A 288,358-nucleotide genomic window follows, 5' to 3' on the forward strand; every position below is an offset into this window, starting at 1 on the left:
CCAGCCCGCGGGATCCCCTTCCCCCATCCCAAGGATCCCTCTGCTCCTGAGCTCTGCTGAGTGTTCTGGATTTCAGCTCTTGCCATTGGGTCAACATCTTGTGTCGGCTGCTGAATGATTATGTTGGACCATCTTTACAATTAGTCTCTTGCCTCTGTCCCTGACAGGGAGCTTGGTGCTTCGGTACCAGCTCGGCTCCTTCCCCAACCCATACACCAGGATCCTGGTCAAGGACAATGTGGCTGACGACAAAGCTCATTGGGTCAACATCACCCGGCGAGACCGGGACATCTACACACAGGTATAACCACTCACAGTATAACCAGACAGCCCATGGCACAGTGCTGTGTAACCCCTCCCTCTGACACTGGCCCCCCGACCCTCCCCTTCTCCTCCTCCATTCAACAAGCTCCCTCCTCCCCAGCACCACCCACCCCCTCCAACATTCCTCAGCCCACCCAATACTCCTCACCTCTGACACTCCACTGCCCTCAACACTCTTTCCCCCTATGCCTCCACAATTCTCCCCTCCCCTCCTTCTGACAATCCCCTCCGCTCCCCCTGACACCCCAGCTTCTCCTATCCTGCTCCATGGGTGCCACCAGCAGTCGCTGGCTCCATGCAGCCTCTAACAGTCCATGAGGAGCAAGGCTTTATGTTTAACGGTGTCCAATTCTGATTTTCCCTCAGGTGGATGACCGTCCGATTGTCCGTGACAAGATTTCTCTCTGGGGCGATAAGAATTTTGATTCACCGAGGTCCCTTTTCCTGGGTCGAGTGATGGGTGAGGCTCTCGTTCTCTGCACCTTCTCTGTTCATCCTGATCTCAGCTGGTCCTTGACTCAGCCGTATCTTTCCTTCCAGCTGCCCAGCATGTTACACTTTAAAAGATGTACATTTTTCAAATTTTTACAGTTTATTATTGTATAAAAGTGTACATTATTCTTGTTTGATAACATGACGCTCAATATATCTCAGCTGCACTGTTGGAGGGTCAGTTATGAGGGAGCACAGCACTGTCGGAGGGTCAGTGCTGAGGGTGCGTTGCAATATCGGAAGGTCAGTACTGAGGGAGTGCTGCATTGGCGCAAGGTCAGTGCTGAGGGTCAGGTCATGTGTGAAATTGTTTTCTTAATTTCCCTCCTAAAAGGTTGGCTCTCATTTTTAGATTATGCCTCAGCTTCTTGACTCCAATATGGTTCCCTTAAGAAATTATCCCCTGGCCTTGTAAATTCTAGATATTGTGACAAGAAAGACCAGGAGCATATTGCCTCCTCCCTCGAGAAGCTGTTTGACAACTTATCACAATCAGAATTGTGTTTAATTCCTTGTTTGTGTAATCAAGTCAAATTTGGTAATTGTTGAAAACAGTCTGAATTCTACAATAGACCATGACCTGGGATCCAATGTGATAGCCACCTTTTGGAAGAGAAGTTGATTGATTCATTTATTTCCCTTTGAAGAGAAGAATAAGTTTGAATGTGATCTGAGAATGAAAGTCAGCCCTTGCTGTCTATGCTAATCTCTCTTACTTCACTGATTTCCTACAGAGATAGGTGTTCTGGACCCTGAGATCCAGCGGTTTAACAGTCCAGGTTTCACTGGGTGCTTGGCTGGAGTCAACTTCAATGGAATTGCCCCATTAAAGGCAGCCCTGAGAACAAACACCAATCAGACTGTGGAGGTTTTGGGGGAGTTGGTGGAATCAAACTGTGGGGCTGTCCCCATAATTCTGTCGTCAGTCCTTCTGGATGAAGATCCTTGGGCTCCGCAGCCAGGTACAGAAGCACCATCACAATCTCAATGTTCATTTTTTAGATGCATCAAGAGCCATCATTTCATCAGCTTTTTAATGTAGCAACGGCTGATCTGGATTTTTGCACTTAACACTGGGCTAGGGCTTAGCAGGGAATGTGACAGTGGATAGGGGTATGGATGGAGGGTGGATTGGAGGAAGGGGGGGAAGGTAGGTGGAGAGAAGGAGTGAAGGCGGAGAGACAGGGTAAGGGGAAAGAGGGGGCGAGCGGGAGAGTTATTGGGTGGGGAAGACAGGGCAGGCAGGAGGGGGGTAAGTGGAGGAGGACAGGCAGGGAGAGTGGGAAAAGAGGGGAAGAGAGTAGGTAGGGAAAGGGGGAGTGGGGGGGAAAGGATGAGTGGGAGAGAGAGGACAGGCAGTGGAAGTGGGTAAAATAGGGGAGAGAGAGATGGCAGGCAGGGCGACTATCGTGGAGGAAGTTGGGAGTAAGTGAGAGTATGGGGTGGGAAGAGAATGGAGGGATGGGGAGAGGTGTGTGGGGGAAGGTAGGCAGTGTGTGTAGGGGGGAGGGGGAGTGAGTGAGTGGGTAATGGGAAGAGAGAAGGGGAGAGTGTTGAGGGAGTGTGGGGAAGTGAGTCTAATAGTTTAGAGCTGAGAATGGGGGGGGTGGTTATAGATATGGGGATACAGGTAGGGTACAGGAGTGGATGAGTGAGGTGACGCTGGCTAACATTTGAAGGTAAGGAACAAGTGGAACCTTAGGGGAGTTGATGGCCTCAAGACCCAGCTAACATTCTGGGAACCCAGGTTCAAATCCTGTCATGGCAAATGGTGGAATTTAAATTCAATAAATATATGAACAAAATGACCTAATGATGACCATGAAATTGTTGTCAATTGCCAGGAAAAACCTGGTTCAGTAATGCCCTTTAAGGGGGGACATCTGCCATCCTTACTTGGCCTGGCCAATATGTGACTCCAGACCAAAAGTGACGTGGATGGGCAATAAATGCTGGCTTAGCCTGCAAAGACCACAGCCTCAGAGATAATTCCTGACTGTCAGTGTTTGGACTTTAAGCTTCTAGAAGAATAACCTACTTCCTCACCCTTCCTGTGCCATCTTTTCCCTGCCCCATTCACTTCCTCCTCCTCCTCTTCCCCACCCCCCACCCCCCACCCCCCACCCCCCACCCCCACCCCCACCCCCACCCCCACCCCGAATATCCTTCAATCCCTTCATTCTGGTTCTTTCACCTCCGCCTTTCCCATCCCCCTCCCCCTTCCCCATCTCCTCCCCCTATCCCTCACTCCACTCCCTCTGCCCCTCACTCCTCCCCTCCTGGCCTCACTCCCCTCTCTTCCTGCCCCTCACTCCCCTCTCCTCCCCTCTCCTCCTGCCCCTCACTCCCCTTCCCTGTCCCTCTCCCTCCACCCCTTGCTGCTCTCCTCCCCATCTGCCTGCCCCTTTCTTCCACCCCTTTGTCTGTCTAGTTGCCCCTTGCGCCCTCACCCCCTGTTGTTGACTGATTGATGGTATGTTGGGGAGTATGGAATAGTGCAGCCTGAGTCCCAATGTAGGAATATTACCCAAAAGCTTTGCTTTTCAGGCACTCCACTATTTGGATACGATTACCTGACTGGAGCTATCATTGGAGGTGAGTACTGATCTGGCTGGGTCCCTGTTATTATGAGATGTAGTGGGAAGTTAATTTTAGTGGGAGCCTGTTTAGATTTTTGAGCTGTTACCTTGCAGTCATTTTAAGTTTGATCATGTAGTTGTAAAACCTTCCATGCATTTCTCAAGACTGACAGGATTTTCTTTATTTCTGTCTCATTGCTCTGTGCTCTGACTTGAGTCCTGATCATTCTCCCTCACTGTCAGTGCTGTGTTCAGCTCATCCTGCTTCAACCTCCATGCCCCTGTTTGGCTGTGGGCCTGAAACAAGCATCAGAGCACAACTTGGGCTTTGGTCAGTGGGCAGCAGCCTAACCTCTGGACCATTGTTTCTTGCTGCCATCTGTTAAACAAAGCAAACCCATGGGAGGTTGTGAAGGATGTCCCTTGGGTCTTGTTTGCTTTGTTAGTGGGCTTTGGTGTCCTCACTGGGGCTTAATGCTACTGGGGTAGAATGGCCCCTTCATCCTCACCCTGTCCATCTTTGTTTGAGCAGAAACCCAAGTTTCTGAGACCAAGAGGATACGGGCAAGGAAGGAGAAGGAAGATTGAGGCCAAGGAAACTGATTAACAACTGATTCTGGGGCTAGGAAATACATTTTGTTCGTTTGACCAAATATGTTTTAACCCAAAGCTGTGAAAAAAAATCATACATTTGGAATATTTTCTGAGAATGGGTAATCCAATTTTGGGGTTAGTCCTAGGGTCAGGACCAGGATGAATTGTAATGATGTGTTTTGATTTTTGCACTAATCTTGTTGCTGTCCTGTTCTGTGCTAGTCATTGTAGCAGTCATCCTCTTCGTTATCCTCGCGCTATTGGTCTTGCTGTTCCTCTACTATTACCGACACAAGGGCAGCTACCTCACGAATGAGGCCAAACCCTTGGAACCTTCCAATGGGGCCAAACCTGTCTCTCTGAAGAAAGACCAAAACCTTCCGCAGATACTGGAAGAGACTAAAACTGAATAATTGGAGCTGAGTTTGCATTGTGTCAAGAGTGGGATATAAGAGAATCTCTGACTGAGATGCAGTCCCGTATTAAATAGGCTCTGTCTGGATGATTAAACATTCCTTATTTATAGAGAAACGGGGAAAAGAATTTACAAAACCACATCACAGGTTTTAGTAACACGCTTGCTTGTGTCTGCTCCTGAAGAAAACTTTCTAATTGGCAATTTTTTAAAGGATCATGTGGAGTCTAATGCTGCTAATTAAGACTTAAACTGAGTAGAACCCGTATCTATATATGAATTGCTGCTGCTGCTAGTTACAGTGGGGAACATTCTCCTAGTTCAAGCTATAATCAATGCACCTACTATATTCGCTGCTACTCTCGTGCATGAAAGATATCTACAATATGCAGTTCACGTTGACATCAACAATCGTTTGAAATTTATTTCTCTTTTTACTCTTTCTGTTGTCAAGTTTGAATCAACGTTGTATAAAATTGTTATTGTAGTATTTTATAAATAGCAGTAGCATTCTGAGAAAATGAATGTCATGTGGAGATTGAACCAAAATCTTCGGAAGGTGGGGAAGATGGTGAAATCTCAGCCTGGCCTTTGTGTGAACAGACATGCCAGCCCCACCTGCCAACTCCACAGGTCCTGCCATGAGGACTAGGGACCGGTCCAGTGTTGGACCACAACATGAACATCAGCCAGGGAGCTTGCAGCATCACTGCCATGACCCAGTGACATTGGGAGCAGACAGCACTGAGATGAGCTTTTACATCTATTAAAGGATTCTGGATTGGAATATTTTAGGGCTGTAGAAGTTGAAAATAGAATCAGTGGGTAGAATCTTGGTGAGGTGTCAGGATCTGACCAGACAGGAGGAAAGCCAGTGCAAGATCTCTGCTACCAAAGGCCCACTGACCACTGAGCCAATCAGACTGTGGCCAGATCACTGTGTTGGATCATGACCCTAGGGTGGAGAACTTCAGTCACTGAGAGCTTCTTTGCAGCATCACTCAGGTGTTGTGGCTGCTACATAGAATCGTGAAATCCTTACAGTGTGGAAGGCAGGCCATTCAGCCCATTAGGTCCACACAACTCTCTAGGGGGGGCATCCCACTCAGACCCACCACCCCCACCCCCATCCTAACTCTGCAAGGCTAACCTGCACATTTTTGGACTTGGGGAAGCAATCAGAGCCACCAGAGGAAACCCACACAGACACAGGGAGAATGTGCAAACTCCATACAGTTGCCCAAAGGTTGAATCGACCCTGGGTCCCTGCTGCTGTGAGGCAGCAATGCTAACCACTGATCCACTGGGCCACTCTAATCAGGCCAAAGGTCAGATAGCAGCCAAAACAGAGACAGTGAAAGTGCAGGCTGGATTTTTTGGGAGAGGTGAGGGGTCATTAGGAGAGGTATTGGCAGCAAGAGCAGGGACTGCCAAGTTCCAACACCTTGTCCAGGCCCTGATGTGATGAGCTAGCCGTGAGGGTTTTAGTTTTAGAGGATGTCACTGATAGGGGTGTTAGTCTAGACAGGGTCTGGGGCATCTATGAGAAGGGTATTAGTCTGGACAGGGTTTTGGGTGGTCTGTGATAAGGGTGTTAGTCTAGACAGGGTCTGGGCCGTCTGAGAAGGGTGTTAGTCTAGATAGGGTCTGGGGGAGTCTGTGAGAAGGGTGTTAGTCTGGACAGAGTTTTGGGTGGTCTGTGATAAGGTTGTTAGTCTAGTCAGGGTCTGGGGGAGCTTTTGAGAAGGATGTTAGTCTGGGCAGGGTTTTGGGTGGTCTGTAATAATGGTGTTAGTCTAGACAGGGTCTGCGGGAGTCTGTGAGACGAGTGTTAGTCTGGACAGGGCTTTGGGGATATCTGAGAGGGAATCTTGGTCTACACAGGGTTTGGAATGTGTGGGTGAGAATTGTTACATTTTAGAAGAGTTTCAGGATAAAGCCTGAGATAAGGTTTTACCACTTGTGCCATCATTCCTGAAGCCTTCCCCCAGCCTCCATAGAACATTATAGCGCAGTACAGGCCCTTCAGCCCTCAATGTTGCGCCGACCTATGAATCAATCTGAAGCTGATCTATCCTACATTATTCCATTTTTATCCATATGTTTATCCAATGACCACTTAAATGCCCTTAAAGTTGCCAAGTCTACTACTGTTGCATTCCATTCCCCTACTACTCTGAGTAAAGAACCTACCTCTGACATCTGTCCTATATCTATCACCCCTCAATTTAAAGCTATGTCCCGTTGTGTTAGTCATCACCATCCGAGGAAAATGGCTCTCACTGTCCATCCTATCTAACCCTCTGATTATCTTACATGTCTCAATTAAGTCACCTGTCAACCTTCTTCTCTCTAATGAAAACAGCTTCAAGTCCCCTCAGCCTTTCCTCATAAGATCTTCCTTCCATACCAGGCAACATCCTAGTAAATCTCCTCTGCACCCTTTCCAATGCTTCCACATTCTTCCTATAATGCAGTGACCAGAACTGTACACGATACTCCAGGTGCAGCTGCACCAGTGTTTTGTACAGCTGCAGCATGACCTTGTGGCTCCAAAACTCAATCCCTCTACCAACAAAAACTAACACAATCTGTCTTCAAAACAACCCTGTCAACCTGGGTAGCAACTTTCAGAGATCTATGGACCTGAACAGCAAGATCTCTCTGCTCATCTACATTACCAAGAATTTTACCATTAGCTAAATACTCTTTATTCCTGTTGTTCCTTCCAAAGTGAATCACGTCACACTTTTCCACATTAAACTCCATTCGCCACTTCTCAGCCCAACTCTGCAGCTTGCCTAAGTTCTCTGTCACCTGCAATATCCTTTAGCACTATCCACAACTCCATCGACCTTAGTGTCATCTGCAAATTTACTAACCCATCCTTCTACAACCTCATCCAGGTCATTTATAAAAATGACGAACAGCAGTGGCCCCAAAACAAATCCTTGCAGTTCAATCACTAGTAACTGAACTCTAGGATGAATATTTCCCATCAACCACCACCCTCTGTCTTCTTCCAGCTAGCCAGTTTCTGATCCAAACTGCTAAATCACCCTCAATCCCATGCCTCCGTATTTTCTGCAATAGCCTACTGTGGGGAACGTTATCAAACACCTTACTGAAATCCATATACACCACATCAACTATTTTACCTTCATCCACCTGTTTGGTCACCAACTCAAAGGAATTAATAAGGTTTGTGAGGTGTTGACTATCCCTAATCAACTTATTCCTTTCTAGATGATTATAAATCCTATCTCTTATAACCTTTTCCAACACTTCACCCACAACTGAATTAAGGTTCACTGGTCTATAATTACCAGGGTTGTCTCTATTCCCCTTCTTGAACAAGGGGACAACACTTGCTATCCTTCAGTCTTCTGGCACTATTCCTGTTGACAATGACAATATAAAGATCAAAGCCAAAGAGTCTGCAATCTCCTCCCTGACTTCCCAGAGAATCCTCGGATAGATCCCATCCGGCACAGGGGACTTGCCTATTTTAACACTCCACATAATTTCTAAGCAATGGATTCCATAATTGAACACTGAATTCTTCCCCAGCCTGAATCTCTAGGTATTGCTGATTGATGGAATTTCCCCCATGTTTAGCAAGTTAAAGGAATTCTTACAGGCACTGCAAGAGCTGTCCACTGAGAGGATTACAGGCACAAAACATGTGCCTCTTTCCCTCTGTCTATCTCCCCTCCCCCTTTATCATTGTTCCCAACTGATGTAATTAATCTTTTTATTGTTTGTGCATTTCTGTATTAAACTCATTATATTAATAGTTTGGTTGTTTGGCTTTGTTAAGAAGTGGTTATGACTGTAAGATCGTGAGTTAACCTGCATCTTCACCACTCCATACCCATGTTTCTCAGCTACAGAGGTATTTCCATTGTGACCCTGTATTTGGGTTCCCTTGGCATTTGCCCTAGGGCTGGGGCACTGTCCTTGGTCAATACTGACCAAGGACTGTCCTTGCTGATCTCCAGCACAGCACAGCACAGTAGTAAATCTGCTTGGAATCGTTCCTTGAAAATCTGCTCAGCAATAATCTGCTCACTGACATCCAGTTTGGGTTCCACCATGACCACTCGTCCCCTCATCTCATTACAGCCTTGGTTCGAACATGAACAAAAGAGCTGAATTCCAGAGGTAAGGTGAGAATGACAGCTCTTGACATCAAGGCTGCATTCAACTGAGTGTGGCATCAAGGAGCTCAAGCAAAATTGGGATCAATGGTTATCGGGGGCAAACTCTACAGTGGTTGGGGTCACACCTGGCACACAGGAAAATGGTTGTGGTTGTTGGAGGTCAGCCATTTCAGCTCCAAGCTATCTCTGTAGGAGTTCCTCAGGGTAGTGTCCTTGGCCCAACCATCTCCAGCTCCTTCATCAATGACCTTTCTTCTAGTATAAGATGAGAAGTGGGGATGTTTGATGGTAATTGCACAATGTTCAGCACCACTTGCAATTCCTGATATACTGAAGCAGTCCGTGTTCAAATCCAACAAGATCTGGACAAATATCCAGATTTGAATTGACAATGATAAATAACACACAAGTCAAAATGTGTGGCACTGGAAAAAACACAATAGGTCAGACAGCATCCGAGGAGCAGGAGAGTTGATGTTTCAGGTGTAAGCCCTTTTTGACTCTGACTCTCCAGCATCTGCAGTCCTAACTTTCTGCTTGTAACACATAAGTGCCAGGCATTGACCATCTCCAAAAAGAGAAAATCTAACCATCACTTCTTGACACTCAATGGTGTTAACTTCAGTCAATCCCCACTGTCAGCATCTTGGGAGTTACCAGTGACCAGAAACTGAACTGGACTAGCTATATACATACTTAAACTACAAGGGCTTAAGGTCAGAGGCGGGGAAAATTGCAACAAGTAACTCACCATCCCCAAAGCCTGTCCATCATCTATATGGCACAAGTCAGGAGTGTGATGGAATGCTCCCTAAATTGCCTGGATGGAGCAGCTCCCACAACACTCAAACCCAGGACAAAGCAGCCCCGGTTGATTGGCACCGCATCCATCACCTTCAATGTTCACACCCTTCACCACTCCATGAAACAGAGGGATCTTTGTCCTAAATCGTCCCTTGCCGTTCAGTTGGTACAGTTTTCATCTTTCATTCTTCTACACACTCAAAACAACTCTACATCCCAGGAATCAACTTATTGAACTTTCTGTGAACTTATTGTTCTTTACTTAAGAACAACCTGATTTCTCTCTCTACAGCATTGTGGGTCTACCTACAGCATATGGACCGCATCTGTTCAAGAAGGCAACACCACCACTTTTTCAAGGACAACTAGGGACAAGCAATAACTGCTGGCCCAGCCAGTGATACCCATATCAAATGAAAGAATTTGGTAAAACTGTGCTATGTGCATTTTCAAATTTCCTGTACATTTGCATCATGACTTCCATATTTTTATTGACCATTCCTTTAAAATAACAGCATTCTATTTTCCTTTTTATTTACTCACTGTATGTACTTAACATGGTTTTTATGGTTCAAATACAAGGAACCATAATTCAAAGTATTCTGCAGTCACTTATTCATTTACTGAGGGAGTGTTGCTCTGTGGTCAGGCCTTGAGTCCTAGAGATTTACAGCACAGAAAAGGACCCTTCAGCCCCCCCCTAACGATTCTAATCCTCATTTTCTCGCAGTTGGACCTGAACTGTGTATGTCTTGGCATTGCAAGTGTACATGGAGATACTCTTCAGTGTTATAAGGGTTTCTGCCATTCCCACCCTTACAAGCAGCGAATTCCATATTCCCGCCACCTTCTGAGTAAAAAAGCTTTTCCTCACATTGCCTCTAAACCTTCTGCCCTTATTTAAAATCTATGCCCCTCATCATTGATTTCTCCATCAAGTGGAAAGGTATGTCCTTCATAATTTTATACATTTCTGTTATGTCCCATCTCAATCTTCTCTGCTTTAAAGAAAGTATCCCCAGTCTGTCCAATCTTTTCTCATAACTGAAACTCTTCTGCCCAGACAACACCCTGGTAAATCTCTGCACACTCGCTAATGCTTTCACATCACTCTAATAATGTGGACTTCAGAAGTGCATACAATACTCTAGTTGTGGACTAACCAAGGTTTTATACTGTTCCAGCATCACCACCTCCTTGCTCTTAATCTCAGCTAATAAAGGCAAATAAACTATATGCCTTCATAATCACGTTATACACCTGTCCTTATATTTTAAGGAACCAGTGTAAACATGCATCAAGGTCCCTCTGATCCTTGGTGTTTCCCAGGGCACTACCGTCAACCTCATATTGCCCTACCTTGTTTGTCCTGCCCAAGTGCATTTATCTGGATTGAATTCCATTTGCCACTGATCAACCCATAAAGATCTCCTGTAATCACTATTACCATCCCAATTTTTGTATTAACTACAAACTTGATCAAGTCTAATTTATATAAAGCACAAAAAACAAAGGCCCCAAAACTAACCCCTTTGGACTGGACACAGACTTGCAGTTGGGGAAAAAAAACACCCCTCAGACATCACTCTTTGCTATCAGTTTCCCACATCACACCTGATCAAAAGCCTTGCTGAAGTCCAAGGAGGATACATAAAAAGCATTGCCCTGTCCTACACACCTAGTCATCCTTTCAAAACATTCAATTGTGGGACTCAGCAAAATTGCAGTGATTCTGTAGAAGTGCTGTGGACAGCTCTGCCTAACAACCAAGGCATACTGGTTTTCTTGCATTGGAATTATTAGTTTAAAACCTTACAGAACACATATTTGTTAATATTTGGGAGTGGGAAGGATGCCAAAGGGAAAGGGAGCGAGCAAACAGCAACAGGAAGGACACTCCCCTGCAGCACCAGGTGTACCAGAGACAGCAGCAACAGTAGCCTCTCCTGAACCCCCCGGGGACCTGACATACTCTGGGGAATTGGCTGCGGTGATGGAGAGACGTACCTTGAAAGTTGGGGCTGTAATTGGGGAGATTCGTGCCCAGGTTCAACCTATTGCATCCATGGTGCAGGAGCATGAGCAGGAGATCCAGGGCCTCAGGGAGAGGCTGGAGGAGGTGGAGGGTTGAACTAAGGCCTTGGAAGCTGCGACAGAGTCCTCATCCAGTCGGATCCAGATGCTGGAGCGAGAGATGCGGGCCTTGCGAGACCATATCGATGACCTCGAAAATCGAGGTGGGAGGATAAATTTCTGAATTATTGGGCTCCCTGAAGGTGAGCAGCCAGTCAGCTTTGAACACTGACTGCCGAAGTTTTTGGGCCTTCACATCGAGTCCAGCAGGCTGCAGATTGAAAGGGCTTATCAGGTTGCAGTGCACAGGTCAGGGTTAGTGCAGCCCCCCTGCCTGGTCCTAGTGCATTTCCACTCTTATAAGGACAAGCAAAAAGTGATAGAAGCTTCTAGATTATTGGGAAAAGATCCACAGGCACTGCTGTACAAGGGGTCAAAAATCATGTTTTTCCAGGATTTCTCGGCAGCTTTAATTCAAAAGGGGAAATCCTTCGCTAAAGTTAAAAAGAGGCTGAGGAACCTGGGCATCCAGTACTCTATGAGATACACCGCAGTGCTCCATTTCAGCCACGAGGACTCAGTTTATACATTTGACTCAGCGGATAAAGCTAAAAACTTTGTAGACACTTTAAAATAGATGGACTGGCCTGAAGAATACAGTTAATGTTTGTTCTCTTTTCCTTCTTTCCCCATGTTTTCCCTTCCTTTTTTCATTCCTTTCTTTCTTCCTAATAATTTTTTTTGGAAAAGGGGATAAAAAACTTGGAATAAGTTGTTCTTTTTTTTAATAACTGGGTTTTCGGATGGGAAATTTTGTGGATGTACTTTGTTGTCTCCCCTTTTTTTGTTTGTTCTGTTTCTCTTTTAGTCACAAGTAGGATGACATGAAGCCAGGGATGGGTGGATTGCTCATCCTGACTTTGTGTTTTTTCTGTTGATTTAAGGATCATCTCCTTGTTTTTTTCTAGTCTTAGGCTGGGATACAGTCCGGATTTGAAGGAGCTGTGTAGGAGAGGATGGGTAGGGTGAGTGCCCCCTGTGGGTAGGGGGAAGAGTCTTCCATTCAAGGTTTTATAGTTGGTTTTCTTTGTAGAATTTTTGGTAGTATTGGTTGTTTATAGTTATGATAGAGTAGTTTTTATAGATATAGTTCTTTGACTCTATGATCTTTATTTACTTGTGCTCATCACTTTGTAAGCAGGGTTCTCCTTCCCAGGGGTTCAAGGGTCTCTGATTGGGGATATGGCTGAGTGTCTTATTAAATGGTGCACCTGTAACATCAAGGGAAGTCATTCACCTGTTAAAAGGGAAAAAAAGTGCTTTCTAGCCTTAAGAGAGAAAGGGTTGATATCACTTTGTTGCAGGAAACCCATCTTGATGATGGGGAACACCTGAAATTACAACAGGGGGGTTATAAACAGGCATTCTTTTCATCCTTTACTACTAAAAGTAGGGGAGTGGCGGTACTTATCGAGAAAAATCTGCCATTCACATTATTAGATCAGGTGAAAGATGAGCAGGGATGGTTTGTGATAATTAAAGCCCTGATACATGGGGAGGAATGTGGCATTTTAAATGTCTACTGTCCACCGGCACATCCCCTCAAATTTTTGATTAGTGCTTTCTCTAAGCTGAGTGCCTGTGGAACACGGCACATTATTATTGGGGCGGGATTTTAATTGTCTTTTGGATCCGACAGTGGACAGGATGCCTTGTGGGCCCCCAACTATTTCTTCGCAGGCCAAGCAGGTGGTTGACTTATGCAAGGAGTTGGTCTGGTGGATATTTGAAGATGTCTTCACCCTACCGCCAGGGACTTCACCTTTTTTCAAACTCACATAAATGTCACACGAGGATTGACCTCTTTCTGGCTCCCTCAGCCCTTCTGGATTTGATTATGGGTTTTAAAATTGGGAATATAGCTATCTCTGATCACGTGGCGGTATATTTGGAGGTTAAGGCCAAGAGTGAGGGGCTGGGTTTGTGGCACTGGCGTTTGGACCTTCTTGTCCTTAAGGATTCCAAATTTATGGAATACGTTTTGAAGAAATTTGAGGAATTCTTGACTATCAACTCAGGCACGGCTAGTAGTCCGTCTATGCTATAGGAGACTGCTAAGGCGTTTGCTAGGGGATTACCTATTTCCTATTCGGCTAGCCGGAAATGATAGAAGGAGGAGCAGCAGCGCCTACTTGAGACACATTTTGCATGGTCTTCGGTGACTAAGCTACAGTGGATCATAGCCCTCTGGGCTGCCTTGAATTCAATACTGACACAAAACACAAACAAAGAACTTGCTTTCGCTAGACAAAGGCTAGGGTGGATAGGCCAGGGAAGTATTTAGCGTACCTGGCTAGGATTAAGAATGCTCCTCATTCCATTACTGCAATCAGAGATAGTGCCGGGGACTTAACATATGATGCTAAAAAGATTATGAGGCTTTTCGGAGCTTTTACTCTGAATTGTATTGGTCTGAAGGTTGCGAAGACAGGAGGGCTAAAATGGAGCCCTTTTTTAAGAACCTGGACCTCCCAGGGGTAACCTTGGAACAGGCCTCTCTCCTTAATGCCCCCTTGACAGTTCAGGAAATACAGGAGGCAGCTGGGCAACTTCAGAGTGGGAAAGTCTTAGAACAGTTTGGGTTGGGTGGGGTCTTTGCTCGGTGGGTGGAGGTTTTATATTGCCACCCTTTGGCCGTGCTCATCACCAACGGGGTGAAGTCTGGGAATTTTAGGATTGGTAGGGGTAGTCGGCAAGGCTGCCCCCTCTCACTGTTGTTTACGTTGGTGATAGAGCCACTGGCAGAGGCCATTCGTCAGAACGTCCACATAACCGCTCCGGAAGTGGGATCGAGGGCACGCAAGAGTACACTGTATGCGAATGATGTCCTTTTGTTTTTATCTAACCTGATGACCTCCGTACCCTATTTGAAACAATCTATCAATTCATTTGGGGCTATTTCAGGATATAAGATTGACTTTGCAAAATCGGAGGCTATGCCTTTGTGGAACCTTAAGGATGTACCAGAAGTTGAAGGTGGCCCTAAGTTCCCTTTTAAGTGGTCATGGGCAGGGTTCCGATACCTAGGCCTTTTTATTACCCCCAAGTTTGATCTGTTATTTTGGACTTGCTCAACAATATTAGGCGAGATCTCCAGAGATGAGAGGCTCTTCCAGCTTCATGGCTGGTCCGAATATCTCTTATTAAGATGAATGTTCTTCCTCGTTTGCTTTATCCCATGTGTGTGCTCCCTATAATGTTTCCCAGATCAACACTGCGGAAGCTTATGGGATGGTTTGGTTCTTTGTCTGGCATCATGGGCAGCCCCTCATCAAACTTACTAAATTGTAGTTGCCTCAAGGTGGGGGTGGGGAGTTGATTTCCCAGTCATCAGGAGGTATCAGTTAAGTTCCCTGCTGTCCTTTGTCTGTGATTGGGTAGGTAATGATCCAAACTCAATATTGAGACCTCCCAAGAGAGTAGTAAGGGTATGGAATGCTTTGCCTGCAACGGTAGTAGATTCACCAACTTTAAGTACATTTAAGTCATCATTGGACAAGCATATGGACGTACATGGAATAGTGTAGGTTAACTGGGCTTCAGATTGGTATGACAGGTCAGCACAACATTGAGGAACAAAGGGCCTATACTGCGCTGTAATGTTCTATCTTCTCTTATTAACCTGTTGTTCATGGATATGAGGACAGTTATGGACCACTGCCAGAGCCCCATTGTCATTAGTACAGTCAAGGCATGGAGGGTGATGTGTCAGAGTGAGGGTTGTTTATCCAAGACTTCACCACTTACACCTATAGTTGGCATACCAGGGGTCCGACCAGGGATGATGGACTCAGTTCAAACTATGGGCAGCAAGAGGTGTTTCTAGTTTGGGAGACGTGTTTGAGGGAAAGGTCATGATGTCTTTTGAGCAACTGAGCCGCAAATACGGGTTGTCCAGCAGAGATCTTTTCTGTTTCTTTCAGGTTAGTGATTTCATCCAGAAGAAGACTACGCTTCTCACTAAGCCGTATAAGCCTGATACAGAGAGGGTGTTGCTACGTTCCTCAAGTACCCTTTCAGTTAGTGCCCTCTATCGCCTGTTGGGTGGCAGGCCCTGGCAGGATATTAACTGGTTATGTGAGGTCTGGGAGCAAAAGCTAGGAGTGGGAGAACATATGGGAGAGTACTCAAAAGATTTCAATCTGTAATAGGACATGCGCTGCACAGGGCACCAGACCATCTGGCGAAGTTTAAAAAAGGGGCATTTTCAGTGTGCCCCAAATGTAAAATAAATGTCGGTACTCTTACCCATTGCTCCTGGACATGCCACAGGCTCCGTGTTTATTGGAGCGCTGTGGCGGGAGAGATAGGGAGGGGATTGAGGACTGAAGTCAAAGTAGACCCGATATCTCTCCTCTTAGGTCTACTGAATTTACCATCTTTAGATGGGCATAGGAAGAAACTATTTAACGTTCTTGCACACTGCACGAAAGAATATTCTGATGAATTGGGTGTCTGAGAACACGCCCGGCTTGCTGGGATGGCAGAAATTAATTATGGAGCACATTCCCTTGGACATTTTTACAAACATGGTACATCACACAACAGACCGCTTTTATAAGACATGGCAGCACTACTTGAGTTATCTTGATATAGAGTTGTCAGTTATCATAACTAGGGCATATGCTTAACCAGGATGGTTAGGTGTGTCAAGCCCTGGGCCCTGAGTTAATATGGGTATATATTCAATGCTCCCGTTCCTTTGTTTGGGAGCTTTGTGTCAAGCAAAGCTGTTCTGTATTCTGTGTTTTTTTTGGTTTTTTTAATCTATTATTTACTTATTTATTGGTGTTGCTTTGCAAAGTGGTAGGGTTTATTTTGTATTATAGGGTAGGTTAGTAGTTAGTGGACTGTAGTTGTATTGTAATTTGTGTTTTTTTCTTTTTATTATACTGGTATTTGTTATTTGTGGCATTTTTCAATAATTTTATATGTTTGTAAACTTTTTAAAAATTGCTAATAAATATATTTACATAAAAAAAGAACTGAGGGAATGCTGGATTGTCTGAATGGGTGCCTCCTAGCAGAGCGCTTTAGGGAACATCTCCGGGACACCTGCACAAATCAACCTCACTGCCCCATGGCCCAACATTTCAACTCCCCCTCCCACTCTGCCGAGGACATGGAGGTCCTGGGCCTCCTTCACCACCGCTCCCTCACCACCAGACGCCTGGAGGAAGAACACCTCATCTTCCACCTCGGAACACTTCAACCCCAGGGCATCAATGTGGACTTCAATAGTTTCTTCATTTCCCTTTCCCCCACCTCACCCTAGTTCTAAACTTCCAGCTCAGCACTGTCCCCATGAGTTGTCCTACCTGCCTATCTCCTTTTCCACCTATCCACTCCACCCTCTCCTCCCTGACCTATCACCTTCATCTCCTCCCCCACTCACCCATTGTACTCTATGCTACTTTCTCCCCACCCCTACCCTCCTCTAGCTTATCTCTCCACGCTTCAGGCTCACTGCCTTTATTCCTGATGAAGGGCTTTTGCCCGAAACGTCGATTTCGAAGCTACTTGGATGCTGCCTGAACTGCTGTGCTCTTCCAGCACCACTAATCCAGAAAATGAATTTTTCATGTGACATTTAACTGAGGTTGTGGGTATACTCTCAGGTGGATGCTAGACAATTGTCTTAGACAGTATTGCACACAGACATGAGTTTCACTCCAAAATTTAATTAGTACAGCGAACGTTTTATTAACTGGCCCCCACGTGACCAGGAGCATGCTGTTTGATCAAATATTCCGGTTGATCAAGAGGTTCACACAACCACAAAAACACACACCAAGTAACAGAAACGTAATGCAGAAGGTTATACACATGACTGTTATACTTTATTTTCAGCATAAATCATTTCAATAAAAATGCCTTAAATACAACTTACCTGCAGAGAGCCTTCTCACTCACACCCTCAACTGACCACTTGGATATCACAAAGTTTGTGATAACACAGTAAACTTGTGGTATTTCAGGTATATAATTTTTGCCAGATTTTCAAAAGTGCTGGTTCATAAGGTGCCAGTTAAAACAAAGTTTGCTACAACACAAGCCCAAAATAATGAAACTTTTGAATATATGTGGCTTGTACTAAATAGTTGTGAGAGTTAAATACACAAGAAAGAGAATAATTTTGTCATTTTTATTTCAAGTGTTATTTAAAGGATTCTGCTTCAGATTTCACTTCAAGAACCCAACTGTTGCCAGAAAAGTAGAAACTGCAAAGTCAGTTTGCCTGAAATCAAATCAATCTTCCACCCTTGTCAAAGCCATCGCTCCAGCAGAGAACAGACTGCTTCAGACAAGCTCTGTTACATTAGGAGAACTAACTAATTGCTGATCTAAGAGTGTCCCTTGGTAACAGTGGATGCAGATATCATAGATGAGAACTAAACAGGGTTTGCAAACCCAAGGCAGTGGGATCTTTCACAAGCTAAGCTTATAATGTGGCTTCTGCTGCAGCAAGTACATTCAGCGTAAGACAAATCATTCTTTGTTTTTCTAAACTTTAACTTTCTCTTTCTGTCCCAACATTATTTGGCTGTTGGTTTCAGTGGCAGAAACATTTAGCACAGCAATCATGGTTTCCACAATCTGAATTCAATATACAGCTCACTGTTCCAACTAATTTCTAGACACTTCCTGACATTAGGAACCCAACTCAATGTGTCCAGAATAAGAAGCTGTGACAAATGCCTGATTCTCCGTTGTCTGTCAACTTTGGATTGCATCCCTGGGGAGGTCCCACAAGATCAAATTCTGAATCTTCAATGGAGTTGCCTTTCACAGCTATTAAATTCTGACCCCTGATCAAGCTGAACTAGGGAGTAAATTCTCAGTAATGGAAAGGGGGTCCAGCAGGTGAAGCTGGGGGAGGAGTAAGTGTGGTTATCTGCAGCAAAAGCAGGTCAAGGTGTGCTGACAACACACAGCAATGCGAAATACACTTTTTCCTATGTCTGACAAAGTCACGTTGGTCAAATTCACATCAGGTTTTCAGGAAAGGTGGCTGTGGATTTGCTGCACAGTCTAACTCACAATCAAACAAAAACTTAACATGAAGTAACAATGGGATCACAGCATTTCCATCTTCCGTTCAATTCCCACGTACTTCAGTGCATCAGCCTGACTGTATCTAAAACAGAAACACAGGAGTCAGTTTATCATGCGATTCAGTGGATAGCACAAGCCTGTTTTCTGCTGATCTCATTTGTATTGGAATGAGCTTTGGTTTCACTGATACCCTTCAACGGGATATTTTAATAGCATTTTTTAGTTTACATCAATCTAAAATTGCACTATAATTACAACAGGAAGAGTGAATAAGAAGCAAATTAGGGTCAATTTGACATTCAAAGTTGGGTAAATGAGGTCAGTGAGCTGCAGTATCAGACAGCCATGTCTTATTTTACATACCATTGTGCTTACAGAGACCTGGTTTGAAGACAGACAGCAGTGGAAATAAACTTTGCTGAATCTCTTTTTTTCAAGGTAAGAGGGAGAAAAGAAAGGAGGAAGGAGTAGCAGAATTGATTAAGGAGAGATTACAGTGCTGGAGAGACACACTGTCCTCTAAGAGTGAAGGACAGAATCTATTTGGTTAGATTTAAGTGACAATAGAGGGTCCCATATCATGGCAGGGTGTTTTCTCCAGATCATCACTGAAAATTTGAGAGGAACCAAATTTACAAGGAAATTATAGAAAGATACGAAAGCTATGGCATAGTTATGACTAAAAGACTTTAAAATCATAGTATCATGGACCTGTGTTTGATTCTACCCTTGGGCAACTGCCTGTGTCTATGTGGGTTTCCTTCGGGTGCTCCTGTTTCCTCTAACAGTCCAAAGATGTGCTGGCTAGGTGGATTAGCCATGCTAGGATAGAGGATTGGGTCTGGGTGGGATTCTCTTCAGATGGTGGGTCTGGACTCAATGAGCTGAATGCTTGCTTCGACATTGAACAGATTCTATATTCTATAAACTGGGGTATAATCGTGTAAAGGAGAGAAAGCAGGAAGAATGTCTGCAGTGTCTTCAATAGAATTTTTTTTATCAATAAATTTCCAATTTATTGGAGAAGACTGTCACATTGCACTGGGGGAACAAGCTGTTATTCCCAGAGTCATCACAAAGATTATGGGTTCTACAGAAGCATACAAAATGCCCCAATTAATCTGTGTTTCAGACTAAAGTTGACAGAAGCATAAACCATGCTTTTGTACTAACAGGAAATACTATTTAGTACAAGTGAATAGACTAAACCTATAGATAAGCAATAATGAAACATTGGCATGTAACTCCATCTTAAAACTGTAACCAAATTATAAAACTCACCTGACATACACATAAATATACACACAAACTATAGAGAAAGCCTCGGTTTTATTGGTAAAGGAAAAGCAATCCAGTGGCCCCTATTATTCATTGGATTTGCTGAGATGTTTCTTGTGTTGATCAGAATGCTACTTCTCAATCGGTTTTCTCAGGACACTTTCACTTGTTTGCAGGAGGCACAGGGTGGCTGGTTCACAGTCAAAGGGTCTCTAACATTCTAATTAAAATAAACCGATATTCTTCTGGTTTAAAGTAGCTTTTACTGCAGAGAACAGAGAGACAGCTCCTGAGCTCGTAGAGATCTGAAGGCTTCTCACTATTCTGATCACAGCCCCAAGGTGGTTAGCTACCTGAGAGCAAATTACATCGTTGTTACCAGCCAGAAAACTTTAGGAAGCAGACAGTAATAGTGGAAGGATGCTTATAGGACTGGAGGCCCATGACTAGTGGAGTGCCTCAAGGGTTGGTATAGGACCATTGCTATTTGTTATCTCTATCAATGATTTGGATGAGAATGTACAAGGCATGATTAGTAAATTTGTTGATGACACTAAAATAAGCGGTATCATGGACAGTGAGGAAGGTTCTCAGAAATTGCAACAGCACCTTGATCAGCTGGGGAAGTGAGCCGAGAAATGGGAAATGGAGTTTAATATAGATAAGTGTGAGGTCTTGCATTTTGGAAAGTCAAATCAAGGTAGGAGTTTCCTGGTGAATGATAGGGCCTTAAGGCGTGTAGTGGGACAGAGGGATCGTGGAGTTCAGGTTCACAATTCTCTGAAAATGGAGTCACAGGTAGATAGGACAGTGAAGGCAGCTTTTGGCAAACTGGCCTTCATCAGTCAAGGCACTGAGTATAGAAGTTGGGAAGTTATGTTGTAGTTGTACAGGACATTGGTGAGGCTGCATTTGGAGTACTGTGTTCAGTTTTGGTCACCTTGTTATTAAGAAGGATGTTACTAAATTGGAAAGAATGCAGAAGAAATTTACAAGGATGTTGCCTGGACTGAATGGCCTGAGTTACAGGGAGAAGTTGGACAAGTGAGGACATTTTTCTTTAGAGTGTAGGAGACTGAGGGGGGACCTTATAGAGGTGTAAAAGATCATGAGAGACATGGATCGGGTGAATACACTCAGCCTTTTTCCCAGGGTTGGGGAATTGTGGACTAGAGGGCATCAGTTTAAAGTTAGTAGGAAAAAAATAAAAAGAAACCTGAGGGGCAACTTCTTTTATACAGAGAGTGGTATGCAGCTGAAATGAGCTGCCCGTGGAAGTGGTTGAGACGGGTACATTAACAACATTTAAAGGCATTTGGACAAATACATGGATAGGAAAAGTTCAGAAGGATATAGGCCAAGTGCAGGGAAATGGGGTTAGTGTGGATGGGCATTTTGGTTGGTATGGACCAGTGTGGGCTGAGCAGCCTGTCTCCGAGCTGTAGGACTCTAATTCCAGAGATGAAAGGCCCATCTTCTGATGAGTGATTGAGTCATTTAGACCCATACTCACTAGAATGAGAAGGATGGGAGGAGATCTAATTCTAGTAGCGGATCGAGTTGTGTGGTTGATGTGAGGTACATGGGCTTCCTAAAGCCAGATCACAGCATTGTTGGCAAAGCTAAACCCCGCAGGATAAAACGATATTTACAGTGGTTTGTAAAGTTGGATTGGTTACAGGAAATAGAAAGCTTTGGTGAATGTTTTCCAGCTTGAGGAAGGCAGAGAATAGGTTTTCCCAGCTGCCAGTTTTATAATCATGGCTGTTCCTAACCTTTGTAAATGGCTGTAAATAGGAATACAGAGAGACACAAACCTGAAGGGACTGAGGAAAATAATGAGAAATGACTGCTGTCCAAATGTGCTCTTCACCTTCAATGATTTGTAAAGATTTAATGTAATCTTTTACCTGTAATCGAAGAATAATTCCTCGCCAGTGTAGATCATTCTTTTTGCAAATATTCCAATTCGGTGATCGCCATTCACCATGACAACTGGAAGAGGAGAACTTGAGTTTAGCAATGTACGGGAGCCATTGTCCATTTTTGTGGGTCAGACGTCAAGAAGTTGGGAACCACAATTCTGATGGCAGGGGGCTGAGTTGGTGGTGCCTGGTCTGGAAGGTCATGGGTTGGTGGTCACATCAGTAGAGGGAGTCAGTCAGCTTGTCACAGGTCATGAATAGTCATGAGGTCAGAGGTCTCAGGGTCAGACAGGTAGTGATTAATGCAAATGGATAGAGCACTTCTTGAAATGAAGAGCAAATTACCATTTTCCCTGTCACATCATTGGCATTCTCTTCATGTCACTTGATTCCCCGCCACCCCCTCTAACCTACCCCTAACCGCTCCACCCAATTTACCCTCCACCCTCAAATTCATTCTCTATCACCCCTGCCATCACCATGAGGTTTCTAAATCCTTACCTTTCGCATAGCAGTTGGGATTGACGGAGTGATTTGCAAAACGGATTTTGTTTCCTTTGCGAGTTGCATCAACAACAAAATCTAGAAAATAGGAAATGAGAGCAATGATGAGGCAGGAGCCTGTTTCATCCCCATCACCCAGCCCTCATTATCCCTACCCTTCAGACTATCTTAGAGGTTAGAGGTGTGACAGCTGATCTTACTGAAACATGCGATCCTGAGGGTAGATGCTTTTCCCTGTTTGGGGAAATCCACAACTAGGGACACTGTTTAAATATAAAGGTTTCCTCATCTCAAACAAAAACTCAGCAGGTCTGGGATGTCTGCAGAGAGAGAAACGCAGTGAACATTTAGAGACCAACATGACACCACTTTAGAGTTTGTTCTCTCTGAAGCTTGCTCATCTTTGCATTCGCTTCCCCACTCAGCAATGGAGACTGGGTTACTTCTTCTTTCTTTGTTCGATATGGGATGTGAGAATTGCTGGCAAGGCTGGCACTTGTTGCCTATTCTTATTTGTCCTTCAACTGATTGACTGACCAGGCCATTCCAGAAGGCTGTCTGGGCCAGAGGGCTTAGGTTAAGGTTCTGGTTTACTGGGTCAGTGACATTATCCACTATACCACCATCTCCTTATATTAAATATATATATATTATGTTAAATAGATTCATGGTCGGGTGGAATTTTAGATGGATGAGGGAATCTGAATGGGGTTGAGGTCACAATCAGATCAGCCACGAGACAGCCCCTAAATATGATGTGACACATGCATCTCCTGGTCGCTCAACTCACAGCTGAGCTCATTCTGTAGTCACATGTTGGATTCAATTGTCTGAGTCTATTCCAGAGGCACAGAATCAGAAAATGCATTCCGTGGCAGCATAATCCCTGTGTGTATCCCAATTTTCCAATCCTCGTGAGATATTAAAGGGTTAATTTGTTTTGCTGACCTGCAGTAAATTAGATGTCCCAGGGGTAGGGTGATATGTCTCTGTCTTACAGGTAGAATGTAAGGAATTTACATTCCCATCCTTTGCCATTCAGAGTCATTTACATCATCATCCCTTATTCAGAATCAATAAGAACATTGCAGTTAAAATTCCGACTGCACCCTACAGTTACAAAAAAATACAAATTACACCAGGTCTTGCCATGAAGGAATGATTTAATCACATTATCTCTGGAAATGATGTGAATTCTACAATGCATCTTGAGTGGCATGTGACTGGGGAATGGCTGGGGGTTGTTTTGTAAATGTTACTGACTGCAAGTTGAAACTCTTGTACTGTATAAAGGAAGGACTGTTGCTTCTGTTCAGAGAGATCTGTTGACACGGTTCTGCAAGCCCTGTGAAGTATGTTAAGGGTTCCTCCAGAAAGCTTGTACTTGTTCAAACAAAATTTGGTTGTTCACAGAAGTTGGCATGTTGCAGTTGTATCAAGTATGTAAGCATCTCAAGAAAAAGAACTTAACACTCAGATACCAGACCCTGTCTCCAGCATCACCTCTGATATACAACACATAAAACAGATTACTGGCACCACTGACCATTGTTTAGATTGAAGAGAAAACTGGACATGTATTTATCATAGACTTTCCCACGACGATCTGCTTCATCCTGAGAAATTATCTGCAAGGAGACAAATCAGGGATCACTGATCATCCTGCAGTGAGTGCAAACTTTCAAAGTAGACCACACAGTCTCTCAGCTCCTGCCCATTCTAAACGATCAATGGTACTCAGTCCAGGCCCAGGGCAGTCCACATAGACTCAGTCCGCATAGATTAGATTAGATTAGATTCCCTACAGTATGGAAACAAGTCCTTCAGCCCAACAAGTCCACATTGACCTTCTGAAGAGTAACCCACCCAAACCCATTCCCCTACCCTATATTTACCCCTGGCTATGGGCAATTTAGCATGGCTAATTCACCTAACCTACAGATCTTTGGACTGTGGGAGGAAACCGGAGTACTTAGAGGAAACCCACACAGACATGGGGAGAATGTGCAAACTCCACACAGACAGTTGCCCAAAGCTGGAATCGAAACTGGGTCCCTGGCGCTTGAGGCAGCAGTGCTAACCACTGAGCCACCGTGCTACCCCAGTCCAGGCTCAGTCTAGGCTCAGTCTAGGCTCAAGACAGTCTGTATAGACTCTGTCCAGGCCCAGGACAGTCTCAATAGACTCAGCCCATGCCTGGGACAGTTCACAGAGACTCAGCCCAGGCCCAGTACACCCTTAATAGACTCAGTCCATGCCCAGAACAGTCTGAACAGACTCAGTCCAGGTCCGGGACAATCCGTATACACTAAGTCCAGGCCCAGGACAGTCCGTATAGACTCAGACTAGGCTCAAGACAGTCTGTATAGACTCTGTCCAGACCCAGGACAGTCTGAATAGACTCAGTCCAGGTCCGGGACAATCCATATACACTAAGTCCAGACCCAGGACAGTCTGAATAGACTCAGACTAGGCCCAGGACAGTCTGTATAGACTCTGTCCAGACCCAGGAGAGTCTGTATAGACTCAGACTAGGCTCAAGACAGTCTGAATAGACTCTGTCCAGGCTCAGGACAGTCCACATAGATTCAGTCCAGGTGCTGAGTGGCTTCAATGCCTCAACTGAGCATTGCCATCCAATCAGGGGTTAGCATGGATTTAGGGAATCAAATTGTTTTCTAGATCAGAGGCCATAAACCAGAGGTCACTGTGGGAACCCAACATATTCCACCAGGCAATAAGAACATTAAACAAAGACCAGGAGACTATTCGGCCCCTCAATCCTGCTACACCATTCAACAAGTTCATGGGTGATCTCCTCATGATCTGAACTCCACTTTCCTGTTCATTCCCACAATCCAGCCTTGACTGATCTTTGGTAGAGAATTCAAAAGCTTAACAATCTTCTGGGAAGAGAATTTCATTCCCACCTCAGCTTTAAATCAGACACCCCTGATCCTGAAACTTTGCCCCCTTGTCCTGGACTCCACCAAGAATGGGAAATAAACACTCTCTCAGCACTCACCTTGTCAACAATCTTAGATAACAACGTCACCTCTCATTCTTCTAAACTCCAGTGAGTCTCAACTCGAGCTGCTCAACCTTTGACAGATGACAAATCTGTTTATCCTGGGAACCAGCTGAGTGAACCTCCACAACATCTAATTACCCTTCTCTAAAAAGGAGACCAAATTGTACACAGTACTCCAGCTGCAGTGCCAATAATGGCCTGTACAGTTATAAGAAGGCTTCCTATTTTTGTCCTTCATTCCCCTCACACTAAAGACTAATGTTCCATTTGTCTCCCTAATCACTTGCTGCTTCTGCATTCTGACTGCTTGCAATCCGTGTCAAAGACACTCAGATCCCTCTGCAACACAGTTGTCAGTGTCTCTCCATTTACATAATGTCGCTATACAATATTCTGATTCTGTTCTTCCAATCAAAGTGAACAGGCTCATAGGGGTGGCACGGTGTCTCAGTGGTTAGCATTGATGCCTCACAGCACCAGGGACCTGGTTTGATTCCAGCCTCGGGCGACTGTGTGGAGTTTGCACATTCGCCCCATGTCATAGAGTCATAGAGATGTACAACACGGAAACAGACCCTTCGGTCCAACCCGTCCATGCCAATCAGATATCCCAACCCAATCTAGTCCCACCTGCCAGCACCCGGCCGACATCCTTCCAAACCCTTCCTATTCATATACCCATCCAAATGCCTCTTAAATGTTGCAATTGTACCAGCCTCCACCAAATCCTCTGGCAGCTCATTCCATACACGTACCACCCTCTGCATGAAAAGGTTGCCCCTTAGGTCTCTTTTATATCTTTCCCCTCTCACCCTAAACCTATGCCCTCTAGTTCTGGACTCCCCGACCCCAGGGAAAAGACTTTGTCTATTTATCCTATCCATGTCCCTCATAATTTTGTAGGGGTGCTCCGGTTTCCTCCCACAGTCCAAAGATGTGCAGGTCAGGTGGATTGGCCATGCTAAATTGTCCCTTAGTGTTAGGTGCATTAGTCAGAGGTAAGTGTAGGGTAGGGGAATGGGTCCGGGTGTGTTACTCTTCTGAGGGTCGGTGTGGACCTGTTGGGCCATAGGGCTGGTTTCCACACTTCAGGTAATCAAATCTAATCTAATCAAAATCAATCTGCTAAATCTTTACCCACTCACTCAAGCTCTCAATGCCCCTCTGTAAACACTTTGTGTCTCACTTACAGTTCGCTTCCTCTTTATAGTGTAAATTAGTGGCAATACAGTCACTCCTTTCATTTAATTCAATTGTAAACAGCTGAGCCCACAATGCTTTAAACATTTTTTATCCTTTACACACACTCTCCAAGACCTCATCGCTCACATTGTCTATGATCTTCGAGGTCCCCAGACACACCTTTCACACAGAACCCCTCTTACTGCAATTCCATGAAATCTGTTTGTGAACCAATCCTTAATTCCAACAGTGATGACTGACCTCTCCACAATATTCTGAGATGAACTCATTCTTCTGGACGGATTCCTTAATGAAGGTTCCCCATCCTGCAACGTCTGATGGAGCAATGAGTAGGTGCTGAGAGAGAAGGAGGAATCAGTAAGAGAGAGAAAGCCCCATACTGGGATCATCGCAGGATTCAGATTCACAATGAGTCCTGCTGCTGGGCAGCAATGGGAATGGCCCCAACCCCAACATGGCCCCTGGGAATGGACCGCCAACCCCACCGCCAACCCATGTCCACCCTAACTAGTCGGAGCTCCGTGTCCTGCCCCTCACCAGGGTTGCCCTTGATCTCCCTCACCCTTGGGTTACCTCCCCCCCCCAAGTTCCATCCCCTGCTGTCCCAGCTCTGAAGCACCTTCTTGAGGCCGCGCTGGATGCTGCAGTTCTTGCACGAGACGTTTTTGCTGCCCCAGTATTCAGCTGCCCCACATGTCTGGCACAGATCAGGGTCACACTCACGCACTGCCAGGTAACATGGGCACTGCTTGGTGTTACACTGGGTCTTACAGCGACAGCCAGGAAAACGATTCTGACCTGGGAGGAATCACAGAGAGCCATATCACAGTCTTAAACGCCAAATGGCCTCCTCCGACATCTGTTCAAACCATTCAAGAAGAATTCCTTCTCAACACTTCCTGAAGTATTCAGTCTGTTTCTGCTCTGACTCGTGTAAGATGAATTGAAACCCTTCACAATCTCAAAAAACTCTTCATGTTGATTAACTGTGGGATCTATTCTCATTTGCATTTTTCATACAATGAGGCCAATGGCAACACTAGAGACAATTTAGAACATCTGTCTCTTTGTTTCTTTATTCATTCACACAATGAGGGTGTCACTGGCCAGGCCAGATTTATTGCCAATCCCTAATTGCCCAGAGGGCAGTTAAAACGGAACCATACCATGGGTGCTGGGGAAAAATAAGCACTACCGCAGTTAGGCGGTAGTGTGGGGGTGAAAAAAAAAGAAGAAAAAAAATAATAAAATAAAACAGAACCATATTGCTGTGGCTCTGAAATTCCATGTAGACGAGACCAGGTAAGGACAGCAATTTCTTTCCCTAAAGAACATTAGTGACCCATGTGGGATTTTATGACAATTGAGGTGTTATGTTAATATTTGACCCAGATTAGTATTGAAACTATATTCCACAATCATTCTCACTGCCTCCCGACCTCTTACCAATCAGCTGACAATATCTCAGTTGTTCTTCATACCCAGTTCCATCACTACCATAGCCTCAATCCTCATTGGCCAGTAGTTCCATTTGGCAAAGGCCCATCCTATCCTTTCATCCATCTCTGCCAGTCCACACCCCACACCCACCTCCCCCAGACCACACCCCACACCCACCTCCCAGACCACACCCACCTCCCCAGACCACACCCCACACCCACCTCCCAGACCACACCCACCTCCCCAGACCACACCCCACACCCACCTCCCCAGACCACACCCCACACCCACCTCCCCAGACCACACCCCACACCCACCTCCCCCAGGCCACACCCCACACCCACCTCCCAGACCACACCCACCTCCCCAGACCACACCCCACACCCACCTCCCCCAGACCACACCCCACACCCACCTCCCCAGACCAAACCCATCTCCCCAGACCACAGCCACCTCCCCCAGACCACACCCCACACCCACCTCCCCAGACCACAGCCCACACCCACCTCCCCCAGACCACACCTGACACCCACCTCCCCAGACCACACCCCACACCCACCTCCACAGACCACACCCCACACCCACCTCCCCAGACCACACCCCACACCCACCTCCCAGACCACACCCACCTCCCCCAGACCACACCCCACACCCACCTCCCCAGACCACACCCCACACCCACCTCCCCCAGGCCACACCCCACAACCACCTCCCCAGACCACACCCCACACCCACCTCCCAGACCACACCCACCTCCCCAGACCACACCCCACACCCACCTCCCAGACCACACCCACCTCCCCAGACCACACCCCACACCCACCTCCCCCAGACCACACCCCACACCCATCTCCCCAGACCACAGCCACCTCCCCCAGACCACACCCCACACCCACCTCCCCCAGACCACACCCCACACCCACCTCCCCAGACCACACCCCACACCCACCTCCCCCAGACCACACCCCACACCCATCTCCCCAGACCACAGCCACCTCCCCCAGACCACACCCCACACCCACCTCCCCCAGACCACACCCCACACCCACCTCCCCCAGACCACACCCCACACCCATCTCCCCAGACCACACCCCACACCCATCTCCCAAGACCACAGCCACCTCCCCCAGACCACACCCCACACCCACCTCCCCAGACCACACCCCACACCCATCTCCCCAGACCACAGCCACCTCCCCCAGACCACACCCCACACCCACCTCCCCAGACCACACCCCACACCCACCTCCCCCAGACCACACCCCACACCCACCTCCCCAGACCACACCCCACACCCACCTCCACAGACTACACCCACCTCCCCAGACCACACCCCACACCCACCTCCCCAGACCACACACCACACCCTCCTCCCCAGACCACACCCCACACCCACCTCCCCAGACCAAACCCATCTCCCCAGACCACACCCCACACCCACCTCCCCAGACCACACCCCACACCCACCTCCCCAGACCAAACCCATCTCCCCAGACCACACCCCACACCCACCTCCCCAGACCACACCCCACACCCACCTCCCCAGACCAAACCCATCTCCCCAGACCACACCCCACACCCACCTCCCCAGACCACACCCCACACCCACCTCCCCAGACCACACCCCACACCCACCTCCCCAGACCAAACCCATCTCCCCAGACCACAGCCCACACCCACCTCCCCCAGACCACACCCCACACCCTCCTCCCCAGACCACACCCACCTCCCCAGACCACACCCCACACCCACCTCCCCCAGACCACAGCCCACACCCACCTCCCCCAGACCACAGCCCACACCCACCTCCCCAGACCACACCCCACACCCACTTCCCCAGACCACACCCCACACCCACCTCCCCAGACCACACCCCACACCCTCCTCCCCAGACCACACCCATCTCCCCAGACCACACCCCACACCTACCTCCCCCAGACCACACCCCACACCTACCTCCCCCAGACCACACCCCACACCTACCTCCCCCAGACCACACCCCACACCCTCCTCCCCAGACCACACCCATCTCCCCAGACCACAGCCACCTCCCCCAGACCACACCCCACACCCACCTCCCCAGACCACAGCCCACACCCACCTCCCCCAGACCACAGCCCACACCCACCTCCCCAGACCACACCCACCTCCCCCAGACCACACCCCACACCCTCCTCCCCAGACCATACCCACCTCCCCCAGACCACACCCACCTTCCCCAGACCACACCCCACACCCACCTCACCTAGACCACACCCCACACTCACCTCCCCAGACCACACCCCATACCCACCTCCCCCAGACCATACCCACCTTCCCCAGACCACACCCCACACCCACCTCCCCAGACCACACCCCACACCCACCTCCCCAGACCACACCCCACACCCACCTCACCTAGACCACACCCACCTTCCCCAGACCAAACCCCACACCTACCTCCCCCAGACCACACCCCACACTCACCTCCCCAGACCACACCCCATACCCACCTCCCCAGACCATACCCACCTCCCCCAGACCACACTACACACTCACCTTCCCCAGACCACACCCCACACCCACCTCCCCAGACCGCACCCGACTCCCGACACCACACCCACCTCCCCAGACCACACCCCACACCCACCTCCCCAGACCACACCCCACACCCACCTCCCAGACCACACCCACCTCCCCAGACCACACCCCACACCCACCTCCCCAGACCACACCCCACACCCACCTCCCCCAGGCCACACCCCACACCCACCTCCCAGACCACACCCACCTCCCCAGACCACACCCCACACCCACCTCCCAGACCACACCCACCTCCCCAGACCACAGCCCACACCCACCTCCCCCAGACCATACACCCACCTCCACCAGACCACACCCCACACCTACCTCCCCCAGACCACAGCCCACACCCACCTCCCCCAGACCATACACCCACATCCACCAGACCACACCCCACACCTACCTCCCCCAGACCACACCTGCCTCCCCCCGACCACACTCCACACCCATTTACCCTAGACCACACACCCCCTCCCCAGACCACACTTCATGACCACCTCCCTCTCGCACTTGGTGGGAATTTGCTCTGCCTTACACTCAGGGTTGCACTGACAGAATTTCTCACAGAAGTTCTGGGCCGTGACACAGGGACATGTGACATCACAGGGTCGCTCAGGATGGTCACATGGCTGGTAATTGTAAACCTGATTCGATGAATTGTCTGCAAAAGAAGAAAGCACAGAAAATAAACAAATAAAAACATTAACCTCCAACACATGTCCCAATACCTCTTCCCCAACATTCCCCTCTTGATTCTGCCCCTCCTCCAGCACCATGCCCTTCGATCAAGCTCCCCACAACATTCCCAACGTGAAGTGCAATTTTCAGAGGTCATGTATAGTGACATAGATTCAGAGGTCACATACATTGACATAAGGTTAGAGGTCACCCACACTGGACACAGGCTCAGAGATCACTCACACAGGGGCATGGGGTCAGAGGTCACCCACACTGGACACAGGGTCAGAGGTCATTGAATTATTAGAGTCAGTTTGTGACACTGGCCTTTCTTCAGCTGCATCCTCCTGCAATGTGCTGCCCACAATCTGTAATAGAGAGAAACCAATTCAGAGGCTGTTCCAGTCAATGTTAATTGGTCAGAGTTTATAAAGTACAGGACGAGACCCTGACTCACTCGCTTGGGGTCCAGCCATTGGAGCAAGGGAACAGACTGTCCAACTCAAACACTCCTCATTTTCCTGTGAAGGGGTCAGGGTCAGAGATCAGAGGTTGTGAGTCTGCAACTAGGCAGCATCATAAGGTTCTGCCTCTACTCCCCCTGGCCTTCACTGATATACCCTTTTAACATTATCCAAACATTTTTCAGATGATGACGCGATTCTAGTTGAACTGAAGCAGCTTTGCCTTGTTTCTGGGACTTGGCACCAGGTCCTGCCTCTTAACCCACAAAAGATAAAAGATGATAAGAAGTGGACCATTCAGCCCATCAAGTCTCCCCTGCTATTCAATATAATCACAGCTGATCTTCACTTTCACCTTCACTCCTACCCCCTCTATAGACCCCTTGAACCCAAGAGATCACAAATCTCTTGATCCCAGCTGTAAATATATTCACTGATGGGGTATCCACAACTGTCAGGGGCAGAGCATTTTAAAACTTCACAACCCTCCAATTGAAAACATTCCTTCTCATCCCAGTCCTAAGGATTGGCCCCTTTTCCTGAAAAAGGGTCCCGTGTTCTTGATTCCCCAGCCAGAGGAGGTAACCTGAGTGTTGACCCTGTCAAATACCTCAGAGTCTCTGAACTTTAAAAACTTCTAAACTTCAGGTTGTTAAGGTCCAAAGCGTCACCATCTCGGTACCATTATTGCCCATCCCTAATTACCCAAAGGGCAGTTCATCATTGCTGTGGTTCTGGAGTCACACCTAGGCCAGACCAAGTAAGGATTCCCTAAAGGGCATTCATGAACCAGATGGGTTTTTCCAACATTTGACAACAGATTCACAGTCACCATTTGACTCTTAATTCCTGATTTTTATTGAATTCAAATTCCACCATCTGCTGTGACAGGATTTGAACCTGGGACCCCAGAACATTACCTGGGTCTCTGGATTAATAGTTTTGTGATAATACCATTATGCAATCACCGCTCCTTAAACAATGATTATTCATAAAAATAGTATTAAATTATTTAATGATAAATGAAATATAACCTCATTCTATATGACCATTTACTCACCTGTCCCTGGCTAAATGCACACCCACCTGTTCCTGGCTATACACACACTGTCCTATCCCCTAGCTATATGTACAGCCACCTGTCCCGGGCTATACGCACACCCACCTGCCTCGGGCTATACGCACACCCACCTGTCCTGGGCTGCACGCACACCCACCTGTCCTGGGCTATACGCATACCAACCGCCCCGGGCTATATGCACACCCACCTGTCCTGGGCTATACGCATACCAACCACCCTGGGCTATACGCACACCCACCTGACCCGGGCTGTACGCACACCCACCTGTGCTTTCTTTTTTTCTTCGGTGGGGACAGAATATGATGGTCCGTGGGCAGCTTGTGAATGATGGAAGATTCCTTCACTGCAAACTCATACACCTTCAAGAGAGGATACTCCACTCAGAAACAGCAACATTTCATCTTTTGAAAAATTCATGAGTTACAACTCCCAGTAAGTCCCCCATTCCCACTCCCAGTGGCCGATTCTGAGCTGGAGAGAGTAGACACAGAAACCCTGCCTGCAGACCTGGACACTCAGGACAATCTGATGATTTGCAGACTCCTACTCTCTCCAGTCCAGATTCACAACCTGCACAACCAAGCCATAACCTAGATGATTAAAAAAAATTCTGATTCCAAATTTTATTTTAACAGTAACCTGCATTAAATAATGAACATTCTATAAAATTTTATAAACTTAACAGTCTCATGTTTGCCCCAATGATCTCAAATTTTAAAAGGCAAAAAGAATCATCTCCATCCACTGCAACTAATTCTCTGTTTCTCCTCCTCATCGCCTTGCAGAGCTCAGAACCTGTTCCTGTGAACCTTCTGCTGACCTACCTGAGTGCAGGTCTTGGTTTTTATCAGTCTGGCAATTGCACAGAAATTGTTGAAATAGGTTCCATGTAACACACGGAACAACGATTCCTCAGCACTGTCCCAAGCTACAGCCTGTGGTATTGCACTGTGTACATCCAATTCAGGGGTCTCACTCATCCCCAGAATCTCACTTGTCCTGGGAGTCTCGCTCATCTCAGGGCTCTCGCTCATCCCGGGAATCTCATTCACCCTGAGGGTTTCACTCTTCTCATGAATCTCACTCATCCTGGGAATCTCACTCATCCCAGAGACCTCGCTCGTCCTGAGGGTCTCAATTTGCCCAGGGATCTCAGTTATCCTGGGGGTCTTGCTCGGACTAGGGGTCTCAGAGGCATCATCTGGTCCAGGCATTGGTTTCAGTTTGACTGGTGTTTGACTCCGGGAGCTTCCTTCTGATAAATCTGTAAATGCAAACATTGATAGAGTTACCAGCTGGAGACTGACTGGAGGTTCAGTGGTTTTAGGTCCTGGTTGGAAGGTACAATGGGAATTTGGGGGAGGAAGTGGTCAGGGTGGGGGCGAAATTTGATGCTGGGTGTTGGGGTCTTGGTCACATAGATGATTACCTGAGAAGCTCTGGCAGTTTTCACCACTGCATTCCCGGTCACTGTCGCCATCTTTCAGCTCACTGATTGCAATTGGGGGCACATTGGGCTGGTTCCAGTTACCATGGTGATGCTTTCTGCGCCGCCCCGTGCTCCGTTTTGTCCGTGTTTTATTTTGAACAGTGGAGAGAGAGGCAGAAAACTCCTTGGCTCCATCCTGCATCCAACAATCAGCAACATCGCAGAATCAGTCTTAGTCCAAACTCAACATTATAATCAGTAAACTCAACAAGCCAAGTGAGAGAAGGGGCACAAGCATCAATCCTTGCCCTCCCCCTACCATCCCCCCTCCACCTTTTCCACCTCCTCCACCGCACCCCCCCCTCCCCTCCCTCCCCCTCCCCTCCCCTCCCCTCCCCCCCCCCCCCCCCAACTCCTCCCCCCGCTTCCTGCTCTCTCTTGAACGTCACCAGAAACACCTTGGTGAAGGGACAGCCCTAGTCTCAGTGACCACAGAGCAATGGGCTCCATGAATCCTGTGGGAGGATGGGTACTGGTCTTATTGAGACATCTCTTTGCTCAAATTAATTCCCAGCCTGAAAAATAAAAGTTTTTCTTCACCAGAAACATGAAGCAGTCCTTCCCACACGGTGTTGTTTCCACCCTTATCTCTTTATTTTTCCTTTTGTACATATTTGGTGTCGCATGAAAAGCTGCAAAAAAAAATTTATATTGTAACAAATGACTGTACCTGATGGAACAGTGTGACAGATAAACAGGAAGAGTGCATTCAGTCCACCACATTCAGAAATGACATTACACTCATCTTTATCTCAAATCCTGTAGTATAGTTAGTTCACAAAAATCATTAATCCATCATTTTAATAAACATTTGTTCCAGCACAAATTGCCACTGGAGGAAGTAAATTCTGAACTTTACCACAACTTAATTCCTGAAAAGTTTGGCTCTTGATTTTAAACCATGTCCCTAAACTTAATCTTTGCAACTGCCAGAAATGACTTCTCTCTACTGACCCCACGTGTTCACCGTAATATCTTCAAATATTTAATTAAATCACCTTGCAAGTTCATTTTGTAATTTAACCCTTCAATGAATCATTCCAGTAAATTTACACTGCACTCCAAAACAAGGATCTATCTGTCCTAAAATGTGGCGTTCAGAACCTCACAGAGTAACTCCAAGTGCAGTATAACCAAAGCTTTGATAAAATAATTTCAACCTTCTTACATTTTAGCCTGCTAGATACAAAAAATATCAGTGTTATCGACCTTTCTCATTTCTTCTGCATCTGTCCATAGCATTTGTTTGATTCAATGTTTCCAGAGGGAAACTCACCATCACCAACTCTGGGGAAATTAGGGCTGACCAAGGAATACTGATCCAGCCAGAGGTGCCCACATCTCACGAATGAATAAAAATCCACACAAAAACACACATACTCAGAGCGTGAGCAGGCAGTGACTGTGATGAACTCAGGGAAGGGCAGTAAATGCTGGTCTAACTAGAGAAGTCCTCATCTCATGAACTAATAAGAAAAGTGACTTGTCATTTCTGTTTGGATATTTACTGTATCCATCATTTGCAAACTCCTCTGTTTTATGCCTAAACTGGATGACTTGTATTCAAATGTTCCTGCTTTAAATCCATTTGCAACTGTTTTGCCACCTGTTTCAATATTCTCCTGTCATTCTGTAATACATGCTTCTGTCTGCACTTCTTTGGATGTGACTAAACGTACTATCATCTGCAAATTGTGATGCAAAATCACATCATCTAGGTTGTTTATACACTTGGTAAATAGTCAAGTTCCCAACAGAGATAGAAACAAAGATAGGTTACAGTACACTTCACACCCATTCTACACTTGTCAAGAGTGTGGTGCTGGAAAAGCACAGCCAGTCAGGCTGCATCCGAGGAGCAGGAGAGTTGAAGTTTCGAGCATAACCTCTTCATCATAAGCCCTTCCCTTGAAAGTGTGGACTCTTTTCAATTCTCCTGCTCCTCGGATGCTGCCTGACCAGCGTGCTGTTCCAGGACCACACTCGCGACTCTGATCTCCAGAATCTGCAGCCCTCACTTTTTACTCATTCTATACTAGTATTCCCAACCAAGCCATGCTTGCAAAATGCACAAAGTGTTCAACATGAACTATGTTTCTCCAACTGGACAACATTTGATGGATAATTCCAACGTGACACTGACAACCACACTGACAACCTGGCAGTTATCTGTCAACTATTTTCCATTGCAGCACCAAACTTGAGGGGCTGAATGGTCTACGCCTGCTCCGATTTCTTATGTTTTCTACTACGTTAAACTTTGTGACCACGTTATTTATGCTTTTCAGTTGGACCCTCATCTCAGCTCAGTTCAGGTGGAACCCATCTCAGTGACACAATTCTTGCTCTTCTATTGGCTCCAGAGTTCCATGAAATGGAATCCCTTTCCGCCAGGCCACTCCTCCGTAACCTGATTATCTGATTATATCGGATTCAGTAATTATCCAGACATTTTGATCCTTGTTTTCCTTTTCTTTAACCTTGCTCCTAGTCTCTGGAACTCTCCAAACTTGATTTCTTCTACTCTTCCCATCCCATCCCCCTCCAGTATCCTTCAAAATTAGTTCCATATGTCCCTGACAAATGATGTGGGATTCTTGCTGCTACTTAGAAATAATGCCACCTGCCGTCTTCTTTAAGTTACTGAATGCCCTACAGCTACTGGATTCCACTTGCCCTCGTTCCCTGGCCTTTACACAGCTTCCTCCAACAGGCTTTCTCCAGAACACAAACATTCTAAGAAAGTAGTGCAGTCAGTTTTCACGAGTCCACACTTTCAACCACACCTGGGTACCTCTTCTAAACATTATCGATTACACCAAGGCCATTCGCGTATTGTCCATAACTGTAAAGTGTAACCAAGTTCCTCAGCAAAGAGCCCAGTCTCTCCTGTTCTTCCTTCATGTGTCACAGTGTTCCACAATTCACTCTATAGCTTCATATTTCTGTCAACATGTCCAGACTCACACTTCACTTACACACTTTTTGGTTTGTTTTAAGACTTTTACTTCTTTTTCTACACACTAACATTCAGTAATCACAAAAACCTAAAACAAATGTTGAATATTTATTTCTGAAGCTGATTCAAGTGTCAAGTATAAGAGACAGAAAACCACAGTTCTCCCTCTAATCTGCATCAAATCCCCACTCTCACCAAATCTGGCCTTTACAAACCAAAAACGCAGAAATTTCTGGAAAAGCTCAGCAGGTCTGGCAGCATCTGTGGAGCGAAATCAAAGTTAACACTTCAGGCGCAGTGACCCTTTCTCACAACTTCTAACTTTTACACTTTTCTAACCTGAAAATGTGTTATTGAAAAGCGCAGCAGGTCAGGCAGCATCCAAGGAACAGGAGAATCGACGTTTCGGGCATCAGCCCTTCTTCAGGAATCCTGAAGAAGGGCTCATGCCCGAAACGTCGATTCTCCTGCTTTTTGGATGCTGCCTGACCTGCTGCGCTTTTCCAGCAACACATTTTTCAGCTCTGATCTCCAGCATCTGCAGTCCTCACTTTCTCCTAGAACACTTTTCTAACCACTTTACAGCCACTAAACCAATAAGGACACATTTACACACTCACAGAGGAGCTTTATAGAGTAAATGGGTCCCAATTGGCTGTGACTAGCCCACAGGGAATCTGTTAGGAGAACGTGAGAACTACAAATGCTGTAGATCAAAGTCAAGAGTGTGGTGCTGGGAAAGCTCAGCAGGTCAGGCAGCATCTGAGGAGCAGCAGAATCAATGTTTCGGGCATAAGCCCAAAATTCCTGATGAAGGGTTATACCCGAAACATCGATTCTCCTGCTCCTCAGATGCTGCCTGACCTGCTGTGCTTTTCCAGCACCACACTCTTGACACATGTGCCTTGGCCAAAGGTGTGATGAGTGAGAATCTTGAAGGTTGGGGAAAGGACGTGAAAGTAAACGTAAGACACCTTCCTCTTCAGTACTTTCCTGATAGTGTTTGAGCTGTTATCAGTTTAATAGAATGTTTATTGCACCCCACCCATACTGCTCGTAAGCCCCAGTATTATTGCTGTCACTTATTGAATTCCACATGGGAACTCTGTCCTCAGTGACTCTCACCTTGGAGGAGGAAGGTCAGCCCAGGCCTGACAAACAGACAAGTCTCTATTGCCCCAAAACAAGTGGTTGGTACTCACGGTGCAGGAAGCAGTCATACTTGAAGCATCGTCTGCAGAAAAGGGTGTGGAAGGAATGCAGGGACTGATTACGCTGCACTGATTTAGCATTAGGTCCATCAATGTTTGGAGTGCACTCTGGAGGGACTGCTGAGGGATCACAGAGTTTCGTCAGCTCCCAGTACCTGAGAAGCAGGAACATCATTGATCAACTCAGTCTTTGCTGCAATCAGGGATGGGTTGTTGTTGGTTGCTGGTGGTGGTGGTGACGGGATATGAGCCCAGAGGAAGAATAAAAAACAGGAAAACCCGCAAATGATGTGTCCTCCTCTACCCCATCCTGTGTGCCTCTGGAGTTCCAGGGCAATAGTACATTTGTCTCAAGCATTACTGTTCACTGCTTTTTCTCTGTAATGGAAAGATGTGGCAACGGTTGGGGGCTGGCTGGGAGAGTTAGAAGGGTGAATGTGCACAGAAAGATGTGTTCAACTCACTTCTCTCTTAGCTCCTTCGATGAGCCCCGATCTGGAAACATCATGGCGATGGCTTTGAAGATCTTGTCTGGTGGAAGCCTTCTGTTAGATCTCTCCTCAGTCCCTGCAACATCCAGTGAGAGCAGGGTTAAAGGGACAGAAAGCCAACATACACTGCCAGGCCAGGCCGGGCCAGACTGGAAATCTGAATACATGAATTTTAGTATTAACTAGTCTGCATGTCAAAGACTGAATACAATATACCATTCTCTCCTCCCCCACGTTGGCATGCTGTTGTGGGGTCCAGAGTGGGGCTGGTGATTAATATATACATTTAATGGTTTGGACACCTTATTACAGGATTGAAGTCACACATTCATATTTCAATCTGAGATTCCAGTGTTTAATGAGTGTGTGAGTGAAATGGGCATTGCAGGCAAATGGCCTTCCCAATTTGTACAGAACCAAAGGAGGTTCAGTGGCCCCTCCAATTCTCTCAACATCCCCTTTGACCTCCCTCCCTGCACTTTGGAAAAGCCAAACCACTGATCCCCTCCAAGCCCAATCTCTACAAACTCCTCCGACTGCCTTGGCTCTCTAGAACTTTCTCTCCTTTGTCCTAAAGGGGCTTTGACTTACAGAAACATAGGATTCCATCTGGAATAGGCCATTCCAAACCCCTCTCCATTCAGTAAGATCCTGGCTGACCTGCACTTTCCTGTCTGGACCAATCACCTACCTCTCTCCATCAATTAGAAATCAGTCACCCAGCCTCCACTGCCTTTTGGGCAGAATAATGACTGTCGGGGAGGAAGTGACTTTTGGTGTCTCAGCTGCAGTCTGAATTGCCCCAGGATGGCATAGATGGGCACTGCCCTTGGCACTGTGATTTAGGGAGGGTGCTGTGTTGAGACCAGGGGCAACCAGGAGGAGCTCAAAGCCACAGAGAACCGCAGCAAGGTTCAGCCTGCCAACTGGAGAGACAGAAAGGAGGAGGAGGACTGGGGGATGAAGATTCACACAGGGGAGTTATCTCTGGGTTTGGGACCCTGCAAATCAGCTGTATTGTCACTATTGTAATGTAGAAATACAGCAGCTAATTTAAGCAAAGAAAAATCCCACAAACAGCAATTCATTACAAGTAGCTGTAAAAAGCTGAGACACAGTGACCTCTCTCTCTCTCTCTCCAAGACTGTTCAATGAAATCCCTGAAAGACTCGAACTCAATTCTTGCCTTAGCCCCTTTCAATCAGCTCTGCAAGAATTTCATTTTAAAAAAAAGTTTATTCATTTATTTAAAATACCAGAACGCTCTCCTAATGGCACTGTGGAGATACCAACACCCAAGGACTGTAGTGGTGACAGCAGGTGGCATTACCAAGGGCAGTTGGGGATGAGCAATAAACATTGACTCAGGCAGTGACACTGAGTCATGACAGTGAATAAGATAAACTCCCATTAGGATAGGTCTGTTAAAACTCACCATCCTCAGCATTTTGATCACCGCACTGCAACTCATCCTGTCCTCGTTTCATATTCTGTCGGCTGTTGGTGCGAGAGGGAGTTGTTGGCTTAACTTCATCATCTGACTCCCGAATGAGACCACGAACAAGTGCAGTAAAGATCTCATCACTGATAAAATCACACTCTGCAAAACATTGAGCTGTTAATCCCAAGTATTCTGTGAACGTAAACACCATCTCAAAACTCAATCTCAGCAGCTGCTATGGAATATCACATCTGGAAACAGACTACTTTATAACATGGTTTCAGAGATTCCTCAGAGTGTTGTTCCAAATGGAGGAGCACTCATTCATTGGCTGAGAGGTGGGGTAGTGGGGGCTTTGTGGTAACCAGCTGGTCCTTTCCTTGTTTTGTGGAGTCCATAGTCAATGTTGAGGACTCCCAAGGCAAATCCTCCTGACTGTATATCACTATGCTGCCACCTCTGCTGGGTCTGTCCAGTTGAGGGGAAAGGATATATCTGGGAATGGTGATGGGGATGTCTGGGATATTGTTCATACAGTATGATTCCGTGAGTATAAGATCTCTCCTGAATTTGACTGTAGTCCCCAGATGTTAGCAAGGAGGGCCTTGCAGGATGACAAGGTTGAGTTAGCAGTTGTCATTCCCACTTGCCACATCACTGCCAGGTCATTCTTGTCTTTAAACTTTCTACTGATTTGATACAAATGAATGGCTAGCTCTGCTATTTCAGAATCAGCCAGTTTGGAGTCACGTGTAGGCCAGACCAGGTAAGGATGGCAGATTGTCTTTCCTAAAGGGCATGAGTGAACCATTTTTAAAAACAACAATTAAGTCATCTAGAATTTTAATTCTACATTTTTATTGAATCCAAATTTCACCTGCCCTGATGTGATTCAAGCCTGGGTTCCCAGAATATACCCAGCTCTTTTGGTTCCTAGACCCGCAACAATAATATGAGGGCATTGTACCCCCACCCCCACTCTGGAATGTAATACAGTATGAGGATATGCCCCCCTGCCAGGGAAGGGGTAATACAACAAGAGGTTATCGCCCTTCAACCCCCAGATGTAATACACCTTGAGGGTATCAGCCCTCCCCTGGGTGTAATACAACATGAGAGTATCGCCCCCTGGGTGTAATACAACCCACTGCTCAGGTCACTTTGAATCAACCAAGCAGCGAGTGAAGAAAGTGCTCTCTCATCCGACCAGATGAAAAGCAAGCTACAGAAATCAAAAGAGAACTGAGCAACCCAGAATCACAAAAACTTGAACAGTAAAGGGGAGGCCATTCAGGAAAACAAAGAGGTTTGGCTCTTAAAACAGTTGGTTATCTCAGCATCCCACTGGGTACATGCAGGGAGATGGCACTGATTGGATTGTTATCCTAGCAGTTGTATTGAGACCTTGACTGATGCAGAGTGGGGAGATACCCACCCAGAGTTTTTCACTACCAACTCTATCCCCAAAGACCAGGTTTGGAATTGTCTTACAGCCTAGCAAATTCTACAACACAGGGCTATGATTTCCATCTTGGAATATATTCCAGGTTCAGATTGATTAGACATTTGGAGCCTAAGAGAATTTAGAGGTCAGGAGAAATGGCTAATTGAAGGAGACAATGAGCCAAGCTGGGATTGAATAGCAGATCTAGAGAATCTGAATATTCTGGGCTCTGTCGCATCACTGACTGAATCACAATCCATAATATTCCCGTGTCTTCATCAATGGTAACATCAGCAGCTACACCGACCTCCCAACTTCCCCCAAACTGGGAAACATTTCCCCACTTCAGTTGTTCACGACATTGAATCTCCTGCCCCAACTCTTGACACTTGCTCATAACTGAGCAGCGGTTACTTCAAGCAGGAACAAGATGGAAACTGCAGGAATTCACAGAAAGTGTAAAGAGATCAGGAGAGGATGGATGGTCTTGTTGAGTCATCTGTCTCTGAAGAAAAGAATATCAATAGTTGTTCAAAAGGTTTGATGTAAAATGGTGAAGGGTTTTGATAGATTGGATACCGAGAGATGTGGGGAAAAGCAGAACTAAAGGCTGTCAATACTAAATAGTCACCAAGAAATGCAACTGGGAATTCAGGAGTAACTTTCTCACCCAGAGGGTGGTGAGAATGTGGGACTCACTCACATAGGAACCAGCTGCATTGAATGTAATGGTTTTCAGGGGTAATTAGACAAGTTCATGTGAGAGAAAGAAACTGAGGGTTAGAATGATTGATTGAGATAATGAAAGCCAGGAGTGCGCTCATATGGAGGTTAAGTCCCAGCAGGGATGGATGAAGGGTCACTGGACTCAAAAGGTTAACTGTGTTTTCCTTTCTGCAAACGCTGCCAGACCCAATGAGTTTGTCAAGAACTTTGTTTTTGACCCAGCATGAACTTATTGGGCCAACTGGCCTGATTCTATGCTGTACATTTCATGGAATTGTATTTTTTGGTCTGTACTGTAAAATTGTGACAAGAACGAGACGTAGCAACTTACCTCTGTCTCCATGCACCTTCCCATCATAATTATTGATCAGTTCCTCAATAAAAACACCATCCTGCTCAAGGACCTCATCTCCCATATATGGGATATTGTGCAAGACAGTCTCATCTTCTACCTGCATCATAACAAAAAGCATTACTGAGGAACGTCACATACTGTAATGTTATATATTTATTTGAAATAAACCATAATAATTCCTACAAATGTGATCCCACCTACACCCAAATACAAATGCAATGGAGCCACTCCCTCATATCACACAACAGCACCCTGACCAACATACCATGAAATTCTGCTGGAGAGGAGACCAGGAATACATCACTGGACTCATGGCCACCGGACTCAGCATCTTCTGCATGACAGCCTGACTCTTGAAGTTTAGGAATAAACTCTCGACTGTACACTGCAATGAAGAAAAGAAGCAGTGAGGAGAATGCAGGTGAGCTCAGGGAAATATGGTTTCTCAAACAGGCATTGCCCTGTTATGGCTGAATGTACAGAGATGTTCCTGTGTGAAGCAGAGAACTTGCTGGTGCCTGGGGCCCAAGGAGGAGGTGTCAGTGACATTGCGAAAGCTGCCTGGCTCTGGATTAATTGATTGAGTTTGATCTTGTCACTTGGTCTTTCCACATGATGTTGGTGTGACAGAGGGTAATAGTGCCAGTGACCATGAGCAAGTGGTTTCAGCTGTCAGAGCCATAGGCTGGTGCCACATTGTGTGTACTGGTAAGGTGGGATGCCAGGTTTCCAAATGACAGAGCAGCTGACAGGAAAAGGGAAGGGATAACTGCTGCTGTGTATTTGACTATTTCTCAATTCCATCTGTTCACTTTTTCTAAGAAATGCAACTGAGAATTCAGGAGCAACTTCCTCACCCAGAGAGTGGTCAGAATGTTGTCTCCCTCCCACAGGGAGCAGCTGCAGTGAATGTGATGGCTTGAATGGAAAGCGAGACAACTTCATGTGGGAGAAAGAAATGGAGGGTTAGAACGATCGATTGAGATGAGAAAAACAGGGGGAGACTCAAGTGGAGGCTAAACCCCAGCATAGACAAAGGGTGAAATAACTCCACAGAGGCCAGTCTCCCATCTCTAGGTCACTCTTTATTTATACTTGGAAAGTCCTTGACACTGATCCAGCTCCCTCAGAGCCAGCTCGCAGAGTGAACAGCACCCAGACACTCCTGTTTATATCTGTCAGCCAGAGCTCCCTGATTGAACCAGATTAACAGCACCAATCAGGGAATTCATATTCTATGAGGTCCACCTGATGACCTCAATACAGAGTTGGCACCAATTCCCCTCCTAATAAGAAGCCTCCCATGTGTCAGGGGGTGGGGGAAGGTGAGAGGGGGCCACAGTGTGGGCTCTGAGAGGTGGGGGAAGGGAATAGATGTTATGAGGGAGGTCAGCTATCTGCTCCCTCGGTGCACAGGTGCAGACACAAAGCTGAAAGTTAGAGCCACTGGAGTCTCCATTCCTTAAATGAATGTAGATAGCAAACCCGCTGATATTGAAATCAGAGCCACAGTAAGTATCGATGTAGTCACTGTGTAATTTGTGAATACAAAGCCCTCAGTGAGGTGCCAGCTGCAATATGTAGCAGTCCATCACTGACTGCCTTCCCCCTCCAACCCACATACAACCTCCCCTCCCCCAGCTCCTGCACACACACTACCCTGTGGCACAGAATACTGAGTCCGCTGGATTTCACTCGATAATCTACCTTCCATTTGCCACAGCTCGTAGTTCGCATGGTGCTGACAGCTATTGGCTGAATCCTCAGCTTCTTCCAATCTTCATTGAGAATTTCAGTTCGGCTCCTGATCTTATTGCGGTTACAGACAAACATTTCCTTCATATAGAAAGGGAACAAGAGTTGGTTAGAGAGGGATGGAGAAATGTTTAGTGTCTCACCTTGGGCTCACCATCTAACTAGACTCCATGCCCTTGGCAGCTTGACAATTTCTTTGAGAAATGAGTTTCTGCACGTGTGTGTGTGATGGGTGACTCCCTTCCTCACCCATAGCCATTCCCTGGAAATGGAAAGTGTGCAGAGCCTGTGCACAAAGTGAGGCAGCACCACAACCTGAAGCAGTTGTGAATATGACACACCCACCATTACCTTCACTTCATCTGCCCTCCGGAAGCGTTTGAGTTGTCGCAGGCGCATGTATTCAGACTTGACTCGTTTCCGCCAGTCCATCGACAGATTGGCCAACGGTTTATTCTGAGAGGGTTCAGATTCCATCCTCAGCCTGGAAACCAGATCATAGCAATCAGCATTGTGCCAGGACAGGGGGCAGAGTGGGCAATGCTCCCCCTGCCACTGGGAGAGGGTAACCTACATCCAACCCCTCCCCCGAATCCTAGACTCAAAGAGTGAGACCTATTTCAAACCAAAAAGAAGATATTTTTGTGGTGCCAGTCATCAGGGCTCAGAGACAAGTTGAATATTTTGCAGATAAGTAATTTATTCTATTCACACACCACTGCAGACCTGAGTCCATCAGATTATTTCTGCCTTTGCTGTTTCATTTCAACTATTTTTCACTCTATTCTTTCTAAATCTATATCTTCTCCTTTTATTCTTCCTTTCTTAAATACTACACTCTCCCAAGTCTCTCCTCAACCTTCCAGTGCTTTGATCTTGCTGTTATCGTTTCTGACTTGACTGTTCAAAACGCAGACAGCTCCACTCTGGCTTTATCAAGACAGAAATCCCAAGTGACTGATCTCACTCCCAGAATCACTTTCCTGCCCAATGCACCCAATGGAGACTCACCTTACCCATCAACTCACCGCTTCCCGGCCCCACTCCACAATGTCCATAAGCAATAAGACCTTTAGCAACATAAAAACAGGAGTCAGCCATTCCGCCTGTTTCATCATTCAATACTATATTACGAGGATGTTGCCTGGTGTGGAAGGTGCTAGCTATGAAGAGAGGTTGAGTAGGTTAGGTTTGTTTTCATTAGAAAAAAGGAGATTGAGGAGGGGACCTGATTGAGGTTTACAAAATCACTCCTGATGAAGGGCTTTTGCCCGAAACATCGATTTCACTGCTCTGTGGATGCTGCCTGCACTGCTGTGCTCTTCCAGCACCACTAATCCAGAGTCTACAAAATCATGACAGGGTGGATGGAGACAAGCTTTTTCTCAGGGTAAAGGATTCAATAACGAGAGGTCACGCTTTCAAGGTGAGAGGTGGAAAGTTTAAGGGGGATACACGCGGTAAGTACTTCACACAGAGGGTGGTGGGTGTCTGGAACGCGTTGCCAGCAGAGATGGTAGAGGCAGGCACGGTGGATTCATTTAAGATGCATCTGGACAGATGCATGAGTAGGTGGGGAGCAGAGGGATACAGATGTTTAGCAATTGGGTGACAGGTTTAGACAGTACATTTGGATTGGCTCAGACTTAGAGGGCCAAAGGGCCTGTTCTTGGGCTGTAAATTTTCTTTGCTCTTTGTTTGTTCTATGGTTCATCTGATGTAACCTCAAATCCACTTTCTTCTTTCCAAAAGTCTAACAAACTCAACTTTGAATCAGTGTAAAGGTCTACCTGTAAAAGCTCCAACGAGAGGATTCCACACTAGAATGACACTTGCCATCTATAAACATTTTATGGATGATTGCACATAATATCACAAAAAAAACCAGAAACTCGGGCAAGTGTTGGTGACACTTTCCCTTTAAATAAAGCCTCATGCCTTTTATGACTGCTCAAACATGGCTGTCATGGTGATGATGTGGAACATACCAGTTCCAACTCTTTAATCCACTGGGACCTTCTGCTCTCTGAGCATCTTACCCTGTTCCACCCTCTCACCTCTTTCAAAATCATGATTTTACCACCATCCTAAATTTAAGCCAAATGTTCTCAGATTTATTCATTGCTTTCCTCTCTCAGCCTCTGCGCCAAACTTCTCTTCCTCACTGGTTTTAACACCATCTCTACCAGTCTGTTCCTGAACACCTTACTGAAACCATATGGAACATAGAACAATACAGCGCAGAACACGTCCTTCGGCCCTTGATGTTGCGCCAACCTGTGAACTATTCTCAGCTCGTTCCCCTATACTACCCCAAAACCATCCATATGCTTATCTAAGAATTGTTTAAATCTCCCTAATGTGACTGAGTTGACTACATTAGCAGGTAGGGCATTCCACCCCCTTACCACTCTCTGCACAAAGAACCTGCCTCTGATATCTGTCTTAAATCTATCACCCTTCAATTTGTAGTTATGCCCCCTTGTACAAGCTGATGTCATCATCCTAAGAAAAAGACTTTCATTGTCTACCCTATCTAATCCTCTGATCATCTTGTATGTCTCTATCAAATCACCTCTTAGCCTTCTTCTTTCCAATGAGAAAAGACCCAAGTCCCTCAGCCTTTCCTCATACGACCTTCCCTCCAGACCAGGCAACATCCTGGTAAATCTCCTCTGCACCTTTTCCAATGCTTCCACATCCTTCCCGAAATATGGGGACCAGAACTGAACACAATATTCCAAGTGTGGCCACACCAGCATTTTGTATAGTTGCAGCATGATATTGCGGATCTGGAACTCAATCCCTCTACCAATGAAACCTAACACACCGTATGCCTTCTTAACAGCAATATCCACCCGGGTGACAACTTTCAGGGATCTATGTACATGGACTCCAAGATCCCTCTGCACATCCACAGTACCAAGAATCTTCCCATTGACTCAGTACTCTGACTTCCTGTTATTCTTCCCAAAGTGCATTACCTCACATTTAGCTGCATTGAACTCCATTTGCCACCTCTCAGCCCAATTCTGCAGTTTATCCAAGTTCCCCTGCAACGTGTAATATTCTTCCATTCTGTCCATTACTCCATCGACTTTAGTGTCATCTGCAAACTTACTAATCCATCCACCTATACCTGCGTCTAAGTCATTTATAAACAGCAGTGGTCCCAAAACAGATCGTTGTGGCACACAACTAGTAACCGAACTCCAGGCTGAATATTTTCCATCAACCACTACTCACTGCCTTCTTTCAGAAAGCCAGTTTCTAATCCAAACTGTTAAATCACCCTCAATTCTATGCCTCTGCATTTTCTCCAACAGCCTACCATGTAGAACCTTATCAAAGGCTTTACTGAAGTCCATGTATACCACGTCAACTTCCCTACCCTCATCTACATGCTTGGTCACCTTCTCAAAAAACTCAATGAGGTTTGTGAGACACGACCTGCCCTTGACGAAACCATGTTGACTATCTGAAGTCAAATTGTTGCTTACTAGATGATTATCAATCTTATCTCTTATAATCCTTTCCAAAGCATTTCCTACAACAGCAGTAAGGCTCACCGGTCTATAATTACCTGGGCCATCTTTACTGCCCTTCTTGAACAAGGGCACAACATTTGCAATCCTCCAGTCCTCTGATACCAAACCTGTAGACAGTGACAACTCAAATATCAAAGGCGAAGGCTCTGCTATCTCCTCCCTAGCTTCCCAGAGAATCCTCGGATAAATCCCATCCGGCTCAAGGGACTTGTCTTCTTTCACTCCTTCGAGGATTGATAACACCTGTTCGTAACTTACCTCGATCCTTTCTAGTCGAATATCTCATTCCTCATTCTTCTCCTCAACAATATTCTCCTTTTCCTGAGTGAAAACCGATGAGAAATGTTCGTTTAGTACCTCTCCGATCTCCACAGGGTCCACACTCAACTTCCCACTTCTGTCTTTGCTCTCTATGTGCATGGCCACTCATGGAGGCTTTCAGACCTATTACATCAACTCCACACCCCCCCCCCCACCCCCAGCTCATCTCTGATCACTTCTTTGCCACCCACACTCCCACTCCACCCACACTCCCTGTCCCTCGCCACCCAGACCCCATTGCTCATCACCCACACTCCCTGTTGCAGACCTCAGCCCAACCTCCTCCTGTACCTGCCTCTGGGAAAAAAGACCCAATTCATTAAAATGAAATAAAGAATAGCAGATGCTGGAAGTCTGAAACACCAACAGAAATCACTGGAGAAACTCAGCAGGTCCAACATCACCCGTGGAGAGAAAGCAGAGTTAACATTTCGGGTCCAGTGACTCTTCAGCCTGATTCACATTTGCTTCAAATGCACTTTCAAAATTCCAGCTGTCTCTAGCCCCTAGCTGTCTGTGTGCTACATTTACACAGTCACTGATTTGATTATATGCACCATTATATTCAGCTTTGACAAACTAGACCCCAATAAAACCATCGCCCTGCCCCACTCTGTCTGCCCCTCAATATAACTCATTTCTGCTTTGGTCAGTTCAATGGACACAGATCTAAAAGGACGCAATGATAACCCAATTTAATCATTCCCCTGATCTGGCTGAAACACCACTGGGTTCTGCTCACATGACTAATATTGCTAACTAGGCAAAAGTGGGTACTGTAGACGCTAGAGATTAGAGTCAAGATTAGAGTAGTGCTGGAAAAGCACAGCAGGTCAGGCAGCAGCTGAGGAGCAGGAAAACTGACTGGTTCCTGATGAAGGGCTTTTGCCCAAAATGTCGATTTTCCTGATCCTCAGACGCAGCCTGACCTATTGTGCTTTTCCAGCACTACTCTAATCTTAACATTGCTGACTCTTCCAGAATGATCTCAAATGAAAGATAATCCTGGCTTCTTTTCTTTCCTGCACAGTGCCTTTTTAAACCCCTCTCCCCATACCTCCAGCAGTGAATATGAAGAGCTTCAGGCTCTTTAGTTTTGAATCACTCTTCCCTCACACTATCTCAGAGCTCAGCTTGTCCAGAAGATCTGCCTCTAGTTTCCTTCACCCTATTCACTCTGACTCCTGGTCTCCATATTATCAAATAGTTCTCTCTCTGGGTATTCTGTCTTTTTCTCTCCTTTAAATCTGCTATTGTCAACTCTCTCTACAAAACACCAACGCCCCCCACCCCATCATATCCTGTTCTTCCGTAAATCCACCCCCATCTTTCCTGCAACTGTTTGATCCATTGAATATGGGTTTCTGCCTCTTCCCCAGACTGAAGTCTCTCTCACCATTGCCACATGGGTCAGCTTGTGTGACTGACTATGGTTGATTCTCCCTCATCCATCCAGACAGTCAGCCACACCTTCCTGCTGCAACCTGTCTCTGCTGTTACCCAGCCCTATGAGAACCAATGCTGGAAGCTTCTTTCACTCTCTCTATGCCTCTGACTTTTCTTACTGAGACTCTCCTTAAAATTTCTCTCTCTTTGCCAAGCTTTTGGTCATCCTACATCTCCTTATTGGTCCAGGAGCTCTCCCATGAAGCTTCCGGAGATGTTTTAGTCTATTAAATGTGACATTTAAATATAATTTATCCTAATGGTCTTCACTGGAGAGGGTGCAGCCAATGGGGAAGGCCAGGAGGAGGCAGGGCCTGGACAAAAAGGATTGGCAGATCTGACAGTCAGAAAAGCACGATGTTTGGATCTCAGGTTTTTGAGGGAAGTTAGGCTTTAGCTCTAATCTCCCCATCCTTCTTGGATATGGATTGGTGTCAAAAGTCTAGAGAGCTGCAAACATTCTACTCTTGTTCAAAAAATGTGGAAAGTGATAAATATGATCATTTTTGACCAGACAGTTCAATAAAGGGGAATATTTTAAGAGCAATATTCTGTGACAAAATTTAACCCTGATAAATGTGAGGCAAAGCACTTTAGAAGAAGTATAACAAAGAAATATTCAATGAATGACAGTACAATAGAGAGCTCAGATGGAACTTGTGGGTGCTTGACCATAGATCCCTCAAGGTGGCAGGGCAGATTAAGAGGGTAGTTAACGGACTTGTGGGACATATCAGTCAGAGCAAAGATTGTAAGAACAGGGAGGTCATACTGGAGCTGTACAGAATTTTGTTGAGGCCACAGCTGGAGTACTGTGTAGTTGTGGTCACTGCATCACAGGAAGGCTGTGATTGCACTGGAGGGTTACAGAGGAGATTTACCAGGTTGTTACTTGGGATGGAGCAGATTAAGTATAAATAGAGGCTGCAGAATCTCTGGGTTTTTTAAGAGCAGAGAAGGTTGAACAGAGGTGTAAAGGATTATGAGGGTAAGGACAGGGTGGACAGAAAGCAGCTGTTCCCTTTAGTTGAAGGGTCAATAACAAGAGGCATAATTTTAAGGTGAAAAGCAGGAGGTTTAGAGGGGATTTAAGGAAACTTTTTCACCTGAAATGGTGGAGTCTGTAATGCACTGCCTGGGAGGGGAGTTCATATGGGAAACATGAAATATCATAACATTCAAGGCTGTGGGCCAAGTGCTGGAAAATGGGCCCAGGGATTCTATAATTCCAGAGTGTAGATTTAGTGCCATCTCTGTTAGCACAGAATCGATGGGCAGAAGGTCTGCTTCTGTATTTTATTCATTAACATTTAGTAAAGTATAATAAAGGTAAAGAATTTGTTTCATGCAAATCATGTTTAACAAATTGATTAGCCCTCAGTTAGTGTAATGCAGTTGATGTTTATCTGGACTTTCTGAAGGTGATCGATATAGGAGCACAATCCCAGTTTGAGCAAAGGGGCTGAAGGGCCATTGTTCCAGAAGTGGGTGTAGGCTGTTTGCAGGAAGGGGGTGAGGGTGAGGGTGGGTGTGGACTGTTTGCAGGAAGGGGGTGAGCGTGGGGGTGGGCAGTTTGCGGGGAGGGGGGGGGGTGAGGGTGTGGGGTGGGCTGTTTGCAGGAGGGGGATGAGGGTAAGGGTGAGGGTGGGGATGAGGGTAAGGCGGGGTGAGCTGTTTGCAGTTGGGGGAGTGGATGGGGGTGGGCTGTTTGCGGGAGGGGCTGAGGGTGAGGGTGGGGATGAGCTGTTGCAGCAGGGGGGTAAGGGTGGGGGTGGGCTGTTTCCAGGAAGGGTGTGAGGGTGAGGGAGGGGGTGAGGGTGGGCTGTATCCAGGAGGGGGGTGAGGGTGGGGGTAGGGGTGGAGGAGGGGGAGAGGGAGGAGGGAACACCCCATTAGGAAATGTATTAAATGATGAGGCCGGGGGCTGGAGCGCGGAGCGCGGCCTCCCTCAGGGGAGAGCTCACGCCGGGAGCCGGTTCCACAGCAGCGGCCGCGGGGAGACCGTGGAGCCGGAGCCGGAGCCGATCCCGGAGGGACAGCAACCGGCCGCCAGGGCTCCGCCGCTCGGCCCCTCTCCCTCTCCCTCTCCCTCACCCCAGGGGCTCCGCCGCTCGGCCCCTCTCCCTCTCCCTCACCCCAGGGGCTCCGCCGCTCGGCCCCTCTCCCTCTCCCTCACCCCAGGGGCTCCGCCGCTCGGCCCCTCTCCCTCTCCCCCCCCCCCTCCTCTGTCTCCTACCGTCACAGAGACTGAGTCCGGAATCTCCGCCGCTCGGGGCCCGGAGCGTCTCACGGCAGCAAGTGACGCAGGAACACCCCCACCCCCACAGGAACACCCCCACCCCCAGAGCACCACCCCCACCCCCACAGGAACACCCCCACAGGAACACCCCCACCCCCAGAGCACCACCCCCACCACCACAGGAACACCCCCACCCCCAGAGCACCACCCCCACCCCCACAGGAACACCCCCACCCCCAGAGCACCACCCCCACCCCCACAGGAACACCCCCACCCCCACAGGAACACCCCCACAGGAACACCCCCACCCCCAGAGCACCACCCCCACCCCCACAGGAACACCCCCACCCCCAGAGCACCACCCCCACCACCACAGGAACACCCCCACCCCCAGAGCACCACCCCCACAGGAACACCCCCACCCCCAGAGCACCACCCCCACCCCCACAGGAACACCCCCACCCCCAGAGCACCACCCCCAGAGCACCACCCCCACCCCCACAGGAACACCCCCACAGGAACACCCCCACCCCCAGAGCACCACCCCCACCCCCACAGGAACACCCCCACCCCCACAGGAACACCCCCACAGGAACACCCCCACCCCCAGAGCACCACCCCCACCCCCACAGGAACACCCCCACCCCCAGAGCAACACCCCCACCCCCAGAGCACCACCCCCACCACCACAGGAACACCCCCACCCCCAGAGCACCACCCCCACAGGAACACCCCCACCCCCAGAGCACCACCCCCACCCCCACAGGAACACCCCCACAGGAACACCCCCACCCCCAGAGCACCACCCCCACCCCCACAGGAACAACCCCACCCCCACAGGAACACCCCCACCCCCAGAGCACCACCCCCACAGGAACACCCCCACCCCCAGAGCACCACCCCCACCCCCACAGGAACACCCCCACCCCCAGAGCACCACCCCCACAGGAACACCCCCAGAGCACCATCCCTACCCCCACAGGAACACCCCCTCCCCCACAGGAACATCCCCACCCCCAGAGCACCACCCCCACAGCAACACCCCCACACCCAGAGCACCACCCCCACCCCCACAGGAACACCCCCACCCCAGAGCACCACCCCCTCCCCCACAGGAACACCCCCACCCCCAGAGCACCACCCCCACAGGAACACCCCCATACCCAGAGCACCACCCCCACCCCCAGAGCACCACCCCCATACCCAGAGCACCACCCCCTCCCCCACAGAAACGCCCCCACCCCCACACCCAGAGCACCACCCCCATCCCTACAGGAACACCCCCACCCCAGAGCACCACCCCCATAGGAACACCCCTACCCACAGAGCACCCCCACCCCCACCCCCAGAGCACCACCCCCACAGGAACACCCCACCCACCCAGAGCACCACCCCTCCCCCACAGAAACAGGACCACCCCCAACCCCACAGCACCGCCCCCACACCCACCCACACAACACAGGAACAGCGCACCCCCACCCCACAACACCACCTGCACAGGAACAGCCCCACCCCCACAGCTCCTCCACCCCCACAGCACTGCCCCACCCACACAGGAACAGCCCCCACCCGCACAACACTGACCCTACCCACACAGCAACAGCCCCCACCCACACAGGAACAGCCCACAACACCACCCCTACCCACACAGCAACAGTCCCCACCCATACAGGAACAGCCCCTACTACCCCGCCACAGCACTACACCGCCCCCATTTCCACTGCCTCATCCCCACAGCACCAGCCCCACCCACACAGGACCACCCACAGCAACACCCCCATCTCCACACCACCATCCACACCCACACACAGCAGCATTTCCACCCCCACAGCACTATCTCCACACAACCCCACCCCTCAAAGCACCACCAACATCTCCACAGGAGCACCAACACCCCCCCACAGCACTACCCCACCCCACAGCAACACCCGCACAGCGCCAGTGCCTGAATCTCCCCACAGCACCACCCACACCATACTCAGTACCACCACCAACCCCACCCCCAGAGTGCCATACACAGCACCAACCCCAAACCCAGAGTACCATACCCCCAATCCCCATAGCATTCTAAGTCTTGCCTAATCAGTCATAATTTTCCTTTTCCCCAACCATAACTCTTGCCCTGCAGTATATACCTGTCTCTTTCCATCACCAAAATAAACGTAACCAAATTGTGGTCACTATCTCCAAATCTAACACCAGGCCTGAGGGATGGGAACTTGAATTGTAGCTCCAGTGTACAGGAGGTTGAGAGTAGTGAAGTCATGAATAAGGTTTCAAGGTTGCAGGAGCGTACCAGCAGGTAGGAAGATGATTTAAGTGTCTGGATTAGTGGTGCAGGAAGAGCACAGCAGTTCAGGCAGCATCCAAGGAGCAGTGAAATCGACGCTTCGGGCAAAAGCCCTTCATCAGGAATAAAGGCAGAGAGCCTGAAGCATGGAGAGATAAGCTAGAGGAGGGTGGGGGTGGGGAGAAAGTAGCATAGAGTACAATAGGTGAGTGGGGGAGGGGATGAAAGTGATAGGTCAGGGAGGAGAGGGTGGAGTGGATAGGTGGAAAAGGAGATAGGCAGGTAGGACAAGTCCAGACAAGTCATGGGGACAGTGCTGAGCTGGAAGTTTGGAACTAGGGTGAGGTGGGGGAAGGGGAAATGAGGAAACTGTTGAAGTCCACATTGATGCCCTGGGGTTGAAGTGTTCCGAGGCGGAAGATGAGGCGTTCTTCCTCCAGGCATCTGGTGGTGAGGGAGTGGCGGTGAAGGAGGCCCAGGACCTCCATGTCCTCGGCAGAGTGGGAGGGGGAGTTGAAATGTTGGGCCACAGGGTGGTGTGGTTGATTGGTGCGGGTGTCCCGGAGATGTTCCCTAAAGCGCTCTGGTAGGAGGCGCCCAGTCTCCCCAATGTAGAGGAGACCATATCGTGAGCAACGGATACAATAAATGATATTAGTGGATGTGCAAGTAAAACTTTGATAGATGTGGAAGGCTCCTTTAGGTCCTTGGATAGAGGTGAGGGAGGAGGTGTGGGCGCCCACTTTTTCTCCCCACCCCCACCCTCCTCTAGCTTATCTCTCCACGAGCGAGGGAACTGTGGTTTACTAAAGAAGTTGAATCTCTTGTCAAGAGGAAGAAGGAGACTTATGTAAAGATCGGATATGAAGGATCAGCAAGGGTGCTTGAGAGTTACAGGTTAGCCAGGGTAGGACCTAAATAGAGAGCTAAGAAGAGCCAGGAGGGGATGTGAAAAGTCATTGGCAGGTAGAATCAAGGAAAACCCTAAAGCTTTCGAGAGGTATATCAAGAATAAAAGAATAACTAGAGTAAGATTAGGGCTAGTCAAGGACTGTAGTGGGAAGTTGTGTGTGGAGTCTGAGGAGATAGGAGAGACATTAAATGAATATTTTTTGTCAGTATTTACACAGGACAAAGACAATGTTGTCGAGGAGAATACTGAGACACAGACTATTAGACTAGACCGGATTGAGGTTCACAGGAGGAGGTGTTAGCAATTCTGGAAAGTGTGAAAATAGATAAGTCCCCTGGGCTGGATGGGATTTATCCTAGGATTTTTTGGGATACTAGGGAGGAGATTGCAGAGCTTTTGGCTTTTATCTTTATGTCGTCATTGTCTACAGGAATAGTTCCAGAGATTGGAGGATAGCAAATGTTGTCCACTTGTTCAAGAAGGGGAGTAGAGACAATCCTGGTAATTATAGACCAGTGACTTACTTTTGTTGTGGGTAAAAAGTTGGAAAGGATTATAAGAGATAGGACTTATAATCATTTAGAAAGGAATAATTTGATTAGGGATAGTCAACACGGTTTTGTGAAGGGTAAGTTGTGCCTCACAAACCTTATTGAGATTTTTGAGAAGGTGACCAAACAGATGGATGAGGGTAAAGCAGTTGATGTGGTGTATATGGATTTTAGTAAGGCATTTGATAAAGTTCCCCACGATAGGCTGTTGCACAAGATACGGAGGCATGGGATTGAGGGTGATTTAGAGGTTTGGATCAGAAATGGCTAGCTGAAAGAAGACAGAGGGTGGCGGTTGATGGGAAATATTCATCCTGGAGTTGAGTTACTAGTGATTGAACCACAAGGATCTGTTTGTTCATTTTTACAAATGACCTGGAGATGAGGGTGGAGAAGGATGCGTTAGTAAATTTGCGAATGGACTAAAGTCCGTGGAGTTGTGCACAGTGCAGAAGGACGATGCAGGTTACAAAGGGGCATAGATAAGTTGCAAAGCTGGGCTGAGAGGTGGCAAATGGAGTTTAATGCCGAAAAGTGTTAGGTGATTCACTTTGGAAGGAGTAACAGGAACACAGAGTACTGGGCTAATGGTAAGATTCTTGGTAATGTGGATAAGCAGAGAAATCCATGTACATAGATCCCTGAAAGTTGCTATCCCGATTGATAAGGGTGGTTAGAAGGTTACGGTGTGTTAGCTTTTACTGGTAAAGGGATTGAGTTTCAGTGCCAGGAGGTCAAGTTGCAGCTGTACAAAACTCTGGTGTAGCCTCACTTGAAGTATTGTGTACAGTTCTGGTCGCCGCATTATATGAAGAATGTGGAAGCATTGGAAAGGGTGCAGAGGAGATTTACCAGGATGTTGCCTGGTATGGAGGGAAGGTCTTAAGAGGAAAGGCTGAGGGAGTTGAAGCTGTTTTCGTTAAAGAGAGGAAGGTTAAGAGGTGACCTAATAGAAGCTTACAAGATGATCCAAAGATTAGGTAGGATGGACAGTGAGAGCCTTTTTCCTCAGATGGTGATGGCTAGCACGAGGGGACATAGCTTTAAATTGAGGGGTGATAGATATAAGACATATTTCAGAAGCACGTTCTTTACTCAGAGAGTAGTGGGGTCATGGAACACACTGCCTGTAAGGTAGTGGACTCATCAACTTTAAGGGCATTTAAATGGTCATTGGATAAACATATAGATGAAAATGGAATAGGGTAGATTAGATGGGCTTCAGATTGGTTTCACAGGTCAGTGCAACATCGAGGGCCAAAAGGCCTGTACTGCTCCAAAATGTTCCATGTTCTATGTTCAAATCTCCACCGCACCGCACCACCCCCACCCCCACCCCCACACAGCACCACCTTCACCATCTGACTGAGCTTGGGGAACATTACTTGGGTGAACACCAATTACATGGCCTCACTCAGCACATATCCTGAACAGGGGTCTCTAGGTCAGCCCACAGCAAAACCCCAAAACACAGCCAAGCCTTGGCCAAATGGTTAAAATTTTCTCCAGGATCCAAGCTGACAAGCTATTGTTGTTGCTGCTGGCATGTGGACTCTAGGCAAAAGAGTCCCACTGAATGGATTAATAGAACTCAAGCTGATATCCAGGAAAGTGCACACCCCGCAAAGTTCACTGACATCTGATTTGGAACAGTTAAATTGCTTAGCAACATCCAAATCCGAACCACTCAAAACAAATGTCTGGTTCAATGGTCACCTAGTTATAATGAAGGTCGATACCAGCGCAGTCGCTTCAGTGATCACAGAACCGGTCTTTAACAAAGTTCACTCTGGACTCCAACCCTTAAGGTTGTGCAAGACCTTGGCTAGACCAAGAACCTATACTGGGAACCTTTACAGATTAAGGGTATGATTTCAGTTCCTGTCTCTTATGAGAAGCGGCTGGTTCAGTTACCACTGATTGTAGTCAAAGGCTTGAGTCCAGTCTCGATGGGGAGAACTTGGGTTGAGAAAGATTCATCTTGATGGGCTCCATATGTATCGATTAGAAACTGGTTGCCTGAATGAAGTCCTAATTAAATACACAGAAGTTTTTCAAAAATGTCTCGGGACTATCAAAGGAGCCAAGGCCACCTTGCATGTTGATCAGGAAGTAATTCCATGGTTCTGCAAGGCCTGTCCAGTGCCATTTGCCTTACAGGCAAAAATAGAGGCAGAAATCAGGAGGCTGGAAGACAAAGGGATCATCAAACTGGTGCAGTTTGCAGAAAGGGCAGCACTGGTCGTACTGATTGTCAAGCTCAATGGGTCAGTTGGCCACTTTTCCCAGCTGGATAAATACCCAATTCCTCACATAGGGGATTGTCCTTCATGAAACTGGACATGAGCAAGGCTTACCTGCAATTGCAATTAGATGACTGGTAGGCAAGTTGTTGAAGAGGATAATGAGGGCCAGGATCAACCATATTTGGATAGTCGAGGTCTGATTAGGGATAGTCGGTGTTGATTTGTGTGTGGTAAGTCTGACCAAACTTTTAGAATTTTTCAAAGAGTTAACCATGAGGATAGATGAGGGTAGGGCAGTGGATATTGTCTTTAATGACTTTAGTAAGGCCTTTGACAAGGTCCCATGCAGCAGGCTAATCATTAAGGTTAGGTTGCAAAGGATCCAGGGAGAACTAACTAATTTAATTCAAAACTGTCTCAATGGTAGGAAGCAGAGGGTAATGGTTGAAGGTTGTTTCGCAGACTGGAGGCCTGTGACTGGTCGTGTGCCACAGGGGGTCAGTGTTGAGACCTTTGTTATCTGTTATTTACATAAATGATCTGAATGTGAATGTACAAAACATTATTAGTAAGTTTGCGGACAAGACAAAATTAGAAGGTATTATTGATAGCGAGAAGGTTTTCAAAAATTACAGAGGGATCTTGATCAGATGGGCAAGTGGACTGAGGATTGGCAAATGCAATTTAATACAGGTAAGTGTGAGGAGTTACCCTTTGGTAAGTCAAAACAAAGTAGGATTTATACAGTAAATGGTAAGATCCTGAGGAGTAGCAGAAAGCATAGGGGACTGTCAAAGAATACAGGAGGATATAGATAGACTGGAGAGTTGAGCGGAGAAGTGGCAGATGGAGTTCAATCCAGACAAATGTGAGATGATGCATTTTGGGAAGTCTAATTCTAGAACGAATTATACAATAAACGGAAGAGCCTTGGGAAAGTTGATAAGCAGAGGGATCTGGGCATTCAGGTCCATTGTACCCTGAAGGTTGCTGTACAGGTGCGTAGAGTGGTCAAGAAGGCATATGGTATGTTTGCCTTCATTGGACGGGGTATTGAGTATAAGAGCTGGCTAGTCATGCTAAAATTGTACAAGACATTGGTTCGGCCGCATTTAGAATACTGTGTACAGTTCTAGTCGCCACATTACCAAAAGGATGTGAACACTTTGGAGAGGGTGCAGAGAAGGTTTACGAGGATGTTGCCTGGTATGGAAGGTGCTAGTTATGAAAAGAGGTTGAGTAGGTTAGGATTGTTTTCATTAGAAAAAAGGAGATTGAGGGGGGACCTGATCGAGGTTTATAAAATCATGAAGGATATAGACAGGGTGGATAGAGATAAGCTTTTTCCCAGGGTGAAGGATTCAATAACCTTCATTTGTTGGAAGATAAAGTGAGGGCGATCAAAGGTGCCCTGGCTCCCACATCTGTCGCTGAGCTTAGGTCTTTTAGAGTCATAGAGTCATAGAGATGTACAGCATGGAAACAGACCCTTCAGTCCAACTCGTCCATGCCGACCAGATATCCCAACACAATCTAGTCCCACCTGCCAGCACCTGGCCCATATCCCTCCAAACCCTTCCTATTCATATACCCATCCAAATGCCTCTTAATTGTTGCACTTGTACCAGCCTCCGCCACTTCCTCTGGCAGCTCATTCCATACACGTACCACCCTCTGCGTGAAAACGTTGCCCCTTAGGTCTCTTTTATATCTTTCCCCCCTCACCCTAAACCTATGCCCTCTAGTTCTGGACTCCCTGACCCCAGGGAAAAGACTTTGCCTATTTATCCTATCCATGCCCCTCCTAATTTTGTAAACCTCCATAAGGTCACCCCTCAGCCTCTGATGCTCCAGGGAAAACAGCCCCAGCCTGTTTAGCCTCTCCTTGTAGCTCCGATCCTCCAACCCTGGCAATATCCTTGTAAATCTTTTCTGAACCCTTTCAAGTTTCACAACATCTTTCCAATAGCAAGGAGACCAGAATTGCACGCAATATTCCAACAGTGGCCTAACCAATGTCCTGTACAGCCGCAACATGACCTCCCAACTCCTGTACTCAATACTCTGATCAATAAAGGAAAGTATACCAAACGCCTTCTTCATTATCCTATTTACCTGCGACTCCACTTTCAAGGAGAGTCCACTTTCATTATCCTATTCATTCCTCACTCTCTCGGCGGAGCAGGTAACGGCTGTCTGATGGTGTTTAGTTTAAGTCACGGTATAGTCCAGTTATTTTTTTTAAACGGTTAAAATTTAAAGTTTTTTAAAAATGCCTAGCGGACCTGGAAGCTGGTGTCGCGCTAGCTTACCTGGGAAGGTTTTTTCTCTATAAAAGCGCGCAGGCGAGGAAGCCGAGGCACTACAGGGGTAGAGCCTCCCACCCGCCCTCCTCCTCTAACCTAATAATACGACGTGTTGTGGTAAGCAGGTAAGTGCTACATTTTGCTTGTTTGTTTCTTTAGATACAGTTTTCTTTTTAAAGTTTACCTTTTAGAGGGATGGCAGCGAAGGCAGTGCAATGTTCCCCTTGCAAGATGTTTGAGGTGAGGGAAGCCATTAGCGTCCCTCCTGATTACACTTGCGGGAAGTGCACCCATCTCCAGCTCCTCCAAGACCGTGTTAGGGAACTGGAGCTGGAGTTGGATGAACTACGGATCATTCGGGAGGCAGAGGTGGTCATAGATCAGAGCTTTAGGGAAGTAGTTACTCCGAAAGTTATAGACAGATGGGTGACCGTGAGGGGGACTGGGAGGAAGCAGCCAGTGCAGGGACCCCCTGCGGTCGTTCCCCTCAATAACAAGTATACCGTTTTGGATACTTGTGGGGGGGGAACGACTTACCAGGGGTAAGCAATGAGGTTCAGGCCTCTGGCACGGAGCCTGTCCCTGTTGCTCAGAAGGGAAGGGCGGAGAAAGGTAGAGCGATTGTTATTGGGGACTCAATAGTGAGGGGCACAGATAGGCGGTTATACGGGGGCGACAGAGACTCACGTTTGGTATGTTGCCTCCCAGGTGCAAGGGTACGTGATGTCTCTGATCGTGTTTTCCGGGTCCTTAAGGGGGAGGGGGAGCAGCCCCAGGTCGTGGTCCACGTTGGCACCAATGACATAGGTAGGAAGAGGGGTGAGGATGTTAGGCAGGCTTTTAGGGAGCTAGGTTGGAAGCTCAGAGCTAGAACGAACAGAGTTGTTGTCTCTGGTCTGTTACCCGTGCCACGTGATAGAGAGTCGAGGAATGGGGAGAGAGAACAGTTAAATGCGTGGCTACAGGGATGGTGCAGGAGGGAGGGATTCCAGTTTCTGGACAACTGGGGTTCTTTCTGGGGAAGGTGGGACCTCTATAAACAGGATGGTCTCCACCTGAACCTGAGGGGCACCAGCATCCTTGGGGGGAGGTTTGCTAGTGCTCTTTGGGAGGGTTTAAACTAGCTCTGCAGGGGCATGGGAACCTGGACTGTAGCTTTAGGGTACAGGACCTTGAGTGTAGGGAGGTTAGGAGCAAGGCATCGATCTCGAAGGAGGGTGCCGGTAAACAGGAAGGTGACTTGAAGTGTGTATACTTCAATGCCAGAAGTATAAGAAATAAGGTAGGAGAACTTGCAGCATGGGTTGGTACCTGGGACTTCGATGTTGTGGCCATTACAGAGACATGGGTAGAACAGGGACAGGAATGGCTATTGCAGGTTCCAGGGTTTAAATGTTTTAATAGGGTCAGAGGTGGGGGTAAAAGAGGGGGAGGTGTGGCATTGCTTGTCAAGGATAGTATTACAGCGGTGGAAAGGACGATGGAGGAAGACTTGCCATCTGAGGTAATTTGGGCTGAGGTTAGAAATAGGAAAGGTGAGGTCACCCTGTTAGGAGTTTTCTACAGGCCTCCTAATAGGCCGAGAGACGTAGAGGAAAGTATTGCAAGGATGATTCGGGAGAAGAGTGAAAGTAATAGGGTGGTTGTTATGGGGGACTTTAACTTCCCAGATATTGACTGGGAAAGCTACAGCTCAAGTTCGTTAGATGGGTCGGTGTTTGCCCAATGTGTGCAGGAGGGTTTCCTGACACAATATGTAGACAGGCCAACAAGAGGTGAGGCCATACTGGATTTGGTTCTAGGTAATGAACCAGGCCAGGTGTTAGACTTGGACGTAGGTGAGCCCTTCGGGGACAGTGACCACAACTCGGTGACTCTTACTCTAGTGATGGAGAAGGATAAGTGTGCACTGCAGGGCAGGAGTTATAGCTGGGGGCAGGGAAATTATGATGCGGTGAGGCACGACTTAGGATGTGTGGATTGGAAAAATAGGCTTCAAGGGAAGGACACAAATGATATGTGGAGATTGTTCAGGAGCAGCTATTGAGTGTCCTTGATAAGTATATACCTGTCAGGCAGGGAGGAAAGGGTCTTGTGAGGGAGCCGTGGTTTAATAAGGAACTGGAATCCCTTGTTAAAGGGAAGAGGGTGGCCTATGTAAAGATGAGGCGTGAAGGTTCAGTTGGGGCGATTGAGAGTTATAAGGTAGCCAGGAAGGATCTGAAGAGAGAGCGAAGAGCAGCGAGAAGGGGACATGAAAAGTCCTTGGTTGGTAGGATTAGGGAAAACCCAAAGGCTTTCTATAGGTATGTCAGGAATAAAAGGATGACTAGGGTAGGAATAGGTCCAGTCAAGGATAGTAGTGGGAAGTTGTGCTTGGAGGCAGAGGAGATTGGAGAGAAACTAAATCAATACTTTTCGTCAGTATTCACTCAGCAACAGGACGTTGTTGCTGATGTGAATATTGAGTCAAAAGTGATTAGAATGGATGGCTTTGAGGTATGTAGGAAGAGGTCCGGGGAATACTGGAAAGGGTGAAAATAGGTAAGTCCCCTGGGCCTGATGGCATTTATCCTAGGATCCTCTGGGAAGCTAGGGAGGAGATAGCGGAGCCATTGGCCTTGATTTTTATGTCGTCGTTGTCTACAGGAGTAGTGCCAGAGGACTGGAAGATAGCGAATGTGGTCCCCTTGTTCAAGAAGGGGAGTAGGGACAGCCCTAGTAACTATAGGCCAGTGAGTCTCACTTCTGTTGTGGGCAAAGTCTTAGAGAGAATTGTAAGGGATAGGATTTATGAACATCTGGATAGGAATAATGTGATCAAGGATAGTCAGCATGGTTTTGTGAAGGGCAGATCATGCCTCACAAACCTTATTGAGTTCTTTGAGAAGGTGACTAAGGAAGTGGACGAGGGTAAAGCAGTAGATGTGGTGTATATGGATTTTAGCAAGGCGTTCGATAAGGTACCCCATGGTAGCCTACTGCAAAAATTACGGAGGTATGGCATTGAGGGTGCATTAGAGGTTTGGATTAGGAATTGGCTGGCTGGAAGGAGACAGAGGGTAGTAGTAGATGGTAAAGGTTCATCTTGGAGTGCAGTTACTAGCGGTGTTCCACAAGGATCTGTTTTGGGACCATTGCTGTTTGTCATTTTTATAAATGACCTGGAGGAGAGGCTAGAAGGTTGGGTGAGCAAGTTTGCGGATGATACGAAAGTCAGGGGAGTGGTGGACAGCGAAGAAGGATGTGGCAGGTTACAGCGGGATATAGATAAGTTGCAGAGCTGGGCAGAAAGGTGGCAAATGGAGTTCAATGTAGCTAAGTGTGAAGTCATTCACTTTGGTAGGAGTAACAAGAAGATGGATTACTGGGCTAATGGTAGGCTACTTGGTCGTGTGGATGAGCAGGGGGATCTTGGTGTCCATGTACACAGATCTCTGAAAGTTGCCACCCAGGTAAATAGTGCTGTGAAGAAGGCATATGGCGTACTGGGCTTTATTGGTAGAGGAATTGAGTTCCAGAGTCCTGAGGTCATGTTGCAGTTGTATAAGACTCTGGTGCGGTCTTATCTAGAGTATTGTGTACAGTTTTGGTCGCCATACTATAGGAAGGATGTGGAGGCACTGGAACGGGTGCAGACTAGGTTTACCAGGATGTTGCCTGGCATGGTAGGAAGATCATATGAGGAGAGGCTGAGGCACTTGGGGCTGTTCTCATTAGAAAAAAGAAGATTTAGGGGAGATTTGATAGAGGTGTACAAGATGATTAGGGGTTTTGATAGGGTTGACAGTGAGAACCTTTTTCCGCGTATGGAGTCAGCTGTTACTAGGGGACACAGCTTTAAATTAAGGGAAGGTTGGTATAGGACAGATGTTAGGGGTAGATTCTTTACTCAGCGGGTTGTGAGTTCATGGAATGCCCTGCCAGTATCAGTGGTGGACTCTCCCTCTTTATGGTCATTTAAACGGGCATTTGATAAGCATATGGAGGTTATTGGGCTAGTGTAGGTTTCTTCGGTCGGCGCAACATCGAGGGCTGAAGGGCCTGTACTGCGCTGTATTTTTCTATGTTCTATGTTCTAAGGACCTATGAACCTGCACTCCAAGGTCTCTTTGCTCAGCAACACTCCCTAGGACCTTACCATTAAGTGGAGAAATCCTGCTAAGATTTGCTTTTCTAAAATGCAGCACCTCGCATTTGTCTGAATTAAACCATCTGCCACTTCTCAGCCCATTGGCCCATCTGGTCCAGATCCTGTTGTAATCTACGTTCTTTGCTGTCCACTACACCTCCAATTTTGGTGTCATCTGCAAACGTACTAACTGTATCTCTTATGCTCGCATCCAAATCATTTATGTAAATGACTAAAAAGTAGAGGGCCCAGCACTGATCCTTGTGGCACTCCACTGGTCACAGGCCTCCAGTCTGAGAAACAACCCTCCACCACCACCCTCTGTCTTCTACCTTTGAGCCAGTTCTGTACCCAAATGACTAGTTCTCCCTGTATTCCATGAGATCTAACCTTGCTAATCAGTCTCCCATGGGGAACCTTGTCGAATGCCTTACTGAAGTCCATATAGATCACATCTACTGCTCTGCCCTCATTAATCTTCTTTGTTATTTCTTCAAAAAACTCAATCAAGTTTGTGAGACATGATTTCCCATGCATAAAGCCATGTTGACTATCCCGAATCAGTCCTTGCCTTTCCAAATACATGTACATCCTGTCCCTCAGGATTCCCTCCAACAACTTGCCCACCACCGACATCAGGCTCACCGTTCTATAGTTCCCTGGCTTGGCTTTACTGCCCTTCTTAAACAGTGGCACCACGTTAGCCACGTCTTCTGGCACCTCACCTATGACTATCAATGATACAAATATCTCAGCAAGGGGCCCAGCAATCACTTCTCTAGCTTCCCACAGAGTTCTCGGGTACACCTGATCAGGTCCTGGGGATTTATCCACTTTTAACCATTTCAAGACATCCAGCACTTCCTCCTCTGTTTCCAAATGTCACCATCTATTTCCCTACAGTCTATATCTTCCATATCCTTTTCCACAGTAAATACTGACACAAAATATTCATTTAGTATCTCCCCCATTTTCTGTGGCTCCACACAAAGGCTGCCTTGCTGATCTTTGAGGGGCCCAATTCTCTCCCTAGTTACCCTTTTGTCCTTAATGTATTTGTAAAAACTTTTTGGATTCTCCTTAATTCTATTTGCCAAAGCTATCTCATGTCCCTATTTTGCCTTCCTGATTTCCCACTTAGGTATACTCCTACTTTCTTTATACTCTTCTAAGGATTCACTCGATCTATCCTGTCTATACCTGACATATGCTTCCTTCTTTTTCTTAACCAAACCCTCAATTTCTTTAGTCATCCAGCATTCCCTATATTTCTTTGGATTGATGAATTATTACAGAAAGCTCATATGTAATCTGACCTCCATCCTGGCTCCCTTACATCTGCTATTGAAAAAGGGTCAGCCTTGGAAATGGTCTCAGCCAAGATGCAGCCTTGAGGGAAGTAAAGGAGCAGCTATCGTCACTATCATTGTGTAAGGTGTTGGCACACTATAATCTCCAGTGGGATGCGGTGCTGACATGTGAAGCCTCCCTATATATTTTCGGGATAGTATTGACTCACAGATGGCCCAATGGAGAGGAATGCCTGATAGCATATGCTTCCCAGACTTTGGTTAATGCAAGCACAAATATGCCCAGATACCTAAGGATGGTTTGGCAGTCACCTTTAATGTGAGAAAGTTCCAGCAATACCTTTATGGATGTATATTTGTAACAGTAACGGACCACAAACCCCTCCTGGGGCTACTTTAAGAGGGCAGGGCAGTGTTGCCCATAGCTTCAGATCTAGTTCAGTGGTGGGCTCTCATTCTGAGTGCATACAATTACAAGTTGGAACATCATCCTAGAGGCCAAGTGGCCAATGTGGATGCCTTGAGCTGCCTCCCACTGGCAGATACACCACCGGTGGTATCACCACTGGAAAAGTCCGTTCAGGTTTTAAACTTTCTGGACACCCTTGCAGTCACCTCTGACAATATCAGACTGTGGACACAAAAAAATCCCATCCTGGTGAAACTAAAACAATGGTGATGGGGGAAACAAGAGGGCCATCACAACCAGAATTGAAACTTTCTGACCCAGCAGGACCTGATCATTGGGGAAGGCAGCATATTGTTAGGGGGAGCAAGAGTGATTGTCCTGAGCAATGGTCACCACCAGATACTGGCTGAACTCCACCAGAGTTACCCAGGGGTTTCCAAAATGAAGACGTTGGCAAAAAGTTATGTCAGGTGGCCAAGATTAGATGCGACATAGCCATGTTGGTGGGGCAGTGCCCAGACTGTCAACAAGGGTAAAACGTACTGCCAGCAGCTCCCCACATTAGTGAGAATTGTCAGGTAAACCATAGACTTGATTACACTTCACCTAAACAGTTCCTTTCATGGGCTCTATATTTTTAATCATTGTGGACAGCCATTCAAAATGGTTGAACGTGCATAGAGTTCATTTGTCAAACACTGGGTGATGATTCAAAAGTTCCTAGCATCTTTTGTGATGCACAGACTCCCAGAGGTGTTTGTCACAGACAATAGGCCATCATTTAAGAGCAGGGAATTTGAGTATTTCCTAAACTCAAATGGCATTCGGCATGTAAGGACAGCACTGTACCATCATCCATCATCCTATGGTTTGGTGGAAAGACTTTGACACCAGGCTTAAAGAAACAGCACACAGCTTCACTCAATACCAAACTGTCCCAGTTTCTATTGATTATAGGACCATCCATCACACAACTACAGGGACATAGAACATAGAACAATACAGCTTAGAACAGGCCCTTCGGCGCTCAGTTTTGCGCTGACCTGTGAACTACCCTCAGCTCGTCCCCCTACACTATCCCATCATCATCCATGTGTTTATCCAAGGATTGTTTAAATCTCCCAAATGTGGCTGAGTTAACTACATTGACAGGCAGGGCATTCCACGCCCTTACCACTCTCTGAGTAAAGAACCTGCCTCTGACATCTGTCTTAAATCTATCACCCATCAATTTGTAGTTATGCCCTCTCATAGAAGTTGATGTCATTATGCTCGGAAAAAGACTTTCAATGTCTCCCTTATCTACTCCTCTGATCAAAGAGGATTAGATAATCCTCTGACAGCTCCAGCAGAGTCGCTACAGAGGAGAAGACTCCACAATAGGTTAAATCTGATCTTCCCAGACCCTGGAGGAGGGGAGGGTGAAATGGCATCAGAAGTCAAGACTCCTCTAAGCAACAGAGGCAGTTTATTTCAGGAACGCAGGTTGGTGTCGAAACCATGAGGATGGCCTTGAATGGCCAAGAGGCATGGTTGACACAAGGTCAGGCTCTGTGACTTACAAAGTTCAGATTGAACCATCCTCCCTCCACACCCCCCCCCCCCCCCCCCCCCACCAAAACGAGCATCAAAGAAATCTCTGAGGAAGAGATGGACAACGCAGATGTCACAGCTTCAAAGCCACTACTGCCTGAAAAAGAGGAAAAGTTTCGGTCATTCACTGTGGATGCAAAATATGGCTACAGTCCTGTATACACCGCCAGTATCTGAGGCAGAGTTGGAGAAACTGGACCTGGTGCAAAAACGTCTCAGGAAAAGCTGTAGAAAAAGGAATGGGCCTATTTCCCTGGATTTAGAGGGAGGAGGAATGTACTGGTTGGAATGAGGTCAGTCATGTGGATCCCATAGAATATGAGTTCCCTGATTGGGGCTGTTAACCTGGTCTAATCAGGTAGCCCTGTTTGGCAGATACAAATAGGAGTGTTAGAGTTTTGATCATTTTGAGAACTGGCCCTATGCTAGCTGGGTCCATGTCATGTACTGTGCAGATGGAAACAAAGGGTGATTTGGTAATGGGATACTAGCCTTTGTGGAGTTATTTCAGCATAACACACATCTGCACACCCTCCACCACCCTCCCCCCGCTCCCCGACACACACATACACACACACACAGCAACACTGCAGCTTAGCCCCTCACACGCAGCAACACTGTAGACAAGTCCCTCACGTGGAGCAACATGCAGCTCAGCCCTTCACACACAGCAACTCTGCAGCTCAGGCCATCACACGCAACAACACTGCAGCCCAGTCCCTCACACACAGCAATACTGTAGCTCAGCCCCTCATACAAAGCAATACTGCAGCCCAGCCCCTCACACACAGCAACACTGCAGCCCAGTCCCTCACACGCAGCAACACTGCAGCTCAGGCCCTCACACACAGCAACACTACAGCCCAGTCCCTCACACGCAGCAACACTGCAGCTCAGGCCCTCACACACAGCAACACTGTAGCCCAGCCCCTCACTCACAGCAACACTGCAGTTCAGCTCCTCACCCACAGCGACACTGCAGCCCAGCCCCTCACTCACAGCAACACTGCAGTTGAACCCCTCATATGCAGCAACACTGCAGCCCAGCCCCTCACTCATAGCAACGCTGCAGTTGAGCCCCTCACACGCAGCAACACTACAACCCAGCTCCTCACCCACAGCGACACTGCAGCCCAGCCCCTCAAATGCAGCAACACTGCAGCCCAGCCACTCACTCACAGCAACACTGCAGCCCACCCTTCACACACAGCAACACTGCAGTTCAGCCCCTCACACGCAGCAAAACTGCAGTTCAGCCCCACATATGCAGCAACACTGCAGCCCAGTCCCTCACATGCAGCAACAGTGCAGCCCAGCCCCTCACACGCAGCAACACTGAAGCCGAGCTCCTCACACACAGCAACACTGCAGCCAGCCCCTCACACGCAGCAACACTGCAGTTCAGCCCCTCATATGCAGCAAAACTGCAGTTCAGCCCCTCACACGCAGCAACATTGCATCCCAGCCCCTCACACACAGCAACACCACAGCTCAGCTCCTCAATCACAGCAACACTGCAGCCCAGCTCCTCACACGCAGCAACACTGCAGTTCAGCCCCTCACACACAGCAACACTGCAGTTCAGCCTCTCACATGCAGCAACAGTGCAGTTTAGCCCCTCACACACAGCAACACTGCAGTTCAGCGTCTCATATGCAGCAACACTACAGCCCAGTTCCTCACACGCAGCAATACAGCCCAGCCCCTCACACACAGCAACACTGCAGTCCAGCCCCTCACACACAGCAACAGTACAGCCCAGTCCCTCACATGCAGCAATACAGCCCAGCCCCTCACACACAGCAAGACTGCAGTTCAGCCCCTCACTCACAGCAACACTGCAGCTCAGCCCCTCACACACAGCAACACTGCAGCTCAGCCCCTCACACACAGCAACACTACAGCCCAGTCCCTCACACACAGCAACACTGAAGCCTAGCCCCTCACACACAGAAACAGTGCAGTTCAGCCCCTCACTCACAGCAACACTGCAGCTCAGCCCCTCACCCACAGCGACACTGCAGCCCAGCCCCTCACTCACAGCAACACTGCAGTTGAACCCCTCATATGCAGCAACACTGCAGCCCAGCCCCTCACTCATAGCAACACTGCAGTTGAGCCCCTCGCACACAGCAACACTACAGCCCAGCCCCTCACACGCAGCAACACTGCAGCTCAGCCCCCACACACAGCAACACTGCAGTCAGCCCCTCACACACACCAACACTGCAGCCCAGCCCCTCACACACAGCAACACTGCAGCCCAGCCCCTCACACGCAGCAACACTGCAGCCCAGCCCCTCAAATACAGCAACACTGCAGCTCAGCCCCTCACACACAACAACACTGCAGACCAGCCCCTCACACACAACAACACTGCAGACCAGCCCCTCACACACAGCAACACTGCAGCCCAGCTCCTCACTCGCAACAACACTGCAGCCCAGCCCCTCAAACACAGCAACACTGCAACCCAGCCCTTCACACGCAGCAACACTGCAACCCAGCCCCTCACTCACAGCAACACTACAGCCCAGCTCCTCACTCGCAACAACACTACAGCCCAGCTCCTCACACACAGCAACACTGCAGCCCAGCCCCTCACACACAACAACACTACAGCCCAGCTCCTCACACACAGCAACACTGCAGCCCAGCCCCTCACACACAACAACACTGCAGCCCAGCTCCTCACACACAGCAACACTGCAACCCAGCCCTTCACACACAGCAACACTGCAACCCAGCCCTTCACACACAGCAACACTGCAACCCAGCCCTTCACACACAGTAACACTGCAGCCCAGCCCCTCACACACACCAACACTGCAGGCCAGCTCCTCGCACACAACAACACTGCAACCCAGCCCCTCACACACAGTAACACTGCAGCCCAGCCCCTCACACACACCAACACTGCAGGCCAGCTCCTCGCACACAACAACACTGCAACCCAGCCCTTCACACACAGTAACACTGCAGCTCAGCGCCTCACACACAGCGACACTGCAGCTCAGCGCCTCACACACAGCGACACTGCAAGCCAGACTCACAGAATCCTAGGTTTTATAAATCCCTGTCCTATCCCAAACCAATTTCAGGTAAAGGTGGGGAGGAGCGGGTTCCACCAAATTATGTTGCCTTCCCCTCTCCAGGTCGTCAAAGTTTTGTCCACATTTTCAAAACATAACAATCTTATAAGCTCATTAACTGTAACAATGTGGGATGAATTGAACTGGCTGAAGACTAGTCTCTGTGATGCTGGGATCTATGGTGGAGGTTGGGATGGATCACCTGGGCCTTCTGACTGAAGAGTATTGTAAATGGTCAGCCTTGTCTGGTACATTGATGTGCTGGGCTCCCCATTGTTGAAAAGGGGTCATTTGTGGAGTAACCTCCTCTTGAAACCAGTGATTGCAATAACAGCAGCTGGAGTTATTTGTGGAGCAAATCTGTCAGTGTTTTAGATTTTGACAAAGCCGCCCATTCCTTTAATCAGTGAGAGTCAACCCTGGAGAGGGCTCACTTCCATCCCAGAAACAGGAAATGGTTTCCTGTTTGTTTAAACTGTTATTTCAGTGACCACACCGGCCGGAAACTGGAGAAAAATTACCAGAGATTTATCTGCTGAACACAATAAAGGTGAGCAGTTAGATTTCTGTTAACAATAAGGAGTAAATAAATGAACATTATCAACTTTGAGGAAATTAAATATCATCAGAGACTCTCCGAGCTGTTTAATTTGGACATAATTGTCATGTGAATCTGCTCAGGGAATAAAGGCCACTGACAGAGGAAATTAATTTGATTCAGAGACACTCCCTGATATTAGGCCATTCATGAAAGACTGAGTGCGAATGTGATTCACGCCACCCTCGCTAGCCTAGCTCCGTCATCCAATGTGTCTCTCCCTCACCCCATTCCCATCCCATCCCCCTCTGCAAAAGTGTAGAAATAGGCCATTCAGCCCATCGAGTCAGCTCTGCCATTCATTCAGATCGTGGCTGATCTGATAATCTTCAACTTCACTCTCCTGCCTTTTCCCCATTACCCTCGATTCCCTTCCTAATTAAAAACCTGTCTATCTCAGCCTTGAATATTTGCACAAGTTAAGGGAGTGGGCAAATACTTGCCAGATGCAATGGATAAATGTCAAGTTTGGAGCAAAAACAGGCAAGTGAATTATTACTTGAATGGCTGTAAAGTGAGAGAGATAGGGATGTGGAATGAATCTTGGGTGTCCTTGATCACCAGTCACTGGAAGTAAGTGTGGAGGGACAGCAGGTGGTAAAGAGGGCAAATGTATATTGACGTGATAGTGAGAGGAGTCAAATATAGGAACAAGGATGTCTTGCTGCAATTATACAGGGAATTGGTGGTACCACATCTGGTGTACTCTGTGTAGTTTTGGTCACTATACCCGAGGATGATATTCTGGCTATAGAGGGAGTGCAACAAAGATTTACCGATCGATTCCTACGATGGTGAGACTGAAATATGGACAGAGGTTGAATCAATTAGAATTATTTCACTGGAGTTCAGAAGATTGTGGGAGTGGGGGGAGATCTCATTGAAACTTAATACAATTCTAACGGGACTAGTCAGGATAGATACAGGTATGATGTTCCTGATGGTGACAGAGTCCAGAATCGGGGTCACAGTCTAAGGACGCAGGGTCAGCTGTTTTAGACTGAGCAGAGGAGAAATAGCTTCGCCCAGAGAGTGGTGACTCGGTGGAATTCACTGCCATGGAAAGCAGTCGAGGACAACACATTGTATGATTTCAAGAGTATTTGGATTAAACACTTGGGGCTAAGGGGATCAAACGATATCGGGGGGGACAGCAGGAACAGGTTATTGAGTTGGATGATCAGCACAATCATAATGAATAGTGGAGCTGGCCGGAGCGATGAGCATACTCTTGCTGTTACTTTGCATGTTTCTCAACTAAATATATTTATTTACCTAGCCTCAACAGCCCCAGTGGTAATGAATTCCACAGATTCACTCCCATCTGAGAGAAGAAATTCCTCCTCATAAGCAACCACTCATTCTAAGATAATGTCCTCTGGTCCTCAACTCTCCCACAGGGAGATCTATTTCTGTCCCCCTAAGTCCCCCTAAGAATCAGTGTGTTTCAATAGGGTTACCTCTCATTCTTGTAAACTCCAATGAGTACATTTCAATGTCTCTTCATAAGACTGTCCCTCCATTCCCAGTATCAGTCTAGTAAACCTTCTCTGGACTAACTGCAAACACAGTTTAAATTTCCTTAGTAAAGGACCCAAAAGTATTCACAAGATTCCAACTGGGATTTGACGAGTGCCTTGTATAGTTTTAGAAAATCCTCCTTCTATCCTTTATCCATGTGAATATATGGCTTCCAACACCTTAGGCTCTTATGCAGAAGCCTTTAGTTTTATCAATGCAATTGAGGGATAAACATTGACTCAGGACATGAGAGAGGACTCACAGAGAAAGGATTATTCAAATATGTCAATTAATTCTTTCTTTTTTTGGGCCTGGACTTTATTTATTTATTTATTCATGAAATGTAGGTCTCACTGGCTGGGCCAGTGTTTATTACCTGTCCCTAATTGCCCCTTGACAAGGTGGGGGTGAGTTGCCTTCTTGAATCGCTGCAGTCCTTGTGCTATAGGCAGACCCACAAAGTCCTTCGGGAGGGAATTCCGGGATTCTGACCAATGACACTGAAGGAACGGTGATATATTCTAAGTCAGGATGGTGGGGAGATTGGAGGGGAACTTACAGGCGATGGGAACATTATCAGTGAATGATCATTCTTCTCTTGCCGGACAGCAACACGCCTGCTATTTCCTGTTCTCAGAACTGTGATCGAGTTTGTTTTAAATTCATTCCTCAGTCAGAGACAGGAGAGATCACAGCCATGGTGTTCTGCTTTTATACCATTGCCGGCTGTAGACTGATTCTGGCTCTTCTGTTGGCACCAGGTAAGTACCTGAATAACCAAGTCTGCCTTGAGCAAATGAGGCACATCAAACATTTCATTTGGAAATGGGGCAATGGACTAATAGGTAGATAACGTTCACATTTCTTGCTCCTATATTCTCCAGTTTAGACCAGTCTTGTGTTCTGATGATGCACATTTCAGGTCCAGTAAAGTCAATTCATTAACTTTTTGATCAGGATCCCAGGGAGGTTCCTCCTGATCTGGGGTCTTGGTTTCCCTGTTTTAAAGAGAACGGAGGATTTCCCCTGAACCGTCTCACACTGGGCTCAGTGTCCAGTACATGCTGCACAAAAGGATGGTGCAAACAAGCAAGAAAAAATTTCAAAGCACTTTGAATAAGAAGTTGACAGGGAAATCATTGCAGAACCGTAAGCGAATAGTACAAATAATTAAATGAGATTCAAAAGATTCAGCATAAACAGCAAACAGGAGCTTCCTGTGCTTTGGGATTCTTGATCCTACTGCCTTCTGCTTGAATTCTATTTTACAGATTCCAAAAGGAATGTTTAGCTTCGCTCACAACCCTACATACAAATCTTTTTGTGTGATTTTGCATAATTTTCTGTTTATCTGTGAGTGCTGTGTTTATTTGGGGGTATTGTGTTTATCTGGGGGTGCAGTGTTTATCTGGAGGTATTGTGTTTATCTGGAGGGATTGTGTTTATCTGCAGGTGCAGTGTTCATCTGTTGGAGGTTATCTTTAAAGAGTTAAGATTGTCTGGGAAGGGACATGTTTGACACAAAGTAGAAACCACAGCTTTTTGGAATGGGTTTAGACACAAAGGAATTCCTTTAACACTGGAGGAAATTATGAGATCTGAATTTGACATGAACTGTGATAAGTTAAAAACTCAAGGAGGAAGCATTGACAAAGGGAGAGACCAACATGAGGATAAACCAACAGAAGGATAGACTGACAGAAGGATCAATAGACAGAGGGATGACCAACAGAGAGGTAGACCAACAGACAGAGGGAGAGACAGACAACAAGATGGGCAGAGAGATGAAAGAGGAGATTGAATGCAGTTGGAGATTCTAAGTTGTTTGGAGTGAATGCTGAACTCACCAACTTGAATCTGAAAGAGCTGGGAATGTAACAGCCCGAGATGAGAAAATTATGGTGTTGGAATCTCACAAGGAAAGTGTTCAACAAGAGGTTTTCAAATCTCAGAAGCTCAGAGGGTTACATTACCATTTGACGGATAAGTTCTGGTCCATTTAGTCAGTCTCCTGGTCACACTGAAGGAAAGTTTCTGATTGGCTTGGAGCAGAGAGCAATATTTCAACATCGTCTAAGGGTCATCCAGTCTGAAACTGCAGCAGGAACAGGAAGCTGCTTTTAATGAGTTGACAGAGACTTAGGGCAGTTTCCAAAGTAAAACAATATTTCCTGTTTTCAGAAAAATGCTGATATTTCCATCTGATTCTTCTCAGGATCCGTCAGGACCTATGACCCTAGTTGTCCCCCAACATCAACTAATCTTGGTCTGTCTGTGACTCCCCATGGTGATGGCCTACATCTCTACATTGATTTCTCCCACCTAACAATACTCCACCCAGCCCTCCCAGACCCTACGGTCCCTCCTTCCTATATCACCCTCCCTACCTCACCATTTCAGCAGCTCGGTCTACAGCCTGAAGAAGGGTTACACCCGAAATATTGACTTCTCCACCTCCTGGTGCTGCCTGGCTTGCTATGTTCTTCAAGCCTCCTGCTTGTCTAGCTTGGTATACAGCAGCAATGTGAGGGCCAGGCTCTGGGTTTGCCATGGTTTAAATGCCACGGAGTTTGAGCAAAGCCACAAGTGCAATTAATGGTGGGCTGTCTGTCTTGCTCACCCATGTTCACTGTCTAACTCCCTCAGTTAGCCTCACTGTTCCATTGTTACTCTCGTCATGTCCTGCTCCTTGTTCCAACCACTACTCTCCAGTCCTCCTTGTCTTTCACTCAAAGTGGCTGTGATCCCATTGTTGTATCACTGATGAAAATGAAGTAATGTATTTTTGTTTGGCATGGTTGTAACATTATTTTAGACTTTTATTGTTTAATTATGGTTGAAATGTTATAAATAAATACTTAAGAATGATATCTCCCCTTGTATTCTCAGCTTTCACTGGAAGTATGACCAGCAACACCACCCTGTACCAGTTTAACCCAACCAAGGAACCAGGCTCCACTTTAACACCAGGATCTCATCTCAGTCTCGAATCACAGCCAGGATCCACAATGAAATACAAAGAGGAGACAAATCACAGTCAAGTGGGTGAGTCGAGTCTGACATCAGCTTCTGGAATCAAACCTTCCCTGCACCGAATGTGCAACAACTTGAAACTGTTGCTTTAACAAGACAAGGAAAGTTACATCATTCTTTGACAGTGGAACTGACAGAGAACAATCATAAATCCCTGCAATGTGGAGCAGGCCAATCAGCCCATTGAGTCCACACTGACCCTCTGAACAACCAGACACCACCCAACTCCCCAATACCCCGTAACACTACATTTCCCATGGGGAATCCACCTAACCTGCAGACAGACACGGGGAGAATGTGCAAACTCCACACAAACAGTCGCCCGAGGCTGAATCAAACCCGGTCCCTGGTGCTGTGAGGCAGCAATGCTAATCACTAAGCAACAGAGCTCTCACACATCATGCTACCCAAAGAGGGAGAATAATATTTGCTTCAATTGAAGTTCATTCATTGATCTCCTGTGATCTTTGGATCTAAACAGATGCTTCCACCATAACACCTGTAATCATAGCAAAATCCCAGAAACATGAGAGACAAATGGTCTCTAAATTTAGTTTAGAATTTTGATGAAGGGATTAATATTAGTGAAGCAAATGAAAGATCCTCTATTATTGCTTCAGTCCTGTTATAAGATTACCCTGAATCTCATAGTGATGATGTCACTCTGAGTAATTCGCAGTGTCAAGATATCTTTCTGCAGCCATGGGTTCAAAGTCCACCTTGATTAAAAATGTTGGTTAAGTGGCTTGCTGTTTAAACCATCTGGTTCACCAATGTCCTTAGGGAAGGTAAATGCTCTCCTTACCTGGTCTGGATCTGTGTGTGATTCTAGACCCCACAACAATGTGGTTAACTCCCTCTGAAACAGCCCCGGGGTCAAGTCAGTAATGCCCAAACTGTATGAATGAAACAAAAGTGTAGACAAAATGTAGTTCCAGTATCTCCTTCCAAACTCCTGCAGAAATCCTTTCATACAATAATATTAGCTGCTACAAGGAAGTTTAAACTTTAACTCATATACATTTTAAACAGCTGAAACTTACTGATTTTATTTTATGATTTGGAAATGCCGGTGTTGGACTGGGGTGTACAAAGTTAAAAATTACACAACACCAGGTTATAGTCCAACAGGTTTAATTGGAAACACACTAGCTTTTGGAGCGCTGCTCCGTAAACTAGTGTGTTTCCAATTAAACCTGTTGGACTATAACCTGGTGTTGTGATTTTTAACTTTGTTTTAGTATTCTTTGATATCCATAAATTCTGCTCCAATTGATTCTTCCTTTTTTTACTTCCAATTCCTGATCAACATTTTATCAAGTTAGTTCAGTTTGACTTGCTCAATCCTAATCAGTGGATGGATAACTGTTCTATCTCTGTGTCTCTTTTTGCCATTTGCTATTTGTGACCCTGCACCATCACTGATGAATTATCCTACACATCCTTCTCATGAACCCTCTTCAGTATCTTGGAACATATACAATCTGCTTGGTGACATTCCAGTTCACAGCACCTTCATCCTCTTCAGACAGCTTTCTTACTGTACCTAATGATACCTAATGCTGTCTTTGGAGCATATGCATTCTGACAGCGTTGTTAAGAAGAGAGCTCTGTGATTTGAACACAGCTCCCTTGACCTTCGGGGTAATAATGCTCATGGATGTAATGGAAGCCACTATCGAGAAAGCAGTGAACTGTTATGTAGATGGAGATTAAACCTCAGTATCTCCCGATAGAGGTGTGAAAGACATGAGAAAACATTTGAATCAGAAAATATGGTCACGATGGATTAAAAGCCAGCCTCTCTCTCATGCTCAACACTGTCAGATGGTGACTCAGTTACACTTCCTTCTCTCTGTTGGTTGGATTTCCTGAAGGACAGGGTTAGGGTTACAATTTTATTTTCTCAAGATCCACTGAACTGTAATAGTTGTAATATCTGTCTGTTTATTCAAGTCCTAGGCAGCAACATGGAACTTCTGTTCAATGTGAGTTACGAATATTGTGGTAAACCTTTTGAAAAAAGCATTCAGAACACTGGTCAACTGCAGTGGTGTAGCTGGACAGCAATTGCGAGGTAAGAAATGAGGAAAATAAAATTCCATATAATATTAAACTACACATTATTTAAATCACAAGTCTGTACAGAGTACTGTGTAAATGTATCATTGATCAGGCTAACTCACTGTGTAACCATACCGAGTCACTGTTTATTCAGCAGGGTAAGGGTAAATGCGATTCCAACGCCCCTCCCCCAAGTCCCTCCTCCCTACCTTTTATCTTAGCCTGCTTGGCACACTCTCCTCATTCCTGAAGAAGGGCTCATGCCCGAAACGTCGATTCTCCTGCTCCTTGGATACTGCTTGACCTGCTGCGCTTTTCCAGCAACACATTTTCAGGTTTATTCAACAGGGTAAGGGTCACTCTCTGTGGAATGCTGGTTTATAAACTAATCTCTTATCTTTTTCCTTCAGCTTTTACAATACCCTGACAGAGTGCTCGGAAATTATAATGGAGTACTATGGATCCTATTGGCCAAATGAAGCTGGTGAAAAGTTACTAATTCTGATGCACAATCATTACTTTAAGGACTGCATCTTGGAAGAGGTTCCCACTCTGAGCGACCCTCCCGAAAACATTGTGCTCGGCCTGATCATGGTTCCAATCAGCATCATTCCCATCATTGTAACGCTGGTCGTCTGGTGCAACAAAAACACTGAGGCTAATGCCAAAAAGTAGATGCAGATATTACATTTAATCCTGCTTATAGTTCACTTTGTCCTTCTGAATCCCTGCTTTCCCTTCTCATATGCAAACCATAAATATTTCCTGTGGCAATTGCTGCTCTAACACGTTTCTCTGTTCAATTAAATTGTCCCTCCATCCCCTCAAACATTCTGCAGCATTTCAGCAGAGCCCACTTTCTGCAAACTCTGATCCTGGGAAATGTTCACTGCTGACTTGGGCTCACAATCCATAATCTCAACAGCCAGCTTTACGTCTCTATCCCCTCTCTCAACCTCATTCTCTTTATCCAATGTCCATTCTTTGATGCAATGTAATTTTGCCTAATTCAATATCAAAAAAGTAGAATTCAATGACTTCAGTCCCTCACTGACTTAAACTCTGTGACCTGATCACGAACTCCAGTCCTCCCCCAACCTCTACCTTGGGCTGACCAAACTCTTTTGTCTGCCTTTGAGCTTAGCTCCTGTTTACACATTAACTCCACCGCTGTAAATGCCTATTTTCACTACCTTACCATCACTGGCCTCCACCCCAGCCTCTGCTCATCCTCATCAATAATCTATGTTCCCTCAAGACCTGACTATTCAAATGTGGCCAGACTCACATTGTCCATCCTCCATAAACCTAACTTTACCCAATCTTCTGCACAGTCACACCAGGTCCTATTTATCCATCTTGTCTGTGTTTACTGATTTATGCTGAACAAGCTCTTGGTCCTTGAGGTATAAAATTTTGTTAAATTGTGTTTAAATCTCTCCATGACATCATCCTCACTTCTCCATCAGCTCCTGCCACCCTATAGCCATAACCAGCTGCCTTAACACAAAAACCCTTGAGCAGATGGCCTTGGGTTTACTTCCCTGTACTTTGTTCCTTATTCCTTCTCAACCTGAAAGTTGAAAAACTCCCGTGAATTTAATGGACTCCTTCACCACCTTCTCTTTGATTGAGCAGCATGTCCCATTCTTTGGATCTTTGTTTGTTTTTTTAATTTCTCACTCTGTAGCACATTATTTTAATTAAAGATGCTATATAAATTCAAGGATGTTGATGTTGTTGGTGGGAATCTCTTGAAAAATGGATCTTTATTCTTCTGTGGATCTGATTATTTATTCACAAATGAATAAATGAGAACAATCCCCTGAACTCTCAGCTACTCTCTTCCTGACCTTCTGTGATGAGAATTTGACTTGATCTGGTGTACTTCTCAGGGTGTGGCTGTGGAAGTGCTGACTGTAGATGTGACAGGAACACAACACATTTCCAAATCTAACACCAGTCAGGGTTTAATTTCCCTATGACCTGGAGGAGGCAGCATATATATTCTATAGTGTAACTGGATATATGTATCTATGCTTTACTACATCCAGATGCTAAACAGTTTAACAGGCGCAGTAGGCAGTAAAAAAGGCAAAATGTATGTTAGCCTCCGTAGCAAGAGGATTCAAGTACAGGAGCAAAGATATCTTGCTGTAATTATGGAAGGTCTTGGCGAGACCACACCTGGAATATTGTGTGCAGTTTAAGAATAAGGGTTAAATTTTTAGTACTGGGATGAGGAGAAATGTCTTCACCCAGAAAGTGGTGAGCCGGTAGAATTCACTACCACAGGAAACAGTTGAGGCTAAGACATTGTACTTTCAGGAAGGTGGTGGATGTAGTTCTTGTTGTTAAAGTGGGGACGGACAGGATTGGGTTATTAAGCTTGATGATCCTGCCATGATCCTATTGAATTGAAGAGCAGACACAAGGGGCTGAAGGGCCTCCTTCTGCTCCTGAAATCATGTTTCTGTACAAAACTCAACATGCTACCAGCAACTCAGTGCCTTCCCAGGGGCTGATGTCATTTTAATTTGTTTTTATTTTGCTCCATGGAGCTTTGCTGCATCATCCAAACACCTTCCCCTTTGTGTTCCCTAGCTGCACACTCCCTCACTCCTGCTAAACTGTAACGTTAAACCTCCCACTGAACCTTGCCAAATCACTTTTTCAATATGAGTCCATTTTAACAACTGCAAGTGAAGGAAATTCCCATTTCCAACAAAAAACAGAATAGCAGGAAATGAGCACAGCTTTCAGTAACCAAAGATTTAAGGTTGGTGAAATACTCATCAATTTATCAAATAAATATTAAAATTGATGTTCTTAAAGTACAGTACTTTGTAAAGATGTTGTTTAATGAAGTCTCAGGTTAAGCTCTCAGTGTTCCCCACTGTCTGATGACTCACTGTGTCCCCCTGCTGCCTCCTCACTGCTAGTGCTGGTCCCTGTGTTCCATTGGCAGATGCCCCTGACACTGGTTGGGGATGGAGAGTTGCAGGTGCCACCCACGGAGACTCATTGGGGTGGGCGGCCTCCAAAAGGTGTTGAAGCCTCTTGTGCCAAACCCATTCCCACCAACTCCAGGAGAGACGGAGAAACGAGCAGCAATGGACAGAAACTGACTCGCTTGCCTTTGGTTTCTTCAGACAAGTGCAGCCTCAGAGTCCCGTCTGCCATCCACTCAAACATAACAAAGGAACTGTCCCCCATCAAACACTCCCAGGACAGGGACAGCACAGGATTAGATACAGAGTAAAACTCCCTCTGCACTTTCTCTCCCATCCCAGGAACAGGGAGAGCACAGGTTACATACAGAGTAAAGCTCCATCTAACTGTCCCCCCGCATCCCAGGGACAGGGACAGCACAGGATTAGATACAGAGTAAAGCTCCCTCTGCACTATCCCCCCCCCATTCCAGGGAAAGGGACAACACAGGGTTAAATACAGAGTAAAGCTCTCTTTACACTGTCACCAGCAAACACTCCCAGGACAGGGACAGCATGGAGTTGGATACAGAATAAAACTCTCTCTACACTGCCCCACCCCCATCAAACACTCCCAGGACAAGGGCAGCACGGAGTTAGATACAGAGTAAAGCTTCCTCTACACTTGACCCCATCAGACTCCCAGGACAGGGACAGCATGGGGTTAGATAAGAGTAAAGCTCCCTCCACACTGTCAATCAAAGACTCCTAAGACAAGGACAGCACGGAGTTAGATACAGAGTAAAGCTCACTCTACATTATTTCCCCACCCCCCCACCCCCAATCAGACAAGCCCAGGACAGGACAGCCCAGGTTTGGATACAGAGTGAGGCTCCCTCTACATTGTCCTCCCCCATCAAATACTCCCAGGACAGGAACATCACGGGGTTAGATATAGAGTAAAGCTCCATCTACATTGTCCCCTATTACACACTCTCAGGATAAGGGACAACATGGGGTCAGATACAGAGTAAAGCTTTCTCTGCACCGTTCCGCTATTAAACACTGCCAGGACAGGGAAAGTATGGTCTTAGATACAGAGTAAAGCTCCCTCTACAATATCCCCAATTAAACGCTCCCAAGACAGGGACAGCATGGGGTCATATACAGAGTAAAGTTCCTCCACACTGCCCCCCATCAAATACTCCAAGGGCAGGGACAGCATGGGGTGAGATACAGAGTAAAGAATATTCCTTGGGTGGACGTGGTGTGGAGTTGGGAAGGAGTCAGAATACTGGTGACATGAGCATTAACAGTGTCAAGTGGCCTTTGTAAAGGTGGAAATGAAAAATCTCCAGCACTCACCAGGTTTCATTACAGTTTGGAAAGTGATTGTGGCTGGAATGGTCTGAAGGATTTGAACAGCTGATACATGAGAAAGTGCATGAACCAGGTGTGTTTATGAAAACATGATGATAATCCTTTCCTGCCAATTAACATCTGTCTCAATCATTCCCATTTAGACTGGGTTTGCTCTCTCCTCACACAGGGACAAAGGTCACACACATGAAAAGGGAAGGAAACCCTCCTGCAAAATCTCCCCATCGCTCTGTCCCATGTTCCAGTCCAGTGAATGCTCCTGCCTGCTCATTCCTGATTTGATTCAGGAACTGGGAACCAGTCACTTTAAACCCTTTGGTCCTGCACAAGTGATGATTGGAAAGTAAAGCACAGGATGATGTCTGATTTCATGGGGAGTTGGTTCTTAATCTTGTGGCTGGTGTTGCCATGAATCGGGGTGAATCATTGTGGGAATCACTTGAATATTGTCACTAGGTGTCTTCATCTTCATTGCGTTCATTGTTACAACCCAATGAGTGAATCTCTGCCCCCACAAGTCACCAATTTAATGATTTAACTAAAGCATGCAAGTTCCCTGACTGACATGTCTGTTGGAATCAAATTAACCAGAAAATACAGACCAGATTCCTGTACTTAACAAGATCAAGGATTATAGTGGTTGTAACTCTGTAAGTTTCAAAATCATTATAGAATGTTAGAGTCATACAACACAGAAACAGACCCTTCGGTCTAACCAGTCCATGCTGACAATAATCCCAAACTAAACTAGTCCCACTTGCCTGTGCTTGATCCACATCCTTCTAAACCTTTCCTATTCATGATCTTATCCAAATGTCTTTTAAACAATGTAACTGTACCCCCATCCGCCACTTCTTTTGAAAATGTATTCCACACATGAACCACTTTGTGTAAAAAAGGTTGCCCCTTATCTCTTTTTTAAATGTTTCTCCTCTCACCTTAAAAATATGCTCCCTCGTTTTTAAATCCCCCACCCTGGGGAAAACACACTTGTCATTCACTTTATATTTACCCCTCATGATTTCATAAACCTCTACAAGGTCACCCCTCAACCTCATACATTCCAGTGAAAAATGTCCCAGACTGCCCTTATAACTCAAACTCCCATTCCCACCAACTTCCTGATAAATCTCTTCTGAATCCTCTCCAGCTTAATAATATCCTTCCTATAATAGAGCAACCAAAACTGAACACAATATTCCAGAAGAGGCCTCACCAACATCCTGTACAACCTTAACATAATGATCCAACTCCTACTCTCAAAGGACTGAGCAATGAAAGTGAGCATGCTAAATGTCTTCTTAACCACTGTCAACATGTGACACAAACTTCAAAGAAGTAATCATAGAATTGAAGAGTCCCTACAGTGGGAAGCAGGCCATTCAGCTCATTGAGTCCACACTGACCCCCCGAAGAGCATCACACCCAAACCTACCCCCTACCCTATAACCTTGCATTTCCCGTGTCTAATCCACCTAGCTTGCACACCATGGGCAATTTAGCATAGCCAGTTCACCTAAACTGCTCATTTTTGGACTGTGGGAGGAAACTGGAGCACCTGGAGAAAATCCACACAGACACAGACAGAGTGTGCAAACTCCACACAGACAATCACCTGAGGGGAGATTTGAATTTGGGTCCCTCGTACTGTGAAGTAGCACTGCTAACCACTGAGCCACCATGTCGCCCCTGTGTAGTTTATGGTTTGAGGGTGTGCTTAAAAAGGAAATCAGGAGGACAAAGGAGCCACAAAATATCAGCTTTTTAACTGAATACTTCTCACCTGTATTCACACAGAGAAAGACATTGCAGCTGAGGGTTTCATTTGGGATGGTGACGTTTTAGAACACAAGGTGCACAAACCAGCTATTTGTTGCCACCGCCCAGATTGCACTTTATAGAGTGCCGCTGGTGCCATGATGTCCCCAGCCCCTCACTGCTAAAACACAGCTGCAGTGTAAACACCACATCATTTGTTTCAGGAACTTGTCTTTTTTAAATCGTGCAGCAATCCCTTTAAAAACAGCATTTTCCCCATGTCTATCCACAATCAAAAATACAAAAAACAGAATGTGACCAGGAGGATGTAGTGTGTACCGTGTGTGTATTTGTCTATCTTTATGTTTTGTTGGTGTCAAGTATGTGTTTTCACAGAGTATCCACCTCCAGTTTGTTTCTGTGTGTTTATCTCAGTCAGTGTATGTCTTAGAGTATCATAGGACGTTGGAGCAAGCATAGCCTGTTTGGCCCCTCAGCTTCACTGTACTGTAAGAACATGGCTGACCATGACCTCAGCTCTACTTTGCTGTCTGCCCTCTATGACCCTCGGCTCCACATTTGTATATCTGTCATTTTTTCTGATTGATCTGAATATTCAGGGTGAGACCCATATGCCTCTGTAAAGGTGCTAACGATGGTCTGAAATATGTCCTCTGAGTTTGCACGTACACAAACTTCATCCACGATGACCCTGGTTTGGGGTGACTTTGGTGTTGGTTTGAAGATGATGGAGGTTGAACAATTTCCTGCTGTTTCTGTAGGTTAGCCCCACTCCAGTGAGGAGCTTATCGGTGGTGAGGTGAAGCATTGCAGTGAGGTAGATCAAGAACAGTGTTGGAGCAATGACACAATCCTTCTTGACACCAGTCCGAATGGGGAATTGAATTGAATTGAATTTATTGTCAGTGAATGGGTCAGTGGGGGAGCCATTTGTCATTACCATGACTTCCAAGTCATTATGGAGCAGGCCAAGAATGGGGACAAACTTCATGGTGTAGCCAAAGCAGAAAAGGATGTTCCATAATGCTTTCCAGATGACACTGTCAAAGGCCTCTGTAAGGTCGAAGGCAGCCATGCACAGAGGGAGGTTCTGTTGTCAGCATTTCTCCTGCAGCTGTCACATGGTGAAACTCATATCCGTTCTGCCCTTCCATAGCGGGAAGCCACACTGCAATTCTGGGAGGAGTTCCTCAGCCACAGAGAGGAGATGGTTAAAGAGGACTTTGGTGATGACTTTTCCAACAGTTGACTGCAGGGAGATTCTCCTGTAGTTAACACAGTTGGACACATTCATATTTTTGAAAATGCTCACAACGGTGACATCTCAGATCTCTCCTGGGATGCTCTCCTCCTTCCAAAAAAGGCAGACAAGGGTATGTAGCTGCACTGTTCCTCCGTATTTCAATGCCTTAGCGGGATACCGTCTGCTCCAGCATCGTTGTCGTTCTTGGGCCAGCAGACAGCAATCTCTACTTCGTGGGGCTGGGGCGTTGCTGAGCCCATGGTGTGTAGCATGTTGTGGGATGCGGTCAAAGACACTCGGATCGATGACTGAGCTGGTTCAGGATGACTCTGAACTGGCTGTGGTGAAAGGGGTGTCTGAACAGAGTAGAATAAGCTGTTTCCATTCATAAAAGGATTAAAGGTTACAACCAGTAAAAGAACTATATGTGAGGTAACAAAACAATATTTTTCACAATTTGGAGGTGCTGGTGTTGGATTGGGCTGGACAAAGTTAAAAATCACACAACACCAGGTTATAGTCCAACAGGTTTATTTGGAATCACTAGCTTTCAAAGCACTTAAGCTTGTGATTCCAAATAAACCTGTTGGACTATAACCTGATGTAGTGTGATGTTAGTAAGTCGTTAGGATCTGTTCTGAGGAAGTCAATGGACCCAAAACATTAACTCTAATTTCTCTTCACAAATGCTGCCAGACCTGCTAAACATTCCTAGCAATTTCTGTTTTGTTAGTGTCTGTAATACGTGGCCTTGCAATGTGGTGGACTGAGGCAGCTGAAGCACTGAACTTGCACAGAAACAGTGTGCAGGAAATGGCAATTAGAACGAAGTTAAAATACTGAGAGAGCCTGTGCACTCATAATGGGCTGAATGGCCTCTTTCGATTCTGATTATAAATCCTCCCACAGTCTAAAGATGTGCAGGTCAGGTGAATTGGCCATGCTAAATTTCCCGTAGTGTTAGGTAAGGGGTAGATGTAGATGTAGGGGTATGGGTGGGTTACGCTTCGGCGGGGCGGTGTGGACTTGTTGGGCCGAAGGGCCTGTTTCCACACTGTAAGTAATCTAATCTAAAAAAAATACAGGTGACAACCACCTGATGAAGGTGCGGCGCTCCAAAAGGTAGAGTTTCCAAATAAACTTGTTGGATTATAATCTGGTGTTGTGTGATTTTTAACTTTGTCCATCCCAGTCCAAAACCGGCATCTCCAAATCATGGTTATAAATAAACATTGTTGTTTGGTCTCCTTGTGCATTTCCTGTAATTGGTTTCGCCATTATAATTTGAAACACAAGTGATGATATTTATTTTTAGACTGCTGCCCCAATGGGCCTCAGTGACATGGCAATCATTCAGAGAAGTTACAGAAAAAGTCAACAAACTTCTGATGGTAACACCACCACCATTCGGCCACATCGTGACATTGCAGTGGATAGCGACCTCCAATGTCCAGGAGCAAGTATTACAAACAGCAGAGAGCCACCACAGTTCAGGAGGAATTACTGCAGCCAGACAGATCGCCCGGAAGAGGTCCTGCAGCCACGCCGAGCGCCTTCCTGTGTCCAGGAGGAGTTACTGCCATCCATCACTACGCCACTCAGTGCCCAGGAGGGGGAACTGCAGTCACACAGGACGCCCTCTCATGGTTTGGTGAGAGAAGTGGGCGGTCCGGAAGTAGATGTTTGACCTCTGGAGGATCTGAGTTTCCGGCGAAGCGGTGCTGAAGCCGCAATGGCGTCGGTGTTTTCAAAACTGAGGGCAGGCTGCTGCCAGTAATCCGCCTCCATCGGCCTGAGTATCGGCCAGAGCAGGCTCAAGGGTTTCTAACCCTATTGCAGAATGTCCTATAAACACGCTGATAGAGCTATTTGCTGAGAATCAAAGCGATATTACTGATAAAAACTTAAATATCAGATACAAGTTTTTTACGTTCGTTAATCCAATTTTCTGGACTCCAACTCAACTCAAAACGAAATAAAATAAGTTTTTAATGTTTGGAAACGGCGCCTATCCTGTAAAAAATATCTTCAGGAGCCAAAACATTGCCAAGAAAATCCAAGCCCCAGTTCTTGTGCCTTAAAGTAAAGACCTGAAGTTGCTGCCAGTGGCAGCCCAGCAGAGTAAAGATTATGGAAGAAAAGGAACACTTGGGGTGAATGTTCAGACAGAGGATCAGGATCAGGGCCGCCGTCAGCACACTTTCACTTTAATTTTCTTGTTTTTTTTGTGGGATGCCAGGCTCGGAGAGAGCCGGGACTAAGGCGGATGGAAGCAGTGGCCTGGGCTCCCTGCAGCCCGGCCCCAGCAGCGGCAGAGAGCGGCGCAAAGCAGTGTCCAGGCACAAGCGACACCGAACCAAGCACAGCAGGGACTCGCCGGGGGCGGCCACACAGACACCGCTCACCAAAGTGAAATCTCTGGTCGAGTACGATGACATCAGCTCAGAGTCGGACACTTTCTCCGAGGTCACTGTCCGGTCTGAACGGAGAGAGAAGGAGGAACGGGTGAGCTCGGACAAAGGGTTCAAAGTTCACAAGCATCACCATCACCATCCGCACAAACGGGTTAAGGAGCACCACAAGATGAAGGAAACTGAACGGGTTAAAGATCGAGGGAGGAGGCCAGAGTCTGGCAAGTCCAGGAGTAGCAGAGAAAGGACTTCTTCCAAAAGGCAGATGATGGAGGATGAGGACTGTGGGAAGAAAGAGCGAGCGTCACCTCTCTTGAAGCACAGCAGCAAGGAGTCAAAGTCTGCTAAATCATATAAAGAGAGAGGGAAGAAAGATGAGCGATCGACGCACAAAGAACGACCTAAGAGTCAAAAGAAAAATAAGGAAACACCACGAGGTTATCGAACATCCCCCAGTCCAAAAAAGAAAAGTGGGAGCCCAAGACGTAAGCATTCTTCAAGTCCAAATAGGGAAGACAGCCCCATTGGGCTATATGGTAAAGGATATGATGCCAGTCCTGTTTATAGGTCACGGACTTCTAGTACTTATGATGGTTACCGGCGAAGTCCTGGTGATTCCAGCCGGAAACAATCGGCAAGTCCACCCTATTATGGTTCCAGGGAACCCACAGCCTACCAAAGTGGTTATAACATGAGATCACCAAGTCCTTACAGCAGGAGACAACGGTCTTCAAGCCCCTACAGTAGGCATCGATCACCCAGCTATGACAGGCACAGCAGCTCATATGACTACAGCGGAAGATCACCAAGTCCATACAGCAGGAGACGCTCAATAAGTCCATACAGCACCAGGCGATCATTCAGTCAAAGCCCAGTGGCCAGGTACAGTTTAAACTTTACTAATTTCTTAATGTGGGAAGTAGTACTAATGGCTCATGTCAGTGTTTTGCCGTGTGAGATGTTTTATCTTGTTTATAGTGTGAGGGGATTGGGAGATGGAGAAAGGGTATTTGACAACTTTAAACCCTTTAGCCAATATGTCACACTAGGGAATGAAACAGTGCAGCACTTCCTGAATGGCAGCTTTCAGGCCTAGTTCTGAATCTTGCTTCAGACTTGCTGCTCTAACCCTATTGTTGGAGACAGGAGTTTTCCTATTGAAGAGACCTCTATTCACTCTGTCAAGACAGGAGCAACTCAAGGTGGCAGGAAGTTGAAAATGAATTAAGGATGTATTTTAGGAAATGTGTTGAATTATTTAGTTTTGTACAGAGATACTGAGCAGCTCTGACATCAGATTCTCTGACTATTCCAAACCTGACAGCGGGAGGATATGGGACATGCCCGAATAATGGTTGGTTGTAAGGCTGAGGCCTGGACCTTACAGATGGAGGTATTCCTAGAAATGTTGCAAATTGGAGATCAAAGTTGGAATGTAAGGGGCCCTTGTGAAAATACTGTGGTAAAGGCTTACATGGGAAGTTCCCTCCATAGCCCAGTGCTAATAATCAGCTATGGGAATGCCAGGAATCGAGCCAGAGTATGAACATACTTCAGCTGCTGTTACCTCCATGGTGCCGGGGACTGGGCCTAAATATTCATTGGTGGCAATGACAAGGTTCCCTACATGAAAGGGAGTTCTGCACAGATCGTGTACACAAGGAAGGTCCTGTACATCATGAGGGTCCCACACATGAAGAGTCATTACCTAACAGAACAATGATATTAAGCTGTAACTGAGCCAGTTCTGACTTTTTTCTTAATTGCTGGAGTTCTTGTGGATGCTGCAAAGGATACCTCACTCCCCAGAGCTATCTGTTATTCAATTAGTTGCCTGACACCTGTATTTACAAGCAGTTTCTGTAATGTCACAAACCTGTGTACAAATAACAAGCATGAAGTATTAACCGATATACCTGGGATTGAATAGAGGCTTTAGCAATGGACATATTGAGGGTAAATGCTGCTAAAGGTTGAAATGAAGAGATTGGTGAACAATTCCACATGCAGCAGCTGGTCATTTCTCAAAGTATGTTTTCCCTCACGCCCACAGTACATGCTCAGTGTGGGATATTGTGCTTTCCTGACCCCAGCCCTGCCCTGAATTTCTGACCTGGGCATTATTTTCAGAATCATTGATTTAAATGTTGCAATGAATTTGTCAAAGAAGAACAAAGAAAATTACAGCACTGGAACAGGCCCTTGAGCCCTCCAAGCCTGTGCCGGTCCAGATCCTCCATCTAAACCTGTCATCTATGTCCTGAGGGTCTGTATCTCTTTGGTCCCTGCCCATTCATGAATTTGTCTAACTACATCTTAAATTATGCTATTGTGTCCACCTCTACCACCTCTGCTGGCAATGTGTACCAGGCACCCACCACCCTCTGCGTAAAGAACTTTCCACGCATTTCTCCCCTAAACATTTCCCCCTCACTTGGAAGTCGTGGCCACTAATAATTCTTAATATGTTCACAGATTGAGATGTGTAGGGACCATGACATCAACAGCCCCACCCAGTTTTCCCCAGGTCATCCATTCATGTTCTCACACCACATTTTTAACTCTCTTCCCACTCCTCACTAACCTGTCCCTGTCTCCTCACCCCTGGTCTCCTTGGTATTTTCATTTCCTCCATACTGTGTCCCTCTGCCCTCTCAACCCTTCTTTGGTGATGTGTCCTTTGTACCAAATTATGATTCACACGGAAGTGAGATTGAAATCAAAGTTGAACTTATGCTTTGGCCTGGTTCATTGACCACTGATCACCCTTTATTGCTGTCCTCCATCCCCCAAGATTGCTGCAATTCCTGACTGGTGGGTGGATGCAAGAGATGATTGCGTCTATGAACACTGCCTATTTGGCCTTTCGCTAAGTTCTGGTTTTTGCTGGGGCACCCTAGCCCAAAAGGTTGCCCTCCAGTGGGCTGATTGGTAACACCGGGGCTGGTCTGCTTTATAACATGAGAGCTAGGAGTAGGCAATTCAGCATCTTGAGCGTACTCCATCATTCAATATAATTATGGCTAATCTCATCTCAGCCTCAACTCCACTTTCCTGACTACTCCACAGAAGCCTCCAACCCATGTCTAATTAAAGATCTATCTCCTCCTTAATTTACTCAATGTCCCACCATCTACCATACTCTGGGTTAGTTAATTCCACAGATTGATGACCCTTTGAGGGAAGTAATTTCTCTTCATCTCTGTTTTAAATCTGTTACTCTTTATCCTAAAATGATGACTCATTTTCGATTGCCCCACATGAGAAAATATTCTCTGTGTCAATCCCCTTTAGCATCTTATACCCTGTATACTTCAATTAGATTTACTGTCATTCTTCTCAGCTTAAACTGCTCAATTTCTCTTCATAAAAGATAAATGTCCCCTCTTTGGAATCAACCTAGTGAATCTCCTCTGAACTGCCTCCAAATGAACTACATCCCTCGACGAGTAAGGGGATGGAAACTGTTTGCTATGTTCCAGATACAGTCTCAGTTTTGCCTTGTACAGTTGCAGCAACACTTCATTACTTTTATACTCAATACCTTCAGCAATAAATGCTGCAATTCCATTGTCTTCCTTGTTACCTGCTGCATACTAGATTTCTGCAATTCATGTACTCGGAAACCCAAAGTCCTCTGCACCGAAGCACACTGAAGATTTTCTTCATTGAGATAATAATTTATCTTTCTATTCTTCCAACAAACTTTGATAACCTGTCACTTACCAACACTAAACTTGATCTGCTAAATTTTGGCCCATCCACCTAATCTATCTGTATGTATTGTTTCTTTTTTCTGACTTATGTTCTCACCTCTTTTAATGTCATCTGCAAATTTGGCAATAGTCTTTCCATCTCTCCATCCAAGTTGTTAGTTTGGGGTATAACCACACATTCACCTATCTGGCGAGCTTTCTGTCTCAGGAAAGCCGATTAATTTGTTAATTTCATTCAGGCTATTTGAAAGGAGTCCTGTTATTTTTAACTTAAGCAATGTCCAGACACAGATGATTCTGGATATTAGTTCTGAGAAGGGTTCAGTAAATCAGCATAATTGATTTTGAGAAAATTGAGGTTTTGAGTTGGTCTCGTTGACAGCTTGAAAAGACTGTTTCAAAGAAATGTTTTGGTGTGAGGAAAGTTGAAATCCCAGGGACGCATTAACCTTGGGAAGGGAGGATTGAGAAAGAACTTGGGAAGTTGTTTCAGCCAAAGGAGCCTTGTGTAACTGAAATGAGTTCAGACAACACTGAATGTACTTGGAGAAAGATCTTGAAGCATTTGGGGCGAAGGTGTGTGAATGCAGTTGAGGGATTTGGGAAGAAAGTAGGTTTAAAACATATCAGTGAGATTGAGGGATATGGTGAGTAGGTGAGTGAGTGGGGTTGAGTGATTGTTACCTACTTGGGTTCAGTGGTGTAGGTGGGAGCATATCACAATTATTTAATGGAATTCACTCATTACCCACGGACATGACTACAACAATCCTTGAGATTGGAATCTGATGGCCAACTCTTTAGGTAGATTTTCAGTCTGAAAAGAGGGATGGACTGGACTCTCAATGAGACCTATCACTGTCTTGGCTGTTCCTGACATTTTGTACTTAATGACCAGAAACATCCTCTGATTAATAGTAATATATATCTGCCTTTAATGTAACAAAACACCCCGAGATGTTTTCTAGGGGTGTTAGGAAGCAAAGTTTGTTACTGAATCTCATAAAGCATGTTTAGGGTGGATGGTGAGAGGTTGGTGAAAGAGAAGTGTTAAGCATCTTAACGGAAGAAAGAGAGTCATGAGTTGTTTAGGAAGTGAATTTCCTACTTCTACACATAAGGCATTGTCAACATTGTCAGCGCAATTAAAATTCAGGATACTTGATACCAGAATTAAAGGTACATAAAAGGATTGTGGGGCTGGAAAGGATTTTGGAAATTGGGAGAAATGAGGCTTATGGGGAATTTGCAAACAAGGATTTAGTGTCGGTCAGTGAAGACAGATTGATGGATCAACAAGCCTCAGTTACATCAAGACATATGCAGCGGATGTTTTGATGATCTTAGGTTTATGGCGAGTAGATTGTGGGAGGCTGAGCAGGAATGCATTTGATTCGTCAAATCTAAAGGAAACAAAAGATTGAAAGATGGCTTCTGCAGCAAATGAGCTGAGGAAGGGGAGAACGAGGTAATGTCATGGAGGTGTTTAGTGATGACGTATGTGATCTGAAGCTCAACTCGAGTTCAAGGTTGCATTGATGGATTTGGGAAGAAAGTAGGTTTAAAAGTTATCAGTGAGATTGAGAGATATGGTGTGTAGGTGATCGATGTTATTAAAGCAGTTTAGTTAAGAACAGTGGTGGAGATGGTGAGGTCAGTCTGGTGCAGTCTATGTATGTATGAATACAGGCATTTTTACTTTCAGATTATGCCACTAAGAGGCAGTATATGGGTGAGAAGTATGAGAACAGTTTCTGATGGATAACAGTGCAGGAACAGAAAACAAAACATTGCCAATGATCCTCAGCTTGCCAGCAGATAGATATGAAAGGAACAAGATGAGAGCAGTTCCACCCAGTGGACAACAGTTTAAAAAAAAGTGTTGAAAAGGATTATGTGGTAACCTTGCCAAAGGCTGCAGAAACATTGAGAACGACAGGTAAACATGGTTTACCCTTGTGACTGAATATCATTTGTGACTTTGTGATAAATGGCAGGGATGGCAAACTGATTAGAAGGATTCAAACTGGGAAAGGTGGGCACAAATTTAGGAGGAGTCAACAAATTCAGACAGGCTGAAGATTAAATATGAAATTTGGGAGAAATGAGGCTTATGGGGAATTTGCAAACAAGGATTTTGTGCCGGTCAGTGAAGACAGATTGATGGATCAACAAGCCTCAGTTACATTCCAATTCTTTACTCAGAGAGTAGTAAGGGTATGGATTGCTTTACCTACAACGGTAGTAGATTCGCCAACTTTAAGTACATTAAGTCGACATTGGACAAACATATGGACAAACATAGAATAGTGTAGGTTAGATGGGCTTCAGATTGGTATGACAGGTCGGCGCAACATCAAGGGCCGAAGGGCCTGTATTGCTCTATAATGTTCTATGTATGGAGTCATAGAGATGTACAGCACAGAAACAGATCCTTTGGTCTAATTCATCCATACCAACCAGGTATCCTGAACTGATCTAGTCCCATTTGCCAGAATCTGATTCATATCCCTCGAAACCCTTCCTATTCATGGACCTATCCAGATTCCCAAGAAATATTGTAATTGTATCCACCTCCACCACTTCCTCTGGCAGCTCATTCCATGCACACACCACCCTCTATGAAAATGTCGCTCCTCAGTTCCTTTTTAAATCTTTGTCCTCTGACCTTAAACCTATGTGCTCTAGTTTTGGACTCCACTACCTGGGTAGAAAGACTTTGTCTATTCACCCTATCCATGCCCCTCATGATTTTATAAAACTCTGTGAGGTCATCCTTCAGCCTCTGATGCTTCAGGGAAAATCACATTCAGCCTCTCCCTATAGATCAAACTTTCCAATCCTGGCAACATGCTTATAAATCTTTTCTGAACCCTTTTGAATTTAACAACATCTTTTCTATAGCAGAATTGAACTCAGTATTCTAAAAATGGCCTCACAAACGTCCTGGACATTTGCAACATGACAACACAACTCCTATACTTAATACAGTGACCATTGAAGGTAAACATACCAAAAGCCGCCTTCACCATCCTTTCTACCTGTGACTCCACTTTCAAGGATTTATGAATCTGCACCCCTAGGCCTCTTTGTTCAGCACCACTTGTCAGGGCCCCATCATTAACTGTATAGTTCTGCCCTGATTTACCTTAATAAAATGCAACACCTCAGATTTATCTAAATTAAATACCATCTGCCACTTATTGGCCCATATGATCAAGGTCCTGTTGTGCTCTGACTTAACCTTCTTCACTGTCTGTTACACTACCAATTTTGGTGTGATCTGCAAATTTACATACCATACCTCTATGTTCTCATCCAAATCTTTATATAATTGACAAAAACAGTGTACCAGCACTGATCCTTACAGCAAATCACTGGTCACATACCTCCAGTCTGAAAAACAGCTCTTCACCACCATCCTTTGTCTCCTACATGTAAGCCAATTTGATATGTGATTGACTAGCTCCCCCTGCATTCCATGAGATCTAACCTTGCTCACCAATCTTCCATGTGGAACCTTGTTAAAATGCCTGGCTGAAATCCATATGGAAAATGTCTATCACTCTGCCATCATCAATCGTTTTTGTCACTTCTTCAAAAACTCAATCAAGTTAGTGAGACACAATTTCCCATGTAGTTTCCCTAATTGATCCTTCCATTTCCAAATGTGTGTAAATCATGTTCCTCAGGATTCCTTTCAACAACCTACCTGTCACTGATGTTCGGCTCACTGGTCTATAGTTCCCTGGCTTTCCTTATCACCTTTCATAAGTAATGGCACTACATTAGCCAACCTCTAGACTTCCGGCATCTCACTCGTGGCTTTTGATGATACAAGTATCTCAGCAAGGGCCCAGCAAGCACTCCCCTAACTTCCCACAAAATTCTGGAATACACCAGGTCAGGTCCCAGGGATTTATCCATCTTTATGCATTTTAAGGCATCCAGCACCTACTTTCTGTAATACGGACACTTTTCAAGATATCACTTTATGTCCCCAAGTTTTTTAGTCCTGAGCACCAACTCCATTCTTCCCCTTGTTCCCCTAAAGCTGAGCTAGCCTGTTTGCAACCACAGTATTTTTTTCATGCCACACTGTGCTGTCAATTCCACTTCTATTCCATTACCAAGGCTACTTACTTCACCTCTCTGTGATCATCTTCTCCTCCCCACCTGAGCTCTGAGATTTCCTGCTGAGGTTCTCATCTATACCTTGATGACTTGCAGACTTGCCAATTCCAAAGTTTTCCTCCTACTCTTCCTACCAGCCTCCTGCTTTGCATCATCCTGGAATGACAGACCTACAGTTAGAGTTATCCCAATACTCCTGCACCCTTACACTTCCTTCAAAACATTGTAAATTTTCTTTGTGTTTGGAAGTTATTATTTGAAGGCGGTGTATTCCACTTCCGAAAGCAGAAATTGCTTGAAAAGCTCAGCAGGTCTGACAGCATATGAGAAGAAAAAGAGTGAACATTTCAGGTCCAGTAATCCTTCGTAAATGCTGCCAAACCTGCTGTGTATTTCCAGTAATTTCTGTTTCTGATTTCCAGCAGCTGTCGTGCTTTGGTTTTTCTTTGGTTTAGCATTCTAGATTCATTGGATACATGAAAATCATTTTCTTCATCTCATTTCTGGTACTTTTACCAATTGCCTTAGATCAGAAATCTCTGGCCATTGATCCTCCTGTCACTGGAAGCACTTTCTCCTTTATTCTATCAGAATTCTTCATGATTTTGAGCACCTTTGTTAAATCTCCTCTTAGACATCTCTTTCTGAGGAGAATGATCCCAGCTTCTCCAGTCTCTCCACATTCACTGGACCATTTCAGTAAATCTCTGATATCCTTTTAAAAGAGTGACACTCAGACTTTGTCTAAATGTATTTATTCATGGGATGTGGGCATCACTAGCTAGGCAGCATTTATTGCTTATCCCTAATTGCCCAGAGGCCAATAAGAGTCAATCACATTGCTATGGGTCTGGAGTCAGATATAAGCCAGACCAGGTAAGGGTGATACTTGCCTTCCCTAAAGGGCATTAGTGAACCAGATGGGTTTTTCTGACAATCAGCAATAGTTTCATGGTCATTATTAGACTTTTGATTCCAGGTTTTTAAAAAATCGGCTTCAAATTGCATCATCTCTGGCATGACTTGAACCTGAGTCCACAGAGCATTGCCTGGGTCTCTGGGTTAACAGTCTAGCGATAATACCACTAGGCTAGCGCCTCCCCACAGAATTGAACAAAATCCTCCAGATGAAGCCAAACCAATGTTTTATAAATGTTTATGTGACTTTCTGGCTCTTACATACTACTTCAGATATTCACAGACATTGTTATATACAGACTCCAGGCGACATTTCCCAATTTACTCTGGTTTCAAACTAGTTACTTCAAATTGTGAAGCTCCTGGTGAGGAGGGATGAACTGGCGTCAACAAGGTTATTTTAAAACTGTATTTCTTCCCTTGTGGATACCTTTCTTGCCGACCTAAATGAACTTGCATTTTAAAAGGAGCCAATTTAACCAGGCTGCCTTATGTTAACAAAGAGTGAGTTTATTAATTATTAAACATGAGAAGATTTAGTAATACAACACACACATGCACAGAATATGAAGACAAGGTAAGTCAGCAACGATAAAACATTGTTGCTATTTGGATTGGCTTCTGAATTATTCACATTGAGCGGTTGGTTATACTTTGTGGCCATTGCAGTGTGTGTTTCCTGGAGTATTGATGTTGGTGTTTGAAAAGTTGACTTCAGATTTCATAGTTTTGCAGCATGCTAGAGATGTTGGGGCTCTCATTCCTTTTTACTGTGACTTCAGGATTCAACATTCAGGATGAGAGTCCTTTTGTTGGTTTGTTTCCTTTCCTCTATCTTAATAACAAGCTGGCTACTAGCACTCTGTAGGAGCAGATGTAGGACTTTAAGCCTGTTGACTCAGGACATGATTTGGAATATTGGACTGGGATATCAATATCATAGAAACGTAACTCAGGGAAAGGCATGACTGGCAGTTTGATGTGCCAAGGTATAGATACTGTCGGAAGGGTAGAAATGGAGGAAAGAGAAGCAGGCAAGTGGCATTTTTCGTTAGGGATAATGTTAGAACATAGAACATAGAAAAGTACAGCACAGAACAGGCCCTTTGGCCCATGATGTTGTGCAGAGATTTAATCCTAATGTAAAATATAGTAACTTAACCTGTGCACCCCTCAATTCACTGCTATCCATGTGCATGTACAGCAGTTGCTTAAATGTCCCCAATGACACTGCTTCCACCACCACCACTAGCAACGCATTCCATGCATTCACAACTCCCTCCTTTATAACTTCCTCCTAATATCTTCAAACTATGACTTCTCGTACCAGTCAATCTTGCCCTGGGGAAAAGTCTCTGGCTATTGACTCTATCTATTCCTCTCATTATTTTGTACACCTCGATCAGGTCTCCTCTCTTCCTCCTTCTCTCCAGAGGGAAAAGTCCGAGCTGAGTTACAACTGTACTTAGGGAAGATATTCCTGGGAGAACATGCAGTGAAGCAATTTGGGTGGAACTGAGAAGTAAGAAAGGGCTGATCCCATGAGGCAGTTGAGCAGTTCATCAACTTCATCTACACATTCCAACCTGACCTTAAGTTTACCTGGACCATCTCAGTCACGTCCCTCCCCTTCCTGGATCTCTCCCTCTCCATCAACGGTGACCGACTCAACACTGACATCTTCTACAAACCCATTGATTCCATCAACTACCTGGACTACATCTCCTCCCACCTTGCCTCCTGTAAAAACGCTATCCCTTATTCCCAATTCCTCCGCCTCTGCCGCATCTGTTCCCAGGAGGACCAGTTCCACCACAGAAAGCACCAGATGGCCTCCTTCAAAGACCGCAATTTCCCCGCCCACATGACCTCAACGCATCTCATCCACCTCCTGCACCTCCACCCTTGAACCCCACCCCTCCAACTGCAACAAGGACAGAACTCACCTTCCACCCCACTAACCTCCATATACATTGCATCATCCTCTGCCATTTCTGCCACCTACAAATGGACCCCACCACCAGAGAGATATTTCCCTCCCCACCCCTATCAGTGTTCCATTAAGACCATTCCCTCCATGATTCTCTGTCAGGTTCACGCACTCCACCAACCCACCCTCCCCTCCCAGCACCTTCCCTGCCATTGCAAGAATTACGAAGCCTCTGCCCACACTTCCCCTCCTTACCTCCATCCAAGGCCCCATAGAAGCCTTCCACATCCATTAGAGTTTTACCTGCACTTCCACACACGTCATTTACTGTATCTGTTGCTCCCGGTGCGGTCTCCTCTGCATCGGGAAGACAGGACGCCTCCTCGCAGAGCACTTCAGAGAACATCTCCGGGACACCTGCACCAATCAACCCCACCGCCCCATGGCCAAACATTTCAACTCCCCCTCCCACTCTGCCAAGGACATGCTGGTCCTGGGCCGCCTCCATCGCCACACCCTAACCACCCGATGCCTGGAGGAAGAATACCTCATTTTCCGCCTTGGCACCCTCCAACCATGAGGCATCAATGTGGATTTCACTAGTTGCTTCATTTCCCCTCCCCCCACTATATCCCAGATCCAACTTTCTGGATTGGCACCACCCTCATGACCTGTCCTACCTGTCCAACTTCCTTCCCACCTATCCACTCCGCCCTCCTGTCCAACCTATCACCATTTCCCCCACCTTCATCTACCTATTGTACTCTCAGCTACCTTCCCTCTAGCCCCATCCCCCTCCCATTTATCTCTCCACCCCCTTGGCTCACAAGCCTCATTCCTGATTAAGGACTTTTGCCCAAAACATCGATTTTCCTGCTCCTGACCGGCTGTGCTTTTCCAGCAACACACACTCGACTCTGATCTTCAGCATCTGTGTTCCTCACTTTCTCCTGCCTGATCACCTTATTGGTATTGTGCTGTAAGCCCCCCAATATTCAACAGGAAATTGGGAAGTAAGTTTCTAAGGAGACTTTAAGTATCTGTAATAACATTAGGGTTGTAATGGTAAGGGATTTCAACTTTTCAAAGATGGGCTGGGGCTGCTGTAGTGTTAAGGATTGGATGACAGAAGTTGAGGCTCTGGCCAAGAAAAAGGAGGAGGCAAGTATAGACAGCTGGGATTGTATGAAACCCTAGAGGCATATATGGGCAGTAAGAATATACTCCAGGGAAATCAGGATGGCAAAAGGAAGACATCAGATAACTTTGGCAAATAGGGTTAAGATTACTTACAGTGTGGAAACAGGCCCTTCGGCCCAACAAGTCCACACCGCCCCGCCGAAGCGTAACCCACCCATACCCCTACATCTACATTTACCCCTTACCTAACACTATGGGCAATTTAGCATAGCCAATTCACCTGGCCTGCACATCTTTGGACTGTGGGAGGAAACCGGAGCACCCGGAGGAAACCCACGCAGACACGGGGAGAACGTGCAAACTCCACACAGTCAGTCGCCTGAGGCGGGAATTGAACCCGGGTCTCAGGCGCTGTGAGGCAGCAGTGCTAACCACTGTGCCACCGTGCCGCCCCTAAAGAGAATCCAAAGAGAACGTACAAATAGATTAAGGGCAAAAGAGTAAATGTGGAGACAATAGGGCCTCTTAAAGATCGACAAAGCCATCTGCGTGGAACTACAGGAGATGGGTGAATATTTTATGCTAGAGAACTTGGATAAATAAATAGTGAAATCTTGAAAAGTGTCCACATTACAGAGGAGGAGATCCTGGATGTCTTAAAATGTATAAAGGTGGATAAATCCCTGGAACCTGATCAGGTGTATTCCAGAATTTTGTAAGAAATTAGGGAAGTGATTGCTAGGACCCTTGCTGAGATATTTGTATCAGAAAAAGCTGTGAGTAAGGTGCCGGAGGACTAGAGTTGGCTAATGTGGTGCTATTATTTAAGGAAAAGCCAGGGAACTAATACACTAGTGAACTTGACATCAGTAGTGGGTAAGTTGTTGGTAGGGATTCTGAGGGATGGGATTTACATTTTTGGAAAGGCAAGGACTGATTAGGGGTAGTCAATGTGGATTTGCGTGTAGGAAATATGGTCTCACTAATTTGATTGAGGTTTTTGAAGAAGTGACGAAGAAGATTGATGAAGGCAGCGTGGTGGATATTGTCTATATGGACTTCAGCAAGGCATTCAACAAAGTTCCGTATGGAAGACTGGTTAGCAAGATTAGATCCTATAGGAAAGATATTGTTAATTTTGAATGGGTTCAGAAAAGATTTACAAGGATATTGCCAGGGTTGGAGGATTTGAGCTATAGGGAGAGACTGAATACGCTGGGGCTATTTTCCCTGGAGTGTCGGAGGCTGAGCGATAACCTTACAGAGGTTTATAAAATCATGATGGGCATAGATAGGGTCAATAACCAGGTTTTTTTTCCCAGGTTAGGGCACTCCAAAACTATAAGGCATAGGTTTAAGGTGAGAGGGCAAGATTTAAAAGGGACCTAATGGCAACCCTTTCACACAGAGGGTGATGTGTGTATGGAACAAGCTGCCAGAGAAAATGGGGGAGGTTGGTCAGTTACAACTTTAAAAGGCATCATGATGGGTACATGAGTAGGAAGAATTTAGAGGTGGGGCCAACTGCTGGCAAATGGGACTAGATTAATGTAGAATGTCTAGTTGGCAGGTATGAGCTGGACGAAATGGTCTGTTTCCTTGCTATATAACTCTATGACTCTAGTACAGGCCTCCTCAATCTCTTGTCAATAAGCAGCTCCACCAAAGCAGAAATCAGTCTGGTGCACCCTATACATCCATAAATAGGGAAGGGGACTAAAACAGGGTGCAGTGATTTACATGAAGTTTTATCTGTATGCTGTGCAATTGAAGCGAGGCTTCTTTGCTCCTGTACTCAAAACTACAGGCAGTTAAGGTTAATGTATCATTTGGTTTCCGAATTGCTTGCTACATCTACAGGTTAGCTCTTGGTGACTTATGAACAAGGACACTTAGGCGCCTTTTGATATCAACATTTTTCAATCGTCACCATTACAGAAATAATCTTCACCTTTGTTCCTCCTACCGAAATGGATAATTTCACACTTATCCACATGATATTCCATTTACCATTTCTTTTCACATTCACTCATCCTATTTAAATCGCTTTAAAGCCTCTCTACATCCCCCCCACAACTCACATTCTCATCAAATTCGATTCACTCTGCTTGATATCAAGAAAAGTTGGAGGCAATAGATACTGCAAAGGCTGTGGGCCCTGACAACATTCTGGCAATAGTACTGACTACTTGTACTCTAGAACTTGCTGCTCCCCTAACTGTTCCAGTACAGTTACAACACTGGCATCTACCCGACAATGTGGAAAATTGGCCTAGTCTGTCCTGTACATAAAAAGCAGGACGAAACTCATTTAATTACTGCCCCATCAGTCTACTCTCAATCATCAGTAAGATGATGAAAGTGTCATTAACAGTGCTAACAAGCAGTACCTGCTTAGCAATTACCTGCTCAGTGACACCCATTTTGGGTTCTGCCAGGGTCACTCAGCTCCTGACCTCATTCCAGCCTTGATTCAAACATGGATAAAAGAACTTAAATCCAGAGGTGAGATGAGAGTGTCAGCTCTTTAAATCCAGGCTGCATTTGACTGAGCGTGGCATCAAGGAGCCCTAGCAAAACTGGAATCAATGGGTATCAATCTGCAAACTCTGCAGTTGATACAGTCATACCTGATGTAGAGAAAGACAGTCATGGTTGTTATGAGGTCAGTCATCTCAGCTCCAGGACATTTCTGCAGAAGTTTCTCAGCATAGTGTCCTTGGCCCAACCATCTTCAACTGCTTCATGAATGATCTTTCCTCCTTCATAAGGTCAGAAATGGGGACATTCACTGATGATTTTGCAACGTTCAGCACCATTCACTACTCCTCAGACACTGCAACAGTCCATATCCAAATGCAACAAAGTCTGGACAAAATCCAGGCTTGGACTGACAAGTGGCAAGTAACATTCATGCCACACAAATGCTAGGCAATGACCATCACGGATAAGACAATCTAACAGCCCCATAACATTCAATGATGTTACCATCACTGAATCTCCCACTATCAAAATCCTGGGAATTATCATTGATCAGAAGCTCTACTGGACTCACCACATAAACGCAGTGGCTACAAGAGCAGGTCAGAGGCTAGGAATACTGTAACGAGTAACTTACTGCCTGTCTGCCAACTCCAAGACACGGGTCAGGAGTCAGATTAAACACTCCCCACTTGTCTGGATGAGTGCAGTCCCAGTAACACTCAGGAAGCTTTACACCACCCAGGACAAAGCAGCCCACTTGATTGGCACAACATCCACACTCAGTAGCAACCATGTGTACTAACTACAAGATGCATGCTGAAATTCACCAAAGATCCTCAGACAGCACCATCTAAACCCATTGTCACATTTATCTTGAAGGACAAGGGCAGCAGATATATGGAAACACCACCACCTTCAAGTTTCCCTCTAAGCCACTCACCATCCTGACTTTGAAATATATCGCCATTCCTTCATTGTCGCTGGGTCAAAATCCCGGAATACCCTCCCTAATGGCATTGTGGGTCAACCCATAGCAGGTGGATTGCAGCAGTTCAAGAAAGTAGCACACCCCCACCTTCTAGGGACTCACCCTCACCTTCTAGGGCAGCTAGGGATGGGCAATAAATACTGGCCTAGCCAGTAACGTTCACATTCCACAAAATAAATTTTTAAAAAATTTCCTGCAAACTTGGAAATAATTAATTTAGTCTCCACATCCAAATCATTGATGTAGATTGTGAATGTTTGCGGAGCTAACAGTGAACCCTGCAGTACCCCACTATTAACAACCTGCCATTTTGTGAATGATTAGTTTATTCTTGCTCTTTGTTTTCTATCTGTTCACCAATCCTCCATCCATAGTATACAAGGAACCTCGATTATCCAAATGACACAGGTGAGGAGTATTTTGTTTGGATTATCGAATGCCGGATAACACAGTTTAGCCAAACATTGGGACCTTGCAATCATACCGAATAATCTGAAATTCAGATAATCGAGGATCTTCTGTATCTCCTGCAGTTCCCTGTACTTTAATTTACTTTATTAACCTCCTGGTGAGGTCTTACCAAAAAACCTTCTGAAAATTTAAATGCTCCACTCCACTGCTTCTACTTAATCAATGCTGCATGATATCCTTAAAACATTTGTCAACTGTGATTCCCTTTTCATAAATCCATGTTGACTCTGTCTAGTTTTACCTTTTAATATCTAAATGTATAGTCATCACATCCTCTAAAAGTCTCCTAACTACTGTTATCAAGCGAACAGCTGGGTTGAACTCAACTCCCCCTCCTCCTCACCTCTTAAATACTGGTGTTATATTTGCTACTTTTCAGTCCACAGGAATGTTTCCAGAGTCTATAGAATTGCGAAAGCTAACTACCAATGCTTTCATTATTTCACGAAACACCTCCTTCACCACTCTGAAATCAACCTTAGTTGGTTCAGGTGTTATGGACCAGACCAAACCCTGTTAAAATAATATTAAAAGGATAGCCTCAAACATAACCTTTTCTTATTTTATAGGCAAATGCTAGGTGTTGCGTTCCAGTTCGATTGGCCAAGCTACCAGCCTTGAAGCTAAACAGACTTTATTCATACACTATAGTTAAAAGACAATAAAATAACATAGAGTTAAAATATTCTAATTTCTATTGGAAAACTTGACAGAATAATAGATTATTTAACTACTAAACAGTAACAGTAACATCCTGAACACATCCTTGGCAGAGGCAAATTCAGTAAATAGATTGTCTCATATGTAATTCTAACAACAGGAAAGAACCCTCAGCTTTTAACTGGAATAGAGAGAGGAAGCACAGCTTCCACATCCAGCTTCAAGATTTGAGCAGCAACTAAAATCTCCAGGAGTATTCATCCCACCCATTCAGGCTATTGCTTTTGTTCCAACTTTTGAAAAAAAACACAAGGCCTCACAAGTCATTTACTGTCTTGGATTCAAATAGATAGTTTGGCACTTCTGTCTTAAAAGTTCTCTTCAAAAATAAGGACAAAATCCACCTCTTAAAGTCATAGTATCATCACGCAGGGAATTAGTGATATAATGTCCATTTGGCTTTTCAAGTACTATATCTTTGCTAATTTCTTTATGTATATAGAAGTATATAAAATTATGAGAGGCATTGATAAGATGGATAGTTGGAGTCTTTTTCTAAGGGTGCAAGTGTAAAGTACTAGAGAGCATAGGTTTAAGGTGAGAGAGGTACAGTTTAAAGGAAATGTGTGAGGTAAGGTTTTTACACAAATGATGGTAGTTGCCTGGAACGTGTTGCCATGAGAGGTGATAGAAGCAGATGTGGTAGCAAATTTTAGGAGACATTTAGACACAGGAAAAGGCAGGGAATAGAGGAACATGGACAATGTGCAGGCAGATGGAATTAGTTTAGAAATAAATCATGATTGGTGTAGATAAAGTGGGCTGAAGGGCCTGCTCCTGTGCTGTCCATGTTCTATGTTCTAACCACTTCCCCTTGATATTCAGTATGGTTACCGTTCAATGGGGTTACCAACACTGAATCCCCTACTATAACACCCAGGGGTTACCAGAAATTCAACTGATTCATCACATAAACACTGGCTACAAAAGCACATCAGAAGCTAGGAGTACTGTGACCGATAATTCTTTACATAGAACACTACGGCGCAGGACAGGCCCTTTGGCCTTCGATGTTGCATCGACCTGTGGAACCAATCTGGAGCCTATGTCTCCTACACTATTCCGTTTTCATCTGTATGTTTATCATTTAAATGCCCTTAAAGTTGGCAAGTCTGCTACTGTTGCAGGCAGTGCATTCCACGCTACTACTACTGTCTGAGTAATGAAACTACCTCTGACATCTGTCCTATGTTTATCATCCCTCAATTTTAAAGCTATGTCCCCTCATGCTAGTCATCACCATCTGAGGAAAAAGGCTCTCACTGTCCACCCTATCTAACACTGATTATTTTATATGTTTCAATTAAATCATCTCTCAGCCTTTTTCTCTCAAGTCCCTCAGCCTTTCCTCATAAGACCTTTCCTCCATACTTGACAACATTCTAGTAAATCTCCTCTGCATCCTTTCCAAAGCTTCCACATCCTTCCTATAATGCGGCGACCAGAACTGTATGCAATACTCCAAGTGCGGCTGCACCAGAGTTTTGTACAGCTGCAGCATGACCTCGTAACTCTGAAACTCAATCCCTCTACGACTAAAAGCTAACACACCTTCTTAACAACCCTGCCAACCTGGGTGGTAACTTTCAGGGATCTACGTATATGGACACCAAGATCTCTCTGCTCATCTACACTACAAGAATCTTACCATTAGCTCAGTACTCTTTATTGCCGTTGCTCCTTCCAAAGTGAATCACCTCACACTTTTCCACATTAAACTCTGTTTGCCACCTCGCAGCCCAGCTGTGCAGCTTATCTATGTCCTTCAGTAACCTGCAACATCCTTCAGCACTTTCCACACCTCCACTAACCTGAGTGTCATCCGCAAATTTAATAAGCCATCCTTCTACGCCCTCATCCAGGTCGTTTATAAAAAGACAAATAGCAATGGCCCCAGAACAGATCCTTGCGGTACACCACTAGTAACTGAACTACAGAATGAACATTTCCCATCAACCACCACCCTCTGTCTTCTTTAAGTTAGCCAATTATGGAATAAAGGGAGAACTAGCCATTTGGATACAGAACTGGCTCAAAGATAGTGGAGGGTTGTTTTTCAGACAGGAGAACTGTGACCAGTGGAGTGCCACAAGGATCGGTGCTGGGTCCTCTACCTTTTATCATTTACATAAATGATTTGGATGCGAGCATAAGAGGTACAGTTAGTAAGTTTGCAGATGACACCAAAATTGGAGGTGCTGTGGACAGCGAAGAGGGTTACCTCAGATTACAACAGGATCTGGACCAGATGGGCCAATGGGCTGAGAAGTGGCAGATGGAGTTTAATTCAGATAAATGCGAGGTGCTGCATTTTGGGAGAGCAAATCTTAGCAGGACTTAGACACTTAATGGTAAGGTCCTAGAGAGTGTTGCTGAACAAAGAGACCTTGGAATGCAGGTTCATAGCTCCTTGAAAGTGGAGTCGCAGGTAGATAGGATAGTGCAGAAGGTGTTTGGTATACATTCCTTTATTGGTCAGAGTATTGAGTACAGGAGTTGGGAGGTCATGTTGCAGCTGTGCAGGACATTGATTAGACCACTGTTGGAATACTGTGTGCAATTCTGGTCTCCTCCTTATCAGAAAGATGTTGTGAAACTTGAAAGGGTTCAGAAAAGATTTACAAGGATGTTGCCAGGGTAGGAGGATTTGAGCTACAGGGAGAGGCTAAACAGGCTGGGGCTGTTTTCCCTTGAGGGTCAGAGGCTGAGGAGTGACCTTATAGAGGTTTACACAATTATGAGGGGCATGGATAGGATAAATAGGCAAAGTCTTTTCCCTGGGGTTGGGGAGTCCAGAACTGGAGGGCATGGGTTTAGGGTGAGAGGGGAAAGATATAAAAGAGACCTAAGGGGCAACTTTTTCAAACAGAGGGTGGTACATGTATGGAATGAGCTGCCAGAGGATGTGGTGGAGGCTGGTACAATTGCAACATTTAAGAGGCATTTGGATGAGTATATGAATAGGAAGGGTTTGGAGGGATATGGGCCAGGTGCTGGCAGGTGGGACTAGATTGGGTTGGGATATCTGGTCAGCGTGGACAGGTTGGACCGAAGGGTCTGTTTCCATGCTGTACATCTCTATGACTCTAAATCGCCCTCAACCCATGGCTCTGTATTTTGTGCAATAGCCTACCATGGGGAACCTTATCAAAGGCCTTACTGAAACCCATATACACCACTTCAAATGCTTTACCTTCATCTACCTGTTTGGTCACTTTCTCAAAGAACTCAATAAGGTCTGTGAGGCATGGCCTACCCTTCACAAAATCGTGTTGACGATCCCTAATCAACTTATTCCTATCAAGATGATTATAAATCCTATCTCTTATAACCTTTTCCAACCCTTCATCCACAGCTGAATTAAGGCTCATTCGTCTGTAATTACCAGGGTTGTCTCTACTCCTCTTTTTGAACAAAGGTACAACATTTGCTATCCTCCAGTCTTCTGGGACTATTCCTGTAGACAATGACGACATAGAGATCAAAGCCAAAGGCTCTGCAAACTCCTCCCTGGCTTCCCAAAGAATCCTGGGATAAATCCCATCTAGTCCAGGGGATTCACACTGTCCAGAATTGCTAACACCTCCTCCTTGTGAACCTCAATCCCATTTAGTCTAGTAGCCTGTATCTCAGTATTCTCCTCGACAGCATTGTCTTCCTCCTGTGTGAATACTGATGGAAAATATTCATTTAGTGCTTCCCCATCTCCTCAGAGTCCACGCACAACTTCCCACTACTATCCTTGACTGGCCCTAATCTTTCTCTAATTATTCTTATATTCCTGATATATCTCAAGAAAGCTTTAGGGTTTTCCTTGATCCTAGCTGCCAACGACTTTTCATATCCCCTCCTGATTCTTCTTAGCTCTCTACGAAGGTCTTTCCTGGCTAACTTGTAACTATCAATCAACCAACTGAGCCTTCATGTCTCAACCTAACATAAGCATCCTTCTTCCTTTTGACAAGAGATTCAACTTCTTTAGTAAACCACGGCTCCCTCACTTGACCACTTCCTCCCTGCCTAACTCGTACATACTTATCAAGGACATGCAGTAGCTGGTCCTTGAATAAGCTCCACATTTCAATTGTGCCCATCCCCTGCAGTTTCCTTCCCCATCCTGTGCATCCTACATTTTGCCTAATCGCATCATAATTGCCTTTCCCCCAGCAATAACTCTTGCCCTACTGTATAGACCTATCCCTTTCCATTGCCAAAATAAACATAACCGGATTGTGGTCACTATCACCAAAGTGCTCACCAATCTCCAAATCTAACGACTGGCCAGGTTCATTACCCAGTACCAAATCCAATATGACCTCGCCTCTTGTTGGCCTGCAACAATACTGTGTCAGGAAACCCTCCTGCACACATTGGACAAAAACTGACCCATCTAAAGTACTCAAACTATAGCGTTTCCAGTCAATATTTGGAAAGTTAAAGTCCCCCATAACAGCTACCCTGTCACTCTTGCCCCTATTGAGGATCATCTTTGCTATCCTTTCCTTTACATCTTTAGAACTATTTGCAGGCCTATAGACAACACCCAACAGGGGGCGACCTCTCCTTTCCTATTTCTAACCTCAGCCCATACTACCACAGTAGACGAGTCCTCAAAACGTCCTTACTACCACCATAATACTATCCTTGACTAACAATGCCACAGCACCCCCTCTTCTACCATCTTCTTTGTTCTTAGTGAAATATCTAAATCCCGAACCTGCAATAACCATTCCCGTCCCTGCTCAATCCATGTCTCAAAATGGCCACAACATCAAAGTCCCAGGTACCAACTCATGCTGCAAGTTCACCCTCCTTATTCAGGATGCTCCTGTTGTTGAAATAGACATACTTCAAACCACCTTCCTGCTTTCCGGTGAACTTTTGCAACCTTGAAACCTCATTTCTGACCTCACTGCTCTCAACCTCCTGGATACTGGAGCTACAGTTTAGATTCCCATCTACCTGCTGAACTATGTTAAAACCTCCTGAAGGGCATTAGCAAACTTCTGCCCCAGGATATTGGTACCCCTGTGGTTCAGATATAGACCATCCTGTTTGTAGAGGTCCCACCTAGAGTCATAGAGATGTCCACCTACCCCAGAAAGAGTCCCAATTATCCAGGTATCCGAAATCCTCCCTTCTGCACCATTCCTGTAGCCACTTGTTCAACTCCTCTCTCTCCCTATTCCTTGCATCGCTAGCACGTGGCACAGGCAACAAACCAGAGATAACAGCTCTGTTTGTTCTAGCACTAAGCTTCCACCCTAGCTCCCTGAATCTCTGCCTTAAATTCCCATCTCTCTTCCTACCTATGTCGTTGATGCCTATGTGGACCACAACTTGGGGCTGCCTCAAGGATCCTGATAACGCAATCCAAGACATCATTTATGCTGGCACCTGAGAGGCACCACACCAACTGTGAGTCTGTCTCGTTCCCACAGAATCTCCTATCTGTCCTCCTAACTGTGGAGTCCCCAATGACTAATGCTCTGCTCATCTCCCTCCTTCCTTTTGAGCAAAAGGGGCAGATTATGTGCCAGAGACCTCTACACCATGACTTACCCTGGTAAGTCCTCCCCCCCCCCCCCCCCCCCCCCACCCAAAACATTATTGAGCGCCAGTATTGAGGGGAACAGCCACAGGCGTTCCCTGCACGCCACCAGTTTCCTTTCTGTCTCCTGACCTGACTTCCCAAAACCTGTCCACCATCTACAAGACACAAATCGGGAGTATAAAGGAGTACTCCTCACTTGCCTGGATGGATGCAACTCTACTAGCACTCAAGAAACTTGACACAATCCAGGACAAAGTAGCCCACTTGATTAGTACCACATACACTAGCATCCACTTCCTCCACAGCCACTGCTCAGTATCTACAAGGTGCAGAAATTCACCGAAGATCCTTCAACAACAACTTTCAATCTTGTGACCATTTCCATCCAGAAGGACAAGGGCAGTAGTTACATTGGAACACCACACCTGGAAATTCTCCTGCAAGCCACTCACAATCCTGACTTGGAAATAATTCACTTTTCCTTCATTGTCGCTGGATCAAAATCCTAGCATTGCAGCACATGGGTTTCGGTAGTTCAAGAAGGCAGTCCACCACCTTCCGGAGATCTGGGTGTATTAGTACATGAATCATAAAAGATTGTTGGCACAGCAAGTATTTAAGTGATGGATTGGAATTTTGTTGTTTATTGTAAGGGGAATGGAATATAAAAGTAGGGGTGTTTGGTACAGTTGTATTGGCTGCCTTATCTATAAAAGGATATAAATGTGTTAACTGCAGTTAAGGGAAGGCTCTCTTAACTAATCCCTTAAATGAGGAATTTATATAAACTACTAAATAGGAACAGAAGTCAACTGTTTGGATCCTTGAGCCCAGTCCACCATTCAATAACATAATGGTTTGTATTTCAAATTCCAAATTCCCATTTGCCCCTGATAATCTTCATCTCTTGTTAGGTAAGTAAATCAATCAATATCTTTTAAAAATATTTACTGATCTGCCTCTATTGCTTTCTGAGGCAGAAAGTTCCAAAGTTGCATGATCCTTTGAGAGAAATAAATTCTCCTAATCTCTGTTCTTAAAGGGTCACTCTGAATTTGAAAATAGTGCCTCCTAATTCTAGACTCAGCCACAAAGAAGGGACATCTGTTCCACATTCGTCTTATTGAGACCTCTCAGGATCTTATGCACTTTATCCTTTCTTTTTATTTTGTTCATTCACAAAATATAGGTTTCTTCGGCTGGACCAAAACTTATTGTCCATTCCTAATTGCCCTTGAAAAGGTGTTGGTTAACTGCTTTCTTGACTAGCTGCAGTCCTCATGCTGTAGGTTCATCTGTTAGGCTGTTAGGGATTGAGTTCCAAGGATGGATTTTAACCCAGCGATGGTGAAGAAACAACAATAAATTTCCACACCTGGATGGTGTGTGGCTTGGCAAGGAACCTGCAGATGATTGTTCTCCCTGTTGCTCTTAACAGCCTCAACTGTTTTACTCACATCTCCTCCCTTTTTGTCAACAGCATAAACACTATCAATTTCCAGCTCCTTTAGCTTCTGAAGAAGGAGCATATCAGACTCGAAAATGAACACTTTCTCTCTCCACAGATGCTGCCAGACCTGCTGAGTTTCTCCACCATTTTGTTTTTATTTACTCACCACAGAATTCCTAGCCCCTTTAGAATTCAATAATGGCAATGTCAATAAAGGTCAACGGGAGATGGCTGGATTCTTTCATCAGAGATGGTCATTGCTATGCACTTATGTTGTGTGAATGTTACTTGCTGTTTATCAGTCCAAGCCTGGATATTGTCGTCATCTTCATGCATTTGGACATGGACTCTTTCAGCATCCAAAGAGTTGCAAATGGTGTGCACATTGTGTAATTATTAGCCAACATCTTAATTTTGACCTTATGATGCAGGTAAAATCATCGATGAAGCAGCTTAACAATGTTGACCTAGGGCACTGCCCTGTTGGCGTTTGGATGACTGACCTCCAACACTCACAACCATCTTCCTTTGCCTCCATGACTCTAAACACACAGAATTTTCCATTGATTGCCATTGACCCTAGTTTTGCTAGGGCTCTTTACACTTGGTCAGGCAACTACTCTAATCCCATCTCTGGAGTTTAGCTCTTTTGTCCATGTTCGGACTAAGATTGTAATGAGATCAGTAGCTGAGTGGCTGTGGTGGAACCCAGACTGGGCATCATTGAGCAGGCTACTGCTGTTCTATTTGATAGGACCTTTGACAACCCCTTCCATTACTTTGCAGATGTTGGAGAGTGCATTGTTGCAGCTTTGCTGCATTTTTCAGGATCATTGTTATGGGAATTTGGGAAGAAAATATGACGAGGAAAAAGCAGCAGAGGAGGGGAAAGTGAAAGAACTGTCAAGGGCTAGGGAAGAGTAGTAAATGCAGTCATATTGCAGATATTCTGGGTAGAGTACAGACTGAGAAAATGCAGTGTTTTTGCATGCAGAGGCAGATAGTTGTGAGTACTTAATTCAACCATATTGGATATATAGGTAGCAGGAAGCATTAGCACTGAGAAGAAGCTGATTGGGTATTGAGTGAAATCAGAAACTGTTGGTTATGGATATAAATACAAACATATAATTACAGATGCACCAGAAAATCCTAAATCCCAAAGCAGACAGTGCCTACAACGCTCATGTTAAATAGAACAGGGATGTGGCCAGTCTGCTGAACATGGCTGGTTTGACACAGTTTATCAAGTCATTTGGGAGGGAGTGGAGGGGTGTTAATCATGGCAGAGTTAACACTGTAGGTGGGGGATTAAACTTGGTGAGGGGGAAGTGGAATGGAATTCATCATGCCTCGAGTGGTTTAGCACAGTGCATGTGTTGGAGGAGTTTAATCATGGCATGGTACCACCCCTACTCTGTTTCTCTTATGCACGCTACTCAATATTTTGAAGCTCAGCTGCTTATGGCACATCTCCTGAACTGTACCAATAAGCTGCAGATCGCCAGTGGGCTGTATTGGTAATGCTAAGATTTAAACTATCCCAGTGACCTTGCATTGCATTAATGGTAAAGCAGTACCTGACAGAGCAGAAGGCACAATGTACCTGTACCTTGCTGTTCAGGAAAATTTTGTGGAATTGGACTCGATGAGTATGGGTGACAGAATGTATACACTGTTTACTGGCTGGAGAATATGACCTTGTACAAGTGTGTTTTTCAGTTTTCACTTGTCATTTGACACATGTTATTACAGAGATGACCTGAATTATTTGTGTTTTAATTGGATACATTTCCCTTCACAGGAGATCAGCAAAGTCAAGGAGTCGGAGCCCAGTGTACTCAAGACATTCACGATCACGCAGTAAACACAGGCAATCCCGATCACGAAGCCGACATTCAAGTATTTCACCAAGCCGGTTTACCCTCAAGTCAAGCCTTGGTGCTGAGCTGAGCAAAACTAAAAGGGCAAGAGCTGCTGTGGCTGCCAAATCCAGCACAAAAGACTCAAAAGATCCGAAAGGTTCAGTTGCTACTCTTTGTAAAACAAGCGCTCACAGTGCTGGTTCCAGCAGTACAGCGCCTACAACGCCACTTAAAGATATAAAAAAATTGACTAAAATAGTAAAAAGTGAGAAGCCACCTTCACCTATTGAAACCTCAAATACGGTGATTGTGAAGATAGAGGAAGATGTTGCTGAGGAGATAATTTCAGAGACAAAAATAAAGACTGAAATACTGGAGAATAGCCCAGTACTCTCCCCATTGACAGTAAGAGAGTCTAAATCGCCAATGATGAAATGTGAAGTGGGAACACCAAAAGAGAAGAGTCTACCGCCTTTACCAAATGAAAGCAATCTGGATAAACCTCCACTTCCTCCTTCAGGTTCTGCTCCACCACCATTACCTCCACCATCTCCCCCTGTAACACTTCCTCCAGCCCCAGTACAACCACCACCTCCCCTACCATTAGTGACTCTGCACCAGTCTCAGCCTCCTCCAGAGATTCCGATTGAACCGCCACCACCAACAGCTACAGTGCATCTACCACAGCTCCCGGTACCCTTGTCATTACCATTGCCGCCAATACCGATGTCTGTACCAATCTTGACCCACCCACCAACCATCCCTCAACAACCACTATCAAGGACCACAGTGTTGGGCAGTGCGCTCCCCATGCCACCCATGCTGAACTCAGTAATGCCCTTACTGACTTCAACATTGCCACCCCTGCCATTGCCTCCACTCCTTCCTGGGGAAGATGATATCGAAAGGTAAGGAATGTGTTAAGTGTGTACATGAAAATTTTATGATTCAGTGTGTGATGTACCTATTAGAGAAGGTGCAAAACTTGACCTAGTCTTGGAAAATAAGAAGGAAGCAAATGTCAGGTATAGACAGCGGAGCTTCAATGAATCACGAGAAGAGTATGAAGGCAGTTGGGGTATACTAAAGAGGGAAATCAGGAGGGCAAAAAGGGGACATGAAATAGCTTTAGCAAATAGGGTTAAGGAGAATCCAAAGGAGTTTTATAAATATGCTAAGGACAAACAGGTATCTAGAGAGAGAATAGGACCCTTAAAGATCAGCAAGGCCAGCTACGTGTGGAACCACAGGGGATGGGGGAGAGACTAAACGCATATTTTGCGTTAGTGTTTACTGTGGAGAAGGACATGGAAGATATAGAATGTGGGGAAATAAATAGCAACATCTTGAAAAATGTCCATATTACAGAAGAGGAGGTGCAGCATGTTTTAAAATGCATAAAGGTGGATAAATCCCTGGACCTGATCAGGTGTACCCTTGAACTCTGTAGGAAGCTAGGGAAGTAATTGCTGGGCCCTTTGCTGAGATGTCTGTATCATTGATAGTCACGGCTGAGGTGCCAGAAGACTGCAGGTTGGCTAACATGGTGCCACTATTTTAGAAAGGTGGTAAGGAAATAGGGAGCAATAGATTGTGAGCCTGACATTGATGGTGGGCAAGTTGTTGGAGGGAATCCTGAGTGACAGGATTAACATTTTTGGAAAAGCAAGAACTGGTTAGGAATAATCAACATGTGCCTTGAAAATCTTGTGTCACTCACTTGATTAAGGTTTTTGAAGAAGTAGTGAAGGGGATTGATGAGGGCAGAGTGGTGGATGTGATCTATATGGACTTTAGTAAAGTGTTTGACAAGGTTCCTCAAGGTACACTGGTTAGCAAGGTTAGTTTATATGGAATACAGGGAAATCGCTCCATTTGGATACAGAAAGGACATGAAGGTAAAAGATGAGGGTGGTGGTGGAGCATTGCTGTTTGTACTGGAGGCCTGTGACCAATGGTGTGCCGCAAGGATCAATGCTGGATCCACTGCTTTTTGTTATTTATGTAAATGATTTAGATATGAACATAGGAGATATGGTTAGTAAGTTTGCAAATTGGAAGTGTAGTGGTCAGTGAAGAAGTTTACCTCAGAGTACAATGGAATCTTGATCAGATGAGCCAATGGCCAATGAGTAGCAGATGGAGTTTAATGTAGATAAATGTGAGATGCTGCATCTTGGAAAGACAAATCAGGCAGGACTTATATACTTAATAGTACCGTCCTGGGGAATGTTGCTGAACAAAGAAACCTTGGAGTGCAGGTGCATAGTTCCTTGAAAGTGGAGTCGCAGGTGGATAGGATAGTGAAGAACGCATTTGGTCATTATTGATCAATGAATATAGGGTTGGGAGGTCATATTGCAGGACATTGGTTAGACCACTTTTCAAATATTGTGTGTAATTCTGGTCTCCCTGCTTATAGGAAGGATGTTGTGAAACTTGAAAGGGCTCAGAAAAGATTTAAGGATGTTGCCAGGGTTGGAGTGTTTAAGCCATAGGGAAAGGCTGAATAGGCTGGGGCTATTTTCCCTGGAGCATTGGAGGTTGAGGAGTGATCTAAAAAAGGTTTATAAAATCATAAGTGGCATGGAAAGGGTAAATAAACAAGGTCTTTTCCCTGGGATGGGGGAGTCCAAAACTAGAGGGTTAGGTTTAAGCTGAAGGGGAAAGATTTCAAAGGGACAACTTTTTCACACAGAGGGTGGTGCATGTATGCAATGAGCTACCAGAGGAAGTGGTGGATGTTGGCACAATTCCAAGATAGTTCCTCACTCTGTGTCTGACACCCACATGTGCAAAACATGTTCTTTTCTGGAAAATCTCCAGGATGGTCTATACAGAATTCAGGAATGAAATTATCTTTCACACCCAAGATTATGATACGCATAGACTGGGAATGATGTGGACGCATTCTGGATTAGTGGTGCTGGAAGAGCACAGCAGTTCAGGCAGCATCCGAGGAGCAGTAAAATCAATGTTTCGGGCAAAAGCCCTTTATCAGGAATAAAGGCAGAGAGCCTGAAGCATGGAGAGATAAGCTAGAGGAGGGTGGGGGTGGGGAGAAAGTAGCATGGAGTACAATGGGTGAGTTGGGGGGGGGGGGGGATGAAGGTGATAGGTCAGGGGCGGGGGGAGGGTGGAGTGGTTAAGTGGAAAAGAAGATAGGCAGGTAGGACAAGTCATGGGGACAGTGCTGAGCTGGAAGTTTGGAACTAGGGTGAGGTGGGGGAAGGGGAAATGAGGAAACTGTTGAAGTCCACATTGATGCCCTGGGGTTGAAGTGTTCTGAGGCGGAAGATGAGGCGTTCTTCCTCCAGATGTGGATGCATGTCTGGTATAATCGTTAGCTTCTGTATCAGCTTTGCGAAGGATCTAGCTACTTCTCATCATTCCAGATTATAATTGCAACAGTAATTTTGTGGTTATGCAAGTTCATATTTGCTCTGCCTCCTCATCACATGAAAACTTGAGCGTAATTATTTGAAGATTGGTCAGGATGGTTGCACTGCTGATGTGGCATTGACTGGTCTCCATTATGACTGAACCTCATCTGAGGAGCTCGTCAACCCTCTGGAGATGCTCCATCGCACAGGTACAGCACAAGTTGAACTTCTGAGTTCCGAGAAAGAGTCACTGGACCCAAAACGTTAACTCTGATTTCTCTCCACAGATGCTACCAGACCTGCTGAGCATTTCCAGCAATTTCTGTTTTTGTTACAAGTTGACCTTTGACTGGTCTAATGTGGAAGGTGCATCTCTGACCCAGACTTGAATGTTAAATTAAGTTGTGATTCATCCTGTTTCTTCCTTGTTTCTAGAATAGCCATGGTGTGGTGCTGCTCTTGTTGGACTAGAGTGAACAAAATCAGAAGTCTCACGACACCAGGTTATAGTCCCAACAGGTTTATTTAAAATCACAAGCTTTCAGAGTGCTGCTCCTTCTTCTCCTGATGAAGGGGCAATGCTCTGAAAGCTTGTACTTCCAGATAAACCTGTTGGACTTTTAACCTGGTGTTAAGTGACTTCTCACGTTGTTTCTTGAAGGAATTAGGTATTTATTAGCATGTTGTTGTTCTGTTCGCCGAGCTGGGAATTTGTGTTGCAGACGTTTCGTCCCCTGTCTAGGTGACATCCTCAGTGCATGAGTGCAGTGGATTGGTCAGTCACTTTATAATGAGCAGCCTGAAACCAGCAAGTGAATCCAGAACAGGCAGTCAACAGCCATCATTTGTTGCATGCTGAGATATGAGAGCAGAAATCATCAGTCAGTCAGGAAAAGTGTGTAACTATTGGTCCCAAAATTGCTTGTGTGTTTATGAAAGGATTTAACTTTGTAACTGAAACTCTTGAGTTCTTAAGTGAAATAGCTATGTGAAAACTGTATATCCAAACAGCACCAAATTCCTCATAAGGCACAGTTACCCTTTTAGTCATGTCAATCATACCTAAATGCAGAAAGTGATTATTTGTTTAGCTGTGATTAACTATTTCCAGTACTTCATCACAGCTGTACTTTCCTATTTGAGAGCAGTGTGGAATGTGAGGCCTTCTAAATGGAGCAAATGTCCCCAAGTAGCAGTTCTTACTTAGATGGACAAACTGCACAACTTAAGCCAAGGAAGATAAACTGCAGAATCCCTGGTCCTGGGTCACTGAAAGCTAACAGGCAGTTACAACAATCAGTTAGGAAGGCAAAGAGCTTCAGTACAAGAGGATTTGAGTAAAGGAGTAAAGTTGTCTGGTGCAACTGTATAGAGTCTTAGTGGGGTTGTATCTAGAATTCTGTGCACAGTTTTGCTCTCATTGCCTAAGAAGGATATACTTGCCACATAGGGAGTGCAACATAGTCTCACCAAACTAATCCCTGCCGTGACAGGGTTATCTTAACAGGAGAGATTGAAAGGACTGGACCAGTACACTCCTGCCTTTGGAAGAATGAAAGATGATCTCACTGAAACTTAGAGAATTCTTGCAGGGTTCACCAGGGTAACAAAGGAGGGAGGTTTGCCTTTCTTGGATCTGGTATGAAAGGATAGTCTCAAAATCTATGCATCTGTTTCAGACTCAGCTCAGCAGGAATGTTTTCACTCGGTGGGTGGTGAATCTTTGGGAAATCTGTCTCAGAATATTGTAAAGCCTCAGTCATTGAGAATGTTCAAGAGAAAGATCAATAAATTCTTAGATATCAAAAAAATCAAGATATCTGGGATAGTACAGGAAAATTACATTAAGGAGATGAATATTCGTGATCTCATTGAAAGTGGAGCAGTCTTGAGGGGACAAATGACCAACTTCTGGTTCTTTGGACCAAACAGAGAAAGGCCACACACAAGCAGAGATACAGAACCTGGGTAATCACAAGGAGCACAGGTAACATAGATAATCTGAAAAAGTCTAGGAATTCTTTGTTCTTGTTATAAGATGCTATCACCAGTACTTTTGAGATTTTTCTGTAGTGTAATGGATTAAAATTAATTTTTTTCTTTGTTCTAGACATCGTACAAGGTGATTGCAAATGATCCTAAATAGTTTTAAAAATTATTTTTCTCTGTCAAGGAATATGTGGCAGGAGCAGCCCAATGAAAGGCATTCTCTGAAGCACCTTTACCAACATCTGGCACTCCTGCAATACCATGTTACCTCACACTCCATGATTGCATCTATACCTTGGTGCTGCTTTCCCACCACCACCCACATGGTTTTCATTGCTGTAATACTGTTTCTATTTCAGTCCGAAGGAGATCCAGCCTGTAAAATCTACCAAGAAAGATAGAGACCAAAGAACACGGCATTTACTAGCAGACCTCCCGCTCCCACCAGAACTTCCTGGAACAGATCCCTCGCCACCAGCTTCCCCTGAGCAGAAGACACTACCTCCATCTCAACCGATCCTTAAAAAAAGACCTAAGTAAGAATTTTGGAGAAACTAGCAATTTAGTTAAATATCTCAGGTGATCGTGGGCTTAATGTCTGCTGAAAGGAATGCTCTAGAGTTTATTGCTCAGACAGCCATCAGTTTGATTCTTTTGGATTCAGTCTTAAAGGTCAATATGACATTGTCCAGAAGGAGGCTGTTGTTGTGAATCAAACTGTGATACTGGCCTGATCTGTGTAGCATTTCGCAAAAATATTGGAGTTTGGTTGCCAGGAGAAGATTGCAGAAACACTATATGGGTGGACAAATGTTGTCCTGACCTCTTCTATCGACTACAATCACCCAACTGCTGAAAACCATTCACTCCTATTGTAATGCATCTTGAATAACCGCAGTACAATATAGCCTTGAAAATCAGTGTAGTCCTGCCACCCAGTGAGAATGAGTGTCTGTACACAATGGGACCTGTACCTCAGTGAGTGTGTGTGTGAGAGCCGTATCCCAGTGAGAGCCATTGTGTGTAGGATCCATACCTCAGTGACATTCGGTATGTGTGGGACCTGTACCCCAGTGAGAATGAGTGTGTGTGGGGGCCATACGCCAATGAAAGTCATTGTGTGTAGGATCTATACTCCAGTGAGAGTCGGTGTGTATGGGACCTGTACCCCAGTGAAAATAAATTCAATAACCTGAAATGAAGTGGAAATAATATTGGACATGCAGCTTTCATGTGAGGGTTTAGTTAGTTTCTGTTGCCACTCACACTTTAAACTTTACTTTAAGGATCTGTTGTCCTCGCTATGGTGAGAAAAAGGAGACTGAGAGTGACTGGGGCAAACGATGTGTGGATAAATTTGACATAATTGGAATTACTGGTGAAGGAACATATGGGCAAGTTTACAAAGCAAAGGATAAGGACACAGGTAATTGATGCTTCAAAAACCAGTGCTTTTCACCACCCAAAGCCACAGAGTATTATGTTTCATGGGCAAGTTTTGATTTCAGTGTTCCAAGATTTGAGATTTAGTCTTCTGTGTTTGCTGGGTGGAAAATAACATCTCAGTATTATGTGGTAACACTATCATCATTTATGCTATTTACAGCCATTTGCTGCAATCAAAGTCATCTATCCTTCGCTTTTGCAATTTTTTTTGTAGAACATTGCATCTCATGCCACTGCACTGGGACAGGAAGTCAGTGCTTGTGACAACATCATTCTTTGTCTAGAAATGGAAAGTTAGCTCCCACTGCATCTGTGGGTGCATTCACATTGGAGCCAATGTTAATAGATTCTAAGCAGTCAGTAGGATTGAAATTAAGGTGCAAGTTCTTTCTGTGGAGAGGGTTTATTGGCTTCTTCAGTCTTACCCCTCTCAATCCACAGTGTCACAGATCCTCCTATTCCAAATGGATTTTTTAAAATCACCATGCTCAAAGATATAATGAAATACATCTGGAGCAAGTGGGATTTGAATCTGGGCTTCTTGGCTTAGAGGTAGGGACACCACCACAGTGCCACAAGAGCCCTCTCCTTCCCTTATCCAAATACAATCAGGCAATTAATATCCGCTCCTGTTTCTCTTTCTTTTAAAATGGCATTAGCAAACGTAAAAATACAATTATCCAGACAACCACAACTGATGTCATAATTGTGTACCTGTTTGAACCACGGTACAGTTATGGCACAGAAGATTCTTTCATCTCATTGTGTCTGCGCTGGCAGAATAAGTTAGCTGTCTATTCCAATCCCACTTTCCAGCATCTGATCTAAATCTTGCAGCTAACGGCATTTCAGGGAAACAAGTTTTCATGTCCACTCCATCCTAGTCCCTCATTATTTTGCACACCTCAATTAAGTCACTCCTCAGCCATTTATGATCTAATTTACTTCTGATCCACAGCATTCTTCTTCTATACAGTGTACTTTGTCTACGCTAGATTGACCCCTGTGTTCTCACTTCAAGGTACCAGCAATCTTTGAGCTTCAAAATGGGGTCACAGTGGGTAAAAAGTTGGCAGGCACTACATGAAGACTATTCTTGCCTCATCACTGCTAGTCAGATAATGGAAACTTGATTTTTTGGTAGGTGAGATGGTTGCCCTTAAAAAGGTCCGACTGGATAATGAAAAGGAGGGATTTCCCATCACGGCCATTCGAGAGATCAAGATCCTTCGTCAGCTCAACCATACCAGCGTGGTCAACATGAAGGAGATTGTGACTGACAAACAAGATGCACTGGACTTCAAAAAAGATAAAGGTACGATAGAGATTATCATGAACTGGTATTTCAAAGGATATGCATGCAACCAAAAAATGTTGATTATCGATTTTTTACTTCCAAATTACTTGCAATGCACTTAACTCCAGTTTGTTACTCTTTAGCTTATACATAAGGAATATAAAGAGTAGGTTATCCATTTCTTGGATACTGTTCCATCATTTAACAAGATCCTGCTTGACCAAAGCCCACTTGCCTACATTTTCCCTTGATTTCTTACAAACAAAAATCTATCAATTTCAGTATTGCATATACTGAGCAATTCTACATTTTCAGCTCTCTTTTATAGAGAATTCCAAAGATTCACAATGGTCTGAGTGATTCCTGTTTCAGATATGTAGTGCATTGATCATTATCATTGCATTTCTGTGTTTTAATTTAGGTTGTAGCTGCTCAGATGCCCTCAGTAGAATCTCATTCTTTGTTCTGTTTATGTTGTTTGTTATTACATAGATGAGAAGCACTGGATTCTTCCCACCTATTCCATATTTTCCCACTGGTACAAGGAAGGACCCTTAATCTATCTTATTTCTGACTGTACTGGCCATTATCACAGCATCTTTTCGATCCTAGCTTGAATGGCCTCCTGTAACATGGCGTTGTGTACAGTTCGCTGAACCACACTGCTGACTTTGCCCTCACCTACACAGGCAGCAAGAACCTATTGATTGTTGGTTAATGATAAAGGTTGAAACTCCTCCAGCACGGGCTTCCCTTACCAATAATTCACCCTCAACTGAAGTCGGATTCACAGATCTATAGTTTCTCAGTCTCTCCTTGCAGCCTTCCTTAAACAAAGGCCACAACATTAGCCACCCTCCTTTCTGGGGAAGTTGAGTTCTACTAGCAGCAAGAAAAGAGTGAGTTCCATTTCTGATGGAATTAAGGCAACACTGGAAGAACCCCTGATCTACTGTGGTCACTGATTCAATATGTAGCTGAGCTGAGGTTTACTGATGTGATCTGAACAATTGACACTTGCCAGTATAGGAATTCTTAGTTCTGCATTGTGGTGTTAACTTAGACAGTGGTCTCTAGATGATGAGTGATATTTAATCTTCAATAATAGACCTATGGAAATGAGTGATTCTAACTGAGCCAAGCTAACAATTAACAGTCTGCATTTTAAAACTTCAATAAATAATTGCAAATCCAAACTAAGTTATGTAAGTAATTTTCTGGAATGCTTCCCTGTTGTGGGTGAATGATGACAGTAACCATTTTCTCACTTGTGTTGTCTCCATCCCAAATCAAACAGGAGCTTTCTATCTGGTCTTCGAGTACATGGATCATGATTTGATGGGTTTACTGGAGTCGGGGTTGGTGCATTTCACTGATGACCACATCAGATCTTTCATGCGGCAACTGATGGATGGATTAGATTACTGTCATAAAAAGAACTTTCTGCATCGTGACATTAAATGCTCCAACATTCTCCTTAACAACAGGTATGTAAATGACGAGCAAATAGAGGATGGAGTTGTGTTGTTAATAGCAGGATATTGATTGGTGGGAAAGTTTTATTTAGGTGGGGGTTGTGAGAGGGTAAGTAAGGGGACTTGCATCTATCTCTTTGATTGTTTACTTGATCCAGCATGATTCTTTTGGGGTGAGATAATTAGTTTAGGTGGTGGTTTTATTTGTGGGGAAATTTTATGTGGTAACTGCAATCTCAATAAATGTTCCTTTTATCCAGTGGACAGATCAAACTGGCAGATTTTGGTTTGGCACGATTGTACAACTCGGAGGAGAGGTATGTTTCATAAATGGTATAATACTCAGTATGTGTATGCTCCCAGTTATTGGAGCCGACAGGTAGCACCTGCTCACTGTTGACCAGTTTGGGTTCCACCAGGGCCACTCAGCTCCTGCTCTCATTACAGCCTTTGTTCAAACATGGATAAAAGAGCTGAGTTCTAGAACTGAGGTGAGAATGACAGCCCTTGACATCAAGACTGCATTTGACTAAGTGTGGCACCAAAGATTCCTAGCAAAACTGGAATCAATGGGTATCGGGGGCAAGCTCTCAGCTAGTTAGAGTCGTACCTGACACTTAAGATATTTATGCTTGTTGAAGGTCAGTCACCTCAGCTCCAGGACATTGCTTTAGGAGTTCCTCAAAGTCGTGTCATAGGCCCAACCATCTTCAGCCCCTTCATCAATGACTTACCCTCCATCATAACGTCAGAAGTGACGATGTTTGATCATGATTGATGTTGAACATTGTGTACATGACTCCTCAGGTACTGAAGCAATTCATGTTCAAATCCCAGGCTTAGGCTGATAGATGACAAGTAGGATTCACACCAGACAAATGTTAGGCAATGACCATCTCTATTAAGAGACAACCTAACCACTGTCCCTTGACATTAGTGCTGTCGCCATCACTGAATCCCCCACAATCGACATCCTTGGGGTTATCATTGACCAGAAACTTAATTGGACTTGCCACATAACCACATTGGCTATAAGAACAGGCCAAAAGTTAGGAAAACTGAGGCGAATAACTCACCTCTTGACGCCCAAAACCTGTCCGCATCTACAAGGCACAAGTCCGAAGTAAGGTGGAGTAGCCCCCACTTGCCTGAATGGGTGCAGCTGCAACTACACTCAAGAAGCTTGACACCGTCTAGGACAAAGCGGTCCACTGGATTGGTGTAACATCAACAAGCATCCACTCCTTGTACCAATGCTCAGTAGCAGCAGTGCATATTATCCACAAGAAATCCACCAAAGATCCTTAGACAGCGCCTTCCAAATCCATGTTTTGGGCAAAAGCCCATCATCAGGAATAAAGGCAGTGAGCCTGAAGCGTGGAGAGATAAGCTAGAGGAGGGTGGGGGTGGGGAGAGAGTAGCATACAGTACAATGGGTGAGTGGGGGAGGAGATGAAGGTGATAGGTCAAGGAGGAGAGGGTGGAGTGGATAGGTGGAAAAGGAGATAGGCAGGTCGGACAAGTCAAGGAGACAGTGCTGAGCTGGAAGTTTGAAGCTAGGATGAGGTGGGGGAAGGGGAAATGAGGAAGCTGTTGAAGTCCACATTGATGCCCCACCACCCCTCCCCACCCCTTTCCGCCTTCCGCAAAGACCGTTCCCTCCGTGACGACCTGGTCAGGTCCACACCTTCCTACGACCTACCCTCCATTCTGGCACTTTCCCCTGCCACCGCAGGTACTGTAAAACCTGTGCCCACACCTCCTGCCTCACCTCTATCCAAGGCCCTAAAGGAGCCTTCCACATCCATCAAAATTTTACCCGCACATCCACCAATATCATTTATTGTATCCGTTGCTCCCGATATGATCTCCTCTACATTGGGGAGACTGGGCACCTCCTAGCAGAGCGCTTTAGGGAACATCTCCGAGACACCCGCACCAATCAACCAAACCGCCCCGTGGCCCAACATTTCAACTCCCCCTCCCACTCTGCCGAGGACATGGAGGTCCTGGGCCTCCTTCACCGCCGCTCCCTCACCACCAGACGCCTGGAGGAAGAACGCCTCATCTTCCGCCTCGGAACACTTCAACCCCAGGGCATCAATGTGGACTTCAACAGTTTCCTCATTTCCCCTTCCCCCACCTCATCCTAGCTTCATACTTCCAGCTCAGCACTGTCTCCTTGACTTGTCCGACCTGCACATCTCCTTTTCCACCTGTCCACTCCACCCTCTCCTCCTTGACCTATCACCTTCATCTCCTCCCCCACTCACCCATTGTACTCTATACTACTCTCTCCCCACCCCCACCCTCCTCTAGCTTATCTCTCCATGCTTCAGTCTCACTGCCTTTATTCCTGATGAAGGGCTTTTGCCCGAAACGTCGATTTCGCTGCTCGTTGGATGCTGCCTGAACTGCTGTGCTCTTCCAGCACCACTAATCCAGTATTTGGTTTCCAGCATCTGCAGTCATTGTTTTTACCTTCCAAATCCATGACCACTTCTATCTAGAAGTACAAGGATAGTTGATACACTGAACAACACCACCTGCAAATTCCCCTCCAAGCCACTCACCATCCTGGCATGGAAGTGTATCACGTTCCTTCACTGTTGCTGGATCAAAATCCTAAAGTTCTCTCCCTAATGCAATTATGTGTCAAGCTACAGCACATGGACTGCAATGGTTCATGAAGGCAGCTCATCACCACCTTCTCAAGGGCAACTAAGGACAGGCAATAATAATGAAGAACAAATGAATAATAAAACAAAATTGCGGTACCATGGTTTGTGAGACACTAGAGCCAAATATGTAGATCTCTTCTTATGTTACTTTGTGAAGACAGAGGTTTTTTTTTATTTATCAGTGAATATGGACATCACTGACTGGGGCTGGCATCTTTTTCCTGTCCCTAATTACCTTTGAGAAGGTGGTGGTAAATTGCCTTCACGAACCACTGCAGTCCACTTAATTTCGGTTCACTGTTAGGGAGAGAGTTCTAGAAGTGCTATCAAAGGAGCCTTGGTGAGTTCTTGCACTGCGTCTTGTTTATGGTACACATTGCTCTCTTCCAAGCCTGCAGCATTTGCCATTTAGATGGACAGGGAAGCAGTTACAAGTGAATGGCATTACCTGCACATTCCTCTCCAAGCTACTCACAACCTGACTTGGAAATATATTTGCCATTATTTCACTATTGTAGGGTCAAAATCCCAGAACCTTTTTGCTGACAGCGCTTTGTGGTGTCCCTACACTTGAAGGACTGCAACAGTCTAAGATGATGACACACCACCACCTTCTCCACAGTGCTGGCATGACAAGTGACACTTAAATCTCATGAATGAATAGAAAAACATAACTAAGATTTTGGAAAATTGTCTTCTATGGTTTCTTGTACCATTTGTGCTTGAAATTGTGGGGAGAATAAACTTTGCTCCTTCTTTGAAGGACAAAACCTAAAGTTAGGAACTGGGCCCCAGCAAATGACAATAGACAATAGACAATAGATGCAGGAGTAGGCCATTCTGCCCTTCGAGCCTGCACCGCCATTCAATATGATCATGGCTGATCATTCCTAATCAGTATCCTGTTCCAGCCTTATCTCCATACCCCTTGACTCCACTATCTTTAAGAGCTCTATCCAATTCTTTCTTAAATGAATCCAGAGACTGGGCCTCCACTGCCCTCTGGGGCAGAGCATTCCACACAGCCACCACTCTCTGGATGAAGTAGTTTCTCCTCATCTCAGTCCTAAATGGTCTACCCCGTATTTTTAAGTTGTGTCCTCTGGTTCGGCACTCACCCATCAGCGGAAATATGTTCCCTCCTGCCAGAGTGTCCAGTCCTTTCATAATCCTATACGTTTCAATCAGATCCCCTCTCAGTCTTCTAAACTCAAGGGTATACAAGCCTAGTCGCTTCAGTCTTTCCGTGTAAGGCAATCCTGCCATTCCAGGAATTGACCTCGTGAACCTACGCTGCACTCCCTCAATAGCCAGAATGTCTTTCCTCAAATTTGGAGACCAGAACTGTACACAGTACTCCAGGTGTGGTCTCACCAGGGCCCTGTACAGCTGCAGAAGCACCTCTTTGCTTCTATACTCAATGAAATAGAATACAGTGTGATAATTGTTGCTCACTTACTTATTTATAGAAATCATAACCAGTATGATTTTACCAGTCCCTGTAAACTAAACATTGGGATTGATTCAGGCAGATTCACAGTAACATCCGCTTCATGTCAGAACTCTCATACTCCACAGGGAAACAGTATGGATTGTCTGCAGGCAAGGAAGCAATGCAGACCCAGGGGGTGATCATGCAAGTGAGGCATTCAGGGAAACTTCATTTTAAACAGCAAATGCTCTGAGTCTGTTAGAAATTAAAATCTCTCTGTGTTAAACCTGTGAGATCCAAGGTTTTTGCCATATCACCTGAATTCTTACACTAAAAAGCCTACAAGGCTTTAATTGGTTTGATCCTGATTGTAACATTTAGTGGAGTTGACTAACACACCATCTGTAATTCCTGGACAGTACAGTGCTTCACTTACATTCAATTTGTGCTCAGGTAACACTCGGATTGCATTCTGGTTATGCTCAGATTATAATCCATTTTTGGTGATGAGCATTGCACAACTGTCTCTTTGTACTTTGTGGCGTCAGCATTAATATAAAATTTGATGCATTGTTCAGAGTGACACGCTACACTTTTGTTCCCTAGCCGTCCATACACTAACAAAGTTATCACGCTCTGGTATCGCCCACCAGAACTGCTGCTAGGGGAGGAGAGATATTCACCAGCTATTGATGTTTGGAGCTGTGGGTAAGTGGAAGGTTTGTGGTACTGAAGATTAAGTATGTCACTGGCACAAACGCTTAATTGTTTTTGTTCAGAATATTTCCATTTGTGGCTTAGAAAGGAAGATAGGTACAAGAATAGGTCATTTAAACCCTTGAGCCTGTTTTGCCATTCAATGAGATCACGACTGATCTGTGGCCTAACTCCGCACACCTGCCTTTGGCCCATATTCCTTAATACCTTTGCATAATAAAAAATATTTATTTCACATTTGAAATACTGATTCCAAACATCTGCCATCCTTTGTATTTTGAAGTGCTTTCTAACATCACTCCTGAACATTTGGCCCTAATTTTGAAACTCTGCCCCCCTCCAGTTCTGAAATTCCCAATCAGTGGAAATAGTTTATCTTTATCTACCCTGTTTTTTCCCGCCACTACCTTGAATATTTTGATCAGATCACTTGATAATCTTTTAAATTCTAGAGAAAGTAGCCTAATTTGTATAATCTCTCCTCACAACCTTACCCTGAAATCCATGTATAATTCTTATAAACCTACATTGTGTTCTTCCTAAGGTGTGGTGCCCAGATCTGCTCACAGTACACAAGTGGGGCCTAACTAGGGTTTTGTATAACTGCATAACCTCTGTGTCATTATACTCCAGTTCTCTAGATATAAGGAGATATAAAGGCCAACATTCCAATACCTTCCATGATTATTTTCTGCACTTGTTCATGGCATTTTAAGGATCTGTGCAACTGACCTCCCCCCCCCCCCCCCCAAAATCTCCTCAGACATCTATTATGTTTAATGTAATACCATCTAGCAGGTATCCTGATCCAGCCTTTTTCAGTCCAAAATGGATAACCTCACACTTGCTTACTTTGAACCCATCTGCCACAGTTCTGCCTAATTACCTAGTCTATCAATACCCCTTTTATGCTTGTCATCTACGCTGTCTATAATGCCACCTCACATTGTGTTATCAGCAGACTTGGGTAAATGACTTTCTGTGCCATTATCCAAGTGGTTAAGTAAATAATGTAAATAATGTGAATAATTGATGTCCTAACACAGATTGTTGTGGGACACTACTGTTCACATTCCTGCTAATATGAGTACCTATCCATTATCCCTGCTTTCTGTTATCTGCCACTCAACTATTTTCCCAGCCATGTCAGTAATTGCCCTCAATTCCATGGACTTCTACTTTAGTTAATAGTGTCATCCATGGGACTTTATCAGACTCCTACTGGAAGTCCATATAAACAACATACAGAGATTTTTCCCTGTCTATTACTTTAATTATCTCTTCAAAAAGTTCAGTGAGGTTTTTCATGCATGAACCTGTCATGAATCCAGGCTGGCTCTCCCTAATTAACTGAAAATTTTCAGGGCTTATACCTGAAACGTCGATTTTCCTGCTCCTCGGATGCAACCTGTCCTGCTGTGCTTTTCCAGCACCACACTCTTGACTGAAACTTTTCACTGTTTTAATTACCCTATTTTTGATTATAGACTCCAACAATTTCCCCACCATAGATGTTAGGCAAGAGCAGTGCTATTCCTTGGTTTTTCTCTTTCGTCCTTCTTAAAAAGTGAAGTCACATGTACAATTTTCCAATCCAAAGGGATGACTCCTGTGTAACCTGGGAATTCTATAGTTGGGGTATCTACAATGTGCTGTCCTCCTTCCTTTGAGACCCTCAGATAGAAACCATCAGGTCCTAGGGATTTGTCAATCTTCAGTTCCATTAATTTCCTCATTATTGAAGTTTTAACTACATTAATTTTGTTCGATCCTTGTTCCAGTTCCACTGAGACTTATCTTGAGACTTTGGCAAATTATCCTTCTTTTCTATGAAATACTGAGGCAAAGTAATTATCACCATGTCTGCCATTGCCATTGTCATTGTCATTGACAATATCCCCACTTTCAATCTTTAGTTTGCTAACATTGCTCTTGACCAACTTTGCAAAACTATACATTTTCTTCTTATTGATTTTGATGTCCCCTACAAGTTTCCTTTCATAATCCCTTATGGTAACACTTTTTTGTGGCTCATTGCTGATCTTTGTATCCTTTCCATTCAACAGGATCTGTGCAGTATTTTGTATTTTTGTAAGCTCTTTCTTTAAATTTTACTTTTTCAATTTTATGCTGTCCCTTGCTTCATAGAGTTCAAACCAAAATTGGAAAAGCTGTGATTCTGTTTGCTATTTAAATGCAGAAGGGGCCTGAGATTTGATGTTGCAGATGATGATGATGAGTAAGAAATGCTGTAAAAGGAAAGGAGGTTGAGAGGCTTGGAGGAGTGAACACCTGTCAGAGAACCTATGATGTATAGGAAGTGACTGATGCTAGGAGGAATAACTGTAAAAAAAGAAGAGAGAGAGAGTTGGGGCAAAATAAACATCTGTAAAAGAAGCTTGAGAATGAAAAATGGAAGAGGCATAGATCATTTAATCCATTCAAATTGGGTTACATTAAGGGCTCAGCATAAAAGGGTGCTGTCCTTACACAAAGGGTGAAGTCAGTCTTATTTCCTGCTTTTGTTATTATCAGAGGTTTGACACAGTGATATTCCACAATAATAAGGAAATTGTGGATGTTGGCAATTTCAAAGGTCAGTTGTGCTGCTGAAACTGTCTGATTTCTGTGAAGCAGAGACCTGCAAGTGATGAGCTGGTTAATTCTTATCTGTCTGCAGATGTATCCTGGGGGAGCTCTTCACGAAAAAACCAATCTTCCAAGCCAATCAGGAGCTGGCACAACTTGAGCTTATCAGGTAAGACGTGAATTTAAGAAGTCCTCATGGTCGTAAATAACCTTTTTTACAATTAACCAAAATGCATCACCTCACATTTGCCTGGATTGAAGTCCACCTGACACTTCTCTGCCCAACTTTCCAGCCTATCTGTATTCTTTGACAGTCCCCTATGCTTTCTGCTACTCCACCAATCTTCGTGTCATCTGCAAACTTCCTGATCATACCAACAGTGCCCTCTTCCAGATATTATGTATATCACAAACAACAGTGGCCCCAGCACTGATCCCTGTGTTACATTTACCCTATTGACACTGGCGGTGTGCAGCTATATAATGTTAGACCTTAAGAGATAGGAGCAGAAGTAGACCATTTGGTCTGTTTAAGCCTGCTCTGTCATTTAATGCAACCATGGCTAAACATGTCTTCAGTTCCATTTCCCTGACTGCTCCCCATGTCTCCTTTATTCCCTGCAGGACCACATATCTGGCTAAATATGCATTAATCGACCATCCACAGCCCCTTGGAGGAGAGAATTCCAAAGATTTAAACCCCTTTCAGTGAAATAATTTCTCCTCATCTCATCCTAAATTATGAGCCCCTTATCCTAAATAACCTCTGTGTCAGAAGCTGTGAGTGGCTGTTAGAAGCCCCTTCAGAATCTTGTATGCTTCCATGATATCATTTCATTCTTCTAAATCTAAGAGAACATAGATCTAATTTACTCAGCCTCTCGTCATAGGAGCCAACTTCATGAACTTTCACTGAACTTCACAACTTTTAATTCCTAGCTAGCTTTATATCATCAGCAAACAAAGATAAATTACTCTCCATCTTTTCATCAAAGATACTAATAAACATTGCAAATAATGGTAACCCAGAACTGATCCATTTGACATCCAGTGGTCACAATGTGCTATCTTGAATATGCCAGGTTTGTCAGTACAATTTGCTTCCGGTCCATTATCATTCCTAATATATTTCCCATAATTCCCTGAGCTGCTATCTTGTGTATTAAACTTCTGTGTGATACCTTACTGAATCTGTTTTGGAAATCCAATTATACTGCATCTACTGGTTCTGTTTTAACTGCTTTACTAGTTACATTTAGAAAAGTCTCATTAAGTTTATCAATCCTGATATCCTTTTCATAAAACTATGTTGACTTTGTCAGAAATTACCGTAATTTATTTTAAGTGCTTTGTCAGGACTTCTTTAAGAAATTCTAGCAATTTCCTGATGACCGACATTATTCAGGCTTATTAGCCTGTAGTTCTTTCTTTTCTCACTTCCCCCTTGAACTATATGATTGCTAACTTCAAATTTGCTGGGATCATTTTCTAGAATCTGGGGTATTTAGAGATAACAAAAATTCGTGCATCTGCTATCTTTGCAGCAAGGTGTAGAGCATTAGGTCCTGGGGCTCTATCGGATTATAATAACTCTTTAAATTTCTTTAATACCTTTAATCAGGTGATATTAATGACCTTAAGTTAAATTCCTCACTCTTATTAAACTCGCTATTTGTAGTATGTAAGTGATAACTTCTACTGTGAAGGCGGACACAATGTGCTTATTCAGTATCTCTGCCATTTACTCATTCTCCATGCTACTTTCCCCTGTCTCTGCTTCTGAAGGACCAACATTTATTTTAGCTCCTGTCCTTTTTATATACTTGCAAAAGGTGTAACAACATATCCTGTAACTAGTGCAGTTACTTGTTATAATTAGGTGGGGAGCTCATGCACATGCCAATTATACTGTGACAGTTGGACAATTTCCGTTGATTTCCTCAGTCACATCCAGTTGGGCATGTTTTGTCCAATAGACGTTGGTTATTTCTGGCATCATTAAAAGAATGAATGATTTGTGAAAGGTTTCACTTTTTTATGATTGGAAATGATAAGTCTGTTACATGCTTTTGTTTTCTCAGTCGATTATGTGGCAGCCCTTGTCCTGCGGCTTGGCCTGATGTCATCAAGCTGCCATATTTTCACACAATGAAACCGAAGAAACAATATCGGAGACGGCTTCGTGAAGAGTTTTCATTGTAAGCAACAACAGTCAGTCTGACAGCAGAAGGTCATTGTAGTAGATGCCACCCTGTTCTTTGGAGTGCTTAAAAGGACAGTATAGAGAGAGCTTTACTCTGTTTCTAACCCTTGTCCTGGGAGTGTTTGTTGGAGACAGAGGAGAGGGAACATGACTCTGTATCTAACCTTGTGTTATACCTATCCTGGATGAATTTGATGGAGGCATTATAGATGGTGCTTTACACTGTACCTAACTCCATGCAGCATCTGTACTGAGAGTTTTTGATGGGGACAGCATAGATGGACATTTACTCGATGTATCCCGGTGTTGTACATGCCCTGGGAATGTTTGTTAGAGACAGTGTGGAAGAAAGCTTTATTCTTTATTGGAGGATCATAGAATTACAGCATGTTTACAGCAGTTTAGGAGGCAATTTGACCCCTCTGTTTGTATCAGATGTCTGCAAGAGCAACTCGGCTGGACCTATTCTCCAAAGGCCCAGCAAAGATTTTCTCTTCATGTGCTTCTCAAATTTCTTTCTGAAATGCACAATTCAATCTGCTTCCACAACACACTCAAGTAGGGCATTCCAGATCCTAACCATTATTTGAGTAAAGCAATTTTCTTCATTTTCCTTTTGACATTCACTTTAAATTAGTGCCCTCTGATTCTAGATACTTCTGCCAGTGAAACATGTTTGTTCTGTCTAGATTCTTACGATTTTGAACATTTGTAGCAAGTCTCCTTCCTGTTGTCTCCAAGGAGAACAATCCCGATTTTCCCAATCTACTTACTTAACTGAAGTCCCTCATTCCTGGAACCATTCTTGTAAATCTTTCCTCCATTCTTTCTAATGCCTGCACGTGTTTCCTTAAGTATGTGCCAAAAATTGGATACAATATAACACATGCTATAAAGTCAGTGTCATTTTTAACCATTCAGTATAGTTTTTTTTTGTGTTTTTATGGGGTTTTTTTGCCCCATGCCTCAGTTTATAAATCTCTGGATCCCATGTACTTACTTGAATCACTTTTCTACCTGCCCTCCCACCTTCAATGATTTGTGAACATATTCTCTCAAGTCTTTTATTTCATAAATCTCGTTTAGAGTTGTTCCTTTTATTTTATGTTGTCTTTACTCATTCCTCATTCAAGATTTATCACTTCTCTCTTCTCAGCACAATGTTTCATCTGACAAACGTCTGTCCATTCCACTAACCTTTCCATATCCTCTTGCCCTTTATCACTGTCCTCCCAACAGTTTACAATTCTTCCAAGTTTTGTGCCATAAACAAAGTTTTTAAATTAAGCCTTTTACGTACAGTCTTAGTCTTAACATATAGAGTCATAGAGTTCTACAGCATGGCAACAAACTCTTCAGTCTAACTCGTCCATGAGACCAGATATCCTAAATTTATCTAGTCCCATTTGCCACCTCATTCCATACACACACCACCCTGTGCATGAAAATGTTGCCTTTTAGGTCCCTTTTGAATCCTTCCCCTCTCACCTTAAGCCAGTGCCCTTTAGTTTTGGGCTCCCCTACCCTGGAAAAAGACCTTAGCTATTCACCCTATCCAAGCCCTTCATGATTTTATAAACATCTGTAAGATCACCCCTTAGCCTCTGACTCTCCAGGGCAATTAGCCCCAACATAAGACCATAAGACATAGGAGTGGAAGTAAGGCCATTCGGCCCATCGAGTCCACTCCGCCATTCAATCATGGCTGATGGACATTTCAACTCCACTTACCCGCATTCTCCCCGTAGCCCTTAATTCCTTGAGACAACAAGAATCTATCAATCTCTGCCTTGAAGACATTTAGCGTCCCAGCCTCCACTGCACTCTGCGGCAATGAATTCCACAGGCCCACCACTCTCTGACTGAAGAAATGTCTCCGCATTTCTGTTCTGAATTGACCCCCTCTAATTTTAAGGCTGTGTCCACGGGTGCTAGTCTCCTCACCTAACGGAAACAATTTCCTAGCGTCCACCCTTTCCAAGCCATGTATTATCTTGTACGTCTCTATTAAGTCTCCCCTTAATCTTCTAAACTCCAATGAATACAATCCCAGGATCCTCAGCCGTTCCTCGTATGTTAGACCTACCATTCCAGGGATCATCCGTGTGAATCTCCGCTGGACACGTTCCAGTGCCAGTATGTCCTTCCTGAGGTGTGGGGACCAAAACTGGACACAGTACTCCAAATGGGGCCTAACCAGAGCTTTATAAAGTCTCAGTAGCACAACGGTGCTTTTATATTCCAACCCTCTTGAGATAAGTGACAACATTGCATTCGCTTTCTTAATCACGGACTCAACCTGCATGTTGACCTTTAGAGAATCCTCTACTAGCACTCCCAGATCCTTTTGTACTTTGGCTTTACGAATTTTCTCACCGTTTAGAAAGTAGTCTATGCTTTTATTCTTTTTGCCAAAGTGCAAGACCTCGCATTTGTTCACATTATGAGTCTCTCCCTGTAACTCAAACCCTCCAACCACGGCAACATCCTTGTTATTCTTTTCTGAACTCTTTCAAGTTTAACTACATCTTTCCTGTAATAGGGAGAGCAGAATAAAATGCAGTATCCCAAAAGTGGTCTCTCCAAAGTCTTGTACAGCCACAATATGTCATCCCATCTACTATACTGAATGCACTGACCAATAAAGGCAAGTTCTTCACTTCCCTGTCTACCTGTGACTCCACTTTTAAGGAATTATGAGCCTACACTCCAATGTCTCTTTATTTGGCAACTCTCCCCAAGAGAAAGAGGGGACTGCAGATGCTGGAGTTCAGAGTCAAAATGTGTGGCACTGGAAAAGCTCAGCTGGTCAGGCAACATCCGAGGAGCAGGAGAGTTGACGTTTCAAGCATTAAGCTCTTCATCAGGAATGGAGTGGGGGAGGGGGGCTGAGAGATAAAACCTGCTCCCCAACCTCACCACCACCACCAAGACCAATGCATTCCTGATGAAGGGCTTATGCTCAAAATTCCACTCTCCTGCTCCTTGCAAGCTGCCTGACCCGCTGTGCTTTTCCAGCACAACTCTGCCCAGCTCCCTACCATTAAGTATATAAGTCCTGCCCTGATTTGCCTTACCAAAATACAACAGTCTCATTTATCTAAATTAAACTCCATCTGTCATTCCTTAACCCATCGGCCCAAGTGAACAAGGTCCCATTGTAGTCTGAGATGACCATTTTTTCACTATCCACTTCACCACCAATTTTGATATCATCTGCAAAGTTACTAACCATTCCTCCGATAGTCACATCCAAATTATTTATATAAATGACAAAAAGCAGTGGACCCAGCACAAATCCTTGTGGTATACCATTAGTCACAGACATTCACTCCAAAGAAAATCCTCCATCACCACCCTCTGTCTCCAACCTTCAAGCCAATTTTGTATCCAAGTGGCTAGTTCTCCCTGATTCCATGCGATCTAACTTTGTTAACCAGTCTACTATGTGGAACCTTGTCAAATGTCTTGTAGTAATATACAACCACCTGATTTACTACCACTGACCCACGAGGGCCCTTAGTGGAGATTTTAGTGCTGATCACTATGCAACCCCAGTGTATAAAAATGTGACTATTCAGAAAAACTACTGTTCACTGTTGTCACCTCTTTCCTATTACTTCTCCAGATAGTGTCTTTTTTTGTATCTCATTTGCCCTCTGTGGCATTAAATTGCTGATTGTTGGGAGTACTTGTAAATGACAACATATGCATTACCCTCGTCAGCCCTCTGTTATTTCATTATAAAACTTAAATTATTTTAACAGTTTATCTTTTAGAAATCTTTTGTTGGCTTTCTTTAATTAACCCACATTTGTTTATACAACTTAGGATTGCCCGTATTATCATTTAAAAAAATATTTCCATTTCCTCCACAAAGTTAAACTGATTGACCTGTAATTGCTGGCTTTATTCTTAGATCCCTTTTTCATTGCGGATTTAACATTGTAATTTTTTGGTCTTCTGTCACCATCCCTGTTTCCAAGGAGAACTGCTGGAGTATGGCAAATGCTCTGCAATTTCCTCACTTATATCTCTCAACAGCTTTCATCCAGTTCTGGTGACTCATCAACTCTTAAGTATAATCAGCCTTTCTAACACCACCTTTATATTAATTTTTGGTACATCCAGTGTCTTGACTGCTTTCTTTTTCAGTATATCTTTGGTGATAGGTTACCATAAAGGTCCCATCTTTTCAATCTTGCTCCTCGCCAGAGGCATGATGACCCTCAAGTTGAACTCATCACCAGTTATCTCTCAGTACTGAGAGATAGCCCAATGGTCTTCTGGGACTCTGGTGACTTTCTTTTTTATATCCTTGGTGAAGACACATGCAAAGTACCCATTTAGAATCTTAACTTTGCTGTCTTTCCATGCCTAATTCTCCCACTTTGATCACTAACGCCACCTCCCTCCCCCCCCCACCACTTATCCTTTTCTTAAGTTCAAATGCCAAAAGAAGACTTTGATCTTCCCAACCACTTCTCATTCTTTCTTTCTCACTTTCCCTCTGAATGTTTTATATTCAGTCTGGTGCTTGTATTGTAAACCTGACATCAATCATTCATGCCCTTTTCTACTTCACCCATACTACTGTTTTTTTCAACCAAGGCCTTATGACTTTGTTTCTCCTACCTTCCATTCCCCACCACACCTTAGAGGAATTTCCCTAAATGGTCTCCCCTTGAAAGACTTTGCTCCAGTTTCATTTACAAGTTTTTGATTCACACTTACCTGAACCTGATTTCTTCTCATCCAACTGAAATTGGCCCTCTGCAAGTTGATTATTTTTACTGCAGGTTGTTTCTTCCCTTTTCCATAGCCAACCTCAAATTTATGATGCTTTGATTACTGTCCCTAAATGTTCCTGTACTGACACTTTGTACACCTCATTCCTTAGAACTGAATCCAATAATGCCATCATCTTCAGTGCACCAGAAACATAGAACATAGAACATTACAGCGCTATTCATCAAAAATTCTGGACATACTTCAAAAACTCTTCCATTCTCTGCACTTTACACTACTTTACTATTATTCCAGCATAATTTAGGATTTTTGAAGACCCTATTATAATTCCTCTAATTTCTTTGCAAGGTTGTTAACAATTTAGTGGAAACTTTACTTTGTATCTAACCCCATACTGCAACTGTCCTGGGAGTGTTTGATGGAGATAGTGTAGAGGGAGCTTTATTTCATATCTGACCCTGTGTTGGGCCTGCCCTGGGAGTGTTTGATGGGGATAGTGTAGAAGGAGCTGTAAGCTGTATCCAACCCTGTGCTAGACCTGTCCTGGGAGTGAATAGAGAGTTAGCAGCTGGGCTACATCAAATTGTTGGAATGCCAGTCTGATCAGTCAGATGTATAAGCTACAACGATGGCTTCAGCAATAACTAGAAGTCACCGAAATGCACGCCAAATAAATCAGACTTCAGCACGTTTAGTGTATGATGTGACATATGTGGATTTTTAAATTGTCTGGTTTTCCATAACTTTTGTATAGACAGTGATGCTTTTAATTTGTGCATGGAACATTGGCTAGATTTATTCATGTTGCAGCAGATACTTTGAAACTAAGTGTTACCTATGGTTGGTATCACTTGGGCAGCTGACAACTTTTTTCATTCATTCATGGGAAGTGGGTTTTGTTGGCTAGGCCAACATTGATTGCACATTTTCAATCATCTTCAGAAAGGTGGTGATGAACACAACGTATATGTTTTTGATGTGTTGCTTTGCCTTCACTGTATCTTTCAGTTTGCTCATGAGACTTTGATATGGAACCAGTATTCCTGGGTTTGTAGAGTTGAAGCCAGTTGCTGTTTCTCATGTAAGAATGTGGGCATTTACTATTTCTACAGTATTCCACTCCCTGCACTGGATTTGCTTGATCATATGTTGACTCTTGACCCCAGCAAACGTTGCACTGCTGAGCAGACCCTACAGAGTGATTTCTTGAAAAATGTGGACCCCACAAAAATGCCTCCTCCCGAGTAAGTATCAGTGCCAATTGCTAAGCTGTATTTTTGAGCTTTAGGAAGTGGTGGTATTTTATGCCAGTTCCTCTTTTATAAACTTTTAGCATTTCGTGTTTATGTTCTCATTTTTCTCCCTAAAATGTTTAATTTCTAATTTATCTGTGATATGAGACTAGTTCCAATATTCAAAGACAACACTTTGCAAACTATTTCCAGTATTAGTATGTTTAAATGTTTGAATATTAACATAATTCCATGTGTCAGTAGAAACAAAACAATGCAACTATTAAAGTTGCATAGTTTATATCAACATATTGTATGAAGTCAAATTCTGTGATGAAAATCCCAGACCTCAGTGTCTAGGCTGCCACAGTTGATGAATGTGCTCCACAGCCATCACTGTTGGACTGGGAGTTGCTCCTGGAAATCTTGGATGTGTTTATGAAGGTGCAAGGTTAGGTCACAGCGTGCCTGATCAGACCTGCCACAGGTAATCTACTTGATTTCTAGAAGGCATTTTGATAAGGTGCCACATGAAAGGCTATTGGGTAAAATTAAAATGTGCAAGGGGCAACATAGTAACATGGGTATAATATAGTCATAGAGATTGACAGCAAAGAAAAGGGCCAATCAGCCCTTCATGTCCGCACAGATTGAAAACAACCACCTGACTATTCTAATACCATTTTCCAGCACTTGGCTCTTTGCCTTGTACACCTTGGAATTGTAAATGCACATCTAAATACTTTAGAATGTTATGAGGGTTTCTGCCTCTCCCACACAGACAAGCAGTGAATTCCAGATTCCCACTACCCTCTGGGTAAAAATATTATTCCTCACATTCCTTCTAAATGTTCTGCCCCTTATTTTAAATCTAGCCCCTGGGACATTGATCCCTCCATCAAGGGGAAATGTGTCTTCCTGTCTATCCTATCTTTGTCCCTTATAATTTTATACATCTCCACCATGTTCCCTCTCAATATCTTCAGGTCTAAGCAAAACATTCTCAGTCTGTCCAATCTTTCTTCATAACTGAAACACTCCAGCCCCAGCAATGTCCTGGTAGATCTCCTCTACACCCTCTCTAGTGCTATCACATCCCCCCAATAATGTGAGTTCTGGAACTGCTCATAATACTCTTGCTGTGGCTTAGCCGATGTTTTAGACAGTTCCAGCAAAGCCTGCCTGCCCTTAAACTCTATGCCTCAGTTAAGAGAGGTAAGTATGTCATATTCCTCCTTAACCACTTTACTCACCTGTCCTGACACCTTAAAGGTTCGGTGTACATGCACATCAAGGTTCCACTGATTCTTGGTGCTTTCCAAGGTCCTGCCTTTCAACTTGATTTGTTTGTCCTGCCCAAGTGCATCATCTCATTTTTATCTGAATTGAGTTCCATTTGACCAGCCCATTTCTGTCCTCCTGTAATCTAAAGCTATCCTGCTCAATATATACCACCCCCCCTCCGAATTTTTGTATTATCTGCAAAATTACTGATCAACCCTCCTACATTTAAGTGTGAATCATTTTACGTGGATAGCAAATGGCAGGACCCCAACACTGGCCCCTTGGGAGTCTACTGGACACACATCCTGTTGGGGAACACTGTCAGCCACCAGCCTCTGTTTCCTGCCACTGATCCAATTTTCCAGATTTACTTTGATCTTGTGGGCTCGTATCTTTGCTATTAGTCACTCAGGCTTGAACTGATCGAAAAACTTGCTGAAGTCCAAGTAGACTATGTCAAAAGCATTACCCTGTCCTACACATCCGGTCACCTCTGATAGAGTCATAGAGGCGAGGAGTAGGGAGAGAGAGGAGTTGAACACGTGGCTACAGGGATGGTGCAGGAAGGAGGGTTTTGGATTCTTGGATAGTTGGGGCTCTTTCTGGGGGTAGGTGGGGCCTCTACAAGCAGGATGGTCTTCATCTGAACCAGAGGGGTACCAATATCCTGGGGGGGGAAATTCGCTAAGGCTATTGGGGTGGGTTTAAACTAATCCAGCAGGGGGATGGGAACCAAAATTGTAGTTCGAGTATAGAAAAGGTTGAGAGTAGGCAGGTCTGAAATAAAGTTTCAGGGGCACAAGATCGCACCGGCAAGCAAGAAGTTGATTTGAAGTGTGTCTACTTCAACGCCAGGAGCATCTGGAATAAGGTGGGTGAACTTGCAGCATGGGGTGGTACCTGGGACTTCAATGTTGTGGCCATTTCGGAGACATGGATAGAGCAGGGACATGAATGGTTGTTGCAGGTTCCAGGGTTTAGATGTTTCGGTAAGAACAGAGAAGATGGTAAGGGGGGGCGGGGGAGGTGTGGCATTGTTGGTCAAGGACAGTATTACAATTGCAGAAAGGCTGTTTGGGGACTCGTCAACTGAGGCAGTATGGGCTGAGGTTAGAAACAGGAAAGGAGAGGTCACCCTGTTGGGAGTTTTCTATAGGCCTCTGAATAGTTCCAGAGATGTAGAGGAAAGGATAACAAAGATGATTCTCGATAGGAGTGAGAGAGACAGGGTAGTTGTCATGGGGGACTTCAGCTTTCCAAATGTTGACTGGGAACACTACAGTACGAGTACTATAGTGTGCAGGAGGGCTTCCTGACACAGTATGTGGACAGGCCAACAAGGGGCGAAGCAACATTAGATTTGGCACTGGATAATGAGCCTGGCCAGGTATTAGACTTGGAAGTAGGTGAGCACTTTGGTGATAGCGATCACAATTCTGTTATGTTTTCTTTAGTGATAGAAAGGGATGGATGTATACCACTGGGCAAGAGTTACAGCTGGGGGAAAGGCAATTACGATGCGATTAGGCAAGATTTAGGAAGCATAGGATGGGGAAGGAAACTGCAGGGGATGGGCACATTAGAAATGTGGAGCTTATTCAAGGAAAAGCTCCTGAGTGTCCTAGAGAAGTATGTACCTGTCAGGCAGGGAGGAAGCTGTAGAGGGTGGGAGCCGAGGTTTACGAAGGAAGTGAAATCTCTGGTCAAGAGGAAGAAGGAGGCTTATGTTAGGATGAAATGTGAAATCTCAGTTAGGGCGCTTGAGGGTTAAAAGGTAACCAGGAAAGACCTAAAGAGAGAGCTCAGAAGAGGCAGGAGGAGACATGAGAAGTTGTTAGCGGAAAAGATAAGGTAAACACTAAGGCTTTCTATGGGTACTTAAGGAATAAAAGAACGGCGAGAGTAAGAATAGGGCCAATCAAGGATAGTAATGGGAGGTTGTGTGTGAAGTCAGAGGAGATAGTTCCCATTTTGTTTGTTCTTCTCACTAGTGAACACCAACCCAAAAGTATTCACTTGAAACCCTACGTACATCTTCTGGTTCCATGCGTAAATTGCCACTTGTGGTCTGTAATAGCCCCTACTGTTTCCCGAGTCACCCTTGTACCCATAATGTATCCGGTAAAGCAATTTAGGATTTTACTGTATTTTGCTCGGCAGTATCCTTTCATGTCCACTTTTAGTTCTCCCAATCTCCTTTGAAGATCTCTCTCTTGTTTTGACTGTTTTGAGCCCTCGATGTATCTGACATAAGTCTCCCCTTTTACTGTTAGTGTCATAGAGATGTACAGCATGGAAACAGACCCTTCAGTCCAACCCGTCCATGCCGACCAGATATCTCAACCCAATCTAGCGCCACCTGCCAGCACCCGGCCCATATCCCTCCAAACACTTCCTATTCAAATACCCATCCAAAGTCCTTTTAAATGTTGCAATTGTACGAACCTCCACCACTTCCTCTGGCAGCTCATTCCATACACGTACCACCCTCTGGGTGAAAAAGTTGCCCCTTAGGTCTCTTTTATATCTTTCCCCTCTCACCCTAAACCTGTGCCCTCTAGTTCTGGACTCCCCAACCCCAGGGAAAAGACTTTGTCTATTTACCCTATCCATGCCCCTCATAATTTTGTAAACTGCAATAAGGTCACCCCTCAGCCTCTGATGCTCCAGGGAAAACAGCCCCAGCCTGTTCAGCCTCTCCCCATAGCTCAATTCCTTCAACCCTGGCAACATCCTTGTAAATCTTTTCTGAACCCTATGAAGTTTCACAACTTTTTTCCAATAGGAAGGAGACCAGAATCGCACACAATATTCCAACAGTGGCCTAACCAATGTTCGCAACATGACCTCCCAACTCCTGTACTCAATACTCTGACCAATAAAAGAAACCATATCAAACACCTTCTTCACTATCCTATCTACCTGTGACTCCACTTTCAAGGAGCTATGAACTTGCACTCCAAGGTCTCTTTGTTCTGCCACACCTCCCAGGACCTTACCATTATGTGCATAAGTCCTGCTAAGATTTGCTTTCCCAAAATGCAGCACCTCTCTTTTATCTGAATTAAACTCCATCTGCCCCTTCTCAGCCCTTTGGCCCATCTGATCAAGATCCTGTTGTAATCTAAGGTAACCTTCTTTGCTGTCCACTACACCTCCAATTTTGGTGTCATCTGCAAACTTACTAACTATACCTCTAATGCTTGCATTCAAATCATTTATATAAATGACGCAAAGTAGAGGACCCAACACCAATCCTTGTGGCACTCCACTGGTCACAGATCTCCTGTCTGAAAAACAGCTCTCCACCACCACCCTCTGTCTTCTACCTTTGAGCCAGTTCTGTATCCAAATGGCTAGTTCTCTCTGTATTCCATGAGATCTAACCTTGCTAACGAGTCTCCCATGGGAAACCTTGGCGAACGCCTTATTGGAGTCCATATAGATCACATCTACTGCTCTGCCCTCATCAGTCCTCTTTGTTACTTCTTCAAATGCCTCAATCAAGTTTGTGACATATTTCCCACACAGATAGCCACATTGACTATCCAGTCCTTGCCTTTTCAAATACATGTACATCCTGTCCCTCAGGAATCCCTCCAACACTTGCCCACCACCGACGTCAGGCTCACTGGTCTATAGTTCCCTGGTTCCTCCTTACCACCTTTCTTAAACAGTGGCACTATGTTAGCCAACCTCCAGTCTTCTGGCACCTCACCTATGACTGTCGATGATACCTCTTAATCCAATGCTGTATATACCTTGATATCCAGGGTTTGATGGTCCTACCCTTTTTCTCTATTGGAGCATGTTGCCCCTGTACTCTCCATATTTGCTTCTGCAAATCCAGGTGCAGTACGTTTTCGGAGCATTTATTCCTTCAAACAGTTCCAGTAAACTGGTTAGATGTGATGTCTGTTTTACAAAACCAAGCTGACCTATCTCGATTACCTTGAGTATCTCTAAGTGTGCATCTGTAATCTGGTCAATTCTAACACTTTACTCTCAACAGACATCAAGTTAATTGGCCTATGGTTTCCATCTTCTGCTTCCCTCTCTTTTTGAATGGAGGTTATATTTGTTACTTCACATAAAAATGAAAAATGCTGTTTCAGATTTTGAGCACCTTTGAAATTTCATCCTTGTTATTTAGCATGTGTACTTTATATAAACTTTCTTTTCAGCCTTCCTCACTGGCAGGATTGCCACGAGCTCTGGAGTAAAAAGCGCCGACGACAGAAACAAGCAGGAATCATTGAAGATCCGCCCTTGCAGAAAACCGCTCGTAAAGAAACCGTGATCGCCACTGATGACAGTAGGAACAGCACACCACAGACTGTTCCACTGGGACAGAGTAAACCACAGAGCAGCATCACAGATGTGGGCGGTGAGTCTATCTGAGTGAAAATGGCCACGGCTGTGGGTCAGATTATTCAGAATATATAGAAGATGAGGGTATCTGTTTCTGGGAGTATGTGATTAATGTTTGAAAAGTTTTGTGTTCAGTCAGATCAACCACCCATCATACCAACAGTTGTTTTGCATGTGGATCTATCCCTATCATCTGTACAGTGTTTTTAGGGAACAATTGGCGAGATTTCTCTGGAACTGCTGCACATATGATACTAGCTAATGCTCCATTGATTGCATCATAGTTCCAGGACAAGTTGAAATTGAGGGTATTTAGTGACAAAACTTTTGTACTGCTTTTAGCACCTACTGCTCCTCCAATAGCATAATGGAAACAATTTTGAAAATGTTTTCTCATTAGCTTATGTTATGCTTGTTACCCCTGCAGGTTCTTTTCACCTTTAGTAAAGTTACTAGTCGATATCCTGTGGTGTTTCATGCAGAGGAATGTAACCATACATCATATTCAGGTGAAGCAAAGCTAGAGAGTGAGGAGGTAATTGGAACAAAACACGTGATGAAAATCAATTCTCATTTTGAAGTCATATCTTCTTCATTGTTAACTGAAAGCAGATAGATTGAGAAAGAGGGAAGAGCAACAAGACCGATTTTGAAGAAGGACTCGACTTGAACTGTTAACTTTATTTTCTTTCCACAGATGCTGCCTGACCTGCTGAGTTTCTCTCGCAATTTCAGTTCTTGTTTATAACAAGAGCTGGGTGGCCTTGTACACCAAGCACTGAAAGTAAACATGCAGGTGCAACAGGTGGTAAAGAAGGCAAATGGTATGTTGGCCTTCATAGCAAAAGAATTTGAATACAGGAGCAGGGATGTCTTGCTGCAATTGTACATCGCCTTAGTGAGACTGCACCTGAAATATTGTTTGCAGAGATGTTCTAGCTACAGTGGGAATACAACTGATTCCTGGCACTGCAGGACTAATGAATGAAGAAAGACTAGATTGGTTAGGACTATATTCACTGGACTTTGAAGAATGAAGAAAGATCTCCTAGAAATCTAAGCAATTCAAATAGGGTAGTAGCAAGAAGGATGTTCCCAATGTCCTGTGGGTCTAGAACCAGGGATCACAGCCTACGGATTTGGGGTGGGACATTCAGGACTGAGATGAGAAAAAAATTCTTAACTCAGAGTGGTGGGCCTGTGAAATTCACTGCCACAAAATGTGGTTGAGGCCAAAACCTTGAATGTTTTCAAGAAGGAGTTAGATATGGTTTTTAGGGCTAAAGGGATCAAAGGGTAAGGGGAGAAAGCAGGACCAGGGGACTGACATGGATGGCCTACCCCTACTCTGAATTTTTCTACATTTCTATGTTTCTAACTGATTTATCCTTAAATTATTTTCTAACATTGTAAACTCCTAAGCCCATATTTTTAACTGAATATGAACACGTATTGATGCCCTGTAGCATTTCTATAGTTGTTCCATTGACCATTTCCATCATAAACATGGGCTTGACAGATCAGATGCATAGACTATAATAGATAAAGGGGAGCGAGTAGCGTACTAAGTTTAGATTTCCAAAAATAATTTAGTATAGTGCCACACAAAAAAGATAATACCTGAGATCAGGGCTGATGGAGGGAGGGTACCTTTTGATATATTAACATGGAAAAAGGGTTGGTTAAAACACAAGTATAAAAAGTAGGGGTGAACAGGGCAGTTCAAGTTAGCAAGCTCTAACTAATGGAGTGGCTCAAGTGTCAATGCTTGTGTTAGTCATCGATATTAATAACTTGAGAATTATTAATCATGAAAGCAAACAGTAATTATCCAAATTTGCTAGAGGTACATAGCTAGGTGGGAATGTTAGCTGTGGGGAACGTCCAAAGCGAATCAAAGAGATATGGACAGTTCAAATGAGAGAGTCATTGAGATGTACAGCATGGAAACAGACCCTTCGGTCCAACCCGTCCATGCCGACCAGATATCCCAACACAATCTAGTCCCACCTGCCAGCACCCAGCCCATATCCCTCCAAACCCTTCCTATTCATATACCCATCCAAATGCCTCTTAAATGTTGCAATTGTACCAGCCTCCACCATTTCCCTCTGGCAGCTCATTCCATACACGTACCACCCTCTGTTTGAAAAAGTTTCCCCTTAGGTCTCTTTTATATCTTTCCCCTCTCACCCTAAACCTATGCCTTCTAGTTCTGGACTCCCCGACCCCAAGTAAAAGACTTTGCCTATTTACCCTATCTATGCCCCTCATAATTGTGTAAACCTCAGTCTCCGACGCTTCAGGGAAAACAGCCCCAGCCTGTTCAGCGTCTCCCCATAGCTCAAATTCTCTACCTCTGGCAACTTCCTTGTAAATCTTTTCTGAACCCTATCAAGTTTCACAACATCTTTCCGATAGGAAGGAGACCAGAATTGCACACAATATTCCAACAGTGGCCTAACCAATATCCTGTACAGTCGCAACATGACCTCCCAACTCCTGTACTCAATACTCTGACCAATAAAGGAAAGCATACCAAACGCCTTCTTCACTATCCTATCTACCTACGACTCCACATTCAAGGAGCTATGAACCTGCACTCCAAAGTCTCTTTGTTCAGCAACTCTCCCTTAGGACCTTACCATTAAGTGTATTAAGTCCTGCTAAGATTTGCTTTCCCAAAATGCAGCACCTCACATTTATCTAAATTAAACTCCATCTGTCACTTCTCAGCCTATTGGCCCATCTGGTCAAGATCCTGTTGTAATCTGAGGTAACCCTCTTCGCTGTCCACTACACCTACAATTTTGGTGTCATCAGCAAACTTACTAACTGTACCTCTTATGCTCGCATCCAAATCATTTATGTAAATGACAAAAATTAGAGGACCCAGCACCAATCCTTGTGGCACTCCACTGGTCACAGGCCTCCAGTCTGAAAAACAACCCTCCACCACCACCTTCTGTCTTCTACCTTTGAGCCAGTTCTGTATCCAAATGGTTAGGTCTCCCAGTATTCCGTGAGATCTAACCTTGCTAACCAGTCTCCCATGGGGAACCTTGTCAAACGCCTTACTGAAGTCCATTTAGTTCACATCTACCACTCTGCCCTCATCAATCCTCTTTATTACTTCCTCAAAAAGCTCAATTAAGTTTGTGAGACATGATTTCCCACGCAGAAAGCCATGTTGACTATCCCGAATCAGCCCTTGCCTTTCCAAATACATGTACATCCTGTCCCTCAGGATTCCCTCCAACAACTTGCCCATCATTGACGTCAGGCTCGCTGGTCTATAGTTCCCTGGATTGTCCTTACAACCCTTCTTCAACAGTGGCACCAAGTTTGCCAACCTCCAGTCTTCCGGCACCTCATCTGTGACTATCGATGATACAAATATCTCAGCAAGAGGCTCAGCAATCACTTCTCTAGCTTCCCACAGAGTTCTCGGGTACACCTGATCAGGTCCTGGGGATTTATCCACTATTATGCATTTTCAGCACTTCCTCCTCTGTAATATGGACATTTTGCAAGATGTCACCATCTTGTCATAAGATGATTTATGTTTTTATTTTCTTTGGCACAGAATTTTCATAGAGGTAGAAATATCTGATTAGTGTAATCCAGTTGAAAATCACAGACAGATGAGTTTTAGCTCATGCACTCACTTAAGTTGAAACGATTTTTATGCAGTTAATTCCTGCACCTGTATTCATTTCACAATATTGATTGTGATTCAGCAACCAAGGAACTAAAGCACTCAGTAATCAAAAAAAATTCTCACACTGTGCCTTACCATTTCACAAAGTAACACAAGCTATGTACAAATGAGCATTGAGATTACATGACTCATTAGTGGACCTGTTTGTCAGTTATTAATTACTCCTTAAAAATGGGATTAACTGCAAAATCTGTTGCACAATGTTAAACAGAATGCACCTTATTTTAAAACTGTAGGAGGTGATGGTAAAGTCTGGCAGATGTAACTAGTTTTCAGTGAGAGTTTTGAATCTTTCACTTTGTTTTCTGTAGGCATCAGAGACGCTGCACAACAGCTAAACCAGAATGAGTTAGCAGTGCTACTCAACCTGCTGCAGACACAGACTAACCTCAGCCTCACCCAGCTGGCACAAGCATTGAACGTCAGTACTAACCCAGAGACACAGCAACAGTGGAACGTCCTTAGCCAATCACTGGTGGCTCTGGCTGAAGCCACCAGTCAGCAGCAGGATGCTCAGCTTCCCATAGTCACCCAAAATACACCTCCCTCTGTTCCATCCAACCAGCCTCCTCCGACAGCAGCACCAGCTCCATCTGCAGCAACACCTTTAACACCAATATCAGCTCCCCTTCCGCAGGTCCTTGCTACCTTACCACAGGTGACATCCACCCAGCCATCTCAGTCCATATCTCAGGAGGCTGATACCCAGAACGACACACAGAACTTGTTGACTGTTTTACTTAGTCAGCTGGTTAAATCTCAGGAACCCGCTACAGTGCCTGAAGAAAGTAATGGCATCAAAGCGAGTGATGGACCACAGCAGCTGCAAACTCCCATTATCGCTACTGACGCTGCAGGTAACTACCACTCTGTATCAGTGTTTCTTGTTGCTTTGTTACTTCACAAATTATGTAACTCATTTTTCTCTGCTGGTGAATCTTGCTTGAAGAATGGGCAGATAAGTGACAGATGAAATTTAATACAAAGTAGTAATTAATTTTGGTAGAAAGAATGTAGAGAGACAGAAGGAAGCAAAGGATATAGTCCTGGAGGGGGTTTAGGAACTGAGGCATTTGGTGTATACATAAATTATTAAAGGTGACAGGACAGGTTGAGAGAGTGTTCAATATAGCAGATAGTGTCCTCTTACCTTTTATTAATAGAGGTTACTAGACTTTAGGAAGGATGTGAAGATGTTTGAGGATGCAGAAAAGATTTGTGAGAATGGTCCCAAGGAAAAGGAACTTCAGTTACATAGACAAGTTGAAGAAGTTAGGACAATCGTGCCTGAAATAGAGGTATTCAAAATCATGAGAGGTCTGGGCAAAATAACAAGAGAATAACAGTTTCCATTGGCGGTGGGATCAAGAACCAGCGGGCTCAGGTTAAGGTAATTATTAATAGAAAGAATGGCAACACAAGGGAAAAAACCTTTTCATGCCGCAAGTGTTACAACCTGAACTTTACTACTAAGCGTGTGGTTGGAAGTAAGTATAGTCAAGGCATTCAGAAGGGAATGGGATGATTATTTGAAAAGGAAGAATTTGTGGGACTGTAGGCTGAAGGCAGGGGGGTGAATTGATCTTTCAGAGGGCAGCACGTACACAGTAGGCCAAATAGCCACCTGGGTGATTGATGGCATATTCCACTATTACCTCGTAAATAGTCTGATGTATCAACCCATTATAACAGTAAACAACTGCATAGCTTGCACCCTTTCCTAACATCTAACTTATTCCATGTTTGTCACATTCCCTTATCAATGATTTAATATCTATAAAGTTCGAAAGTTGCTGCTATGCTTTGCAGTAGCTGCACAAGATGTGAATTTAACTTTTGTATTTCTTCAAGGGACGTGGATTTTGTTGGCTGGGGCAGTATTTATTGCAAATCACGAGCTGTCTTCAAGAAGGTTGGGAATTCTTGAACTGCTGAGGTCCGTTAAGTCTAAATACCACCACAATGATATTAGGGAGGAGATCCAGCAATCAGTGATAAGCCAATAGTGGTGGTTCCAGTGTATTTCCGCTAAACAAGTAGAATGTTCCTGCTTCAGTCTTTGGGCTGTTCTTAGTAAGTAATTTCAATCACAGTGGGAAAGAGCACAGAGGAGAAATGCTCAAGGGTTTACACATGGAAGCAGCAAGTCATTCCAACCCAGTCTCTTCCATGAGCAGTATCCTAATTCCATGTTCTTACCCTATTCCAACATGCTTTCATTTCCATTCCTTCAGCTATCTATTCATTCTGTTGACACTTCTGTATTAGTCACTCCACTTGCATGTTTTAGTCTCATAATCCTTTGTTTCTACTCTGTCCTAAGTCCCTCAAACTAACTTTGTATTTCTGCTCCCTTGCTCTAAATTTTCAATAAGTGAATCATAATATCCCATAATGTCATATGATTAAATGCCTTCATCAAATCATGCTCTAATCCTGTCTTCTAATGACCAAGTCCCAGTTATTCAAGGCTTTCTTCATATTTATAACTCCTGTACCTGACAGCATCCTCTTTAATATACACTGATCTTCCTTCCTGTAGCATGGACCAAAAACTGAACAAAATCTCAAACTGTAGTCCTATGAGTTATATACATTTTCCATTATACCTCAACTTGCAGATGACTTGCCCTTGTCAATTCAAAATAGTTTCCATTATTTCCTTATGGCCTTATGCACTTCAGGTGGTGCTTTTAATATCCTCTGAGAACCTTCAACTTCACAGCTTCCAGGTCAGTGTAATCCCATTTTTAAGCATGAAAGGTTCCATTTTAATGTTTTAACACTGAATCTGATCTGCCAGTGCCCATTGTATTTTATCACTGTCCCTTTCCTCTGAAAATTGGCAAGTCAGGAGAGGCTTTAGTTCAACTCTGATGATTCAACAGTCGAACAGCCTAACATTATCCATGATTGAATCACGAATGATGAGTTTTGGCTGGAGGGTGGATTGACCCAAGAAAGTAAATTACTATTTAACTTTGGTGGTCATCATTTCAGGACAGAGGCAAGGGTTTTTTTCTCTCTGAAGTTGTGACTTTGGAGCTTGCTGCCTCAGAAAGTGAGTGATGGCCATTGAAGTTTTAAGACCGAAGTAGATAGAATCTTGTTAGGCAGGGATCTAGGGTTAATGGGGGTAGATGGGAATATGGAATTCAGAACACAAACTATTCAGCCATGATCTTATTGAATGGCAGAGCAGGCTGGATGGGCCAAATGGCCTACTCCTGCACCTCCTCCTTCATATATCTGTAATGAGAGATGGTGAAGCGGGCCAATGGGGAGCATTAATGTGGCAGTAACCACTACCTTGTATTTTTTATGTAGATGGTGCTGCCCTCACTAAACTGGATATAAAAGTTCCTGGGCCGCCTCCTGCACTAAGTCAAACTCGAATTCTTCCTCCAGACCAGCGACCGCCAGAGCCACCTGGCCCCCCACCGACTTTGGGTGATACCGATTGTCGAATTAATCTTCGAGTGAGCCCCTCTACCAAGGACCCGAATGCAGGAGTGAAAGCTGCTTTGCTGCAGTTGCTTAACAAAGAGGACGCACAGGAGAATGACAGACTTAACAGAGTGCCAGAATACGGCAGCTCACACTTAGCTAACAGCTATGGTACAGACGGGTTCAGGAATAATGTCAGTACAAGTGACAGGAGAGACTCAGAAATGACTGGGCACACGCTACTGGACAGCAAATCTGCCATGTGTGCCAGCACTTCCAAACAGCTGACTCAATCCAGGACATTGCCCAGTTCACTGAGTGAGTTTGGAGAGTCCAGTACGTACCAGGACATGGATGCAATGCAGTTTACAGCAGATCAGGATCACCGGTTTAACTTTACTAGAGTTACTTTACCACCTTTGGTAACTGGTACAGAAGGTAACAATAGCACAAGCATGCCTGCAGATGCCAAACCACCAAACTACAGCTACAGCAGCCCAATGCCAGGAAGTGCTGTGCCCAGCAGCACCATGACTGGACTGAGCTGGAATGCGCCATCACGGGGCTCAGGGTATAATAGGGTACATGGCAGAATACCAACCAGAGGTGGCAGAGGAAGGGGTGTACCATACTAACATTGGGACTCACCTTTAGTGCTGTGTTACTATCATGTCCGTGAAGAGAAGCGACTGTGATCACCTTTGACAGGGTTGAAGAAATCCACTTGGCCACATCCATTGCTGGCAGGGTGAGGACTGACCACAGGGGATGATTTGGCTCACAAGAAGCCATCTGCAGTGTGTGAACTGGAGGCCCTTTAGGGTGAGGAATCTTTCACTGTAACATTACACTGTTGGGGAGATTCCCCATGATCTATATAATCAATTTGCAAACATTTGAAGTCCTTGAAGACTATAGGACAATACTGAAAGGAAACTATAAGAGGGAACAATTCTCTAGCCATGTTGGCATGTCACGGTGCAACAAAACGGGTTGTGGGAAGTCTGTGGAATTGCAATGGGCTTAAAGTAAAGCCCAAAGTATAATATGTAGAGTAATCCCTAAAATGGAAAGATTACTGACAAGCCTACTGTCAGAGAAGTACACTGGAATCTGCTTGGCAGACTGGCTTGTATCATCTGTTTATTATAAAAGTTTCAAAGCCCGGACCATTCCCTCCTCATTTCTCTGTACCTGAGCCTCAGTGGAAGCCACTTTATGTTGTGTTATTTTCTAAGTTACAAGCATCTCAGCAAAGCTGCAATTAAACCTGAACAATGTTCTCACCTGGCTTAAGGTGTGAATTCCTTTTGAGCAGATTCAGTCAATGACCCAAATGTTGCTGCACTTCCCTATCAGTGTCACTCAGTGCTGCTTTCCTTCTTTCTGATTGATCTCCATTCTTCTCATGGATTCAGCTCCTGGTCCCATTATTGTTTTCCCTTAAGTTCTTTATTCATTTTTTAAAAATATTTTACCATTTCACTTTCTGCTAAATTGCCACATAATCCTCAATGTTGTACTGAGAATTATCTTTCATTTCCAGTCTCTCTGTGCTTTCAAGCTGTGGGTTTTGTCTTGGACCATCTCTTGTGTGACTTGAATTGCATGAGCTGTCCATGGCCCCTAGGCACCAGCTCCCTGTGGGTAGCTTCTGCACACTATGTCACTGGCCTCTTGGTGGCAGCAATGGGAAGCATGAGGATCTCCCTGGGACCTACACATTTAGAGTGATGTGGCATTTCCGTGCAGTAGCCACCCCTTTAATATCATCTGTCTGGGTGAGCTGCGCATCAAGACATGGTTTAGTTGCTACAGTAACAAATTATTGTTCTGAGGATGAGGTTACTGAATTTTTTTCAGCTTTTAGTAAATTTTACTTTAATAAAAAAAATAATAAATTCAGCTGCTGACTGATTCTCTTGGGGTACCTGTTGTGTGCTTCTGTCGCAAAGAGCAAACTCTGCTGTGTCCATTCTCAATTCCTAAATTGTCATCAGCTCAAATCTCAGAAATATTGAGCAATTAACCTTTGGCATTGATTTTTTAAAAAGAGGGAAAACCATTACTCACACTCTTGACCATCAAACAGAATCTTTGGGGCGGTCAGTCTGTGATCAGGCATAGTTAATCTGGGACGGTCAGTCTGGGCTAGGTTAGTCAGTCTGTGGTCTGGGATTGTTAATCTGGGACGGTCAGTCTGGGCTAGGTTAGTCAGTCTGTGGTCTGGGATTGTTAATCTGGGACGGTCAGTCTGGGCTAGGTTAGTCAGTCTGTGGTCTGGGATTGTTAATCTGGGACGGTCAGTCTGGGCTAGGTTAGTAAGTCTGTGGTCTGGGATTGTTAATCTGGGAAGGTCAGTCTGGGCTAGGTTAGTCAGTCTGTGGTCTGGGATTGTTAATCTGGGACGGTCAGTCTGGGCTAGGTTAGTCAGTCTGTGGTCTGGGATTGTTAATCTGGGACGGTCAGTCTGGGCTAGGTTAGTCAGTCTGTGGTCTGGGATTGTCAGTGCGATCTGGAATGGTCAGTCTGCAGTCTGGGTTGGTCATTCTGTGGTCTGGTTTGGTCAGTCTGCAATCAGAACAGTTGGGCTGTATCCAGTCCGACACTGTTTGCTCCCAAGTTCTGACCGGCAAAATGTCTGTTTATTATAGAATCCCTGAATCCCTACAATATGGAAGCAGGCCATTTGACCCATCAAAGTCCACACCAACCATTCAAAGAGAATCCCTGACAGACCCATGCCCTACCTTGTCCCAGTGACCCTGAATTTAGCATGGCCAATCCATCTAACCTGCACTTCTTTGGATTGTGGAAGGAAACCAGAGGAAACCCATGCAGACAAAGGGATAATGTGCAAACTCCACACACAAGTCGTCCACGGCTGGAATCAAACCTGGGTCCCTGGCATTGAGGCAGAAGTGCTTACCACTGAGCCACCGTACTGTCCCAATTATTTATCCTTCACATGAGGATCAGTGTCATTCTAGACCTGTTTGGGTTTAGGCTGGGTGTAAATTAGATTAGATTAGATTACTTACAGTGTGGAAACAGGCCCTTCGGCCCAACAAGTCCACACCGCCCTGCCGAAGCGTAACCCACCCATACCCCTACATCTACATCTACATCTACCCCTTACCTAACACTACGGGCAATTTAGCATGGCCAATTCACCTGACCTGCACATCTTTGGAGTGTGGGAGGAAACCGGAGCACCCGGAGGAAACCCACGCAGACACGGGGAGAACGTGCAAACTCCACACAGTCAGTCGCCTGAGGTGGGAAATGAACCTGGGTCTCTGGCGCTGTGAGGCAGCAGTGCTAACCACTGTGCCACCGTGCCGCCCACAAATGGTCACTGAGCTTACTTTTTAGTCTGTGATGTTATGTGGGTGTCACTGGCAGGGCCAGTATTTGTTTCCCATCAGTAATAATTAAACATGTGCCTGTGGGTCTGGATTCACGTGACCAAGTAAGGTCAGCAAATTTCTCTTTTTAAAGGGCATTAGTGAACTGGATGGGTTTTTGCAGCAATTGCTTGTTTCCTGGCAGTCAGAAATTATTGTTGGACCTAGAATTAACCAGAGTTGTTTCCAGTTCCTTAGGAATCAGTAAAAGAAAAAAATCTGTTTGTTTACTTGTCTTTTTTAATCTTCTGGCGAATCAGTGTTTTATCACTGGCCTTGTCTATATCCAGTAATGCAATCGTTATCAATTATTAACAGCAGCAGCACCTCAAACTCTGACTGTGCACTAATTTTGTTTGTTTCACTGAACTCTCATCACTCAGAATGTTCTGAATGCCTTTCAGCAGCTTGTAGGGTAACCAGTAGGAGAGGGGGAATTAAAAGCAGCATGTACTGGAGAAGCTCAGCAGGTGGGCAGCATCTGTAGAGAGAGAAAAAGGGTTGACTTTGAAACCAATTTGAACCTGAAAGACAGGAACAAAGAGGAGTGGGTGCCCAAATGCCTGGTGAAAGAATTGCTGAGGGACAGAGGATATGTCAGAATGTGGAGGCTGCCTTGGGAGCACAATGAACATTGCATTTCAGAGAATGTTCTTTTGTAGTAGGGCAACTTTCTACACAAAGGGTGGTGCGTGTAGAGGTGGGTGCAATTGTAACATTTAAAAAGGCATCTGGAAGGGAAAATGTATATGAAAGGTTTGGAGAGATACGGACCAAACACAATCAAATGGGGCTAGATTAGGTTGGGATATCTTTTTGGCATTTACGTGTTGGACCAAGGGGTCTGTTTCTTTGGTGTATGACTATGCTACTTGCTCAAAGCTGTCGATAGCATTTCACACTGTCTATTAAGGTCTGCTGTGGAACGAGGACAGCACAGAAGAGATGTAGGCAAATTAGTTTTGCATGAACAGGGCCATGTGGAGTGGGCGGCAGTGGGATCAAATTCTGTCATTTTGTTGGTGTCCCTTAGCCTAAACTTTAACCTGTCATTCTTGAACATCATGTAAAGTTATAAAATAGTTTTGCTTTTAATCAGAGACAAGCTTGCACAGCCAGTTAGTTAATGGGAGTGACCATTGAGTGAGCAACTTGCAGGATGGCGCAAACCTGAAATGTGAACTCCCTTAGTCCAGATCCAGTTAAAACATATGAGCAACAGCATAGAGAGCTCAGCAGTATGTAAACAGCAGAGGGCAGTGTTGGCTGCAATCAGCTAAATGGCACCAGCTCCTCAATGTACCTTTCTTGGGAGTTAACCTTTTCCACTTGCTCAAATAAGAAAACATTCCCGAAAAAGACAGCATCTAATGAGTGTATGAAATTAAATTTTAAATTTATGAAAAAATGACGAACATTTGTTAGTTAAATGAGTAACTAGAGGCACTGAGTCGAATATGATAGAAATGGATTTACATTTTCACAAAAAATTGTTAAAATACAAAATGTGTCAGACGGGAAGAACTGCAAACAGGACATGCATTCTAAAGGTTTCACAAATCAACTTTCTGCAAGATTCTATGCTTCATTGGATTTTTGGTTTCAGGGATTCACTGGTGCAGAAATTAACATGGAGAGGAGTCTGATGCTGTAGGAGAGTGTGTGTTAGTAAGAGAGAGAGTGAGAAAATAGCTATATGAATGTGTTCTTCTGTGTGTGAATCAGTGTTTATGTTATATATTCTTTCACAAGATGTGAATTTGTCTTTGAGAGGGTGGTGTTGAGCTGCCTTCTTGAACCACTGCAGTCCATGTCCTGTAGGTAGACCCTGCCGAGTTTCAAGATTCTGATTCAGCAACACCGAAGGAATGTTGATATATTTCCAAGTCAGAATGGTGAGTGACTTGGAGGAGAACTTGAAGGTGATGGTGTGCCCATGTATCTGCTGTTCTTATTCTTCCAGATGGTTAACAGACTTTGTGAAGTCAGGAGGTTGAGTTGCTCACTGCAGGATTCCTAGTCTCTGTACTGCTATTGCAACCACAATATTTATGTTCAGTGGTAGCCCCAGGATGTTGATAGTTGGGGTCAGTGGGGGCAAAGCCATTGATGTTATCGGGTGATTGGTTAGCTTCTCTGGTTGAAGATGGCCATTGCTTGATACTTGTAACTTGTCTCTTTTCAGCCCAAGCCTGGATATTGTCCATGCATTTGGGCATGAACTGCTTCATTATCTGAGGAATCGCAAATGGTGCTGAACATTGTGTAACCATCAGCAAACATCTGCACTTCTGATCTTATGATGGAGAGAAGTTTATTGATGAAGCAGCTGAAGATGGTTGGGTCTAGGACACTACCCTGAGGAACTCCTGCAGAGATGTCTTGGAGCTGAGTTGACTGACCTCCAACAATAATGGCCATCTCCATTTGAGCTGTGTATGCTATCAACTTGTAGTGTAGGGGATGTGTCTGGCAATGAGGTTGCAGATTGTGCTGGAGTATGATTCTATTGCTGTTGATGGCCCACCTGTCTTGAGTTGCTAGATCAGTTCAAAACTGCCCCATTTAGCATGTTAACCATAGAATCCCTACAGTGTGGAACCCAGCCATTTGGCCCATCAAGTCCACACTGACCCTCCAAAGAGTTTCTTGCCCAGACCCACCCCCCTACTCTATCCCTGTAGCTGCATTTCCCATGGCTAATGCACCTAGCCTGTACATCCCTGGACACCATGGCCGATCTACCTACCTTTGGACTGGAGCACCTAGAGGAAACCCAGGCAGGCACAGGGAAAATGTGCAAGCTCCACACTTTTTTTTAGATTAGATTCCCTACAGTGTGGAAACAGGCCCTTCAGCCCAACAAGTCCACACCGACCCTCCGAAGAGTAACCCACCCAGACCTATTTCCAGCTGACTAATGCACCTAACACTATGGACAATTTAGCATGGCTAATTCACCTAACCTGCACATCTTTTTGGATTGTGGGAGGAAACCGGAGCAAACCCTCACAGACACGGGGAGAATGTGCAAACTCCACACAGTCACCCAAGGCTGGAATTGAACCCGGGTCCCTGGCGCAGTGCTAACCACTGAGCCACCGTGCCGGCTGGAATCAAACATGGATCCCTGGCACTGTGAGGCATCAGTGCTAACCACTGAGCCATCATATCACTTAATGCAACATAATACAATAAAAGGTATTTCAATGTTAAGATGGAAGTTTATCTCCAAAAGACTATTGTCGTCTTTCCTAGTGATACAGTTATGGACTGATTCACTGCAGCAGGCAGATTGGAAAGGATGAAGTCAAATATGTTTTTCCCTCTTGTTGGTTCCCTCACTATCTGCCACTGACCAAGGCTAGTAGATATATTCTTTATACACATACTGTTTGTATGTGAATCTGAGTCTGTGTGTGACTGTGCATGTCTGTGAATCAGAGTCTGTGTGTGACTGTGCATGTCTGTGAATCAGTCTGTGTGTGACTGTGCATGTCTGTGAATCAGAGTCTGTGTGTGACTGTGCATGTCTGTGTGCAGATTCTCTTATTGAAGATCATGATTATGCACCCAGGAAGCCTTTTGTGTAGTGACCCTGATTCCATGTGACTCTCTCCAACCAGAGCCAGCATCTGTTTTAATTCACTCTTGGCCCTGAGTGTCCCTGGCACTGGGATTTATTGCTCATGCCTTATTACATGATGTTTCATTTGCTCCTTGTTAATGAATTGTTGGCACCAAGTTTGATATAACTGAAGATCTCAGTAGGCAGCTCAGATTCATCCAGGTTGGTGCAAAACTGGCGTCACATGTAGGCCAGGCTGGTATGGATGGCAGATTTCCTTTAATGGAATCATACAGTACAGAAGAGACCCTTTGGTCCATCAAGTCTGCACTGACCAAACGACTCTAAATTTATATTAGTCCTACTTTCCCACACTATAGCCATAGCCTTGAATATTATGACATTTGAAGTGTTATCCGCATACTTTTTAAAGGTCCAGAGGGTTCCCAGGCAGTGCATTCCAGATACCCACCACCTTCTGAGTGAAACTTCTTTTCCATGAATCCCCTCTAAATCTTCTACCTTCACTTTAAAATTTTGACCCTGCTATCCACTCTGTGCTTCCCTGATACTCCTCAATCAAGTCCCCCCTCAGTCTGACTCTAAAGAAAACTACCTGAGCTTATCCAGCCTCTGTTCATAGCTAATATGCTATATCCCAGGCAACATCCTGGTGAATCTCCTCTGTACCTCCTCCAATGCAATCACGTCCTATAATGTGGAGACCAGAACTGCACACAGTATTCCAGCTATGGTCTAAAAGTTTTGTAGAGTTGCAACATAACCTCCCTGCTTGTATACTTTATGCCATGACTGATAAAGACAAACATCCTGTATGTCTTCTTAACTATCTGTTGACCTGTCCTGCCATCTTCAGGGATCTGTGGACAAACACCCCAAGATTCCTGTTCCTCTGAGCTTCCTAGTGACCTGCCTTTCATTGAGTACTCCCTTGTCATATACTTCCAAGCTGCGTCACCTCACTCTTATCACGGTTAAATTCCATATGCCGCTGATCTGCCCATTTGACCAACCCATCTATATTGTCCTGGAGCCTAAGACCTTCCTTTGGTCAACTATCTAGTCAATCTTTGTGTCATCCACAAGCTTACTTATCACCCCCCTCCCCACATATTCATCTACATGATTTATCGATGCCATGAACAATAAGGGAGACCGAGTGCTGCCTTGTCCTACGCCACTGGACACTTGGCTCCAACCCTGCAAACAGCCTCTATCACCACCCACTGTCTCCTACCACTAAGATAATTTTAGATCCAAATTTTGTTACCATTCAAAACCAAATGTGTGTATGTTTTTTTTAAAAGAAATTAGCCAAAAAGTGACTGCAGGTGTAAATTCAGTTGCAGTCTGGCAAAGTCCCACGTGAAACACATGGATTGTCACTCCTGTAGAGTGTCAGGTAAATCTCAAATAGATGTGACAGGGAAAGATAACAATAGGCTTCTATTATACATTCATTCATGGGATGTGGGTGTTGTTGGCTGGACCAGCATTTATTGCCCATCCCTATTGGTCCTGGAGGCAGTTAACAGCCCACTATATTGCTGTGGATCTGTAGTCTCATGTAGGCCAGACCAGGTAAGGATGGCAAATATCCTTCTGTAAAGAACATAAGTGAACCAGATGGGTTTTATGATAATCAACAATAGATACATTTTCAACATTAGCCTAGCTTTTTAAAAAAATTCCAAATATTATGATCCCAATTGATGATATGACTGGACAAGTCATGCAGACTGAAATCTGACTTCCAGAGATCACATATCTTTTAAATGAAGGTGGTCTTTATGTAAAACGCAATCATGCAGTGCTCCAGAATTGATTCTAACAATATAATACCAGTTTCTTTATTACAAAGAAAGAAGATAAAATAGAGTAAACCACTCCATTTCCACATAACACAACTTGAAAGATTTTGAATCACAATAAAAATGCCATCTGATCTCTTCCCAACAGCTGTTGCTTTATAGAACTCAAACATAGAGAAAATTCACTCTTTGTTGCATCTACAGGTTTAACCTAACCCCCTTTTCCTAGTCCTGAGAGCTTGGTGGCCTCGTCTGTAATGTGTCACACAACTGAGCAGAGACTTACTCCATTTTAAATAACTCTTCAGGTTTCTAACCAAACACTCTGGTCTGGAACTTCCAAAATAAAATCTTTACACCGAGGTAACATTTTTTCCTAACAGTTCTATACTATCTCCCTTCTTTAGGTGGAATGGTTTCACATATCTAACTTCCACCAGGACCTCTCTGAATTGAAGAAAAACTAAAGCTTTCCAAGCTATGAATTTTTCTTCTCAAGCAAAAAAGAAAATTCTTAATCCTTCCAAATAGAAAGCAAACTAATGCTCCTCAATGTTTACTCTGCTTGTCAAACTATCCAAATGTAAACAAGTTCCCATCATTATCTCAAGGACTTTCCCCTCCTATTGCTTTTAAAAAGTCATGGTTAATACTGACAGTTAATACAGACCAAAATCCAAATGCCACTATTACAAAATCCAAACTCTGAAATAAATGACTGTACATATATATGTAGATCGCATGTTACATCACCATCCAAAGAAGAATGAAAAGTACTTTTGAGACATTTCACTACCCATCAAAAATGACCTTAACACTATTTCTATGTCATATTAACAATAGTAATATTTTAACACTAAACATACAGTTACACAGAAGCAATGTTTTATGTAAGTCAATGGGCACCCGAGCACTTGGAGTCCTACATATGTGCTCTGACATGGTATGTGCAATGACTTTTTTTTCCCCAGCTCATGAATGATTTTCAAAGTTATACAGTTGGAGAATTAAGCTCCATCGAGATAGCATTTTCTATGAAAATCAAGATATTGTGGTCTCAATAAATAGGTTTGTTCCATGTTGTGCTGATATATATTTAAAAATTATGTAGAGCCAATATAAACTCAATGCCACCTCAATCATTGACTATTTTTGCTGCACTTGCAATCAGTTTCTTTGAAAAATAATTGATAGGTCATTTGATCCCCATATAAAGCACTTGATGTAAAACAGTAAAATGAATGTCGCTGGCATCAGCTAGTTTGAATGTCTTCATATAATTCAGCACAGCTAAAACTGGTCTGGTTTTTAGCACAGCTTTCAGGTTGTCAATGGCAACACTGACTTTCTTATGTTAACATTTCTGCCTTTCTTCAACAAATTTGTTAAAGTTGCAATGGCAGTGCTGTTGTTTTGAAAAAAAAGTGTAATCAAATCTGTTCATTCCAACATATAAAATTACATGTTTTGCAGTAGGCACAAAGAAAGTACAAAACAGCCCTTACTTTCACTTCTCTAGGGGCTACATGACCTTGTCCCACAGTGTGGCTCAAATAGGTCTCTTCTACTTTGGCAAATTAACTCTTAGCCAGATTTATAAACAAAATGTTTCTTTTGTAGCTGATCAAGCAGCTCAATTGAATAGTGTAAAATTTGTCCCCAAGTTTGGCGAAAACAACCAAATTATCAGTATAAACAACACAGAGGGGAGATGAGAGTGACAGCCCTTGACATCAAGGCTGCATTTAATGGAGTATGGCATCAAGAAGCCCGAGCAAAACTGAAACCAATGGGTATCGGGGGCAAATTCTCCAGTGTTTAGAGTCATACCTGCCACATAGGAAGATGGTCATGGTTGTTAGAGGTCAGTCATCTCAGCTCCAGGACATCTCTGCAGGAATTCCTCAGGGTTGTGTCCTAGTCCCAACCATCTTCAGCTGCTTCATTGATGACCTTCCCTCCATCATAAGGTCAGAAGTGGGAATGTTCAGCGATGATTGCACAATGTTCAGCATCATTTGCAACTCCTCAGACACTGCAACTGTCCATGTCCAAATGCAACAAGATCTGAACAACATGCAGGTTTGACTGACAAGTGGCAAGTAACATTTGTACTACACAAATGCCAGGCTATGACCATCACCGACCAGAGGCAATCTAACCACCACCTCTTGATATTCAATGGTGTTACCATCGCTGAATCCCCCACTATGAACATCCTGGGAGTTATCATTGATCAGAAATTTAACTGGACTCACCACATAAACACTGGCTACCACAGCAGGTCAGAGGCTAGGAATCCTGTGGTGAGTAACTTGCCTTCTCACTTCCTAAAGCCTGTCCACCATCTAAAAGGCACAGGTCAGGATGTGTTGGAATAGCTCCCATTTTCCTGGAGGAGTGCAGCCCCAATAAAATTCAAGAAGCTTTGCACCATCCTGGACAAAGGAGCCGCTTGATTGGCACTGCAACCACAAGCATCCACTCCCTCCGCCACTGACACTCAGTAGCAGCAGTGTGTATTATCGACACGATGCACTGCAGAAATTCACCAAACATCCTCAGCACTTTCCAAATCGAAGACCAGTTCCATCTAGAAGGACAAGGGCAACAGATACATGGAAACAACATTACCTTCAAGTTCTCCTTTAAACTAGTCACCATCCTGACTTGGAAATATATCACCATTCTTTCACTGTCGCTGGGTCAAAATCCTGGAATTCTCTCTTAGATTAGATTAGGTTAGATTACTTAGTGTGGAAACAGGCCCTTTGGCCCAACAAGTCCACACCGACCCGCCGAAGCGCAACCCACCCAGATCCTTTCCCTTACATTTATCCCTTCACCTAACACTACGGGCAATTTAGCATAACCAATTCACCTAACCTGCACATTTTTGGACTGTAGGAGGAAACCAGAGCACCTGGAGAAAACCCACGCAGACACGAGGAGAATGTACAAACTCCACACAGTCAGTCACCTGAGGTGGGAATTGAACCCGGGTCTCCGGTGCTGTGAGGCTTGAATGACATTGTGAGTAAACCCACAGCAGGTGGACTGCAGCGGTTCAAGAAGGCAGCTCACCATCACCTTCTCAAGGGCAACTAGGGACGGGCAATAAATGCTGTCCAGCCAGCAACACCTACATCCCACTAAAAGAAAATTAATAAAACAAACTTTGGGCTTCTCACTTTTTGACTAAGTTTCAAATTGTTCTGATATTTCACTTCCTTCTTCTTTTAGTATTGTAAAGTACCCTTTTCTCCTGACCATTGTCCCTGTCAAATTATCTCTTTAATATGTTAACATGACACACTCACTGATTCTTTCTTCTGTTTGCAGTACTCACTACATAATTCAGATCAATAAGTTGTTTTTTTTTGTTTGATAAGGTCCAGTGAGCCTTGGTGTTCGTGGTTTCCCAGAGAAATATTTCTTCCCTCTCTAATTTTATGGGTTTGACATCTAGTCACAACTGAGTCAGATAATAATTTAGGATATACTTCCTGTAACATTTCAGATTATTTTATCAGCACGGATTGCTCCACTATCCTTGGTGAGGCTAATATGCTGGAACTCATCAGATCATTTCCCAAAATAATATCAATTCCATCTGGAGGAATTTGTTTCAATGTTCCTACTACAAATTCTACACTTACTAAGTCACTCTTCAGTACAGCTTTGTATCATGCAACTGGGTTATAATCTCCATGAATACCTGCAATTAACATTTCCTCCTTTATTAACCCAAATAGTACCATCAATCAGCATCAGTGACTGTCTGACTCCAGTGTTTCTTAATATCCTTGTTGGTTTAATCTCCTTGATTCATAAGGGAAGCATAAAGTAATATCTCCCATTTTGAGATAAAATATTCAGCACATCCAGTGATCTGAAGCTCATTGTCACTATTCAAAGAAGAATTATCATTCTAAGAGAATATATTCTCTTTTGCTCCCAATAGAGTTTTAATACCTATTCTTTTCTTGACGTCCCCTTTTCTGAACATTCTTGAGACATTCCTACAACTGAAATTAGTCGCTCATTTAACTTCCAGCAATTGCTTTTGGTATTTCTAGTCACACTCCTTACAGTATGAGATTTTTTTATTGAATTCAAATTTCACCATCTGCTGTGGTTGGATTCAGTTCATGTCCCCAGAACACTAGCCTGGGGTTCTGGATCACTAGCCCAGTGGCATCACCGCAATGTTACCAAATCCCCTATGAGTAGGCAATGTGAACTGTCTCCCTTCTCCCGCATATCTAGCAGAATGTTTATGTTTTTCAAGAATATAAAAGAGCTTGAAAATAGACTGCAACATAAGTTAGTGCATGTTCATGGCCTGATATCTTAATGTGTGGATTTGTGTACTGAGAGGTCACAGAACTTAGAATATCTATTTAAGTACTCCTGCACAGCAAGTAAAGAAAGAAAAAAAGACTTTGTCTCACTCTGACCCCTCTGACCAATGTCAATGGTCCCATCACCATCCACAACAGTAGCTGCATTATTTAGTTATCTGCTCTTCACAGACAGTGTGGTTTCTGAATGTATCTTTTTAAAATCTTTATCTTTTGGGTTCGCCTTTTTTACTCTGTGCGTTACTATTTCTTCTCATGTTTAGTAATTAATAAACTTTATTTTTGTTAATTCAATAAAGCCTTGGTAAATTGGGTTTTGTCAAAGAATAAGTTCACTTGGGTTTGGAAGAAAAATATCTGCAGGGAAAGGGATCCTTTTAAAATTATTTTGACCAACTGAGGGAGGGGCTGAATAAAGGAGGAGAACTAGTACATCCCTTTTCACCTCGGAGCTGAATGGTTTCAGGTATCCTGTCTGGAACTGTCCAGATTGGAGGTCCTTGCTCTTGTAACAATGGGGTTAGGGAAACCCATGGAAGCAGCTCAAACCATTCTCTCTGCCTCCCAAATCATCTCCCTTCCTGCCTCTCCCTCCAGTTTCATTAGTCCCTCCCTCCTTTTCCTTTCCTCACCTCCCCAGTTTGCTCATTCCCTTCTCCCTCCCATCACTTGTTTTAAATCTTTACTTTTTGTGCTGATCCCTCAGTAAGATTTGTGTCTGCTATGCCTGGTGCTGTTGCACTCTCTCTGACCCCGAAAGGCCATGTTCTCTCAGACTTGAATTCCCATGGATTGAAAGTATTTCTTTGAATTTCTAATCTTACTCTGGTTTCTGAGCTCAGTGGCCAAGTCCTTTGCCTGGATTCAGTGTCCAGGCTGTCAGCTCCTGTTCATTCTGATGGGGATGACCATTTCTCTCCCTTTTGGGGGGTGGGGGAAGCTTAGTGTCTTGCAGTCTGATTCTGATTCTCACCCTGTATCTGAGACGCTCAGATTCCAAGTGAGAGGGGCCCAGCTGATGAAATTTAATAACTAAACCCAGAGTGTGTGGTGCAGCAGATTGGAGAAGGAGGTTTGGCTCAGATTCAGGCCTAAACTCTCACAGCTGAGCCAAGGAAAGGAGCGGAAATAGCACATTTTCACCTGCCGTTTAATTGGATCTGGTTTTAATTAATGGCCTTTGGGGATGAGTAACAGACAATAAGCTTGCAGAATAGGAACAGGGGATGAATTTGGAGTTGGGATTGGGCCGTGGGGTCCAGTTGCTTCATGAGTTTTCCATCAATCAAAGTATTGTTTCAGCAAATGTAAGGAAACATTGAAAGGAGAGAAATCTGTCAGCTTTTGTTCTCCCCTCCCCAAATCCCGATCTTGAATCCTGCACCTTCCCCCAATCTCTCCCCTTCCCTCATCCATCCCCTCCCTGTACTGTCAGCCTGTGGTGGGGCATAGGCTCCAGGAGCCAATGGAAAGGCTATTTCACAAGCTCCAGGACTTGGCAGATCAGTTGCTGGCAATCCCAGCCTCCTGATGCCTGATGCCCAGTATCATCACCCTCCCTCTCTGTCTCCTTTCACTCTGGATATTTAAAGGGCTCTTCCTCATATATTTCTGATTGTATGAAAGGTGAAGTCTCGTTCCTGATTGCTTGTCAACCAATGATTTCCCTATTTGCTTCTCCTGCTTTATTCTGGTATCATCAGCTGACATCTTGAAACCTGTTCACACATTCCCTGAATCCAGAAAGTGCAGATCACTCTGGAGCATTTTGCAGCTCCAAGGACTTCCACTAAATTAGAGGTCTGCCCAAAAGCATCTTTCTTTTGATGAGCAGCTGGGTCAAAATCCAGAAACTTCCTTGCTAAGATGTCCCTGCATGAAATGGACTTCAACATTGAAGAAGGCAGTTCACCTCCACCTTCTCAAGGGCACCAAGAAACAGGAAATTCATACTGATCCATCCAGAGATGCCCACATTCCCTGAATGAATGTTTTAAAAATTTCCAGACCACTGATATTTCAGTAACTGTTATTGATTTTTCAGATTTACAGCAAATCTCAAGTCAAAGGGATTCCAACATCAGATTTGGCTGATGCTACTCATCACAAGCTGCCTCTAATCACGGAAGGTGACCAGCACATCCTGACTGTGATCCAATAAATCACTGGCAATCTGAAGCAATGTTTCAGGTGCTGAGCTTTATCTGAAGAGGGTCCCCTACATTCGTTAGCTATACTGATGAAAAGGAGGAAAACAACATGCCAGCTTTGCCCAGAGCCTTGGAAAATCAAAATCAATGCAACAACTATCTCTCAAGCCATTTCTTTTGAGGCACTAGGATGACGTCCACCACAACCTGGGCATCTGTCAGCCACAACTCCAATTACTTACCCAATATCACTTCTTTGTTGATTGGAATTTACCTGAGTCCCTCCCTGCATTCAATTTCCTAGTTTATCGCTTTCTAGAATGTTACTTATGTCTTCCACAGTGATACAAAATACCTGAATAATTCATCTGCCATTTCGTATTATTAATTCTTTGGTGTCATTTTCCATACATGCTTAATCATGTTTCAATACATTCTTTCTTAACACTCACTCTGTTAACTTATCTCATCCTTAAGTTTTTACAGAAACTCTCACTATCTGTGTTCACACTTCTGGCTAGCTGTAGCTAATGCTGTAGTTTTCCCTCATTATTAATTTATTGGTCATTCGTGGCTTTTCTTTCATGTTCTGTCAATCTTCTGATCTGCCTCCTGCCTTTGCACAATTATCATAGAATCCCTACAGTATGGAAACACACCTTTGGCCCAACAAGTCTGCACCAACCCTCCGAAGAGTATCCCACTGAGACCCATTCCCCTACCCTATTATCTACACTTCCCCTGACTAATGCACCTAACCTACACATCCTTGAACACTATGGGCAATTTAGCATGGCCAATTCACTTAACCTGCACATCTTTGGATTGTGGGAGGAAACCAGAGCACCCAGAGGAAACCACTGCAGACACAAGGAGAATGTGCAAACTCCACACAGAGAGTCGCCCAAGGCTGGAATCGAACCCAGATCCCTGGCGCTGTGAGGCAGCAGTGCAAACCGCCGAGCTACCATGCCACCCATGTATACTTTATCTTTCAGCTTGGTATTTTTTTAACATTTATGTTTAACTATAGTGAGTCTTCACCTCAAATTATTCTTTCTTGTTGGAGTGTATCTTTTCCGCATTTTCTGAAATATCCCTTTAAATGCCTGCCATTCCATCTCCAACAATTTACCCCTTAACCTATTTGCCAGTTTAGCGAGCTCTCCTTTCATACCCACATAATTACCTCAATGTAAGTTTAAACATATAGTCTTGGACCCACTCCTATTCTCCCTGAATATAAAATCCAGTTGTATTATGATCACTACTACCATAGGATGCTTTCACTATGAGTTCACTAATTCCTATCTCATTGTACAATTCCTGCTCTGGAATAACCTACTCCCTTGTCTCCCAAATGCACTGCACTAAAAAATCTAGACTATTAATATTCCATGAGCTCATCATCTGGGCTGCCTTTATCCGTATGATTTTTCTACTCAATATGTAGATTAAAAACTCTCACAATTATCTGTCTTTCAGAAAAGCTCTTGTTATTTTTTATCTTATGCCCCACTCTACCATGTGGTAACTGTTAGGGGGCCTGTTTACAATTCACACATGTGACTTCTTGCCTTTATAATTTCTCATTTCTACCCAAACAGTTTCCTTCTCTTGGTTTCCTGAATTTAGGTCCACCCCTGTAATGTGGTTAACAACCATCATTTATTAACAGTGCCACACCTGTACTTTTTGCTGTTTTTCAATTATCCCTAAATGTTGTGAACAGTATCCTTCAAAATTCAAGTCCTAATCAATGTCATCCTGCAGCCATGTCTTAGTAATGGCTACTATATTGTTTTGAAAGCTGTCTGCATTCAGATACAGAGACTTTAGTTTGATCCTTTTAACTGTTTTTCAAATTCTAGCCTTTTCTCTTGGTTGACTCTTAGATTCATATTCTGCATCCCTTCCTGTCACAAACTGTTTAACATTCCCATATTAATAGCTTTCATTTTGACTCTACTCTTTGATTTCCTACAGCTTTCCAAATTTGATCCCTTGCTCCATTATTTAGTTTAATACCTTTTCTACTTTCCTAATTATACAGTTAGCAGGAAACCCAGCCCCAGAACAGTTCAGGTGGAGATTGTCCCATCAGTTCCCTTTCTCCAGGACTGATTCCAGTTCCCCACAGACCAGACCTCATTCTCCCACACCAGTCTTTCAGCCGTACATTCATCTCTGTAATCTAATTTGCACTATGCCAATATTCACCTGACCCAGGCAATAATGTAGAGAGATGACCTTTGAGATTCTGTTTCTTATTTTTGATCTTCCTCATTATACTGTCCTTTTTACTTCATTTACATTCCTCTTTATCCGACCTTCTCACGAAGCTCAGTTAATTCATACACCCCACAGCTCTCACTCTCATCTAGATGAGAAAAAACCTCAAATGTGCTGATGAGCTTTGTTCAACTAGATGCCATTGGTGGATGCATTGATCTGACTTCTAGTTTCCAATCCAAAATCTTCTCTTCTCAGAATGACATTCCCAGACTGTCAGTTGATTCTGGTTCTCCTCTGTCCTACAAGGATTTTAATGGTGGCGTAGATAAGTCTGCACCAGGACACTTCTCCAGGAAATGGGAGGATATTGTGACAGTGCACTTTGGACACCATGATCTCTAGGGCCAATAAGGCATTCGTAATAAGTACTAGCTTAGCCAATGATATGCACTTCCTGTAAACAAATGAAGAATAAATTATGATTTAGATGCTTGGCACACATAATAAATTTTGTTAGTTTTAATACAACTTGCTAAAGCTTACAATTCACAAATGGACACCACACCAGGATTGTATCACAAGTGGACCAATGGCAACACTGGATACTGGCACCAATGAGTAGCTTTAAACTCTGTTGAGGGTTTGTTTCGAAGTACCCTAGATCAGTCGAGAGAGTACCTTCCAAAACCACAAAGGACAAGGGCAGCAGATATTTGGGAACACCAACCACTGCAAGTTCCCCTCCAAGCCACTCACCATCTTGACTTAGAAATATGTCAGATTTGAAAAATGTGGTGCTGGAAAAACACAGCAGGCAAGGCAGCATCCGAGGAGCAGGGGAATCGACGTTTCAGGCATAAGCCCTTCTTCAGGAATGAGGCTGGTGTGCCAAGTGAGCTGAGATAAAAGGTAGGGGGAAGGGAATTTGGGGGAGGGGCGCTGGGAATACGATAGGTTGAAGGAGGTGAGGGTGATAGGCCGGAGAGGGGATGGGGGCGGAGTTATTTTCTGCTGGCACACCAGCCTCATTCCTGAAGAAGGGCTTATGCCTGAAACGTCGATTCTCCTGCTCCTCAGATGCTGCCTGGCCTGCTGTGTTTTTCCAGCACCACATTTTTCAACTCTGGTACTCCAGCATCTGCAGTCCTCACTTTCTCCTTAGGAATATGTCAGGTCAGGCAGCATCTGAGGAGCAGGAGAAATTAGAAATATGTCACCATTCCTTCAGTATCACTGGGTCAAAATCTGAGAATTCCCTCCTTAACAGCATCATAGGTGACTGCAGCAGTTTAAGAAGGCAGCTCACCACCACCTTCACAATGGCAACTAGGGATGAGCAATAAATGCTAGCCATCTAACAATTCCCATGTCCCATGACAGAAGAAAAGAAGTAATCATGGCTGATATTGCTATCTGTCTGTTAACTGTCACATTCTCCCAGGTAGTATTTTCTTTTGCTCATTCTCTTGAAACTACTAACTTTAACTATCAACATCACTGGCTCTTTCATCAGACCCATTGGCTCCCAGTTTCAAAGAACTGAATGGATTTGCCCCTTTAACGTTGATGCAGTCTGATTCATGCTTCCAGAATCATTACTGAAACATATCAATTAAAATTATTCATTGAGTATCCAATTAATAATTATGTAAATTGCTATATTTTATTCATACACAGAACATGGGTGCCTATGGCTGGACCAGTATTTATTGCCCATCCCTAGTTGCCCTTGGGAAGGTGACGATGAACTGCCTTCTTAAACTGCCGCTAAATGTTGACCATGTGCTAAATGTTGACCCACAATGCCCTTCAGGAAGAGAATTCCAAGATTTTGACCCAGCAACAGTGAAGGAATGCCAATATATTTCCAAGTCAGGAATGGTGAATGACCTGGAAGGGAAATTGTAGCTGGTGGTGTTCCCATGTATCTGTTGCCCCTGTCCTTTTAGATGGAATTGGTCAAGGGTTTGGAAGGGACTGTTGAAAGAACCTTGGTGAATTTCTGCAGTGCAGCTTATAGATGGTACACACTGCTGCTCCTGAGCATTGGTGGTGGAGGGAGTAGATGTTTGTTGGTGTGGTGCCAATCAAGTGGGCTGCTTTGTCCTGGATGGTATCCAGCTTCTTGAATGTTGTTGGAGCTGCACCCATCCAGACATGTGGGGAGTATTCCATCACTTGTGCTTTGTAGATGGTGAATAAGCTTTGGGGAATCAGGAGGTGAGTTATTTACTGTGATTAATCAGAGTCCAATGCCCGACTGGAGATGATCAGAAGTGTCATGTGTAGCCTGGACAGCTCATGTCCTGCTACTATGTGAGAGAGAGCAGGATTGTTCCCTGCCTGTGAATGGGTTAACACCTTCTCATTGTGTTTCTGGATCTCTCACACTTCCTGGCTTGTAAGCTGAGAACTGTCAGCTCATACACTTGAGTTGTAGCTTGTCATCCATGCCAACTGGCACAAAGCTGAGATGGTATGGGGTGTCACAATGATGAAAAGCCAAGGCTTCATTCCCATTACAGGAACTGTGTTTACTGGTGCAGATCAGTGCAGTGTGAGGAACCTGTTCAGTTCTGCAGATTGAGATTGGCTCGGTTTGAATTCGGTGATGGTGAGATGAATCTCGCAGTTTTCTTCAGCAAAGGATGAAATGTCTGCTCCAATAAGAACACAGCTTAACGATTTACTGAGCATTCTGTCTCTCTTCCATCCTCACTGACACCAGTTCACAGGGAACAATTTACTCGCATTCCAGTATCACACCCAAGCCCAATAGTGTGGTATTTGAATCAGGGTTGGGAAGATCTCTTCCCTAAAGGAGATTAGTAATTTATTTTTACAGTGATTCAGTTTTGTGTTTCATTTTAATAATTATGAGATGTTTGGCGTCACATGTTTCACGCAGAAGGAATTGGGCTAGGTCTAGATCCTGGCCTAAGGGTTATCACTAGTTTATAAATCACAGAATCTTACAGCACATAAAAAGGCCTCTTGGCGCATTATGCCTGCATTAACCCTTTGAAGTAGCGTTCAAATTAGTCCCTTCTATCCACTCTTTGCCTTCAAATATTTACGTAAATCCCTCTTTGAAAGTTATTAGTGAACTGTTTTCACCAACCATTCAAGCAACTTCCAATTCTCAGTAATTGATGTAAAAGAATTTTTCCTCAGGTTTCCTCTCGTTCCTTTGCCAATCACCTTTAATCTGTGTTCCCTGCTTATTGATTATTTTGCCACAGAAGATCATTTCACCTTATTTACTGTATCAAAATCCTTCAAGATTTTAAACAACTTTATTCAATCTTCCATTCACCTTTCTGTTCTCGGAGAACAATCTCATCCTCACTAGTTCTCGGTTTTACAAAGGTTTAGCATATCCTCCATGATTCTGTCTTTATTCCTCAATTAATAAAACTAAGGATCCCTTTTGCATTGTTACTATCTTCTCAATGGGCCTGACCACTTTCATAGATTTACAAATAAACACAACTGATGCTTTCTATACCTGCCCACACCTTTTTAAATTGTACTGTTTTGTTTATGTTGCTGCTTCATACACTTTCTACCAATTTTAAAATTGATTTTTTAAAAGTCATTCACAGATGTGAGCATCACTGGCAGGGCCAACATTTATTGTCCATCCCCAATTGCCCTTGAGAGATTGGAGTGAGCTGCCTCCTAAAACTGCTGCAGTCTTGTCGTGTACAGCCACCCACAATGCTGTCAGGGAGGGTGTTCATGGATTTTGACCCAATCACACTGAACAAACAATGTCATATTTCCAAATCAGAATGTTCTGTATCAAGGAAGGGATCTTCCAGGTGATGGTGTTATATTACATTTACTGCCTTCTACATGGAACAGAAGATAGCTTTGGAAGGTGCTGTTGGACAATCTTTGGCAAATTTCTGCAGGCATCTTGTAGATGCTATGCACTGCTACTAGTGAGCCTCGGTGGTAGAGAGTGTGGATGCCTGCAGATGTGATACCAAGCAAGTGGGCTGCTTGTTTCTTGAGTGTTGTTGAGGATGCACTCATCCATGTGAGTGGGGAGTAATCCATCACATGCCTGACTTGTGCCTTGTAGATGGTGGCCAGGTTTAGGGAGTCAGAAGACGAGTTACTAGCTGCAAGATTTCTAATCTTTAGTCTGCTCTTGTAACCAGAGCTTCTATGTGGCTAGTCCAGTTCAGTTTCTGGTCAATGCTAACCTCCAGGATGTTGATAGTGGAGGATTCAGTGTTGGAGCAATGTCAAGGAGCAATAGGTATTTCCAATGATCTATTATTGGAGTTGGTTGCCACCTGGCACTTGAGTGGTGCAAATGTTATTTGCCACTTGTCAGGCCTTAAGAATCAATATGTGTCAAACTCAGCTTTGAATATATTGAATGGCCATTTTGCTATTCAGACAAGAGAATTCCACAGTTACAACCTCCTGAGAGAGAAAATTCTTCTTCATTTCCATCTTAAATGAGAAACCTCTATTTTTAAACTGTGCCCAATATTCTAGATTCCTACATGAGGGAAAACACCCTCTCAACATCTGCCCTGTCCAGCCCCCTCAGAATCTTATGTTTTAAAAAGATCTCATTCTAATCTCCAACGAGTTTAACCCCAACTTGTTCAACCTTTCCAGGTGAGACAAAGTCCTTCATCCCAGGAACCTTCTCTAATCTGCTTCCAATGCAAATATATCTCTTGCCAATTAAAGAGGAGAACACTGTAAACTGCGCAGTTTAACCAATTGTAACAAAACTTCCCACTGTCTTGGATCACAGAGGGTATCCAAGTGGTTCTTTTCAAATTCGGTTAAATGTAGTTAAGTGAAGGCTTAACAACAGCAATTTTCTTAAATCTGAACATTTATTGAGTAATAATGAAACACAAAAAGAAAGGAACATTTGCTAAGTAATAATAACAGATGAAAAAGGAAGGAAAACAAAACAATGAGCCTCATAGCCTTCTGCCTGTCAGGGATCCCTCGAGCGATGGCTGGTCTGGAGGCTGAGGTTGTTCCTGACACTGTTTGTGATCCGGTCTGGAGTGAAGTCCAATGATTTGGAAAGAAGTGCTTTCTCTTATACAGTGTAACAAACAGCAAGCCACAGAAAAACAAAATTGATTGTGTCGTCTTTGGCCCATACAGGAATGCTCACAGGGCTCATTCAAGGGCTCATGCAGCTGTCAAATCTCAACAACAAGTTGAACCCTTCATCCCATCCTATACATACACTATTGCATTCCATCTCCCTTTCATTTGTCACACTGATTACTTGCTGTGCCTGCACACTAAATCTTTTTGTGAATCAACTAATACACATCCCTCTGTAACTCAGAACTCTGTAATCTTATTCTATTTGAGTAATGTTCTTTCCTAATTAATTGTTCCACCAATGTGGACAACCTCACATTTCCGATGTTATACTCCATCTATCAAATCTTTATGTATTCATGTATCTTTATGCCTTTGTAGACTCTTTTTGTCCTCATAATTTGCCTTCCTACCTACCTTTGTATCATCAGAAAAAATATGTACAATATACTTGGTTCCTTCATCCAAATCATTAATGCAGATTATAAAATAGTTTAGGACGCAGTACTGATACTTGTTGCACCCAATAATTTGTTTGCCAAATGGCAAATGATCCATTTATCCTAATTCTTTGTTTGTTAGCCAACTCTGTCTTCATGCTAAGGTACTATGAACGCTTACCTGATGTAGTAGTTTTTTGTGTGCTATCTTATCAAATACCCTTTGGAAATCCAAATGCATGACATCTATTGCTTCACCTTTATCTGCTGCAACTGAGTATGTGTCTGTTTGTGATTTTTATTTAGGTTAAAAGTGGAACTGTGTAGTGTTTATTTATTAGTTACATAAGGCCAAGTAATTTTTCTAGAAGCTATATTTGTTACTTTTGCGAGACAAGTATGCACCAGGTATCTGTGAGTTGAAATACTGCCTTGTGATAGCTTTTAGATCGTTATGTTGTAATTCCTCACAGAAATGAGAATGAGCAGTTGCACACAGATCTCTGTAAAGCTTCCAATTCAAGATAAGTCTCCCCACCCCCCCATGTCAGAATAAAACAACATTCCACATCTCCCAAAAGAACTTCTAACTTAAGCAAAGACCTAGGTCCAACTGTCTGCCTCCTGAATAAGGATAACCTGTGGTTAACAATAATGTAATTTTGTGGGTAAAGGCTAGATGACTTATAAGAAAGTTGTAGTTTGGACTGTTGGTCCACAGAACATGTTCCACTTTGTCTCTGTTTTCTTCCCATGATATTTCTGCATATCTGTCCAACCTGTTTGTCCTACTTGTGAATGAAGGTGTGTTTGGATTTAAGGGGATATGGTTTAAGTTTGTAATGACAATCAATACCCTATATTGTTAAAGGATAGGTTTTGTAACAAATAATTAATTCTCTCTTCACTGATGAAACTTAATGTGAATTTCTTTTGTCCTGTGCAGTATAATTCAGGCAAATTAACTATCTCTGTGATTTAATTGGTCCTTTATACATTTATGACGGCTTGTGGCATATGGGGCTTGAATGTCAGGCACAGTGCACATCAGGGTTGTGAAAAATATTTGGGGTTCAGTGCAGTATCTTTGAACATGTGAGATTGGGGTAAGATTAGTTAGTAAAAGGTGAAAGGACCAGGTTTATAATTCTGTAAAATAAGATGGCAATGGAAGCAACTAAAACTATCCAGCAGATGGAAGAATTATCTCTCTTGAACACCATGGGCAAAAATCTAAAGCAACATGAAATAAAAAAGGAAATGCTACTTAACAGAATCGAACTTTGCAAAGCTGATGTCTTTTTTATTTTCTGTATTTTTGATTGTGGACTAAAATTGGAAAAGGACTGCTTTTAAAACAAAGGACTGTTGAAGGATTACTATACTTTTTAAACCAAGTAATCTGACAGTCATTGTAGGTGTTGTTTACACAGCTGCTTGATTAAGCAGTCATTGAAGTGTAGTTTACAGATTAGTTGGACCCAAGGGCTCTGTATAAATGGAGATTCAGTTGGTAATGTTATGGACCAGGCCAGACTCCTCAAAACATTTATCAGTGATAGGCAACATGGTTTTGTGCGGGGGAGATCGTGCCTTACTAACTTAATAGAGTTCTTCGAGGAAGTAGGGAATCTAATTTAAAAATCTAATAAATAACAGTCACCAAGTTGTTAGATGAAGGAAGGGCTGTTGATGTCATACACATGGACTCTTTACTAAGGCGCTTGATAAAGTTCCCCATTGTAGACTAATGGAGAAAGTGAAGTCACATGGTGTGCAGGGTGTTCTAGCTAGGTGGATAAAGAACTGGTTGAGCAACAGGAGACAGATAGTACTTGAAGGGAATTTCTCGAAATGGAGAAAGGTGACCAGTGGTGTTCCACAGGGGTCAGTGTTGGGGCCACTGTTGTTTGTAATATACATAAATGATCTAGAAGAGGGCACTGTTGGTATGATCAGCAAGTTTGCAGATGACACAAAGATTGGTGGAGTAGCAGAAAGCATAAGGAACTGTCAGAGATAACAGGAGGATATGGATAGACTGGAGAGTTGGGCAGAAAAATGGCAGATGGCTTTCAATCCAGACAAATGTGAGGTGATGCATTTAGGCAAGACTAATTCTAGAGTGAATTATACAATGAATGGAAGATCTTGGGAAAAGTTGATGGCAGAGAGATCTGGGAGTGCAGGTCCATTGTACCCTGAAGGTTGCTGCACAGGTGGATAGAGTGGTCAAGAAGGCCTATAGTATGCTTGCCTTCATTGGACGGGATATTGAGTATAAGAGCTGGCAAGTCATATTAAAATTGTACAAGACATTGGTTCGGCTGCATTTAGAATACTGTGTACAGTTCTGGTCGCCACATTACCAAAAGGATGTGGACACTTTGGAGAGGTGCAGAGAAGGTTGACAAGGATGTTGCCTGATATGGAAGGTGCTAGCTATGAAGAGAGGTTGAGTAGGTTAGGTTTATTTTCACTAGAAAAGGGGAGATTGAGGAGGGACCTGATTGAGGTTTACAAAATCATGAAGGGTATAGACAGGGTGGATAGGGACAAGCTTTTTCCCAGGGTAAAGGATTAAATAACAAGAGGTCATGCTTTCAAGGTGAGAGATGGAAACTTTAAGGGGGATACACGTGGCAAGTACTTTACACAGAGGGTGGTGGGCATTTGGAACACGTTACCAGCAGAGGTGGTAGAGGCAGACACGGTTAGATTCATTTAAGATGTGTCTGGACAGATGCATGAGTAAGTGGGAAGCAGAGGGATACAAATGCTTAGCAATTGACCGACAGGCTTAGACAGTATATTTCAATCAGCTCAGGCTTGGAGGGCCGAAGGGCCTGTTTCTGAGATGTAAATTTTCTTTGTTCTTCTTTGTTCTATTTCAAGAAGGCAGCCCAGACACAAACTTTGCTAGTTGTTTTAAGCAGGTGTAGTGTGGATATTCCAGGAGAGAATCAGCTGGTCAAACCACTTAGTTTTAAACAAAACAGAATTTATTTACAAGATTATCAAATGAAACAAAACAACAGGAAACAGAATGCTGAATAACTTATCCTATCCAAAAACTCAACAGATTAACTCAACATAATGACGCTGTTCCAAATACTTGCAACAATCTCCATAAACGCCCTTTGGCACAAAAAGAAAAATCAAACACAGGTTCTTACAGGATAGAAGTCAGAGAGAGAGAGTACTAGCCTGGACCTGATTCTTTGGGTCCACCAGCCTTCCTTCACACTACCTGCTAAAACAAAACCAAATCAGAGAAAAGTTGAGCTGGGAGAAATGGCCACTCCCCTTTCATTGTGTAAGTTTGTTTTTAAACTTGAAAGCTTTCTGCCTGAGGCAGTATCTGTTAGCTATAAACAAATTAGCCCTAAAACCATTCACCTCCCCCCCTCCCCCCCCCTCCCCCCCCCCCCACCCAGACCTGTCGGAATCTGTGTCATTTACAACCTCTGCGAAATAAAAAAGCCAAGGACTGCATAACCTGTTAAAGTAGCAGCTTCATCACACCTCCCCCCTTAAAAAAATGAACCATCAATATTCAAAGATGGCTTCATTTTAAAACCCCTTAAAATTGTTAGTACTCTAAAACACATGTACACATTACATTGACTACAAAGGTGAAAGCATTCACTACTACATTCCGTTTCAATCTGTTGCATTCCTGCCACTGAATGCTTCCATTTCTCATTCATGTCTTGACAATGCATCGGCAATCACGTTTTCTCGTCCTGCCACATGCACAATTTTCAAATTGAATGGCTGTAACAACAAGCTCCATCTAAATCTGTTCTTAAATTTTTCAACAAACTTCAATGGGTTATGACCAATGTATATGATTGTCTCAGATATGTTACTGGTAACATAAATACTGAAATGTTGTAATGCCAATACCAAGCTCAAAGTCTCCTTTTCAACCGTTCTGCTGATGAATGTTCAATTTCCTGGTGAAATACCCGATAGACCTTTCTATCTTCTTGTCGTCTTCTCACAAGAGCACAGCACCAAAATCCACATCACTTGCATTGATATCCTCCTTGAATGCTCTTGTGTAATTAGGTGTGGCTGATATCGGGGCAGTGGTTAACACAGCTTTCAGGTTGTCAAATGCCTTTTGATAGTCCATTGTCCATTGAAACTTGTTGCCTTTCTTTAGCAATTCAGTGAGTGGAGCAGCCATGCTGCTAAAATTTGGTACAAATTTTCAATAAAATCCACTCAATCCCAGGAAATGTAGTACTGCCCATTTGTTGAGGGTGTGGGGAACTCCCCCAGTTACTTTTGTTTTTGCATCCCTTGGGCCCATTTGTCCGTTTCCAATAACATGGCCCAGGAAGGTGACTTGGGCTTTGGCAAATTCACTTTTCGCCAGGTTTATCACCAAGCCTGCCTTCCGAAGTCGATCGAACAAGTCCGATAAATACTGTAAATATTCCTTCCATGTGTGACTAAAAATCACCAGATCTTTTATACATATGACGCGATTGGGTAATCCAGCAATGACCTTATTGATTAGTCTCTGAAGTGTGGCTGGCATATATTTCATACCAAATAGCATGACTTTAAATTGATACAGTCCATTTGGCATAACGAAAGCCAAAATTGCCTTTGCTCTTTCCAACAAAAGTATCTGCCAGTATCATCTAAGAAAGTCTGATTTAGAAATATAAGTAGCTTGTTCCATCTTCTCAACGCAGTCTTCCAACTGCAAAATCAGTCCTTGTAACTGCATTGACTTTGCGATAGTCCACACTTAACCATTGGGTACGATCTGATTTTGGCACCATTGCTATGGGTGAGTTCCAGTCACTGTAACTCGCTTCGATTATGTTGTCTTGGAGCATGCATTCAATCTCCTTTGAACCTGTGCCAACTTTAGAGGATTATGCCTATAAGGGCGTTGCTTAATCAGAACAGCATCTCCTGTATCTACTTCATGCATAATTAGGTTAGTACTTCCCAGCTTATTTTCATATATCTCCCCATGTGATAGTAACAACCCTTCCAGACCATTTCGATTTTCTTGTGGAAGGTAACTCAATAATTTATCCCAATTTTGACAACGTCCTCATTGTCCAATTTAATTTGAGGAAGGTCTAATTCAGAATCCTCTGAACTTGATTCTTCACTCTGTGTTGTAATCATTAACATATTCTCCTTTTGCTTTCCTTCCCTATCAAAATACCATTTGAGTATATTCACATGACACACTCTGTGAGATTTCTTTCTGTCTGGAGTCCCTATCAAGTAGTTTGCCACACTCAACCACACTTTTAAAGATTCACCTATCACTGGAAATAACACTAATACCTTATACCTGATTATCAAATTGCAGATATTTGATTTCTTGGCTGCTTTCTATTCCATTGTACACTGTGATACTTTTAAATGCTGTATAGTCAACTCCCCTGCTCTGTTTAATCATTCTCTAAAATTTGATACATAGTCCAAATATGTGGTCTCTGAATTCTAATTTACCAATTTCTCCTTGATCAATTTTAACATTCCTCTCAATTCATGCCCAAAAACTAATTTAAGCACTGAATTTTGTTGATTCATTTGGTGCATCTCTGATCACAAAAATCACAAACAGAATTCCCTTATCCCAATCATCTGGATAGTCCTGACTTTCAGCCCCCAACATGGTCTTTAAAGTCTGATGCCACCTTTCTCGCGCTCCCTGTAACTCTGACAAGCATGCAGCAGATTTGAATTGTTTTATTCCTAAGCTGTCCACAACTTACTTGAATAATTTTGATGTGAATTTTGACCCTTGATCTGACTGTATTTCTGTTGGTAGTCCGTATCTAGTGAAAAGTTTGAGCAAGTCCTCTACATTCCTTTTAGCTATAATATTGTGCAATGGATTGGCCTCTGGAAATCTAGTTGACACATCCGTTATTGTGAACAAATACTGATTCCCACTTTTTGTTTGAGGTTGGGGACCTACGCAATCAATTAAAACTTGTAAAAAGTTCCTCAAATGCAGGAATAGGTATTAAAGGTCCGGGTTTTATTACTGCCTGTGGTTTTCCAATTACCTGACATGAATGATATATCTGGCAAAATTCAGCTACATCCTTGTTCAGTGCAGGTCAGTAATAATGTTTTTGTATTTTAGCTTGTGTTTTCCTCACTCCTAAATGACCCTCAAGTGGTAGCTTATGTGCCACTTGCAATACCTCCTTTCTATACCCCACCGGCAAAACAATTTGTTGAACCTCTGCCCATTTCTCATCTGCCTGATAGTCTCTGTTTCCTCATTAAGACATCATTTTTAAAATAATAACTTTCAGGGATACATTGTATGTCTTTTTATATAATTGTTTAAATTTTCATCTTTCTACAGTAATTCAGTTAATTTATCTGAACTAAAGATGTCTACTGTGCTATCTATCTGTTCCTGGTTTGTGTCAACCATCTGATTAAACAGGGTTTCTGCTAATTCCACTTCAATTTTCTTATCTGTACTCTTTGATGTCTCCTGTTTCAGCTGGTGACTTTGTGACCTCATTACCACAGTCAGGAAACATTCCAGGATATGTGTCCTACAATAGTTCAGTAGGCTGAGTTTTCACTGGCTTTTCAACCACAGTAGGCAGTACTCCTACCAGTGAATCATCTATATCATTAGCAAGGACAAATTGTATTCCTGGAGCTGAGAGTTTGTCCAGTACTCATACCACAACTCTCCACTCTTCTCTGGACACTCTAACCTCACTTTACAGAACTGAACACTTTTTGTCTCACCGTGAATTCCCGTTACTGGTAGCTTTTCTGGCAATAGTCCTTCAAGGGTACACATCTCCTCATCTTTCAGCATTACAGACGAGAGGATCCTGTGTCTCTTAATATTGTAACTTCTTTACCTGCTGCTCCCGGCCTATGCGAATAAACTTTTACCTTCGCAGGAATATGGTTTAAGAAGATCTGGCACTTCTTCCTTAATCAACCTCCGACCAGCTTGTACATTCTGGTGCAGCTTTCTAGCCTCCACAGTGCTTTCTGTTACCACTCCAACAAAATTCACTGGCCTGTCCTTTTGTTTACTACATTTGGCTTCCCAGTGCTTTCCCTAACCCACCAACACTGTCATTTCACATGGCCTACAAAGGATCTCAGAAGGAAAAGGTTACAAAGGCCCAAAGGTTGGTGTGGAAGCGAGCACCATTACTGGTGAGAGAGAGAGGGCTGGCCTGTTGGGATGGGCTTCATTTGAACCTTGCTGGGACCAAGGCCCTGATGAATCCTATATCTAGGGTTATAGAGAGTGCTTTAACCTAATTAGTGTGGAAGGGTTCAATTGAAGGGAACCTTTAACAAATCTAAAAGAAATGGGAGAGAAGAGGTGCAGGCTAGTGCAGAGGTGAAAGATGATCAAAATATAAGAGGAAATGGTAGAAACTATACGCAGAAGAGAGCAGCAGAAATGAGAACCCGAATAAGTCATACTTGTAAAATGCCAGTGCTTAGGGTTCTTTATTGAATGCAGGTAGCATTTGTAACAGGATAGATGATTTGACAGCACAAATGGAAACAAATGAATATGAGCTGATAGCTATTACATAGAATCCAATTCAAGGATATTTGATGTTCCAGACAAGTAGGCAAAAGGGAAAAGGGGGTGGCGTAGCTTTGTAAATAAAGGGTGGGATCAGTGCAGCAGTGAGCAGTGATATAGATGCACTTGATCATGACGTGAAATTACTTTGGGTGGAAATAAGGAATAGCAAGTGAAGGAAGTCATGGATGGCAGTTATATGTAGGCCCCCATGAAGAAGAGCAGTGTAATTATCATGGTGCTTTAAATCTGCAGAGTAACTGGACAAAACCAGATGGGCCAAGGGTGACATGGGAGACACATTTGTAAAGTGCACCAGGATGAAAATTGATCATGAAAGTTAATTGGCAAGAAATACAAAAACAAAAAACAAGAGCTTCTAAGATAACAGAGATACAGTAAATAAAATAAGTGTGAATTCCTTGAAGAATTTAACTCAGAAATTAGTGACAAGGAACAGTAAAATGGCAGATAATTTAAACCATTCGCTTGCATCAGGTTTCATGGAGAAAGGGATGAGAATGATCTCAAAGGTAACAGTCAAACAAGACGGGAGGAAAGATTTTGTAACAATCTCTATGGTAAGTGACAAAGTATTTGAGAAACTTATGGGATTAAAGGCGGACAGGTCACCAGGACCTGATTACCTCCATCTCAGGATTTTAAAGAAAATGGCTGCAGAGTGAGTGGGGGCACTAGTTGAAATATTCCAGAGCTCATTGAATTCCAGAAGGGTACCAGTGGGTCAGAAAACTGAATTGTCCCCTGTTGAAGGGGGAGGGAAACAGAAACCAGGATAGTATAGGCCAGTTAGCCTAACATTTGTCATTAGGAAAATGCTAGATACCATTATTAAGAAAGAAATAGCAGGGTATTTAGAAAATATTAACACGGTCAAACAGAATCACCTTGGGGTTTTGTGAAAGGGAAATCACATTTGACGAATTTATGAGAGTTTTTTGATCAAAGCAGAGTTGATTAAGGGAAATCAGTTCATGGAGTGTTTTTTGGATTTTAAAAGGCATTCAATTAGGTGCCACGTGAAAGTTTATTGTACAAGAAGGACCTCACGTTACTGGCAGTAATCTGTGAGCGTGGATTGTGGATTGGTTATTACAAAGAAGGCAGATTTGGAATTAATGGGTCTTATTCATGGTGAAAAGATATAACCAGTGGAGCAACATGGGATCAGCCAATTATTTACTATTTATTTTACAGACCTGGAGGACAGAGCAGAATGTAATGCATTCAAGTTTGCTGATGATACAAAAATTGGTAAGAGGACATGTTGTGATAGGACATGAGGAATCTGAAAGGGGATGTAGATGTTTTGAGTGTATGGGAAAAAAATTGGCAGATGGAGCTTAAAGTAGGAGGTCATGCACTTTGGATTGGCAGATTATTATTTAAATGGTGAGAGACTACAAAAAGGTACAGCACAGAGAGAATTAAGTTTCTTGTGCATCACACACAAAAAGGCAGCACACAGCTGCAGCAAGTCAGTCAGAAAGCAAATGGAATTTTGGACTTTATTGTTATTGGAGGTTGGAGTTTGAAAAAATAAGAAAGTATTTTTACAGCTATATAGGGTGTTGGTGAGGCTGGGCCTGAAGTAGTGTGTACAGTTTTGGGTCCCAGATTTAAGAAAGGATATATTGGCATTGGAGGCAGTTCAAAAGAGATTCCCTTGGCTAAATCTAAGAAAAGCGAAGCAAGTTAGGCCTTTGTTTATTAGAGTTTAGAAGATTGAGGGGCTTCACAGGGTAGATGTCTAGATAATGTTTCTGCGAGTGATGGAATCTCAAACTCGGGGTCATAATTATAGAATACGGGGACACTCATTTAACATTCAAAGGAATTTCTTCTCTGTGAGAATAGTGAATGTCTAGAATTCTTTACTCCCAGAGACTTGTGGAGGTTAGATCACGGAAAGTGTTTAAAAAGGACATAGGTAGATTTCTGAAATATCAGGGAGTTGAGCACTTGAGGGCCTGGAATGAAAGAAGAATTGAACTCTGGGGTGGACCACCCATGGTGTTATTGAGGATCGGGATAGATTTGAAGGGTTGAGTAGTCTAGTCCTTTTTTCATTCATTCACGGGACATGGACATTGGTGGCTAGGCATGTATCTATTGCCCATCCCCAGTTACTCAGAGCAGTTAAGATCGATTGATTAATTGATTCATTGTCATCTGTACCGAGGTACAGTGAAAAGCTTTATTTATGAGCAGTGCAGACAGATCATAGTAAACAAAGATGTTCAGATTAGAGAGACCTAGACAGAGGTATACAGGTTACATTGCACAGGGCGTGCACTAGATAAGATCAGCGTTAGCAAGATCAGCATTATTTGAGGCTCGAAAGTCCATTTGTCAGTCTAATAATGGCCAAGAAGAAGATGTTCCTGAACTTGCTGGTGCATGTGTTCAGGCTTCTGTATCTTCTGCCCTGGGTGCAATGGGTCTTTGATGATGTTGGCAGCTTTTCCACGACAACGGACCATGTAAATGGAGTCCATGGATGGAAGGTTAGCTCCCATGATGATTTGGTCTGAGCACACAACCTTCTGTAGTCTCTTACGGTCCTGGACAAAGCAGTTGCTTCCAGGCCATTATACACCCAGGCAGTATGTTCTCAATGGTGCATCTATAAAAGAGGATCCTTATGGACATGCCAAATTTCCTGAGCTGCCTGAGGAAGAAGACGCATTGTTGTGCCTTCCTGACAAGTGTATCTATGTGGGAAGTCCAGGACAGGTAATCGGTTATTGTCAATCCGAGGAACTTGACGCTGTCTACCCTCTCAATCTCATTTCCATTGATGTAGATGGGGGCACGTTCTCCTCCTTCCTTTCTTAAGTCAATGATCAGTTGTTTAGCTTGCTGACATTGACAGAGAGGTTGTTCTCATTGCACCATGTCACCAAGCCCTTTATTTCTGTTCTGTATTTTAAGTCACTCACATTGCTGTGGGTCTGGAGTCACATGTAGGCTAGACCAGGTAAGGATGGCAGACTGCCTTCTCTGAAGGACATCAGTGAACCAGATGAATGTCATGACCATCATTAGACTCTTAACTCCAGATTTTTATTGATTTCAAATTCCACCATCTATCATGGCCAGATTTGAACTCAGGTCCCCAGAATATAAACTCCAAGCTCTGGATTAATAGTCCAGCGGTAACACCATCAGACCATTGTCTCCCCTATATATGTTGTACTCTTGTTTCTCATGTTCTTATGACTATTAAATGCCCCTGATCAACTAGAACTGGTCAATAAATGCGAGCCTAGCCATGCAATGCACACATCTCATAAGCAAATAAAAAAGTATCACCAGTGAACATCCCCACTGCTGAGTTTATGTTGGAGGGAAGGTTGTTGATGAAGCAGCTGAAGATGGTTGGGTCAAGGACACCACTCTTGAGGAAGTCCTGCAGAGATGTCCTGGAGCTGAGATGACGGACCTCCAACAACCACAACCATCTGCCTTTATGCCAGGTATGACTCTAAATAGGAGTGAGTTTTCCTCCTGATTCCTCAATGCCACATTCAGTCAATGTCAAGGAGATTCCTTCTCATCTGGTATCTGGAATTTGGCTTAGTATTTGGACTAAGAGTACATTGAGGTAAGGAGTTATCTGTGTGTGTGAAGGTGACTGTAAGTATAAATGTGTGAGTGTGAGTCTGTTCTTTTCTCAGAGATGATGGTACTGGGTTGGGGGTTGGGTGAAGGATGCTGGTTAACAGCTGCTTTTCTTTATCTATCTCGCTCTCTCTCTGGGTTTATTGTTACCTAGAGACAGGAGCTGGCTCTCACCCAGCTTTTCCCACAGTTCTGTGCTTCCCAAGCTCTGATGGGAAATGGCTGTGAGTGTTGCAGTCTTAAAAAGACAGTATTTTGCTGGACGATACACGGCATCTTGAAGATGTTTTAAATTTCAAAACAATCTAACCAAATCTCATACTGAGGAAATGTTCCAAGTTGCAGTAATCTTTCAGTCTAGTCCACTGCCGTGTGGCACGATCAAAGTGGGACTGCTGTGACCTCAGTGCCAGGGCTGATCATTGCTGAGCAGTAAAACCCTGTACCTTCTCTCAGCTCCCTCAGTACCCAGGCTTTTCCTGCTGGCAATGATCAGACTGCTAAATAAAACAGCTGGATCACAGCCTACACCCATTGCCCAGTTGCACTGGTTTAATTTGATTACACATAAAACTGACCAGTTGGAATATGGACCAGTTCTAGTAGAGTAATATTGAGCATAGTGGGTAAATGTACTGCCCAGTCTCTCCCACGGACCACTACTGGCTGCAATACCACAGCACCTTACATGACTTTGTTTAATCCTCACTGTTACACCAAACCCCACTGTGGCCAACAGATTCCAGTGATAAAAAGGAGCAATTCACTCCCATCTGGAACCAAATGCTCTGTGTGTGTCTCAGTATCAATTCTTCTCCACATAAAATACACAGCAGATTAATGAGAAATATATCACATAAGGGTTTCATAGCTCATGTATATTGATTGATTGATAGATTTATTGTTGTCACCTGCACTGAGATATAGTGAAAAGTGTTGTTTTGAGTGCTCTAAAGGTAGATTGTACCATACAACATGCATCAAGATAACAGAATAGGGGTGGTGGTTAGTATTCCATCACACTCCTCATGTGCCTTGCAGATGGTGGACAGGCTTTGGGAGTATGGATGTGAGTTACTTGTTGTAAGATTCCTAACCTCACACCTACTCTTGTAGCCACTGTGTTTATGTAATGAGTCCAGTCCACTCCTGGTTACGCCATTGAATGTCAAGGGGCGGTGGTTAGATTGTCTCTTATTGGAAATGGTCATAGCCTGGCATTTGTGTGGCACAAATGTTACTTGCCACTTGTCAGCCCAAACCTGGATATTGTCCATTTCTTGTTTGCTTTTGAACATGGACTGCTTCAGTATCTGAGGAGTTGTGAATGGTGCAGAACATTGTGCAATCATTGGCGAACATCCCCACTTCGAACATTATGATGGAGGGTATGTCATGAAGCAGCTGAAGATGGTTGGAAAAGAACACTACCTGAGATACTCCTGAAGAGATGTACTGGAGCTGAGATGACTGACCTCCAACAACCATAACGACCATCCTCCTATGTGTCAGATGTGACTCCAACCACTGGAGAATTTGCCCCTAATACCCATTGATTCCAGTTTTGCTAGGGCTCCTTGATTACACATCAGTCGAATGCAGCCTGGATGTCAAGGGCTGTCACTCTCACCTCCCCTCTGGAATTCAGTTCTTTTGTCCATGTTTGAGCCAAGGCTGTAATGAGGTCAGGAAGCTGAGTTGCCCTGACAGAACCTGCACTGTCATCACTGAGTAGGTTATTGCTGAATGGATGCTGCTTGATTGCACTGTTGACGACATCTTTCATCACTTTACTGATTATTGAGAGCCGACGGATGGGGCAGTAACTGGCAGGGTTGGATTTTCCATGTTTTTTTACGTACACAACATATTTGGGTAATTTTCCATATTGTCAGTTAATGTCAGTGTTGTAACTCGGGGAGTGGCAAGTTATTGAGCACAAGTCTTCAGTACCATTGCCGGAATGTTGTCAGGGCCCGTAGCCTTTGCTGTATCCAGTGGCTTCAGCTATTTCTTTATAACATGTGGATCATGTGGACCTGAAGATATTTAGACAACCAGATTGTGAAGATCTTGGTCCCATGTCAGTCAGTCTCCCTCTGATAGGATCCAACCAAGTCAAATGTCACTCACAATCCAGGACAATACCTGGTTTCTTGAATTTAGGCAAGCCAATTAGCTTAGCAAATCAGATCTTTAACTTACAGATTTGAATTTCTCCAGTTATTTCTGGAAATAATTACATTCAAGCAACAGACCAGTGACAAGGATGAGAACTCAATCTTTTGTCACTCGGATTTTATTGATTATTTGAATTATTATGCTGTCTGGATTTAGACCTTGAACTAATACAACGTGATGTTAGCAATGATAGGGAATGCTCAAATCATCTTTTAAAAAATATAATTCATTTTTCACAGCAATTTGGGACTATAAGTTATGAAATTATGCTTTGTTCCTTCAAGCAAGATAGTCTTTGTAAAGAATGCTGGAAGGCCTAAATACTGCACTATCCCATAGTATTAGCAGTGGAGGTTCATGCAACAGGCACTTGGAAAATATTTTGCATTTTCTCTACTTAGACTTACCATTCTGACAGTATTTCAAACGGTTGGAGTTTCATCCCACCCAATCCTCAAAGTTGTTGCCTATTTCCCAATCCCCTGCTCATTCCTCCAAACTATTTACCAAGCCCCTCTGGTCCTTACACCTTCCATCTGACTCTCAAATATTAGCCATGAGAGATGCAGATAAAGATGTTGTTTCTGTGATGATTTATGACAGGGAGGCAACAGGTTCTTGAGTGAAAGGATGGCAACTCCAACCTTTAGTTGGTTATATTTTCTCTCTGATCTTGACTGGATCAGAAGGCAGCTCTTTTCAATAACTTGCCAGAAAGTGGTCATTTACTGACAGGTCTTGATTAAGAAAGAATTTTCTCCAAAAACAAAGTGATTTGCCCTCAATCCTTTTAAGTCAAAAGTCAAAGAGGCATAGTCCATATCCCTTGGATTTAATTGGTTTTTGCTGAGTTTTCAAAGTGCTTTCCTCATAAATTAATATATCAGAATAGTTTTTTTTATTCATTCATGAGACATAGACATTACTGTCTGGGCCAATATTTATTGCTCAGCCTAATTATCTTTGAGAAGGTGATGGTGAGTGGCCTTCTTGACCTGCTGCACTCCACGTGGTGGACAATATTAGGGACAGAGTCCCAAGATTTTGATCCAGTGATACTGAAGAAACAATGATATATTTCCCAGTCAGGATGGTGAGTGGCTTAGAGGGGAACTTGCTGGAGGTAGGCACATGTAACTTTAAAAAAAAAATTCATGGCAAGAGGGTTTCGCTAGCTAGGCAGGATTTCTTGCCCATCTCTAGTTGCCCAGAAGGTAGTTTAAGAGTCAACCACATTGCTGTGGGTCTGGAGTCACAGGTAGGACAGACCAGGTATGGATGGCAGTTTCCTTCCCTAAAGGGCAGCTAGTGAACTAGATGCAGTGGTGATGGTGGTGGTGGGGTTGGTTGGGGCGGGGTGGGGGGGTGGGAGGGGGAATACTTAACAATGGATTCATGGTCGTCGTTAGATGACTTTTCATTCTACAGTATTTTTTTAAATTGACTTCAAATTCCACCATTTACAATGGTGGGATTCAAACCCAGGTCCCTAGAACATTATCTGGGGCTCTTGACTAACAGTCCAGTGAAACACCATTAGGCCTTTGCGTCCCCACTGCCCTTGTCCTTCTAAATGGTGGAAGATGGTAGGTTTGGAAGGTGCTGTCAAAGGAATATTAGTCAGTTACTGCACTACATCTTGTAGATAGTACAAATTGCTGCTGCTGAGCATTGGTGGTGGATGGGGTGTGAATATATTGGGTTGCTTTGTCCTGGATATTGAATGGAGAATGAGTCCTTTCAGTCTAGCTCACTATATTTCCCTACCTGTCTTTCTTTGTCTCTGTGTATCCACCTCAGCCTCTTCCACTCTTTCAGTCCCCGCCTCTCCATTTTTCCCATTTTTGCTCTTGGAAAAACCTGAAATTTCTGGTTATTCACATGTCATCCAGATAAATGGTGACCTGGGATAGACCTTGTAAAATATTTTCCATTGTCTGCTGGAAAATGACACAGGCTGATGATACACCAAAAGGCAGTCTTGTATATTGGTACAAACCCTTATGCATATAAATTGTAGCATACTTCTGGGAATCCTCAGCTAATTACAATTACAGGTAGGCATGACTCGGTTCAGCTTCATGAAGGACAGCCACACCACCAGTTTTGTGGATAAGTTCTCTATATGAGGGATTGGGTATTATTCAGTTGTAAAAGGTGGTTTATTGTTTGTTTAAAATCCCCTCAAAGGCGAACTGACCCATCAGGCTTCAGAATCAGTACGATCAGTGTTGCCCATTCTGCAAACTGTCTTGATTTGATGATTCCTTCACTTTCCAACCTTCTGATTTCTGCTTCTACTTTTGTGCATAAGGCAAATGGCTCAGTCAGACTGGTGAGGGTGTCCACTTCCATTAGAATACCCTGCACTTGCTCCACTTGCCACATTTTCTAATGACTAATCCAGTTGTAGTATCTGCTGGAAGTTCAGTTGGGCTTCAACTAGTAGATACGTTTGCTTGATCACATCATCAATTCCATTCTTGTCACCACTGAAATAACTCCACAGAGGCCAGTATCCCATCACCAAGTTAACCTTTATTTACACATGCGTAGTACATGATACTGACACAGCTAGCTCAGAGCCAGCTCTTAGAGTGAGCAGAACCCCTGACATTCCTAATTATATCTGTCAGCCAGGGTTAACAGCCCCAATCTAGGAACGCATATTCGAGGAAGTCCACCCTGCTGATCTCATTCCAGTGCACTGGAGTGCCAATGCAGTTGTAACAGGGAAAAGGAGAATCGTTGTGAGCAGCTGCTGTACAAAAGAAGTGGAGGCAGAGTCTGTGATCTGATTGTTTTGAGCTAATTGTTGAGTCTCAAACTCAATTTAAATAATGTGCTCCTCTGTGGAGAATTTCTGGACTAGATCAGGGAGTTTGTTGGTACTTTATTTAGAAATATCTGTTTCACTATGAAGCAGTTTGCAGGCTGCTATATTGACTAATTTATTAAAAGTGTTTATCCAGTTTTAAACTATATAATTGTCTTAGTATTTTTATGTTAAATGGTTTACTTTGTCATGTGTCATAATTAACATGCTGGTTTGACTCTACAAAATAGCCACTGTCAGTTTATCGGGGTGACACAGCCATGCCGCGTGATATCTCGCACAGTGGATCACTCACTGTGACTCCAACTCCTGCGGAGCCCTGAAATGGGATTCCAGCAGATAAAAGGAAGTTTATTTAACATATAAAAAATAAGAACTGTTGGGAAGAATGGGGAATTCAGCTCCTCAGATCACATCATTTGTCAGACATCATGAAGTATTTGCAGCCAAAGTGTTAAGCTGTCTTTCTCTCAGGTACAGACACACCTAGAACATAGAACATTACAGTGCAGTACAGGCCCTTCGGCCCTCGATGTTGTGCCGCCCTTTCATACTAATCTGAAGCCCATCCCACCTACTCCATTCCATGTACATCCATTTGCCTGTCCAATGATGACTTAAATGCACTTAAACTCGGCGAATCTACTACCGATGCAGGCAAAGCATTCCATACCCTTACTACTCTCTGAGTAAAGAAACTACCTCTGACATCTGTCTTGTACCTATCTCCCCTCACTTTAAAGTTGTGTCCCCTCGTGTTTGCCGTCCCCATACTTGGAAAAATGCTCTCCCTGTCTACCCTATCTAACCCTCTGATTATCTTGTATGTCTCTATTAAGTCACCTCTCAACCTTCTTCTCTCTAACGAGAACAGCCTCAAGGCCCTCAGCCTTTCCTCATAAGACATTCCTTCCATACCAGGCAACATCCTAGTAAATCTCCTCTGCACCTTTCCAAAGCTTCCACATCCTTCTTATAATGCGGTGACCAGAATGTACACAATACTCCAAGTGTGGCCGTACCAGAGCTTTGTACAGCTGCAGCATAACCTCCTGGTTCCAGAACTCAATCCCTCTACTAATAAAGGCCAAAACACTGTATGCCTTCTTAACAACCCTGTCAATCTAGGTGGCAACTTTCAGGGATCTGTGTACATGGACACCAAGATCTCTCTGCTCATCTGCACTCCCAGGAATCCTACCATTAGCCCAGTACTTTGCATTCCGATTACTCCAGCCAAAGTGTATCACCTCATACTTGACCACATTAAACTCCATTTGCCACCTCTCAGCCCAGCTCTGCATCCTATCAATGTCTCTCTGCAACTTACTACATCCTTCGTCACTATTCACAACTCCACCGACCTTAGTGTCGTCCGCAAATTTACTAACCCACCCTTCTAAGCCCTCATCCAGGTCATTTATAAAAATGACAAACAGCAGTGGACCCAACACCGACCCTTGCAGTACGCCGCTAGTAACTGGACACCAAGGTGAACATGTTCCATCAACTACAACCCTCTGTTTTCTTTCAGCAAGCCAATTACTGATCCAATCTGCTATGTCTCCCACAATCCCATTCCTCCGCATTTTGTATAAAAATACTGTGGGGAACCTTATTGAATGCCTTGCTGAATTCACCTTTTTTCTGGTTCTTTCTCATGAATCTAATATCAGTAAATTATGTAAAACATTTCAGTGCATGTTGCAAAAATAATTTACCAAAGCAATGACTTGGTAAATTGTTAGTAAGCAGGTTTCTCATAGTGTCCAGCTGGTTCTCATCCTCCATGATCAGGACCATGTCATTGAGATGGAGATCATTTAGGGTCTTTCAGCTACTGAGTGAATACCAGGTCCAAACTGTACATCAACCAATACCAGGTCCAAACTGTACATCAACCAATCAGCTCGATGAGCTACTGCAGAGTTAGACTTTCATCCATCAACTTCTGCTTCTTGGAGAAGTTCCACATGAAAACACTGATGCAGCCATCATCCTTAAGAAAAACAAATGTCCTTCTCCCTGTATCCCACACTCAGGGAGGTCACAATGGTTGCTGGGAGACCTATTTCGCCACCTATTGATGGCATAACAGGCAGGAAGCAGAATCATGGGAATCCAAAACAGAAACAATTTTCCATAATTTCACTCAGCATCCAATTCAACAACTGAGTGATCTTCATGGTTGAAGCATGGACAATAATCAAAACTAAACCTCCATCAGACTGATTGAAAGTAAGGAAATAGTTTTCCATAAACAATGCAGTTCATGGGTCTAATTAGTTATTAACAGTACAAAGCATGAAAATAATGCAAGCTTCAGTGTCTGAACAATCTTCTCTATTGATCCCTGAATCACTCTTTTGTGTTTCTTCCTCCTTTAGATTTTGCCTTCTCTTGTCTTTCTCTCACTTGCTTTGCTATATCTATCCCTCTTACTCATTCCTATTTTTCCTCTTTATCTCCATTGTTTCCCCTTCTCTCCCTCTTCCCTTCCCATTTTTCCCCATCTTTATCACTCTCGGTGATCTTCCTACCTCCCCCTCCCCTTACTGCTGCACAAGTTTCCTGCCTTCTCACTTAAGCTGGTTTCATGTGGTTACAAACAATGCATGGCAATTAGAGCTTCACTCGTTTGCTCAGGTACAATTAATTGGCTGCAGTAATTAATTAATGTGTTGGAAAGTCAGAGCAAGGGAAAAAAAAACTTCCTCCCACTTTTCCTATCAGGAATTTGCTCCTGACTGTTCAAGCTGCACTGAAAAAAATCCAAATATAAAAAAATCTTTGGAACTTTTCTTATCAAAAATCAAAACTTTTGTTCCCCTCACAACTAATGCTGAACTCATTTCAGATAATAGATAGCATGACTAATGGCTGAAGCTTGTAGAAATCATTGGGAAAATGTCCTTGGAAGACAAATGCATTTCAGCAGAATAATTAACTTAATTAACAAATTCACATGCATATTCATCAGGCTATTAATGTCTTCTCAGCTCAGCTTGATGAACATTGGTGTAATAACCATCTCATTTACATAGTGCATTCTACTGCATTCAATAAGAAACATGCCTCTAGTTTGCATGCTTGTCTCAGAGCTCAACCCAGCTCCAAGTACACAACAGCCAGTCATTAACCTATCTATTAATTGCCCTGTTCCCCAGACTTGAATTGCAGATTCTGTTTCCCCGTGACCATGCAGATCTTCAGTCCCCTCTCTATCTCATGCTGTCTCTCTATCTCTGTATGTCTGTCTCTTTCTTTCTGTCTCTCTCTTTCTTGCTCTCTGGGGAATATCTTGGCACCAGTTCTAACTTTCTGTTCCCAAATGCTGCCAGCCTGCATCATGTGAAATTGCCATTTCCCTGGCTCTCTGTGGAGTAATCTTTAAAGGCAGTAAGGTGTGACGCCAAGGACTGGCAGCTTGGCAGCACAGCCTGCGGTTAGCTGAATGCAGGAGATTAGAGAGTGGGGGCTGCCTACCATGGACAAGTACAATGGTATAAAAAACAGCAGCTGTCGGTATAATTCCTCTAACACTCTGCTTGTGTTCATATTAGAAAAACAGATTAAGCCCCACGCGATACTCATTTATTCCTGACATACGTTAATATTGTATATCTTAATCTGAAAAAGCATCAGTATGGCATCGTGCTCCGGCTCTAGAATTGAGGAGGTGTGAAACTAACATTTTATGAACAGATTCTGCATCACACGTCAAAGAGAAAGAAACGATGAATTCAAGAGTCATCGCAGGCGCAGCAAACATTAACGTGTAAACATACAGAGCTTCGTTTTCAGAGGATGTGGAAAGGGAAGGCACTGTGTCCATTAAACCATTGAGATAGGGCAGGATGAGAGCCGGATGGAAATTCAATTGCTGGGGCTTCAAACAAGATAAAAGAGAGGGGAAAGTATCTGTAAACAAGGGTTTGGAGAATAAAGCACCCGTTGCAGTCTGGGAGTTTAATGACGAATTTAGTTCCAGATTTGGGGACACAATCCCTAGGTCACAGTGGCATTAGTGAAATGATTTACAATAATCATTATCCCTTTGTTTAGGTCCATTTAAGAATAACAAACTGAATATACACACAACATTGCAAGCACTTTCCCCAGCCCATATCATACTCGCTCGATTTCTCACCCCCGTGCATATCCCATACCCTTCCATTGCACAAATCTCAGCTTCTCCCCCCCCCCCCCCCCCGCTCTAGGTGGGGGTGCATTATTTCCTTGTCCTGTTTCTGGCTCTTGCTTTGCAGCACTAACTGATGGAGTGAGCAACGCCTACTGACAGCACACTGTTTTTTGCGAGAGGCACTTGGAGCCGAATGAAACACGAGCCAAGGCACAAAGTCAAGGCATCCCAAAGAACAGTCAGTACATCAAAAGGTAAAATAGCGAGCACAATGAACCAGCTGATAATGGCACGTGTTCTTAGCACTTGTAACTGAGTCTTAAGCTGCCCCGACAAGGATTATTCTCTTTAAGTGGAGAGGGTTGTTTTTGTTATTCGCCAGCTATTCCAAATTACACTTAGTCACACTGCCCAAACATTCAGGAATACCAGCAGAGATTCTGCTGATTGATCCAAACCTCTTTAAAGCAGGCTAACGGTCAGAGTCAGTGTTTATTCAGCAGGGTAAGGGTTACTCACTGTCTAACTGTACACTCAGTGTTTATTCAACTAGTGCTAAAATTTCTTCTGTTCAGTAAGAATAATCTAAATATGCCAAATTGTTATAACAATGTACAGGGACTAAATGTTGCTCATCAAACAGACTGTGGTTTGTACACTCCACACAGAATATGCCTTGCCCTCATCTGCATATCTTTCAGTAAACAAACTGCAGGAAAGGTTTGAAATAAATATTTGATAGATTCTCAGTTCTGTGAGAGAAGCAGTCTCCAGGTAACTGTGTCTTGGATTTATCTGTTTTCTATCTAAGGTCAGGCAGGGAGGGAGGAAGTATTCTCCTGCATCACCCTCAAATCCTCTGCTGCTTGTTTGATGCTCCATAGAATTCTAATTTATAGCAGTTTGACTTCCATTTACAGAACGTTGCTTGAGCTGGTGTGAGATGAAGCAGATTGTCTGTGTGATCCAGCCCTCCACCCAACAGAAAGCAGCTTTCTACTGGGAACAAGAAGCACCATCTGATCTCAGCAACTTCTGGGAGGTCCCAACAGGTGACAGGGACTGCATGGGGTTAGATATAGAGTAAAGCTACCTCTACTCTTAAACTGAAAGAAACGCTTCCTTGACACTGCCCCATCAAACACTCCGAGGGCATGAACAGCACAGGGTTAGATCTAAAGCTTTTATTTGAATGATGGCTAGCATTCCCTGCTCACCCATTCACCCATTCCCTGCTCACCCATCCCCTGCTCACTCATCCCCTGCTCACCCATTCCCTGCTCACCCATTCCCTGCTCACCCATCCCCTGCTCACCCATTCCTAACTAAAAGCTGGAAATACAACTGCTGATGTGATGAAAATCCTTGGATTCCTCCAATGAAGGGGTGAGCTAATTCAAAGGTCACATAATGAGAGCCACATCGTCTGAGCAAAATATTCCATTTGTTTCTCATCAGTCCATAACTGGAGACTAACACAGGATTATTTTTGAAGTTTGAATCACACTCAGGCTGGTATTCTCCTGGAGCTGCAGTTGAATTGAGCACTGACAAGCAGGTAAGATGCTGCATAGGCATCTGTTGGTGCTACAGCCCTCCCCTGTGTTACACACAACGCTGTAACTAATACTACCCAGAGAAATGACACTCTTTACATTCAGCTCGTGTCCTGCCAGGAAACTGTAAGATTCAGCCATGGCTGTGAGTTGGCACAGGAGCCCATCTGCGTACTGCCAAAGCTCTCCACTGTACCAGTCCGCTGTGCACCAACTGCATACTAATTCAGATATTTCAACAATCAGAATTGCTTCATCCATTGAATGATAAGGAAAGAATCTCAGGTCCAACACATAATACCTGCTTCTGGAGGGATGTTTGGTTCCACAACAGCAAATTATATTCAGTTGCTTGTTCAGGAATGTGAATGAGAAAAATTCCTTTACTTTTGAAGTTCTGCAGCTGTCAATATTTATCAATTAATAATTTTAGATCAGTTATGTACCCCTGTGCATTATGACCAATAATAGAGTGGAGCGATCAGCTGAAAATAAAGTCATATGTTCGTTCATGAATATAATTATGTTTCAGTAGTGACATTAGCGACAGACACCTATACATCCAATAAAAACCCATTATACACAGTACACACATGATATACCTGATAGACACACCATATTACCAAACAGATACCCAAACTGGTAGACGCATCATATATTCAGGAAAACCCTGATCTACCCAATAAACACCCTACATATCAGATAGATACTTGTATATCCAATTAAAAACCTCACAGCTGACAACAGTGGATTAAATAGTGAGTCAAAGTTATAAATTAAAGCATTTCGATTATATCAGAATGAACTGATTTTATATAACGACATTAATGTAGCAGACATAGGATTCAAAATCAGTTAAGGCAAAAACGTTAGGAGATAAGTTGAGTGCAGTAGGACTGGATCCTCTGCTTCCATGAATGTCAATCAGTATCAAAGGGAATTGAGAGAATGCTGTGTGTTCTGTTTTACAGAGACATGGCTCAATCCTGCTACACCCGACTGTGCCTTACAACCTGAGGGTTTCTCAATCCACTGGATGGATTCCATGGTTCCTTAAACAAGACAAGGGGCAGCGGAGCACTTCATAGTGCTCAGATGTAATGGCCCTGGTGAGTTACTGCTCCCTGGACCTAGAGTATCTAATGCTGAAGTGCTGTCCCTACTACCTGCCGGGAGAGTTCCCTCCTGCCATCCTGACAGCAGTTTATATCCCACCCATGCTGAAATGAAGAGCACGCTTGATGAAATATGACTGCTACAAATAGCTTTGGGATGGAATTTCCCGAAATTCCATCATAGCCAGTGACCTCAACCAGGCCAATCTCCAGTGTGTGCTACATCTCCTCTCCCACCAAAGGTCCAAACAACTTGATGCATTGCTACTCAATCATCAAAGATGCCTATCGCTCCATTCCCCGCCCTCATTTTGATAAATCAGACGATAAGGCTGTGCTCCTTCTCCCGACTTACAACAGAAACATGAAGATTCAGTACAGAATGTTGTACAGCGCTGGTCTGAGGTAATGGGTAAGCTCCTTTGTGACCACTTTGAGTTGGTGGAGTGATCCATTCTCAAGAACTCAGTGGCCAACCAAAATGAGTATGCCACCACTGTCACAGATTTCATCAGTAAGTGTGTCGAAGACTGCATACCAAAGAAATCAATCTGAATGTTCCCCAACCAGAAACCATAGATGAACCAGAAGATCCACTCTCTACTGAAGTCCTGTCTGATGCATTCAAGTAGGGTGACCCTGACCAAACAAGAAATACAGGTACAATCTTCACAAAGCCATCATAGACGCTAAGAGATAATACCAAACTAAACTGGAGTCCAGACTGACCACACAAACACATGTAAAATATGGCAAAGTGTACATAGTACATTGGGCTACAAAACAACTTTGAGTAGAATCGCTGACAACAATGCGTCCCTCCCTCATGAGCTCAATTCATTCTATGCTTGTTTTGAACAGAAGGTCAGTGAAATGGTGTCACCTGCCCCAACAGCTTCAGGTGAACCCATTCCCACAGTCACTGTCAGAGATGTCAAATTGGCCTGTCAAGGGTGAACCCACAGACAGTGACCAGACCAGATGGAGGCCCCAGCTGTACACTCAGATCTTGTGTGGACCAACTGTCAGTAGTATTTGCTGACATCTTTAACCTCTCCTTATTTCCAATGCTTCAGAATGATCATTATCATCCCAGTGCCAAAGAAAAATCAGGTAACGTGCATTAATGACTACTGCTGGGTGCCTTTTGACACCCATCATTATAAAGTGCTTCGAGAGGTTAGTAATGGCAAACATCCACTCCAGCCTCCCAGATTACCTTGATCCCCTAAAGTTCACCTACCATCACAATAGGTCCCGAATAGGTATCCTACATTAATCTCCCTAGCCCTACACTTAGCCCTGGAACATCTGGATAACAAGGACACCAACAGCAGACTCCTACATATTGACTTTAGCTCAGTTTTCAACATCATATTTTCAGCCAAACCCATCTCCAAACTCTGAGACCTAGGACTCTGCTGCCTGCACTGCAACTGGATTCTTGACTTCCTGAACATAGTCCACAATCAGTAAGGATAAGCAACTCCACCTCCTCCACCATAATCCTCAACACTGGTGCCCTGCAAGGCTGCATACTCAGCCCCTTGCTATACTCCTTAAACACTCATGACCGTGTGGCCAAATTCAGCTCTAATTCCATTTACAAATTTGCTGATGATACAACCATAGTGGGTTAGATCGCAAACAACAAGACCGAGTACAGGAAAGAGGTAGAGAGCTTAATGGCATAGTGTAAAGACAACAATCTCTCTCTCAATGGCACCAAAATGAAGCTGGTCATTGACTTCAGGAAGCAAAGTGGAGGATACACGCCTGCCTGTATCAATGGTGCTGAGGCAGAGATGGTTAAGAGCGTCAAGATTCTGAGAGTAAATATCACCAACAAACTGTCCTGATCCATCCATGTCAGCGCTACAGTCAAGAAAGTACACCAATGCCTCTACTTCCTCAGAAGATTAAGGAAATTCTGTATGTCCATAAAATTTCTCAAACTCTTGAACTTTCTTACCTCCTTTAAGATACTCTTTAAAAATTGCCTCTTCCACCAGGGTTTTGGTCAATTTGCAACACGGAAGCAGGCCACTTGTCCACAGGTCCATGGATTTACCTCCACATGAATCTCTGCCACCTCTCTTCATCTCCTTCTATCCACATATCCTTTAACTATAGTAAGTTTATCCAGCTTCCCCTTAACAACATCAGGGCGACTGATCTGAGTTGCTCCTTGTGAGAGGTGTTTCATATTCTCACCAGTTTCTGCGCTAAGACCTTTCTTCTGAATTCTATATTTATGGCCTTTAATTCTGAACTCCCATAACTGGAAACATCCTTTCTGTATTTGTTGTATCAAAAAACTTTGACCTTTCAAAGTCTATCAAGTCCTCTCTCAACTTCTCCTTCCAGAGAAAAGAACTTGAGCCTATTTAGCTTTTCTAATCATTACAACCTGGCACTTCTTGTAAGTTTTTGTACCTTCTCCAATGCCACCGCATCCTTGTAAAATAAGATGACCAGAACAGTTCAAAGTATTACATGTATTTAAAAGTTTTACCACGTACCACACCAGGGGTGGCACGGTGGCTCAGTGGTTAGCACTGCTGCCTCACAGCACCTGGGACCTGGGTTCAATTCCAGCCTCGGGCGACTGTCTGTGTGGAGTTTGCACATTCTCCCCGTGTCTGCGTGGGTTTCCTTCGGTTTCCTCCCACATTCCAAAAGATGTGCAGGTCAGGTGAATTGGCTATGCTAAATTGCCCATAGTTTTAGGTGCATTTGTCAGGGGTAAATGTAGGGAAATAGGTCTGGGTGGATTACTCTTCAGAGGGTTGGTGTGGACTTGTTGGGCCAAAGGATCTGTTTCCACACGTAGAGAATCTAATCTTAATTTTTCAATGAGAGTCATAGAGCTGTACAACATGGAAACAGACCCTTCTGTCCAAATCATCCATGCTGACAACATGTCCTAAATTAATCTAGCCCCATTTGCCAGCATTTGAGCCACATCCCTCTAAACCTTCCTATTCATATACCCAATCAGATCGCTTTCAAATAATATAATTGTACCAGCCTCCACCACTTCCTCTAGCAGCTTATTCCATACATGCACCACTGTCTGCATGAAAATGTTGACCCTTAGGTCCCTTTTATATCTTTCCCCTCTCATCTTAAACATATGCCCTCTAGTTTTCGACTCCCCTATCCTGGAAAAGTGACCTTAACTGTTCACCCTATCCATGCCACCCATGATTTTATAAACTTCTACAAGGTCACCTCTCAGTTCCCATGCTCCAGGGAAAGTAGCCCTTGCCTATTCAGCCTCTCTCTATTGTTCAAACCCTCCAACCCTGGCAACATCCTTGTAAATCTTTTCTGAACCCTTTCAAGTTTAACAACATTGTTCCTATAGCAAGGGGACCAGAATAGAATGTAGAATTCCAAAAGTGGCCAAATCAATTTCCTGTACAGGACATCCCAACTCCTATACTCAATGCACTGACCAATAAAGCTGAAAATGTGTTGCTGGAAAAGCACAGCAGGTCAGGCAGCATCCAAGGAGCAGGAGAATCAATGTTTTGGGCATGAGCCCTTCTTCAGGAATTAAGAAGGGCTCATGCCCGAAACGTCGATTCCCCTGCTCCTTGGATGCTGCCTGACCTGCTGTGCTTTTCCAGCAACACATTTTCAGCTCTGATCTCCAGCATCTGCAGTCCTCACTTTCTCCGCACTGACCAATAAAGGCAAGTATACCAAACACCTCCTTCATTACCCTGTCTACCTCTGACTCCATTTTCAAGGAACTATGACCCAGCACCCCAAGGTTTCTTTGTTCCGCAACACTCCCCAGGACCTTGCCATTAAATGTACAAGTCCTGCCCTGATTTGCCTTTCCAAAATACAGCACCTCACTTTTATCAAAACTAAACTCCATCTGCCATTTCTTGGCCCATCGACCCATCAGATCAAGGTCCTACTGTATTCTAAGATAACCTTTTTTACAATCCACTACTCCATCAATTTTGGTGTCATCTGTAAACTTACTAATGATCCCACCTATATTCACATCCAAATCATTTATATAAATGATAAAAAGCAGTGACCCTACACTGATCCTTGTGGGACACAAGCCTCCAGGCCAAAGCACAACCCTCCACTTCCACTCTCTGTCTCCTACCTTCATACCAATTTTGATTCCAAATGGCTAGCTCTCCCTGGATTCCAAGTGATCTAATCTGCCAATCAATTTACCATGCGGAACCTTGTAGAACACCTTGCTGAAGTCTATAAAAACAATGTCCACAGCCCAGCCCTTCATCAATCTTCTTTGTCAATTCTTCAAAAAACTTAATTAAGTTAGTGAGTCACAATTTCCCAAGCACAAATCCATATTGACTATCCCTAGTCAGTCCTTGCCTTTCCAAATACATATAGATCCTATTCCTCAGAATCCCCTCCAACCAGTCTATAGTTAAATAATAACACCACATTTGCCACCCTCCAGTCTTCCGGTACCTCACCTATGACTGTCGATACAATTATCTCAGCAATCAGTTCTCTAACTTCCCACAAAGTTCTGAGATATACTTGATCAGGTCCCAGGGATTTATCTGTATATATGTAATATGAACACTTTTCACGATATCACTATTTATTTCTCCGAGTTCTCTAGCTTCCATATCCTTCTCCACAGTGAATACTGACGCAAAATACTCATTTAGTATCTCACTCCAACTACCACAGTTCCACACATAGATAGCCTTGTTGAAGTTTAAGAGGCCCTATTCTGTTCCTATTTACTATTTTGTTCTTAATGTATTTGTACAATCTTTTTGGATGCTCCTTAATCCTATGTGCTAAGGCTGTCTAATGTCCCCTTTATGCCCTCCTGATTACCCTTCTGAGTATATTCCTATTGCCCTTATACTCCTCGAGGAATTCTCTCAATCCCAGCTGTCTATATATGCCACATGCCTCCTGCTTTTTCTTGACAAGAACCTCAATTTCTCTAGTCATGCAGCATTCCCTACACCCACCAGCCTTGCCCTTCACACTAACAGGAACATACTGTCTCTGGACTCACATTATCCCATTTTTGAAGGCCTCCCACCTTCCAGCTGTCACCTTACCTACAAATCAGCTTTTGAAAGTTCCTGAAATACCATCAAAATTGGCATTCTTCCAATTTAGATCTTTAACTTTTAGATCAGGTCTATCTTTTGTCATAACTATTTTAGAACTAATAGAATTATGATCACTGGCTCCAAAGTGCTCCCCCACTAACACCGCAGTCACTTGCCTTGCCTTATCTTCAAAGAGGTCTCTGCATCTAATAATGTACTCCAGTGCTTGATATGAAATTGTTATGGCTTTTTAACCAGTGTCACTACCTTATCTCTAATGACCTGTAAATCTGTTAAGAACACTGTGAATCTTTATTCATATCGCAAAAGGCATGGGAATACCCTCTATGCAACACCTCATTCTGACTTGGAAATATATTGCCATTCCTTCACTGTTGCTGGTTTAAGTTCTGGAACTGCCGTCCTCACAGTCAAAGTTTAATGATGCACTTTGCTTTGAGGAAGTGAATGATTGAGGCAGTTCTGTGATGTAGTGTGTGATATGGCAGATACTGGCTGTATTATTGAGCATTGCTTATAGAGAGACAAACAACCCAAAAGCATGCGGACCTGTTCCCAGAAGGCACTGCAGTTGGCAGCATTACACCTCTCTAACCCCTGTGGTGACAGTACATGGATGGCAGGCTGCATATTCATTATAGTGATTGATTCCACTGGCTTACAGCACTCAGTGGGTGCCTGGGTACCATAGAGGAGGGGTACTGCTACATCTGTGTAACTGTTGGGGCCTATCCAACACTTATTGCATCTCCCTCAGGCCTCTGCAGTTTCTTATGGGTTTATTTTTGATGGGGGATGGTTGGTGCTCACACCTCTCAAATTCAGCAAGGCAGGCACTGTGTGAACGACAGATTGAACCTGCGATCCTCACACAAGCTGCTTAAAAAGGCAAATCATAATTTTGTCTTGTGAGATTGAAGTAAGCTGGCTCAGCACACAGGCTGTGGTCTCAGTCTCAGGCCCAATCTCAGTCTGCCTTCTGACCAGTGTCGTCTAAGCATCACTAGAACAGTTCCATTACTAAGCCCTGATGAGAAACCCAGCCTCCAGAAACAAGACTAAAGGGTCAGAGTGACATTGCCATATGTGGATTGACAGTCTGCAAAAAGTGCTGTGTCAGCAAAGTTCATCAATTCTGTGGGACAGTCCTTCTGGACCTTGCCAATTGGCCCTATCTGTGCAAGTGAGAATCATAATCTAATGATCTCTAAACTGGATGACTGTGAATTGATGCATGTTGTGTCTGGGCAGCAGGTCATGTCAAAGATGTTTCTATATGGTACTTTCACCTTTCGCAGAAAGATCAAAGAGAAATTCCTGTGTCTTTTTTTTCTGTTTGTCCATGAGATGTGCACATTGCTGGCTGAGCCAGCATTTCTCATCTCTCAATAATTGTCCAGAGGGCAGTTAAAAATCAACCAAATTGCTGTGGGTCTGTAATCACATGTAGACCAGACCAGATTAAGATAACAGATTTCCTTCTCTAAAGGATATTAGTAAACGAGGTGGGTTTTTATGACAATTGACACTGGTTACATTGTCACTATTAGACTAGCTTTCAATGCAGAGTTTTATTGAAGTCAAATTTCACTAGCTGCTATTGTGGGATTCAAATATGTTTTTCCAAGTCATTAGACTGGGTCATGGATTAGCCATCCAGTGACATTACCACTATGTCACTGCCTCTACACTGGGGAGATCAAACACAGACCGGGTTACCATTTTGCAGAATATGACCATTCAGACCACCAGATTCAGTTAACTGTCATTTAATTCTCTATCTTAGCCTCAAAGTAACCTTTTTGTCCTTATACTATTCCAGTGTAGCTCAATGCAAGCATTTTACAGACTTCTGAATTCAATATTGAGTTGAGCTATTTTAGATTGTAACTTCTGCCACCATTATGTTCTACGTTTCTTCTTAGGATTATTTTTCTCTTGCTCATGTTTCTTTCTTATTTCCTTTTCTACCATTTAGATTTGGTAGTGATTCAGGATCCTGCCATCGAAACCTGCTCTAGACACACTTTTTATTTCTTTGCATTTCCCATTCCCCTCCCTTTGATCCTGTAATGTGCAATCTTTTCTCATTTAATCTCTACTGTTTTACACCTGTGACAGGTCTTCCTTTTCATTTGTGCAAAACATGCTACAATCCCAACCTCCAGAAGGACAAAGGCAGCAGGTACATGGGAACATCACCAGCTACACTTTCCCTTCCAAGCTACTCAACACCCTGACTTGGAAATATATCACTGTGCCTTGCCTGTTGCTATGTCAGAATCCTGGAACTCCCTCCCTAATGGTATTGTGGGTCAACCTACAGCACATGGACTGCAATAGTTCAAGAAGGCAGCTCATCCCCACCTTCTCAAGAGGAAATTAGGGATGGACAAATAAATGATGAACTGTTCAGTGATGCCAACATCCCATCAAGAAATCTTAAAAATTAAAACTTATCATGACTAAATGTCAGCTTGGCCCTGGGCAATTAAAATATTTTTAATCAGTGAAATACTTCCAATAGCCTGAGACATAACCAACAGTCACACATGAACCTGCCCACTCTCTCATCTACATGATATCCCTTCACTGAAATCATCCCTTGACCTCCGTCAGTGTTTTGATGACACTCAGCTCCACTTGTACATCACATCGCTCAACTCCACCATCACTATCTCCGAGATGCCTTACATCACAATACCATAAGTAATACATACTGGAAGAGACCATCCAGCCTCTCAGATCTGCTTTCTCTATTTAATGTGTTCCTGGCTGATCTTGGGCTTTAACACCACATTCTCACCCACTCTCCATATTCCTCAATTTCCTGAGAGACCAAAAATCTGTTGATTCCAACTTTAAATATATTTAATGTTAGAGCATCCACAGTTTGATGGAGTAGAAAATTTCAAAGATTCACACATCTTTGAGGGAAGTAATTCCTCCTCATCTTATCCTGAACACTTATCGTGAGACTGTGCTGTGTGATCTAGATTCCCAGGCAGCGAAAATAATATCTCACTGAAGCCCATCCAGAATCTTCTAAATGTTAATGACATCAGCCCTCATTTTTCTAAACTCCAAGCAATATGAACCCAATGTATTCAGCTTCTCATCATTCGATGACCCTCTCAACCCAGGAACCAATTTGGTGACCTCTTGGTGTACCAAGCTACAAGTCTCTCTTTCCTTAAATATTGAGATCAAATGTGCACACAGTATTCCAGATGTGATCTCATCAAAACCCTGCAAGATTGCAACAAGGCACCCTTACTCCTGTCCTCCAGTCTCCTTACAATGAAGACCAACGCGCCATTTGCCCTCCTAATTACTTATGGTACCTGCAAGCAGCCTTTCTGCATAACACTCTTTGGATGTCAAATTTTGACACCTTTTAAAAATATTCTGCTTTTCTGTTTTTAAGATCAATGTGAATAACCTCACATTTCACCAAATTAGATACCATCAGCCATCTTGATACCCATTCATTAAATCAGGTTGGGATAATTTATTATGTCTTCAACTGTGCGTTGCAAACAATAAATGTATTTGATTACAGCTTTACCACTGATTCCACCTCCCACCAGAAAGCATATTGAAACAAACTCCACATCCTACTTATTACCAAGACAAATTATTTCTTTACTATGTTCTGCCTTTGTCCCACTTCTCTCTCCATCTTTAAAAATCTTCTGAAAACATGTTTTTCACAAGCTTCTGGCATGACCATTGCTGCTGCTTCTCCCTATTCCTTTATCTATTTTATTTATTGCATCTTCCCCTCTGCAAGAGTGGGGAGGAAAGTTTTCTGTGTTGAAGACGCTATATAAATGTAAGTGGTGCTTTATTGAGACAAAGAATGCTTACATCAAAATCTGAACAAGAATGTCAGGTGTTAGGCAGAACTAAGGATGTTTGCTGCTGTTGTCCCACTCGGTCAATATTGTGTTAATTGGCTTGTTGCAAACATTCAAGTTTAAGGACTGCTTTATCCTCATTTTTGTTTTACTTTTTGCAGTTTTATTCCCTAAAGATGGAAAACAGGGGGTTATCACTCAATACAAGATCTCTTTTGATTCTGTGCTGCCCTATCTCCAGAATGATCACAGAAGTCACCAGTTCATGTTAAAGCTTTAATGTCAGTGGTTTGGAAAGGATGATTAGGAGAAAGGCATTTTGAAAATATATTACCGAACACAGTGCTGCCTGCCCCTGGTGGACACATTGGGTGACGGGGGTGGGAACATTGTGAAGATAGAGGACCAGAGAAATGGAGCATCAGTGAATGTTTTGGAGTTTTGAATAATCTCCCATTGATTTGACTGTGTGTGCAGTGGGTCTTCGAAAGAGATGAATAAATCAGGCATTATCCAGGGCAGCAGGATTCTTTGTTGGGAAACAGTGAACTTTGATGTTCTGAGAGTTAGAGCGATAAACGAGAACAAAGTGAGGTCTTTGCTTTAGCTGCACTGCACCATTGCATAATCCACAGACTGGGGAAAGGTTCTGTCCAGGAAGACGCATCACCAGACACTGCTGACTACAATGAGCAGCAGATTCTTTGCTGCTGGATTCAAATATTATAGATGGAAAGTGACAGATGGGAATAATTCTATAAGTGTCTTTCTCCTGTCCCACATAAATGTACAACAGGTTCCTTCCCCTGGGATCAGGAGTGATTATATTCCAATGGAGTCAGAAAAAGAGACAGATAAAGAAATTATTTTGCCTGTATAAAGGTTCAAAAGAAATTTTTGTGGTGTACAATCTTGACCATAAACAAGTCATTCAGTCCCACCCTTGAGCAAGACTCATGGTGTTTGGGAGCCAAACCTGCTGTGGATTTGGGGGCATTGGTACAGAATGCTGTGAGTGTGGCAGCTGTGTGGCCTGTGTGTTTCTGTCACTGAGACCATCAATGTCATTTGCTGTATGGAAGCAGATGGGATGTAGTTGTGATGCCAGCATTGAAATCCGGCTGCTTTAAAATCACTGGGGAGGCTGTAAAGCTGCTGTTTGCAACACGAAGCACCTCCCCCATCAATGCACATAACACACTGACAATAAACAGGAACTCTCACGCAAACAGCTCCGTTCCAGGAAAAGTGTATCATATCACATCCTGGCCACCACTGAAAGAACAATGCCTGCACACCTACCATTTTAAAAAAAAATTTGATACACTTGAAAGGAAACATTTGCAGGGACCATTACAGGGATGGTTGTGAAGAAATGCTTTAAGATAATCGGCATCATTATCAGGGCTAGATTGAGGCTGGTACTCGATGGTCAGACACAGGTGACCACCGGACATGGCACACCAGTTGCACCGGTTACCTGCAGAAACCCTAGCTCCAGCATTCACATCCATATACTGTCGTGCTCATCCATATCCATATACTGTCGTGCTCATCCATATCCATATACTGTCGTGCTCATCCATATCCATATACTGTCGTGCTCATCCATATCCATATACTGTCGTGCTTGACTCTCAATGACACTAACCATTTCACTGCCTGTTAATACAAAACTACATCTGCCATCCAAGGCTAAAGTAATCCAGACAAGTAGAATAAAACAAATCCTAGCTATCATCAGTTCTGAGGAAGGGCCACTTGAACCAAAATGTTAACTTTGATTTCTTTCCACAGATGCTGTTAGATCTGCTGAGCTTTTCCAGCAATTTCTGTTTTTGCTTCAAAATAAAACAATTGCCAGCTTCCTCTTATTTATAAAAAGCATCATACCCTCAGCCTGTTTTGCTTAACCTGATATGTGTACATTTTCTGTGTACAATCATGAGGTAAAATGCTCCAATTTTCTGCACTACATGCTTTATTCGAGTGTTCCCAACTCCCACAAATTCCTGTAATTTGCAAACTTATATATACAATTCTCTATCACTTATGCCAATTATTGATAAATCCACTTGAAAGCTGAGGCCCCCAGTACAATTCCTTTTAAACACATTTGTCATATCCCTCAAAACAAATATATTCTCCATAATCCCCCAAAACAGAATATATTCTCCATAATTTACAACTTCTTGTCTCTTACCTGCTAACTAATTTCCAATCCAATGTCACAAGCTTGCCACCAGTTCAATGTGAATTCATACTAGTGTCACAATCCCCCGAGTATTTGACAACATAACAAAGAAGAAACAAATCATCACAATACAATCAAAGGAAATCGCTGAATAAGAATTCATCTTTTAACCTTTAAACTATCTGACTTGGAAATATATCGTCATTCCATCAGTTTGACTGGATCAAGCTCCTGCATTTATCTCCACAGCAGCATTGTAGGTCTACGTACAGCATATGGGCTGCAGTGGTTCAAGAAGGCAGCTGATCACCACCTTCTCAAGGACAATTAGGGACAGGCAATAAATGCTGGACCCAGCCAGCGACGTCCGCATTCATGATTGAGTAAAAACTAGCAAACTAATGAAAATTGATAAATGGTGAAAGATATTTAAAATAAGCGCATAAACTTAAATAGTTGATTAAACAAAAAAGTTTCCCTCACAAACATCAGTCCGTGTGTTCGCAGTCTTTCTAACTCAGCCTGTGCTGTTCAAGATCTCACACCTCCCACTCAACTTGTTATGCCCCAGAGTTACAATCATCAGCAATTTGGAGTGCATCTGACCTCCCCCAGCATAGTTACCAGTGTAAAGGTACATGCTAACCCTTTCATGGATGTGAGAAGGGCAGGCAAAACCAGCATGTCTTACTTGTTATCAATTGGCCTTGAGAAGGTGGTTTTCTTGAATAATTGCAGCTTTTTGATGTAGGTAAACCCAACAAGTATTGTGGGAAGAGTTATCAGAGTTTGATTCAGTTAAAGGGCATATTTACAAGTCGGGATGATGTGTAGCTTGTAGAGGAACTTGCAGGTTATAAACATTGCAAATGAGAGATTAAAAGTTGAAGCTTTTTATCTTATCCTCCTCAGAACTAGGTTGTAAAAAGCAGACTTGAGAAAAAGCAAACTCATTTAATGCAGAATGAAAAGAGGGTGCTAATTGGTTGGGACATCATTGATATGGAGATACTGCAAAAACAGTGAACTGTCAATCTTCATTCTCAGATCAGGCAGATAGATTCTAATCGGTCGGGAATAAAGCAGCATTTAGCTGTTTCCTTGATCCATTTGTTTTAAAAAATGGTCCCATGTCTGTACAAATTTATTTGGCCTACATGAAACAGGCTCTGCTGTATTTGTATATGTAGTATCAGACTGCAGGCCCAGTTGATGTTCTTGAATTGATTTCTGGTGCAGTTATCAACATGACCTGGGTTACTTAATAAGTGATGTACAATAACACAATCACATCTAATGGTAGATATACTTTTCTGAGATTTGCATGCACTGACTTTCTTCAATGTTAAGATCACTAACCTCCTAACCCTTGCACCTGGCTGGTATGTAGGTGACAGATTTACAATATTTCAATCCACAGTCACATACAGTTTCATAAACTCCACTCTGTGCTCAAACTTCCTACTGAATGGAGTGATCAAAGTGGTGGATGGGATTACGATTCTTCACTATTGATTGATTTTCTTCAAAAGCAGCTCTGTCACTACTTACTTCAACAACTGTCCATGTTCTAGTTGTTCACCTTCCTTTTCTGCAATTATATTCCTTTGGAAAGAACTATCCTGTTTAAGAATCTTTTGGAACTGTCAAAGGATCCAGAAGAACAAAATAAGTAGAAACCTGTTGTGAGCTGGAATGTGTTACCTGAGGATGGTCAAAACAGATTCATAGAAACCTTTGAAAGAGAAGCAACTGAGAGGAACTTCCACGGCTATAGGGAAAGAGCAGAGAAGTGTTGCTAACTGAATAGCTGATTCAAAAAATAACATACTGGCAAAATATTTTCCTTCTGTTCTGTATTGCTATTTAATTCTGATAATCCATTTACAAATCCACATTGACTCCTTCTACTCAGCTCAAATTTCTACAAGTGCTCAAAGTCGTGTCTTCACATTTCGGATACCCTCCATTATGTTATTTGGCACTACCACTGTATGGTACAGAGGGAGAGATTTTTAACAAATCTAGCAAATCCAGATTGGGCATGCATATATGTCAGTCCACTGTTCACACTAAGCAAGGCAATCAATCTTAGTTCAATGAAGGGTACAGGAGCAGCACTAGGCATTCCTAAAAAGGAAGCATCAACCTAGTGAAGTTTCTTAGCAGGATTACCTACGTGACAAATATTTGAAGTAGCTTGTGAAAGTCAAGCTAAATACTTCCACAACTAACAGATTATGTCTAAACTGTGTAGTCATGAATGGACTGGAGGAGGAGGCTCTGGAAATACCCCCATGCTCAATGATGGGAGATCTGGCCTGTCAGTTCAAAATGTAAATCTGAAGCTGACATTTACAAGAACCTGTAGCCAGAAGCGCCAATTGGATGATCCATTTTGGCTTCCTCCTGTAGTCCCTAACATCATAATGGTACCTTGATCACAGACAATCAGTGCATGAATGAACAATGAGCCTTGCCTCTAAACCTCCTGCCAAACCCAAGAGCATGTCCCACATCATTTATCTTTGTCCTGCCGTCTATGTGATCCTGGGACTTTGGGAGAGTGGAGATTTCAGTAGCCACTGCTTCCTCTGTGGCAGTGAGCACAAATGCTGATTGGTCAGAGATCTTGGTTCCAGGGGAGGGCCCATTGGTGTTCTCAGTACTGCCTGATTGATGCCTGTTGGGTTTTTTCTGAAGACTGCAGTGTGGTCTGACTCCAGCTCACAGGCAAGGCCCCCATCACCTCAACAAGATTCTGCCCCTTCACTATGATTCTCTCTCCACAGGTACTGCCAAACCTGCTGAGTTTCTCCCACATTTTTTGTTTTAATCACAGATTTCCAGCATTCACAGTAATTTGTTTTTGTTTTCTTTAGTTTTGTTAGGTTCCTTGGATGAGAGAGTTGTCCAATGACAAGAGGCTGAGTAAACTGGCTTTATATTCCCTGGAATTTTGTAAAATGAAAGATCATCTTATTGAAACATAAAAGATTCTGAAGGGGCTTGACTGGGTCAACACATCGAGGTTGTTTCTCAGACTGGGGAAGAGAGCATTCAGCAAAGCATTGAAGAATGAATAGACAGTGTTTTAGTCTCTCAGGGACTTGAGGTATAGAAGGAGTGGGTGAGTAATTGGAATTGAGGCAGAAGATCAGCCAGGATTGTGTTGAATGATGAAGTGGGCTCCAGGGGGCTAATGTTCTTCATGTTCTGGGCTGAAAGCTATCAGGTACTGGAGCGTTGTCAATTTCAAATCTCATTATTTTCACTTAATCCATTTTAAACCCTATTTTGATTCCGACAAATTCCTCCCTTCCATTTGTTTTAAATTTTGTAGTGCCTGTCCGAAGGTTTGTATTCTGAAGCTGAGCCAATTATTTTCACTCTCTCTTGCTCAGAGCTACAGAGACAAACCAACTGATCGCCAGTCAGCAACGTTAACCTGGAACATCCAACATTAACCAGCAATGCCATTGTTAGGTGGAGATGTGGCTTGTTGATACAAATACATAGGTGTTCAGCATCCATCCCCCAACCCATATTGTCAGAGCAGTAGAAAGACAGAGGGAATATATTGTTTCAACACCAAGGTTATAACAAGCTGAAATCATCACTTCAATATTTTTTAAAAGCTGCATAAGATTTAAACAAGCCCAGAAAGGAGTCACAAATCTGATGCTTTATGGTCACATTGTAGATAGCTTTTAGAAGTCACCTTTAAATGTTTTATAAACATCTAAAAAAAGATTGCTTGTTGAAAACAGATGTTGTGGAATGCCAGTTACAAATCTGCATCCTGTCTGCATTGCCCCTGGCACACGATTGGCACAGAGGGTGTTTGGTGATATTGATGTCCCCTATTCCCAGCTTTTAATTGTAGTGGATGCATTGTGGAACCTGGCTGGGGAGTGTAGCCTCTGCCAATTCTCGATTGCCTGGTTACTGCAGCATCCAAATTGTCATTGTATGTGGCAACTTGATTTATTTATATACATGAGTGTGATCTCATTGAGAGTGAGTCCTGCTGTACTGACGATCAAAATTCTCCTTCACTTGCTATCTGATAACGTAACATTATGTTTAAATGGCTATTGGAGACAGGGAGCCTGGTTTTCCAGATAAAATAAACAAGTTAAATCAGTCAGTGTAACAACATTGAGAATTTGGAAGCTGGCCCAAGTGAAGAACTTACAGCCATTCTAGTTGTTTCATGAACCTGTGAATGGTTAAATCCTTAACCCTTACCCCGGCGTGAGCTGGTGGCTGTGTAGCGGTGATGACGATTAATCCAGTGAATGTTCTGGGGACACATATTTTACCACAGTATGTGGTGGAATTTAAATTGAGTTGATAAATCTGGAAGTGAAAGCTAGTCTCTTTATCATCAGGGTGGTTAGCACTGCTGCCTCACAACACCAGGGACCTGGGTTGGATTTCACCTTCGGGCACCCATCATATCCATTCTTCCCCCCTATCCCGTTGGTGCTCCAGTTTCATCCCATAGTCCAAAGATGGGCAGGTTAGTTGAATTGGCTATGCGAAGTTGCCCATAGTGTAGGCAGGGATGTACAGGGTAGGTAGACTAGCCATGAAAAATACAGGGTTACAGGGATGGGTCTGGGTGGGACGCTCTTCGGAGGGTCGGTGTGGACTCGATGGGCCAAATAGCCCGCTTCCACGCTGTCGGGATTCTGTGAAACTATTATCTTTAAACAAACACAGAAAGTGCTGGAGAAACTCAGCAGGTTTGGCAGCATCTGTGGAGAGAGCAACGGAGTTAATGCTTTGAGTTCGACAGGATTTCTTTAGAATTTCAGTGCACTTTTATTTGAATTCTTGTCATTTGCTTTTTAAATAAAACGTCCCTTAGTTCACTGATGTTCTTCCGGGAAGGAAATCTGCCGTCCTTACCTGCACTGGTCAATTTATAGCTGCACTGGTCAATTTATAGCTGCACTGGTTAATTTATAGCTGCACTGGTTAATTTATAGTCTAATCAGGGTGACCCTGAAATGACTCTGAAATGGCCAGTCAATCAGCTTGGAAGTTAATTCTAGGTCGATTCGGATGAGACAGAAATGTTGGCCTTGCCACATTCCATAAGAGAATTAGAAACAGCTACAGACCAATCTCGGTGCGTCTCTGTGTTTCAAAGTTCAATAACAAAGACATCACAGACACAGGTCATTATTAATCCCGTCAATCCGAAATTATTCTCCCCTTTCGCGCTGAATTCCAGCGAATTAAAACTTGAAGCCGCTCACCAACGGTATTCTCAATTTGCGACAATTTTATTTCAAACGAACTCTGTGATGGAAGCGATGAAAATAAAGCCCGAGATAATCGGAGCCTGTGACTCTGACAGTGACAAACAGAGAGACAGAAACAGAGACAGAGAGAGACGGAGAGAGAGAGAGAGAGAGAGAGACAGAGACAGAGGGAGAGAAACAGAGACAGAGAGATACAGAGACAGAGGGGGAGAGTGCTGGAGAAACTCAGCAGCTCTGGGGGCATCGACAGAGAGAGAGGAACCCAATTCCCATTTCCCAGCGCGACATCACACTGGAAACAAAGTGAACGGAGTGAGGGCAGTCTCTGGGATCTGCTCTCGTTCCTGTGTTTAAACTTCAGGCAAACCAGGAGAGGAATGCGCTGGGATGGACCCGGGGTAACTGCTTTGCAGATTGTCAGCCGTTTTTGATGGAGAAGGGAACGGAACTGGCCAAAGGACAACACACCTCAGAAGGAAGAGGCGCCTCAGTGAAAAGGAACCAAGAATAACTGCACAGCAGAACGGAGAAAATACAATCTACCAGAAACAGAAGGTGCTGCAGAAAATCAGCAGGTCCGGCAGCGTCTGTGAAGAGAGAGACAGAGACAGAGACAAGAGACGTTGTTAATGTTTCAGTTCTGGTCTGACTGGGGTCTGGAACAATGCAATGTAACTCAGAGTAAATACAATGACTGGGAGTACAGACGGTCATATCTCCCGAATTCAATGGTTTTGATGAATGTTTCCATGCTGTACATCTCTATGACTATGACTCTATGACTCGAAATGTTAACTCTGCTTTCTTCCCACGGCTGCTGCCACACATGCTGAGTTTCGCCAGTACTTTCTGTTTTTGTTCCTATTCAGTGGTTCAGTGGCGCCTTTGTTTGTTTGTAATTAGTTTTTAAGAACTTGCAGGATTTGTAAACAGTAGCCACGGCGCCTCTGTAAACTGAGGTCAAACAGCGACTGGAACCGATCTAACAGGAAAACAGGAAAATTCGGAACCCTCTTCACCGAATAGTTGGATGGTGCCGGCGGCTGTGTAGCTAATACAACTTGTCTTCCACCTCCAGGTCCTGGGAGATGGAAAAAGCTTGTACAACTTTCTCTCCCTCTGTCACTCTCTGTCTTCATCTCTCTGCTGTTTCCTATTCCTCTCACATGCTCTGCCCTTTACTATCTCCCTCATCCTGTCTCCCTCCCTAATACTTTATTGTTTGTCTTTCTTTCCAAAGAATGTCGAGGATGAACACAGCAGCGCCTCTGCTCCCTCACTCTGTTCGCTTTTGGCTGCTCTGGTGAGTCTGTGGTATCGGTTTGTCAAGTGAGATAGCAGTCGCTCACCTCTGGCCCTCACACCCCCGGAAGGACGGTGTGTCCTGCCTTGGGTTCCCTGACTGAAGCATCACTGGCTGGAGTCAATACTGGCGTCACAAACCCTGTCTGGAAACACGCGGAAATATTTAGTCTTGTATTGAAATCTAAGCCCGGCCTCAGGCACATTGCATTCAGTAATTCCCAACAGGTTACTCGTGGGAAATATTCCCGGGACGGATCCCTGCTCCCGGATTCTCGAACCGAACACAACGGTCCTGGGTAAAAGCCCGGCTCGTGTCTGGCTGATGGTCACTCCTTTGTGGAGAGTATGTGAGACAGGTCAGCGGGGTAAGCGTGGGACGCCCAGGGCTAGGGAAAAGGACAGCAAGCAAGTGCAATCAAAGCTCAAGCACTGACAGAAGACGAGAACTAAAAGGCTGAGATTTCACCGAAAGCACATGGTCGTTAGGCACCGGCTCAAAAGATTGAAGCTGAATAATAAACAGCATTTTTAACATTTTTGTTTGAAAAACGATAGCATTCTTTAAATTCGTCTCCTGCAATCAGGATTCTGCAGTTATCTCTGAGCCGGCAGTCAGCATCAGGTGGGAATCTCTCTGGCTGGTACCTTTAACTCAAACACAAGAATAATTTGCAAAATTTTAGTTGTAAAAACTTGACATTTAGCAATGTAATTTGTTATTTTTTTAAAGAAAGTAATGACGTTTATGATGAGCCCCGATTAAGAACGCGGGTCAGGCTGAGCAGAAATTCCGGGTTGGAGCAGGAAGCTTCCGATATCCTTTTTATCGAAAAGCGAATGGGAAACGGAACAAAACCAGAACAAGGTGCTTGTAAAAACAGACCATCAGACGGGCTTTAGAGAATGGGACTGATGGTGAGGGTTAAGAAGTGTGTTTCGGGGTAAATGGGAGAGTTTTTTTTCTGAAAAGGGCGCAATTTGAAGCGAGTGGATTCGGTGAAACGGGTCTGAGTCGGAGTTGGGTCTCCTCCAGAGAGCCCGAGGCAATGGGAGGTGGAGCGGGAGTGGGGGATGGGGTGGGTTCAAGGATTTTGTTGGGGAAAGGGGGCAGGTTGCGAGGTGATCGAGAGGATTGCAGCGATTTAAAGGGAAGGATTGAAATGTGTGCATCGGGAAACGGGAGGTCAGTGAGGGAGGTGGGGGAGCAGGGAGGGGGCTGAAGACCACAACGAAAATATCGTGGACAAAGGAGAGGGCTGAGAGAGAATATTTTCTAATCAACTAGTTAATGGAAGTGCACACCCCTGGAGTAGGTGGGAGTTAAACCTACGTCTACCTAGCTCAGAGGCAAGGACAATACCACTGTGGCACAGAAACCGTTTGGGAACTGAGCGAGCCAGAGATTCCCAGAGGTGTTCAGGTGAATGTCTTTGACTGGGGCAGTAGTTCATCCTGAGGTCACAGACAATCTTGGAACAGACTGTGATTGAACACGGGAACTGTCCCGGGAGGAGACTGGATTTGAGGGGGGTGCGAGGGTTGACATTGGGGTTTGGAGTCTGAGTTTGTGGCGAGCAGGAACACCGCTGTGGATGGAGTTGCGAGATGAGAAGACCCGGACGTTTGTAAAGGAGAGTTGTGATGGGATGGTGGAGCTGCGCATTTTGTTAATCTTGTAGAGGAATAGGTTTTTAAATGAAGAAAGTGTCACGGTTAGAGTCCGGACACTTTTGGAAGTGTTTGGATGAATAAGAGGAAAGGTGATCTCGACCCCCTGTCAATGCATAGGAGAAGTTCAAATGCGTCAGGGTCTAACGCCGACCACACCCTGAATTTTCGCTCATATTTCAGGAAGGTCGGTATTATATCTCCGCTACATTGAACGGTGACTGACTATCATTGCTATGGAAGTGCTATTTTTGTGGACAATTTCTAAACAGATTTGAAGCATCCAGTTCCGTCCCAATTAAATCGAATCAGACAAATTATTCTAACAAATGTAGAGTCGCCCGATGTTACAAACTCGACTGTTTAAATAACGAAAACAAATAATCAAAATGGTTCATTAACATTGTAGAAATGTTTGACAAACTCAGTAAAATGAATCGAAACAGTTCGTTGAATATTGGATGATTTGAATATCAGTGTCAGACTCTGGGGGAGAGAGTGAAGAGCTTATTACATCTTCAGCAAGGCCTCGCTCTCTCTGAAACATTCCGATCGAATCTTGGGGAATTCGAGTAAAATTAAAGCATGAAAACATCCCCCCCCCCCCCCCACCCTCCCCATCACCACACCCGCTAACCCCACCCCTCTCCCTCCTCCTTCCCAAACCCCCAGATTCATCGACAGGCGCCTGGTAGCTCCAGCACAAACCAAACCAGGCTAAACCACCGGCTGAGTTTGAACAGAACTCCCGGGTTTCTTCTCCAGCTGGAGAATCGGTCTATTCCTCTGGGATAGAGTTGGGAGTATTCCGCATTCCGCCAACCGGTGGGATTAATCATCGACTTCCTGAAGTCCACCACTTCCTTTGAAACGGAATACCAGCAACAAATACCAGCGAGGATTCGCGAAATAGTGGGCAATGGAAATGAGAGCGAGGAACAAGCAGCGACTTCAGATCAGGTTTTATTCATTAGGAAGCACAGTGGTAAATTCCGATCTTAGAAAATATCAGAATTAATAGCAGAAAATTCCAAACTCAGGAACATGGCAAACACCAATCACACGAAGCACAAATCCCTCGAACTTTACACCTTTATAATTAAGGCAAGAAAGCAGATTCATATCAAACCAATTGGATACTTAATCAACCCTTTCAGAAAACAAAATCCACAGGCTCATGTCCAATGGATGTTCAAGAGGTTTCTTCACTGAAACCAAACGCCAAAGGAAATGTTTTAAACAGTAATTACACAAAACTTATCCTCTCTGTATTAAGTTAAATGTGGTTTCCAATGAGAACTCGGACGTTTTGTCCGTTGTCGCTCTGAACTGAGGAACACTATTGCTTCACTCACTCTCTCACAGAGACACCACACACCTTCCGAGAAATTCCCTCTCGTTATTTCGCGCAGATTCGCCGATAGGTTTGGAGAAATGGCGAACAGAGAAATTCGATCGGATATTGGTCATTTCCTGATCAGAGTCACTGAAACAACAGGCTGTCCGAATTCAGAGCTACACCTGGGCCAGAGATTGGCTCCCATTGTAAAGCACACTGACTCGAGAGAATGTCACAGGAACCCACAGCAGCCAAATAACATGCAAGACACAAAACACAACTCCACTAAACATAGTCTGTGCAAAATTTAGCTGTAAACATATTTAAGTGCATAATCCTGTAATATTTATACACGTTAAATAATATATACAGTTAAAATAGAAACCTGGTTCGAAGCGACAATCACCTACAACATCAGAGATCCTTGTATTTTTTTACATGGATTGGAATAACACCATCAGTGACTCAGTGAGAATATTTACCCGTGAGTCCGGCTGTGTGTTCCCCTGCCCTCTGCCACTCTCTGAGTGCACCTGCCAATCAGTCCCATACTAGCTGCGGTCCTGCCTGGGAAGAATCCCACCTTCCAAAGCAATTCCCTTGACATTGGCCTCAGTGAACTGGGGACAATCCTCACTTCCCACCACCCGCCCTCCTCCATTTTGTTACTGAGGCCTCGGTCCCAGCCCTGCCACAATAGTTCTCATGTCAAATGTCACCTTGTCTAAATTTTCGTTCGTTTTGATAAAGGAGCCCTCCACACTGTGTGTAAAAATTATTGATTGTCCGGACCGTATTTCCTCCGAGTGGTCAGCCTCTGATTCACCGAACCCGACATTTAATCAAATTATTTAAGTGTAGAGCTTTACACGTCCTATCGAAACAGCGAATTAAAGCCGGAATATCCGACTTTCCGCTTCTTCAACGATTTTAAGAAGAGTTTTCGAGTCAGTTTGAATTCAGTGCGGTGTGGGGGCCAGGCGCTATCTAGAAAATCTCCTACATTCGGAACTTTAGGGATGTGTGTAACCGAGTTCCCAATAACAGTTTTTTTTACATCTTTGTCACTGTCACTCTCGGAGACTGAAGCACCGCGGAGCAGCCCGGATTCCCCGTTTTCCCGAACTGTGTCGTTGCAGCATCGGGAAGAGTTACAGAATGGAGATTGAGACTAACCGGAGGATGCCCGGGAACGGCAACACACTGGGGCGACAGCAATGGCGTGATCATAACGTTGGAAGGAACATGTTACTTCGGATTGAACCTGGAGTTTTCTCCCTCCCTCCCTGCCCTGGCCGCACTATGTCCTATACCATTCTGTTTTCCTCCGCATCTCCCCTCATCATCAGTGTCTTATTATGTCTCTTTCTGTCTCTCTCTCTGTCCACACACATTGAACAGCCGCAGGAATTAAACCCAAATACAAGAACAATGTTCTCAGTTGAGAGAAGACGGCAAACAACAGGAAGGAAACAGAACCCAGGAGAGAGAAAGCCCGAGAAAGATGAAAGAGAAAGAGCGAAATACTGACGGACATGGGGAGAAGAGGGAAAGGGACGCGTACAGACAGCGAAGTAAGACAGAATGCGACGAGGAAATGGTTATTTCCAACCCACAAAATAAATGTGCAACCGTGCAGTTGTGAATTACTAACTCTTGACTGGTCGCAACGACACTGACCTCACACACACACTGAACCTTCCTTCATACATTGAACCCTCTCTCACACACTAACCCCTCTCTCACGGACTAACCCTCTCTCACACTGATCCCTCTCTCACACACACTGACCCCTCTCACATACTGACCCCTCCGTCACACACTGATCCCTCTCACACACAATAACCCCTCCCTCTCACACTGACCCCTCCCTCACACACTGATCCCCTTCACACACGAACCCTCTCTCCCTCTCTCACACACTGATCCCTCTTTCACACACTGACCCCTCTCTTACACTGATCCCTCTCTCACACACCGGCCCCTCTCTCACACACACTGACCCCTCTCACACACTGACCCTTCCGTCACACACTGATCCCCTTCACACACTAACCCTCTCTCCCTCTCTCACACACTGATCCCTCTTTCACACACTGACCCCTCTCACACACTGACCCTTCCGTCACACACTGATCCCCTTCACACACTAACCCTCTCTCCCTCTCTCACACACTGATCCCTCTCTTACACACTGACTCCTCTCACACCGTTTCTCGGTCTCACTCATTTACTCTGTGGTTGGGACTGAGATTTCAATTTCCTGACCCCGGTTTAGGTTCCAGGTTTCGCTCTCGGTTGATTCCGGGTTTGCTATCATTTCCCCCAAGACGTTTTCATTCGGGAGTCTCATTATTTTTACGACGCTAACTTGCTCGGGTCTGGGACACTCAGCTCCCCGCTCCTTTCCTGCTGGAACTGCCCGATCCAATCCCAGCAGCCCGAGCTGGTCTCCTTATGTGTTGTCTCCGATAGATCGAGGCGAGGTTGAGATTGAAACTGATTTCCCGGAACGACAGCACTTCCTTCCCTCTCTTCCCTACACCTCCACCCAATGCCATTCTGTTCAGTAAAACCCCAGAGTAGCAGAGTGACGATTAAGGAACCGAATTGAAACGGAGGGGTGGGGGATGGGGGTGGAATATGTTCCTGAGAATGACCTTGAACCGAAAGCGGTGGAGATGAAGGGGAAAGATGTTTAAGGTGAAGCAATGATTTATGGGGCTGACGGGGGTCAGAGGTGGGCAGGAATGTGCCTCTTTAGTTTCCCAGTCAAGGTGTTTTAACCACTTGTTCCGAAAAGAGTCAGATCCCTGTGGATCCCTCGCAGACTGAAATCTATTTAAAAGGAGATCCACAAAGGATCCCCGACAATCTCTCGGATGGTAGCGGGACGATAGGAAACTGTTCATTTTGTTTCGAGTTGACGCAAAAAAACAGGAATTTCTGGGTGTTAGCGCATTAGAAAACGCTCTCACTTTTTAAATGTTCCTTTTGCATAATAAGATTTCTCTTCAAACATTTTACAAAACAAAACAATTTGTAACAAAAGTCTTTTCACAAATAGAAACTCTTGTAGCAGTTCCTGGAAAATAAATAGAACTTTTATGAAATATCGGAAGAAATGGACTTGAAAGACCAGTTACCGAGTTCAGGAGTCAGTGCTAAAGGCTGGTTGGTCCAAATCACACAGGAACAGGAGGAGGCCATTCGGCCCTGAAGCCTGTTCTAGGTTTAACTCCATCCGACAGGACCTTAATGTTTACTTGCATAGATTTTCCGTTATTGCTTTTCACTGGCGATTGTCCGCCGCACCGTCTCCAGCCACATTGTTATAGCCAAATCTTTAATGTGGAGATCAGAGACCGTGGGACAGCCAACGACGAGTTTATTCCAGGAGAGCAGAGGTGAAGATCTCATCCATCCGGAAGATGAGAGAGAGTGAAGATAGCATCCGTCCCCTCGGACACCGAGCATTCCACAGACAGACTCACAACCGACTTTCTGTGTCCAAGGTGCAGGCTCCGCTCTCTCTCTCTATCAGTCTGGTCGGTGTCTGTGTCTCTGTGCGTGTCTCTCTCTCTCTCTCTCTCCCTGTCTGTCTCTCCTTCGCTCAGGGTGGTCTCTTTCTGGGGGTGAGTCTGTCGCTGGAGCAAAGCCACTCAGTCACATCCCTTTGCTGGCCAAAGTCACTGGGAACTTGTCTACAGTTAATTGTGGAAAAACGCGTTCAGTTCCTCGTAGACTGCAGTCCTGTCGTGGTGAATGTGGGAATCATAGGCAGTTAGGCTGTCTGAGTGCAGACCGGGCCGGAGTAGCAGCCCATGAGCAGCTCCTCGGGAGCTGGGCATTGCCGAATAGTGCATGGTGTAGTGATAATTCTTCTCGTGCTCCGGGGGCGACTCCGGCTTCAGGGAGTAGGATCCGCCGTTCGTGCAGAGAGAAGGGCTCAGGGAACCTTCCAGCTCGGAGCCCGGGTATTCAGGAGAGCCGTTACCATACAGGTGTTGCTCATAGCCCCCACAGTAAGAGTGGGAGCGCAGTGGGTGGCTGCTGGTACCAGCCCCAGCCTGGCACTGTGGGCTCGGCAGCCGGGCACATTGGTACGGGTATGGGTGCATGGCGAAGGTGGAAGTGGGCGGCTGCAGGCGGCCAGGCTCTGCGGTCTGTTCGCTGAGGAAGTTGCGGGAGTTGAGCTGTAAGCAGCCAGCCACCAGGTTGGTAGTCGGCTGGGATAGGCCTTTACACAGAGTCTGCACATAGGACACAAGGTCCGGCCTCTTGCCCGACCGCAGGATCTCCGACAGAGCCCAGATGTAGTTCTTCGCCAAGCGCAGAGTTTCTATTTTGGAAAGTTTTTGCGTTTTTGAGTAACACGGAACAACTTTGCGGAGATTGTCCAGGGCGGAGTTCAGATCGTGCATGCGGTTCCTCTCCCGGGTGTTCGCCTTCTGGCGCCTCAGCTTGAAGCGCTCCATTCTCGCCTTGGTCATCTTCCTCCTTTTCGGGCCCCGCTTCCTGGGTCGGGTCCCATTCTCCTCCTCTTCCTCCACCTCCTCTTCCTCCTCATCTTCATCCTCCTCCTCCATCCCGGTTTCTGCCTCTTCATTGTCCTGGGCCACACTCACCGAGTCCTCAGCCTGACTGTCCTGAGGGTCACAGCTCTCGCTATTGCGTTCCTCCCTCAGTTTCTCTTCATCGCTCTCACTGTCCTCCACCCAGGCGGGGTATTTGTGAGCCTCGGGCATGAGGTTAGAGTCACTGAAGAGCCGGGCCAACATGCTGCCTATCAGAAACGGGAGGCACAGAGAATTACAACCTCATTCACTCTCCGCCCGGCTCCCTCCATCCAGCTCCCTCGCCCCGACCTCACTTTCCACCCGGCTCCATCAGCCCGACTTACTCAACCCAGATCCCTCAACCAGGCTCTGTCAACCCCCCTCCCTCAGCCCGGATCCCTCCGCCCAGCTCCCTCCGCTCGCGGTCACTAAAGCCCTCAACCAGAAGCTTAAAGCCGCTTCTTCCCGATATCCCGGGAAGAGGGCGGCGTGAAGAGACGGTCAAATGACCCCAGGACATTTGCAGACGCTCTAAGTTGGAGCAACCAGGCCCCAGGCCGGCTCTCTGGGAGCTCTCTCCCCGGGACACGCACATCCCGGGCTGTGAGGTTCCAGTCTCTAGTGCTTTCCCCACTCCCGGCTCCTCTCTACATTCCCAACCCGAATGGGCTTGGTGGGGGAGGGGGTGGTGGGGGGAGCGGGGGGTAGGGGGGGCGGTCATTGGGGGCTTGTTTGCGGGGATAGGGGCCCTGTTAATCCCGGGTCTGGAGCGAGTATATCTCTGGTTAACGGGAATGGCCGAAAGGCTGTGGTAAGGGGTGAAGGTGATGGTTGGATTGTGGCAGAGGGAACTTTACAACAGCTTCCAGACACAGTGACATTGTGAACATGTCGGGGATGATTCCATCATCGGAAATCGCTATTTTTATGGCGTTAATTTCAGCCTCTCTCGGAATCTCTCCTTGACCAGATTTCAGATTTAATTTGACAAATTTATAAAAACGCTTCGATTTTCAGGGATTTGTGTTGTATACAGTTTCAATATATTCACGCTCGCGTTTGGTAAATTCTGAAAATGAAATCGTTCATCATTTCTTCTGGAAAGAATTGTAAAATCCTGGGAGACAAATTAACCTCAAGGAATGAAGCGAATTGCGGCGTCAGCTCTTTCTCCGGGGGAGAGGGATCCCGCTCTGTCCTGTCCCCGGGGCTCGTTCAACTTCCCCCGCAGGAAACTTAGCAACTTACACCCTTGAAACAAATGTGTAATTCCTTCTCAAAATCAAATGAACGGAGCGGAGGTGTTGAGGGAGGCGGCTCTCCAGTTTGATGGAAGGGCTTGGGGACTTGGGGGAAAATCAGAATTCCGAGCTGGCTTGTTAAAAATTTCACCAAAAGCCACTGCCGTTCGCTCACGATCCGTTTAAACAAATTCTAGCTCCTCACAAAAATCTTGACCGCTTGCTGGCTGCAAGTCTCTAAGTTATTGAGACCTGAGCGGAATGGGGGAGGGGGGAAGTCGGTTTGAAATTGCATCCCCCCCGAACTCCCCTCCCCCCCCTCCCCACTCGCCCCCTTCCCCAATGAGCCCCTTCCTTACCTGCTGCCCTCAGCCGAGCCTTAGCTCATTGTTCAGAGGGACCTCCTTCTGGGATTCGCTGCTTTCTGGAGGCTCTGGGCAAAGCCTCTCATCGGCTCAATCTATCGACAAGGAGGAGAGTGGCACCTTCACCAAACTGCGGTACCCGCTCTGATGCCAGGCCATATGGTAGCACGTCATTGGCAGCAGCATCACATGAGCGGGCGGTGATTGACATGCGGCTGTGAGCGGCCTGTCTCCCGGGACACAGGGGGCTTGTACTGACCATCTGTCAGCGCCTCATCCCGGAGCCGGCACCGGGGGCCGGGACTGGGGGGGGTGGGGGGAACACACGGACACCCCCCACCCTCCCCAGACCCTCGCCCCCCTCCCCACCCACACACTCCGAATGTCTCGTCGTTCTTTCTTTTTTACGCAGAAAAGTTAATGGCTAACGTTTCTGAGGAATGAAATGTTCTCAATGAATCATTTCCGATCGGTTCCCACACCAGCCCCGGGCCGTGACTGCACGACATGCTGCTGTTGCCTTTCCCCTGGACCAGGCAGGCACGCTGCTGCTACCGTCTCTCCCTCCCCCCTCACTCTCTCACTCTCCACCCGCGCCCCCACCCCCCCACCCCCCCATCTATCCCTCTCCCCGTCTCCCCGCCCCCCCCCCCCCCGCCTCTCTCTCGGAGTTTCCCGGCCATTCCTTCAAACAAAAAGCCACCGCTTTGGACGGTGCTGCGCCCACATACCCGCGGTACCCAGTCCCCAACATGCTGCTCCTAACGTGCGCCACATTTACCCCATGCTTTCAGTCTTGACTCGTATTAGACTGAGCCCATTCTTTCAGAATTTCCACTGGAAACTCAAATCAACGCCTGAGAAGTTGGATTGACCCCGTGCATTTTGTAATTCAAAGAAAAAAATTAACACTGAGGATGCTGCAAGCCTGACTGAAAAAGCGAAGCTGCTGGAAGTTCTGAGTCGGTCAGAAAATGACCTTCCTCGTCCTAAACAAACACATTGATCTTTCATTGAAGCAACTGTACAGATCTCCAGCTATTTACGCTATATTCCCGAGTTCCCGAACACCCGCAATTCTCCTGTATTTAACCCATCATCCAATATTTATTCCATTTTCCTTCACTCCCCCCAGTATTTATTGCATTTATTGCCTGTCCCTAGTTGCCCCTTGAGGAGTGTGGGGGTGAGCTGCCTTCTTGAACCGCTGCAGTCGAAGTGCTGTAGGTTGATTCACAATGCCCTTAGGGAGGGAATTCCAGGATTTTGACCCAGTGACAGTAAAGGAACGGCGTTGGTGTTCCTATGTATCTGCTGCTATTGTCCTTCTAGATGGAAGTGATAGTGAGGTTTTGGAAGGTGCTGTCTGAGGAACCTTGGCAAATTTCTACAGTGCATCTCGTGGATGGTACATGCTGCTGCTATTGAGCATCTGTAGTGGAGGGAGTAGATGTTTGTGGATGTGATACCAATCAAGCAGCTGCTTTGTCCTGGATGGTGTCAAGCTTCTTGAGTGTTGTTGGTGCTGCATTCATCCAGGCAAGTGAGAAGTATTCCATCACACTCCTGACTTGTGCCTTGTAGATGTGGACAGGCTTTAGGGAGTCAGGAGGTGAGTTATTCACTTCTAGATTGACAGAGTATTTACAGCAAGGGCTATCAGTGATGTAATGACATTGAATGTCAATGGGAGATGGTTAGTCTGTGAGGAGCTGGTCATTGTCTGTCATTTGTGTGGCATGAATATTACTTGATGCTTGTCAGCCCAAGCCTGGATATTATCCTGGTCTTAGATACAGACTATTTCAGTATCTGAGGAGTCGTGAATGGTGCTGAACATTGTGCAATCATCGGTGAACATCCCCACTTCTGACATTATGATGGTTGGAAAGTCATTGATGAAACAACTGAAGATGGTTGGGCCGAGGACACAACCTGAGGAACTCCTGCAGAGATGTCCTGGAACTGGAATTACTGACCTCTAACAACTACAATGTTCTCCTTTTCTGCTAAGTATAGCTCCAATCAGTGGAGATTTTCCCCAAATTCCCATTTACACCAGTTTTTCTGGGGCACCTTTATGTGACACTTGGTCAAATGTTGCCTTGATGTCAAGGGCCATCATTCTCACTTCCTATCTTGCTGTCAGCTGTTTTGTCTATTGTTGGATGTTTACATATTATGTGTTTATCCTGGTATTATGGTGTTCACCCTGAGGGTCTGGTAGTTGCTCTTTATATTGGATATTTACCATTCAAAATTCTCTGACCAGGAAGTTATCAATGTGATATTGAAGTAATGTGATCAGTATTTCTCCCATTTATGCCGGTTTTCTATGTATATAACAAATTACCTCTTTACCCACAGGACTTTTCTTTGTTACATTTATCCAGAACACATTCTACATTCTATGTCCACTGCTGACTGAATTACTGTCTGTTTATTGTACAATCAAATACAAAAGCATTTAATTGGTGTTCTATTTATTATGTGTCTGTTATATTGAGTGTATAATATCTTGTCCTAATACTGAACAAGAACAACTTAACTGTTTTATTTTTGACTTGTACCTGATCTTTCTACTCACTAGCTGTGGGATAACCTTCAGATACTGCCAATATCAACATTTACATTATTTTCTTTCCTTCCAGGAGGGACTGACCTCCTTGAAGGTGGATAAATTACTGGAGCCACATTAATGGTATCCAAGGTTGTTAGAGGAAACCTTAAAGGAAACAGCAGATGCTCTGGGGGTTATTTTCAAACCCTCACTAGATACAGGTGGTGTGCCAAGGGACTGTATCACTATTTAAAAAGTTGTAAGGCATCAACCAAATAATTATAGGCTGGGAATTCTGACTTTAGTGATGGGCAAATTATTGGAATTAATTTTGAGACACAGGACAAACTGTTTCTTAAAAAGGTTCAGGTTAATCTATGTTAGTCAACACAGTTTTAGATTAGATTAGATTACTTACAGTGTGGAAACAGGCCCTTCGGCCCAACAAGTCCACACCGCCCCGCCGAAGCGCAACCCACCCATACCCCTACATTTACCCCTTACCTAACACTACGGGCAATTTAGATTGGCCAATTCACCTGACCTGCACATCTTTGGACTGTGGGAGGAAACCGGAGCACCCGGAGGAAACCCACGCAGACACGGGGAGAATGTGCAAACTCCACACAGACAGACGCCTGAGGTGGGAATTGAACCCAGGTCTCTGGCGCTGTGAGGCAGCAGTGCTAACCACTGTGCCACCGTGTCAAATAAATATTGAACTATATACTTAATGAACTAAATGATTGGAAATGATTGAGGAAACAACAAGGAGCATTATTGAGGTTGGAGTAGTGGATATCGTTTATGTAGATTTTAGAAAGACTTTGACAATATTCCTCATAGAGTCATAGAACCCTATAGTGTGGAATCAGGTCATTCAGTCCATCTATTCCACACCATCCTTCCAAACAACATTCCACTCAGACCCACTCTCCCCTGTAAGCCCGCATGGTTTTTTTTAAACCATGGCCATCCCACCTGATTTGCACATTCTTGGACCCTATAGGGTAATTTTTTAGTATGGTCAAAGCATCTAATCTGCACGTCTTTGAACTGTGGGAAGAAACCAGAGCACCTGGAGGAAACCCACTCCTGCATGGGGAGAATGAGCAAATTCCACATAGGCAGCCATCAAGGCTGGAACTTAACCTGGGTTCCTGGTACTGTGAGGTAGTTAACTGAATTACCTTGCAACACATGCCAGACTGTTCAGAAAAGTAAAACTCATTGGATAGAGGGAATGTTGTGAGTTGGATTCCTGATTGGCTCAGCTTCAGGAAACAAATAGTATTTGTCAATAGATGTTTTTACAACTTCCAGTGGTGTCCACAGGTCTTTGGGTCCCTTGCTGTTTGTGGTATATATAATAATATCTTAGAGTTAAATGTGGAAGGTCTGGTTGGGAAATTTGAAGAAGATATAAAAACTGGCTGTTTGCCTTATGGTGAACAGGATGGTTGTTGACGGCAGCATAATATCATTGGTTTGCTCAAGGTGGTAAAAAAGAGGCAAATGGAATTAAGCATGAGAAATGTGGAGCGATGTATTTGAGCAGGGCCAAATAAAACACGGGACTACACAGTAAATGGGAGTGTATTGAGAGAGGTAGAGGAAGTGAGAGAGCTTGAAGCACACATCCACAGTTCCTGAAGGTGGCAGAATAAATAAGACCAGAAGATCATGAAATGTAGGAGCCATTCAGTCCATCAAGTCTGTTCTACCATTCAATGAAATCATAGCTTTAACTCCACTTTGCTGCCTTTTCCCCATAACCCATTATTCCCTTACTGATTAAAAATTTATCTCAGCTTTGAATATACTGTACTCAATGACCCAACCTCGACAGCCCTCTATGGTAAATATGTCCACAGATTCACTACACTCTGAGAGAAGAAATTCCTCCTCAGTTCAGTTTTAAATGTGCAACCCCTTAATTAGAGATAACGCTTTCTGATCCTGGACTTACTGACAAGGGGAAACAACTTTCTGTGTTGATCCCTGTCAACCCCCTCCCCTCTCCCCCCCAAAGGATCTTGCATATTTAATAAGATCACCTCTCATTATTCTACATTCCAACAAGTACAGACCCAATCCACTCAACCTGTCCTCATAAGACTGTCCTTTCAAATTTCATAATAATTAAATAACTTTCTCTGGACTGCCACCCATGTAGGTATGTCTTTTGCTAGATAATAAGATGGTAAAGAATAAGGGATGGTTAACTTAATTGGGTAAGGTATTGAATAAAAGAAGAAGGATGTAATACAAGAACAAACAAGAGCATCAAGTTCCTGATAGTAATGATCACCAACAATCTGTCCTGGTCCACCCGTGTTGACACAATGGTTAAGAAAGTACAACAACATCTCTACTTCCTCCAATGGCTAAGGAAATTCAGCATGCTCACAAGGACTCTGACCAATTTATATAGATGCACAAGAGAAAACATCCCATCTGGATGCATTACATTGTAGCTAGGTAGCTGCTCTTTGCAAGATCAGAAGAAACTACAGAGAGCTATGAACACAGCCCAGTCCATCATGCAAACCAGCCTTCCATTTATTGACTCCATCTATACACCCTGCTGCCTTGGGAAAGCAACCAACATAATCAAAGATCCCTCCCATGCTGGTGATACTCTCTTCCACCCTCTTCCATCGGGCAAAAGATATACAAGTTAGAATACATGTATGAACAGATTCAAGAACAGTTTCTTCCTTGCTGTTATCAGACATTTGAACGGACATCTCAAATATTAATGTTGATCTCTCCCTCTGCACCTTCTCTGCGGCTATAACACTGTATTCTGCATTCTGTTGTCCTACCTGATGCGTTTTGTTTTGGTTTGATCTGTCAGTATAGCATGCAAAACAACACCTTTCACTGTATTTCAGTACATGTGACAACAATAAATCAAACTCAAACTTAAACACCGATTTTGCCTCATAGACCTTGCATTTATCTTGTAAACATATTCTTACCTTATAAGTAATGCATTTTCCCTGAAATCCCTGTATTGATTTGTAATTCTTGTCAACTTTGTAATTCCCTTACACGCTCTATCTTTAGCTTATAAACTCTAGATTTCATACTGGAAATAGTCTCAAGTTTCTTGAGACCAAATCAGGAATGACTTTTTTTTTGTGACTGTGATGGTTGTCATTTAACATTATCCTTTGCCCCTTTGTGACCTACAACTAATTTATTAGAATGAATTAAGTAGTATAGAGATATTGGCTTGTTTCTCCAAGGTTCATACTGAAGGTTAAATTAGACGAGAATGGTTTCATCAGTGACTAAAACTCTAGGGTACATAGTCCACAATAAGCAAGATCAATGAGGTAGCTCGTAACATGGAAAGAGAGATTTAGAAAGGACAGGATGACAGTGAATTCAGAGGAGGAGGGGAAAGGGAAGCTGAGATGAAGATTGAAGCCTTTGAGATAAATTCACACACAGAAGCTGAGGGAAGAAAGAAGGAAAATATCACAGGGACAAACAGCGTTTGAAATTTCCATAGGATTCTATCAATCAATCATCTCATACACAGCAACAGGGCAGCACAAGTAACAAAGTATAGCCATTTCTGTCATTTTTCAAAAGTATTAATTGAACTTAGAGCAATGGTCACTGCTGAAGTTGTTCCTGTTTTTATTCAGTGGAGTTTTTGTGTGGATTCTCTTATCCAACTGGAGAAGCCACAGAAAGAGCAGATGTCACAAAAGCAGGAAAATTCCATGGAAATTCTACTCATTATTTTGATGCAGATACTTAACCTCTATCCTAATCAATTCATTCGCCGTTTGTTTCAAATTGTGTTTGGATTCTTATACTAAGTTTGAACTATTCTCCGGTGCCTGTCCCATCTGTCCCTACCTCTACAAATTGATCTCTTACGTGAGACACACCTCTTGTTCCCTTACTTCACTAAACTCCTGACTGACCAATACCCCCTTCTGCCTCCCAAGCTGACATCCCCCTGTTGGACTATAACCTGGTGTTGTGTGATTTTTAAATGTTTCCAAATTAGCATCATGACCCTGCTTCCCACATCACAATTAGCCACTGCTTAGTTTCTAAATTAGAGACAGTATTGACAGCTCCTCTTTCTGTAACCATTTTTACCAAAGCTCCTAATGTATTGAAGCAACCTCCACCTGTCCCACAGCATCTAAAACTCCCTTGATCAACTGAGCCATGACATTTTATGTGATTATGACCATGCTTCAATATCTATCTAATCCTCTTTCATCCCTCTTGTAGTTTTTGATGCATTCTTCGTTTCATTCCCTTCAGTGCCCATCTTGCACTATCCAGTTCTGTTCTGCTCCATTTTGTTAGATCATCACCAGCACTTTCCGCAAACTCACAGATTCAGCTGAGGAACCCCTCCCCCTCATCAAATCTATTGACAGACTTGGTGACATCTTGCCTGGTATGAAGCCAATTTCCCACAATGACTTGTAAGGAACTAGATAATGAAGTCAGCGTGACTAAGGGGAAGAGTAGGCAGGAAGGAGAGAATGAATGCAGAGGGACTTGTGGTCTGAGGTGCATCTGTTTTTATGCAAGAAGCATAGTAGGTAAGGCAGATGAACTCAGGGCTTGGATAAGTACCTGAGAGTATGATGTTATTGCTATTACTGAGATTTGAGGGAAAGGCATGGTTGGCAACTAAATATCCCAGGATAATGATGCTTCAGGCATAACAAGGGAGGTAAAAGGGGTGAAGGAGTTGCATTACTGGTCAAAGAGGATATCACCGCTGTGCTGAAGGAGGGCACTGTGGAGGACTCGAGTAGTGAGACAATATGGGCAGAGCTCAGAAATAGGAAGGGTGTGGTAAGAATGTAGGGATTGTAGTACAGGCCCCCCAACAGCAAACGTGAGATAGAGGTACAAATATGTAGAGAGACCATAGAAAGATGAAGGAGCAACAGGGAGGTGGTGATAGGAGATTTTAATTTTCCCAACATTGACTGGGATTCACTTAGTGTTAGAGGTCTGGATGGAACAGAATTTGTAAGGAACATCCAGGAGGGTTTTATAGAGCAGTATGTAAATAGTGTAACCCAAGGAAGAGCCATACTGGACCTGGTGTTAGGAAATGAGCCCGGCCAGGATGTTGAAATTTCAGTGGGGCATTACTTTGGGAAGAGCGATCACAATTCCGTTAGTTTTAGAATACTAATGGACAAAGATGAGAGTGGTCATAAAGGAAGAGTGCTAAATTGGAGGAAGGCCAACTATACCAAAATTTGGCAGGAGCTGGGGAATGTAGAATGGGAGCAGCTGTTTGAAGGGAAATCCACATTCGATATATGAGAGGCTTTTAAAGAGAGGTTGATTAGAGTTCAGGAGAGATATGTTCTTGTGAAAATGAGGGAGAGAAATGACGGGATTAGGGAACCATGGATGACAGGTAAAATTGTGAGACAAGCTAAAAGGAAAATGGATGCGTACATAAGGTTTAGGCGACTGAAGACAGACAAAGCTTTGGAAGAATATCGGAGATGCAGGACCAATCTGAAATGAGCAATTAAGAGGGCTAAAAGGAGTCATGAAATATCTTTAGCAAACAATGTTAAGGAAAATCCCAAAGCCTTTTATTCATATATAAGGAGCAAGAGGGTAACTAGAGAAAGGGTTGGCCTACTCAAGGACAAAGGAGGAAAGCTATACGTGGAGTCAGAAAAAATGGGTGAGATTCTTAATGAGTACTTTGCATCAGTATTTACCAAGGAAAGGGACATGGTGGATGTTGAGGTTAGGGATAGAATCTTTGATTACTCTAGGTCAAGTCAGCATAGGGAGAGAGGAAGTGTTGGGTATTCTCAAAGGTATTAAAGTGGATAAGTCCCCAGGTCCGAATGGGATCTATCCCAGGTTACTAAGGGAAGAGAGAGAGGAAATAGCTTGGCTTTAACAGATATCTTTGCAGCATCTTTGAAAATGGGGAGGCCCCAGAGGACTGGAGAATTGCTAATGTTTTCCCCTTGTTTAAGAAGGGTAGCAGGGATAATCCAGGTAAACTACTGGAGAAGATACTAAAGGATAGGATATATACCCATTTGGAAGAAAATGGGCTTATCAGTGATAGGCAGCATGGTTTTAGGCAAGGAAGGTCATGTCTTACAAAGCAAATAGAATTCTTTGAAGAGGTGACAAAGTTGATTGATGAGGGAAGGGATGTAGATAAGAGATATACATGAACTTTAGTAAGGCATTTGATAAGGTTCACCATGGTAGGCTGATGAAGTAGATGAAGTCACATGGGATGCAGGGTGTTCTCATCTAATGGATAGAGAACTGGTTGGGCAACAGCAGACAGAGAGTAGTAGTGAAAGGGAGCTTCTCAAAATGGAGGCCTGTGACCACTGGTGTTCCACAGGGATCCGTGCTGGGATCACTGTTGTTTGCGATATACATAAATGATCTGGAGGAAGGTGTAGTTTGCCTCATTAGCAAGTTTGCAGATGACACTAAGATTGGCGGAGTAGCAGATAGTGAAAGGGACTGTCAGAGAATACAGTAGAATATAGGTAGATTGGAGAGTTGGGCAGTGAAATGGCAGATGGAGTTCAGTCCAGACAAATGCAAGGTGATGCATTTTGGAAAATGCAATTCTAAAGGAAACTATACAGTAAATAGAAAAGTTCTGGGTGAAACTGATGTACAGAGAGATCTGAGTGTTCAGGTCCATTGATCCCTGAAAGTAGTAACACAGGTCAGTAAAGTGGTCAAGAAGGCATATGGAATGCTTTCCTTCATCGGACAGGGTATTGAGTACAAGAGTTGGCAGGTCAAAGAGAGTTTTGGAAAAGTTTAGGGGAGATATGTATGGAAAGTTCTTCATGCAGAGAGTGGTGGGTACCTGGAATACATTAGGAGAAAGTGAGGACTGCAGATGTTGTAGATCAGAGCTGAAAAATGTGTTGCTGGAAAAGCGCAGCAGGTCAGGCAGCACCAAAGGAGCAGGAGAATTGATGTTTCGGGCATAAGCCCTTCTTCAGGAATTCCTGAAGAAGGGCTTATGCCCGAAACATCGATTCTCCTGCTCCTTTGATGCTGTCTGACCTGGAATACATTGCCAGCGGAGGGGGTAGGAGCAGGAATGATAGCATCATTTAAGATGTATCTAGACCGATACAGGAATGGGCAGGGAGCAAAGATCCTTAGAAAATAAGTGGCAGGTTTAAGTAGAGTATATAGATCAGCGCAGGCTTGGAGGGCTGAAGGGCCTGTTCCTGTGCTGTAATGTTCTTTGTTCTGTTGTTTGACATGGGACCCGACTCTCTGTAACATTCTTCTTGAGTTTCAGGTCTCTCTTCCAGCACATGTGCAGACAACTCCAGCCTTCAATTTCTACTTTCAAATTCCAAGGTAGATTGTTAAACCATAAATAAAATAAAATGCAAACCAAAATAAATCACATGTGCAACTTTGAAATGAACTGAATTACATTTGTGCTGAGATATGGAGAAGATATACAGAATTTAATGCCTTCCTCGATAGAGAGTTTGGTGTCATTGAGGCATTTAATCAGAGAGTGGATGGTTATTTGGTGGCTCCACTTCAATTTATTCTATGGTAGAAAGGCTCATGGTTGGCATTATTGCCCCGTCCTCAACAAATGGGGGTCTTAGTTGAGAGGTTTGCTGAAAGCCAACCCTAACCCCTCCCCATGAGCTCTTCCTGAATCACTCCCTCCCACATTAACCCCGTCCCCCTGACCACCCTCTCATCAACCCAGCCCCGTCCCATGAACTCCCTCCTCCTACCAGCATGGGCCGAGGTCCATTGATAATGCCAGTACTCATCACAGCTACTGCCTCCCTAGTGGCATTGTTGGACATCAGAGCTGGGAGCCTCTGTCTCTAACTCTCAGCATCTGGGGCCTTCACCCTTGGGCACTTTGAACCTGGGAAATGCCAACAACCATCCTGACTGGCATTCAATATTACTCTAAGAGAGGTGATGCTGATCTCTTGCTGGCTGTCCAATATGGGGGTGAGATTCCCACTGTTTCTAGGAAACACCATGCAACGCTTCATTCCAATTGTAGGGAACAGCTGAGGCTATCGATATAAAAAAAGTAACCATGAAACCTGATAGGAAATTTAAAGCAACTTCTTTGTCCAGAGATTGTGCAGGATGTGGATGATGCTCCCACAGCATGTGGTTGAGGTGAATAACATTCAAGGAGAATCAAATTGTACAATGCAGCGAGGAATATAAGTAGATGCTGATAGGGTGAGATGAAGAGAGGGAGTGAGGAGGTTTATTTGGACACTAACACAGAGCAGTTGGGCTGAATGGCCAATTTCTGAGTTGGAATTTCATTGCACTTTACAACTTTGGTTCGTTGACTTCCAGTTTCTATCTCCTGAAAAATATGCTTGCTTTTTTAAATTCAATTCAAGGAATGTGATTCACTGTTTGGGACTGCATTTATTACCTGATACTCATTATGCTTGAGAAGATGGTAGTGAGCTTCCTTCCTCTAACTTTTCCTGATGTTGAGAGACCCTCTCAGGTCAGTGCACAGAAGGATCTTTTAGAACCAGGAGCCAATTTGTCCAGACACCACTGCATGGACCCTCCGAGTGGTGACCATACAGCCGAGAGGAAACATTGACACAAAGCTGCTTTCTTCAACTATTGTAGTCCAGGTGCTGTAGGTAGATTCACATTACCATCAGGGAGGGAGTTCCAGGATTTTGACACAGCAACACAGAAAGAACAATGGGATATTTCTAAGTCAGGATAGTGAGTGGTTGGAAGGGGAACTTGCAGTTGGTGGTGTTCCCATGTAGCTGCTGATCTTATCCTTCTTATCCTTTCAGATAAAAGTTGTTGCAGGTTTGTAAGGGGCCTTATTGAATTTCTGCAGCATAATGTAGCTGATACACATTGCTGCTACTGAACCTTGGTGATGGAGGGAAAGTAGATGGTTGTGAAAATGATGCCAATGACGAAGTGGGTTACTTTGTCCTGCATGGTGTTGAGCTTCTTGAGTGTTGTTGGAGCTGTATTTATCCCAACAAGTCAGAGCATGCTATTACTTATCAACAGAGAAAATAGCAGGAGTGGACCATTCACCCCATCAAGCCCACTCTACTAAATTGTGAAGAAGCATCACTGGACTTGAAACATTAACTCTGCTTTCTTTCTCAACGGATGCTGTCAGACCTGTTGAGTTTCTCCAGCAATTTCTGTTTTTGTTTCAAATTTTCAGCATCTGTAGTTCTTTGTTTGATAAAAATAAAGGGTACTGTTCTAAAGGGCATACAGGAGCAGAGGAACTTGGGTTTCATTAAAGGTTCGGGACAGGTAGAGACAGCTGTTAATAAACAGCATTCCAAGCTTTGTTACTTAGGCTTCAGTTGGAGTATTGTGGAGAGTTCTGGATGTACATTATTGTAAGGATGTCAATGATTTGAAAAGAGTGCAGAAGAGATTTAAGGGAATGGTTCCAGGGCTGAACCATTTAATTTATGAGACTACATTGGGGGTAATTTCCCCCGAGAGAGGAGAAAGTTAAGAGGCAGTTCGATTTCAAAATCATGAGAGGTCTGAACAGAGTGAATAGAGAGGAAGTGTATCCACTCGGAAAAGGACGAAGAATCAAAGGACAGAGTTAAAATGTTTTGCAAAAGAAACAAATGTAAAGTGAAGAAAATGTTTTCACACAGTGAGTAGTTAGGGTGTAGAATGCACTGCCTGGAAATGTAGTGGAGACAGGTTCAACTGAAGCATTCAAGAGGGACATTGGATGATGATTTAAATAGAAACAACGTCTAGGAGCATGGAGAAAGGTAGGAAAATGGCACTAGTGAAAACGCGTACAGCCAGGTCCAGCAGGACAGGCTGTAACATTCCAGTGATTCTGTGATCATGACTTACCCTTATTTATGTTATGGTGGAAATCTAAACACTCACAGACATTCTCTTTAGGAAGAGCCGCAAGGCACCACAATTTATATAAAGCTAGTAAACTATCGCAAGAAATTCCGCACTTTGCGTCCAGAGGTATGTGTTCGCTTTCAGGAAATTCTCTCTGGTCCTGTAGCTGCTAATTGTTTTAACAGCCTAGTGGGACATGTGACAGCACACCCCCGGGATAGAGGGCCATTTGAACCTGGACCTTCTGGTTCAGAGATAGGGACACAGCCACTGCACCACCAGAGCTCCTCCTCTCCTGCCGCTGTCTCCTGAGGGGGGGATGGGGTGGGCTGTGATAGCGATGGCCTGGAATGGTTCCAGGGGCTCAGACCTTCCTGACCCCCACCCCCACCCCCTCCCCCTCCCCCTCCCCCTTTCTCTGTCCACCTGCCGAGTTCCTGGCTCCGTCTGCAAACATGTCACGGCGACCCGGGCGCACTGTATGAAACAAACCGCTTTAGAAAGAGAGAGACTCGGAAGTGGAGGAATGCAGGTAATTCAAATCAATCTCATTTGGAAACGGAACGGATCGGCTTCCGATTCCTGGGAAGCGGATCAACTGGAACCTGAAATCACTCTGAGACAATAAAGCCGGAGCTCGGACTGAAAATAACTTTTCAATAATGTGAGCCAGATTATCAGAGATCCAGATAATCCGGATTACAGCAGATCAGAGCAAAGAAACCCCGCCGCGGTGAGCATTTTCAAAATAAACACGAGGTGAAATTGTAATTACAGTTAAACTGGCACGAACCCTCTCGGGAGGCAGGGATGGAGTTATAGAGGGAGGGAGACAGAGATAGATACAGGGAGGCAGTGTGAGAATGGGGAGATGGAGATAGAGTGGGAGGGAGAGATAGACAAGGGAAGAGTGATATAGAGAGAGGAAGAGAGAGTGGGTGAGACAGGAGGGGGAGAGGCAGGAGGGGGAGAGGCAGGGAGATGGTGAAAAAGATGGAGAGTGGGAGGGACAGGGAAATGGGAAGCGTAACGAGGACGGCGATTGGTGGACAGAGTCAACCAATGGGATACCGAGACCTGCAGCAAATGAGCGGCCTGAGGTCTAATCACCAAGAGGGAGAAATGAGAATGTAATGAAGTGGAAAGTCTGAAAGGGAGAATCTGTCCCATGCTGTAAGGGGAAGTTTGCGGAAATGTTTGTGAGCGAGAGGAGAGCAGAATGTACAAAAACATTCCTCAGTGTAAAACGGGAAGCGCCAAATCACAGCAATTTCTCTCGGTAAATAAAACCAACAATCGGCAAAATATCAGCGATGTGGTTTTGAGCAGCTTCCGTTCAATTCAGCGCTGCATCTCAAACGGCGCTGCTTTCTGGGCGGGGGGGCACTGGGAGGGTACAGAGTGGGCTTGAGGAAAGTTCCCTGGCGGATGAGACCTTGCCGAGTGTCTGCGCTCAGGCCATGCGCTGTCACTTCACGAATCTACCTTTGATGAATGGCATTCCAGCCTCTCCCGTTAACCGGCAGCTCTCAGTGCCCAGTCAGTACCCAGGCGGTGCCCAGTCACTGCCCAGACGGTGCCCAGTCAGTACCCAGGCGGTGCCCAGTCACTGCCCAGACGGTGCCCAGTCAGTACCCAGGCGGTGCCCAGTCACTGCCCAGACGGTGCCCAGTCAGTACCCAGGCGGTGCCCAGTCACTGCCCAGACGGTGCCCAGTCAGTACCCAGGCGGTGCCCAGTCACTGCCCAGACGGTGCCCAGTCAGTACCCAGGCGGTGCCCAGTCACTGCCCAGACGGTGCCCAGTCAGTACCCAGGCGGTGCCCAGTCACTGCCCAGACGGTGCCCAGTCAGTACCCAGGCGGTGCCCAGTCACTGCCCAGACGGTGCCCAGTCAGTACCCAGGCGGTGCCCAGTCACTGCCCAGACGGTGCCCAGTCAGTACCCAGACGGTGCCCAGTCACTGCCCAGACGGTGCCCAGCTGATTGTGGGCGGCGGAAGGTGGGGTGTGGGGGGTGCGATTAGAAGCTGCAGGAGCTCCGCGGGAATATTCGATGCACTTCCAGACAAATTGGCGAGGTGCTCACAGGGAAAGTGCAGAGGGGCCGAGGTTTGATCTAAGGAGCTGAGGATAACCCACTCTCCACTGCGTTCAATTAGCCACTACGGGATGTAGACCTGAAAGTGTGTTGCTGGAAAAGCACAGCAGGTCAGGCAGCATCCCAGGAGCAGGATAATCGACGTTTCGGGCATGTGCCCTTCTTCTTTCCTGAAGAAAGGCTCATGCCCGAAACGTTGATTCTCCTGTTCCTTGGATGCTGCCTGACCTGCTGCGCTTTTCCAGCAACACATTTTCAGCTCTGATCTCCAACATCTGCAGTCCTCACTTTCCTCACTACGGGATGTGGGCAGGTGGCGGGGAACGGGGCTCTGCGGCCAATGGAATTGAACACCATACCTTCTGGAGATCTTCAGCCCAGCTGCTAGCTCGCATTTTATACTACAGCCTTAATTAAATTTCCGTGCTCACCTCTCCCTCCATTCCCTTTCCGGTATTACTACACTCATCGAGTTATAGAGGGGCGGCTCAGTGGTCAGCATTGCTGCCTCAGAGCACGAGAGGCCCAGGTTCGATCCTAGCCTCGGGCGACTGTCTGTGTGGAGTTTGCACATTCTCCCAGTGTCTGCGTGGGTTTCCTCTGGGTGCTCCGGTTTCCTCCCACAGTCACAAAGATGTGCGGGTCAGGTGAATTGGCCATGCTAAATTGGCCATAGTGTGAGGTAGATTAGTCAGAGGGAAATGGGTCTGGGTGGGTTACTCTTCGGAGGGTCGGTGTGGACTCGTTGGGCCGAAGGGTCTGTTTCCGCGCTGTAGGGAATCTAAAAAAAAGATGTACAGCATGGAAACAGACCTTTCAGTCCACCAGTTCACACACCAAACTAGTCCTGCTTGCCTGTACTTGGTCCATATCCCTCCAAATCTTTCTTTTCATGAACTTATCCAAATGTCTTTTAAATGTTGTAACTTTATTCACATCCACAACTTTCTCTGGCAGTTCATTTCATACATGAACCATTGTCTTTGTAAAAAGTTGTCCCTCATATCTTTTAAAAATATTTCACTTCTCAGCTTAAAAATATAGCCTCGAATTTTGAACTTCTCCACTCTAGGGGTAAGACCATTCACTTTATATTGCTCATGATTTTATAAACCTTAATGAGGTCACCCCTCAACCTCCGACACTCCAGTGAAAAAAGTCCCAACCTTTCCTGTCTATTTTTACAATTCAAACCTTCTGTTCCCAGCAACATCCTGGTAAATCTTTTCTGAACCCTTTCCAGTTTAATAATATCCTTCCTATAACAGGGCAACCAGAGCCATCCACAGTACTCTAGAAGAGACCTCACCAACATTCTGCACAACCTCAACATGATATCCCAAACTCCTATACTCAATGGTATGAACAATGATGTTGTGTGCTAAATGCCTTCTGGACACCATGTCTACCTATGACACAAATTTCAAAGAAGATTGTGCTTGAACTCCTATGTCTCTCTTCTACAACAATACCCAGAGCCTGAACATTAATTGTATAAGTCCTGCCCTTGCTTATATTACCAAAATACAAAATCTCACATTTATCCAAATTAAACTCCTCAGCTCATTGACCCAATTGATCAAGTTCTCTTTGTAATCTTAGATAATCTTCTTCATTGTCCACATGCTACCAATTTTGGTGTCATCTGCAAACTTACTAATGATGCCTCCTCTCCTGTCTTCCAAATCATTTCTATAAATGACAAGCAAAAGTGGAGCAAGTACCAATCCCTGTGGAACATCACTGGTCACAGGCCTTCAATCCAATGAACTCCATCTACTATTAACCCAATTTTGTATTTAATTGGCAAACTTAACCTGAACTCCATGAGATCTAACTTTACTAATTGTCTACCATGTGGAATCTTGTCAAAGGCTTTACTAAAGTCCAAGTAAACAGTGTCTGTCACTCTGCCCTCATCAATCTTTTTGGTTTCTTTCTTAAAAAACTCGATCAAGTTTGTGAGACATGATTTTCCTCACACAAAACCATGCTGACTATTGTAATCAGTCTATACTTCTCCAAATGCATGTAAATCCAATCTTTCAGAATCACCTCCAACAACTTACCAATGATGACAGACCCACAGGTCTATCGCCTTTCTTAAACAATGGCACACTAGCTGCCTTCCAGTCCTCCAAAACTTTACCAGTGTTTAAAGATGATACAAATATTTCTGACTTGATTGCTCACTATAATTCATAAGAAACAGCAATGTAAAGGGGAAAAGACAAGAATTATACTGTGTCAGAGGAGAGTGCAGATTGGCTGACCAGTGGGTTGTTATTGGTAGAGGCAGTGCCATAGAGAGTTGCTTTGACAGTTAACTGCCAGATTTATTTAAATTTTAATCCAGATTAGATGACTAGATTTGGTCATTGAAAAATGAACCAGCAAAAGGCTGTCACCCATTTTCTGAGTTAAAAGTGGTGCACATATTATTTTTGTCTGCAAAGAACAGAGTATATGAATTTCAGTACTAATGTGCTGCCAGGAATGTCGATTGTATGTCCCAAACAGTGTATCAAACAGTATATCCTTTTGTGTGTTCACAACTAGCAAGAGTATACCAACCAGGCCTGTGTTTGTAAAATGCAGAAAAAAGGGCCAATAATAGATGTGATTCTCCTGAGTATGTGAAGAATTACACTGACAGCCAATTTAGGAGTGTCAATTTGGCTCACAGTATGATGCACTTGCATATAGTGGAAAATACAGACATGAATGTACTGTGTCCTATTCTTTGCAGACAGAAAGAACATGTACATGCATACTGCAACTGTTTCAACTCAACAAAATAGGTGAGTCATTTGCTGGTCCTTTTCTCAGGACAATGTCCTGACTAATCCACCAACCTGTCTGATTTAAAATTGAAATAAAGACCAGAAGTTAACTGTCAATCAACAGCAATTTGTACACACTACATGTCAACACCTCTACTACGCATTGTCTACTTGCCAATCAATCAGCGTTCGATTCACCTGCAGTATAAATGTTGGTTTTCCCTTGAACTGGTCGGCTTTTGAACTGTTCTGAGGAGGGCAAGACAAAGAGCTTCAACAAAATGGGTATTTTTTTCAGCAATATTCAAGTTCTGTCCTACCAAATGACTGTTGTCATCTCCTTTCTGTTATTGCATTTTATGTGCGTCAGGAGCAGTGAGCAAATTGAAATATTTTGTAGTTCCTGTGCACTGAAATCACAATTCCTGAGTAATAGCAATAAAATGCATATTATGGTGACAGGTTAACAAAACCACCACCAAATTTGCTGCCTCCAAAACCAAAGCAAAATCAAAAAGTACTGGAGAAAACCAGCAGGTCCAGCAGCATTGGTGGTGTGAGAAACAGTGTTAACATTTCAAGTCTAGTAACCTTTCTTCAGAACTTTGGAAACCGCTTCCCAATTTTGAGTAAAATTTGGAATTCGGGAATTGATGTTGGTGTTGAGATAATGGGATGTTAGAATGTTGTTTTTGGATTTTGTTGTTGGGTTTTCTTATTGGCCTGTTGGTGATGGTGATGGTTATGGTGATGGTCAGAAGTCACATGATACCAGGTTATAGTCCAACAAGTTCATTTGAAATCACACAAGCTTTTGGAGCACATCCCCTTCATCATGTGCAGACAGAGAGGAGGGCACACAGACACAGAGTTTAAAGGCAGATCCAAGGGCAAAGAGAATAAAATATCATACAGCTGAAATGAGTGGAGTGTTAGATAATACATCGCTGCATGTGACCAAGAATGGTATATGGTGTGAAAGATAACACCTCTACAGGTGGTCATGACGGTGTTGGTGATGGCATTTATTGATGGTGACGGTGTTTGTGATGGAACTGTTGATGGTGTTGGTATTGGTGTCAATGTTGGTGATGGTACTGTTGATGATGATGGCATTGGTGACAGTGATGGTATTGGTGTTGGTGATGGCATTGGAGTTGGTGCTGAGGATGATGTCGGGGTCGGTGTTGGTGTTTATGTTTGTGCTGGTGATGGTGTTTGTGTTGGTGATGGTATTGGTGTCGGTGATGGTGTTTGTGTCAGTGATCGTGTTTGTGTTGGTGATGGTGTTGGTGTCAGTGATGGTGTTGGTGATGGTGTTTGTGTTGGTGTCGGTGATGGTGTTTGTATTGGTGATGGTGTTTGTGCTGGTGATGGTGTTTGTGTTGGTGATGGTATTGGTGTCAGTGATGGTGTTTGTGTCAGTGATCGTGTTTGTGTTGGTGATGGTGTTGGTGTCAGTGATGGTGTTGGTGATGGTGTTTGTGTTGGTGTCGGTGATGGTGTTTGTATTGGTGATGGTGTTTGTGCTGGTGATGGTGTTTGTGTTGGTGATGGTGTTTGTGTCGGTGATGGTGTTTGTGCTGGTGATGGTGTTTGTGCTGGTGATGGTGTTTGTGTCAGTGATGGTGTTTGTGTCAGTGATGGTGTTTGTGTCAGTGATGGTGTTGGTGTCGGGGATAGGGTTGGTGTCAGTGATGGTGTTTGTGCTGGTGATGGTGTTTGTGCTGGTGATGGTATTTGTGTCAGTGATGGTGTTTGTGTTGGTGATGGTGTTTGTGTCGGTGATGGTGTTGGTGTCGGGGATGGTGTTTGTGTCTGTGATGGTGTTGGTGTCAGTGATGGTGTTTGTGTCTGTGATGGTGTTGGTGTCAGTGATGGTGTTGGTGTCAGTGATGGTGTTTGTGTTGGTGATGGTGTTTGTGTTGGTGATGGTGTTTGTGTCAGTGATGGTGTTTATGCTGGTAATGGTGTTGGTGTCAGTGATAGTGTTTGTGTTGGTGTCAGTGACGGTGTTTGTGTTGGTGATGGTGTTTGTGTCAGTGATGGTGTTTATGCTGGTAATGGTGTTGGTGTCAGTGATAGTGTTTGTGTTGGTGTCAGTGATGGTATTTGTGTTGGTGATGGTGTTTGTGTCAGTGATGGTGTTTGTGTTGGTGATGGTGTTTGTGTTGGTGATGGTGTTGGTGTCAGTGATGGTGTTTGTGCTGGTGATGGTGTTTGTGTTGGTGATGGTGTTTGTGTCAGTGATGGTGTTTGTGTTGGTGATGGTGTTGGTGTCAGTGATGGTGTTTGTGTTGGTGATGGTGTTTGTGTTGGTGATGGTGTTTGTGATGGTGTTGGTGTCAGTGATGGTGTTTGTGTTGGTGATGGTGTTTGTGTCAGTGATGGTGTTTGTGTTGGTGATGGTGTTGGTGTCAGTGATGGTGTTGGTGTCAGTGATGGTGTTGGTTTCAGTGATGGTGTTTGTGCTGGTGATGGCGTTTGTGTTGGTGATGGTGTTTGTGCTGGTGATGGTGTTTGTGTTGGTGATGGTGTTGGTGTCAGTGATAGTGTTGGTGTCAGTGATGGTGTTTGTGCTGGTGATGGTGTTTGTGTTGGCGATGGTGTTGGTGTCAGTGATGGTGTTTGTGTTGGTGATGGTGTTTGTGCTGGTGATGGTGTTGGTGTCAGTGATTGTGTTGGTGTCAGTGATGGTGTTTATGCTGGTGATGGTGTTGGTGTCAGTGATGGTGTTTGTGCTGGTGATGGTGTTTGTGTTGGTGATGGTGTTTGTGCTGGTGATGGTGTTTGTGTTAGTGATGGTGTTGGTGTCAGTGATGGTGTTGGTGCCAGTGATGGTGATTGTGCTGGTGATGGTGTTGGTGTTGGTGATGGTGTTTGTGTTGGTGATGATGAAAAATAATTTAATTAAAACCTAATTGTGGTAGCAGGTGCCGAGTTGTTATGATAAACACATATAAAATAAATAACATGACATAGTGTATGTGCACGGAACAGGAAGAGAGATCCCCAAGGTGCTTATTTCCTGAAAGTTTCAGCAAATTTCAAGACAAATGGTAACTCACCATCTCTCAATAATGCTACATCTATCTTTTGTATGCACATTGCAGTAAATCCCATACAAAGAATTAACAATGTACCCAATCCAGCTGGTCAAGAATGAAGGAAATCATCTAAACTTATTATGTCTGAAGTGGCATTAACAGCTCCATGGTTATCTCCATTTTTATGAGAGACATCAAAACAACTTGGTTAAACTGAATCGCTCCTTTCAGGAACCCTGCGACATGTTTAAAAACTTAAAAAGAAAGGTTTATTTATACAACTCTGAACTGTATCCCGAGACCTCACCTAAAAAAGTACAAGATCAGGCAACAAGCAGCTCCACTGGCTAACACCAATCTCAACATCACATGAAAGCTGTGTTCCAGGACGAATCCTGAATTTGCTCTGAAGAATGAACTGATTCCCAATCTACACGAAAGTAGGACCAATGGAGGTAGTTGAAAAATGTGTTGCTGGAAAAGCGCAGCAGGTCAGGCAGCATCAAAGGAGCAGGAGAATCGACGTTTCGGACATAAGCCCTTCTTCAGGAATAGTTAATGGAGGTAGTTGTGTATTTTTGATGCTGCGGAGATATCAGGGGCAAAAAAGAATAAAATATCATACAACTGGTATGAGTGGAGTGTCAGATAATATGTCTCTGCAGGTGACCCAGAGTGTGTAAGGTAACACCTCTACAGGTGATGGTCATACTACAGACTCCATGGGTCAAAGAGCTGCTTCTGTACTGGATGATCCTGTCTCCTATGCTGCTACACTTTGAACTACATCCGGCTGCATCCAAGTTTCTGTGTAAGGGGAATTTTGTCAGACCAGTCAACAGCAAGGGATTTCACTGGATTTTGACTAACAGGACTCTAGAGCACATGAATTAACATCCATTTACAAAGTTCTTCATTTCTCTTCTCCAAACCCACCTTTTCTTCCTTATACGCTTTTGTGAGTGAAGCAAAAAGGCTATTCCCAGGTGTGACTGTTTGTTTGAATAAACCATCATTTTTGTTTAAACCGTGAAGAGTTTTACTGCCGTTCATTTTCAAAATGGAATCCACAAACTGAGGGTCTAGGGATCGCACCATCATTTATTTTGATACGGAAACAAAGATTAAAAAAAAGCTTACAAAACAGAAATGCCTTAATTTAGTTCACCACCCCTCCCCCGTGAGCAATTTTTTTTAAAAACAATTCGAGGATTTACACAATCAATGGCATTTCAATGGACAGATAATTACAACACTTTTGCAAAATGCCGGGCTTTTAAATTTGCAAAGTAAAAATGGAAGGTTTACTGCTCCCTGCATTTTGTATTCAAATCCAAAAATCATCCCATCCAATTCTCAATCTTTTACATCTCATTGAAGAGTTTGATAAAATAAAAACTCAGAGTCTGCTCCTTCTGTGTTTAATTTGTGGGATTGTGATTCAACACGATTCTATCGCACTCTTCCTTCGGGCAGTTGTGCTAGAGATACTGATAACAGCCAGTGAGATGAAGCAGCTCCCGGAGGGAGTGAGGTGTTGAGATTCGTTTCTGCTGTGTACCGATTGATTGCTGGGGTTGCTTGGTGCTGCCGTCTTGCTGCTGAAGCCTCGGTTTGTTCTGGGGAACGGCCATCGACCTCAAACGTTAACTCCGTCCGAGGAGTATTTCCGGCATTTTCTGTTTTGAAGAAGAACCACTCGACCCGGAACATTAACTCTGATTTCTCTCCACAGATGCTGACCGGCATGCTGAGCTTTCGTGGCAATTCCTATTTTTGTTTTCTATTCAGTTGTGGTTTGTGTTAAAGTCACTTTATCTCAGTTTTCAAACGCACTAACTGGAGAAGGTGGAAATGTGAAGGTGACTGGTTCCCGGTAGTTACTAGAACAGACAGTGATTAAACAGTTCCTTTGACCAGGTCACACCTGAGCGCAGCCAATGTCTGTACAGATCAAACCAGAGTGAGTTCCGATCCCATTGCTGAGCGAACAGAAAGGACCCTCCCTCAGCGGCCCCTCTACACAGATGAAGCCATTGGAGGGAGGCGTGTAATGTACGGTATTAAATTGTGAATTGTGACTGGGATCGATTCCAAAGTATAACCAAGCAGATTTAACCTTTTCGATCACTGTTGCCTGTGTCCAATCGCCGCCCCCCTGAATAAAGAAAATGGGGTGTCAGACGGGTCTTAACATCGCTTTATCCTCGAATTCCGTTAGTTCCTTAGAATCAGTCAGTGGCACATAACATCAGCAACTTCGCAAAGTCTCAGCGCATCCTTAAACGGACTGGCCAGAGGCTGCAGCGCTGCTATTCCGAATATTAACCCCGAGTTATTGGAGCTGCTCAGGATCCCACTGGGAATGAGACTTCTCAGAAACATTGGCAATCGTGAGGGTCAGCCCCACCGCAAACACTGGGAGCATTCATTCCTGGCGGGAAAGTGTTACAAAGCAAGATTCAATGGCACTAACCAGGCAAAACCGAGCACTGACCAGACACTAACTGGGCACTAACCAGGCACTAACTGGACATTAACCTGGCACCAAATGTGCTCGGAGTCGCCCTCATTGCATTTTGTCTCATTCTCTGTCTCGGTTTCCGAGGAGCCACCCCCCGTCACTGTGGTTCTGTTTCATGTTTCTGTTTGGTTTAGCTTTCCTCCCTCAATCTTTTACACTCTATTTTATTCCTCTGGGACTTTCTCCCGTTTTACCTCATTCCTCTTCCTTTCCCTGTTCGTCTATTCTCACTCCCACCCGACTCCCTCATTCACTCCCTCACTTACTCCCTCCCTCATTCACTCCCTCACTTACTCCCTCACTCCCCCACACTCTCCCTCACTCACTCCCTCTTTCTCCCTCCCTCATTCATTGCTTCATTCACCCCTTCACTCACACTCGCTCATACTCTCCCACTGTCCCTCCCTCCCTTCCTGTTTCTGATTCTGGGTTCTCTCTTGTACCTGCGCCCCATTCTTGCAGGATTTCTCTGTTTTGCCTCTTTTTCTTTCTCTCTGTCTCTCTTTCACTCACTCACTCTCCCTTATCTCTAATTCTATCTCTCTCGGTATTTCTCATTAGTCTTATGTTTTTTTTTCTCCTTCACTCTATTTCCTTGGTCTTCTCTGTTTGATTTCCCCCCTCTCTCTCTCTCTCCCTTCTGTTGTCGTTGATGCCAGGCCTGGGCCAGTCCCGGCCCTTGCTGCGGGGCCAGTTCCCCTTCACTGGCTGTTGCTGCTCGCAATCATCCCGGGGAAAGCAGCGAGACCGCAGTCTGTCTCTAAGCCTCATTGACTCGGATGTTTCCGGTCCAGTTCACGCTAACATCTGACAAGTCAAACTTCTCATTTCAGAGTAATCACTCGGCTGCACTAATTGCGCATGCAAATATGCAAATTTGTATTAATTAATTACTATACTAATTAGTTCTGTGGTATTTTCAAGTAATAAATCATTTCACAGCAGCGAGGAAATAAAGCCTGTTTACAGTTAGAACCGGTCAAAATCCGTCTCAGTAACAACTGGAATACAGACCCCGCCCTATTCTCTCCCCTCAACATACTCCTCTCCCCAACTAATCCCCCCCATCCCAATTTATCACCCCCTCCCCAACTAATCCCCCCTGCCTGACATAACCCTTTCTCAAACCTTCCCTCTCCCCAACTTCCCCCTTCCCCAACATTATCTCCCCAACATCACCCTCCCAATATCTCCCCTCCTGGACATAACCCCCTCCAAAACCTCCCCTCCCCAATTAATCCCCCATCCCAAACTCTCCCTCCCCAATTTCCCCTCTCAACTTAACTCCTTCTCCAATAAGTACCCTCTCCCCAACATCACTCCCCTTATCACCCCTCCCCAACATCACCCCCAACAGCACCCCTCCCCAACATCACCCTCTCCTCAATATCACCCCTTCCCAACATGGGTGGCAATGTGGCTCCGTGGTTAGCGCTGCTGCCTCACAGCACAGGGGCAGGTCTGGCAGCATCTGGGAAGATAAATCAGAATTAATGTTTTGTATCTCATGACCCCTCCTTGGGACTGATGGAAGCTAGGAAAGTGTTGGTTTTACTGCAGAAGATAGGTTGGAGGGGAGGCATAAAGAGTGAATGATAGGTGGGAATAGAGCCCAAAGAGAGGGAGGAAGAGTTGGACAGACAAAGCAATGGATAACAATCTGGCTAGGAGGATGACTATCTGTTAATGGCTATTCGTGGCTAACAATGGCTCGTATGTAATAGCAGACCAAATGATCACAAGTCCTGGTGTGTGGGAGTTGGGGCTAGGAAATAGGGGAGTTAAAGCCCTGAAGTTATTGAACTCAATATTGAATCCACAAATTTGCAGGGTCTCCCAGGTGGAAAATGAAGTGTTGTCCTTCCAGCTTGCTCTGAGCTTCTCTGGAGCACTGCAACAAGCCTGAGACAGAGATGTTGGCCAGGGAACAGGGTGGTTGAAGTGGCAGGAAACTGGAAGGTCAGGATCATTTTTGCAGGTGTTCTGCAAAGCGGTCACCTAGTCTATGCTTCATTTCTCCAATGTAGAAGATACCACCTTGTGAGCAGCAAATGCTGTAGACTAGGTTAAGTGAAGTGCAGGTAAAGTGCTGTTTCACCTGGAAGGTATGCTTGGGCCCTTGGACGGTGACGGAGGGAGGAAGTAAATGGGCAAGTGTTACACCTTTGGTGATTGCACTGGAAGGTGCTGTGGAGCTATGCATAGTCAACATGGTTTTATGCAAGAGAAATCGTGTTTTTTTAAGGAAGTAACCAAAAAGATTGATGAGGGTAGACCAGTAGCTGTTGTTTACTAGGTCTTTAGGAAAACCTTTGACAAGTTCCACATGGTAGACTAACTAGTAGCAAATTGATTCAGGGATTCTGCAAATTGAATACAAAATTGGCTTTATGGTAGGAGGCTGAGGTTGGTGGTGGAGGGTTGTTTTTTGGACTAGAGGACTATGACCAGTGGTGTTCCATAGGTCCACTTTGCTCTGTCATTTATAGAAATTATCTGGATGAGAATATAGGAAGCACAGTTAGTAAGATTGTGCATGACACCAAATTGGTGGTATAGTGGACACTGAAGAAGGTTATCTAAGATTACGAAGAGAGCTTGGGCTGAGGAGTGGATTTTAATTTGGATTAATGTGGAATTTTGCAATTTGGTAATACAAACAAGAGCAGAACTTATACAATTAAAGGTAGGGCCCTGGGTAGTGTTGTAGAACAGAAAGACTTAGGGGTTCAGGTACATAATTCTTTGAAATTTGTGTCATAGATAGACAGGGTGGTTAAGAAGGCATTTAGCACACTTGTCTTCATTGCCCAGACCTTTGAATATAGGAGTTGGGACACTATGTTGAGGCTGTACAGGATGTTGGTGGGAACTCTTCTGGAGTACTGTGTGCAGTTGTGATTGCTCTGTGATAGGAAGGATAATATTAAACTAGAGAGGGTTCAGAAAAAAAAAACCAAGATGTTGCTGGGAACAGAGGAGTTGAGTTATAAAATAGGTGGATTGGCTGGGACATTTTTTACTGGAGCAGAGGATATTGAGGGATGATCTTATAGATGTTTATAAAATCATGAGGGATGTGGATAGGGTGAATAGCAAAGGTATTTCCTCTAAGTTGGGGGGGGGGGTGGTTCAAACTAGGGGGGCATATTTTTATGGTGAGAGGAGAAAGATTTAAAAACAACACGAGGGGCAACTTTTTTACACAGAGTGATTTGAGTGTCAAATGAACTTCCAGAGAAAGTGGTGGACGTGAGTGCCGTGACAACATTCAAAAGACTTTTGGATAAGTACATTAATAGGAAATGTTTGGAGGGATATAGGCCAGGAGCAGGCAGGTGGGACTAGTTTCATATGGGAACATGGTCAGTATGGACTAGTTGGACCAATGGGTCTGTTTCCTTGCTGTGTGACTCTATAACATTTCCAGTCAAATAAGCCCAAGGTTGGTCATGGGAATTCAACAGCAGGACAAAATCAGAAACATCAAGAGTCTTTATTGTACTGAGTTCAACATCATGGAGATCATGTTCTATAAAATTTCAGCTTCAATTCACCCTTATAAAGAGTCTCTCAGTTTTGTGCATTGCAGATCATCTCGCTTAGGAAACGATTATAATTAACTGGCCCACTTCGGGGTGAACACTGAACTTTGATTAAGTTTGTTTCAAGGACCATCAACACCAAGCCCACAACATCCATATGCCCAGAGGAAGGGCAGTGGTGTCGACACTACAGGAGATCCCCCTGTACCAACAATGATAACATTAGCTGCTATGGGTGTTCATGTCAATCCCTCACTGGACTCTTCAGCCTTAGGAGAACCCACAAAAGGTAATGATAACACATACAGGTTGGACAAAATCAAAGAAGAAGGAATTTGCCATGATTGAGTTACATAGAAGATCACTTGCAAAAGCTTCTCTTCCTGCTCTTGTCTCATTACCTCTTATGTCCCAGAAGGATTTATCCTTGGTCTCTCCATTTATCATCGACATGCTTCACTTTAACAAATTCAACTAAAGTATCAGTTTCCACATTTATGTTACGACACCCAGCTTGACCTGACAATCACTTTACTTGACTGTTCCCTCATTTTGAAATGATCATGCTTTTTACCTGATATTCAGTAACTGGTGAACAGAAAAAGAGCCAGTTGAACATTGGAAAGGCCAAATGATTGTTTTCAGTCCCTGCTCAAACTCTTCCTCGCAACAGTCTGTGAGATTAAGCCAAGCTATTGTGGTGTCATACTTGATCTCAAGGTGAGCTTCCAATCACACTTTTGTGCATTTACTAATGCTGTCTATTTGCACCTCCATAATGGAACCTAACTTCGCCCATGCCACTGCACAGCAGCAGCTAAAATCATGCCTTCATTACTTCTAGATTTGGCCATTCCAATGCATCCCTAGCTGACCTCCTACATTTTATCCCCCATAAACGTGAGCTCATCAAAGACTCAGCAATTCACGTCTTTGCTTGTATCAAGGCCAATTCACCCAGTACTTCTGCAACGATCACATACCTACATCCCAGACACCAACTCATCAAAACACACATACAATCAAATCAGGCTGAGAGGGGGCAGATTCTGGCAGATTGCTGACATAGTCTCATTGCATTACTTTCCAGAAAAATTCTCCTTTATGCCCAAAGCCCGCACAATGAAACTAAAACTTCAAATGAGAGAATTCAGCACACTGAAACTGAGATATAGATAGAGACATAGATAATGGGAGAGGAAATGATAGAGATGGAGAAAGAAGACAGAGAAAGAGAGTAAGAGAAACAAAGACATTTAATCAGAGAGATTTTAAATCATAGGAAATGGGGGCAGGTCATTCAGCAAACCATTCTATAAGATTATAGCTGATCAGATTGTGCTCTCACTCCAGTTTCCTACCTACCATTCATACCTGTTGATCCAAGCTTCACTGCTCTCTGGATAGAGAATTACAAAGATTAATTATTCTTTAAGGAAAGCTATTCTGTCTCATTTCCATCATCAAAGGGAAACTCTTTATTTTGAAGCTACATTGCCCTGTTCATGGTGTTCCTTTGAGGAGAAGCAGTCTCTCAGCATTTGCCCTCCTAAGCCCCCTCAGCATTTATATGTTTCAATAAGATCACTTCTCCTTTTTTTTTAAGTCCAACAAATATAGCCTTGTCCTACTCAACCGTTCCTAACAGGTCAACCTCATCAGTCCAGGAACCAACAGGTGAACTTGCTCTGAACTGCTTCCAAATGCAAGTATATTACTCCATAAGTATGAGACCAAACAGTGCACAGTGCCCCAGCAATGGTCTCACTAAGCCTCTATATTTCTGTAGCAAGACAGCTCTACTTTTGTACTCCATCAATCTCATAGTAAGGAATAAACTTCCATTTACCTTCCTAATTTCTTGGTCTGTGCATGCTGATTTTTTGTAATTCATTCATGAGGACACCGAGATCCTGCTACCCCTTCTGTATCACAGCATCTGCAGTCTCTCCATTTTCAAAACATTCTGCTTTTCCTGTTGTCCTATCAGAGTGATACCTCATATTTGCTCAATTTATACTCTTCTGCTGAACTTTAATCTCTCCACATCCACAGAATCACAGAAATGTGAATGCACTGAAGTAGGGCACTGAAGATATTGGCACCATCTATGCAAATAAGCATAATGACTTTGTGCTAATTTCCTGCCTTTTGTCCATAACCTTGCACATGGATTTTGTTCAATATCCCCTTGAATGCCTTAATTGAACCTGCCATACATCCAGGTAATGCATTCCATGTGTTGAAAAATGTGGTGCTGGAAAAACACAGCAGGTCAGGCAGCATCCGAGGAGCAGGAGAATCAACGTTTCGGGCATAAGCCCTTCTTCAGGAATGAGGCTAGTGTGCCAAGTGAGCTGAGATAAAAGGTATGGGGGAGGGAATTTGGGGGAGGGGCGCTGGGAATACGATAGGTGGAAGGAGGTGAGGGTGAGGGTGATAGGCCGGAGAGGGGGTGGGGGCGGAGAGGTTGGGAAGAAGATTGCGTTTTCTCCTAGCCACTCAGAAGGATTCATACACTGAACAAACGTTTTTTCATAGCCAGCAATCTTCTTCCCAACATCTCCACCCCCACCCCCTCTCCGGACTATCACCCTCACCTCCTTCCAACTATCGTATTCCCAGCGCCCCTCCCCCAAATTCCCTCCCCCCCACCTTTTATCTCAGGCCGCTTGGCACACCAACCTCATTCCTGAAGAAGGGCTTATGCCCGAAACGTTGATTCTCCTGTTCCTCGGATGCTGCCTGGCCTGCTGTGCTTTTCCAGCAACACATTTTTCAACTCTGGTACTCCAGCATCTGCAGTCTTCACTTTCTCCTAATGCATTCCATGCCCCAAATACTCACTGAGGGTTAAAGCTTTTTCCTATTTTGTATTTGCTTCTTTTGAAAATCACTTAAAGTCTGTGCCCTCTCATTCTTGAACGTTTTATGAGCTGGAACAGGGTTTTCCTACCATCCTATACAAACACGTTATGATTTTGAAAACTTTTATCAGATCTCCTCTTAGTCTTCTTCTCTCCAAGGAGAACAGTTCTAACCTCTCCAATCTGTCCTCATCAGTAAAGCATGCCATCCCTGGAACCATTCTTATAAATGTGTACATCCCTTTCTATTGTCTCCATTCCTCATCTCTTTGCATGCTCTTCACAAATAGATGTGCTACTTATTTTTATATTGTCAGCAAATTTGGCAACAAAACAGTTGATCCCTCCATCCAAGTCAGTAATATAGGATGTAATTATTTGTGGTCCCAGTACTGATTCCTGTGGCACTGAAAACGACCCACTTACCTCAGGTCTCTGTTTCTTGTTAGTTAGTCAATTCTCAATTCATGTTATGTATCACTTCCGTCACTATGATCTAAAAAAAATGAGAAAGAAAAGAAATACAAATAGACAACAATGAATGTAAAATGGAGCCTCAGAGTAAAATAAGAATGAACAACTAAGAATATATGTCCAGCACTGACTGCACAGACTGCTATCAGACTGAGAGCGCAACATTAATTTATGACTCTGACAGTGACGCCAACCTTGAAAACAACTTCTACTTCCTTTCCTGTGAATGTCAAAGACTAGAGCCCATCTCTTGATGAGTGCTGGCACAGTGGTGCCCAGGGTAATAGATAGTCAGGGACATGCTGCAGAACCTGTGTCGTCCTGAGTTGGTTGTGGGCCAACATGTGCCTAGTTTTCTCCATCTGCAAACCAATCAGTGATGAGAGGCACAGCTCCAATGTACCCCTCGCCATCTGTCACTGTACAGAATACACACCCTGAGTGTGTTTGTGGGGCTGTAATAGTATCAGACACTGATTCTGAAGGTATGTGTTCCTGTGTAGTGGAATATAATGATGGACAGATCACTGGAGGATGTTGGGGGCACCTATGAACAGATGGCTGAAATATTTGAAAACAAAGGGAAGGAGCATAAGAGGCTGCAGCACAATGTTCAATGGGAGCTCAGTCTCTGTCATTATGGCAACTGACTGCACGTTTCAAATTAATGTTTCTCAAACTGCAAGTATCCGGGAGTTTCTGCTCACGGAAATACTGATGCCACTCTAAGAGTTATAGTCAGGGGTAAATTTCAGTGTTACAACGAGGGATGTATCAGAGTGTTACAGCGAGGAGTGTGGGGTGTATTAGAGTGTTACTATGAGGAGTGTGGCTGTATCGGAGTGCTACAGTAAGGAACATGGGTTCGTCAGTGTTACAGTGCAGAGTGTGTGGTGTATCAGAGTATTACAATGCGGTATGGGATATATCAGAATATTACAGTGAGGGGTGTGGACAATATCAGAGTGTTACAGTGAGGGGTGAGGGACATATCAAAGTGTGACAGTGAGGGGTGCGGGATGCATCAGTGTGTAATAGGGGCATGGTGTACGTCAGAGTATTGCAGTGAGGGGTATGTGGAATATCAGAGTGTTACAGAGAGGGGTGTGGGGTGTTACAGTGAGGGGTGTGGGATATATCAGATTGTTACAGTGAGGAGTATGAGTATATCAGAGTGTTACAGTGAAGAGTTTGTGATAAATCAGAGTGCTGTGGTGAGGGGTGTATGATATATCAGAGTATTACAGTGAGGGGTGTGGGATACATCAGAGTATTATAGTGATTTGATTCCTTATACTTTAGTGAGTTGTTTTAGTTTAGGAACTTGGTGTAAGCACAGATGTCTCATTGTAGAATGAGATATATTAAATCTATATGACGTGTTTCCCCTTTGAGCTTATCCATCACATGTGCTTGTCACATTGCTGATATCTGCTTTATCCGGTGGGATTGATGTGTTGCTGCATCTCTGTATAATTCCTGTTGATTCTAGGCCAAGATGATCTGAGGCAGAAGCTGCACTCAGTGCCAATGCACCAAGATTGCTGATAGTGGCATTCACTGAGTGTTTGTAGCCAGGCTGATCCAGTTGTGAATTGGTTTTCACTATTTTGTAACAATGGCATGGTCAGTGCAGAGACTACAGTCACTTATCAACCTGCTCTCTTTTTAATTTCAGTGGGAAACTGTCATGTAGTTAATGGCATTCTCCTTCCAGAACTGTCAATCAAAACAAATTGTTGATCCTAATTGTATGAAAAGATGAAACATTTAATTCCTGCCAAAGATTTTATGATATTTGCAAACTTGGCATGCTTTGTTTAGAATAAATAATCAGCTTCCTCTACCAGTGAAACACCAGAGCTGACATTCTCTTGGTGCCTGTCTCACCCAGACAGACACCCCATGGAGACTTGTGGGAGCTGTGACATCTGATCCAAGAGCACATTGGCTCAAAACCTATTGGCTCCATGGAGAGATTGTGGCTCACAAACCACAAACCTCAGGGGTGAGAAATTGGCTCGCCGTATTATTTTGGATGAAGGGTGTCGTAATTGATGAGCTGCCTGTGTCCTTTCAGGTCGAGCAGCCAATATGTGGTTTTAATGTACCCATCTCTTCTAAATGATTGCAACTTTATCCGAAGGGCTCCTCTTCTAACACTATCTGCAGCCTCTGCATTCAGCAGAAGTGCCAAGCATTGTAAGGAAAACATTACCAATCTCTCCCCTTTTAAAGACAGACTGCCTGTACACAATGGAAATTGCATAAAATAAATTGGATGCAATTGAAAGTTTTAGCGAATTGAACATGAGGGCAAAGAGAGGGTTCTAGATTAGTTCATGATGCTGTAAATATAAGTGGTGGAGGTAGCAAGAAGCAGAGAGAATAAGGTTTTGTTGGGAGTCTGGGGTCCCTCAAGGACTATCCTCAGAAAGAAGTGGGGGCGGGTTATCAGTGCAATAAATTCCCAGAGTATGGACCAAAGAACCTGACAGCAGTGGGTGGCACGGTGGCACAGTGGTTAGCACTGCTGCCTCACAGCGCCAGAGACCCGGGTTCAATTCCCGCCTCAGGCGACTGACCGTGTGGAGTTTGCACGTCCTCCCCATGTCTGTGTGGGCACCCTCCGAGTGCTCCGGTTTCCTCCCACAGTCCAAAGATGTGCAGGTCAGGTGAATTGGCCATGCTAAATTGCCCGTAGTGTTAGGTAAGGGGTAAATGTGAGGGTATGGGTGGGTTGCGCTTTGGCGGGTCAGTGTGGACTTGTTGGGCCGAAGGGCCTGTTTCCACACTGTAATGTAATCAAAAAATTAAGGTTCAATGACCTTATGTGTGCAGTCAGCATCCTATCACATTTCATCCAAAACCACTAAATCACTGAGCACTCACACAGCTCAATATCCCATCACTCATCTATTCAGGGCTCAAACTAACATCAAATTGCTTCACTTTACCCTCCCACAGACCTAGCAGCAACTACCAGTCTCACACCCAGCCCTCATCATCTCCTCACATCTCCAGCTATTCAATTACAGCACAGAGTCATAGAGATGTACAGCACGGAACAGACCTTTTGCTCAAACTCGTCCATAATGACCAGATATCCCAACCTAACCTAGTCCCATTTGCCAGCATTTGGCCCATAATCCCTCCAAACCCTTCTTATTCATATACCCATCCAAAATTAATGTTTCTCAAACATTAAATGTTGTAATTGTACCAGTCACCACCACTTCATCTGGCAGCTCAATCCATACATGCACCACCCTTTGCATGAAAAAGTTGTCCCTTAGGTCCCTTTTAAATCTTTCCCCTCTCATCCTAAACCCTGTAGTTCTGAATTCCCCCAAACCTGGAGGAAAGACCTTGTCTATTTACCCTATCCACGTCCCTCATGATTTTATAAATCTCTATAAGGTCACTCCTCACCTCTGATGCTTCAGCTTATTCAGCCTCTTCCTATAGTTCAAACCCTCCAATCCTGGCAACCGTTTTGTAAAGCTTTGAACTTTTTCAGGTTTCACAACTTCCTTCCTATAGCAGAGAGTCCACAATTGCATACAATATTCCAAAAATTGCCTAACAATGTCCTGTACAGCTATAACATGACCACCCAACTCCTTTACTCAACGCTCTGACCAATAAAGGAAAGCATACCAAACACCTTCTTCACTATCCTATCTAAAGTCATATAATCATAGAGATGTACAGCATGGAAACAGACCCTTTGGTCCAACCCGTCCATGCCAACCAGATATCCCAACCCAATCTAGTCCCACCTGCCAGCATCCGGCCCAAATCCCTCCAAATCCTTCTTACTCATATACCCATCCAAATGCCTCTTAAATGTTGCATCTACTTGAGATTCCACTTTCAGGAGGGACATCACTCAAGCATCACTGTCATTTTCCATCTTTCTCAGGAGAAGGAGGCAGACAATGAAAGGAAACAGAGCACAACAGTTTGGGACAAAGACATCTGCGTTTTCTGAATCTTACACAGAAACATTTCTTAATGTCATGGAGTTGACTACGATGGAGTCCATGGCTTATGACATACCTGAAAAATTTGGGGCTGGTGACATTTTCCTGCCTTAGGTCCATTCTCAACAGCCAGTTCACCCTCCCCCAGTTATCCAAGATGATGAAAAAGCTGCCGATGGTCTTACTGTCTTGCTTCCCACTCGCACCCTCGCCTCTTCCCATACTCCAACTATCTCCTTCTGATTTCCTGCTCTCAGACATCCGAAGACAGCTACTTTCCCAGACATTGCAACCTAAGGTTGATAGAAATGAGCAACAGTGGAACACTGATGGAGACGCAATCATTTAACCTGTGACCACCTCAGGCCCTGCCACTTCAGTTAGCTAGGAGGCTGATACGGAGTTGGGATCTACACATAGTGAGTTATCTGGGCAATGACTGGCTGTAACCAGGTCAGGAGAAAAAAAATGATTTGTTTGCAAGATCATTGGAGACAAGGTGATAAATGAGAACTATTGGAGAGGAGTCAGATGAGGAACTTGATAGGTTGCCATGCTGTTGATGGGTGTGAACACTGGAATGCTAGGTACATTGGCTAAGGGGATTTTGCAGAGTCTGCCTTCTCCACAGCCTCTGCTCCATCTCTCAATCATTCTGCAGATGTACAGTCTCTGCTAATACTGCACCCGACCTGTGGCAGCTGCTGTATGGACAAGTCACGTACTCCACTGACAACTCTGCAAAGAAGCAGTAAACTCCTGAGATCAACACAAGAGACCCAGAAAAACTCTTGGGGGTGAGTGGGGGATGGTGTTCCTGGGAAATGGTGGTAGATGTTAAAAGGGCCTTGCGCCATCAAACCTTTCAGTCTATATCGTCTCACAATTTGCCATCTAATCCCAAGACACATTGTGACTCACATACTGTATTAGCCACATCAGTGGCATTGCCCCATTTGTTTAGGGTGCTGCATGGGCAGCAAATCAAGTACAGAAGAACTAGGAACAGAAATGGACCATCTGGCCCTTCAAGTTTGCTCTGCCATTCAATAAGATCATTGCTGATCTTTTTGTGGACTCAGATCCACTTACCTGTCCTCCCATCATATTCCTTAGTTCCTTTATTGTTCAAAAAAAATCTATGTTAGCTTTAAAAACATTTACTGAAGTAGTGTCTACTACTTCGTTGGGCAGGGAATTCCAAGGATTTACAAGCCTCTGGATGAGCAAGTTCCTTCTCAATTTAGTTCTAAGTGCATTAGAGATCTGCAGTTTTGTATGGTGCACTTTTCCCGAAGGAACTAGTCTATAAGAAGCAGGTTCAGTCATATATGCTGCACAGAAAGTCAACAGGTCACTCACATGGAATTATCTTCCCCAGAAGGTAGTGGAGGCTGGGTCTTTAAACTTATTCAGGGCGAGGTTGGATAGACTGTTGACTGAAAGCTCTTTTGTTTTTGTTCCTTTTACAAGTGTGAATGGTCTCTCCCTAACTACTCTGTCCTGTCCACTCATGATTTTGAAAACCCCTATGAAATCTCATCTCATCTTCTTTTCTTCAAGGAGGTAGGTCCTAACTTCTTCAAATTATCCTCGTAACTGAAATTTCTCATCCTTGGAACAATTCTTGTAAATTGCTTTCTCACTCTCTTCAATGTATTCACATCTTTCTGAAAATGTGGCACCCAGAGCTCTATGCAATACTTGAGGTGAAGTCTAACAAGTTCAACATTACTTCCCTGCTCATATTAGACACAGAATGTAGGAACAAAAATATGCCATTCAGTCCTTTGAACCTACACCATCATTTAATATGATTATGAATAATCATCCAACTCAGTACCCTGTTCCTGCTTTCTCCCCATTTCCTTTGATCCCCTTATCCTTTGACTGTGATTCTTGGTTCTGGACTCATCAGTCATCAAGAACATTCTCCCTGCATTTACTCTGTTTAATCCTGTTAGAAATTTATAGATTCTATGAGGTCTCTCCCTCATTTTTCTAAACTGTAATCCTAACCAATCCAGTCTCCCTTCATACGTCAGTCTCGCCATACCAGGAATCAGTCTCGTAAACCTTTGTTGCATTCCCTCTATAGCCAGAACAGATAAGGAGATCAAATCTGCACATAATATTCCAGTGTGACCTCACAAAGGTACTATACAATTGCAGTATATGCCCCCACTCCTGCACTCGAACCTTGTAATTATGAAGGCCATCATACCATTTGCATTCTTCACTACTTGCTCCCCCTGCATGCTTACTTTCAGTGGCTGGTGGACAAGGACACCCAGGATTCATTACACTTCCCCCTTTCTCAATCTACTCTCCTTCTATTTTTGCTCCAAAGTGGATAATTATATGCATCTGCCATGTATTTACCTACTTATTGAACTTGTCCAATTGAAGCTTCTTTTACATCCTCCACACAGTTAACTCTCCCACCCAATTTTGTGTTGTCTGCAAACTTGGACATATTATACAAAGTTCCCTCATCTAAACCATTAATACATATTGCGAATAACTGTGATACCTCACTAGTCACTGCCCGCCACTCAGAAAAAAGATTTGTTTATGCCAACTTCTTGTTTCCTGTCTGACAACTAATTCTCTATCTATTTCGGTACAATCCCATGTATTTTAATTTTGCCCGCTAACCTCTTATGTGGGACCTTCTTATTAACTCTACTAGTTGCATCCTCAGAAAATTCCAGTAGATTTGCCAGGCATGACTTTCTCTTCATAAATTTATGCTGATTCTGTCTGTTCCTGTCACTAACTTCTAAGTGCTCTCCCATTACATCTTTTATATTGGACTCCAGCATTTTTTCCAATACCAATGTCAAGTTAGCTAGTCCATTTGTATCTTTTTTTTTAAACTGCCTCTCCTCTTAAATTGTGGGGTTGCATTAGCTATCTTCCAATCCATAGGAACTGTTCCAGGGTATATAGAATTTTGGAAGATGACTACAAATACACCTGTTATTTCCAGGGCCACTTCCTTAAGTTCTCTGGGATGAAGGTTACTAGGTGTGGGTCTTTATCTGCTTTTAACACATTAGTTTCGCCAAATCCATTTCCCAGTTAATACTAATTTCTTTCAATTCCACCATCCCATTAGACCCTCTGCTCCCTCATATTTTTGGGTTGTTATTTGTGATTTTGTTGCCATTCTGAAAATACCTCCCTTATTACAAGTGCCTTTTCAATCATTTTGCCAATCCTCTACACATACTAATATACTACCTAACACTTAGCCAATAACACATGTTATATTAACTGAGTTAACATTTTGACTCTTCATCAGAACTCTTCACTTGGACTCGAAACATTAACTGTTTTCTTCCTATAGATGCTGCCAGACTTTGAATTTTGCCAACAGTTTCAGTTATTGTTTCAGATAAGTTCTTTAGTTTATTTTGCTAACTGGCTTGGTTGCCTGTTTTTTGACTCTGTGCTTTTTTTTTACATAAAGGTGTTATATTGGCAGTTTCCAATCCTCTGGAACTATTCCAGAATCTAAGGATCCTTGGAAGATTACTACCAGGGAATCCACTATCCACATGAGTTCTTCCTTTAATATTCTAGGAAGCATCCCATCAGATTGAGGGGTCCAACCTGTCTTCAGCTCCATTATTTCTCTAAAACTTTCTCTCTAGTGATAGCTATTACAGTAGCGTCTCGACATACGAATGACCCTATTCATGAACAAATCGGTTTAAAAACAGGATTGTACGTAAAATTTTGCTTCAACATACGTACGAAATTCAAGGTACGAACGAAAGTACGAACGCAAAAAGCCCGTGTGCGACCACGTGGTTTCATTGTTCTGCTTTGCTATGCGCTTGTTGAACTCAAAAGCTCTCTGGCCCCGTGTGATTTCATTCAGTTCGTCTTTGGTGCGTGCACAGTGAACAGCGTTCGTTGCTATGTCCAAGCATTCTTACGCTATCCGAACAATGGGAAAAATTGATTCAGTTCGCGAACTTTTCGGTTTGTAAACCGGGTACCGGAACGGATTAAGTTCGTAAATTGAGGCGCTACTGTTCATTTATTTCATCGGTTCCTTTACTCCTTTATTACTTAGTCATTTTGGAATGCTATTGGAGTCGTCTACTGAGAAGATTGATGCAAGGTATTTATTCAACTCTTCTGCCATTTCCTGGTTCCCCATTATTATTTCCCCAGCCACATTCTCCAAGGGGCATGTGTTCACTTTAGCCTCTCCCTTCCTTTTTTTACATATTTAAAGAAGCTCTTGCTTTCCAATGTGATATTACATGCAAGCTTACCCTCTACTTTTTTCTTCTACCACTTCATTTTTTTGGTTGTCTTTTGCTGCATTTTAAACTTTCCCAATCTCTGGCTCACACCATTTCAGGGTCACCACTGGGGATGTACCACACTATCGAATGGTCAGTACTGATTGAATATTGCATTGTCAGAGGCTTAATACTGAGGGAATGCTGCACTATTGAAGGTTAGTACTGAGTTGGAGGGTCAGTACTGTGAGAGGGCTGCAATATCAGAGAGTCAGTACTGTGGAGTGTAGCACTGCTGCAGGGTCAATGGCTGAGGAAGTGTTGCACTGTTGGAGGATCAATGCTGAGGGATTGATGCACTTTCAGAAAGTCAGTGCTGAGGGACCACTGCACTGTTGAAGGATCAGTGCTTAGGAATTTACATTAAGATTAAATTGGAATACTATCTGCTGCAATTTGTGCTATACTGGGTGTGATGCAATCCAGACCTGCTCACATGGTGATGCTGAACGTTGATTGTCAGAATTGGGCATTGAACATTGGAACCAGAGATGTCACAGGATTGGGAGCATTCTGTTCAGTTTTGGTCTCAAAGAACAAAGAATAGTACAGCACAGACAGGCCCTTTGGCCCATAAAGCCAGCTTTGACACACAATGCCTTTCTAAACTACAAACCTTTTGCCTCTCCACAGTCTCTATCTCTCTATTCCCTCCTATTCTTATATCTGTTAAAATACTCCTTAAAGGTTGCTATTGAACCCGACTCCACCACCTCACCTGCGAGCACATCCTAGGCACTTGCCACACTCTGTGTAGAAAACCTGCCTCTCACATCTTCTTTAAAACTTTCCCCCTTTTACCTTAAACCTATGTCCCCTAGTAATTGACATTGCTCCTTTGGGAAAAAAAGACTCCAACAATCCATTCTATCCATATCGCTCATAATATTATAAACTTCTATCAGGTCGCCTCCCCTCCCTCCCCCCACCTCCCCTCAGCTTCTGATGAAAATAAACCAAAGTTCCAATCTCTCCTTTCAGCTAAAACTAGACAACATCCTGGTTAACTGTTTCTGTATCCTCTCCAAAGCCTTCAGATCCTTTTGGTAGTGACCAGAACTGTATGCAATATTTCAAGTGTGGTCTAACTAAAGTCTATACAGTTGCAACATGACTTGCCAATGTTTATACTCTATGCCTGGACTGATGAAGGCAAGCATGCAGGATGCTTTTTTCAGCACTTCGTCCACTTGTGTTGCCACCTTAAGGGGGCTGTGGATCTATACGCCTAAATCCTTCTCTATGTTGATGCTGTGAAGGGTTCTGCTGTTTACTATGTACTTTCCTTCTGCATTACATATCCCAAAATGCAACACCTTGCATTTGTCTGGATTAAATTCCATCTGCCATTTCTCTGTCCAAGTCTTCAGTCTATCCATATCCAGCTGCATCTTCTGACAATCCCCTTCACTATCTGCAACTCCCCCCAATCTTTGTGTCACCCATGAATTTACTAATCAGGTCATCTACATTCTCCTCCAAATTATTTACATATATTACAAACAACAGAGGTCCCAGCACTGGTCACAGATCGCCAATCAGAAAAAAAACACCTTGCCACTGCTACTCTCTGTCTTCTACAACTAAGCGAGTTCAGTATCCACCTTACTGGCTCATCATAGATCCCACGTGACTTTAACTTTTGTATTAGCTTCCCATGAAGGACTTTGTCAAAGACCTTACTGAAGTCCAAATAAACCGCATCGACTGCCCAGCATTAGTCAATTATCCTTGTCACTTCCTCAAAAACCGCAATCAAGTTTGAGACACCTACCCTGCATAAAGCCATGATCTCTGTCGTTTATCGTAAATACAATTATTATTGTTTTAAGCAGCAATTCTGAGAAGGGTTAGTTGTCTCATTGCTGAGATGAATGAAGGTCATCTAATAAAGACATTTTGAACAGATTCAGCCAATACCATTGGAGTTTACACGAATGAGAAGTGATCATATGGAAACGTATAAAATCGTGAGGAAATTTGGCAAGGGTGTTTTGGAATTTTTGGTTACAGTGCAGAATTCTCCTCCCCAGAAGATAGTGCAGACTAGATCTGTCAATCTATTGAAGGCTGTGTAAGTTAGATTATCGATAAACAGAGGGAGGAGGGATGTGGAGGCAGACAGTAAAGAAAAGCAAAGACCACAATCTGGTCAGCCACCATCTTATTGAATGGTGAAGTAGGGCTTGATGGGCCGAATGGTGTACTCCTGCTATTAGGTCCTATGTTTCCAGGGCGTTATAGAGCCCGGATCTCCGGCTATTTGTTTGCAATGACAATCATGGACAATGTCCCAACAGCTCTCGGCAAAACAACATGACTTTTGGTGTGAATTCTGAGTAAAGCTGGTTTACTGGTTCCGAAGCCTCTTTGGAGGCAATGTTTCTCTGTGTGAATCTGGTGCTCCAGCCTTCAGGTATTTTAAATGATCAACATGACCGTTTGATTTTGATTTTCTGTTGAAGTGAGTCACTTCGCCCTCTCCTTTTATGGTCACTTTTTTTTATTGGTCACTTTTTGATGGGGTGCGGACTCACTGACAGAGCCAGCAGTTCACTCTATCCCCAGCAGGAGCGTACCTGATGAAAGTCAGCACTGTTCCCAGGACTTGTCCTACCTGCCTATCTTCTTTTCCACCTATCCACTCCACCCTCCTCCCTGACCTATCACCTTCATCCCCTCCCCCATTCACCTATTGTACTCTATGCTACTTTCTCCCCACCCCCACCCCCCTCTCATTTATCTCCCCACACTGCAGGCTCTCTGCCTCGATTCCTGTGAAGGGCTTTTGCCCGAAACGTCGATTTTCCTGCTCCTCGGAGGCTGCCTGAACTGCTGTGCTTTTCCAGCACCACTCTAATCTAGAATCTGGTTTCCAGCATCTGTAGTCATTGTTTTTACCTGGTGAAAGCTGTCAGCCCAGATCCATTTGGCTAGTACCAAGCTGCAGTGGCATCTGAGTAAGTTGTGTGCCTCAGTGTCAATGCCCAGCATCACCCTGTCAGGTACCAGTTCCTGCTGCTGCTGATGGTCCTAACAACGAGCAGCAACATTCACTCGATCCAGCTACAGTGTGAATACGACGTACGGGCAGAATACTGTCCTCAAGGCATTTTGCTTAGGCCTATATTTAGACTGTGAAAAAAAACACAAAACCCAACAGATGGAGAGAATATGTTTTCAAAATTTTATTCACTTCGCAGACCCATCAAAACATCACAACAGGCAGTTCTCAGTATTCACACTCGCAGAACCATTGGCGGCTACCGCTGTCACTTTCACTCTCCCAGATGGTGCGATCTCACAGCCTGGGAAACTGTCTGACACAAGTGTGACAGTTCACACCTCACTACTGCTCACCACAGGCTCTCAAAAACACCAAAAACCAATCGCACACAATCCACTCACTCTCCCCATTTATTGCCGCATCGTTCGAAAAATCGGGATTTATATCAGAAATTACACACACTGACTCTCACTGGGGCACAGTCCCACACACACTGACTCTCACTGGGGTACAGTCCCACATACACTGACTCTCACTGGGGCACAGTCCTACACACACTGACTCTCACTGGGGCACAGTCCTACACACAATGACTCTCACTGTGGTACAGTCCCACACACAATGACTCTCACTGGGGCACAGTCCCACACACACAGTGACTCTCACTGGGGCACAGTCCTACACACAATGACTCTCACTGTGGTACAGTCCCACACACACTGACTCTCACTGGGGCACAGTCCCACACACACACACTGACTCTCACTGGGGCACAGTCCTACACACAATGACTCTCACTGTGGTACAGTCCCACACACACTGACTCTCACTGGGGCACAGTCCCACACACACTGACTCTCACTGGGGCACAGTCCTACACACAATGACTCTCACTGGGGCACAGTCCCACAAACACTGACTCTCACTGGGATACAGTTCCACACTCACACAATGACTCTCCCTGCAGCACAGTCCTACACACACTGACTCTCACTGAGGTACAGTCCCACACATATTGACTCTCATTGGGGTACAGTCCCACATAGACTGACTCTCACTGGGGTGCAGGTCCAACACACACTGACTCTCACTGGGGCACAGTCCCATACACACTGATTCTCACTGGGATACAGTCCCACACACACTGACTCTCACTGGGGTACAGTCCCACACACACTGACTCTCACTGGGGCACATTCCCACATATTCTGACTCTCACTGGGGTACAGCCCCCCACACACTGACTCTCACTGGGGCACAGTCCCACACACACTGACTCTCACTGGGGTACAGTCCCACAGACACTGACTCTCACTGGGGTACAGTCCCACACTCACACAGTGACTCTCACTGCAGCACAGTCCTACACAAACTGACTCTCACTGAGGTACAGTCCCACAGACACTGACTCTCACTGGGGCACAGTCCCACACACACACTCTCTAGGATACAGTCCCACACTCACACAGTGACTCTCACTCCAGCACAGTCCTACATACACTGACTCTCACTTGCGTACAGTCCCACACACACTGACACTCATTGGGTTACAGTCCCACATATACTGACTCTCACTGGGGCACAGTCCCACATATACTGACTCTCACTGGGGCACAGTCCCACATATACTGACTCACACTGGGGCATAGTCCCACATACACTGACTCTCACTATGGCACAGTCCCACATATACTGACTCTCACTGGGGCACAGTCCCACATATACTGACTCTCACTGGGTTACAGTCCCACACACACTTACTCTCACTGGGATACAGTCCCACACTCACAGATTCTCATTGGGGCACAGTCCCACACATACTGACTCTCACTGGAATACAGTCCCACACTCACACAGTGACTCTCACTGCAGCACAGTCCTACACACACTGACTCTCACTGGGATACAGTCCCACACACACTGACTCTTACTGGGATACAGTCCCACACACACTGACTCTTACTGGGGTACAGTCCCACATACACTGACTCTCACTGGGGCACAATCCCACACTCACTGACTCACAGTGCACATATACTTACTCACTGCGGTACAGTCCCACACACACTGACTCTCGCTGGGATACAGTCCCACACTCACACAGTGACTCTCACTGCAGCACAGTCCTGCACATACTGACTCTCACTGGGTCACAGTCCCACACACACTGACTCTCACTGGGACATAGGTCCCATACACACTGACTCTCACTGGGGTACAGTCCCACACAAACTGACTCTCACTGGGGCACAGTCCCACACACACTGACTCTCACTGGGGCACAGTCGTACACACACTGATTCTCACTGGGGTACAGTCCCACATACACTGACTCTCACTAGGGCACAGTCCCACACACACTGACTCACACTGGGGCATAGTCCCACACTCGCTGACTCTCACTGGGATACAGTCCACACACACTGATTCGCACTGGGGCACAGTCCCACATATACTGACTCTCACTGGGGTACCGTCGCACACACACACCTGCACTTACACTGAGTCTCATTGGGGTACAGCTCCAACACACACTGACTCTCACTGGGGTACAATTCCACACACACTGACTCTCACTGGGGTACTGTCCCACACACACACATACACACGCACTGACTCTCATTGGGGTACAATCCCAAACACACACACTGTCTCTCACTATGGTACAGTTCCACACACACTAACTCTCACTGGGATATAGGTCCCACAAACACTGACTCTCACTGGGCCACAAGTTCCACACACACTGATTCTCACTGGGGTATAGATCCCACACAAACTGACTCTCACTGGGGTGTAGTCCCACATGCACTGAATCTCACTGTGGTACAGTCCCACACACACACACTGACTCTCACTGTGGTATGGCTCCCAAACACATTGACTCTTACTGGGGTACAATCCCACACATACTGACTTTCACTGGGGTGCAATCCCACACACATTAACTCTCACTTGGGTACAGTCCCACACACACACTGTCTCTCACTAGGGTACAGTTCCCACTTACTCTAACTTTGCATTGGGCACAGGTCTCATACACACTGACTCTCACTGAGGTACAGTGCCACACACACTGGCTCTCATTGGGGTACAGTCCCACACACACTGACTCTCACTAGGGCATAGGTCCCACATACATTGAATCTCACTGGGGTACAGCTCCCACACAAATGCACTGACTCTCACTGGGACACAAGTTCCACACACACTGACTCTCACTGGGGTACAATCCCACACACACACTAACTCTCACTGGGACACAAGTCCCAAACACACTGACTCTCACTGGGATACTGTCTCCCCCCCCCCCCACACACACACACACATACACACACACTGACTCTCATTGGGGTACAGCTCCAACACACACTGACTCTCACTGGGGTACAATCCCACACACACACACATACACACGCACTGACTCTCATTGGGGTACAATCCCACACACACACTAACTCTCACTGGGACACAAGTCCCAAACACACTGACTCTCACTGGGATACTGTCCCACACACACACATACACACACACACTGACTCTCATTGGGGTACAGCTCCAACACACACTGACTCTCACTGGGGTACAATCCCACACACACACACATACACACGCACTGACTCTCATTGGGGTACAGTCCCAAACACACACACTGTCTCTCACTATGGTACAGTCCCACACACACTGACTCTCACTGGGGTACAGCTCCCAAACACACTGACTCTCACTGGGGTACAGTCCCAAACACACACTGACTCTCACTGAGGCACAGGTCCCACACACACTGACTCTCACTGGGGCACATGTCCCACACACACTGACTCTCACTGGGGTACAATCCCACATATACACATACACACGCACTGACTCTCACTGGGGTACAGTCCCAAACACACTGACTCTCACTGGGGCACAGGTCCCACACACACTGTTTGAATTTTAAAAAAGGCACAATGTCAAAGTTTTTTGTCTGGCGTGCAACAGACTGGCAGGCAGGAATTAACTTAGAAAAGGAACAACTACACACACACACACACACACACCTCACATTTGAGGAATGTAATTTAGAAACTATACAACAACCGTAGAGTGCTATCTTATAAGTGGTTTGGCTAAGTAGACATAACGAGAGTGCACAGACAGGATTAGGGTGAAGGGCAAAGCTGGTAGGTGTAGAGAAATTGAGGTTTTGGTCATGAATATGAAGGAAGGATCGGTCAGGTATAGACAGCAGAGATTGAGTCAATCCTTAGAAGACTATAAAAGCTGTAGAACTTAAGTGGGAAATCAGGAGGGCAAGAAAGTGACATGAAACAGGTTTGGAAAAAGAGGGCAAAGGAGAAACCAAATAGATTTTATAAATACATTAAGGATGAAACAGTAACTAGGGATAAAAATACAACTACTTAAAGATCTAGGGCAGTTGCTTGCTCCTCCTGCAGAATGTGGCAGGTGGGAGACATGGCACACGTCTCCGCTGGCTACATCTGTGGGAAGTGCACCCAACTCCAGCTCCTTGAAAACCGTGTTAGGGAATTGGAGCTGGAGCTGGATGAACTACGGATCATTCGGGAGGCGGAGGGGGTAATTGAGAGGAGTCACCGGGAGTTGGTCACTCCTGAGGCTCAGGACAAGGATAGATGGGTTACAGTTAGGGGGAGGAAAGGGGACAGACAGACAGTGCAGAGATTCCCTGTGGACATTCCCCTCAGCAATAAGTATACTGTTATGGATACTGCTGGCGGGGGGATGACCTACCAGAGGAAAGCCATAGTAGTCAGTTCTCTGGCACTGAGCCTGACACTGTGACAAAGAAGGGAAGGGGGCAGAATAGAAAAGTACTCGTGGTAGGGGACTCAATAGTTCGGGGAATCGACAGGAGATTTTGTGGTCAGGATTGGGATTCCCGGAAGGTATGTTGCCTCCCTGGTGCCAGGGTCTGTGACGTCTCCGATCGGGGGTATAAGGTTCTAAAAGGGGAGGGTGAACAGCCAGAAATCATGTTACATATTGGCACCAATGATATAGCCAGAAAAAGGATTGAGGATATAAAAAGTGATTTCAGGGAGTTAGGATGGAAGATGCAAAACAGGACAAACAGAGTAGTGTTCTCTAGTTTACTACCAGTGCCACGAGATAGCGAGGCGAGGAACAGGCAGCGGGCACAGCTTAACACGTGGCTGCGCAGCTGGTGTAGGAGGGAGGGCTTCAGATATGTAGATAATTGGGATGCGTTCTGGGGAAGGTGGGATCTGTACAAGAAGGAAGCGTTGCATCTGAACTGGAAGGGGACAAATGTCCTGGGTGGAAGGTTTGCTTGAGTAGTTCGAGAGGGTTTAAACTAGTATGGTGGGGGGTGGGAACCTGAGCTGTATACCGGAGGTGAGAGTTGATGCAGATGAGGCAGTAGCAAGAGATAGACCAGCTAGTGGGAAGGATTTTCCTGGGAAGGAACCAAGGAATCAGTTCAAATGTGTTTGCTTTAACGCAAGGAGTATCAGGAATAAAAGTGACGAACTTAGAGCATGGATCAGTACCTGGTGCTATGATGTTGTGGCCATAACAGAGACGTGGGTTTCTCAGGGACAGGAATGGTTGCTGGATGTTCCAGGGCTTAGAGCATTTAAAAAGAATAGGGAGGGGGGAAAAGAGGAGGGGTGTAGCACTACTAATCAGAGAGGGTATCACAGCTACAGAAGCTTCCATTGTCGAGGAAGATCTGCCTACCGAGTCAGTATGGGTGGAAATTAGGAACAGCAAGGGAGCAGTCACCTTGTTAGGGGTTTACTACAGGCCCCCCAATAGCAGCAGGGAGATGGAAGAAAGCATAGGTCGGCAGATTTTGGAAAAGTGTGGACGTAGCAGGGTTGTTGTAATGGGTGACTTTAACTTTCCCAATATTGATTGGAACCTCCTTCGAGCAGAAGATTTGAATGGAGCTGATTTTGTAAGGTGTGTTTCTAGACTTGGTGCTTGGAAACGAGCCGGGGCAGGTATCAGACCTTGTGATAGGAGACCATTTTGGCGATAGTGACCAAAACTGCCTCACATTCTACATAGCTATGGAGAAGGAGAGGATTCGGCAAAATGGGAGGATATTTAATTGGGGAAGAGAAAACTATGATGCAATTAGACATGAGTTAGGAAGCATGGACTGGGAGCAATTGTTCCACGGTAAAGGCACTATAGACATGTGGAGACTGTTTAAGGAACAGTTGTTGCGAGTGATGAATAAATATGTCCCTCTGAGACAGGCAAGAAGGGGTAAGATAAAGGAACCTTGGATGACGAGAGCAGTGGAGCATCTCGTCAAAAGGAGAAAGGTAGCTTACATAAGGTGGAGGAAGCTAGGGTCAAGCTCAGCTCTAGAGGATTGCAGGCAGGTGAGGAAGGAGCTCAAAAATGGTCTGAGGAGAGCCAGGAGGGGGCACGAGAAAGGCTTGGCAGAACGGATTAGGGAGAACACAAAGGCATTTTACACTTATGTGAGGAATAAGAGAATGGTCAAAGAAAGAGTAGGGCCGATCAGGGATAGCATAGGGAACTTGTGTGTGGAGTCTGAGGAGGTAGGGGAAGCCCTAAATGAGTTTTTTGCTTCTGTCTTTATGAAAGAAACAAACTTTGTAGTGAATGAAACCTTTGAAGAGCAGGTGTGCATGCTGGAATGGATAGAGATAGAAGAAGCTGGTGTGCTGAAAATTTTGTCAAACATTAAGATTGACAAGTCACCAGGCCTGGACCAGATTTGTCCTCGGCTGCTTTGGGAAACGAGAAATGCGATTGCTTTGCCACTTGCGAAGATCTTTGCATCCTCGCTCTCCACTGGAGTCATACCTGAGGACTGGAGAGAGGCAAATGTAATTCCTCTCTTCAAGAAAGGAAATAGGGAAATCCCCGGCAATTACAGACCAGTCAGTCTCACGTCTGTCGACTGCAAGGTGTTAGAAAGGATTCTGAGGGATAGGATTTATGACCATCTGGAAGAGCATGGCTTGATTAAATGCAATCAACACGGCTTTGTGAGGGGCAGGTCATGCCTCACAAAGCTTATCGAGTTCTTTGAGGATGTGACTAGAAAATTTGATGAGGGTCGAGCTGTGGATGTGGTGTATATGGACTTCAGCAAGGCATTTGATAAGGTTCCCCATGGTAGGCTCATTCAGAAGGTCAAGAGGAATGGGGTACAGGGGAACTCAACTGTCTGGATACAGAATTGGCTGGCCAACAGAAGACATCGAGTGGTAGTAGAAGGAAAATATTCTGCCTGGAAGTCTGTGGTGAGTGGTGTTCCATAGGGCTCTGTCCTTGGGCCTCTACTGTTTGTAATTTTTATTAATGACTTGGATGAGGGGATTGAAGGATGGGTCAGCAAGTTTGCAGATGACACAAAGGTTGGAGGCGTCGTTGACAGTATAGAGGGCTGTTGTAGGCTGCAGCGGGACATTGACAGGATGCAGAGATGGGCTGAGAGGTGGCAGATGGAGTTCAACCTGGATAAATGCGAGGTGATGCATTTTGGAAGGTTGAATTTGAAAGCTGAGTACAGGATTAAAGACAGGATTCTTGGCAGTGTGGAGGAACAGAGGGATCTTGGAGTGCAGGTACATAGATCCCTTAAAATGGACACCCACGTGGACAGGGTTGTTAAGAAAGCATATGGTGTTTTAGCTTTCATTAACAGGGGGATTGAGTTTAAGAGTCGTGAGATCTTGTTGCAGCTCTATAAAACTTTGGTTTGTGCTCACTTGGAATACTGCATCCAGTTCTGGTCGCCCTATTATAGGAAAGATGTGGATGCTTTGGAGAGGGTTCAGAGGAGGTTTACCAGGATGCTGCCTGGACTGGAGGACTTATCTTATGAAGAGAGGTTGACTGAGCTTGGACTTTTTTCATTGGAGAAAAGGAGGAGGCGAGGGGACCTAATTGAGGTATACAAGATAATGAGAGGCATAGATAGAGTTGATAGCCAGAGACTATTTCCCAGGACAGAAATGGCTAACACAAGGGGTCATAGGTTTAAGCTGGTTGGAGGAAAGTATAGAGGGGATGTCAGAGGAGGGTTCTTTACACAGAGAGTTGTGAGAGCATGGAATGCGTTGCCAGCAGCAGTTGTGGAAGCGAGGTCAATGGGGACATTTAAGAGACTACTGGACATGCATATGGTCACAGAAATTTGAGGGTGCATACGTTAGGATCAATGGTCGGCACAACATCGTGGGCTGAAGGGCCTGTTCTGTGCTGTACTGTTCTATGTTCTATGTTCTATCAGCAAGGCCACCAATATGTGGAAACACAGGAGATACTAAATGAGTATTTTGCATTAGTGTTTACTGTAGAGAATGATATGGAAGCTGGAGAACATGGGGAAATAAATCGCACCGACTTGATCAATGTGCAGAGGAAAGGATGGTTATGGATGTCTGAAAATTCATAAAGATGGATAAATCCCCAGGACCTGATCATGTGTATCTTACAACGCTGTGGGAAGCTAGGGAGGCGATTTCTAGGCCCCTTGCTGAGATATTTGTATCAGCAATAGCCACAGGCAAAATGTGAGAAGACTGGAGGTTGACCAATGTGGTGCCCACTATTTAAGAAAAGTGGTAAGGAAAAGCCAAGGAATTATAGATCAGTGAGCCTGGCATTGGTAGTGGGCAAGTTTTGGGGGGGAGCCCTGAGGGACAGGAGTTTCATATATTTGGAAAGACAAGGATTGATTAGGGATAGGCATCATGGTTATGTATATGGGAAATTGTGTCAGGGGCCTGATTGAGTTTTTTAAAGAAGTAAAAAAGAGGATTGATAAGGACAGAGCAGTGGAAATTATCTATATGGACTTCAGCAAGATGTTGAACAAGGTTAGATCACATGGAATCCAGAGAGATGTACAGCACAAAAACAGACCCTTTGGTCCAACTTGTACATGCCGACCATCCTAACCTAATCTAGTCCCATTTGCCAGCACCCGGCCCATATCCCTCTAAATCCTTCCTATTCATATACCCATCCAGATGCCTTTTAAAAGCTGTAATTGTACCAGCCTTCATCACTTCCTCTGGCAACTCATTCCATACATGAACCACCCCCTGTGTGAAAAAGTTGCCCCTTAGGTCTCTTTTATATCTTGCCCTTCTCACCCAAAATCTATGTCTTCTAGTTCCGGATTCCCCCACCCAGGGTAAAGACTTTGTCAATTTATCCTATCCATGCTCCTCATGATATTACAAACCTCTATAAGGTCACTCCCTCAGCCTCCGACACTCCAGGGAAAACATCCCCAGCCTATTCAGCCTCTCCTTATAGCTCAAATTCTCCAACCCTGGCAACGGCCTTATAAATCTTTTCTGAACCCTTTCAAGATTCACAACATCCTTCCGATAGGGAGGAGACCAGAATTGCAAGCAATATTCCAACAGTGGCCTGACTGACGTCCTGTACAGCAACAATATGACCTCTCAATTCCTATACTCAATACTCTGACCAATAAAGGAAAGCATACCAAATGCCTTCTTCACTATCCTATCTAACTGCGATTCTACTTTCAAGCAACTATGAACTTGCACTCCAAGGTCTCTTTGTTCAGCAACACTCCCTAGGACCTTACCATTAAGTGCATAAGTCCTGCTATGACTTGTTTTTCCAAAATGCAACACCTCACATTTACCTAAATTAAACTTCATCTGCCACTCCTCAGCCCATTGGCCCATCTAATCAAGATCCCGTTGTACTCTGAGGTAACCTTCTTCAATGTCCACTACACCGCCAATGTTGGTGTCATCTGCTAACTATACCTCCTATGTTCACATCCAAATTGTTTATATAAATGATGAAAAGTAGTGGACCCAGCACCGATTCTTGTGGCACTCCACTGGTCACAGGCCTCCAGTCTGAAAAGCAACCCTCTACCACTACCCTCTGTCTTCTACCTTCGAGCCAGTTCTGTATCCAAATGGCTAGTTCTCCCTGTATTCCACGAGATCTAACCTTGCTAATCAGTCTCCCATGGGGAATCTTGTCAAATGCCTTACTGAAGTCCATATACATGACGTTCACCACTCTGCCCTCATCAATTCTCTTTGTTACTACTTCAAAAAAAACTCAAGCAAGTTTGTGAGATGTAATTTCCCATGCACAAAGCCATGTTGACTATCCCTAATCAATCCTTGCCTTTCCAAATACATGTACATCCTGTCCCTCAGGATTCCCTTCAACAATCTGCCCACCACTGATATTAGGCTCACTGGTCTATAGTTCCCTGGCTTGTCCTTATCACTTTTCTTAAGGAGTGGCACTATGTTAGCCAACCTCCAGTCTTCTGGCATCTCACCTGTGACTATTGATGATACAAATATCTCAGGAAGGAGCCCAGCAATCACTTCCCCAGCTTCCCACAGAATTCTAGGGTACACCTGATCAGGTCCCGAGGGTTAATCTACTTTTTTGTGTTTCAAGACATCTAGCACTTCCTCCTCTGTATTATTCAAGATGTCACCATCTATTTCCCCACATTCTATATCTTCTGTATCCTTCTCCATGGTAAACACTGATGGAAAATACTTGTTTAGTATCTCCCCCATCTCTGGGTGCTCCACACAAAGGCCGCCTTGCTGATCTTTGAGTGGCCCTATTCTCTCCCTAGTTACTCTTTTGTCCTTAATGTATTTATAAAAACCCTTTGGATCTCCTTAATCCTATTTACTAGAACTATCTCATGTCCTCTTTTTGCACTCTTCAGTAAACCCCATGTTCCTGTCTCCCCTGGTAACTCTTCACTTGCTTTAGCAATAATCCATTCTCCAACATTAGAAGTAGAGATATTCATGAATGATTCACATTCCTCAGATGCTGAAGCAGTTTATGGAACCATTTGCATCTAGAAGGACAAGGACAGCAGATAAATGGTAACATGACCCTCTGAAAGTTCCCCTCCATGCCATTCACTATCCTGTCTTGGAAATATATTGCCATTCTTTCAGTGTTGCTGTGTCAAATCTGGAATTCCCTCCCTAACAGCATTGTTGGTCAACCCACAGCACATGGACTGCAGTTGTTCAAAAAGGCAGTTCATCACCACTTTCTGAAGGCAACTAGGGACCGGTAATAAATGCTGGCCTGGACACCCACATCTCACAAGCGAATCAAAAATTGCAAAAAACAGATTCCAGCTTTCTCTCTTTGTCTTGTACCCTCTTTCTGTTTCTGCACCTTCTCTCTGTCTCCATGTGTCTTCCTTTTTGTCTATTTTTTCAGTTTTTGTTCAACTGTTTCACTGTCTCAGACTCAAGGTCTATCTCTGTGTTGCTTTCTCTGTCTTTTTCTCTCACTCTCTCCAGCTCAAGCCAGGAGGTGAGCAGTTTAGCAGCTGTTTGCTATTTATTAACCAGTCATGGTTAAATTGGTTTATAAATTAACAGATGTTTCAACTTTATTTTTTTCTTCTGGGAGTAAAGATGGTTCTAGTGCAGCTCATGTGTTTACATCAATTACAGAAAATCCTCAACTGAACTAATCATCTTTATTTAATGACTTTTTTCTGTGTGTGAGTTTTGTGATTCTCAAGGTAAGACTAAGTCCCAGCACAGGGACAGCATAGGGTTAGACACAGAGTAAAGCTTCCTTTGCTCTGTCCCCCATCAGACACCCCCAGGACAGGGACAGCAAAGGGTTAGATACAGAATAAAGTCCCTTCTAGACTAACCCCATTAAACTCCCATTTCCAGTAGGATGGAGCAGGATGGCAGAATATGCTAAATGAATGATGAGAGGTGTTTGCATAGGCTGGGTCAATGAGTATTTGGGAGTGAACGGCCATTTGCTCACAGTGGCTCCAATTATTGCTCTGCTTTTTTGCTTTAGTGAGGATTGCATCAGTACTGTTATTGCTTTGAGAGGTGTGTTGTTTTAAGAGTTTATTATGCAAATGAACAAGGACCAGGATGACATCACATGATTAGTAGACACAAGGAGTTCAAGCAGCAGCAATTTAGTTTAAGGATTTTTAACAAGTTGTTTTATAACTGCACCTAAATACACTAGATCCAAAAAGACATGTGCTTTGGTTAATTGCTGAGTAAAATACCTGTGGTGTTAATTGATGAAACGTATATACTCCTGATTTTATTACATAAACTGATAAAACAGACCAAGGACCATTAGTTCTGATTTCTATTCAGAAGAATCAGGAGTCCGGTTTGGGTGCACAGTCAGCCAAGCACCTTCCAATTCCATATACTTTACTATCAAGAAGGATAAGGCCAGCAAATACAGGGAAGACCACCTTGTGCAAATTCACCTCCAAGCCACTCACCATCCTGACTTGAAAATATATCGCTGTTCCTTCAGTGTCGCTGGGTCAAAATCCTGGAATTCTCTCCCTTATGGCATTGTGGGTCAACCCACAGCAGATGAACAGTAATGGTTCTAGAAGGCAGCTCACCCCCACCTCATCAAGGGACAACGAGGGACAAATTAGAAATACTTTCCCAACCAGCGACTCCTGCATAAATCATAAAGAGTGCATTCATCAAAACGTTGGTGTATAGATTCATGATATATTCGAGAAAGTCAATAGTATCCTTTTTTTTATTCTGAGTGGAATTGAACATGCAAATAAAAATATTATGAATAAATTATACAGAGCATTGGTAAGACTACATCTTGAAAACTGTGTGCAATTTTGGTCTCCTTTTTTAGGGAAGGATGTTGGGAGGTGGTTCAGAGAAGGTTTACTAAACTAATACTTGGAACGAGCAGGTTATAGAATCATAGAATGTACAGTATGCAAACAGACCCTTCAATCCAACCAGTCAATGCCAAACATAATTCCAAACTAAACTTGTCCCAACTGCCTGTATTTGGCCCATACCTCTCCAAACCTTTCCTACCCATGCACTTATGCAAATGTGTTTTAAACATTGTAACTGTACCTGCATCCATCACTTCCTCTGGAAGTTCATTTCACATATGAATCACTCTCCATGTAAAAAAAAGTTGTCCCTCATGTCTTTTTAAAATCTTTCTCCTCTCACCTTAAAAATATGCTCCCGGTCTTGAAATGCCCCATCCTAGTGAGAAGACAGCTGCCTTTCACCTTATTTATGCCCCTCATGACTTTATAAACATCTGTACGGTCACCCCTCCACATCCTACCTGCAGTGAAAAGAAGCCCCAGCCCATCCAGCATCTCCTCATGTTGTCTTATGAAGGCTGGTTGGACAGACTGGGTTTGTTTCCACTGGGGTTCAGAAGAATGTGGAGTGATGTTACTGAAGTGCATAAGATCCTGATGGTCTTGAGATGGTGTACATTAAAAAGCTGTTTACTCTTGTAGCTCAGTACAGAATAAGGGCATATTGCTATAAACTTAGTGATGGCCCTTTCAGAACTGAGATGAGGAGATTTTTTTTCTCAGAGTGTTGTGTGATTTTGGTGCTCTCTGCCTCAGGTGGTGGTAGAGGAGGGTCATTGAATACTTTTAATGCAGAGGGAGATAAATTGTTGTTCGGCAGAAAATCAAATGTTATCAGAGATAGACAAGAACATGGAATTCAAAACACAAACTGATCAACCATGATCTTAATGAAGAGCAAACCAGGATTAAGCAGCCAAATGGTCTGTCTACTCCTGTTTTGTATGTTTATATATAACTGTCTAATCAGTCCTAGAAGGAGAATGTGAAGCAGCTAGTGAAATAAAAAAAAATGAATGAGTTGAGATGGATGTGTTATTTTGTGGTATTGAATATCTGTAAAGTATATGGAAAGATGACTGGGAAATGGGTTGAAACTTTATGAGACCATAAGACATAGGAACATAGATTAGGCCGTTCAGCCCACTGGGTCCACTCCCACCACCACGCCCCCCCCCACCCCGCTCCCCCCCACTTCCCCACTCCATTCAAACATGGCTGATAAGCTTCTCAATTCCATTCACCCACTTTCTCCCCGTAACTCTTGATTCCCTTGACGATCAAGAACCTATCTATCTCAGATTGAAATGTACTCAATGACCAGCCCCCACTGCCTTCTGTGGCAGAGAATTCCATACACTCACCACTCTCTGGCTGAAGAAGTTTCTCCTTATCTCCGTTCTACAGGGTCTTCCCTTTACTCTGAGGCTGTGCCCTCGGGTCCTGGACTCTCCTACCAATGGAAACATCTTCCCAACATCCACTCTGTTAAGGCCATTCAGTATTCTGTAAATTTCAGTTAGATTTCCCCTCATCCTTCTAAACTCCACTGAGTATTGATCCAGAGTCTTTACATATTCCTCATATGTTAAGCTTTTCATTCCTGGGACCATTCTCGTGAACCTCCTCTGAACACACTCCAGGGCCAGTACATTCTTCCTGAGATATGGGGCCCAGAACTGTGCACAGTACTCTAAATATGGTCTGACCAGAGCCTTGGAGCGTTAGAGGTACATCCCTGCTTTTATATTCAAGCCCTCTCAAAATAAATGCAATCACTGCATTTGCCTTCCTAACCATTGATGCAACCTGCAAGTTTACCTCGAGAGAATCCTGGACTAGTACTCCTAGGTCTCTGTACTTCAGACTTCAGAATTTTCTCCCCAATTTTTAGAAAATAGTCCGTTCTTCTATTCTTCTTACCAAAGTGCATGACTTCACACTTTCCCATGTTCTACTGCTGTATTCTGCTGTTTATGCTAACATTTTTTTAAACCTGTCTTAAATGCGGATTTATTGTTTTTCATTTTAGAACATAGAATATAGAAAAGTACAGCACAGAACAGGGCCTTTAGCCCACGATGTTGTGCCGAGATTTAATCCTAATGTAAAATATAATAACTTAACCTACACACCCCTCCACTCACTGCTATCCATGTGCCTGTCCAGCAGTCGCTTAAATGTCACCAATGACTCTGCTTCCACCACCACCGCTGGCAACGCATTCCATGTAATCACAACTCTCTGCGGAAAGAACCTACCTCTGACGTTTCCTTTATAACTTCCTCCTAATATCTTCAAACTATGACTTCTTGTACCAGTCAATCCTGCCCTGGGGAAAAGTCTCTGGTTATTGACTCTATCTATTCTTCTCATTATTTTGTACACCTCGATCAGGTCTCCTCTCTTCCTCCTTCTCTCCAGAGAGAAAAGTCTGAGCTTATTCAACCTTTCTTCATAAGGCAAGCCCTCCAGTTCAGGCAGCATCCTGGTAAATCTTCTTTGCACCCTCTCCAAAGCCTCTGTATCTTTCCTATAGTAGGGCAACCAGAACTGGACACAATACTCCAAGTATGGTCTCACCAGGTACTTGTAGAGCTGTAGCAAAATCTCACAGCTCTTAAACCCGATCCCCCTGTTAATGAAAGCCAAAACATCATATGCTTTCTGAACAACCCTATCCACTTGGGTGGCAACTTTGAGGGATCTATGTACTTGCACACCCAGATTCCTCTGTTCCTCCACACTACCAAGAATCCTGTCTTTAATCCGATATTCAGCATTCGAGTTCGACCTTCCAAAATGCAGCACTTCACATTTATCCAGGTTGAACTCCATCTGTCATTACTCAGCCCAGCTCTGCATCCTGTCTATGTCTGCAGCCTGCAGTAGCCCTCTATACTATTGATGACACTCCAACCTTTGTGTCATCTGCAAATTTACTAACCCACCCCTCAACCTCCTCATCCAAGTCATTTACAAAATCTACAAAGAGCAGAGGCCCAAGAACAGAGTCCTGTGGGACCCCACTCACCACTGACCTCCAGGCAGAATACTTTTCATCTACAACCACTCTCTGCCTTCTGTCAGGCAGCCAATTCTGAATCCAGGTAGCCAAATCTCCCTGTATCCCATACTTCCTGACGTTATGAATGAGCCTACCATGGGAAACCTTATCAAATACCTTGCTAAAATCCATATACACCACATCCACTGCTTGACCGTCGTCGACCTGTCTTGACACCTCCTCAAAGAACTCAATAAGATTTGTGAGGCATGACCTGCCCCTCACAAAGCCATGCTGACTGCCTTTAATCATACTATGCTTTGCCAAATAGTCATAAATCCTATCCCTCAGAATTCTTCCCAAAATTTTGCTGACCACAGACATAAGACTGACTGGTCTGTAATTGCCAGGGATTTCCCTATTACCCTTCTTGAAAAGAGGAACAACATTCACCTCCTTCCAATCCTCTGGTATGACTCCCGTGGAGAGTGAGGAGGCAAATATCCTCGCCAGCGGCTTAGCAACCTCCTTTCTCGCTTCCCGGAGCACCTAGGATAAATAATTTTGTTGAATAAAATCATGATTTATCAAACCAGATTTTCACTCTGGGGTCTGACTTGTCCAGTATAACCACCAGCTGGATTACATGACTCACAGCTATGAGGAATCCGAGCAGCAGCAACTTGTTCACTACTGTGTGAACAATTCGGTGACTGCCAATTTTCAGTTGTCCACTAAGTAAATCAGTGAGAACCATAGAAACTTCAGCAAAGTTATAGCACCGAAAAAGGCCATTCTGTATGATATGTCAGCACTGCCTGTAAGTGAATTGAGCCTACACAACTGATCAATTCAGTCTATGAGTGGTAAATTGTGTTACAGAAAACATCACAAGCATTTGGCAGTGTCTGTGAGCAACAGAGAGCTCTGTGCAGTTACAGCAAAAAGCAGGCAGATGGCAGGAGTGGGAACACAATCTCTGATCCAGAATCAAACTGCAGGCACAATTTGAGGAGTAATTGATGTTGATTTCTAGTTCTGACAGTCTCAATTATCAAACGGTGTCCTCTTCAAATGTCAGTTACTAACTTACAGCCAGTTCTACTTGCAAAGTACTATCAGGAACACCTTGTTGACCAGGTGAGTTCCCTGAGGACAGTACATACACCTGTATACAGGTACCTGGGCTATCAGGGATCTATGTGATTGCCACCCAATAGTCTGCTATAATGAATGGGAGGGTGATAGTTTGCTACACAGCTGGTGTATCTAGTTGGACTGAAGACTGTGTCCTTTAAACAGCATCACAAACAGATTATCTGGTTATTATCAGAACACTGTTTGTGAGTTCTTACTAAGCACAACTTGGCTGCAATATTTTCTGCATCACAATGCACCAGAAATAATTTATTGGCTGGAAAGTGTTTTGGAATGTGCTGAGTCTGATGGTCAAAATCTAGGTTCATTCATTAATGTCCAGTTCATGCACCTTATTCCCTTCTATCACATTCTCCTCTGTTTGAAGAACATGTAAACAAAATATCATTCTTTAGGACTGATTTCTATCACAGATTATGTCTGTATTTCACTCATGATCAAACTAGTATAGACTTCCATCTCCTCTTTGGCCTGAGGAAATAATTCCCCAGGCAATGGCAATTGCACAAACGTCTCCTCAAAACATTGTGGTTGGTCCCACTCTCCTTGTGATATTTTTGGAGTCTTCCTGCTCTGAATCTCAGTGAGTCTCTTACAGATGTTTAATTGATCATAGAGACAGGGGTCCATGTTCGGAGTGTGACTAGCTGCTGAGGACTGTCAACATTTTGCCAGCTTTGGGGAAGCCTGTGTCTAACAGTTCCAGCCCACATATGTCCAGGGGATTATCCCTGTGAATTACTGCCTCTGACACTCTACTATTCAGAATGAGGGTTTTGGTTAAAAACTGCCTGAATGCATTTGGATGGAGCACGCGGAAGCTGCAGCCGTGGGTCTGCATTTTGCTGCATTGCTGCTGTCTGAACACTGAAACTGGAGTATTTTGAAAGGGACGGCAAGAAGTCAGAATGTGACAAAAGAACATGTGAAAGGCAGCAAATTCAAACCAATAGCTCAAAGGAACCAGGGCTTGCTTTATGAAGAAAAGTTAAACAGGCTGGGCCTAAATCTATGGAGGTTAAAATGAGGCAGTTCAACATATTACCTATGTGTCACAGACTGATCATTAAAGGTTCCAATGCATCCCTCAACTAAACTCAGTCCAAACATACAATCAGAGGCCCCCCACTATCAGGAATTTGGCCAAATAGCCTCTGCAGGGTATCCCAGATTTCAGGAATAACTCTTCAGCACCAATATCTCCTTCAGTGGTTTCCAGTGTGTGTTCACTGTCCAGTCTGAGGCTGCTTCTCCTCAGCCCTGATTCTGATAATCTTCCCTGATTCCAATTGGTCACTGGCACTCCCCCCACTGTCATCCAAAACCACCTCCAACCCCATCATTCACCGACAGCAAATTTGTCAATTCACCAGCAAAGTAAAAAACTCCCTCTCCCAGTTCTGAAGAAGAGTCATACCAGACTCGAAACATCAATTCTCTTTCTCTCTCCACAGATTCTCCAGACCTGCTGAGTTTCACCAGCAATTTCTGTTTTTATTTCAGCTCCTCCTGTCAGTCATCAGCAAACCATATGGTCAAGGGGACGTTAACCCTTTGAGTGAGAACTAGTGAGAAATGTAGCCCCTTGTGTGAAATGCTTGGACTCCTCTTGTTTAGAGAGAGATCATCTTATTTCAACATCTGAGATGCCTGAGGGGACTTGACATGGAGAATACTAAGGAGACTTCCTCTGTGAGGGAGGCACCATTTAAGAATAATAGATTTTCATTTTAAGACAGAGATGAGGAGACATTTATCTCACAGGATCACGCAAGTGTTGAGTTCTCTTCCCTAGAAGTTAATCTGGTTGATTCTGAGAATTTACGCATGGCTAAGAGGAATAGATTTTCAATAGATAAGGGAGTCAAGAGTTATGGGGGCAGACAGGAAAGTGGACCTAAGGCCACAAGCTCTCTGCCTACGATCATAGCTGACTAATATCCAGGTAAGGTCAATCACCAACTTAATATTGCAGCCACTTGGCTTCCAGCTATGTAAGGGTGAATTCCTGGAGGTAAGTAATCTAAGAATCTAATCTAAGAATATAAGAATCTAATCTAATCTAAGAATCTATGAATATCTGCAATGTTTCATCAAGTGATCTCCTTGACCTCTCACCATTGGGCACCCGGTTTAGGTATTGATGTAATGAGTTAGATATAATGTAGATGTGGTTTGGCCAGAAATTCTCAATTGGGGAAAGTCCTTTTTTTCAAATGCTCAGGTGGAATTTGAAACAGCAGCTTGAATTGGAAATGTTTGCCAGAGTTTATCCACAGATCCCTGAAGATGGTAAAACTGGTTAATAGGCTAATTAAGAAGGCATAAGGGACACTTGTCCTTATCAGTTGTAGCACAGAGTATATGAGCAGAGAGGTTATGTTGGAACTGCACAGAACATTGGCTCTGTCACAACTGCAGTACTGTACAGTTCTTGTCTCCGCACTATAGGAAGGATGTGACTGCATTGGAGGGGGTGCAGAGAAGATTCACCAGGATGTTGCCTGGGATGGAGCACTTCAGTGATGAAGAGAGGCTGGATAAACTTGGGTTGTTTTCTTTGGAACATTGAATGTTGAGGGGAACCTGATAGATGTGTGTATGATTATGAGGGGCAAAGACAGAGTGGATAGAAAGCAGCTGTTCCCCTTTGTCAAACTGTCAATAGCAAGAGTTTTAAGGTGAAAGGCAAGAGAAGTCTTTTCACCCAGGGGTGGTGGGGCTCCAATTGAGGTGAAAAACCTCAATCTTTAAAAAGTGCTTGGATAAGCACCTGAAATATCAGAACATTCAAGGCAATGGGCCTAGTGTGGGAGGTGTAGAGTAGTGATAATAATAACCATTACAGATTTAGATTATATTATATTATATTAGATTAGATTAGATTAGATTACTTACAGTGTGAAAACAGGCCCTTCGGCCCAACAAGTCCACACTGATCTGCAACCCACCCAGACCCATTCCCCTACGTTTACCCCTTCACCTAACACTACCGGTAATTTAGCATGGCCAATTCACCTAACCTGCACATTTTTGGACTTGATAGGCTAAAGTGTCTCTTTTGTACTGTTCGACTCTAAGGTGTCTTAATGGAAGAAAATAGTTGATAAGAAATTGCAGGGATGAAATTTTAAAAGTCAAAGTGACAATATTAAAAAATATTGGCAAGGAACCCAAAGATGCTTTTTAAACATCTGAACAGCAAGAGCATATTTCAGCTAAGATTAGGATCAATTATAAAAGTGAAAGATGGTTAATGATTGGAGGTGTAAGATTTGGACATAGTTCTTTGCATCACAAGAAGGGGTGTCAATGTAGTCAATGTAGTAATGGAGGAGGAGGATGAACGTGGTGAGAGAAAGAATTCAGGTGTTCAACATCTTTGAACACAGATGATTTGTCAGGATTGGATAAAGTATATTGCAGGCCTAAGGAAACAGTGGTGGCTCTGACCATCATTTTCCAAATCTATCTTGAGTGCAGAGTGGAATTATAGGATAGGAAGTTTGTGAACACCACATCATTGATAAAACAAAGAGTTAGAGATAGATGAGTAATTCTAGGCCAATCAGCCTATTTTCAATGTTGGGCAATTTATTAAAAATTATTATTTAGAAAGCCAAGCTTAATCAAGAACAGTCAGCATGGATTTATTAAGATTTGTCAGGTCTGACTAATGGAATTTCTAGAACAGAGTTGATGAGGGCAGTGCGTGTGTGTGATGAGTGTGTGTGATGTAGTGTGTGTGATGCAGTGTGTGTGGATTTTAACTTTAATATTAACTTGCAGAATACAATGGAAAAGTTGCCTGTGATTGGAGGAGCAGCTCTTCCTAAAATGTTCACAGTTCCACAATCATGAGTGACATTTTTTCCATGTTTTTTCCAGTTAGTCTCCCATGAGATTAATTTTTCCTGGTCAATTTATAGGCTTTCTGGGAGGGGGAGTGAAATTCACAACCCCCAGAGAAGTTTGAGCACTGCATGAGAAGCAATAAAACATTTTGTCGAAGCTCCTGCTGCAGTAATAGGTGTGGAATTAATTGACTTTCTTGTGTATAATTGGTCCATAAGTCTGGTTTCCTCAATCAGGTAATTCTCATTATATTTTTACTGGGACTAGAAAATAGTTCTCACCAATGTGTTGTACTGTTCAGCTTTAAGAATTATGCTAATTTGCAGCAATATTGTAAACTAATTTCCCTAAATCTGGTCTCAACTCAAAACCTGAAGTAACAGAACATGGTATATTAAAATAACTGCATTATTTATTTAGACACAAGTCAAATAGCCTGAATTTCTAACAATAGGACATACTGTAGGCACACAAAAATGTTTTTTCATAGAACATACAGACTCTTACAGCATATATCTGCTTAAACTGCTTTTTTGCCTCAGAATAATTCTCTGAACTTCTTGACATGAACCATACAATTAAGGATGCTGTCACTTTTTGTAAAAATATATGGAATGTAGCTTTTGTTAAATAGTCAATCTTTCTCAATGAGTTGAACCAATGAGCTTTTGAATGTGGAAATACCTTTCCAGGTCCTGTTATTTTGAATGGAAAATGAACAAATGGCTGATTCACACTTTGCATTTCACAACTTGAGTATTAAAATCATAGAGTCATAGAGATATACAGCACAGAAACAGACCTTGTGGTCCAACTCGTCCATGCTGACCAGATATCCTAAATTAATGTGGTGCCATTTGCCAGCATTTGGCCCATATCCCTCTAAATCCTCTCTATTCATATATCCATTCAAATGCCTTTTAAATGTTGTAATTGTCTCAGCCTCCTCCACTTCCTTTAGCAGCTCATTCCATACACACACCACCCTCTGCATGAAAATGTTGTCTCTTCAATCTGTTTTAAATCTTTCCCCGGTTGTCTTAAACCTACAACTCTAGATTTGGACACCCCCCAGGACTTTTCCATTAAGTGTATAAGTCCTACTCTGATTGGCTTTTCCAAAATGCAGCACCTCACATTTATCTAAATTAATCTCCATCTGCCATTCCTTGGTCCACTGGCCAACCTCCAGTCTTCCAGCACCTCACCTGTGCCTATCGATGATACAAATATCTCAGCAAGACGCCCAACAATCATTTTCCTAGCTTTCCACAGAGTTCAAGGATACACCTGATTGGATCCTGGGGATTATCCACCTTTATGCATTTCAAGATGTACAGCACATCCTCTTCTGTAATATGGGCGGCACGGTGGCACAGTGGTTAGCACTGCTGCCTCACAGCGCCAGAGACCCGGGTTCAATTCCCGCCTCAGGCGACTGACTGTGTGGAGTTTGCACGTTCTCCCCGTGTCTGTGTGGGTTTCCTCGGGTACTCTGGTTTCCTCCCACAGTCCAAAGATGTGCAGGTCAGGTGAATTGGCCATGCTAAATTGCCCGTAGAGTTAGGTAAGGGGTAGATGTAGATGTAGGGGTATGGGTGGGTTACGCTTCGGCTGGGCGGTGTGGACTTGTTGGGCCGAAGGGCCTGTTTCCACACTGTAAGTAATCTAATGGACATTTCTCAAAATATTGCTATTTATTTCCCCACATTCTATAACTTCCATATCCTTCGCCACAGTAAACAATATTGCCAAATAATTAAAGTCATAGAGTCACAGAGATGTACAGCATGGAAACAGACCCTTCGGTCCAACCCATCCATGCCAACCAGCTATCCAAACCCAATCTAGTTCTACCTGCCAGCACCCGGCCCATATCCCTCCAAACGCTTCCTATTCATATACCCATCCAAATGCTTCTTAAATGTTGCAATTGTACCAGCCTCCACCACTTCCTCTGGCAGCTCATTCCATATACGTACCACACTCTGTGTGAAAAAGTAGGTCTCTTTTATATCTTTTCCCTCTCAGCCTAAACCTATGCCCTCTAGTTCTGGACTCCCTGACCTCAGGGAAATGACTTTGCCTATTTATCATATCCATGCCCCTCATAATTTTGTAAACCTCTATAAGGT

The 288,358-nt window shown here is 44.2% G+C and overlaps 5 protein-coding genes across 6 annotated transcripts in view; 3 read left to right on the forward strand and 2 right to left on the reverse strand.

Moving 5' to 3' along the window:
• cntnap1 (contactin associated protein 1) overlaps positions 1 to 8,198 on the forward strand; it is a 68,951-nt gene extending 60,753 nt beyond the window's left edge. Inside the window, exons 20-24 of the mRNA XM_072561153.1 lie at positions 168 to 301; positions 691 to 784; positions 1,551 to 1,778; positions 3,364 to 3,411; positions 4,212 to 8,198. Of these exons, the coding sequence (XP_072417254.1) occupies positions 168 to 301; positions 691 to 784; positions 1,551 to 1,778; positions 3,364 to 3,411; positions 4,212 to 4,402 (695 nt within the window). The 3' untranslated portion in view covers positions 4,403 to 8,198. The remainder of the gene's footprint in view (positions 1 to 167; positions 302 to 690; positions 785 to 1,550; positions 1,779 to 3,363; positions 3,412 to 4,211) is intronic.
• Positions 8,199 to 17,182: 8,984 nt separating this feature from the next.
• On the reverse strand, positions 17,183 to 52,219 carry ezh1 (enhancer of zeste 1 polycomb repressive complex 2 subunit). Of its 2 annotated transcripts, XM_072561155.1 has the most exons (21): positions 52,149 to 52,219; positions 48,404 to 48,466; positions 44,949 to 45,081; positions 44,550 to 44,678; positions 43,108 to 43,227; positions 42,819 to 42,939; positions 40,312 to 40,476; positions 38,850 to 38,952; positions 38,377 to 38,540; positions 34,756 to 34,847; positions 34,156 to 34,351; positions 33,551 to 33,990; positions 32,991 to 33,085; positions 31,509 to 31,549; positions 31,039 to 31,164; positions 27,121 to 27,299; positions 26,742 to 26,837; positions 23,814 to 23,895; positions 22,265 to 22,345; positions 21,749 to 21,833; positions 17,183 to 18,642 (listed from the first exon to the last, which is right to left on the reverse strand). In XM_072561155.1, exons 3-21 carry the CDS (start codon positions 45,072 to 45,074, stop codon positions 18,582 to 18,584), a joined length of 2,502 nt encoding a protein of 833 aa, XP_072417256.1. In that variant the 5' UTR covers positions 45,075 to 45,081; positions 48,404 to 48,466; positions 52,149 to 52,219; the 3' UTR covers positions 17,183 to 18,581. The 2 variants fall into 2 exon arrangements, with proteins under 2 accessions (XP_072417256.1, XP_072417257.1); XM_072561156.1 differs by lacking the exon at positions 44,949 to 45,081.
• Positions 52,220 to 73,671: 21,452 nt separating this feature from the next.
• On the forward strand, positions 73,672 to 79,935 carry ramp2 (receptor (G protein-coupled) activity modifying protein 2). The gene is made up of 4 exons (XM_072561157.1): positions 73,672 to 73,873; positions 76,002 to 76,157; positions 78,102 to 78,222; positions 78,620 to 79,935. Exons 1-4 carry the CDS (start codon positions 73,696 to 73,698, stop codon positions 78,882 to 78,884), a joined length of 720 nt encoding a protein of 239 aa, XP_072417258.1. The 5' UTR covers positions 73,672 to 73,695; the 3' UTR covers positions 78,885 to 79,935.
• Positions 79,936 to 87,244: 7,309 nt separating this feature from the next.
• Positions 87,245 to 153,243, forward strand: cdk12 (cyclin dependent kinase 12). The gene is made up of 14 exons (XM_072561158.1): positions 87,245 to 88,834; positions 113,262 to 114,230; positions 119,054 to 119,230; positions 119,981 to 120,120; positions 121,285 to 121,455; positions 122,735 to 122,924; positions 123,173 to 123,229; positions 127,632 to 127,733; positions 130,423 to 130,500; positions 132,413 to 132,529; positions 138,396 to 138,527; positions 143,984 to 144,186; positions 148,203 to 148,748; positions 151,219 to 153,243. Exons 1-14 carry the CDS (start codon positions 87,774 to 87,776, stop codon positions 151,971 to 151,973), a joined length of 4,698 nt encoding a protein of 1,565 aa, XP_072417259.1. The 5' UTR covers positions 87,245 to 87,773; the 3' UTR covers positions 151,974 to 153,243.
• A 64,596-nt stretch (positions 153,244 to 217,839) lies between these two features.
• Positions 217,840 to 224,522, reverse strand: neurod2 (neuronal differentiation 2). The gene is made up of 2 exons (XM_072561159.1): positions 224,388 to 224,522; positions 217,840 to 223,014 (listed from the first exon to the last, which is right to left on the reverse strand). The coding sequence occupies exon 2, from the start codon at positions 223,007 to 223,009 to the stop codon at positions 221,939 to 221,941; it is 1,071 nt and encodes a 356-aa protein (XP_072417260.1). The 5' UTR covers positions 223,010 to 223,014; positions 224,388 to 224,522; the 3' UTR covers positions 217,840 to 221,938.
• Positions 224,523 to 288,358: the final 63,836 nt, after the last annotated feature.

Source organism: Chiloscyllium punctatum, chromosome 42, assembly GCF_047496795.1.
Source record: "Chiloscyllium punctatum isolate Juve2018m chromosome 42, sChiPun1.3, whole genome shotgun sequence".
NCBI classification, from domain to species: domain Eukaryota; kingdom Metazoa; phylum Chordata; class Chondrichthyes; order Orectolobiformes; family Hemiscylliidae; genus Chiloscyllium; species Chiloscyllium punctatum.

Coding starts and splice junctions, on each gene's coding strand:
- ezh1 (XM_072561155.1), bottom strand. CDS start 45,074: ATGGAATCTGAACCCTCTCAGAATAAACCGTTGGCCAATCTGTCGATG. Junction 31,550..32,990: donor AAGAAAAAAAGAAAGCACAG/GTGGGTGTGCGT, acceptor TCTCTATTACAG/ATTGTGGGCAGCACATTGCA. Junction 23,896..26,741: donor TCTCAGAATATTGTGGAGAG/GTCAGTCATCAC, acceptor GTCTCCTTGCAG/ATAATTTCTCAGGATGAAGC.
- ramp2 (XM_072561157.1), top strand. CDS start 73,696: ATGATCATTCTTCTCTTGCCGGACAGCAACACGCCTGCTATTTCCTGT. Junction 76,158..78,101: donor GACAAATCACAGTCAAGTGG/GTGAGTCGAGTC, acceptor TGTTTATTCAAG/TCCTAGGCAGCAACATGGAA. Junction 78,223..78,619: donor AGCTGGACAGCAATTGCGAG/GTAAGAAATGAG, acceptor TTTTTCCTTCAG/CTTTTACAATACCCTGACAG.
- cdk12 (XM_072561158.1), top strand. CDS start 87,774: ATGCCAGGCTCGGAGAGAGCCGGGACTAAGGCGGATGGAAGCAGTGGC. Junction 121,456..122,734: donor GGACTTCAAAAAAGATAAAG/GTACGATAGAGA, acceptor CAAATCAAACAG/GAGCTTTCTATCTGGTCTTC. Junction 132,530..138,395: donor CTTCGTGAAGAGTTTTCATT/GTAAGCAACAAC, acceptor CTATTTCTACAG/TATTCCACTCCCTGCACTGG.
- neurod2 (XM_072561159.1), bottom strand. CDS start 223,009: ATGTTGGCCCGGCTCTTCAGTGACTCTAACCTCATGCCCGAGGCTCAC.